This window comes from Rhinatrema bivittatum, chromosome 12, assembly GCF_901001135.1.
Source record: "Rhinatrema bivittatum chromosome 12, aRhiBiv1.1, whole genome shotgun sequence".
NCBI classification, from domain to species: Eukaryota; Metazoa; Chordata; class Amphibia; order Gymnophiona; family Rhinatrematidae; genus Rhinatrema; species Rhinatrema bivittatum.
The window spans coordinates 81,471,422-81,727,766 of NC_042626.1; the positions used below are offsets into that span (position 1 = coordinate 81,471,422).

At 47.0% G+C, this 256,345-nt stretch overlaps 3 protein-coding genes across 4 annotated transcripts; 2 read left to right on the forward strand and 1 right to left on the reverse strand.

Moving 5' to 3' along the window:
* The first annotated feature begins 4,856 nt into the window (after positions 1-4,856).
* TBX21 (T-box transcription factor 21) lies at positions 4,857-131,561 on the forward strand. The gene is made up of 6 exons (XM_029573979.1): positions 4,857-5,602; positions 55,469-55,623; positions 94,043-94,164; positions 127,014-127,169; positions 128,479-128,540; positions 128,866-131,561. Exons 1-6 carry the CDS (start codon positions 5,100-5,102, stop codon positions 129,563-129,565), a joined length of 1,698 nt encoding a protein of 565 aa, XP_029429839.1. The 5' UTR covers positions 4,857-5,099; the 3' UTR covers positions 129,566-131,561.
* A 52,550-nt stretch (positions 131,562-184,111) lies between these two features.
* Positions 184,112-200,200, reverse strand: MRPL10 (mitochondrial ribosomal protein L10). Its single transcript, XM_029572520.1, has 5 exons — positions 200,039-200,200; positions 197,860-198,029; positions 188,537-188,701; positions 188,192-188,336; positions 184,112-187,828 (listed from the first exon to the last, which is right to left on the reverse strand). The coding sequence occupies exons 1-5, from the start codon at positions 200,166-200,168 to the stop codon at positions 187,602-187,604; spliced, it is 837 nt and encodes a 278-aa protein (XP_029428380.1). The 5' UTR covers positions 200,169-200,200; the 3' UTR covers positions 184,112-187,601.
* Positions 200,201-200,301: 101 nt separating this feature from the next.
* On the forward strand, positions 200,302-229,146 carry LRRC46 (leucine rich repeat containing 46). 2 transcript variants are annotated; one of them, XM_029572518.1, is made up of 8 exons: positions 200,302-200,599; positions 200,718-200,820; positions 202,420-202,528; positions 202,609-202,655; positions 208,849-208,958; positions 227,609-227,678; positions 227,852-228,006; positions 228,250-229,146. In XM_029572518.1, exons 1-8 carry the CDS (start codon positions 200,590-200,592, stop codon positions 228,708-228,710), a joined length of 1,065 nt encoding a protein of 354 aa, XP_029428378.1. In that variant the 5' UTR covers positions 200,302-200,589; the 3' UTR covers positions 228,711-229,146. The 2 variants fall into 2 exon arrangements, with proteins under 2 accessions (XP_029428378.1, XP_029428379.1); XM_029572519.1 differs by lacking the exon at positions 200,718-200,820.
* Positions 229,147-256,345: the final 27,199 nt, after the last annotated feature.

The window sequence follows — 256,345 nt, forward strand, 5'->3', positions numbered from 1 at the left end:
GCCTCTTATTTGCAATAAACAAGTGCCCATGCAAAGGTACTTTGAAATAGTTTAAGATTATATAGCATAGTAACTGATATTGTTCGATGTGGTTGTGGACCCCTGGTCGTAGTGAGAGTTGGCTCCACCCATGGGGAGGAGCCCTGTGGGGACTCACTACGACAGGCTCTAGCCTCAATAGACAGACAACAGTGATAGATTTTATTAAACAGGAATGTAGATATCCCACTAGGTGGGTATAGACTCAGTCGGGAGTGAAGCGGTGCAAAGCTGGTCCTCCTGGTAGTGGTCCGCATGTTGCGGGCGCTATTAGTTTCGGGGGGGGGGGGGTGTTGGATGTGCGTTTTCGGCGTGCTATTACCCCTTACTGAATAAGGAGTAAAGCTAGCGTGTCGAAAACGCACATGCAAATGCAGGTTAACAGTGCCCTCCGGTACTGTATCGGCCCGAAAGAAAATAAGCCTGTAAGGGATGCTCCGAAATGTTTGAGCAATCGCTCAGGTGCTCAGCTTAGAGGGAACTATACTGAAGAAGAGAGAATTAGCTCTTGAAAGCTAGAAAGAAGTGTATTAAGCTTGCCCAAGGAAAAGGTATCACCTTCATTATTTGCTTGGTTTTGTTTTTATTTGTTAACCTTTATTTCTGTGCTTTTGGATTCTGTCACTGTTTTTGTCTTCAAAACCTCCTCAGGAGGGCATTGCAGACATCCAGCACCCTCTCTGTGAAGAAATATTTCCTGTTGTTCCTGAATCTCCCCCTTGGAGCTTCACGTCATGACCCCTGGTTCTGCAGCTTCCTTTCCCCTGGAAAAGGCTTGTTTCGTATGTAATTTTAATACCTTTCAGGTATTTAAAGGTCTATATCATATCTCCACCTTCCTGCCTCCCATGTCTTCTGTTCTCCTATATTTAGGTACTGAAGTCTCGGGCTTTTCTCTGCATTGTTTCTGTCCTCTCCCTATCTTTATATCTTTATGTATGTAAAATTAGAGTTCTTTGCCTTTGTATGTATTTAAGGTTTATCTTCTTATAAGTGACCAGTCAGTGCTGCTTTCCTGTGGCCTGGCAGGAGGTGTGAGCTCTAACACCTGCACTTTACTTGTTGCCCTTGTGTCTGTCCATGACTTTCCTTTTCTCATGTCCTGTTTCTTGTTCCCTGTTTGTTAAGTCTTGGTGCTCAGCAGGTGACAGCATCCACCCATTAGCAAATCAAAGTCTGGATGAGAGAGGATGGGGTGGAGAACTTGGGTCAAGGAAGTTTGATCATACCTAAATAAACCTTGATTTTTATAGATTCCAACTCCCAGCGAGGCATAACAACAACAATATATTATATTCTATATGTTGGTTATTTTTCTGTTCATTTTACTGTTACTATAGCCCTCTGTCCACAAAAATACTGAAAAACTGTCACTTCACATGTGATTGAGAAGAACTACGTCAGCTGCCTGAAGGCAAGTAGGCATTTATTCAACCAACAAGCAAGCTGAGGAAATGTGGCTGATGCGATGCAGCTCTGTCATATAATATCTAACATACACTATAGTGCTACTCCCGTTCCACTCAGAACTAAATGTATGAGCTCTGCCCACATAGGAACTTAAGCAGAAAAGTATCGGAGGAGCTTGCTATCAATAGTAACGCCCAAGCTAATAGGTCACCTTATATAAGATCACCAAAGAAGCAGCTCAAGGCTCATTCAGGCTTTACTTTCGGTGAACTGGGTTTTCATTTGAAGTTGATATTTGCCTATGTGAATGCTTAGTTGCCCGGGTAAATGTACGCAGGTTCAATTATGCGCGTCGTTCAACAATGGCTGTATTTTTACCAGCATTCTCATGACGGCATTCCTGGTACTGAGCTTTGTCCAGAAAAAGTATCCACAAAATGCACAGGTAGAAATCTCTGCGGGGATTTTCCTCTTTGAAACGGGTGTAAAGTCTTCAGATAAAAAGTATTTGCACACTTTTCACCTGCCCATACAGTTTGGATAAATGCTCCCTTAGTGGTAAAGATGTTTGTTTTCAGCAGCCCGAGAACAGCTGTGTAACTAAGAACCCAGTGCATCCTGGGATTTAGAGTCCCCTTTTCTGGGTTCATTTGTACAGTAAAAGCCAAAGTTGGATGATTCTGTTGGGGATAAACTGGACCTTGAACATGTTCGCTCTTTGTTCAGTGTGTTTAAAAAGCAAACGCAACTAACTGAACACAAAATATATTATCACACACAAAATCAGCTTTTCTTTCCTGGGAATTGTTGGAGGTTGTGAGTTATCATAATCTTTTGTGCAAAAAAGAAAAACACAAAAAATTGGCAGGGGGCGTGGAACCTGCAGAGCCTTTGGAGGAAAGAGGAAGGCTGGCTCACCCATTGCACGACCACGATAGCTACTGCCTCCGGACTACCACTGCCATGACCAGGCTGGGCAGGGGAGCCTTAAAATTGGGAGAAAGTACACAGGTAAATGTGAATCATGGTCAATGGCTTCCTAAATCACAAGAAGCAAGTTTGTGCTGAGCAGAACAGGTGGAAACTGTTGAGCCAAAAAAATTAAATTCGGTGTGCAAGTTAAATAGACATCTTGCTGATAAAAAGATATGAGAACTTCAACAAAGCAGCCCTGCTGGTTACAACAAAAGCAGTAACAGCCCCTTTCTTTTCCTGATTTTTATTCTATTTCGGAGAAAATATTCATATTCAGAGTTTTGAAAATGTTTCCAGGTATTGTGAATATGAAAAAATCAGAGACAGCTGTGCTGTTCATCATCAGAGTCCCATGCCAGTGTGAAACTATAACATATAAACCATGAATACAGCACAGACAGCTGATCTTCCATCAGAACCCCTTGCAGGCATCACACTGCTTCATCTACAGCGTGAATTCGGCACAGACAGCTGAAGAAAAGATCCTCATCACAGTGCCATGCCAATGTCACACCATTACATATAAAGCATGAATACTGCATGGACAACTGAAGGGAGGATCCTTCATCAGAGCCCTTGCAGGCATGCTTCACATACAGCATGAATACAGCACAGGCAGCTGATCTTTCATCAGAGCTCCTTGCAGGCATCACACTGCTTCACCTATAGCGTGAATACAGCACTGATAGCTGAAGAAAAGATCCTCTTCAGAGTCCTATTCAAGTGTCACACTGTTACATGTAAAGTGTGACTACAGCATGGACAGCTGAAGAAAAGATCCTCATCAGAGTCCCATGCTGATGTCACACTGTTACATGTAAAGTGTGAATACAGCACAGAAAGCTGAAGAAAAGATTCTCATCAGAGTCCCATGCTGATATCACACTGTTACATGTAAAGTGTGACTACAGCACAGAAAGCTGAAGAAAAGATTCTCATCAGAGTCCCATGCTGATGTCACACTGTTACATGTAAAGTGTGACTACAGCACAGACAGCTGAAGAAAAGATCCTCATCAGTCCCATGCTGATGTCACACTGTTACATGTAAAGTGTGACTACAGCACGGGCAGCTGAAGAAAAGATTCTCATCAGAGTCCCATGCTGATGTCACACTGTTACATGTAAAGTGTGAATACAGCACAGACAGCTGAAGAAAAGATCCTCATCAGTCCCATGCTGATGTCACACTGTTACATGTAAAGTGTGACTACAGCACGGGCAGCTGAAGAAAAGATTCTCATCAGAGTCCCATGCTGATGTCACACTGTTACATGTAAAGTGTGAATACAGCACAGAAAGCTGAAGAAAAGATCCTCATCAGAGTCCTATTCAAGTGTCACACTGTTACATGTAAAGTGTGACTACAGCACGGGCAGCTGAAGAAAAGATTCTCATCAGAGTCCCATGCTGATGTCACACTGTTACATGTAAAGTGTGAATACAGCACAGAAAGCTGAAGAAAAGATCCTCATCAGAGTCCCATGCTGATGTCACACTGTTACATGTAAAGTGTGACTACAGCACGGACAGCTGAAGAAAAGATTCTCATCAGAGTCCCATGCTGATGTCACACTGTTACATGTAAAGTGTGAATACAGCATGGACTTAAGAAGAGAGGAGCTTTCATCAGAGCCCCTTGCAGGCATCACACTGATGCACCTAACGCATGCAGCACAAACAGCTGAAGAGCATGTAAGACATTTTAAAGCTAGGGGCAGGAGGCAGCCTGATGGCTCAGCCAGAGTGCTTTGTGCTGCCATGCAGGAGACCTGTGTTCAGTTCCCAGATCCATGTTGTACTTCACCTTGAGTGAATTTCTTCTTCCAAAAGGCAAGTAATAAATAAACGAATAAAAGGCAGGCACAATAAGGGCAATCTAAAAAATATTACATATGTTTGAATTCATGTTCAAAAGCTCCCGACTTAGTAGCAAGCAGGAGCCTTCCACAGGGCTCATATGATATGGACCATAACTTTTTTAACTACTCAGTTATTTTGTTTATTGATTGATTAGGATTTATTGCCTGCCTTTTTGACAGCAGCCTAATTTAATAAAGGGTCGACAACTTGGATAAATAAATAGATGTTCAATATCATAGACAGGTAAAGAAGAGTGCAAACCATGCAATAAACAGGCAAACAATTAACTGGCTGTGGTGGGTATGGCAATTAAACAGCATCATGTGGTCTTGGGATTCAAACTGGCAGATTAACATTTTTGAGAGTCTGGCTAGTGGTACTGCACCAAGGGAAAAACCTCAGATGTAAGACAAGAGGGGATGTCCCTGCTTTATGAATATGCTAAAATGCGTCCCGCCCTTCCAGAGGCATCAGCCAATCAGAACGGCCTGTCCTCTACCGCATGCTGGTTTCTTTAATAAGAAGCGCGCATGAAGAGCTAAAGTAAGCGAAGAGAAAGGAGCAGCCAGAGGGCTCCTTCAAATATTCAAAAGGAACAAAAGTGCACGGCAGCTCTGGAGGGACTCTTCCCCCTGCATGTTAAGCGATTTCTGGCTCTCCGCTTGCTGCTAATGGCCAGGCAAGGCTGGGAGAGAGTTTTGGAAGTGAAGCCCAGCGCTCCGCGGGAGCTCCTTCCTGCTCCACCCAGCGGCAGGAGACCGAGGAGCTGCTAACCCTGTCCCTGGGCGCTCTGGACCCAGCCCTCTTCTCACTATGCTGAATGGTACCGAGTCACAAAGTTTGACCAAAGAGCTGGATCCTCCCAACAAAGAATTGCCTGAGCTGAAGATGGGGCCACAAGAGAGGTTCTTTTACTCGGAGCAGCCCCAGGTGGGCCAGGAGAACTATTCCCTGAACTTCTCCTACCCTGGACAGACGGTGCCAGGTTTTGGAGTTTCAAGCCCTGGCAGATTTCTCAGCCCGGTTTTGAGTAATTGCACATATGGCCCGGTGAGACCGCAGGCTGCAGGCACCAATGGCTACTCCGTGCCGGTGTGCGATGTTTATTCTCCTGCCGGGGTCAGCACAGACAGTTACCCTTCTCCCGGGGAGGGGGCTTACTCCAGCTCCGTGCAGCACCTGTTTCCACGTGGACCCCACTTTCCTGTCCCTGGATATCAAGCATCAGGGAAACTGCAGGTCGTCCTGAACAATTACCCACTTTGGGCGAAATTTCACAAGCAACAAACAGAAATGATCATAACCAAGCAGGGAAGGTGAGTGGGAACAAGACCCTTCATTTCTTGACTTTTAATAGAATTCCAGAGGAGTGTGGAACCTGTCAGTTTTCTACAACTTTTTGGGTTTCCTTTAGGTATAGAAGAGTCATCTGTGTAGGTGTGTGTCTACTGTGGCTGTTTCTATTAGACGACCATGTACCTCCCGCACATACCGTATGAGATACTTCTGTAGATGTAGGTGTGTATCTGCTATGCATGTCTCCATTAGGGAAACATGTACTCCCACACATGCAAGAAACTTCAGGGGATGTCTCCATAAGGGGAACATGTACTTTCTGCAGGTATCGGAGATTTTTGTCCATACAGCTGTGTGTCCATTGTGGATGTCTCCATGTTCTTCCCACACATGGGATGCTAAGGCCAAAATAGTCTTTCTCAGGCATCAGAGGCCTTCATGATGCCAAAACACCTAATCTTAAATAGGCTCCCTTCATCAGTCTGTGAAGAAACAGAGCCACTACACTGGGTTCTTCCCTTGCCTCATGGAAGAAACAGAGCTGTCAAAAGCTTGTGCCAAGTCTGGCCTACAACGTATGTACTGACCCTTAGTTCTGGGTACCTAAGTGGACTGACATTGCAACCACAATACTGAAATCATTTCCAAATCCTACCTTTTTAAACTTTCTTTATTTTTTGTGTTTTTCTCACATATATTGGGCAGAGTCTATATCCGTCATCATAGTCTGTATTAAACACAAGTATAGGAAAATTAATCTGACAACAATGTCTCTACAAGTTTATAGAAATTTGACGATAATGTCCAGTTTGAGGGAGAGAGACAAGATGCAAGACAGAAAAGGAAAGATTTCCAAAATCAGAATTAAACTACTGGCTGTTCCTCGCATTTTTGAACCATCTTATCTCACAAAAGAAAAATATAAAAACAATAGACGTGGGGGACCTGTTGGCTTGTTGGATTTTACGGTTTGGTTATGTTCTTTTGCTGTTGGGTCAGAACTACACCCCACCAAAGTTGTGTTTCCTTTGATGTAAGAACAAAACTAATAAAAATCGTTTAAACATAAAAACAATAGACATATTGTAGAATAATATTTAGTTATATCATCAAAAACTCAACGGGGTTCTTCTGTCATAGCTTTATAGCTTTATTAATTATTTAGTTATTTAAAATATTTATAAACCACAAATCTTAAATACTTGATCCTTGCAAGGTATAATAAAACAGACATATTTTAAACAAGTATACACGTATAAAGAGGCAGGTCATAAAATGGATGTATATGAAATATATAGCAAGCATTAAACCCATAAATATAAGTAATATTTTAATATAAACAAAATAATTCATTGCCTATCACCAAAGCAGCTAAATAAAATATTACAGAAAAATATCGGACAGTGTCATTACTATTAAAAGAAACATGGGCTGAAGGTGGGAAAAATGCTTAGTTACATAAGTCCCGTAATCTGCAGAAGTGCATTATTTGAAAACATTTCTGTGTCATCATACTTCATGAAAACATATTTATTCTCTCCCATGACAGAATTTCCATTGCAGCATATATATCTGGAAAAAGTCATAATGGAAAGAGGAAATTCTTGCCCCCTTCTGAGCAGTGCACAGAAAAGCAGTAAAAACTGCTTTTCTGTGCACTGCTTTTCTGTGCACCCTCCGACTTAATATCATGGCGATATTAAGTCGGAGGTCTCGAAAATTAAAAAAAAAATTTGAAATCGGTTCGCGGGTTGAAAACCGGACGCTCAATTTTGCCGACGCCGGCAAAATTGAGCGTCAGCTGTCAAACCCACTGACAGCCGCCGCTCCTGTCCAAAAAGAGGCGCTAGGGACGCGCTAGTGTCCCTAGCGCCTCTTTTTACCACCGGCCCTAATTTAAATATTTTAGTTTACTGAATCGCGCACACAGGACACTGTGCCAGCCTGTTACTTGGTTAGGCATAAAATTCTCAGTCAGTTTTGACTTTGTTTTCAAATGCAAGGCCATTCTTATATGTTTATTGTACCCCACTTTGATGTATTTCTGAAAAGTGGGTAGTCACATTTTAAGAAAATAAATAAACTCTTTGCGTTTAAAGGCCATTTTTTTTGTCCAGTTCTGCAGTATTTAGACTCCCATATGCAGCTCTATAGGTGTTCCAGGTAGATGGGCTGGGGTTAAGACTTTCATGTGTGAACTCTACAATGATTCTAACCCCTCCGAGGCCCACCTTTCCTCGTGATGCCCTTTATGGAGCAATCTTCTGACCAGCAGCTACCTGCAGATACCCTTTGGATCAAGGAATGGAAGTTACAGGAATCACAGAAAAGTTCCTTGGTTTAGTTTTCCCACTTACTAACTTGCTGGGTTTGAACTAATATATGGTGAATGGTCCCTGCTAGATGGGTACAAGATAGGCAATGGCCTCAGAGCCCCTGCATTGTGCACTTAGCAGAGATACAACTGTTGCACATTATACAAGGGAGTTTCTTCTACAAACTAAGAAGGGGATTAATAACTCTGAACTCAGCATAGCTTAGATTCATGGATTTGCATGCACTAAATAAATAAAAACACTGTAACCTAGCTTTTTTTCAGGTCCTGTCATTGCAGATTCCTTTGGGATCCAGTCAGCAGTATTGCATGGGAAGCAATTGCCAGTCCCTCCATGCGGCATGCATGAAAATAAAATGCAAACCATGGTTGTGGAGTATGTTATTTATAAGATGTGCAAGGCTAAATAAATCGAGGCATGCGGTATGGCTGTTTGATGTCTGTATAAAGTCTGCATAAAGGTCTGGGAATTTGAATAGAGAGATTTGTTGTAACTTTGTGGAGCCAGCTTCCAGCTCATACCTGCTTTCTTTGGGAATAAGTTTAATATGTCGTTTTGGTTTTTTTTTTAAATGTTGGATCTCTTCAGTGCAATTAATGCCCCGGTATTTCAGTTCTTGCAATTGAAAGGATTATTTACTAGAGCTCCTTTTGAGACTTCAGTGGATAGATCCTTATCCTTGGAAAATTATTGCTTTAGATCTATTCTTCCACAGATATTTAATAAATGAAGAAGTAGTAGACCCTTTTAAAAGGGTTAAGCTCCAATGGCTAAAATATGTTGGCAGGGTACTATCAAAGAAAAAATGGCTAAGATCTTTTAGGATTAGAAAAGGTAATTCCCGGTGGGTTACTGCTGAAGAAAGTGTCTGCAGTCCTCTTACTGTAGACAAGCCAGGATGGGTTTCTCCACTCAGGAAAGGTGTTGGAATAATTGTGAAGGAAGATGCTCCATTTTCCATATCTCGTGGACATGGCTGACTATCCAGATACAACTATTTTATTCCACCTCTTCTGTTCAGTATTGCTCCCTCAGTCAGACAACCAAAAACAATTAATATCAGTCTAAGGTCAGACAAATTCCTGAAATGTAGTAGATCCCTGAGATAATTTCAGATTGTTATACATATCTTAGTGGCAGCCAGGCGAAGAGTAGCCCATCTCTGAGGTCTTCGGCAATCCCCTCCATGGCTTCCTAGGTGAGGCTGTGGTGGGAAACGTACACTATGCAACTGTTAACATTCTATGTCAGAGAATTTACTATAATGCTCCTAAAATATGAGAACCTTTCTGCTCGAAAGCAGGCTTGATTGTTTGAAAATATGGGGGGAGAAGGATGTGCAAGCGGCATGACAGCCCGGTGTGAAAGGCCCCACTCGAGTACTGTGTGCAGTTCTGGTCACCCCATCTCACGGAGCTAGAAAAGGTGCACAGGAGTGCAACAAAGATGATAAAGGGGATGGGATGGATCATATCTCCTGTGATGAGGCTACGCAGGTTAGGGCTCATCAGCTTGGAAGAGAGATGGAGGAGAGGTGCCAGGATAGAAGATTATAAAATCATGAGGGGTGGAACAGGTAAATAAAGGATGGTTATTTACTCTGAAATATTGCTAAAACAAAGGGACCCTCCATGAAACTAACAGCCAGCAGATTTAAATCAAATCATAGAAAGTGCTTTTTCATTCAGCACATAATCAAGCTGTTACCAGAGGATGATTGAAGTGGCAAGCATAGTGAGTTTAAAAGAGGTTTGGACAAGTTTCTGGAGGAAACGTCCCTAGAACATTACTAGCCATGTAGACTAAAGAGAAAGCTATTGCTGTCCCTGAGAGTGAGTAACAGGAATAAGATCTACTTTATGGGATCTGCCAGGTACTTGCGACCTGGATTGGCCACTGCAAGCTTTCTTTAATTATCATTTTTATTTATTGTTATGTGAAATCCTGCTTTTGTTTTATTTTAAAATGTGTCTTCAGAGCAACATTTCTGTGGAACCCCTATATCACTAAATAAAGACCTGTAACTAGCTAGGTGTATTTTGTGTAACCAGTTAAATTCATGTGACAGCAACAAGTAACAGATAATGTTTACAAGTAGTTTCACCACACATCTTTTGATTGCATTAGAAGAGAGGACATTGTAGACTTTTGATGTTTTCTGAGTAGCTGATTATATGCAAATAATGCTTTTTTGAAAGAAATGTAAGTGAATAACATTTTATATGTAGACAATATATATGTGGCTTTTGTCTTCATCTCGCCCTCAACTTTCCGAACAACACCCTGGCTTTTTGCAGACACTGGAAACATTAGTGGGCTGTTACAGGGGATCAGTCAAAATGAGACAGGAAAGTCCTCCTAAAATATGGCCCTGTGGGAGTTAATAATTCCTATAAGTCAAAAGTGCACTTCTTTATTACTATTCAAAGGCATGAAAATGAACAATGAATGGATTTGTAGAAGAGCAATAAAGCTGGTAATATTTGTGTGCGGATGTTGATTTTTATTGAGGGGTCACATCACTGGGACAGTGATGAATATAGGCCATGTTTACATCGACATTTCTGACCAGCCATATTTTCAGGAGGGAGGGTAACCCTGGAAAGTGACTGAGTACAGAGGAGAAGGATGACAAGGACCAATAGTAATTTGCTGTTCAATTTAATTGAAACAGGTTTAAGAATAAATGGGACATAGTGTTGGCCAAACATGAATGAACCTAAGAATAATTTTGTGGTTTGCAAACTGGTTAAAAGATAGGAAACAGAGAATAGGATTAAATGGTGAGTTTTCTCAGTGGAGAGAAGTAAACAGCAGAGTGCCTCAGGAATCTATACTTGGACGAGTGCTTTTTAATATATTTATAAATGATCTGGAAAGGGGAACAACGAGTGAGGTGATCAAATTTGCGGATGACACTAAATTATGCAGAGTAGTTAAATCTCAAGCAGATTGTGATAAATTGCAGTAGGAACTTGCGAGACTGGAAGATTGGGCTTCCAAATGGCAGATGAAATTTAATGTGGACAATGCAAGGTGATGCATATAGGGAAAAATAACCCTTGCTGTAGTTAGATGATGTTAGGTTTCATGTTAGGAGTTACCATCCAGGAAAAAGATTTAGGCGTCATAGTGGATAACACATTGAAATCGTCGGTTCAGTGTGTTGCAGCAGTCAAAAAAGCAACAGAATGTTAGGAATTATTAGAAAGGGAATGGTGAATAAAATGGAAAATGTCATAATGCCTCTTTATCACTCCATGGTGAGACCGCACCTTGAATACTGTGTACAATTCTGGTCAACACATCTCGAGAAAGTATAGAGAAGGGCAACCAAAATGATAAAGGGGATAAAACGGCTTCCCTATGAGGAAAGGCTAAAGAGGTTTGGGCTGTTCAGCTTGAAGAAGGGACTGCTGAGGGGGGGATATGATAAAAGGTTTTTAAAATCATGAGAGGTCTAGAACGGGTAGATGTGAATCTGTTATTTACTCTTTCAGATAATAGAAGGACTAGGGGGCACTCCATGAAGTTAGCAAGTAGCACATTTAAAACAAATCAGAGAAAAGTCTTTGCATTCAATGCATAATTAAGCTCTGGATGTGGTTAAGGTAGTTAGCTTAGCTGGGTTTAAAAAAGGTTTGGAGAAGTTCCTGGAGGAGAAGTCCATAAAATGCTATTAGTTGTTCACTCAGGGGCGGATTTTCAGAGCCCTGCTCGCGTAAATCCGCCCAAAACCGGGCGGATTTACGCGAACAGGGCCCTGCGCGCCGGGAAGCCTATTTTACATAGGCCTCCCGGCGCGCGCAGAGCCCCGGGACTCGCGTAAGTCCCGGGGTTCTCCGAGGGGGGCGTGTCGGGGGGCGGGCCCGGTCGTCGCGACGTTTCGGGGGCGTGTCGGCAGCGTTTTGGGGGCGGGTACGGGGGCGTGGCTACGGCCCGGGGCGGTCCGGGGGCGTGGCTGCGCCCTCCGTACCCGCCCCCAGGTCGCGGCCCGGCGCGCAGGAGGCCCGCTGGCGCGCGGGGATTTACGCCTTCCAGAGGGAGGCGTAAATCCCCCGACAAAGGTAAGGGGGAGGTTTAGACAGGGCCGGGCGGGTGGTTTAGGTAGGGGAAGGGAGGGGAAGGTGAGGGGAGGGCAAAGGAAAGTTCCCTCCGAGGCCGCTCCGATTTCGGAGCGGCCTCGGAGGGAACGGGGGTAGGCTGCGCGGCTCGGCGCGCGCCGGCTATACAAAATCCATAGCCTTGCGCGCGCTGATCCAGGTTTTTAGCAGATACGCGCGGCTCCGCGCGTATCTACTAAAATCCAGCGTACTTTTGTTTGTGCCTGGAGCGCAAACAAAAGTAGGCTATTCGCGCGCCTTTTAAAATCCGCCCCTCAGGGAATAGCCACTGCTTATTACCAGCATTAGTAGCACGGGATCTTAATTTTTGGGTACTTGCCAGATACTTGTATACTGGCTAGGCCATTCTTGGAAACAGGATGTTGGGCTTGATGGACCTTTGTTCTGTCCCAGTATGGAAACTTCTTATATTCTTATGTACTTATTATAAGAAATGCCTTGTTGGGTCAGACTAAGGTTCATCTAGCCCAGTATCTTCTCTCAGACAGTGGCCAGTTCAGGTCGCTAGTACCCAGCAGATCCCATAAAGTAGATCTTATTCCTGTTACTCACTCTCAGGGAGTTCTATGGACTTTTCCTTCAGAAACTTGTCCAAATCTCTTTTAAACCTGCTATGCTTGCTACTTCAATCATCCTCTGGTAACAGATTTCACAGCTTGATTATGTGCTGAATGAAAAAGCACTTTCTCGATTTGATTTAAATCTGCTGGCTGTTAGTTTCATGGAGGGTCCCCTTGTTTTAGCAATATTTAAGAGTAAATAACCATCCTTTATTTACCCGTTCCACCCTTCTCATGATTTTATAATCTTCTATCCTGTCACCTCTCCTCCATCTCCCGTGCCCCTCCCCCCCTTGCTCTTCTCCTTTTCCATCTGTACCCCTCCCCTCCCCCCCTGGAACTTTGCTGCACTTCATAACCCCTGTACCACTTTCTCATTGTTAAAGATAAAGTTTTCTTAGTTTGTACAAAGTTTCTCTTTCTACCTTTTTCCTCCATAGCTATTTAGTTCTTTTATGTTATTATATATAATCTCAGAATGTTTTTACGATGCTTATATCTTACACCATTTGCGTTTAACTATGACATGTTATTCTGTTCATTGTATTTTCCTCCTTTCAGTTCAATGTAAGCCGGCATGATGTGCCTCACGAATGTTGGCAAAGAAAAGTCTATAAATAAATAAATCTCTCTTCCAAGTTGAAGAGGCCTAACCTGCGTAGCCTCTCATCACAGGAGAGATGCTCCATCCCCTTTATCATTTTGGTTGCCCTCCTCCAGGAACTTGTGCAAGTGATCTTGAATGCTGCAACACATGAGCTCTCTAAAAGTCCCAGAGCATGGGGCATAAGTTATAGTTCTCTCAGAAAAAGCTCTGAACCCACTTCAGAACTTATCTGAAGTGTATATGTTACACTGACCTATCAAGTAAAACTTCCTTTTCCTCGAATGGAAAGCAGGGAAACAATTCAGAAAAGTCACAGTTATGAAAAGAAAATAACCTTTGTTGTGGAATATTTTTGTTCAAAGCATCTTTAGAATCCTAGGGCAGGATGAGATGTAATCGGCAGTCTGGTTTTCTAGCGTTAGACAAGCAGTGCAAGGAATGGTCTTCAGGGCAGCAGGTGGCAGATGTTACTATCAGCTGAGTTATGGACCTGACCCTGGAGCTGATATAATAAAGACTGCTTTAAGAGTGTGCACTGAAATTCAGTGTATAGTTTCTTTACACAGGCATTAAAAAAAAATTTCCTGATGCAGTAAGCAAATGGCATGCTAATGCATCAGGAGTTAAATATGTGCACACGAGTAAGTTAAAATGTGTGCTCAGAGAGGAGTTTTGTGCAGACAAATCATGCTTTATGCACATAAAATGTTTTGTGCCCAAAACATGATTTCCATGTGGTTTGTGCACATAAAGTATGATTGATTGATTGATTGATTATTTATTTAGTTTAATTGTTTGGATTTATATTCCACCTTTCGGCCACTTGAAAGCAGATTGCATTCAGCTACTGTAGGGACTCTAGCCCCAGCACCAGCTCTCCAGCTTCTACTCATAGATTAACACAAGCACTGAAAACTACTCCATCTCTGACCAGGAGTAACATGTCCAGCTATTCAGTGGTTAGATAGGTTGGCTCCTTTGACATTTTCAGTTATGTTAACTGCTGGTATAACTAAAATTGATTGTGACTTTTTTGATAGTAAATTGTCCTATAAAATTGTATATTAAGAGGGCTGCTAAAATTTCATTTTATAAATTAAGGATAATTCATCCACTTAAGAGTGTCCAAGTCAAAACTTTCACCTTGTAGTACGGGCTATTGTATTAAATAATTTGATTAAAGTAATGCATCATGTGGCCAATGGAATTAAGTGCACATAGGTTGGACATGCATTTTGGATGCGCTAGACTAGCACTCGATGCAAAAAAGGGATTAGCATGCCAGAAACATGCGTCCAAACAACTGCATAGCTGATTGTGTTCATCACATGTAAATTCCATGTAAATGAGACTATTAGCTATTACCCTCTGATGTAATAAATCCCTGGCCACCCAACACACACTTTAACAGGGAAAATTTAACGCCAGCCCTAGAGCTGGTGTTGTCATTCCACGAGTCAAAGGCCCATGAGAGATGCAAAAATACTGTTCTGTGTGGTTCCTCCTAAGTATCATTGTAGTACTCAGATTTACTGCTTGTGGTGTTTAGATTGAAGGAAAAATGTAATGACCTGATCTAAAAAAAAATAAATTTCTGGATGTACATATACCTGTTCCAGGTGTACATATCGTGTGTGTATATTGGACAAAATCAACTGAAGCAGGATAAAATGCTTGCTCAGACTGAGCGCCCGTTGCAATTGTAGGCACACGGCCACATCTCCTGGGCACCCTATGCATTTTAGCGCTAGGGATGTGAATTCTTCTCTAGTGCGTTATTTTTAATGCAGCAGCTCATTTAGGAGACGAGGCTGTACTGTACACCTGTGGCTTGCCTAAGGGTTTGAGACAGGTTTTGCAAGTAAATCAAAATTCATTTATTTAACAGATTTTATAAACTGGTATTCGTGGATACATCATTTCGGTTTACATGGAACATAGTGAAAATGAAATTACATGGATCAGGGAAAAGAGAAACTTGGAGAGGGGTTGTCAACTGAACAGAAGTGCAGCGAAAAAATATATAGGGCCTCATTTTCTAAAGTATCGCAGGCCTGCGATACTTTAGAAAATTGCGCTACTCTGGGGCGGGGGGTCGGTCCTGCGCTAGCCGGCAGCGATCGCACTGCCGCGGTGCGATCGCTGCCGGCATCGCGCCCAATAACTACACCATAGAAGGTGTAGTTATTGGGCGCGAAATAGCGAGCGAAAAGGACCTTACCTTTCCGCTCTGCACGCCGTCCTCGCTGAGTCGGCCCCGGTGACGCCCCCGACCCCTCCTCTTCCGGGGCCGACTCCGCCCCGATTTCAGTAGCGCAAGCCTGCGATAGCTTTGGAAAATGAGGTCCATAATTTGTAACTGATAAATGCAGAATGAGTAATACATAGGAAAGATGCAAAGGGTATAATATAATACATTGTTATAATGACACAAAAATTCTAATGAACAAGGAATGAGAGGAAAAAATATTTACAAGGGGAGGAGAGAGGTGAGGACATATATAATTAGTACCCGATAAATGCAGAATGAGTAATACATAGGAGGGATGTAACAGGTATAATATAATACACAAGCCGTTAAGCCCGTTAAAACGGGCTACATCCCTCTGTCTCTCACCTCCCCCTCTTTCTCTCTCCCCTCACTCTTCACCACCCCCTCCCTCACCCACTCCTCCCCACCCTCCCTCTCCTATCACTCAGTCCCTCCCTCTCACTCAGTCTCACTCACTCCCTCCCCCCCCTCTCTCCCTCCCTCTCACTCACTCAGTCCCACTCACTCTCACTCAGTCCCCACTCCCTCCCTCAGTCCCTCCCCCTCACTCAATCCCTCCCTCCCACTCAGTCACTCCCTCCCCCCTCCCTCTCACTCACTCAGTCCCACTCACTCTCCCTCAGTCCCACTCCCTCCCTCTCTCTCCCAGTCCCACTCCCTCCCTCACTCAATCCCTCCCTCCCACTCAGTCCCTCCCTCTCACTCAGTCCCTCCCTCCCACTCTCTCTCTCCGTCCCTCCCTCCCACTCAGTCCGTCCCTCCCTCTCTCTCTCTTCTCCCTCCCTCGCTACCGCCGTCGCCGCCCGCTACCGCCGTCACCACCGCCGCCGCTCGCTACCGCCGTCGCCGCCCGCTGCCGGTACCGCCGCTGCTGCCACTGGACGCCGCCATTTTTTTTTCTTTCTGAAGCTGCCTCAGAGCGACGTGCTCGCCCGCACATGCGCGGTAGAGCTGGTCTCTACTGCGCATTTGCGGGCCGTCGGTCACAGGCCATTTATAAGGTAGATTGTTTATAATGACACAGAACAGGTGATTTTTTGGCCTTCGGTGGAATGACAGTGTTACTCTTCATTTGAAAGGTTACACTGGCTACCTATAACTCAGAGAATACAATTTAAAATTCTGGTTTTCTTGCATAAGGCTATTTGTGATGAAATGTATTGCCCACGTGATAGTTATGTTATGTTGCGGCTCGTGCTTTATATTCCTGTTGTCAGTCACTATTATCTGTACCTTCAGTGAAGCAATATTCTCTGTCTACTACTACTCTGTCTTCTATCATGGACCCTGAGGTATGGAATGCACTTCCATTAGAGATCCGCAATGAGTCTGATTATTTACATTTTTGTAAATTGATAAAAGCATTTTTTTTTAGACAGGTTTTTAATTAAAAATGTGTTTTGTTTGTTTTGGGTTGTTTTTTTTAGCTTATAAGATTTGTAAACAATACACACACATTTCTGTGGACAACCACAGGTAAAACATGCTCTGTCGAGCGCTCCTTAGTACATTGGGCCTTGTGTGTAGCCTCGAGGAGAGACCAGCGGGATAGAATGCAGGCATTCCAATGCCTTAAAGGTATAAATATGCAAGAGGTACACATTTTTCAGTGGAAAGGAAGTTCAAGAGGGGATAAACTCAGGAGGTATAGGAATATTTCTTTGCAGAAAGGGCAATGGATGTGAAAACTGGGAAAGCCTGGAATAAGCAGAAAGGGATTCTTCAGAATGGAGAAGTGGGGGTAAATGAGAGGAAGGGGGAAAGAGAGAGACCAGAAGGGCCTGGCACTCTTTAACTGCTGTCATGATGTATATTTTTAAGGGCAGTTTTCAGACTGGACCCAGGGCTAGCAAACTCACAGGGACATTATCCCCCTAGGCCTGCGAGGGTTTTCACTTTTAAAATTTCAGTCAACTATGGGAATGGGGCTCCCGTTGCATCGCATGTGTGTGTGGCTTTCCTCCCTTAACCTCAGTCCACCCATGGTGGCCCTTTATGCTTTATGGTAAAAGTATCCGTATTGTGACCCACTCTGCAGGGGAGATGGACAATTTTGGATTAGGAAGTTACATGGGTAAACGTGTTTAGCCAGGTAAAAAGCTTTAAAAATTGCCTTCCCTGTGCTTGAAACAATTACAGAAAGCAGAAATAATGACAGGACATTGTAAAAGCCTTGGCTAAGGTTTCCACAAATTCTGATATTTCCACCTTTAAACGTGAAGGACTTGGCATATGCAGTGCATAAGAATATAAGTGCCAGGCAAGGTCCATCGAGCCCAGCATCCTGTCTCACTCCCAGGGATAGCAATAGTTTTCGTTACTCTACCTAACTACCTTTTCCAAACCTCTCACCTGGATCACTTCCTCTGACAACCGATTCCACAGCTTGATTGTGCGCTGAGTGAAAAAGCACTTTCTGTGATCTGTTCTGAATCTGCTGGTTGTTAAGTTTCATAGAGGGTCACTTGATTTAGTATTATTGAAAAGGGTAAATAATCCTCTTTTATTTACCTGTTCCACCCCTCTCATGATTTTATAAACTTCTATCAGCCATCTCTTTTCCAAGCTGAAGAGCCCTAACCTGCTTAGCCTCTCATCACAGGAGAGATGCTCCATCCTCTGTCATTTTTGTCACATTCCTCTGCACCTTTTCTAGTTCCACTCTGTCTTTCTTAAGATGGGGTGACCAGAACTGCACACAATACTCAAGGTGCGGTTGCACCATGGCTCGATACAGAGGCAATATGATATTCTCTTTTATTCTCCATTCCCTTTTGGATCGTTGCAAGTGGTTTCCTGTTTGTGAGGAGAGTAATACACAAGACAGGCATGACTACTCCTTTCATCATCTGTCAGGCAAGGAATTCATAATCGACGTGCAGTTATGCTTGGAAATATGTTCTGCAGGGTCAGATCAAATCTTAGGAGCCAACCTGTTTGCGTCTTCAAAAGGGCATGAACAGAATGGAGTCTGTCCAGAAGGTGACTACAGAAATAGTCAGTGCTCTTTGTTGTAAAGCATAGGGTGACAGACTTAAAGATCTAAAAATGTACATCCTGGAGGAAAGGCAGGATAGGAAAATGAGGCTAGATTTGTTTACATACTCCCAAAGTGGTGAATCTCTTTCAACAGAAAGGAGGCTCTGGAAAGAGGAATCTTGAGATGAGGATGAAAGAGGTTAAACTTGGGAGAAATCTAAGGAAATATTTCTTTAGGAAAAGGGTGGTGGATGCATGGACAGTGTCTGAATTGAAGAAAGCATAGGGATCTCTGAGGGAGAGGTAGGGATTGTAGAACTGAGTGCTTGGTGTGGATGGGCAGACTGGATAGGCCGGATGATCGTTTTCTATTTTTATGTATTTAGTTATTTTATTTAGATTTATATCTTGCTTTTTAGCACTTTCAAAGCAAATTTCATTCAGGTGTGTAGGTTTTCTATGTTTTTAAAAAATGTAATTAAATACTTAATTTACAGTCAATGAAATAATGACAGAATCATGATTTACCATCCAATTTCAAACACCACAGTCATAAAAAAGAAAATCCACGGTAAAGTCATATAAAGTCCACATCATGTGAAAAAGAAAAAGCGAGAATAACAAGTGCTGGAGGAGTAGGAGGCTTAACGGCTCCTAAAAATTGCAAGAGTAACCTAATTCCCTTTTAACATTTAAAGTCATTTCTCACACTTTCCCACACTTTGACCAGAATGAAGTGGCTCCACAATATCAACTGATTATTCTGCTAAATAACCAAACATTTACAAGGAAATCTGAGGAAGAAGGTGGCCCCAGAGGCTAACATGTCTGCCTCAAGAAAAGAAATTTGCTTACGCTGTGGCTCAAGAAACATCCAGGGGAAAAATGGTATATTGGAACCACAAAAAGCAAAATCTTTATTCCTGAAGTACTTTTGAAACTCTCAATCTCTACCCTGTTCAGCACAAAAAGAAACTAAAAATGTGGCTCTAGTGGCAGTATCATTCATTGAGGCCTCAAGACATTGATGTTTCTATCTAATGAAAGAGGTAAGTGCCTTTTCAAATAAAAGAAAGAAGGGTAAATCTCTTCCAATAAGAGCAGCAGGTGACCACCATACAAGAGAACCTCCACATCCAACGCTTTCCTTGCATCTTCAAGTTTAATCTCAGCTTTTGCTTGATATTTCTAGACAGGATTTGCATTTCTAAATCTGCCATCACTTGATGCTTTTTCATCTATTTTATCAGCTAAAGTTGACTATAAATGGCCTGTTGGAAATGGTAGAGATTGAGCTGGACAGGAAATGAAAAGAAAACAAAGAATTCTTATTGAACTTATCAAGAATCAGAAATATTCTGATGACAGTGCAAGGTTGGTCTCTTTCTTGCCAAAAAGAGAGAGTTGTAAGCATGACAGCTGCTGAGCAAGTTCTGGCGCCCCCTTTCCCTTTCCGCTTCTCAGTCCACATAGTCCTAGCCTGACTGGAAAGGACAGTGTGGCACCCCAGGGCCATCTTCCTGCATGCCCACACCTTCTGACAACTTTGCCATACTCTGGAGCCGAGCCACAGTTCAATATACTCGGCAAACTTTTGTCTAAGCTACTATCATGCGTGGTTTGTCACATGCGTTTCTCTTGTTAGAGTTATGTTATGTTATGTTACACTAATATCTTTCGCTCTTAATTCTCCCGTGCTGTAAATCCCTGTTCATTGTATCTTTTATCTTCTATTTAATTGGTTACCCCTGGTTACGCTGTAAACCGATACGATAAGACCTTCGTCTTGAGCATCGGTATATTAAAAGAATTTAAATAAATAAATGCGTGTGTGTTGGATACGCTGGACTAGCGCCTGGTGCAATAAGGAGATTAGCATGTCCAAAACATGTGCCCTAACAAACGCGTACCTGATAGCACCAGTCAGATGTTAATTACATTAGATATTACCCCCTCCCCCGATGCAGTAAAGTGCTGGGCGCCCAACACACTTTTTAATGTGACAAATTTAATTCCAGCCTCAGAGGCTCATGAGAAGCATTAAAAAATAGGCTCTCTATGTTGTAATAAGTGTGTCCTCCCCCTTAGTATCATTGTGACACTTTAGTTTACTGCTTGTGCTGGAGAAAATAATTGTATATTTTCACTTGCTTAAACCCACTTTTCTTATGGCAACACAATTTAGACATCCCCATAGCAAAGGGCTCCTAATATTTTGCTGAGGTTGCTGAAGTGAATTATAACAAAAAAAAGGAGCAGGATAAAACGGGTGCACAATTATCCTGCCTCTCATTTAAATATTGCATCAGGCGCCCAGGGGATGTGGCTGCGCACACGTTAAGACAACGGGCACTCCAAACTAGCGCACGTTTCACTGCATTGGCCCTCTGTTTTGCTTCTATTTTGAAGGAGTGATTGGTTAATGCTCCCATACCTCATTCCTCCTTACTGAGCTTCACAGAAATCTTCTGTCCCCGTCCCAGCACGGCACCCCGTCATGTTCTTCCATGGAGTGCTGCATGGCTTGTTGGACCAGTTTCTCATTCTACCCTCGCTCTCACCAAACCATTTAAGATCCTTTTGAGATTTTTTTTTCTGTGAATGCTGCTTGTGGCTGTAGACGCTTGTACCATGTTCTAGGACTGCTTTATGGATATTTTTTGCTGCAGGCTCTAAATAGAGCACAACCAGTAGCAGAATGGTAACCCAGAAAGACTCTCTTACCATCTTCTTCCTGGGATTTAGGATAGAAAGGAACACTGTCTCACAGCTCATGCTTGCCCCTTGCCCCTCAGCAAGGGCACAGTCTTCAGAACCTGTGCATATTGGCTCTTTTGCACAAGTGTGTAAAAATAAATAAAAAGGCAGCAGTGTGCAGAATGTGTATGGGGGTAAGGAGGCAGAGGTGTAGAGTGTTTGTTTCTGCAGTGATGGGCATAAAGGTGCAGAGGAGTTCAGTGTGCACCAGATGTGTGTAAAGGGGCAGAAGTTGCAGAGAGGGGTGTGTAGGGGAAGCAGTGCAAGAGATTGCCGTGGCCTCCCTGAGATGAGGATAACTAATGCTTACTCACAGTCTCGCAGAAGTAAAGGCAAACTGTAAGAAGAGCATTCAACCTACCCCTGAACTCTGAATCCTGTTATTAGGTCAAATAACATTGAGAAGTCCCGTGTCTCCCCCGGAGCAATTATTGATGCCTAGAGACTCGTCACCAAAACCAGGGCCATGGAGGGATTAAAGGATTAGTGTGAATAGTCCTTCTACAGGAAATGGTTCTCTGTAGAGATGTGAGAATAGTGAATGCAGCAGTCAGGACAGGGAGCAGCCATCTGTGGCCAGGCTGCTGCCATGGCTCCAGTCGCAGGTGCCCGTCGGGCAGTGCTGTCTGCTGATACCTGGAAATCCCTGCTCACATCTCACTGATTCAGCTTCAGCCAAATAGCTCAGACCCTTGCTTCTCCTCCCTTTTTTTTTCCTGCAGCTTTATAATAATTGCTGCCACTTAAAGGAAACCTGAGCTCGGAAATGCAAAATCATGCTGTTTCTAAAAAGCTGCCACCTCCCACACGCTCGCATGTTCAGAAGACAGAAAGGAGGATATGACTCGGCAGGAGCTTGAAGTCACTGTAAGCAGTAACAGAAACTGAAGGAGAGGACAGAGCTCAATAACAGAAGGAAAGAGAAAGCAAGAAGCACAAGAGGGGATGAGGAGATGAAACGAAGCTGCTGAAAGTAAGAGGAACAGAGAACAGGAGCTTCCAGAAGTCCACGGCATTACATGGAAGAGTGGCTGAGGTTCTGTCTTCTAAAGTTTCTGAATATAAATCGGAGAGATCTTCCCCCAGATTCATACACTGAGAGCAGTTTGTGCTTGTTTTCCAAATACCATTATGTCTTAGGTGCCATACAGGCCGATGCAATACAGTGCACTGGCTGCAACCCACGTGACTGCACGTGCATCCATAAACCCTGATGCAAAACAGGGGTGAGCGTGTCCAACCGAGCACATAGCTAATAGCGCTCATCACTTCTAAATTCATGTTGATGAATTCTCTGATGTTCATTGTAAAGCCTTTGGCTGAATTACTGTTTGCTGTAAACCGAGGTGATGTGTATTATGTTCCACGGTATATAAAAAAACTATAAATAAATAAATAAATAAATAAATAAAAAATAAATAAATGAGGCTATTAGCTATCCCCCCCCCCCCCTCCCCCCGAAGCAAAAAAAAACAACAAAGTGCCCCAACGCACACATTTTTACTCTCAAAAATTAACGCCTGCCCCGGAAGAGAAGCAAAACAATGGCAAAGCCATCTGATGACGTCACGGCCACTCAGTCTCCAGTCTTATCTCAGCAGTTTTTAATTACAGGAGGACTTTTCCTGGGTGTATAGGGTCCTCTGTGAATTGTCCGTGACTTTTTAAAAGTATTTGAAAATGGTTGGTTGTAACTGATTGTCATTACCCTGTAGAATAAGCCTCTGAAGGCAGCAGCATAAAGAAGAAGCTATGATGTCACTGCATTCAAAGTGAACAAGATCCTAGCATCAATGTGCAGCCTCAAGATCCTAGCATCGATGTGCAGCCCCATGATCCTAGCATCGATGTTAGGCCCCAAGATCCTAGCATCGATGTGCAGCCTCAAGATCCTAGCATCGATGTGCAGCCCCCATGATCCTAGCATCGATGTGCAGCCTCAAGATCCTAGCATCGATGTGTAGCCCCCATGATCCTAGCATCGATGTGCAGCCCCCAAGATCCTAGCATCGATGTGCAGCCCCCATGATCCTAGCATCGATGTGCAGCCCCAAGATCCTAGCATCGATGTGCAGCCCCCATGATCCTAGCATCGATGTGCAGCCCCCATGATCCTAGCATCGATGTGAGGCCCCAAGATCCTAGCATCGATGTGCAGCCCATCTCTGCAGGTGAACTACCCTCTCTGAGGCTGATGCAATGAAGTGCACTCTGCCTGGAGCACAGGTTGATGAGCGGCTGGATGCGCAGGACTAACACCAGATGCAATAAGGGGATTAGCACATCCAAAACGCACGCCCAAACAAACAAATAACTAATAGCGCTCATCACATGTAAATTCCATGTAGATGAGGCTATTAGCTATTGCAGTAAATCCACGGGCATGCAACGCACTGTCGTTTTAATGCAGCAAACTTAATGCCAGCCCCGGAGCTGATGTTAAGTCATTCTGCACAGCCTTCACTTGGAGCACTTTACCACTGCAAGGCTCAGTTGATCTGCGGACCCCAGCTGTAGTGGAGAAGACAGAAAATCGAATCTTGACATCCTTAAGACTTTACCGAGATTTGTGATATACTGCATGATCCATGCTGCACTGCTCATGGCTAAAAGTCTTTTGCTGCCTGAATGGAAAATGTGGTAAATTTAACCGCCAGAAACGAGAAGGCCCACAGCAATTGCATTGCGCGTCCATAGCAAACAGCCATGTCTCCTGGGCGCCAAATGCTTTTGAGTGCTAGGGATGCACAATTTATCCCTAGCGTGTCCTTTTTACCTCACCAGCTCATTTAAATATTACATGGAGTGCCCGCATTAAGAGAATGGGCGCTCAGAATGAGCAGCCATTTTACTGCCCGTAATACTGCATTGGCCCCTCTGTGTACAGCAGGTCTGTTACCAGCCTGGCGAAGACATCCACAAAGGGGAAAAGAAAAAGTGGCAGAGGGAAAGAGAGCAGGCCGGAGGCTCTATAAAATAGTACACATACAATGAGAGAGGGTGCAGGAAGGAGTCGGTAATCAGATTTATTGCATACTTGTCACCTAGGATGAACTTTCAAGTCAGAAGAAATCATCCTCCTCGAATCAGTTTTGAGTTTTTTTGGGTTTTTTTGGAGGAATAAAAGTATTCCAAAGGAAATCAGGACAACAGTAGTAATTTTCTTGGGTCTTGTGCATACTACTTATCGTTTCTATAGCACTATTAGACACAAATGCAATGGTACAAGGTGGGCAAAATTTAAAAAAAGAATGTATTCTTTGATAAGTGCATGAGCAGGAAACCAGTCTCAGAGGTAGAAGGGGATACCCACTGATCAAAGGAAAGGCCATCTTAATTAGAGGAGAGGGGACATAATTCAGCTAGTGTTATCCTCCACATTGCATTTATATACAAGAAACACTTGGTGACGCTTCCCTATCGACTTTATATATGACACACCCAGTGATCCTTCCCCATCACATTTATATGCAGGAAACATTCTGCGATCCTGATGTTCATATTCATTACCATTTGTCTGGCTTAGCTGGACAGAGTGGGGGCATTCCATGGCAGAGTCAGCTGTCCGGCTAACTTGACTGCTGCATATTCTTATCTGACTGACTTAGAAATAGCACTGGATATTCAGCAGTGTGGTCGTGCCGCTGTTCAAAGCAGTTAGCCGGATAAGTTTAGCTGGCTAACTTTCAGGCCGATTCAGTAAAACATGTGGGAGAGCGGGTGCTCAGAGTTGAGCACCCGCTCTCCCGACGTGCGCCCAGGCACTTCTCCTGGGCGCGCGATTCTCTATTTAAATTAGGTGTCACGCTAATAAGGAAGTGCTAGGGACAATAGCGCCTCCTTATTAGTGGAAGCGGTGGCTGTCAGCGGGTTCGACGACCGATGCTCAATTTTACCGGCGTCTGTTCTCGAACCCGCTGACAACCATGGGTTTGGAAAATGGACACCGGCAAAATTGAATGGACACCGGCAAAATCTGCCCGCCAACCAGCGGACAGATTTGTTTTTGGGGAGGGGGGGGGATTTTGGGGATTTTTTTATTTTTGGTGTCTCTGACTTAATATCGCTATGATATAAAGTCAGAGGGTGTACAGAAAAGCAGTTTTTTCTGCTTTTCTGTACACTTTCCCAGTGCTTTATATAGTTGACGCCTGCCTGTTTGGCCGCACATTTTACTTTCAGTATTCAGGTGAAATAACTAATAGGCTCATCAACATGCATTTGCATGTTGCGGGTGCTATTAGTTTCCGGGTGGTTGGCCACGCGTTTTCCACGTGCTATTACCCCTTACAGTATAAGGGGTAATAATAGTGCGTCTAAAACGTGCAGCTAAACGGTGTACTCAATTGAGCGCACCATTCTGTATCTGCCTGTTTGCAATCCAGCCAGTGGCTGAATATGGACCCTCTTCGTACATAAGAAAAACCCAGCAATCCCTCCTCATTGCCTTTTATATACAAGAAACGCCCTGCGATCTCATGCTGTCACCTGGATATACAAGAAAAGCAAGTGTTGCTTACCTGTAACAGGTGTTCTCACAGGACAGCAGGATGTTTGTCCTCACATGGGTGACATCACAGGATGGAGTCCTGTACGGAAAACTTTTCTGTCAAAGTTTCTACAAAGCTTTGACTGACACTGGCACACTGAGCATGCTCAGCCTGCAATTATCCCTGTGAGCCACAGGTGTCTCCCTCAGTCTCGTCTTATAGCTAAAAGCGCAAGCGAAACTAAAATAAAAGTAAAAATGTATACAGACCCAACTCCGCGGGGTGGCGGGTGGGTTTCGTGAGGACTAACATCCTGCTGTCCTATGAGAACACCTGTTACAGGTAAGCAACACTTGCTTTCTCACAGGACAAGCAGGATGGTAGTCCTCACATATGGGTGAGTACCGAGCTGAGGATGCCCGAGAGTGCATTAAATACACCCAAGACGCGCGAAAGGCACAATGATGGGGGTGGAATTTGGAACAGAGGGCATCCTGAACCCCTTAACGGGTTGGTGGAAGGATGTTAGGTAGTTAAACTGAAAAGAATAAGAGTAGACAGACTGGCCAAACATGGAGCATGCCGGCTAGTCGTATCTAAGCAATAATGGGCTGCGAAGGTATGGAGAGAGCTCCAGGTTGCAGCCTGATAAATATGTACAAGCAGCAGCGGCCGAGGGGAAGCTATTGAGGCTGGGACGGACGCAACAGAGTGTGGTTACACACAGTGTTGTAGTGAAATGCCTGCTTGTTGGTAGGAAAAGAGATACAGACCGTCAATTAGGAGGAATAGGTCTGTTTGCCCACTGGAACTCGCAGCTTGACTCTTGCCACAGAAGGAAAGAGTTAGGTGGAATTCCTATGGAATGTAGTGCGATCTAGATAGAATGCAAGTGCACTATTACTGTCCAAGAAGTGGAAAAATCCTCTCGCTTTGGTGAGAGAGAGGTGTTGGGGAAAAATGGGCAGAGTATATTCTGAATAAGGTGAGATGCAATGTTTACCTTAAGAAAGATATGAAGTTGAATACGTAAAACCACTCTGTCACGGAGGAACGCAGGGTCGGATGAGTATGTAACAAGGTGTGTAACTCACTGACCCTGTTGGCAGAAATGACATTTATGAGGGAAAGAATTTCTGATGCCAAACTGTGAAATGAGAGGAATGGAAAGGCTCGAACGGAGAACGTATGAGACTTATAAGGATAAGATATAGGTTCCATTCCTTGACTAGTGAAAATAGAGGCGGCTTGATCAGTGGATAATCCATGGTAAGCTGACTCAGAAGGGGTTTACAGTTAATCGGGTATCCCCACTCCCAAATGATACACCAATTGGAACAGAGGTGTACCTATGTGGAGGATGTCTGGGGAGCAGAATCCGAGGGAGCAAGAGAAAAGAGTGGTGTAGAAAAAGAAAAAGGGTAATACCCTTTTGTATGCGTCATGTGGTAAATCATGCCATTTTGAATGGTAGGATTTATGTGTGGAAGGTTTTGTGATGCTACCAGTACCTGAGAACATCAGTGAGTCTACGATTTGAGACTGACTTGTGAGAAAGCAAATTGGTTACTGGTGTGATAGATTGAGAAGTATGGGAAGCATACTGGTCTCGGCCAGGACGTGGGTCTGAGGAACAATGAACCCTGTCCCAGTTCAACATTAGAAGAGTTCTGGCTATGAGAGGTGGCAGAAGAGACACATTTAAGAGGCCCTTGATGGAAGAAAGGCATCTATGGGAACGCATTGGAAACATGTGTAGGGAGTAGAATTTGTGCACCGTATGATTCGATTCGGACGCAGAGGGCAAGTTCAGTTGACCTCAGCGTTAGAACATTTTTCCCGCTACACATGTAGTCCGAGACCATTCGAGAGGATGGAAACCTACATGGAGAAGGTCTGCTAGTGCGTTCAGTAAATCTCTTAACTAAGTGGCCCAAGGATACATGGAGTGAGCAAGGGCCAAGGGTAGAGCTGCGCAGCTTCCTTGCAGAGCAGCGAAGAGGTTGTGCGTGCTTGTGTGTTGGAAAGCACATTGTCCCTATGCTGTCTGTCTGTATGCACAAAGATTTGTTGCAGAGGCAGTATTGGAAGGCTTAAGGGTATAACGCATGGCTACAAGCTCCAGGAAGTTCATGTAAAACTGTGCCTGGAGTGGAGTAGACCCATATTGGGTTGAGAAGCGTTTAGGTCAAACTTTACAACCCTGAGTAAATGCGAGCATGAGCAGAATCAGACTAGGTTTTGGTTCTAGATCTGCAATATGGATGAGGGACGAAAGCGGTTGAACAGCTTAGACCCACTGATAATGGAATTTCACTGAATCTAACCCATAGCAGTTTTGGATCTATGAGGAAAATGCATAGTGAAAAAACCCCATGGCCCGACAATGAAGAATTGAGGGGCTGAGGTTATGGAAAATGCGCGCAGGGACATGTAGGAATTTATTAGAATGTCTGCGCGTATGCTGGACAGGAAGGTCATTATGACTGTGGTGTCCAGAAGTGTTGTATAAGGGATTTATGGCAGTGACAGTAATCCAGTTAGTAAATGTATAGTGAGTCATGAAGAAGTTAGAGCTCCTTGCGTGGACTGACTGTGGTTATGCAGCTGTGCATGCAAGGAAAAGCGTGAATGATGTTGCACTCCGCAGAGAAACAGCAGTCACCAATAGTGATTATTATTATTATTATTATTTATTTCTTTTGTATACTGACATTCGATCGAGATATCACATCGGTTTCCAGATAACAGGTTGAATAGGGCGAGAACTGCCCTATTTTACATTGTAACAAGATAACAATTAATTAAACAATTAATATATAAAACATTGTAACAGTTGAATATAATTAAATGTGGGTATAGAGATATGGCATATAGCCTATATACAATATGTACAATATGACTTGGTTACGAGTAGGATGGGAGACAGGGAAATGGAAGGAAAGGGAGAGGGAGAGGGAGGGAAAGGTGGGGGGAGGGGTGGTGAAGGGGGGGAGGGGAAGTTATGCGTTAGTTGATTCAATGAATACCCCAGTTGCCGAAGTTGGTGCAACCGGCAGAGCTTGGGATTGTAATATTGTTGACTCACCATGAAGCACATAGAAAGATTAGAGGTAATGTACTTACTGCGATATGGAAGCATGGTGATGAGAGATACCATTTTACCTGTGCCTTCTGAAGAAAGTTGGTATTTCTGAGGTCCAGGATGGGCGGAGAGTAACTACTTTCTGTTAAAAGAAAGAATAGTGTAATTAAAGCTCCCCAAACCCCCCCTCCCCCCCTCTGTGCTTTGTAGCATCTGGGGGAGTGTACCGGGAACTTTAGTACAAAGTGGGGTGGCCGCTCTGATATCCGGCCAGTTGGGAGACCAGGAGGTGTCCAACTGGAGGGGCTGATGTAATCTGGATATCATGTAAGCTCCCACGGGAGTGTGAGCGGTAAAGTCTTACCCGCATTTCTGTGTGCTGTACAAGGAGATACTGAGACCTGTCATCAGGCTTCAAGGTGGACTTGTACTTGAGGCAATATTTGCTGAATCTCGTGTTTAGCAGAGCAGCGAATGCACCTGGAACTTTGGTTCTGAAGCAGGAACCAGAAGCCAGAGCATTAATCAGTACAGAGCCTTGTTGCTGAAGAAGGGAGGATGCCTTGATGCGATCCCAAAGAAAAGATAGAGAGGTTCTCTTGGTATTGTGGCTGGCATAGCGATATGTGACACTAATACGGTTCTTGGAAGGTACATGACCTAGAACTTTTCAAACCATGTGGCTCGAATTAGAGAACACATCTCAATGGAAATGCCACAGAAGTGGGTACTTACAATCCGACGTGGATCGCCGAAGGACGAGCCGGTGAAGATTGCTGGCTCCGTGGATTTCAGGAGTCATTGAGGGAGTAGACGCTTGTCTCAACTCTGATGCCTGGTATGGTGGCGCAGGTATAGAGGAGACAGGCTGAGTGTGGCTGGCGCTACCACGGTAGTTTTTTGTGGAGGGCCACAATCCCCCACCGATGTCGGTGGGGCACGCCTCGGGAACAGGGGAGCCGATTAATAGCTCGTGAACCCGGCCCTCATCGCAGCGGCTCGATGTCTCGTGACGCCAGTGCAGAATTCTTCGGAACTTGTTCCGGTGTTTCTGGAGCACCAAGGACTGCCAATACTGTGCGGGACTTGAGGCAGCATGTGCGGGACCAGAGCGGGTCCCTGTGCGGGACCAGAGGCAGCATGGATTCACCAGGGGAAGATCCTGTCAGACAAATCTGATTTACTTTTTCGACTGGGTGACTAGGGAGTTGGATCAAAGAAGAGCACTCGACGTCATCTAATTGGATTTCAGCAAGGCTTTTGATATGGTCCCACACAGGAGGCTGATGAATAAAATGAGAAGCTTAGGAGTGAGTGCCGAGGTGGTGGCCTGGATTGCAAACTGGTTGACGAACAGAAAAAAATGTGCGATGATAAATGGAACTTACTCTGAAGAGAGAGCAGTGTTAAGCGGAGTGCCGCAAGGATCGGTGTTGGGACCGGTCCTGTTCAATATCTATGTGAGCGACATAGCGGTCGGGATAGAAGGTAAGGTTTGCCTGTTTGCGGATGACACTAAGATCTGCAACAGAGTGGACATGCCGGAAGGAGTGGAGAGAATGAGACGGGATTTAAATAAGCTGGAAGAGTGGTCGAAGATATGGCAGCTGAGATTCAATGCCAAGAAGTGCAGAGACATGCATCTGGGGTGTGGAAATCCGGAAGAACTGTATTTGATGGGGGGTGAAGGGCTGATGTGCACGGAGCAGGAGAGAGACCTTGGGGTGATAGTGTCTAACGATCTGAAGTCAGCGAAACAATGTGACAAGGCGATAGCTAAAGCCAGAAGAATGCTGGGCTGCATAGAGAGAGGAATATCGAGTAAGAAAAGGGAAGTGATTATCCCCTTGTACAGGTCCTTGGTGAGGCCTCACCTGGAGTACTGTGCTCAGTTCTGGAGCCCGTATCTCTGAAGAGACAGGATTGAGGCAGTCCAGAGAAGGGCGACCAAAAAGGTGGCTGGTCTTCATCGAATGACTTATGAGGAGAGATTGAAGAATCTAAATATGTACACCCTGGAGGAAAGGAGGAGCAGAGGTGATATGATACAGACTTTCAGATACTTGAAAGGTTTTAATGATCCAAAGATAACAACAAACCTTTTCCATTGGAAAAAAAATCAGCAGAACCAGGGGTCATGATTTAAAACTCCAGGGAGGAAGACTCAGAACCAATGCCAGGAAGTATTTCTTCACTGAGAGGGTGGTGGATGCCTGGAATGACCTTCCGGAGGAAGTGGTGAAGACAAAAACTGTAAAGGACTTCAAAGGAGCATGGGATAAACACTGTGGATCCATAAAGTCTAGAGGATGTGAATGAAGAGTGGGTGACTCACGGGAATGACGGCTACTACCTGGTGATAATACCCTTATTCAATAAACATACACACGGTTAATGCGACTCCAATGTTGCTCTAAGCTTCAGCGGCAATGAGGAAATGTGGAAAAAAGGATTTGCATTCACAAAAAAGTGGGGAGTAGCTTGCTTTTACGGCGGTTACTACCCCAAACCAAATAAGCCTGATACTTCACTTTCAATGCATATCCAGCATAGCCCTCTGCTTCAACAGCAGGGGAGCAAGACTGATACTTCACTTTCAATGCATATCCAGCATAGCTCTCTGCTTCAACGGCAGGGGGGAATGAAGAAACGTGGATCTATATTCAGGCAACAACCAACAAGGACTGAATTACATAGTCTGGATAAACAGATAAGCATGGGTGTAGCTTGCTTATTGCGGTGGTTAATACCCCTAACTAATTAAGCTATTTCACTTAGATGCAGTTCCAACACTGCTCTCTACATTAATGGCGGGGGTGGAAGGGAAATAGAACAAAAAAGGTTACTAAGAGCCAAGAGAAACAGATAAGTATCTGAGAGAAAAAAAAAAGTGCAAAAGCTTGCTGGGCAGACTGGATGGGCCGTTTGGTGGTCTTCTGCCGTCATTTCTATGTTTCTTTGGAACAGTATCGATGGACAATGCTGGACAATGCTCGGTCCGAGCAACATCACCACGATGTTGCTCGGACCGAGCATTGTCCAGCATCGAGAAGGATAGCACCAATGCATTGTCCAGCATCGAGAAGGATGGCGTCAGTGGCGGACAGTCACCGTGTCGGTGATGATGCATGCCACAGTGCTCAGCCCGGTCTTTCCCCAGCACCGAGATAGATGCCCTCGCTGTCTTGGATGGCGACTGATGACAGACTGTCAGCATGCCTGCACTGCTCCTGGCACTATGTAGTGTCGTAGGCTAATACGGGGCTTTAATAAGAACCCAAAGCATGGAGCACTGTTTTCAGGTGAGGGCATTACGTGGCGGTGCTATGTCAGTATTGACAGTGTAGATGGCGGCCGAAGCGGCCTCGAGGGTATCGTCAAAAATTTATATGAAAAAATGTTGATGACTCGGCCAGAGCAATGATGACAGTGAGGGAAGCACTGATGGTATCGGCATAGGTATCTATGGGAACGATGTGGCATCGAATAATCAAAAAAACCTCGTTGGCATCAGAAAAATGATACCGGCATCGATGGAGTCGATGACCGCATCGATAGGAACGTCGAAGACACCGATGGAAACAACGTGAGCGTCGAGGGCATCAATGTATGGAGGCAGGCGCCAACGGCATCGGTGGCATGGCCACGGGCATCGACGGCATGGCCACAGGCATCCAGTATCGATTGGAACGACTCGGGCACCAATGGCGTCCATGGCACCGACATGGGCACCGATGGAATTGATGTTGGCAGGGATGCCATCGATGGAATCCACTTTGGCACGGATGGCTTTGGTTTAAATTATGGACAATGGTTGTTATAATTCCCGTTCAGTCAAGATTATTTGATTGTTAAATGTAATAATTTCAATAAATGAAAATTTATTTATTTATTTTTTATATACCGACATTCGATCTGAGATATCACATCGGTTTACATTCAGGTACTGTAGGTATTTCCCTATCCCCAGAGGGCTTACAATCCATCACTCTTATTACCCTCTAAGAAAACATTCGCCGTCTTCAAACCATTATGATTTCTACAGGATCCATAACGATCAAGTTCACCCACCCTAAATGCTCCAAAAAGGCTAACCCAAAAGCAGTCCGGAATAAGCAAAACTCAAATGGGGGAAAAACAAATATGTAGAAGGCACACCCACATCTATATAAATAAAAATGTTAAATAGTTTGTACGTCGTCGCTAATCTCGCCAACCGCTTAACCGAATGCGTTCAAATTTGCACACAACATTCACTTCCCATACAGGAAGGATCTTATACACTTACATTACATATAGGTCACACCTGTGACAGGTAATACAAGTTTAAAAATTGCTTACACAAAACAGCGACATCTGGTGGCCGTCAGCGCAAGCGCAACCTCTTACACCTTTCACACACACTCACACACCACATACCACCCCCACACAGGGCTATTGTCTTTCATTCACACTCCCTCATAACAAACAGAAATCCACACTCATCACACCACACACCCCCACCCACACGCCTGCAAATGTCACTTACTTCACCCACCCTCCCAAAACACACCAAAACACGGATTCCTGGCTGCTACATTGGGAAGCCACGCATTTCACACACCCTCCGAATTTAAATTAAAGTACCCTCTTCCACCCACCCACGCACTGCACTCCGATCACACACGACACCTGAAACAAGTCCGTGCTTCTCCGCCGGCACCACAGGAACGGTCCGGGACACATTGCATTCAGTAGGGCCATCGGATGCCAGCAACCAAAATGGCGCCGGCGGACCTTGCCCTTACTATGCTATACGGAGACAACAATGACGTCGGTACACCATGTGACATAGTAAGGGCAAGAGCCCATCGGCGCCATATCCTCAGCGGACATTTGCCCTTACTAGGTCAGGAATCCTGAAGCACATCTTTCACCGGTGAAGTTTTGCGACATGGCAGCCGGCGGAACAAACCCTAGCACACACCCTCGCCACTGGCTGGCAGTTTACACAGGTAGCCGGGGAGGAGCACGGTGGGGGACCGTTCTTTTTTTCCGCTGCGCGTTTTTCACAGGGTGGGGGGCACTCATTCTCCACATCTCCCGAGAGGGAGGCTGTAGCGTGGGTTGCTCTATTTCGCCGGGTTGGGGGGGGGGGGCCAGGAAGGTGTGCTTGCAAATTTAAACTATTCTTTGCTGGTGCTGTTCTTTTGGGGTACAAAAAAAAAACAAAACACACAAACTGTAACCTTTACTGCTCTGTTCTGTTTTTTCAACTTAACCAGGCTCAGCCACAGCAACACGTGAACCGATTGCTTTCAAATTTGGACACAAGCTTCACCTCACATACGGCAAGGTTATTCTACACTTACGTTACATATATGTCATACCGGGGGCTGGTAAAAAAGTTTTAAAATTTGGTTCCACAAAACAGCGACATCTGCTGGACGTAAGCGCAAGGTCTTACACCTTGCACAAACGCTCACACCACACACACGTGACCAATGTTTGGGATTCACACACCCTCCAACCAGACACAAATCCACCCTCCTCACACCCCCCTGCACACATGCCAATTGTACTTACTTCACACACCCTCCCAAAACACACAAACACCCACAAAATTCCAGCAGGCTACACCGGGAGGCCACTAACATGCCGCATGTTTGCAATTCCCACACCCTACAAACTCACACAAAAACACCCTCCTCACACCCCCCACACCCATGACTTTTCTACTTACTGCCCACACCCTCAGAACGCACGCAAAACGGCAGAATAGTTCGGGCTGCTCCAGCTGGGGGGGGGGGGCAACACCGCTCCGGGACACATCGCATACACTACGGCCGTTGGCCTCCAGCAATCAAAATGGCGCCGATGGCTCTGTCCCTTACTAGGACACTCGGGAACGCCAATGGCGACAGTAGCCATGTGACATAGTAAGGGCGAGGGCCCGTCGACGCCATTTTCTGGACTGGCAACCGGCGCACCTTCGCCCTTACTATCTGAGCGAGATGACTGCTCCCATTGCTCCACCCCACTGACAGAGTAAGTTCTAACAGCCATCGGAGACAGTTTCAGTGCTGGCTGCCAAGGGCCCGGCGCTAATACTTCCATGCCGGAACAAACGCCCGCTCCATCGACTACCATTTTTGACAGGTATCGGCGGGCCTGCAGGGGGGGGGGCGTGGGGATGTTCTTGCGTCCATGTTCTGGGAGGGGGGGGCAGGGGGCGGTTATCCCCATTCTCTTTTCTTTCTTTTCCACTTAACCTGGCTCTGCCACTGCAACGCGTGGCCGGGTACAGCTAGTTTGTAATAAAATGGCATGGGTAATGGGGAGCCTACCATTGACTGGGGCAAGCAGCGGGACCACACCGTCAACAAACATTTGACCAAACAGCTTTCTGAAAGGTTATCCCAACCATTGGCCTTAAAAAAAAAAAAAAAAAAAGCCAGTCCTGTACTATGGGTGGCAACAGAAGATTTTGATAAACCCGCCGCCTAAGAGGATGTAATGTAAACGGAGAGGAAGTCATCGGAAACTGGTCCCCAGGACCATCCGTAGGCAGTCAGGAATCGCAAAACTTTGGAACACCCACTCAGATATGAAGTCCATGTTGACGCTGCCACCGAATACCTCAACAAGTTCCAAGCTTCAGGACTCCATAACTCCAAAGGAAATTGGGGATGACAGCACTTTCCAAGTCCGAAACTTCTCCCACTTAAAACAAGAGAGAGAGTCAGCTATGTTGTTATCCACCCCAGGATATGCCGCATAAAAACATTGCATTCAGCTGTAAGCTGCACAAGACAAACTCACGTAGTAGATCAGCCACCAGAACACATTTGGCTGACAAATTGTTGATAACCTGGACTACTCCCAAGTTATCACACCAAAATACTACCTTCTTGTCTCGTAACCGATCACCCCAAATGAAAAGAGCAACCACAATGGGGAAGAGCTCCAAAAAAGTAATATGTCTTGTTGAACCTGCTTAAAACCCAGGCATCCGGCCATGCAGTGGCACACCATGCCCCCTGATAGAAGCCAAGACAGATACTACCCGCCGCATCTGAAAATAATTCTAGATCACGATTCGAGAGCAAATCAGACTGCCAAACGGAAACACCATTAAAACCTCCCAAAAAGGCATCCCAAGCTTTAAGATCCTCGCAAATCCGCCGAGTAATCTGAATGCAGTGGTGACGTCTCTGCACACCAGACATTATCGAAAATAGGCGCCACTAGAAAACACGACCAATAGGGATAACCCGGCAAGCGAAATTTAAACTGCCTACTAGGGATTGCATCTGACAAAGCGTGATTTTAGTCCGGAGCGCATCAGCCACAACAGCTCTCAACTGCTGCACTTTAACAATAGGTAAGCGAGATACCATAGCCACAGAATCTAATTCAATGCCTAAAAACACCAAACAAGTGGTAGGGCCCTCAGTCTTATTCAAGGCAATGGGGATTCCAAAACAACTGGCTTTTGTGAAAAAGGTATCCATGAGATGAGCACAGACAATGGAGGCAGCAGGATCCTCAAAAAGGAAATTGTCCAAATAATGAACAATGCCGCGCACACCGGCAGACTGCTCAGTAACCCAATGCACAAAGGAACTAAACAACACAAAGTAAGTACAAGAAACAGAGCAGCCCATGGACAATCATTTATCAAAAACATATTGTTCCTGAACTGAAAGCCTAACAGAGGAAAATTGTCAGGGTGGACCAGGAGAAGGTGAAAAGCAAACTCTGTCCACTTTGGCAATTAATGCTTCCGCACCACACTATACAGCCAAGTCGAAGGAGGAATGACGCACCTAGCAAAATTCGCGAGGAATGAAATCATTTACTGATGACTCCTCTGGAAAAGATAAATTATGAATCATCCGATATTTTCCGTACTCCTTTTTTGGAACCACCACAAGAGGAGAGAGAATCATTTTAGGAAAAGGGGGTTCCAGAAAAGGTCCAGCAATCCTGCCTAAGGAAATCTCTTCCAAAAACTTTTGGAAGACCACTGACTCTAACGTATCGACCAAAACTGAATTGGAATTTGTACCTTCAGTTACACCAACATAAGGAATACGAAAACCAAAAGTAAAGTCACGGACACCTGATACCTAGGATACACATCTAGCCATGGAGCCATACCAGCAACTAAAATAGGGGTGGGAGCCCTATCCAAAGCAAAATTACTTGGGAGTGACAGAAGGACCAGGGGCATTTCGCAGCAGGGTAACTGGAGGCACAGATAGAACAGAGGCGTTTAAATTTACAATCTGGGAAAAAGGTTTACAGATCAGTTAAAGCATCAACAGATGTCGGATGACCCTATTGGAGGCTTCCCTTGTCCAGCACCGACACCTTACCCACGAAAGGGCCTACTCTGCTATAAAGGGACCCCAGACACAGAACGTCTAGGTGGACCCGAAGCAGGAAATCCAGCAGGGTGTGCTTTATTAGTCATTGTTATGACCGTCTGTCGCAGATGGCTGCGACCACTATTACTCACTTCGTGTGTTGCTGCCCTCTCTCCTTTTGGGAAGACTCGCGGCTGTGGCTAGCCGATTCAGACACTCATGGCTCTGTTCCAGGACTCTCCAGGGCAGCGAGGACGCCACTGACCACCATGTCTCTCCTGGGCCTTCCTTGGCGTGTGCGTGCGTGCTCCATGGCCCTCCTTTAAGGACGCCAGGGCAGGAACCTCAGGGGCATCTCCCCTTGATGACATCACTAGCCCTGGACTCTTAAGCACCATCGGGGCCTGACTCTAATCGACTTGGCAACGAGTTCCCTCCTTGCTGAATCCTGCTGTTCTTGCTATGGACGCTGGTTCCTGCTTCTCCTGGCGTGAGACATTCTCGGGTACCCGCTCCTCAGGGGTCCTGCTCCTGTCTCTGGCTATCTGCTCCTCGGAGGGCCCTGCACCTCAGACACTGTCTGTCATCTCCCCTGCTCCTCAGGGTTGCTCCAGGAACTACTCTTCCCGTAAGACTCTACTTTGGTTTACCCCGCTCCGTGGACCATTGCCTGTCTACTCTGCTTTGTGGAGATCCAGTGCTGATGTACCCCGCTCAGCAGGCCACTGACACTGCTTGTGAGTAAGCCGTGCCCCCGCTCCTCAGGGCAGCACCTTGTATACTACTGTTGCTACATTATGCTCCCTGCTCCTCGGGGTAGCGTCCTGCCTCTCCCTGAGACTGTACCGCACTCTCCAACTCCTCGGGGTAGTGTCCTCTTGCACTGCCAGAGACCCTTTGGCTTCCCCGTGTCCCAGATAAGCCTACGTTATACCTCCCATGCTGACTCTCTCTGTGGCTCCACCCCCAGGTGTCGCCCTTGCAAGCATTCCTCCATACTCTGCCTGCATTCCCCGCTCCCCGGGGCCTGTTCAGCACTCCACCACTAGGGGGACCTATTCTGGCAACTGCATCCAGTCTCCTGCTCTTCCTGTACTCGCTGGGCTGTGTCACCTATTGCTCAGACCTCGCCTCCTGACGGTGAGGCTCCATGGGGCTTTTCCCCGTGGGCAGTACTATCTCTCACCTCGGGCCAAGAGTCCACTAACCTACGAATCCTAACAGATTGCCAAGTCCATGGACCCAGCAGGGGTCTCAGCTCTCCAGGCCATTCCTGGCTTGGCGCAACGAATTTCTGAACAAAAATTCTTGGAAACTCTGACAGCAGCCATAGATAACCTGAGTACCCAGTTGACGTCTGCCAAACCTAATCCTGCTACACACACACCGATCCTTCAGCCTACTGTGCCCTTGCCAGCACCCCCATGTTTCTCAGGAGACCCGCTTATGTGCAGGGGTTTCCTGAATCAGTGTAATATGCACTTTTGCCTACAACCAGCATATTTCCCAGATGTGATCACCAAGACGACTTACATCCTGTCACTCCTGGACGGTAAAGCCTTGGCCTAGGCGTCACCACTCTGGGAGTGAGCTGACCCGGTTCTTCGAGATCTGCCTGGCTTTCTCACCTTATTTTGCTCCATCTTTGACGATCCAGGTCAGAAAACCATATCAGGGTCTTCCTTCTACATCTCCAGCAAGGCTCCAGGTCTTTGACCAATTACGGCATTGAGTTCAGGACCCTTTCGTCTGAACTTCACTGGAATTCAGACTGCCTACGTGTTATCTTCCTTGAAGGCCTAAGCCCGTGGATCAAGGATGAATTAGCGGCTCGGGAACTTTCTGAATCCCTGGATTCCATGATAGACCTTGCCAGTCGCCGCCTTCGAGAACGTTCTCAAGAGGCAAGAGTGTCCAGAAGGATGGCTTAGAGCGCACCCTGAATTTCATGTATACCCTCTCCTAAGCCCAACACCACTCAGAATAAAGAAGTGGAAAAACCTATGCAGATGGGTCAAAGTAGGCTTTCTCTGAAAGAAAAACGCCATCGCCGACAATCAGGCCTCTGCTTGTATTGTGGCCAACCCGGACATGCCATAGCTTCATGCCCGTTCTGCTGGAGGACTGCTCCTAGGCCTGACTTTGCCCTCTTCTCCATTAACCCTGCCAGTTTCCATCAAACTTGATGCTCAAGAGTTTCATACATTGGCTTTGTACTCTGGGGCCGGTGGAAATTTTATTTTGAGGCAACTTGTGGAATCTCTCCAAATCCCCACCATCCGCTCCCCAGTGCCCTTACTACTTTCCTCCATTCATGGCGAACCTCTACCAGGTGAGGTTACTCACTCCACGGTCACTATCCAGCTACGTACTGGCTCTCTACAAGTAAAGACTATATTTTTTCTCGTGCTGGATAAAGCTATACACCCCGTGGTCGTGGGACTGCCAGGCATACCCCGCAGTTTGATTGGGTCACACTACAACTATCTCAATGGGGTAGCTCCTGCCACGACAAATGCTTGGAGGTCGTATCACCTGTGCCTTGCCTAACCACTTCCTCTTCTCTTCCGGGCCTTCTGCTGCATTATTCCTCATAAGTGGATGTCTTCTCCAAAAAGGCTGCGGAACCCTACCCCCACATCGCACATTTGACTGTGCAATAAATTTGCTGCTCAACACAGAACCTCCTCAGGGTAGGATTTTCCTATTGTCCTTGACTGACACGCAAGCCATGTCGAATATATGTGAAAATTTAGCCAAGGGCTTCATCCGGCCCTCCAAGTCTCCCACTGGAGTGGGCTTTTTCTTCATGGGGAAGAAAGATGGCTCTCTCCGGCCATCTTTCTTCCCCACGAGATCACTCTGAAAGATCACTACCCTCTACCATTAATTTCAGAACTCTTCGACAGACTTCAAGTTGCTAAGATCTTCACCAAATTAGATCTTAGAGGGGCCTACAACTTGGTCTGAATCCGCCAGGGCGATGAATGGAAAACTGCATTTAACACGTGTGATGGCCACTTTGAATACCTTGTGATGCCATTCAGCCTCTGTAAAGCTCCAGCGGTTTTTCAGAATATGACTCCCCGTCACATCTATCGACCACTCAATGCATGTAAGAGACCTTGGTGTGCTACTAGACAACCAACTCAACCTAAGCAAATTCGTAAACAACACCACCAAGGAATGCTTCTTTAAATTGCAAGTTTTAAAAAAATTAAAACCACTTCTGCACTTCCGAGATTTCCGCCTGGTACTACAATCTATCATCCTCCCGAAACTGGATTACTGCAACTCACTTCTTCTGGGCCTACCCGCCAGCACAATCAAACCTCTTCAGATGGTCCAGAACGCGACGGCCAGGATCCTCTCTAACACCAATAAAAGGGAACACATCACCCCTATCCTCCAGAACCTTCACTGGCTGCCAATTAAATTCAGAATACTCTTCAAAGCCCTCATGATGATCCATAAGGCCTTACACAACACCTCCCCCCTCAACCTAACTTTCCAACTTCAGCGGCACACCACCAAGAGACCTATCAGAAGAGCGTACAAGGACATGCTACAAACCCAGCCTGCCAAAACCTCACTTAGGAAATGCGCCCTTTCCACAGCTGGCCCCTCACTTTGGAACACGCTCCCTCCAGACCTCCGCCAAGAACCCTGCCTTCCGGTATTCAAAAAGAAGCTAAAGACATGGCTCTTTAGCCAAGCGTTTCCTGATAGCTAAGAGCCGATGAATAGAGCTTTACAGACTCTGGTCCACCAACCCCACTGTAAATATGTTTTGAACTGTTTATGCCTTGAACTATACTTCTTTTTGCTAATCATTTTTTGTATTTCATTCCCTTTGGTTTCTCTGTAAATTTGTTTTCAACTACTGTTTCAATGTATCCGCCCCTGAGGCGACAGTTCAGTTCTCTGTAAACCGGTGCGATATGTATTCTATACCGGAACATCGGTATATAAAAATTAAAAATAAATAAATAAATAAATATGATGAACGAGGTCTTCAGAGACATGCTGTACCACTGCATCGTAGTCTACCTGGATGACATCTTGTTTTTTTCTCAAGACCTTCAGAGCCATCACCATGATGTCTGCAGTTTGCTTCACCGTTTGCAGGACAACCAGTTGTATGCCAAACTGGAGAAGACTCTTGTTCAAAAGAGCACAGTTCCCTTCCTGGGCTATGTGGTCTTAGCCAAGGCTTTCAGATGGATCCCCAAAAATCCAAAAGTATCCGCGATTGGCCTCAACCCACAGGCCTCAAGACCTTGGGGAGATTTCTTGGTTTCACCAATTACTACAGATCATTTATTCATCACTATTCTACACTGACCGCCCTGCTCACGGCCATGACTTGCAAGGGTGCCAATCCGTCTCAGTGGTCGCCCGAGGCCATGAACGCCTTCCAGGTCCTCAAGGTCGCCTTCCTTCAGGAGCCATGCCTGCACCATCCAGACCCCCGACGACCCGTCATCTTCGAGGTTGACTCCTCTGTCGGCATAGGAGCAGTACTCAGCCAGTATTCGGCCACCCATACCTTACACCCTTGTTCATTTCTCTCAAAACGTTTTTCTGCAGTGGAACGTAATTATGCAATCGGGGATAAGGAGTTGTTGGCAATTAAGCTGGCTTTCAAGGAGTAGCGTCCCTGGCTCGAGGGGGCGCAGCATCAGATTACAGTATATACCGACCACAAGAACCTAGAATAGTAGCGCCTTGTATACTACTGTTACTACATTACGCTCCCTGCTCCTCGGGGTAGTGTCCTCTTGCACTGCCAGAGACTCTTGGGCTTCCCTGTGTCCTGGGTAAGCCTACGTCATACCTCCCGTGCTGACTCTCTCTGTGGCTCCACCCCCAGGGGTCGCCCTCACAAGCATTCCTCCATACTCTGCCAGCATTCCCTGCTCCCCGCACTCCACCACTAGGGGGACCTATTCTGGCAACCGCATCCACACCCCAGTCTCCTGCTCTTCCTGTACTCGCTGGGCTGTGTCACCTATTGCTCAGACCTCGCCTCCCTACAGTAAGGCTCAGTGGAGCTCCTCCCCGTGGGCAGTACCATCTCTCACCGAGGGCCAAGGGCCCACTAACCTACGAATCCTAACAGTCATCTGCTTTAGCCAGAGACTAACATCCTGGGTACCCCAACAAATAGACTTATTACCTGCCATCCTATCATGGAAACGCTTATTGTAATTGAGCCAAGCCCAACCTTATAATCCTTATGAGCTCCGATGATGGTGTCGGTAAAGGTTAACAAGGCACCATACTGTGACGGGTCATAATGACCCACCACACTAGCCAGTCTAAGGAAACACCAAATCCAATTAAGAATGGTCCTAGGGACCTTGACCTTGACGCCAGGGGGGCAATCCGATTTATTCCGCTTTTTACTAGGACGCTTACCCATCTAACAAACGTAAAATCTCAATATATTTACGTTTCTTAATTTGTTTCCTATGCGTGCATGAAACCTCCTCCCAAAGCTCAGTAAGGGCCAGCAGCACCGGAGCACCCTTGTCCCCCACATGGGCAGACTAACAGAACCCCATTGATCCCCAGACAAGGAGGAGGAAGATGAGTCGGATGAACTAAACCTCCTACTACTAATGTGTCGCTTGCATTTCTTCTTTCCACCTCCTACCTTAACCTCGACCTTGTCGCCAGCCTGAATGGACTCAGTAGTGCCTCCGCATCCCAGCATACTAGACGCACTAAGAGCCACCTCACCAGAACCCACCGCCCCACTTGACTCAAAAAGGGCCGGGCTACAAGGCCCCCAGAAACAATGCCCTGACCATTACCACCTACCGTTAACCCAGAGAACAAAGGCACATTAGAAGGCAAAGACATGTTACTAACTGGGAAGGTATTAAGAGCTGAGAAAGACATAGGATCACGCACTGCCAAAAACTCACCAGAAGCAACTGTACCATGCAGAATTTGAGTCTCAGTAGTACGTGCAGGAACAGCAGGGTCCAAAGCAGAGTTTCCAGCGACTGAAGACATCAGACCTTGATCATCAGATGAGGCACCAGTCCAGATGACCGCCGAAGCATGCTGATTTCGCCAGCTCTAAAGGCTGGAAGGACGGGGACGATCGGAGACATCGATATCAGAGACTCTCTGCACTCCAGGCTGAAAAACAGAATCAGAGCACCCCACAACCTGGGCCTGGTTGGCTTCAGTACCTCCAAATGAACCAAAAACCGGAGCAGCAGAAGCAGCACCCCAAACCTCAGAAGGCATGGGCAATGCACTCGTTCCCGAAGGTAGAACTGGAGCAGATGAAACAACCCAAGCTACAGAATCCCAGAATTAAGCAAGCAAACCCCAAAAGATTCGGGGTTAACAAAGGCATGAGGCCCCATGGAAATACTTGTGCAAACCCCACTATGCACAGGAGGGAAACCAGTAAACGGATGTGGGGCAGAGCTCGTAGAAATTGACATTGGGAAGCACCTGCGGAACATGCAGCAGCTCAGGCATTGGTAAGGACCCCAGCCCCGCTGACAGAGCTAAATCTGTGGCCAGAAATAGAACCTAAGGGCGGAGAAAAAACAAACCCACCCTCCACGGTAGACTGCACACTCGTGTTGGGAGGGAAAGAAGGAACCCCAGGTCCCGCACCAGCACTAAAATTAGCTTGTGACAAAAAAGGATCACGCGGCCTGACTTGCACGCACCTGTCGACCAACCCATTGACAGGCAGAAGAGACCCTGGAGCACGAGGAACCGCCGACGAGGAAGAGAACACCTGCCCTGTGGCATCCGCATCACCTACTCCTGCAGAAGCGAGAACTCTGATCACCGCACTTAGACTCACCGCCCGACCGGCTCACAGCTGCATGAGTAGTTGGTAAGAAGTCATGCACTGCTGCAGGAGCCTGCGCTGCAGCCGGGTCATTCAACTGGTGAGTCCCTTGATGCACAGGGTCCTGCGAGGACGCCCCAGTGCACTAATTTGAAATAAACTAAAGATCTCTCCGCCCCTATCACTCCCCCTCCCAGCTTAACCGAAACGTCACCTGAGTGGAGGAGCCAGCCAGGCGTCCATATTATCATGGGCTCCTCCAGCCCTCCCAATGTCTGTATACAAATGCCTGAAATCTAAAAAATAAGATGGGAGAGTTAGTGTATAGCCCTGGATTTAAGAGGTAGATGTAACAGGCATCTCAAGAGCTGGAGGAAGAAAGATAACCAATGGGACACTGTGATACCAGGGTAGAAATTATATTGCAATTGATCAGTTTGGTGGAGCAGTGGTGCTATATGTTAAAGAGGGCATTGAGTCAAACAGGATAAAAGTTCTGCAGGAAACAAAATGCAAAGTTGAATCTTTTTATGGATAGAAATTCCAGGTGAGAAGGGGAAAATATACACGATCTGTGCAATATGCAGTTAAGAAATTGTTAAAATCAATTGATTAAATAAATAAACAATGCGGGTGTACTACCATCCACCTGTGTAACAGTGACGACAAGGAGAATCGGATGATAGCAAGCCCTTTATTAAAATGCCCGACTCTGGCCGAGTTTCGCTCCCTTGCACAGAGCTGCCTCAGGGGCAATTCATTTATCCAGGACTTGGTTTGATCAATGTGGAGGATATCAGATTGATTATACCTTGGTTGCAGATGAATTCTTTTTCAGACTGATAGGCTTTCTCTTATCAACACAACGTTGTTGCGTGATACCGACGTTGGAGTGAAAAAATGTTCCATAAATAGCAAATGCAAACAAACGAGCCGTCTCTCAGCTAGTCTTTTGACTAGCTGAGAGACGGCCCTGTGCATCAAGGGACTCACCAGTTGAATGACCCGGCTGCAGCGCAGGCTCCTGCAGCAGTGCATGACTTCTTACCAACTACTCATGCAGCTGTGAGCCGGTCGGGCGGTGAGTCTAAGTGCGGTGATCAGAGTTCTCGCTTCTGCAGGAGTAGGTGATGCGGATGCCACAGGGCAGGTGTTCTCTTCCTCGTCGGCGGTTCCTCGTGCTCCAGGGTCTCTTCTGCCTGTCAATGGGTTGGTCGACAGGTGCGTGCAAGTCAGGCCGCGTGATCCTTTTTTGTCACAAGCTAATTTTAGTGCTGGTGCGGGACCTGGGGTTCCTTCTTTCCCTCCCAACACGAGTGTGCAGTCTACCGTGGAGGGTGGGTTTGTTTTTTCTCCGCCCTTAGGTTCTATTTCTGGCCACAGATTTAGCTCTGTCAGCGGGGCTGGGGTCCTTACCAATGCCTGAGCTGCTGCATGTTCCGCAGGTGCTTCCCAATGTCAATTTCTACGAGCTTTTGACTAGCTGAGAGACGGCTCGTTTGTTTGCATTTGCTATTTATGGAACATTTTTTCACTCCAACGTCGGTATCACGCAACAACGTTGTGTTGATAAGAGAAAGCCTATCAGTCTGAAAAAGAATTCATCTGCAACCAAGGTATAATCAATCTGATATCCTCCACATTGATCAAACCAAGTCCTGGATAAATGAATTGCCCCTGAGGCAGCTCTGTGCAAGGGAGCGAAACTCGGCCAGAGTCGGGCATTTTAATAAAGGGCTTGCTATCATCCGATTCTCCTTGTCGTCACTGTTACACAGTTCACTGGATCGGCTACCGCTTTGCTTTTTGGGTCCTACCATCCACCTGGCCAGAATGGACCGATGATGAAACAATAACAGAAATTAGAGAAGCTAACAAAATTAGCAATACAGGGATGATTTCAATTACCCCAGTATTGACTGGATAAATAGTACATCAGGACATACTAAAGAGATGAAATAAATGACTGTTTCTTGGATCAGCTGGTACAGGAACTGGCAAGAAGGGGAGCTATTTTAAACCTAGTCCTTAATGGAACACAGGATTATCATCATAAAGTTTGCCATGCTGAGTCAGACCAAAGATCCATCAAGCCTAGCAGTGGCCAAACCAGGTGACAAGTACCTGGCAGGATTCCTAAACTCAGTAGATTCCATGCTTCTTATCCCGGGGACAAGCAGTGGATTTCCCCAAATCCACCTTAATAATGGTTTATGGACTTTTCTTCCAGGAACTTATCCAAACCTTTTTTAAACCCAGCCACACTAACAGCTTTTACCACATCCTCCGGCAATGAATTACAGAGTTTAAGGTGCATTGAGTAAAAAAGTATTTTCTCCTATTTGTCTTAAATGTATCACCCAGTAACTTCATTGTATGTCCTCTAGTCTTTGTACTTTTTGAAAGGGTAAACAACCGATTCGTGTTTACCTGTTCCAATCTATTCATTATTTTATAGATCTGTATTATATCTCCCCTTATGTAAGAGGTAACGTGTTGGGGCCATTTGCCAAAAGTGACCATAACATAATAAAATTTGGCTTAATAACTGGAGGGGGGACACTAAGAAAATCTATCTCGATAGCATTTAACTCTCAAAAAGGAGCCTATGATAAAATGAGGAAAATGGTTGGGGAAAATACTGAAAGGAGCAACTACAAAGATTAAAAGTTTATATCAGGTATGGATGTTGTTTAAAAATACCCTCTTGGAAGCCCAAGCTAGATGAATTCTATGTATTAAGAGGTGGAAGGAAGGCCAAACAACTGCTGACATGGTTAAAAGTTGAGATGAGAGAGGCTATTATAGCCAAAAGAGCATCTTTCAAAAAATGTAAGAGGGATCCAAATGATGAAGACAGGAAACAGCATAAGCACTGGCAAGTTAGATGCAAAGCATTGATAAGGAAGGCAAAGAGAATTTGAAAAGAAGCTTGACAAACTAAAGAGTAGCAAATCACTTGAACCAGATGGTATACATCCCAGCGTACTGAAAGAACTGAAAAGTAAAATTGCAGACCTACTATTAGCAATTTGTAAACTATCATTAAAATTGTCTATGGTACCTGAAGAATGGAAGATGTCCAACATAGCTCCAATTTTTAAAAATGGTTCCAGGGATGATCCAGGAAACTACTGACTAGTGAGTCTGATCTCAGTGCTGGTCAAAATGATAGAAACTATTATTACTATTATTACTATTATTATTATTATATAACTATTATTACCCAATTGTTGGATGTAATTGTATATTTGTTTAATTGTTCAATCTGTTTGATGTAATTTTCTGTTCCTTGTTCTGTGTAAACCGAAGTGGTATGCACAAGTGCATGAACTCCGGTATATAAAAGCCTTTAAATAAAATAAATAAATAAATAAATTATTGAACATATAGATAGTCAGTCATAGTTTTAATGGGACAAAGCCAATATGGATTTAGCCAAGGGAAGTCTTGCCTCACCAATCTGCTACATTTTTTGAAGGTGTGAACAAACATGTGGATAAAGGTGAGCCAAATGAGTGTATCTGGATTTTCAGAAAGCGTCTAATAAAATATCTCATGAGACTTCTGAGGAAATTAAGAAGTCATGGGATAGAAGACAATGTCCTACCATCATTATGAAAAATTCTGACATACAGTTTTATTTATTTTTATTTATTTAAAATATTTTTCACCTACAGTGACCTTGTCATGCTAGGTGAATTACAACAATTTAAAATACATGAAATAGTCAAGAATATACATATACAAGTTAAATATTTTTACCACCATACAAGAAAGAGAGCAATCACGAAAGAAGACTGGGAGCAGCAGAGAGAGGAAGGATGCACGTTTTCTTTTAGACACAGGTCTAATTCCACGCAAGAACTTAAATATTGTCAAGATCTTAAATTGAGCTTGCTCTTTAACTGGTAATCAGTACAACACATAGAGCAATAAGGAAGTTGATTCATTCCTTCCTTAACCTCTAAACAGGTGAACGATTACATTTTAAATAACCTGCAAACTACTTGTCAGCCTCATACACAGATCAACAAGTAGGCCATTAAGTAGTCCAGTTGGGATAGAATTACTGATTGGATAAAAATTCCTTTTGTATGGTGATCCAATCAATTTTAGTGTTATTGTTCGGTGTGGTTGTGGACCCCTGGGACATAGTGAGAGTTGGCTCCACCCACAGGGAGAAGCCCTGTGGGGACTCACTACAACAGGCTCTAGCCTCAATAGACAGACAACAGTAATAGATTTTATTAAGCAGGAATGTAGGTATCCCACTAGGTGGGCATAGACTCTGTCTGGAGTGAAATGGTGTGAAGCTGGTCCTCCTGGTAGTGGTCCGCAGCGCAGGGTATGCCAGGGCAGCTCCTCTGGAGTGGAGATGCTTCTTAGATGTGATCTGGTAGTGGCCCGCAGCGCAGGTTACGCCGTGAATCAGGTGGAGATGAGAGAGAAGCACTCTTAGCAGAGGAGCAGAGAAGACGAAAGCACTCACTTAGTAGAGATGAGGCAGGTAACAGAGAGCACTCTGTAGTGGCCCGAGGTACGAGGTACGCTGGAGGTCTTGTCACCAAGGTTGTAGATGATGGTACTCAGACAGAAGTAGTAGGCTCCTGCAGACAGGATGGCCCTCCGAGGATCAGATAGCCAGAGCACAGTAGGCCCCCGAGGAGCGGGTACCTTAAGTCCAACTTCAATAGTCAGGAACGAGTACTGCGAAGAGATGATCTCCATAGGAGTGGAATCAGACAAGACTGAAGTCCTTGCTAACTCATTGGATGTCAGGAAGCGTAGGGTTTAAATACCTCTTGGCGGGTTACGTCACAGGTGGGAACGCCCCAGAGGTTCCCGCCTTGATGGGAAAAAGAGAGCCTTATGTGCACGTGCCCTAGTTAACTCCATCATCAGGATGGCGTCTGGGATCACCCACTCCGTCCCGGGGATGCCGGGGAGAGCGGCTTTGCAGGCTAAGGCCGAAAGGCTCCTTGAAATCACTGGAGCAAGCAAAAGAGAGGTGAGCAACAGAGGTCGCAGCCATCTGCGACCGGGCACAACATTTAGATTCTGGATGCATAATTTGAAATAGGCCACTTGAATCACTTGTTGCTCTATAGATGACAGTGTTCAGCTTTATACCTAAAGACTTAACCAGCAGACTAGCTGTAATAGTAGCAGAATTAGTCTCAGTTTGGAGAAGAGAAGAAGTAGGGTCAGATACATTCACCCAAAGAACTTTGGTTTTATTCACATTCAAAATCAATTTATTTTAGATAAGCCAATTACAAATAATGTCAAGATTTTGAATTTCCCAGTAGCATCTCTAGCCATCAAAAAATGCAGTTGGATGTCATCAGTCCTACCAAGCCTACTTCCCAAATTAAACTGCTCATTGAGCTGAAGTGAGATGTTGAACACCAAAGGCAACAATGAGGAGCCCTGGGGAACACCACAGCCCACCATATGAGGCTCTGAAAGAGACCTGTTTACACTAATCTATAGACTCCTGTTCATCAAGAGGTGAGGAATCACATTTCTACATCCTTAGGGACATACAGCCCTATAATAAAATGGAGGGGTCTACAAGATTGAAAACAGAACATATCCATTAAAATGAACAAAACCAGCTGTCCTCCAACTACAGTATGCAATAGCTCATCCTGCGTAGCCAGCATCCCAATCTCTGTGCTATGTCCCATGTGAAAGCCTCATTGAAATGGATCCAGATAAACCAAAAGCTAAATGATAATGGTACTGTCAGTGAGTTTAGCCATAAAAGGAAGATGCTCACTCACATCTAACTTTGGATTCTTTAAAATTGGAGTAAGCGCAGATTGTTTCCAACAGTCCAGGGCACTCCCTTCCTGTAAGAAACGGTTCACTTAAGGGGAAGATTTTCCACTTTGCGCTCACGTGTCCTGTGCGCGCACTTCCCGCCGCGCACACATGGATGCACTGATTTTCTACCATGCACATACATGGTGGAAAATCCATGGACTGTGCACATATTTTATAATCCGCACGCATATGTGCGGGCGGCGCGTGCAAGGGGGGAGACGCATTTTGGCCTTCCCTAGCTCCCCTAAACCCTACCTTTTTGTTCTTTTTTTTTTTTTCCATTGTTGCACAACACATGCTGGCAGCTGGGTCTTTGGGACAGCGAACAATGGCGCTGTGCCGGCCCGTCCCTTTGAAGAGGCCCGGCACTTATTCACGTACCGGCATTTACGCGCACCTCTCTGAAAATTCGCCCGGCGTGTGCAAGGCCCAGCCACGTGCGTAAACGCCGGGATTTATGCCTGCGGGTGGTATAAAATCTACCCGAAACTGTGTAAATATGTCTTGTCCTGTTTCAGGTAAAACCTTCCACACTACACTACTGTAATCAAGTGAAGGGAATATAAGAGCCTAGACTATTGATCTAAAATCCTATCTACACAAAATGAATCTTAACCATTACACAACTTGAAGCTTGAAAAAACAACTTTCAGCAATGCCTTAATAATAAGTACATATAAGAACATAAGACTTGCCATACTGGGTCAGACCAAGGGTCCATCAAGCCCAGTATCCTGTTTCCAATGCTGGCCAAGCCACAAGTACCTGGCAGGATCCCAAGGGGTAGATAGATTCCAAGCTGATTATCCCAATAATAAGCAGTAGATTTCTGCAAATCCACCTTAATAATGGTTAATGGTCTTTTCTTCCAGGAACTTGTTCAAACCCTTTTTAAACACAGCTACACGAATAGATTCTTCCTTAACTTTTATTTATTTTATTTTTATTTATATTTTATTGAATTTTAACAATACCTTTTGGTAAAATTCAAGTAAACATATTGGAAACTAGAATGAATTATCACATCATCATAATACATACATAAAGTTCCAATAGATAAGTCCCCATTCTGGGAGGCTATAGCGGAATACAAATCAAGGAAAATTGAACTGCAATAATTACAGCATTTAGAGAGACTATTAATTATTTTACCATTACACCTCATACATTCCAATCAATTAGGATACTTGTTTATCCACAAGAAATGTCTCTAAGTGAGTAGGATCTTGAAACATAAATCTATTTTTCTGGTAAATTACCAAACATCTACAGGGAAATTTTAAAAAGAAAACTGCACCAAGGGATAGAGCTCTTGGTTTTAACAAGAGGAATTGTTTTCTACTCATTTGCGTACTTCTGGAAACGTCTGGGGAATACCTGAATTTTTTGACCACAAAAGGCGACATCTTTATTTCTAAAATATTTCTGAAAGACCAAATGTTTATCCTCACTACAAAAGGATACCAAGAGTGTAGCCCTAGTAGGAATATCATCAATAGATGCCTCTAAAAGGAGGTCAAATTAGGGCTATCCCCCTGTAATATATCCATCTCCTCTTCCTGATCTGCTGTTCTCAGCTTAAAACCAGGGATATAATATAATTTAGAAATAGCCATTTCTCTTACTGATGTAATAGATAATACTTCACTTAGATATTTTCTAAATAGTTCAGTAGTTGATAGTAATCTTGAAACAGGAAAACTTAGAAAGCGAAGATTCATCATATGGATCTCATTCTCCAAATTTTCCATTTGTTTCTGTAGCATTAAACTATCTTTCATAAAAGCAGAATTACTTGACTGTAATGAGGCCACTTGAGATGTAATAGTACCTGAGGATATCTCTAAATTTTTTATATGTGACCCATATTCTTCTACTATATTCTTAATTTCGCTTGAAAATTTACCAAACTGGGCTGTTGAAAAGGATAATGATTTTTCCATATTAACTAATAAGCACCAAACATCTGCTAACTTTCCTTTCTGGGGGTCTAGGTTTAGAGAACCCAGACTACCAGTCTGTAAAAGAGAACCTGGTTCTGAGGAGCCAGGTTCCCGTAAGGTAACCTGCTGCCTTTCCAAACTTGTCATATTAATCTGAGAATTAGCAGTCAATGAAAGAGAATTGTCCATTGCAGTATGAGGTAATGGTGGCTGTTAGGACTCTCTGGGGAGCCTGAAGCAAAGGACATTTCAGGAATAGAGTTCCTCGTTGATTGACTCCACATGTTGATCCATTGGACCTCTCATTGCCACCGAGCCTGGTGATGAAGTCACGAACTTTGTTTTCCTCTTCCTACCCATAAACTCGGGTATTCAAGAGGAGAAAAATTAGTAGTAAGGGGTGTGCGGCTTCGGTTGCGTGGCTGCACACTGCAGCCTCTGTGGTTTTTCAGGTCTTCAAGGCCTGGATGATGTCATCGGGGGTGGTGGGTCTCACTGGAGTTCGAACGAGACACAGATGGTAAGCCTTTCAATCAAACTCCTCCAGCCTGGAGTCCTCTGACCGAAATTCCCCGTCAGGGGAACGCTCTCTCCGGATGGCCTTGGTGGTTTTATCGGGTCTTCAAGGCCCGGATGATGACATCCTTGGGGGGGGGGCAGGTCTTACCGGAGTTCGAACGAGACACAGATGGTAATTTAAAAACCTGGTTGTTTAACAGAGCCTATAAAGGAGCATGCTGAGTCAGGTACTAATTTATTCTTTTACTATTTATTCTTTTATCCTGTTGGTTTTATATTTCTCTGATTTTTTATTTTAATGTTTTTTATTGGTAATAGTATTCTCTCCTTATTTTATGTATTTATATTCTAGATTGTGTTGATGTATCTACTCCTTATTTATGTAAACCATTATGATGGTTTTTTACTAAACAACAGTATAAAAAAGCTGTTAAATAAAAATAAAGCCTTTCAATCAAACTCCTCCAGTCTGCAGTCCTCTGACCAACCTCCCCGTCAGGGGAACGCTCTCTCCGGATGGCCTCCACTTCCTTAACGTTTAATGCTCAGAAAGCTCATCACTTTTTTAAATCTTGGACTTTTGTGAGTAATGGTAAAGACTGTCCTTTAATTGAAAATATTTTAAATTCAATTTTAGAAACATTTTAAACTAAATAGCTAGTGTGCATCCACATTCAACTGCACATAAACAATCAAAGATCTTTGAGGTTTTGAATTACTGTATCCAAAAGTAGGTATCTCTGTATATCACTGGCAGATTTCATCTTCCCAAGTGACTCCAGAAATAAATTAAACATAGCCAATGAGGTACACCCATTTCAGCCATGAAAGCTAATAAGAGCACCCCTTTTGATCACATTTGCAGGAACCAAGATGTTATTAAAATGTTTGGGGGGTTTTTTTTTATGGTTTCCCCCTAGCAGTATCTCTGCTAACCTACTTAATAGTATCTGATAGTTATGCTTTTCAGTACTCCTAACTAACATGGCACCTCTTGTTTTTATCAGTCTCACACAGTAAACAGGACGATTCAGTAAAAGTCGCGAGAGAGCGGGCGCTCTCCCGGCGCACACACAGGCCACTCTCCTGTGCGCACGATTCAAGGGGGGAAGAACATGCAAATTGGGGCCTGCAGTAAAAAGAGGCGCTAGGGACACTAGCCCGTCCCTAGCGCCTCCTTTTTGACAGGAGCGGTGGCTGTCAGCGGGTTTGACAGCCGACGCTCAATTTTTCCGCCGTCTGTTCTCGAGCCCGCTGACAGCTACGGGTTCGGAAAACGGACACCGGCTAAATTGAGCGTCCATCTTCCGACCCGCAGGCCGCAGCCGATTTAAATTTTTTTTTTTTTTTTAACTTTTGGGGCCTCCGACTTAATATCGCTATTATATTAAGTCGGAGGGTGTACAGAAAAGCAGTATTTTCTGCTTTTCTGTACACTTCCCCAGTGCTGGCCGAAATTAATGCCAGCCTTTCTGAAAATAAAATGTGCGGCTTGGCTACACATTTTACTTTCTATATCGCGTGGGAATAACTAATAGGGCCATCAACATGCATTTGCATGTTGCGGGCGCTATTAGTTTCGGGGGGGTTGGACGCGCGTTTTGGATGCGCTATTCCCCTTACTGTATAAGGGGTAGAGCTAGGGCGTCAAACATACGTCCAAACCCGGGCTAACAGTGCGCTCCACTGAAGCGCACTCTACTGTATCGGCCTGAAAGTGTCAAGAACTGAGGCATGAGACTCTTTCTGTAATATGATTATTCCTAAACCTGTATTGCTTTGGATCCAAGATATCATTCTCATCGACTGAGCTCTGCACTTGTTTAAGAGCACGCTTTTTGATAATTTTGCTTGAGAAGGAATATTTAGATGAGGCCTATTGCTTCTGAGTTCTGGTACATCCAAAGATGCTTTCTTTAAACTTGGACATATAACAGCATACTTTAATATCTTTAATAACTCTCCCTTACCCAGTGATCCATGAACATGAAAGCAGGGTCAGAAAAAATGGTCTTTAAACTCAAATAAGCCAGAATGGACAGGGGCTAAAACACATCCAAAAGGACCTATAGCTGTCAAACTTTCTTGAATAGTTTTGGGAGACTCCCTTAAAAAATATTCCATTAACAGGTGGTATTTCTAAAATGTAATACCCTATTGCTTAGATAAGAATGGACGTATTGTTATTTATGGGGCCGATGCAATACCGTGCGCAATGGCTAGCACACAACTTAAGATGCAATTGTGCGCACGGTTGGGATGCATGTCCATAACCCTCAATACAATACGGGGATTAGTGTGTCCAAAATGCTCGTAGCTTATAGCGCTCATCATGTGGCAAATTTTATGCCATCCCAAGGGTGCATTGAAAAAAAGAAAATCCTGCTTTCTGTGATTCCTTCTAATAGTTTCATAGCGATACTATGTAGGAGGAACCAAATAAAGCAGATTATTGAAGAAAAAATTCTGGACGCCCAGTATACACACACAAGATACACGGTCCAGGCTCGTAGATTGAGCGTCTGTGTTCCCAACCCACTTGACAGCCATCTCTCCTATGTGCCTGATGCCAAGGAGGCACTAGGGACACACACATTTTCCCTAGCACCTCCTTTTTAGCACGACCCCTCATTTCGATATTGCATTTCGCACCTAGGAGAAGGTGGCTGGGCGTGCGTTAGGAAAATGGGCGCTCAACACGGAGCATCTGTTTTTCTGTGCACAGATATTGCATCGGCGCTATATGTTTAATGTTGTCTTTTGTTTTTATTTGTTGTGATGTGTGTATTGTGTTATGTTGGTTTCATGGACTATAGCTATGTTATAAATTATGTAAACCACTGTGAACATGGTTTATTGCAATAGTAGGTTAAAATGCACTTAAATAAAGGGAAAGAACAGCCATCTGCATACACAAGTATGCAGGAAACACCCAGACAGTGCTTGCATCAGTTTTTGTAGGTAGTCTGGCCTTCACAAATAAGTACCTCCTGTTCCTCCCCCCCAATCCATTCCAGAGGTGGGGGATTGTTGGTAAGAAGAAGGCTTAAATAATTTCAATTTTCTCCCAGGGCTACCTTCAGCCTTCTGTGCTGCGATGTCATAGTGATAGCTTGCACACCAGGTGACCATAGTGTTCTAGCTCTGTAATTTGGGCTGGTAAAACATTAACAGGTTTCTTATCTTCTTTCTCTCAATCCAGGCGGATGTTTCCTTTTCTGAGTTTTAATATTTCAGGACTGGACCCAGCCACTCATTATAACATCTATGTGGACATTGTACTCGCAGATCAGCACCACTGGCGATACCAAGGAGGAAAATGGGTCCAGTGTGGGAAGGCTGAAGGAAATATGCCAGGTATGGAAAGTGTCAGTTGTCCTACTTCCACACCTCACCCCCAGCCAAATTCTTGTCTCTCTGATTTCTCTTTCCCTGTTTTCCCCTTCTCTTCCTTTCCCACCTCTTTCTACTTGCCTTAATGACTGCTATAATGATCTATGCAGTATGTGTTAGAAGTAGTGCTGCGTAATGCTTCCCGTAAGGTACTGAGAGAGAAGAAGAACCCTAGGGTTACCAGCACACTCCCTTTTTTTGAACTCTGTAGACCCTTCCCAATTTTTGCTGTGCACCATTTATACATTCACTCAAATTTGTGCTGATTCAAGCACTTTCTGCGTCTGTTACCATGTGTCCAATATATATGGACACATTTTTCTGTACGCATTCAGTCAGAAAACTGGCACATATCCAAACTAGTCATCCTGCTCATGGTAGGAGATTCCAGCGGGGGTAAACTCAGGAGCAACATCAGAAAATATTTCTTCATTGAGAAGTACATGGATGCATGGAATGGACTCCCAGTGGAGCTGATGGAGACAGAAATGGTAACTGAATTCAGAAAAGCATGAGATTAAACGCAGAGGATCCCCTGAGACCTCAATATGTAACTTTAACTCGGGATGGGGTCTGGGGGCTGAAGTAGGTTTGGTGGGGTAGTTTTACATACACAGTCAGAGGTACAAATAGCAACATTGCAGATATTCTGTCATTTGGAGTGATGAAAGGTAAGAGAGGAGTTCATTTGTACAATGAACTCTCTACCTAGCTTGGTGCACTCTCTAACTATCTTCAATCAGGCTGTACAAATCAACTCCTCATTTACCTTTCATCATTCCAAATGGCAGAAAATCTGCTATTCGTACCTCTAACTGTGTATGTAAAAGTGCCCCTTCTTACAGTGATATAAATAGCAAAGTTACATATTGGTCTTTACAGTGTCTCTCTCTCTCCCTACGGCATGTGTAATAAAAACGTTTTTGGTCAGAAATGCGCATGTTATGTGAGAATTAGCACTGGTGCGATAAATTTATCACATCTTGCGGAAATTACCGATGTGATGTGGGAGCAGGGAAATTAGCCTAACCACTCCCCTTTTTTTTATCACAGGTGCTATTTCCACTATTTATAGCATCTTGATAAATCTAGGCCTAAGTTTGTACCTGAGGCAATGGAGGGTGAAGTGGCTTGCCCAGACTCCTGGCAGATTATGACAGTAGTAGAAATTTATTTATTTATTTAAGTGGGGGGGTTTTATACCGAGGTATAGCTAGCAGCCTTCACCCCTGTTTACAAGTAAAACAACCTATTACATTTCACAGTGAACAAATAAGCTTGGGAAGCTGCAGTATTATTAAAAACCTACCCTTCACTTCCTCAAGAGCAGCAGCAAGGAAGCGAGGTGATAAAAACAAAAGAAAAGGTGGCAAAAAGGAACTCTAGCAATACTGCAGGCCACGTTGGCACTAGCAGGGTACAATTCCCCAGAGACCAACCAGGTCAGTGCCGGTAGATTAGTAGTGATCAACTACTGTCCAGCAAGGCCATTGGGACTTAGAAGGCTAGATGTTCAGGCAGCAGCCTCACAAGTTTGGGTAGCTGTTTAGAAATACGGAACATGATGTCAGATAAATGCCAAATGGCCCATTCAGTCTGCCTATTCATATTTCCTGTACAGATTTATAGTCCCTCTGCTCGCCCTGTGCTGTGTTGAATTTTGATACTATCCTTGTCTCTACCACCCTCATGGGGAGGCTGTTCCATGCATCTACTACCCTCGCTGTAAAGAAATATTTCCTTAGTTTACTCCTGAGCGTACCCCCTTTCACCCTTATCCCATGACATCCTGTTGAAAGAGGCTACCTCCTGTGCATTGAAACTTCTGAGATATTTAAATATCTCTATCGTACCTCCCCTGTCTTTTCCTCCGGGGTATACATGTTTAGATCTTTAAGTCTGTCCCCATACGCTTTATGAAAGAGACTGATGACCATTTTAGCAGCCACCCTCTGGACCAACTCTGTTTGGTTTTATATCTATAGTATTTCTAATGAGGTCTCTCTAGATATAGAGGCAATATCACCTATTTTTTTCCTGCTGGCTAATCTTCTCCCTGTACATCCAAGCATCCTTCTTGCTTTTGCCATTGTCTTGTCTACCAGTTTGCTCACCTTTCTTTTTCTTTATTAAAATTTAAAAATCACTTATACACCATGGACTAAGTAATACTCCCAGCATCTTAAGGGTCTGGGAAACCAGGGTTGGCAATTCGTCTCTAGGGAAAAACCGTAACATGGTCTGATAAGTTCTAAACCAGAGGGGATTTCTCCATCTTCCAAGGAATCTGGATCCTCTTCTTCGTTTGTGCCATTCGGGTCCCTTCCCGACTTGGTGAGTCGAGGTCTGCCAATAGGACTGGGAGAGGGAGGGCTTACCAGCTAAGATTCCATCCAGATGGGGCAAGTGAGGTAGCAGACTGAGCCTGTAGGAAGCCTTGACAGAATTCCACCCAAGAGAAGGCGGCTGGGTCCATACCTAGCCCAGGAAGTACTGGGGTAAGTGCCGCTAAATTTCCCTCTCCCATGGATGACCCAGACCCAGGGTTACTCAGATCCAGGGTACTTCCAGTTGTGCATGTGGCTAACCCATCCTCTGAATGGGAGGAGCTGGGCTTAGCAAAGTCTGGGGAGGCCAACTGTCCCTGGGATTCCTCACAGTGCTGATATAAGCAAGAATCCAGGTTGTCTTTTTTTTTTTTTATATCTTTATTTTAATTTTTCCAATATGCAACCAAAACATGAAACATCATAGAATCTGCAGATAATACATCAAACCCCCCCCCTTCTTCGCCCCTCCCCAGTCCCTGTCCTCTAGTTTGTCGTCATCGACATGGGGAGTTCTCATCACAATATCCTTCATTGGACGTGGCACATATAGGTATCTCAAGACAGTTCAAATAGTCTGCTCTTTGATTTGGCATTTAAGGAAATTACATATGCATGCCATTTGTCGAGGAACTCTCCTGTACTTTGCAGGAGATGACCTCTTAGCAGAGATATGTTCAAAGACTGCCATATGATGTAGTTTCAATTTCCAAGAGGTCACAGTCTGGGTGTCTTCCCTGATCCACAGTTCCAGAATCAACTTTTTTGCTAACCAGAAGACTTTGTAGAAATTCCCGTTGACTTTCCGTGATCTTGGAAGGTAGTTCGTCCATCACCTCAAATAGAAGTGTGCTCTTTCCGGTAAAGATGTTTGTAAGAGTCCATGGAGAAAATCTAAAATAGCATGCCAGAACTGACTAATATGACTGCATCCCCAGAATTGATGGAACAGGGTTCCAGCCTCTCTTACATTTAATACAGTGATCATTATTTGTGAGTAACTTTACAGGCCCACACGTTAGAAACATATAAGTGTCTAAGAAATTTAAACTGAGTTTCCTTAAGACATTTTCTGAAACTGTCTTAATATCCACGAAGCAGTTTCCCAGTGCCCTACTGGTGAGAGGGGTGTCCATTTCCTGATTCCATCACTCCACCAGCCCTACCAACTGGCCATTAATCTTAATTCCCCGTAATGCCTTAGTTAGAGATGCACATGTCATTTTTTGTTCTTTCAGGATGGAAAAATTTTTTATGAAAATTGGAGAATTAGGCGAGCTAGATCTCAGGAGAAGGTCACGCTCAATAAAATGACGTATTTGTAAATACGTGTAAAACTCCTTATATGATATTACATATTCCAGTCTTAAAGCTTCAAACATGTGTACCTTTCCCATCTCGCTGTGTATGAATTGGTGTAAATACTCCAACCCCTTGACCGCCCAATCTTTAAATACCGAGTTTCCTAATCCTGGGGAGAATCTAGGATGTCCTATTATAGAGATTAATGGTGATACCTCCCAGGAGAATCCAAGTCTGCTGCAGAGCCCTCGCTAAGTTGCCCTACAATTTGTAAGAAGAGGGTTATGGGAAAGCTCTCTTGACAAAATATTTCCCGGAATATGCAATAGATTCTGGAGTTTTAAAGGGTCACAACAGCCTTGCAGAAAACTAACAGGAGAGTATATCTTGGACCCTAACAGCCAATCCTGGACATGTCAAAGAAGACACGCTAGGTTATAGTCCAATATACAGGACTATAACCTAGCAATTATACATATGTTCTATATTTATTGGTATTTTAATACCCAGATATTTCATCTCCTTGTCAACCCAATGTAATGGAAAGGTTCCCAGCCATTGGTTTTTGAGGGATCCTATGATATCTAAGGCCTCAGATTTATCGAGGTTTATTTTGAGACCCGAGAAGGTACCAAATTGTCTCTGGAGGGCCATCACCTTCGGCAGACAGTTTATTGGATTGGTTAAGAACACCAGTATATCATCTGCAAAAGCAACAATTTTAAAGGTCTCCTCCCGGGCCTCAAAGCCCCTGATCTCCGGAGCTGCAACAATCTTCCTGAGTAAGGGATCTAGAGACAGAATATATAACAGGGGGGAAAGCAGGCAACCTTGTCAAGTCCCACGTTTCATTTGAGATATGTCTCCATGTGCCTCCAAATCCATACCGTCTTAAGGCTAAAAAAAGATAACTCCATGCCACTCGATCAAACATCTTTTCTGTGTCAAATCCTACCACCATTGCTGGCTTCCCCAATAATTTACACTGTGTCATTGCCGTCCATAGACGTACAATATGCTTGCAAGACTATCTGCCCTTGACAAAACCTGCTTGATCTAAAGAGATCAAAGAGGGCAGGATCTCATGCAGTCTAGTGGCTATAATCTTAGCAAACAATTTGATATCAAAATTTAATAAGGAAATGGGTCAATATGAGGCTGCTTGCAGGGGATCCTTCCCCCCCTTGGGAAGAACCATTATATATGCTAGTTTCACTTCCTTTAGAAAAGCGCCCCGGTTTAGTGCTGCTAAAAAATATTCCCTGAGATCCTCTCCCAATTCATACTTTTATAATAATCCGCATTAAACCCATCGGGTCCTGGGGCTTTATGAGTGGGGCTGCTCTTAATTCCATCGGAGATCTCCTGTATTCCAATTGGCCTATTTAGCCACTCCAGCTGCTGTGTGGAGATTTGTGGTTGTGACAACCCTTGGAAAAATTTCTGTTCTTCGATAGCTGCCTCATCAGGTACTTCAGCACTGTATAAGTTCTCCTAAAAGGCCTGAAAAATTTTGCATATTTCTGCTGCCGAGGTATGTCACCCCCCCCCCCCCCCCCCCCGTATCCTTAAGGGCTTCAATAAAAGTTGTCCCTTTTGTGCTTTAACTAGGGTTGCCAGTAACTTTCCCGCTTTGTTTCCAAAACGGTACAACTGATGAGAGGCATAGAGCAGATGCTTCTCTGTTCTTTGGTGTATGTAACTGTTGAGGGAACAGAGCACTTCTCTATGTCTTTTTTGTTGTTCTCTAATGGATTCCTGATTAGTTTGACCTATTCCTTGCACAGTTCTCTCTCCAATTCTAAAATGTGCAGATTTAGTAATTTAGATTTCCTGATCATATAAGCTGCTATTTCTCCCCGCATCACTGATTTACCTGCTTCCCAAAATAATAATGGCACGGATTTATGTTGGTTGTTATTTGTTACATAATCAGCCCATTTTTCTTTGAAGTATACTTGGAAATCCCGATCTCCAGCTAGATGTGTAGGGAACTTCCACCGATTTGGCCCACCTTTCATCGCCCCCCACTTTGCCTCAACCCATATAAGGGAATGGTTGGAGAATTCAGGTGACCCTATCTCTGCCCTGTGCACCTGTGCCATACTCCCTGTCAATATCAGAACATAATCTATCCTAGACATGGTCATATGGGCCCGGGAAATGTGAGTGTAGTCTAATTCCTCAGGGTGGAAAGTCCTCCATATATCCAGCAACTGTAGGTGTTTACATAGTAAAGAAATTCCCTTGTTTTTTCCCAAAGTTGGTATGGCTACTCGAGATGATCTATCCAAGATAGGGTCTACCACACAGTTGAAATCGCCTGCTACCATCATTGGACCTTGTGCTACTGTTAGAAGCTCCTTCATTAATGTTGTGAAAAACGTGTGGGAATATACAGTGGGGGCATATACGCCGCAGATAGTAATAAGGCGCCCAAGGATTTCCCAATCACAATAATATACCTCCCCATAAGGTCCTTAGTGGTGGAAATCTATTCCCAAGCTACTTTCTTCCCAATAAGTATCGCCACATCCCCCCCCCCCCCCCTTTCTGTTTACCACTGAAGAAGAGTAGACCTCCCCAACCCAGTCTTTTTTCAACTTGCAGTGTTCAAAATCATTTAAATGAGTCTCCTGAACACATGCAACCTGTGCTTTGTCTGCATAAAGAGGTAAGCAATTTCACACGCTTTACTGGTGAACCAAAAGCTGCCACATTCCAGGATATTAAATGAACATTTTCAGCCATATTTGATCCAATATGTCATTTGAAGCATGTTCCATTCCCCCCAGCCTAGGAATCGAACAACCATTGTCTCCCTCCTACCTTCATTACTGAGTTTAGACAGATAACTTCCCCAGCGACATTTTATGTTACCATAGAGCCCTGGCTCCCTTCCCCCCCTCCCCCCCCCTTTCCCAAAAGACAAAAATACCTTCCCACAAAACATAAGGCCTCTAATAAAAAGAGGCATGGAGATCACATATCAATCCGTACCAGTCCCCTCCCCCCCCTTCTTGGCTTAGTGTATACATTGAAATATTTAAATTGTATTAACAGTATCCCTCCTGGGCCATCAACCTTTACTGTCTGAAAGGACAATAATAAACATCCAGCCTGTTCCTTAACTAGACAAATACCCTTATACGAGGAGTACCCAGCTCTGCCAACTTAATCCAGATAGAGTCAAGGTCATTTTGGGAATCCAAGAATTGTTGGACGCTAGATGCTATTTCAAATGTGCACCATGTTCCTTTTTGCTCCAACCGTAGTTTCGCCGGGTATTGTAGTGTGAACTTGATGTGTCTTTTAAACAAATTGGCACAAATCCCGGAGTATTCCCTCCTTTTTGCTGACACTGTGGCTGAAAAATCCTGGAATATTAAGATTTCCTAGCATGAAAGTTCTCCGTCAAGATAGGAAACGCCAACTCCACACTCTACCCCTTGTCCCAAGGCGTCCCCCAAGGCTCCTCTCTCTCCTCTACCCTTTTCAATATCTATCTCACTCCTCTATGTCACCTCCTCACTGACCTTGGCCTCAAATTCTACCTCTATGCAGATGACGTGCAAATCATCATTCCCATTCACAACTCCCTCTCAGATGCCCTTGCCTTCTGGAACACATGTCTTGCTAACATAAATGACTTCCTCTCCAACATCCACCTTGCACTAAACTCCTCTAAAACGGAGCTGCTCCTCATCTCTCCTCACCTCCCTCCTAAACCCCTGATCTCCAATGACCTGCTTTCAACACCATAATGCCCCACACCACCGTAAGAGACCTTGGAGTAATCCTAGATCAACAACTCAATCTAAAAAAACAGATCAACACCACCCTCAAAGAAGGTTTCTTCAAGCTCAATATCCTGAAGAAACTCAGACCCCTCCTCCACTATCATGACTTCCGTACCGTCATCCAAGCTACCCTCTCATCAAAGCTCGACTACTGTAACGCCCTCTTCCTTGGTCTACCCTCCTCCACCACCAAACCCTTACAAATGTTCCAAAATGCCATCGCCAGGGTCATTACCAACTCACGGAAAGCCGATCACATCACTCCTATACTCAAAGAACTCCACTGGCTCCCCATCGCATCCCGAATTCTCTTTAAAACCTTAACCATAGTTCACAAATCCATCCACACATACAACTCTAACTGGCTAGATGAACCCTTTTGTCATATACGCACCGAACGACCCACCCGTACTGTCAATAAAGGCACCCTCTCCATTCCCCCCTTAAAAAAAGCCCACCTTACTTCCACCAGGGATCGCGCCCTTTCCATTGCAGGCCCCAAGCAATGGAACGCCCTCCCCACCACACTCAGGCTGGAGCCATGTTACTCCAAGTTCAGAAAAAAACTCAAAACATGGCTCTTCCGACAAGCCTACCCTGACTAACCTCCCCCTCCCCCCCCCTTGACCCTAACTTATTGCTCCTCCCCCTCCCCTACCAACCCCCGCCCTCCTGAACCCTCTCCTATACTTTCCTATAAGTAACCCACTTAAATTTGTATTCTTTCCTGTAAATAGCACGTTACAGCCTCAACTCTTGTAAATAATCTGCCTAAACTTGTATATTTATTTATTTATTTAATGTCTCTTATATACCGATGTCCGTTTGCACATCGCATCGGTTCACAGTAAAACATGAACTTTATGGGCGAAGCCCTTACAAGGAACAGATAAATACAGTTAACTTTAGGGCATAGCCCTTAACAAAAACCAAGGAAGAAATACATTGGAGGGGGGTATTGATTTACATACTATAACCTATATATATGTATATATATATATATATATATAAATAACTATAAACATAAAATTATAACATTTCAAGGTACCAAAATCAGAGGCATTTCGTAATCCAATATTCAGGCCGAGTTCACAAATGTGGATTGGGGTTATCCATTTCGGAAGGAGTTTATGTGATGGGGGGTGACGTAGGGTAGGCTTGCTGGAAGAGCCAGGTCTTTAGTTTTTTTTTGAAAGTGGGTGTATATGACTCCATGCGGATGTCATGAGGTAAGGAGTTCCAGATAGTGGGACCGGCTAGAGAGAAGGCTCTGCTTATGGTGGAGGAGAGTTTGAAAGCTTTAATGGGTTGGGAATGTAGGGTTCCTAGGAGAGCTGTGCGGGTGGGTCTGTTGGAGGTGCGAGGGGTAAATAAATAAATAAATAAATAAATAAATAAACTTGTATATATTCCTCTAAATAGCTCGTTACAGTTTTAATGCTTTAACTTTCTATGCCCCCTGCTCTATGTATAATCCTCCTTGTTTTCCCCTCCCTGTTGATTGTAATTTCTGCCTTTAGTTACAATGTGAACCGGTATGATGTTTGCATACTAATACCGGTATATAAAAGTTTTCAAATAAAATAAATAAAATAAAATGTAGCAGATGGACTCAAAACAAGTGGGTATAGTGTGCTCATGCTAGCAGTTGGAGACGGATCTGGCGTCAGCACGGATACATATACCCGCGCAGGAAGTGCAGCAATTCAGTAATTTCCGTCTCCAAAGCAGTTTGGAGCTACCTCACGCTCGCTGAGGGTTTTCCAAATTCTAACGACTAAATTCTTAAGAAGAAACCTACCTGAAGATGAGCCCTGCACTCCTGCGGTGATACCATTCGGTCACTCCCCCAGTTGAGTTTCCCGAGGTGATTTCCGCGGTCCCTCGGAGGTAAGAGCCTCGGTCTGGTGGCCGGTTCGCAGCAGGGACCTAGCCCCCGAGTGAGAAGGGCTCGGGCACGGCCTAGAGGCAGCCTCGGTCCCGGCGTGGACTTGGCCCCCGAGTGAGACGAGTTCGGGCGCGGCCTAGAGGCAGCGGGTGCACCTCCTCGATCGCGGCGGTGATGGTAATTACCCTCTCCCCCCGCAGCCGGAGACCGCCCGGGTCGCAGCCGGGAAGCGCCGAAGACAAGGTAAGGTGTACATTTTCTTATTGGTCTCCGAGGAACCGAGGAGTAGCAGAGTCTGCCTACGTGGCAACCCGCCAAGGGGGTCGCCATTTTGCCTGTCTGCTTCGCAATAAGCACACATTTGTGTTTTAGGCGCAATAAGCACACATTTGTGTTTTAGGCGCCCGTCGCTAAGCGCATACAGTTAGGCGCCCGTCGCTAAGCGCATACTGTTAGGCGCCTGCTGCTATGCGCATAGGCGCCAGTTGCTAAGCGCACGTTGAGAGATGCACGCTGATAGGCACACGTAGATAGGCGCACGTAGATGGACTTGATGGACCCTTGGTCTGACCCAGCATAGCAATTTCTTATGTTTCTTCTTATGATAGGCGCGCGTCGATAAGTGCCCGTTCATAGGCGCCAGTGGATAGGCGCACTTTGTTAGGCGCACATCTTTCGCGCATATTACAAAGCACAGACTCTAGCTGGGTTAATAGACGAGATGGAGCATAAGAGAGCCCATGCGTCAGCGGAGCCGGCTCCTCCAGAATCAGGCATAAGCCTCTGCTCTGCATGCAACCTCAGAGCCACACAGTGCGAGGAAGCAGACTCCCTATGTGCCCAATGTGAAGAGGCCCTGGGAGCTCCAGGCCAGGACCGGTCGCAACCCAGCGTACTTGCCAGTTCCTTAGGGAACACCCCAGACCTAGCAGGCAGCGAGGAGCTGCCAGGGAACCCGAGAGACCTGGTGCCCCTAAGGCTGGATTCGGCCTCGCTTTCCTTGGTGGAATTATTTAAGGGGATTCATGCCTTTGTCACAATGCAGGCTGTGCCCCGAACGGATCCATATGTACCGGATGACCCGGCCCCTGGACCCTCAAGGCCTAGGCACGGCCGCTCACCACCCGGAAGCCCCACTTATGGGGATTCAGACTGCCCTGAGGAAGATGAAGAGCCCGAGGAGGGAGGATTTCCCTCGGGGATTGAACCATATCGAACCATGAGGCGCTTCTTTCTGAAAGAAGATCTTCCAGTCCTGATCTCTCAATGCCTGTCGGAACTGGCTCTTCCGGGCCATGACACCCTGGGGGAACCGAGAATGAACCCCCTGTTAGAAGGCCTGCATCAAATGACTCACCATTTTCCCCTCCTACAAGCAGCACAGCAGCTAATTGATCTGGAATGGAATGCGCCGGAGGCCTCATTCAAAGGGGGTTGGGCCTTGGCTGGCATGTACCCCTTAGACCCGGCAGCTAAGGAAATGCTGGCGTGCCCTCAGGTAGACGCCATAGTAAGCGCAATTGTGAAGCGCACCACCATTCCGGTGGAAGGGGGACGGCCCTCAAGGATACACATGACCGGCGCATGGACGCCATTTTGAAACAAGCCTTTGAGGTGGCAGCCATGTCCCTACGAATTGCGACCTGCTGCACCATGGTGACGCGTTCCTGTTTATCACAGGCCAGGAACAACACCCCGGGAGAAGAGATGGAATCAGCTCTCTAGTTTCTCACTGACGCAGCCTCCGATCTAGTCCGTACGGCAGCCAAGGGAGTATCATCCACAGTGGCAGCCAGGAGGCAGCTCTGGCTACGTAATTGGTCGGCCGACTCCTCTTCCAAGACACGTCTCACGAGAATGCCCTTTAAGGGATCCCTCCTGTTCGGCAGCAACCTCGAGAAACTGGCCAATAAATGGGGCGCTTCTCCGTTACCCCGTCTACCAGAAGACAGGCCAAGGAGGAGCCAGCGCCCGTTTCCTAGACCATCCAGAGGTAGAAACTCGCAGCGCTTCAACCCATACAGGACTCGCTACCAAGCACCCCGTCCACAGGCCAGGAACCAGTCCTTTCGGACTAAGTGCAACAAGAGGGGAACCGGCTCGGGTTCGGGTCCCGGCCGCACCCCACAATGACAATCAGCCGACCCATCCGGGGGTAGCAGCCATAGGGGGCAGGCTAACCCTCTTCTACCACAGGTGGGTCGAGATTACCTCGGACCAGTGGGTCCTCACCATCATCCGAGAAGGGTATTACCTGGACTTTCTTCGGCTCCCACCGGACAAGTTTGTGGAATCTCCTTGTTCACCCCTCAAAAGGACTGCACTAGAAGTTACCTTGCAGAGGCTCCTGTCCCTAAAAGCCATAATCCCAGTGCCTGCAGGGGAGATACATTCTGGGCATTATTCCATTTATTTCATAGTGCCCAAGAAGGAGGGCACTTTCAGGCCCGTCCTGGACCTCAAGTCGGTCAACCGACACCTACGGGTCCCCAGCTTTCGCATGGATACTCTGCGGTCCGTCAAAAATTCAGTACAGCCAGGGGAGTTTCTCACATCCCTCGATCTGTCGGAAGCCTACTTGCATATCCCAATTCATCGAGATCACCAGTGCTATTTACGCTTCCAAGTCCTGAATCAACACTTCCAGTTCCGAGCTTTACTCTTCAGGTTAGCCACTGCGCCGTGAACCTTTACCAAGGTCATAGTAGTAGTGGCGGCGTCCCTCAGGAAGGAAGGAATTCTCGTCCATCCCTACCTGGACGATTGGCTGATCAGGGCAAAATCCCCAGAGGAGAGCCACCAGGCAACCAACAGAGTTATATCTCTTCTGGAAAGACTAGGATGGGTAGTAAACCTGAACAAGAGTTCCCTACAGCCTTCTCAGTCGCTGGAATACCTAGGAGTCCGATTCGACACCCAGGAAGACAAGGTCAGTCTGACCGCCAAGAGGAGAGCAAAGCTCCGGAATCGTCTGCAGGCCCTGCTGAGCGCCACCCGGCCCAAAGCTTGGGATTACCTACAGGTCCTCGGCCTCATGGCATCCACGCTGGAGGTGATACCATGGGCGCGAGCTCATATGAGACCACTGCAACGTGCCCTCCTATCTCGGTGGAGCCCACGATCACAGAACTACACCATACACCTACCTCTCCCAGCCAGAGTGCGGAATCAGATAAGGTGGTAGTTGCAGCCCGGCCACATGAGCCGGGGGTCAAGAATGTCCTCCCCAACCTGGACCCTGCTCACTACAGATGCCAGCCTGAACGGATGGGGAGCACACTGCGAGGAACTCACCGCCCAAGGGCGGTGGAACAGAGAAGAGTCGGGGTGGAACATCAACCGACTAGAGCAGTGGTTCTCAACCTTTCTAATGCCGTGACCCCGTAATACAGTTCCATATGTTGCGGTGACCCCTCGCCCCGCCCTCGCCCTGCGAGGGCGGGGCTTTGGTCATATGGGGCGGGATTATGGATGGGGTTGGATTTTAGTGCATACTTATTTATTATGACATTTATAAACAGAACCACCATTCCTCATAAAACAATAATATTAAGAAACATAAAGCATCAGTTATAATAGTAAAACCATACTAATAAAAGAATATTTTAAAATTACTGATAAATAGAATTTCTATTAATTAAAATCATATACATTTTTATAATTTCCCAAACACCAATAAAATATTTCAAAACAGCACATATATCAAATAACACACAAAGATTAAAACTAATAAGGATTTAAAAAAGCCCCTGCTGTCCATACATGGGAGCTCTTGATTTCCAGTCACCCTGATATTGTCGAGGATTAGGAGGTTATCCTCTCTCTCTCACACATACTCTCACATGTCCATTCTCTCTCACACATACACTGTCACATACATACACATTCATGCTCTTATACCCACCATAACCTCTCGCTCTCACAGACACTGATACACTCTCAGGGTGTAAGACACTCTCTCCCCCCCCCCCCCCCCCCCCCCCCCCCCCCACTCACACACACTCTTACTCCCCTGGATTTTCTTATACACACTCATGCTCTCACTCTTACTGGCTCCCTCACAACCTCAGAGCCTCTCAGATAAAACTCTATGCAGCAGAAATAATGCTGAATGTTGAGAATTGTGTTATGCAGACTAATCTGGAAAATGCACTAATTTCTACATGAGTCATAATTGATTATCCTGGCTCCCTTTAATTTAATGTTTGCCAAATACAGTTCATGTGTAACAGCAATCCTAATTCTCCACCAGATCAAGGTGATTTCACATCCCACTTCATACTTTGTCACCTCCAGCTGAGTCAAACAATTAATCTAATTACTGCCACTGCTGCCACGTGGCTATTGGGGAGGCGCTGATTGCTGCTATTGGCACTGAAGCCCATTCTGCTGCCTCCTCTGTGCAGGCCCCCTGGGTTTCCACTTCCTCCATGTTGATCTCGTACATTGTGAGATCCGCCATAGAAAAAGGGCTACTCTTGCACATTCCCAAAGATTACATGTACCAACCAGTAAAAAGTAATTTATTTTTTTTTACATCTGCTTCCCTTTATTTTTTTGCCATTTCCTTTTATATTGCCTTTTTTTCTGTTTCTTTTCTCTCCACCTGTCTTCTTCCCTCAAACACACAGTCAGGTTCTCATTCTCACATGCATTTCTCTCTCAAACACACATACACACACAGGATCTCACTGTCACATGCTCTTTCTGTCATGCAATCATTCATACACACAGTCTCTCACTGGCACAGGCTGTCTGAGTCTCACACACAGGCTCTCTCACACCCCCACATGCTGCCTTGCTCAAGCACAGGCTCTCACTGTCACATGCTGTCTCTTTCACACACACACAGAGGCTCTCACATGCTGTCTCTGCAAACACACACAGTCTCTCAATTCACTCTCACACACAATCTCTCAACTAATCTCATACACGCACACATACACACTCAGCCTCTCTCTCACCTCTGGGCCTCTTCTTTACGGGTTACCACAGGATGGGCTCTGCAGTGGCCCTGGTCTTCCCGGCCCCGCTGCTCCTCTTCTGCACGCGGCTGACGCGCCTCCTCCTTCCTACCCGTGCGGCTCCGGCAACATTTGTCTTCCGGGGCAGGGCGGGCAGGAAGTAAGTAGGAGGAGCACCGCGACGCGCTCCCTTTTGGGGTTGGAGGAGGCAGGTCTCCAGCTTCGCCCTGCCTCCCCGCAGCAGCCGCGGCGCCACGGACCGGCAAAAAACCCCAACGGCCCGGTACTGGTCTGCGGACCGGGCCGTTGGGGTCGGTCCGCAGATCAGTTTTGGTCGAACGACCTGTGTTTTGGTCGAACGACCAAAACACAGGTCGTTCGACCAAAACACAGGCGACCCCTGTGTTTTGGTCGTTCGACCCCCACCGGGGTCGCGACCCACAGGTTGAGAACCGCTGGACTAGAGGCACGGGCAGTCAGGCTAGCATGCCTGCGATTTGCCCACAGACTTCGAAACGGAGCGGTCAGAGTGATGTCGGACAACGCCACCACGGTGGCATACATCAACCGACAGGGCGGAACCAGAAGCCAACAGGTATCCCTAGAAATAGCCCCCCTGATGACTTGGGCGGAAGCAAATCTCCAGGACATCTCCGCCGTTCACATCGCCGGGAAGGACAACACCATGGCAGACTTCCTCAGCAGAGAAAGCCTAAATCCAGGGGAATGGCAGCTGTCGCCCACAGCTTTCCAGATGATCGTGGATCGGTGGGGGACGCCGGGCATGGACCTACTAGCAGACAGGTCCAACGCTCAAGTACCCAGATATTTCAGCCGCAGGCAGGATCCGCTATCCCAGGGGATCGATGCCCTGGTACAGCCATGGCCTCAGGAGATCCTGCTATATGCTTTTCCTCCATGGCCCATGCTGGGCACCATTGTACACAAGATTCAGCGGCACAGAGGCCTAGTTCTTCTAGTGGCCCCGGACTGGCTAAGAAGACCCTGGTACGCAGACATGAGAAGATTACTGGCAGGGACTCCATTTCCCCTGCCTCCACACAGGGACCTGCTGCGGCAAGGTCCCATCTTCCACGAGGATCCAGCTCAATTCTCTCTTACGGTCTGGCCATTGAGAGGGCTCGACTGAAGAAAAGAGGATACTCGGGGCCGGTAATAGATACACTCCTCCGAGCACGCAAGTTCTCCACATCACTAACATATATAAGGATCTGGAGAGTATTCGAAGCCTGGTGCGAAACTCACAGCACCAATCCACATGCCGCGAAGATCCCTATCATTTTGGATTTCCTACAAGATGGACTTCAGAAGGGTCTGTCCCTTAATTCCATCAAGGTCCAAGTAGCAGCGCTATCCTGCTACGGTCCCCAGAGTGACGGCAACAGCATCACCACACACCCAGACGTTTCACGTTTCCTGAAAGGAGTCAAACACATTCGCCCGCCACTGAAGTGGCCAGTACCCCTGTGGAACCTCAACCTAGTGTTGGAATTTCTAGCGGGACACGCCTTCAGATCCCTTCGAGGCCTGTCCCTCCGTTTGCTAACCTTGAAGATGGTATTCCTGCTGGCTGTATGCTCAGCACGCCGCATCTCAGAGCTACAAGCACTGTCCTGCCATGATCCGTTTCTTAGAATCATTCCAGAGGCTATCCATCTTCGCATGGTTCCTTCCTTCTTACCCAAAGTGGTCTCACACTTCCACCTCAACCAAACCATATCCTTGCCCACCACAGAAGGTTTGAAGAAGTCGGAAGAAGGTCGAATACTATAGTATTTGACCTCGTCTAGATACCTGGACATGTCGGAAGCAGTACGAAAGACGGACCACCTGTTCGTCCTTCACAGCGGGAAGAAGCAAGGGGAAGCGGCCTCACGGGCAACCATCGCCCGCTGGATCAAAGAAGTTATCAAGGCAGCCTACGTAGAAGCAGGGAAACCACCGCCTCTAAGGGTCAAGGCTCACTCTACCAGAGCGCAAGCAGCCTCTTGGGCAGAAACTAGGATGCTGTCGCCTGCAGAGATATGTAAAGCGGCGACGTGGTCCTCCCTCCATACCTTCTCCAGATTCTACCGTCTGGATGTCCAGGCCAGGGAGGACACAGCATTTGCGAGGGCAATCCTGAACGGACCTCGGGCAGCCTCCCGCCCAGTCTGGGAGTAGCTTTTGTACATCCCACTTGTTTTGAGTCCATCTGCTACACGCTAGGAAATGTTGAGATTATTTACCTGATAATCTCCTTTTCCTTAGTGTATGCAGATGGACTCAGCATCCTGCCCGGCTGCCGGTATACATGGGGATTCACCGACTCACGGTAAGCTATTTTTTTTTCTTATAATAGGGCATCCATCCTGCCGGGTGTCGTCGCCTTCCAGTTGAGAACACTGGCGGTCTCCAGCTACCATCAATCGGTCAGGGTAATCCTGTTCATTTAATCGATCGGTCAGCTACAGATATATCCATAAAGCTTTCGCAAGGAAGATTACTGAATTGCTGCACTTCCTGCGGGGGTATATGTACCCGTGCTGACGTCAGATCCGTCTCCAACTGCTAGCACGAGCACACTATACCCACTTGTTTTGAGTCCATCTGCATACACTAAGGAAAAGGAGATTATCAGGTAAGTAATCTCAACATTTTAAAGCTTTCAAACTCCAATGTAGCTTTTTTTTCTGTAAGCTTGCAATATTAACATTTTATGGGCTATGACAATTCTAGGTCTGGAATTTCCTGGTAGACGTGCCCCCAGTCAATAAACCTGTTCAACATTACACTGACCTCGGAGATTCTGGAGCCCCTTTTCGTCCAGTAGCCAGCCCTCTAGTAGTGAGTGAAGGTCACGATCAGTGATGGACTCAGGGAGTCCCACGAACCACAAGTTGTTTCTGCGTGACCTATTTTCTAGGTCTTCTACCTTCGCTTCCAACGCCCTTACTTGTTGTTGTTCCAGTGCTCCATGTTGGTGCTGCAGGGCCTGCATGTCTGTGTCTAGGCCTACAATCCTGGTCTGCTTATCTTCTACCTGTTTCTTTATTTCAGTCAAAGTTTCGTTTCCCAGAGTTATTTGCTGCGAGATAGCTTGGAAGCGGGTGTCTAAGGCCAGCACTACCGCCCAGGTGGTTTCCTCGACTAGCACGCCGTTGCTACAGCTCCCACGCTGACTTGGGCTCGGCAGCCCGTCAGCCATTTTAGAATCTGCCATCTTCCTCTGGAGCTTTTTCTCACGCTGCGGCTTGCTAGACATATCACCGCTACCTTGCTAGAGTTCGTCAAGATTTCTTTGGGAAGCCATGAGTGTAGAGGAGCACAACCCAAAACGTGCGAAAATCAGCTGAAAACAGCTCGTTTCGGAGAGGGGACTGGGAACGGGTCGGGAGAGCATTCTACCCACGCATCGGATCACATAGTCTCCCAAAAATCCAGATTAAACTGTGCAGTCCTAATATATGACAAGCAGCGCAGAGAGAAAAGCGCTTATATTTTTTTGCTGCCGGAGCCACAGATTTCAGGCGCCTACACGGGCCACAGTGAGGCACACACACATCCCATACACCCAGCTTTACTTGTATTCTGCACCTAGTAAGTTATGGGAATATGTATGGTTGCGGCGTTATGTGCACAGTGCATGCACAGAGCTGACATGCACTGCGCGTACCTAAGGTCTGTGATGGGCAATACAGGCACAAAAATGCATGCAAGATGCCACGGCCTACCCGCGGTGTGCCGACCAAGCCTAAAGCGGGGCCTAGCCCAACGGGGGGGTCACTCAACCCGTTTGGAAACCTACTTCCCCTTACCCCAGTGGGATGAGGAACAATGTCTGTACCATTATGGCACGTCGAGCAAGGAGACCGGAGGAAGTCTTACCAAAACCCCTCCAAAGTCTCTGAATTGGGAGGAAATCCTCTTCTCTTTTTTTTTTTTTTTACTTACCTGGGCTTAGCACTTACCGGCTGAGTACAGAGGTGGTCTCCAGCTGCGGGTGGAGAGGGCTTTGGCTGTCACCGCTGCGCTCGGCTTCCTGTACCCGCTGCCTTTCTGCTGTTTCAACAGCAAAGTCCATGCCGGGAACTGGCTACCGGACCAAGGCACATCTCTGAGGGATCTTGAAAATCACCTCAGGAATTCTCAACAGGGGGAGGGACTTTTAGGTATCACCGCAGAGAGCAGGGCTCAATCCTTTCTCCAATTTAAAAGTAGAACTTTTTCTTCCAAAAGGCACAGTGATCCCCATAGGGAAATCATGTCCGCATCTGCTGGAGACAGAGAAATACTGAAAGGCTGAGGTCACTGCAAGGGTGTATCTAGGGTGACATCAGCTTTGAAACCTGACTCCGTCTCCATCTGCTAGTAGGGGAACATAAACCCATTGGTCCTGAGTTCATCTGGCTACACACTAGGAAAGTGCACATTCTCTTCTCTCACCTTAAAATCATTTTGCTTTGTGCTCAGAACTTCACTCCCTGTCCTTTACTGGTGCCTTGGATTCTTGCAACCCAAATGCATGACCCTCCATTTTTTTTACCATTAAATCTTAGCTGCCAAACTCTAGATGAAACCTCAAGTTTCACTAGATCCCTCTTCATGGTTTCCACATCTTCCAGGGTTGTTGCACATTTTAATATCATCCAGAAATAGGTAAACCTTTCTTGATAGCCCTTCCACAATATCATTTATATACATTTTGAAGAGAATCAGACTGAGGACCAATCCTGTGGCACACCACTGGTAACCCCCTTTCCTTGGAGTGAACTCCATTATCACTTGTCTTCCACTCAAGCAATTTTTAACCTAGTCAGTCATTTTAGGGCCCATGCCTAGAGTGCTCAATATCAATGACCTTACTGAAGTCAAAATATGCTGCATCTAGCACTCTCCCCTGATAAAGCTCACTTTTCTCTCAGTTAAACAAATTGCTTACATTTGTCTGATAAAACCTATATCTGGTAAAGCCATGCTCCCTTGGATCTTGCAATCCATTGGATTCCACTACACTATCCTGTGTTTTAGCAGCAATTTCTGTTAATTTGCTCACCACAGAGTCCTGTAGTTCCTCTGGAACTACTCCTGATCCTAAAGAAGTATTGAAAAGGTCAGCTAGCGGAGCTGCCAGGACTTCTCCAAGTTCCCTTAATACCCTCATATGTATCTCATCCAGTTCCATTGCTTTATCTCCGTGAATGCCACAGAGGCATTCACGGAGCGGGATGCCAGTGGCCAGTAGTTGGTGTTCCACCTTCAGGCAGCAAAACACTGCACAGAGCAGCAGTAGCCACAGAGGCATTCACGGAGCGGGATGCCAGTGGCCAGTAGTTGGTGTTCCGCCTTCACGGAGGGCTGCCATCTCCAAAAAAAAACAAAAACAAGAAACAAACAAACAAAGCAGGGGTGAGTAGGAGTATGGGGCAGGGGTGTGGCCTGCTTGTTGCGGCGGTTGCTACCCCTGATTGAGCTGGATGTTCACTGGGATGCGGATACGGCTCTGCTCTCTGCATGGTGGAGGGGTGGAAGGGAGAAAAAGGGTGGGAAAAATAAATAAATAAATAAATGGATGAACTGCGTGGCTTGCTGGGCAGACTGGATGGACCGTTTGGTCTTCTTCTGCCGTCATTTCTATGTTTCTATGTTTTAGTTTTGCTAATTCCTCACAGTCTTCTGAAAATTGTTTGAGATCTTCCTTACTTCCAATCCTATTTATGGCAGTTACCCGGGATCCTACTCCAAGCCCTTCCATAGTGAACACTGAACAGAAATATTTGTTAAGCATTTCAGCTTCCTCCACTCTCACCTGAGTCTCAATCCTTTGTCATTAGATTGTTACTACGCTCTCAAACCTGTTCTGATGATCCCACAGCAAGGTGTATTTTTAGGTTATTCTGTGAATCTGTTTCACACCTTGTCGCCAACTAGTGTTGAGGTACAAAGAGAGACAGAGTACCTTGATTCTTTGCAGACCATCTCACACTAGATACACACCTGCAGTGACCTCAGCCCTTCAGTATTTCTCTGTCTCCAGCAGATGCGGACATGCTTTCTTTATGGGGATCGCTGTATCTTTTGGAAGAAGAAATTCTACTTTTAAATTGGAGAAAAGATTGAGCCCTGTTGTCCTGCGGTGATACCTATTGGTTCCTCCCCCAGTTGAGAATTCCTGAGGTGACTTCCGAGATCCCTCAGAGGTGTGCCTTGGTCTGGTAGCCGGTTCCCAGTGTGGACTTTGCTGCTGCAGCAGGTGCAGGAAGCCGTATATGCTTGACAAATTTGCATCCACTGGAGAACCAATTGTTGCGCCAGAGGTGGACCCTTGGGCCGAGGTGGAGTTGACGCTACCCATAGGAAGGATCCTACGGGTCCCCACCATCGGCAGGCAGAGAGGGCTGATGGATGGAGGTCGGCTGGTGCTTCACCAATACCAGCCCTCGTTCCCCGCGGGTTGAGCCTTTGGGTGCCAGGGCCAGCTGAACTTAGGTGGCCTCCGTCAGTGGTCATCAATGGGTGGATCGAGGTCAGCCCAGAGGCAGCAACTGGTGTAGGTATCAGTTTGTACTGGATAAGGCGGAGACCCAGGCACAGTTTGACAAAGGGTGCCCGAGCAAAAGCAGGCTGAAGCCTGAATGAACCACATCCAGGACAAAAGCTGAAGAGGCATCTTTAAGCAAGCTGGGATCAGGACTGGCAGCAGTCTGGAAGCAGTGGCAAGCAAGGCTGAGGTCTAGACGAGGAGAGAGTCAAAGGATGGTCAGACGAAGCAGAGGTCCAGGGCTGGAGAGAGGCAATGGCATAGTCAAGCGATGCAGAGGTCCAGGGCTGGAGAGAGGCAATGGAGTAGTCAGGTGATGCAGAGGTCAAACCCGGTCAGCAATCCGAAGGAGAGATGAAGAAACAGGAACAAAGGCAATCAGGATCGGGAACCTGGAACTGAAGAGGCAACGAGTACTCGACTAGCGAGGGGACCTGTTGCAAAGGCAATTTGAGAGAGCAGAGCCCGGGCTATATACCGGAGCTCTGCCGTCGTCATCCGGGGCCGCGGCCAGGTTCCCGCAGCGGGCCCTATTTTTGTTTAAATATTATTTATTAACAGCAAATCCATGACAATGACATGTACATCAACATAAACATGTACAAAGAAAAGTCACATGGTGAACATCGGTAATATTTTCAGTACAAAAACCTGATTTCCAATTTCGGTAGAATTACTATGATTATTATTATTTACATTTCCATTGGGGAAGCAGTTAGCAGGCCAGCTTAACCCCTATACCGTTTTGTAAGTCAGAAGTCAATAAGTATCAAATATTAAACCAGTATCAAGTATTAAACCAGACAATTATAACCATAATGCAGGTGAAACCAACATGGAAACCAAGAAACCGTTAGTCTTGGCTTCTACTGCAAGCCTAGTAAGTATGCAGAACACATGGAAGGAAACAAACCGGGAATGAACTATTGCCCTCGTATAACATTATGGATTGCTATTAGCAGAATTTTTATTTTTATTCTCCTCTACTAAACCACCGCTCCTCCCACTTACCCTTCCCTCTAGAGGTATAGTACCATCAATGATTAAGGCCCTTTAATATCCATTCCTCTCCCTCCCCCCCCCCCCCCCACCTTCATAGGAATCATAGAATAGTATATATCACATTGTATATCACTTGGTATATCACATTGTATATCAAGAGGTCTGACTACACCAGATCTACATGTTAGTACACCGAAAAATGAACAATTTCCAACATCCATCATTATAAAGCGTATATCATCAGACGTGGAAACTCTTTCTACCCTCAGCTCTATACTCCTTGCTTGCAAAGTCAGTTTCCACGCAGAACTAACCAGGATGTTTACTTTTCACTCATTCGTCAAAGAAGGAAGAAGAGAAATACGGTAGCTTCTTTAGGTAGGGAGCTCACATAAGCCTGCCAAATAGAAAGTGTTCTGTCCCGATGTTTAGCTGTTTTCTGTCGGGCTGTTAAATATTCGTAATGTAAAGTTTGTTGTATTTTATGTTTCCAAATCAACTTGTATTGAGGTGACGCGGTCATCCATTGGTTCAGTAATGTATCCACCGCTGTTAGGCTTATTTTATGTAGAAACTGGACGTGGAATTTACCCAAATGGCGAACCGTGTGCGGCACGAGCCCGAATAACCAAATCCGAGGGTCAAGTGGTACTGAAATTCCCCAAATCTTTTGTAACAATTTGTGTAGATGTTGCCACAATTCTTGTACAATTACACATGACCAGAAACTGTGATAGTAATCTGGATTGCCCGTTCCACACTTTGAGCAGGAGCGGTCTGGTATTAAGCCCATACGGAAGGCCACCAGTTGAGAGTAGAATGCCTGATGGTACAATTTAAACTGTTTATCGCGAAGTGTCACATTCTCACATGTTAGAGATATACGTTGAAAGCAAGCTTTAATATCGTCTGATATAATAGGCTCTGGCAACACTTTGTTCCATTTGTGGATTACGTTAGAGAAAACTGGAGGGAACATCAAGGTCATAAGAGCTGAATAATACTGCGAGCATGTAGATCGCTTTCCCAGTGGTCCTTTGATAAATGTAAGGAGACAGTAAGAACGCAGAAAGGACAGGTTATTATGTAACAGTCCATGGATAAAGTGCCACAGTTGTAGATAACCAAAAAAGTCAACATTTGGCATTTTATATAGATTTTGAAGCTCCTGAAAACTATAAACATAAACCGGATCCGCTTCATAATGTAGCAGTTGTAGAATAGTTTTTAAGCTAGAGTGTGCCCACCGGGTGAAAAGATGTTGCTCCAAGCCCGGTTGGAAAGCAGGATTACCTGTTATTGGTTGATAAACAGTACTCTCTGGAGACACTTGATGGAGTTTACAGATAAGTTGCCACATCTTACGTAGCGGACAGATAATAACACTGGTTGTATAAAACGATGGGATGGATGCAGAAGGGCCTTGCAACACAGCACCTGGTGATAGTGGAGTTAACCAGTGGTGAACATGTCTCATGGGCGAACAGACTTCAGAGTTAAAGGTCCAGTCTCTTATATGTCGTAGTAAGCTTGCATAATTGTACATTCTCAAATTCGGGCAGTTCAGGCCTCCTGCGTTTTTTGGCCTCATCAGGACCTTCAGCGGGATCCGTGCTCGTTTTCCTGCCCATAAATATCGGTTAAACGCTCTATTGATTTCCATAACATCTTGAGCTTTAAGCCAGATGGGTAACATGCTGAACAAGTAAAGCCATTTTGATATTTCCATCATCTTTAACAATAATATTTTCCCTGATAAAGAAAGTGGTAAAGTTTGCCAGGTTTGTAATTTCTGTAATAGCTTCTTCTTTAGGGGTAAAACATTGTGAGAGTAAATATCCTTTGGGCCGGCTGGTATATATATTCCCAAGTATTTGAGAGAACTAGAAACCCATTTTAAGGGGAATTGCCCTGGCCAAGTAGATTGCAGGGTTCCTAAGACATCTAGAGCTTCGGACTTTTCAACATTTATCTTTAACCCAGCAAATCTCCCAAAGGCACGCTGGATATTGAGTACATATGGTAGAGCCGAAATTGGGTTTGTTAAATACACTAGCATGTCGTCGGCAAAAGCGGCTACTACGAAGGTGTCTCCCCCTATCTTCTGCCCCTGCAACTCATGTGCTTGGGCTAACTTGCGTAGTAGCGGGTCCAAAGAGAGAATATACAAAATAGGAGACAAGGGGCAGCCTTGTTGAACTCCCCTCTGAATCTTGATTTCCTGAGAAGTAGAGTCATTCGCCATGATATAGGATCTTGGAGTACTGTATAGAATGGAGATAGCTTTAATCACCAAATCAGGAAAGCCATAACGCTTCATCACAGAAAACATATAGTCCCAAGACACACGGTCGAAGGCTTTCTCCGAATCGAAGCCCACTGCCATCGCTTGATGCTGCAACCGATGAGAGGTTTCTAATGCTGTTATTAAACGGAAGACATGCGCACCGGCATTCCTACCGCTCACAAACCCAGCTTGAAAGGGAGAAATCAATGTAGGTAAAACCGCCCCCATTCGTATGGCTAGTATTCTCGCATAGATCTTTAAGTCCGAATTCAGCAGTGATATTGGCCTATAGGACGCTGCTTGCTGAGGATCCTTCCCCGGTTTAGGTAGTACCGTGATATAGGCATCATTGAAAGTGGACAGGAAGCCAGCTCCCAGCCATGCGTGATTAAAGAACAGAGCAAGTTTGTCAATGATTCCAGTATTCAGGATCTTATAATACTCCACCGGGAATCCATCGGGTCCGGGCGACTTATTACACTTGCCTGTTTTTAACACTCCGGATATTTCCCCTGGTGTGATAGGTCTTGTCAGTAACTCTTTTTGAAGATTAGTGATGGAGGGTAGCTGTATATCTTTAAAGAATATCTCCTCCTCTTGTTGATCACCAGCTCTATCTTCCCGGTAAAGGGATTCATAAAATTGGCGAAGAGTTTCTAGTATATCCCACGGACATTCGTCTTGAAACCTGTACTTGAACATTCAAAAAGAAACTCAAAACCTAGCTCTTTACAAAAGCCTTCACTTAAAGTTTTCGCTCAGAGCCACGTCCCAGAACTAGACTCATTCACGCATTTCATAATCACGTTAACCAGATGTCTGATGCTGCAACTCTTAATTTGTATTTCTTGGTCTCATATTCCCAATCGTTAAATTTACAGCATGCTACACCAATACCTTTTAAGTCAGATGTAACCTCAGCTTTGAAGTCTACAAACCTTGAAGATGTAACCATTAGTTCTTGTAGATTTAAACATTATTCTGAAGATGTAAACTTAGATTTTGAAGACTGTAATCTGTAAGCATTTGTATTCATTGTAAGAATTTGTATTTATTATTTAGCTATTTACATTGATCTGTTACCACTTGGTCCTGTTCTCTCCTTTACCTCAAGTTCTAAGTTCCTACAAAGTTAGCCTTGTTATTTTATACCCACTTGTTTGATGTAATTTTCCAATATTGGTTCTGTGTAAACCGAAGTGGTATGTACTAGTACATGAACTCTGGTATATAAAAGCCTTTAAATAAATAAATAAATAAATAAACAAATAAATAAATATATCCTCAGTTTTTGTCACATACTCTCCGCCCTTGGTTTTTAACCCATTGATGTAAGGTTTTCTTCGTTTAGTAGCCACCAGTCTTGCCAGCAATTTACTCGATTTATTTCCAAATCGATACAAGTAGTGGTCCGACGCTTGAAGAGATTTCTGCGCTCGCAGATGTAAATGCACGTTTAACGAATGAACACAAGCCCAGTATGCAGTCGTATTTGAAGCGGAGGGTCGTTCAGCTAGTTGTCGTTTGGCCTGTTGCAGTTGAGATTCTAGCGTTAATTTGATATTATTAAGTTGTTTGCTTTTCTTAACAGTGTACGCTATTATCTCTCCTCTCATTACAACTTTTCCAGTTTCCCAGAATAAGGCGGGGTCATTCAGATGTTGCTGGTTATTGTCTTGAAATTCCTCCCATTTGTTACTTAAATATTTTTGAAATTCCATATCTTTCACAAGATGACCTGGGAGACGCCAAGCTTTTTTCCCAGTCTGCACTGAAGAAACCCAATAATCCACCCAGATAGGTGCATGGTCAGCCACCACTATGGCACCAATTTCCGCCGTTTCCACCTTAGAGAATAGACGCTCTGCTAGCAATATATAGTCTATTCGAGATAGTGTATTGTGTGCTCGGGATACATGAGTATACTCTCTGGCTGTTGGATTCAATATACGCCAAGGGTCCACAAGGCCCAAATATTTACTGAGTTGCGCCACCCCAGTAAGTTTACTGGAACAAAATCCTTTTGGGAGTTGAGACTTGTCCAGCTGTGCATCGTATATGCTGTTCATATCTCCTACCACCAGGAGATCCCCCTGAGCGTTAGCAAGTATTAACGAGATAACCTTTGAAAAGAATAAGGCGTCTGGCATATTCGGGGCATAGATATTGCATAGAGTCAGTTGTTTACCCGCTAAAGTGCCTTGTATAATAATAAAACGGCCTTCTGGGTCTTGTATCTCGTTTGTAACCATTAAGGGAGTATTTTTATTTACTAGGATCGCGACCCCTCCTTTCCTGCCAGCTGCAGGAGAGTAGTAACAGTCTGAGACCCACTCCCTGCGTAATTTTACGCTTTCCTTGTCGGTTAGATGCGTTTCCTGTAAGCATGCGATGTTAGCTTTTAACCTCTGTAGATGTTGAAAAATTTTTTTCCGTTTAATAGGGGTGCCTAAGCCATCCACATTCCATGAAATGATCCGGTATTTACCCATGTTGGGTCGATTTTAGTACCATACTAAAATATGCTCCAGTAAACTGAAAGTAAAGGGGTGCAGGCTCCCAGCCTAGCCCGCCTCCCCGGCCACGAGGCCTCATCCACAAAGCAATTGTGTCAAACCTCTTGATATAGTCCATATTCATGTGAATTCTTCCTTTCATGATCCCCCTATACCCAATCCCTAACCCTATCCCCATTCCCAATGAGAAAACCTGTTCCCTAGGCGCTCCACACATACAAAGGTCCCTCCGTCTGGAGAGCGCGAGATCACGTTCTGGAGTATTCCCACCCCACAGTCAACTTTGAACTCTTGGACTGAGATTTACTTGAAACTTGTGTTTTATTGCTGTATGCAATTAGTTATACAGTAAATTACCATAGCCAGATCATACCAGAGCAAGGTGCAAACTTCTCAAATGTCAAGAAGCGAAGTTACCTTAAATCTTTGCACATATGGTATCCAAATATTTTTGAGCATCTTCTGGGTTCCCGAAAGTTCTACCTCTCCCCCGTGCCAGATTTTTAGTATGGCCGGGAACAGGACTGCAAATTTTATTTGTTGTTCCGCCAGTTTAGCGCATACCGGGGAGAAGGCCCGTCACTGTTGCGAAACCCGAGCAGAAAAATCTTGAGTGATCCGTATCTTCGAGCCCTGATATATGAGCTCTTTAGTCTTGCGGGAGGCTATCCACAATTTCTGACGGTGAGCAAAGTTTAAAACTTTCGCTATGGCTATACGAGGCCTCGGATCTGGCTCTTTCTGGGACCCTACTCTATGGGCCCTCTCTATTGTAAGCTGATCTTTCAACTCCGGTACCCCCACCGCTTCAGGCAGCCATGTTTCCAGGAAAGTTTCCAAGCCGGACTGGTCCATGGCTTCAGGTAAGCCTAGAAAACGTAAATTAGATCTCCTTGCTCTGTTTTCTAAGTCTTCAAGTTTGCTTTGAACTTCTTTCATAGTCGCTTCCTGCGTATCTAGTTTCCCTGCATAAGCCGTCACGTCGTCTTCTAGCACTGAAATCCGGCCCTCCACATGCTCGATTCGGGGGCCCAGTTCGGTAAGCGCTTCTCTCACCTCATTTAGCTTGTCGGAGATGCCAGCTAATTTCTCATCCAGTGCTGCTGCTATAATGTCCTTAAAAGCCGCTGCTGTAACTGCGCCTAAAGGAAGATTATCGCCATCGCTTGCCGCCGCCGCCATTTTGTTCTCCGCCGCGGGCTTTGCCTTCTCTTTATCTTTGCGGGTGCTTTTTGAAGCCATAATCCCCAGCGAGCGATTCATAAAATTGACTATCGACATGTGCTAGAGAGGTTTGAGCCTCGGGAACCTGTGAGAGCGTCCAAAGATTGATTTCGCCGCTGGTTGTTGGCTGTGGGGCCGGGAGCCGAAGCCAAACACGTCCGCCTCAGCTCATCCCCCCACGTGACTCCGCGGGCCCTATTTTAAAGACTCCGAGGTAGTCACCATATTGCCCACGTGGTCGCCGTCGCCATCTTGGCCCTATTCGCCGCTCCGCTCATAGTCTCGGGCCGGGCGCACAAGTTTACTTAGGTGCACAAATTACATGTGCGCATAAAGTTACACGCACATATTCCCTGTGCGCATAAAGTTACACGCACATATTCCTTGTGCTCATAAGTTACACGCACAAGGGCCGCGCGCACAAGATATACGCGCACCGCGCGCCTACCGGGCTAAGCGCATAACACGACTTGGGCGCACCACTGCGCAAACAACCCACACGCACATCTAGACGCATCGGAGCACATAAGGGTTTACGCGCCAACAACCATTGCACCACCAGAAACAGAGATAAAGGCTCAAGGTCTCTGCCCAGCATGCCATATCAGAGCTGCACAAAGCGAGGAGGCCAACGCCCTGTGTGCTCAGTGCGAGGAGGCCCTGGGAGATCCAGCCCAGGGCCAGTCCCACTCAGGGCCAAGTAATAGCTCCTCAGTGGGTACCCCAGACCTTCCAATTCCCAGCGGGACATCCCCACAAACAGGGGCCCCCAGGAACCCAACGCCCCTCAGCTTGGATCCAGCGTCTATCTCATGGGTGGAGTTCTTCAAAGGGCTACATACCTTTGTTCACATGCAAACGGAACCCCTGGCTGACCAGCCACATCCTCCGCCAGAGGACCTTTATGCCCCGGGCCCCTCGAGGCCTAGACAAGTTTCCACCGCCCAGGAGCCCCACCTATGGGGACACGGACAACTCTGAAGAGGAAGCAGAGCCCCTAGAGGAGGGGAAACTCCCCCCGGGGACAGAGCCTCACCGAACCATGAGATGCTTCTTCACCAAGGACAAGCTCCCTGACCTGGTCACCCACAGCCCGAGGGAGCTCGCTATTCCGGGCCCAGATGCTTCGGGGGGGGGCCCAAGCCGAATCCCCTACTGGAGGGCCTCCGCCAGACCTCCCGCCATCTCCCGCCATTTCCCACTGTTACAAGCCGTCCAGCAGCTAATTGACCTGGAATGGAGAGCCCCAGAGTCCACATTCAGAGGGGGAATAGCTATGGCAGCCATGTACCCCCTGGACCCGGCGGCCAAAGATCTTCTCACATGCCCAAGAGTTGATGCCATGGTCTGCGCGGTCTCGAAGCACACCACTATCCCAATGGAGGGAGGAGCAGCGCTCAAAGATGCACATGACCGGTGTCTGGAATCCATCCTTAAACAGTCTTTTGATGTAGCCGCTATGTCCCTACAAATAGTGGCCTGCTGCACCGTAGTGACACGTGCCTGCTTATCTCAGACCAGGAGCAACACCCCTGGAGAAGTCATGGAACCAGCAGCATCATTCCTTGCGGACGCTGCTTCCGATCTGGTGCGCATGGTGGCCAGAGGAGTGTCCTTTGCGGTGGCTGCCAGGAGGCAACTCTGGCTCCGAAGCTGGTCGGCCGACGCATCTTCCAAAACTCGCCTCACAAGGATGCCCTTCAAAGGATCCCTCCTGTTCGGCAGCGAGCTAGAGAAACTGGCCAACAAATGGGGCAAGTCTCCATTGCCGCGCCTACCGGAGGACAGGACGAAGAGGAACCAGCAACCCTTCCCCCGGCCCACCAGGGGCAGAAGTTCACAGCGCTTCAATCCATACAGAAACAATATCAAGCGCCCCGCCCTACGGGCAGGAACCAGTCCTTTCAGACCAAGCACAACAAGAGGGGAACCAGCTCGGGTACAGGCCCCAGCCGTACCCCACAATGAGATTCAGCCGACCCGTCCAAGGGAAGAAGCCATAGGGGGCAGACTAGCCCTATTCTACCACAGATGGGATGAGATAACTTCGGACAAGTGGGTCGTAGCCATCATTCGGGAGGGGTACTATCTGGATTTCTATGAACCCCTCCGGACAAGTTCGTGGAGTCCCCTGCCACGACCTCGCCAAGAGGGTAGCAGTGGAAGCTACACTAACCAGACTACTGACCCTCGAGGCCATAACCCCAGTGCCTCCACAAGAAATAAATACTGGGCATTATTCCATTTATTTTATCGTCCCCAAGAAAGAGGGGACGTTCAGGCCCATCCTGGACCTCAAGTCGGTCAACCGCCACCTGAGGATTCCCCGCTTCCGCATGGAAACCCTATGCTCCGTAATAAGGGCAATACAACAGGGAGAGTTTCTCACATCCCTGGATCTTTCGGAACCCTACCTACACATTCCAATTCATCAGGAACACCAGCGCTATCTACGCTTCAAAATCCTGGACCGGCACTACCAGTTCCGGGCACTACCCTTTGGGTTAGCCACAGCACCCCGGACGTTCACCAAGATCATAGTGCAAGTGCTCCAGAATTCTGCAGCAAGAGTATTAACAAACTGTAAAAAATGTGAACATATTACTCCTGTTTTAATCAACTTGCATTGGTTGCTGATATCACAAAGAATACAGTATAAGGCGTGCTGTATTTTACACAAAGCTATATACGGCTAAAAAACAGATTGGTTGAACTTCTTAATTCATTTACATATCCCACAAAGATCATTGAGATCAGCTAATAAAGGACTACTGCAAATTCCATCAGTGAACTCAGCCCACCTTATACTAGTGCGAGACAGGTCCATTTCGATTGCTGGAACACAATGCCGGTCTAGAATCAGAGTTTAAAGCTTTTAAGAAAGCATTGAAGACATGGCTCTTCGAGCAGGCCTATGCAGATCATCTAGAGAAAAGGAATAGCTAGTACAAGGAAATGCAATTTTATTTTCTTTCTTTTACTTTGTTTTATTAACTAATTTTATTTTATATTAGAAACATTAATGTATTTTAACTATCATTTTATTTTGACTATTGTTTTATTATCTTTTTATGATGTAAACCGTCGTGATGTGTTCCACAAATGACGGTATACAAAACCCTTAAATAAAAAATAATAATAAAAAAAAGTTGACTTAGAAAATAGCCACTGCTATTACTAGCAACAGTAACATGGGATAGACTTAGTTTTTGTGAAATTGTCAGGTTCTTATGGCCTGGATTGGCCACTGTTGGGGATAGGTTGCTGGGCTTGATGGACCCTTAGTCTAACCCAGTATGGCATGTTCTTATGGGATGTGTGCAAGTGAGAGTGAATAGGAACCTGCCTGAGGGGGATGGAGGAATGTGTGTGTACCTGAATGAAAGCCTGCCTCTAATGAGTGCTTATGAATGAGAGCCTGCCTGGGATGGGGGGTGGGGAGGGGTGGTCACGAATGAGAGCCTGCCTAGAATGGGTGGGTGGGTAGGCTAGTTAGCTGGTTGTGAATGGGAGCCTGCCTGAGGTGGGAGAGTGGTTGGGTGTGAATGGGAGCCTGTCTGGGATGGGTGGATGTGAATGGCAGCCTGCCTGGGGAGGATGGGTGTGTTTGTGTGTAAATGGGAGCCTACCTTGGGGGGTGAAAACTTTTTGCCACCCCCAACTAATCCATGACAAGCTCAAGGTGACTGGAAATCAAATGTTTTCAGGTATGGGAAGCAAGGTCTTTTTCCCTTCTTGTTTTAATTATTAGGTGTTTGATGTATCTGCTGTTTTGAAATATTTTATATATTTTATTGCCATTTGGAAATTTTTAAAACTTTTTTTATATGGGTTCTTAATTATTAGATGCTATTCTAGTTGTCATCTTTTTAGCAATATTCCTTTTATTAGTATGGCTTATTATGACTGATTTATATTTCTTGATTTTATTTGATTTGAGGATTGGTGATGTTTCTGTTTTTCCATTCATAATATATAGAGTCTAGCTTATTGGAGTTTCCAGTTCACTTTCTGTCTACACATTTCTATTTATAGTTTATGGTCTCTATTTGGTCAGGTTCTGTCTGTGTTCTGCATGTGTAAGCAGGTGAGGTATTTTTCTAGTATGTATAGTTTCTATGTAAGAATTTAGAGCAGACTGGTTTGTTCTGCTTTCTTAATAGGAAGTGTTAGGGCCTGGTGTAATGTTGTTCCTGTTTGAGTGCTTGCAGTTAGTACTGTTTTAATATGGGATTTTTACTATATTGTTGATTGTCCAAGGGCCAAACCCACACATAAGATGCATTACAAGAGTACTATATGGGTACCAAGTGTCTTTTTGTCCAGGGTGTTCTGGGTGGCACCACAGCAGTGCTTTTTTTCTGTACAACAAACTGGTGCCGGCTACAGGGCCCAGCTAGAATTAATTTTATGTACCAGTAGGTTGGGAAGGAACACCTGAGGATCATTCCTTCACAATTTACACATTTTTGATCTGTGGATGGGGTAAAATAGGTTCAGGGGAGTGTATTAATTTTCATAGTTTTGATTGCCAGAGGGAGCAGGGCCTTTTTTTTTTCTTTTTAAGCAGAAGAAGGGGGATTGGGATAGAACGTAAGACTGACAGTTTCTATTGTGTGCTGAAATGACAGGAGTCGGATGGCACCTGTATAGCCTAAGCAATTTATTAAAGCATAGTCCACTTGAAAGATGCATTTTACATTGGCTATTGGGGAAAACATAAAACATTTTGTGTTTTAAAAAAATGGGTGGGGTGGGGGGGGGGGGCAGCAAAAATGCTAACACTGGCCCTGGCACTGAAGCAGGAATGAAGGCAGGCAGCCTAGATGGACTTTATCTGCTATCATGGTCTATGTAGGTATTTAAATTTTAGGTACAAAACCTCCTGGAAGGGAAATGTTCCTTTGAAATGAGACATTTTGCCAGCTGCAGAGGGTTTAATGCAGCTGCGGGGAGGAGCAGTCAGCCCTGCTCTTGGGTTGTGATAATGTCTTCTACAGGTAGCTCTGTTGCTCTCGTGCTCATAGCTGCAGTCCATAGCTAGAGCTCAGGAGCTTGTGATCCCTCTAGTGACCACTTGAGGTACTGCAGGCAGTTTATATGTTCAGCCATTAATTACCACCCTCTGTGCCCAAAGTAATAGTAAAAAAAAAAAGTGTGATTAAATTTTAGCTCACATTTTCTTTACTCAAATAATAAAAATTTAGTTAATGTCTGCCTGCAGCAAGCTAATAATATGCAAATGCATTGGGAGTTGAACAAAAGCACACTAACACAAAAATGTGTAGCATGTATAAAACATGATTTATGTGCACAAATCATATTTTCTTATCGTTCTGCTAGATCAATCCAGATGCATGGGTTTACGCTGCATCAGCCATCACACCTTTTCCAATGCTATCATCACCCAACATCTAGGAAGGTACAGCATGGGCAAAGGCCAGTATGCTTTGTCTCCAGCAGATGATGGCAGGCTGGACTAGTGCAGCAGCCTATGGTCTCACCTGGTGGTGCTTAATTTGCACTCTGCTCCTGAAGCTTAGAGGATTTTTTTTTCTCCTCAGTTGAGCTTGTGTGGCGCCTAGAGCTTCAGTCTCCCTGGTATTGTGGGGGTTAGGCTTCCAAGCTCCCTGGTTGAGCAAGCTCAGTTCATGGCTTCCACGTCCTCTGGGCCTGGTGGAACTCAGGTGTAGTAGGGCATTCCAGGGAGAAAGGCACATCCCACCCTGCCTCTCTTCAGGTTTTGCCCCTCTGTTCTTGTTGATAGAAAAAAAACCCACCTTTTAAAAGAGGAGAACCATGGCCTAGTATCAGATTGGCATCATGTGAGCAGAGCACAGTGTGGAGCTGGTGAGAGAGCCTTAGTGAGGGTCACAGGTGCAGGGGGCTGAATTATTTTTACCTTTCCCATGCTATGGTTAAAATCAGTGAGAGTCATTGACATGATCTTCCTCTGTTAAAGTCTTGCTGCCTAAAGTCTTATAAACCACTAGACTGTAGCTCACTCACAGGTTGATACAGTAACGTTCATTTAAAGATTCCCCGTTTGTAACGTGCTGGGAGCGCACAATACAGACGAGTAAGGCGGTCCAGCAATACAGTCTCCAGTTGCACGCGTCCTTAGCGCTTCCTAAAATAAACACATAACCCTTTCCGCACCCAGCATGTAAATGAACGAAAAAGCTGTATAATGAAGGAATTAGCTATTCCCCTCCGATACTGTAACGGGCGCTGATATTATCTCCTCAGTAACCCGCTGTTCTGCCGCGGCCTTAACGTGCTAGTTTACCGCCTCCCCCTAGTAGGAGTTAGTGTAGTGTAAAAAACATTGCTTACCCGCCCTGGTCCCCGGTCCAGCCGTCCGGTGTAGCCCCAGTCCGGTCTCCTGCAGCCCCATCCGGTCCCCTCCTCCCGAAGCAAAAAAAAAAAACAAAAAACGAAAAAGTAGCAAGGCTCGGGCCTGCTACGGTAGTCCCTTCTCCCTTCCTCCCGATTTCGCGGGTAAGCGGCAGTGGCAGCGGGGGGGCAGCGGGATCCGGGGGCAGCAGCGGCAGCGGGGGGGCAGCAAAGAAGCAAAAAAAGCGGCAGCCGGGATCCGGGGGCAGCAGCGGCAGTGGGGGGGGGGGGGGGGGCAGCGGGATCCGGGGGCAGCAGCGGCAGCGGGGGGGGGCAGCAAAGAAGCAAAAAAAGCGGCATCCGGGATCCGGGGGCAGCAGCGGCAGCGGGGGGGGGGGGGGGGGCAGCGGGATCCGGGGGCGGCAGCGGGGGGGGGGGGCAGCAAAGAAGCAAAAAAAGCAGCATCCGGGATCCGGGAGCAGCAGCGGGATCCGGGGGCAGCAGCGGCAGCAGGGGGGGGCAGCGGGATCCGGGGGCAGCAGCGAGATCCGGGGGACGAGTAGGAGGCGGCGTGTTCGATCGGGCGGGTGGGTAGGTGGCAAGAAAAGATGGCCGCCTGCACGGGGAAAGCGTGCAATTGGCCGCTGAAGACGTGACGTCTTCAGCGGCCAATTGCACGCTTTCCCTGTGCAGGCGGCCATCTTTTCTTGCCACCTACCCGCCTGCCCGCCCGATCGAACACGCCGGATCTCGCTGCCACCCCCGGATCCCGCTGCCCCCCCGCTGCGGCTGCTGCCCCCGGATCCCGCTGCCGCTGCTACCCCCGGATCCCGGATGCCGCTTTTTTTGCTTCTTTGCTGCCCCCCCCCCCCCGCTGCTGCCCCCGGATCCCGCTGCCCCCCGCTGCCGCTGCTGCCCCCGGATCCCGGATGCCGCTTTTTTTGCTTCTCGCTGCTGCCGCCCCTGGATCCTGCTACCGCTGCTGGACCCCCCAGATCCCGCTGCCGCTCCCCCCCTGCTGCCGCTGCTACCTACCCGCCGCTCCCGGATCCTGCTGCCGCCCCGGATCCCGCTGCCCCCCCGCTGCCGCTGCTGCCCCCGGATCCCGGATGCCGCTTTTTTTGCTTCTCGCCGCCGCCTGGACCCACGGCCCTCCGACAAGTATTTAAAAAAAAAATTTATTTTTTATATAACACACAGGTTTTTGGTTTTTTTACACTTTTTACACTTCCTGGTGCCTGTCATTTCAAATGTCATTTGAAATGACAGGCACCAGCGCACCCAGGTTACTGTATAGGCGCTGTATTAAGCGCCTATACAGTAAAATGGGTTGCGCGGGCATAACCCTTCCCTAACGCTTCACAGCCTCGGCATGCATTTGCATGCGATTAGAAGAGAGTATCAGGCGCTAGGTCTAGAGAACTGTGCGTGCGGGGAGGAAGGGTGCGCCTGACACTGCCGCACTGTTTTTACCGCGGCCTTACTGTATCGACCCGTCACTGTTCTTACCATCAAGAGTCTCTATTAGTTTCCCACCACTGTAAGGGCTTAATTTATAGACAAAAGAGAAGTGGAAGTGTGGAGGGGGAGGGAGCAGGGCCAGGGCTGGGTGTGCCCCCCCCCTCCCCCCTCCCCCCTCCCCCTCCCCAAAACACTCTCTCTCTCACCCACTCATGCAAACACCCTCTTCACACTCCATTTCTGCAGGGGACCCGCAACTGATTTACACTGCCAACTCTGCTCCACTTCATTAGTCCCAGGAAAAAAGGTGCCAGAAAACCTATTCTGGGTCACTCCTGAATAACCAACACAAAGTACTGAAGTAACACGTTTGAAATTGTGAGCAGTAGTGTCAATCATCAGTGTCAGGGTTGAATCCTAACTGATTAGCACTGCTGCTTACAAGTTTAAAACCTGGGCTCATTCAACACCTCTTTGGGGCCGAGGCAATACAGTGCGCTCAGCTACAGGTAGAATGCATGTGCATGAGGCTATTAGGCATTCACTCCCGATGCAAAAAAAACACAAAAGTGCGTCTCAGACGCACATTTTAACTGTCATCTATTAACTCCTGCCTGGAGCAAGCGTTAATAGCTGAATGCATCAAAACAAAGTACAGAAAAGCAGAAAAAGCTGCTTTTCTGTACTGCCTCCTACTTAATAGCATTGTGATATTAAGTAGGATGAAAAATAAAAGAAACAAAAAAAGTTTAAAAAAAAAAAGTTCGGATTCAGGAAACGGCGCTCGACTGACAAGCGTTCACTTCCTGAACTATCGACATCGGGTTTTCTATCAGCGGACAGCTGAGTCACGAAAACTGATGCCAATAAACCCGGTGTCAATTTTCGTGACTGCCTGTAAGGAAAAGAGATGCCGGGTTTATCGGCATCAGTTTTTGTGATGGCTGTCCACCGAATCACAAAAACAGACTGGGTTCATGTTAGCAAGGATGCGCCTCCTTGTAACGCGACCCTCCTTGCTAATGCGACCTCCTAATTTAAATATTGCCTGGGGCGCTGACCAGCACCCGCTTTCTACGCGACTTTATTGCATGGGCCCCTTTTGTGTGTGTGTTCTTTGCTCTGCTTCAGGATCACCCATACCTCTTCCCCTTCCCTACAGAACAGGAGAAGGGGGTTGGATTAGGGAGCAGAGTGGCTCTTTTCTGCTTTGTCTGCTGCAGGCTGCCTGAGGGGAGGGGCTGGGGCAGGACACCTCTGCGGCTCTGCCTCTCAAGTCTGAAAAGAAGGGTCCGAATTCCCTTCCAGGCTGTTCCCCCTGACTGTAAGACTAACCTGCCTGCAGTTTCTAACCTCTTCTCCATTACCGCCTTTGTGAAAATGCCTTTCCCCAGTCCCACTGAAGCACTCCTATCTCCAAAGATGAACAGGTTCTTAAGTAAAGCAGCCAGAACATCTCTGAGTAGCTTTAATATCCTAGGAAGCATCCCGTCTAGCCCCAGGGCTTTGAACTCTTTCAATTTGTCATGTGTGTACATGAAACAGAGACCATGAATATACGTGAAAATCTTTAGAGGAATAGCAAAAATGCGAAGAAGTGGAGGGCACCCTACCGACTAACCAATTTATTGAGGCATGATGAGGTGGAATCTGTCCTGAAAAGCTCATGCCTCAATAACTTGGTTATTCTAGAAGGTGTCATTCATTAATGTAGGTGTGAGAGTCATCTCCTCATGTCCTTCTCATACACTATGGGGTAGATTTTTTTAAAAAGCGCGTTCGCGTACTTTTGTTTGCACACCAGGCGCAAACAAAAGTATGCTGGATTTTATAAGATACGCGCGTAGCCACGCGTATCTTCTAAAATCCTGGATCAGCGCACGCAAGGCTGCCGATTTTGGGCAGCCGGCGTGCACCGAGCCGCGCAGCCTGTCACCGTTCCCTTCGAGGCCGCTCCGAAATCAGAGTGGCCTCGGAGGGAGCTTTCTTTCGCCCTCCCCTCACCTTCCCCTCCCTTCCCCTACCTAACCCACCCCCCCGGCCCTATCTAAACCCCCCCCTACCTTTATCCATGGATTTACGCCTCCCAGAGGGAGGCGTAAATCCACGCGCGCCAGCGGGCTGCTGGCGTGCCGAGACTCGACCCGGGGGCGGTTCTGGAGGGCGCGGCCACCCCCTGAAACGCCCCAGGCCGAAACCACGCCCCCGGTCCCGCCCCCGAAACACCGCGTCATCGGGTCCCGCCCCCTCAACACGCCCCCGACACGCCTCCTTCCAAAAACCCCGGGACCTATGCGCGTCCCGGGGCTCTGCGCGCGCCGGCGGCCTATGGAAAATAGCCGCGCCGGCGCTCAAGGCCCTGCTCGCGTAAATCCGCCCGGATTTACACGAGCAGGGCTTTTAAAATCCGCCCGTATATGTTTTTCCAGAACTGTGCACAAGTCATATATGAGGGACATGGCAGAAGCATTCACATCGTGGTCCATCAGATTCCTACAAATGTGCAAATTCTGCTGCACATCGTGTCGCTAACAATTTTAACAACTAGAGGGAGCGAGAACTTCAGGGGAGCTACTACAGACTCTCAAGCACAGGAAGAGGAGACAGTAAGGGGGGAGACAAGCAGAGTACAGAGGAAGGATAGGGTGAGCACAGAGGGAAGAGGAGGAGGAGCTGAGGGAGAAAGAGTAAGGTACAGTTCTGCACTAAAGATAAGGCTTTTTTTTTTTTTGCAGGTAACCGGATATACATGCACCCTGACTCTCCAAACACAGGAGCACACTGGATGCGCCAAGAGATATCATTTGGAAAACTGAAACTCACCAATAACAAAGGGGCATGTAACAATGTAACCCAGGTAATCTCAGCATAGGGGATTCCAACAGAGCATCTGAGGCATCCCCGTCCAAAAGGACCCAACCAGAGTACACCCAAACGCAACGGAAGCCAACAATGTAGCCAAAGCACAACTCACCATGGGGGGAAGCCAAAATGTAACAGCAGCACACGCCTCCATAGAGGACGTAACAGTGCATCCTCCAAGTGTTCCCACTATGAGGAATACACTCCACCATGAGATGACCCAACATGGCACATTTTATGTTATATTATGTGGTGACTCAGAGAAACTGTTTATTCTCCCCATGGTAAAGTTTGTCCTGGTTACACTGTTGGATCATCTCATCTCGTTGCCTATTTCTGGAGATGGTGCAACCATAATTACACAAAATACTGAAGGTGCAATTGCACCATGGATTGATACAGAGGCAAGATGATATTTTCTTTTTCATTTATTTCTGAATCATTCCTAATATTTTATTTGCTTTTTTGACTGCCACCACAGACTAAGCTGAGAATGTCAGTCTATTGTCCACAAGGACTCCAAGATCCTTTTCCTGGGTTATAATTCCTAAATACAGAACCCAGCATTGTCTATCTAGAGTTAGGATTCTTTTTCTATGTACATCACTTTTTTTTTTAATCTACAATTTTTATTAAAGAGAAATACAACATAATACTGGTATGAGCAATTTCCATACATGAAGCATAATACAGATAAAATCTTCAAACCAGACCAAAAACAGAGGACTAATCCAATTTTTTGTCCTAGAACAGCTTGTTTAAATTAATGTATACATAATTCCCAACCCCCACCATTCCAAACAAAAGTATGACATGAAGTATTAGTTATTTAATACATAGAAACCAATATCAAAGAATTATACAGGATCAGAGATTGGAAATAACACAAAAATCACAAATCCCAAGGAGAAAGGGATAAAGAAGCCACCAATTAAGCTCCTCCATCTCCTGTGGGAGCTTGTGCATCAAAACATTTTACATAGCGAGACCATATTTTATCAAACTTTTGCAGCGAGTGATGTTTGTATGCAGTTATCTTGGACAATCAATACACCGAGTTCACGTGAGTAAATAAAGTTTGGAGCGATGGATCTCCAGCAGCCAGCAATTTCACTGCATGCTACTAGCAGGACCTTTTGTGCCAATTTCTGTTGAAACAAATCCCCTTCAGTAATGAAGACATTCAATAAGGCTTGAATGGGAAGTAAGATAAACTTCAACTCCATTATGTTCTGTAACTAATTTGACACCTCTTGCCAGTATGATTGAAAAGAAGGGCAATTCCATCACAAGTGAAAAAATGACAGAATGCCCCTGCATCCCTTCCAACAAGTATCAGAGGGACACAAAGAAAAATGGAACAGCTGAACTGGGGGATCCCAGTGTAAAAGCACTTATAACCATTTTCCATGAGATTAGCCACAATAAGACCCTTACCAATGGACGGAAAAATACATCTCCACTCTTCCTCTGCTATTGTCCTCCCAAGATCTTGTCCCCATGCCTTAACATGACCGGCTTAGACGGCATGTCTAAATGCTATTCACTTTGAAATAAAGATAATACCTTTTTTTTTTTTTTTTGCTTATCTGCGGTTCTACAAAATGATTCAAACAGGGAAACCCCATGAGTCAGGGAACGCCTAATCCCTTTGCCATATAAAAATATGCCGTAACTGTAAATAGGGAAAAATCTCCTTATCTGGAAGATCATAGGTTTGTTGTAGCTCCACAAAATTAAAAATACCCTGTGTTCCCCAAATATGCTCATCCTCTGGATCCCCTTTGGTTTCCATAATGAAAATGAAGACTAGGGCACAGCGGGAGCGAATCCAATATTATCAAACAATGAAGTACTACGATAGTAGTCTCATTCCCCAGTTAGATTAGACTTCCAAACCGTAGGAGTCTAAGAAACCATGTATTCCTAGGTTGCCATATAGTTGCCCATAAAGGCATGCAACCCAAGACTGCCTGTTCTAAAAAGAACCCACATCTTGGGCGGATTAATTTTGTGCCAGTCTAGAATTGTCTTGAGGTGAGATGCCGCATGATACCAGATTAAATTAGGAGCTCCCAAACCCCCCTGAAGTTTAGATTGATAGAGAAAATGACTAGCCACCCTGGGAGGTTTCCCTTTCCAAATAAATTTAATAAGTCTCCTCTGCCACCGCTTAAGCATTGGGGTAAATACTACAATTGGGAGTGTTTGGAACAAATAATTCAATCTGGGTTATACATTAATTTTTTATTTTTATTTTTTTATTTTTATTGAGAAACCAACAAATACATAAAAAAAATGTGGACATTTGACAATAAAAGAAGCATAATAACCAGCTGATTAAAGGTAAACAGAGAGTACATATCTCCACCAATAAGGCTACTATGTGATTAAGCGCCTATTACAGTCCATGAACACTTCTCTGTCCATAGAACCATGAAACAGTCAGCTGGTAATAAGGCACTAGAAAGCCCAATTGTTACAACATTTCAAGTTAACCAAATGGTTCCCCATTAATCCCCCTCCCCAACCTTCCCTACCCCCTCCACTGAGGCCTAATAGTCAACAGTATAAGCCTCAAATCAAACCAGCATCTTCCCTATCCCTCCCATCCCTCCCCTCCCCCCCACTTTTGATAACAACACATCCATGTATTCCAGTCCATTATGAATAGACATCAAAGCATGTCCACACGAGGCAGAGAGAAAAAAAAAAAAAAAGAAACCCCCTTTCCCCCCCCCCCCCCCCAGCAGCACCATCCTTTAGCTAAGCACAGTCATTAAGGATCCGACTTCGGGCTGCAGGAGGAAGAGCTTGGATATATGGATCCCAAACACTCAGAAACCGCTTACGCTGCTTTGGAGATTGGCGGATGGACATCTGCTCCATATGCATCATCGTATAAAAAAAATTTCTCCAGGTCCAGAAAGAAGGAGGCTCAGCACTGCGCCAATTCATAAGAATCACCCGCTTCCCAACCACACTGGCTTTCTGTATCAGCAACCTGGTGCCAGGATCTCGTATTCTCAACGGGGGTATACAGCCAAATAAAATCCACAGGGGCGCAACCGGTATAGAGACATGTAATATTGTACCTAAATAGTGGGCTATCCTAGTCCAAAAAGATTGGACCACAGGACATGCCCAAAAAACATGAGCCAAAGTGCCCCCCTCTTTTTGACAACGCAGGCATGAACCCGAAGCAGCAATATGCTGTCTCTTCGCCATCTGAGGCGAAATATATACCCTACCCAAAAATTTGTATTGCAGTTCTCTGTAATAAGTATTATACGAGATCCGGGCGATCCGTCCATAACAAATCTTTAACACAGAGGAGGTGACCACAAACTCCCCGTCGGCGTTCCAGCGATCCGCCAATGTGGAGTACATCCCCACCCTCCTCAACCCGCACAGTGTCCTGTAATAGTATGATAAGGATGGAACTTTATTTCTTGACAAAGCCAACAATTTTTCCAGTTTCTGAAATGTGGAAAGTTGCTTAAACGCCACAGGTATGGCCTGAACGTAATGTCTAATTTGTAAATAAGTGAATGCAGTAATCACCTTCTTTCCGTAACAATCTTGCACGTCAGAGAAGGACATCAAATTCCCCTGATCCGTAAACACATGCCCTAAATAGTCAATACCTTCTCTTTTCCAAGCCTTAAATGCTGGGGAGGTAGTCCCAGGCGAAAAATCAGGGTTACCAGTGACTGAAAGCAGGTATGCACTAACCCGAGGCACCTGGAGCGTTTTTGTCAGACCAACCCACGCCTGTCTGATCGGCTGTATTACCTTAGAGTGAGTTAATATGGGGGATAATTTCGTCGGCTCCATCTGTAATACATAACTAACATTAACAGGATATAAAAGCGCACTCTCAGCCATAAAACTAGTATGTGAGGAGGTACCCAGCAACCAATCTCTTATGATACGTAGATTACAGGCTGTGGCGTATATTGCCAAATTCGGAAGCCCCAATCCTCCCATCCCCCACCGTTGTTGCAACCACACCAAGGGGATCCTCGCTCTGCCACTCCGCCACAAAAACTTCCGCAAAGAACTATCCAGATGAGACGCGTCTTCCCGGCGAAGGTTTATAGGCAAGTTTTGAAATAGGTGCAACCATTTGGGAAGAATAACCATTTTAAATGAATTTACTCGGCCATACAAGGATAAGGGAAGAGGCTGCCATGTAGTAAGAGTGTCTTGGGTAAACCGCAGTAAATTCGGAACATTAACTTGGTAGACCATGGAAGGGTCCACAGGTACCTGGACTCCCAAATATCGAAACGAATCCGTAGCCCAATGTAATGGGAAAGAGCCGCGCCATCGCTCCTTCAGGGCATCAGGAAAAGCCAAGGCAGACGACTTGTGTTCATTTAACTGAAATCCCGAGAAAACCCCAAAGGAACCCATCACACCCAGCAAAGAACCCAGAGAGATAACAGGATCCGTCAAAAAAACCAAAAGGTCATCCACAAAAGCTGCGCACTTAAATATTTCCTTATCAAACCGCACTCCCCGAATAGTAGGGGCCCCCTGTATCGCAAGCAACAGAGGCTCTAATTGTAACAGAAAAAGAAGCGGAGACAAGGGGCACCCCTGACGAGTGCCTCTCCCAATAGGGAACATATCCGATCTATCTCTATTAGCCAAAATGGTCGCCTGGGGATCCCTATATAGTAATTGCACTGCCTCGTAAAAGAAACCATCAAAACCCATATGTCTTAGAATATAAAACAAATAACTCCATTCCACTCTATCGAATGCCTTTTCGGCGTCAAAACTGATAACCAGGTATGGTGTGTCCGTATGACGGCACATTTCCATGGCCACCAGAATCCGCCGAATGTTTGAAAGGGCATATCTCCTGCGAACAAACCCCACCTGGTGTGACCCTACCAGGGAGGGCAAAACCACAGCCAAGCGATCCGCCAACACTTTGGCCAACAACTTCTGATCAAAGTTCAGTAAGGAGATGGGGCGGTACGATTCAGGCAATAAGGGATCCCGCCCTGCTTTAGGAATAAGAGTTATATGAGCTTCATACATTAATTTTAATGATTGCTATCCTCCCCAGCCAAGAGATGTGATACCTATTCTACTCCAGGTCTTTATAAATGCAAGCCAGCAGGGATGGATAGTTTAACTGAAAAAAAGCCCTTAAAATCCCTAATAGGTATCCCCAAATATTTTATAGAACTAGAAAACCATTTAAATGGAAATTGGGTCTTTATTAAGTGTGCATGAGGGTCCAGAGTTGTAAAATTAAGAATTTATGACTTCCCCCAATTGATAGTGAATCCTGATACTACACTAAATTTCACCATTTCCTCCACTGTGGCTTGGACCAAATCTACTGCGTTAGATAATGTAAACACATCATCCGCAAATAACGACATCTTGGATGAGAAATCACCTACTCAGACACTGGATATTAGGATTGGCCTGAACTCTGCTGGTAAAAGGTTCTAAAAATATTACAAAAAGTAAGGGTGATAAGGGACAACCCTGTCTGGTACCTCTTTTTACCTCAAATAAATCAGAGTATCCCCCATTAATCTTAATGCAGGCCTTAGGTTTATCATAAAGTCTGTGAAGCCATTGTATAAAGAGAGAACCAAATTTAATCTTCTCTAGAGTTTTAAAAAGAGACAATGAACTAGGTCAAAAGCCTTTTCGGCATCAACAGCTAATAGCAAAAATGGGTCTTTCCTATTACACTCCCACCATATAATATCCCCCTCTCCCAGTTTGACTTCCCTGTTAAAATGTAATTTCCAAGCTTAACCTGTTTACTGTAAACCGACATGATGTCCACAACTAATGCCGGTATATAAAAATGTTTAAATAAAATAAATAAATAAAAATATCTATAATCTTTTGCACATTGTCGGAGGCCATCCGGCCCGTGACAAAGCCCGATTGATCCAGATGAATAATGGTCGGCAACAGAGAATTAAGTCTTCCTGCCAGTATTTAAGCAAATCATTTTAAATCTAAATTTTTTGTTTAAGTATGTTTATTAACAGCAGAGAATTCTTGTACAAGATTGCAGTTTGACAAAATATTTGCAAATTTCAACAGTTAACCGGTCATCACATAACTCAACATTTGCCAGACTCTAATGTACAGCTCAGAAGTAAACAGTAAGAAACGTTAGAGAAGATAACATTTGAGCATCATTACAAGACATAATTGAACAATAAGATACATTAAGCACAATAAGTACTTTAAAGCATCCCAAAGAACGTTACCAAACACTACAGAGCTAGAACAAGACTGATCGGCTCTCACTCCGAGCCTTGGTTACCCATCAGTTATACCGCATGGTATAGATAGCCTCCACAGTACTCAATCCTATACCATCGGGCAGGGCAAATCAGGCCAACTGGATAGTTCACTTAACCAACATACAGTCTTGTCTGGGAGCCTTGGAGTTCAGAATATATATAGATATATAATAGTACGCTCTGCCAACTTGCTCAGCTTCTAAGCATCAGCCGTATCCCACTGTTTATGGTTTCACAGCATAACTCCTAGACTGAATATGCCTCTCCACTGTTTGAGTTTTCCTGTTTCTCCCATTTCCTTGTCCTACCAATTCTGAGTCCCTAGACCCCTCCCTGCTAAAGAACTCATCTATATACAGGTTAGGTAATCCAGGCAAGGTTTTCCCCTCCTCCCTTCCTCCCCCCCCCCTTTTTCCCCTCCCCCCTCCCTGTAGGGCACCGTATAACCGAATACAAAACTGAATCTGGTATAACCTCTCCTGCAAGGGTATCTAGAACAGGCATCCTCTCTAATACGAGTATCGTCTATTGGCAGCTCCAAGTCCCCCTTATTCTGTAGGAAATTTACCCGACCTGGGCAAATATGTCTCAGGGTATCAGGTCAAAGTTGTTTAAATCTGCCGTTTGCTTTAATTGACATTCAGACAAATATACAGACAAGCATGCATCAACAGTTATCTGATGGGCAATATAAAATCCTTTCTGCATATATTAGGTGAGCTCTTTGCGTGGTTAGAAGGGACTCCTAGTCAGAATCCATCCTTCCCTACTGCAAGTATGGTACTGCTTCCTGTGGCAGTAGGGTCAAATAATCTCTCCAAATATTTTTCGAGATATTTTGGTAGGTAACAGATTTTTGAGAAGCTGTTAACTGTTCTCGTTGAAGTAGTTGATGAAATTTAGTTTTCCAAACCATCTGATATTGAGGCTTCGGTATAAGCCATTGGGCTAGTATAGCATCCAAAGCAATCATAGTAAGTTTGCAAAAGAATTGGAATTGATATGTGTCAACAAAGAACTCTTCTTCTGCTCCTACTCCAAATAGCCACAATATGGGGTCCATTGGTAGAGAAATGTCCCACAGCTTAAGCAGGATCCTTTGTAAGGAATGCCAAAATCTCTCCACTACCGGGCATAACCAGAAACTGTGGTAATAATCTGGTTTGTCTGCCTGGCATCGAAGACATGCTTTTTCGGTAATGAGGCCCATTTGGAAGGCGATGTACTGCGGATAAAAGGCTTGATAATAAAATTTATATAATTTATCCCGTAATGCCACATTCTCGCAGATCTTAGGAATTCTACTGAAGCATTCCTCTAGGTCCGTCTCTGAGATAGAGCTAGGCAACCACCGATTCCATTTCTCTGTTAAGGCAGTAAAATTTTTTGGATGCGATAATGTCATGAGCGCCCGATAGTAATTGGCGCATCGTTCCCTTTTTCCATCTGGACCTTGTAAGATGCGTATTAAACGGTAAGAGAGCACAAAGGACGAGATGGTTTGAAGATGCTCTTGTATATAACTTCTAATTTGTAGGTATCCATAGAAATCTTCCTTCGGTATGCCGTACCTGTCCTGTAAATCTTGAAAGTTGTGTAGGTGAACTGGGTGTGCCGACCAGTTTAACAGGTGTATGATCGTCGACAGTCCTTGCTGTCGCCAGCGCTGAAAAAGCCCTTGAAAAGTCCCCGGTGTAAACATTGGGTTCCCCGTGATCGACTGACAAACAGTGTTCTCCGGTCTAAGATGTAATAAGAAGCAGATGTGTTTCCAAGCCCATCTTAACGGTTGTATGATCACACTCGATTTAAAGTGCTGTGGGAGCATCTTGGTTGGGCATTGTAGTAGTGCGCCGGGATGGAAGGGTGTCACCCATTGCGTAATAAATTGTGTAGGGGAACATCCTTCCATTGTAAATATCCAATCCTTTATGTGTCTCACCAGGCATGCACAGTATTCCGCTCTCAAATTGGGACAGTTCAGGCCCCCCTCACTTTTTGATCTCATGAGTGTTGTTAAGGGTACTCTCGCCCGCTTCCCATTCCATAAATATTTACGTAACGCTGAGTTCATGTCCATCACATCCTTTTTCTTCAGCCATATGGGAAGCATGCTAAATAAATATAGCCATTTAGAGATTTCTTTCATTTTAAGGAGTAAAATTTTTCCAGAGAGGGATAGTGGTAATGTTTGCCAGGCTTGCAAATTACTAATAAGCTTTTGCTTCCGAGGGAGTACATTCAGCGCATATATGTCCTTGGGTTGTGCCGGGATTTGGACGCCCAGGTACTTCAAAGAAGTGGAGACCCACCTTAAAGGAAAAGTACCCGGCCAACTATATTGCAGGCCCCCAGTAACATCCAAGGCTTCGCACTTATCTACATTTATTTTTAAGCCAGCAAATTTGCCGAAATCTGATTGTAACTGCAGGACATGCGGCAGAGCTGTCATGGGATTAGTCATATATACCAGCATATACTGCAAATGCTGCGACTGTAAAACTGTCCCTTTCAATTTGTTGTCCTTGGATGTCCGAGGAGTGAGCCAGTTTCCTAAGAAGAGGGTCCAAGGAAAGGATATACAAAATCGGCGACAAAGGGCATCCCTGCCTTACGCCTCTCTGGATCGGGATGTCTTAAATCTAAATTTAACAACAAGATCTGTCAGTAGGAACCATATACCACTGAATCACGTCCTGGCTTAGCTAAAATAGTTATCCCAGCAACATTAGAATATGGAGACAAGGTATAATTCGAGCTTAGGGAATTAAACATTCTCATTAAGAGAGGGGCCAGCAGATCTGCAAAAGTTTGATAAACGCCCTTGAGACTTTCCAGGTTTAAGTTGTTTAATTTCATAGATTACTTCCATCATAGTTATTTCGCTATCTAAACGTGAATGGTGTGATTCGGTCAACTCAGGCAGAGAGATACCCATCAGTATCCTCCCGCTCATCATAAATCCCTTCTCCCTATCCTCATCTCCCCTATCACCCAATTCATAGGACTCGCAACTCTCTCCATAATCTTCTTTAACTCTCAATCCTTATCCAAAAAATTCACCATCCTCTATGACCTTTTAACCAATAATAAGCCAGACGTTTGCGCCATAACTGAAACTTGGCTCAAGACTTCTGACATTGATCTCCTCAATCAACTCCCTAACCATATCTACGACATCTACAACACCCCCAGACCCAAGAAACGAGGCGGAGGCCTCCTACTAGCAGTTAAGAAGCATTTAAACCTCAAACCTATCAACATAGAACCTCCCCACAGACTCGAGATAGGGCTTTACAAATCTCAAACACTACAGGTCTGCCTCGTCTATGCTCCCCCCAACCTCCTAGAACTAAACCCTTCCCCCCTGATCGAATTCATTAACGATAACATCGACATTGATCTCCCAGCCATCATTCTAGGAGACTTTAACCTCCACGTTGACGCCTCCCCCCTCTCCTCATCCTGCGAAGCCTTCCTAAACTCACTTGATGCCATTGGTTACAAACAAATCATCTCCTCCCCCACCCATAAAGCAGGCCATACCCTTGATCTGCTATTCATTAATTCTCTTATCAACTCGTCCATTACCCCCTCATGCACCCCTGTCCCCTGGTCAGACCACACCCTCATCAAATCTTCCCTCTCCATTAAGAACCCCATATCGCATCCTCCCACCATCAACACCATCACCTTTAGGAAATCCTGCCCCAGCGAGGACCTCAGCTCAGCCCTGTCTAAAGCCTTACCTAGACTCAACTGCTCCAACCCTGAAGAGGCAATACATTCCTGGAACACCCTCACCCTAGAGATTGCAAATAAATTATGCCCCATTACCACACGCGATCTTAACTCATCCACCTAAAACCCTGGTACCCTGGTACCCTGGTACACGACAATCTCAGACAAAAGGAAAGAGCTTGGCGTAAAGACCCTTCGCCCCAGAAGACATCCTCATTCAAAACAGCACTCCACCAGTACAGAATTTCCACACTCACAGCCAAACGCGACTTCTACGCCAAAAAAATTCACGACTACATGTACAATCCGAAAATCCTTTTTTCCTATGTCAACGAACTTACTAAGCCTACCCTTCCAGTCATCTCAGACAAAGAGGCAGGCAGCAAATGCGAAGAATTGGCACTCTATTTTCACAACAAAATTGCAAACATCCTCCTTAGATTCACCCCAGACCCTCAACACTTCTCCATCAGCCCTCCCCCCACTACAGCCTCCCTCAACTCCCTTGACCCCACATCTACCATGGAAATAGCCTCAATCCTCAAAAAGATTAGACCAGCCACCCATCCCTCCGACACGGTCCCCACCAAAGCCCTCCTCACTATACCTGATATCATAGCCAAATCCTTGGCTGACATCATCAATTGCTCACTCTCATCTGGAATCGTCCCTGACTCACTTAAACACGCTGCAGTCAAACCACTCCTAAAAAAAACCCTCCTTGAATCCAGAGGACCCAGCCAACTTTCGTCCCATTTCTAACCTCCCATTTATTTAAAAAATTATGGAAAGGATTGTAAACATTCAATTAACAAACTACCTGGAGGAAAACAAGATTCTACATGATTCCCAATTCGGTTTCCGTAAGCACCTCAACACAGAAACCCTCCTCCTCTCCCTCACTGATTTCCTTCTCAGAGGCATGGACCAAGGAACCTGCTATATTCTAGCCCTCTTGGACATTTCCGCCGCCTTTGATACTATAAGCCACAAGCACCTCCTCACCCGCCTTGCCTACATAGGCCTCTCAGGCACAGCACTCAACTGGTTCACATCATATCTCACCAACAGAAAATTCTCAGTCAAAATAGGCAACTCAGAATCCACCCATCATGCCCTCTCCCAAGGAGTCCCACAGGGCTCTTCCCTTTCCTCTACCTTATTTAACATATACCTGACCCCTCTCTGCCATCATCTATCCAACCTTGGCCTCAAATTCTTTCTCTATGCCGATGATGTGCAAATTGTCATACCCATACAGGACACCCTGACAAATGCACTGGACCATTGGAAAAATTGTCTTGCATCCATCAATGCCCTCCTCTCCGACCTTCATCTAGCCCTGAACGCTTCAAAAACTGAACTCCTACTCATCTCCCAACAATCACCCCCTAAACCTGTCATCACTAATGACCCCGCATACAATACCTTCAAAAGGCAGAACGTTGCACGAAACCTTGGTGTTCACATAGACCAACAACTGAATCTAAAAAAGCATATCAATCTGATTCTCAAGGAAGGTTTTTTCAAACTCAATGTAATGAAGAAACTCAAACCCTTACTCCATGCCAGTGATTTTCGCACCGTCATCCAGGCCACCCTCACAGCAAAAATGGATTATTGCAACTCCCTCTTCCTTGGCCTTCCTTACTCCACAAAAAAACCTCTCCAAATGCTGCAGAATGCAGTAGCGAGAACCATCTCAAATGCCCGCAAATATGACCATATTACACCCCTCCTCAAGAATCTGCACTGGCTTCCCATCCCCTCTCGCATCCTATTCAAAACCCTAACCCTGACCCACAAAGCGATACGTACATACAATTCAAACTGGCTTGTCGATTCTTTCTGCCCCTTACGATCTAACAAATCCACCAGAGCCTCCAACAATGGAACCCTCCATGTACCCTCACTTAAAATAGCACACCTCACCTCCACAAGGGAACGAGCCCTATCTATTGCTGGACCTACCCTCTGGAACTCTTTACCTCCCAACCTCAGGCTCGAGACCTGCAGCTCCAAATTTAGAGCCAATCTAAAAACCTGGCTATTCGCACACGCCTACCAAGATTAATTCTTCCCACTTGGCTACTCAACATGCCCATCAAGAACAACATCCCCTACTCACCCTTTGAAATAAACTTATTCCATTTTGCTTTCTCTTCATGAACATTGTATAAAGTTCTCTTTGCTTTTCACAAATTCTATGCTTATTTTGAACTGTTGTGGCACTCTTCCTGAGTAGCATGTTCCTATGTACTTCCTATTCTGTGTTCTCACAGTTCCTATTTCTCCTTCCCCACCACCCTGTTTTATGTAATTTCCAACCTTTTGTTTTTTGATGTAAACCGATATGATGTCCCCCACTAATATCGGTATAGAAACTTAAATAAATAAATAAAATAAAATAAATAAGCATCAGTGGCCTCCGAGTTGATCAAGGAGTCACAACTGTATAATCCCAAATAAAAACGCAAGAAACGTTGTTTTAATTTCCTGATTTGTGGTCAAAATAGTCCCCTTTTCGTCCTTAATTTTAACCACCTGGTTCTGAGTATGTTTCCTTTGTAATTTATTTGCTAATAACTTGCCTGCTTTGTTGTCACCCTCAGTATTGCTGATTCACCAGCTCCATACTATGGACAATCTGAGCTGCATCCAGCTCTGCAAGCTGCTGTTTACAGGTGGACAGAGCCTGGTAATCCTGCAGAGAGACTGAGGCCTTATGAGACTTCTCTGTGGAGGATAGCTGCCTCAATAACTCCAGTCTCTCATGAGTCAAACATATTTTTTTCTTGAAAGTTGCCCTAGCAATAAAATGACCCCGAAGGACAGCCTTAAGGCAATCCCATATAACCACTGGTGACATCTATAGGGTATCATTAATTTCAAAATACAGTTGGATAGTAGTTCTAAGTTGGTCTAAAAAATCATCATCAGCAAGCAAGCTATCATTCAATTTCCAATAAGACCGCCCTGCATCATAATTATGAAAAGACAATGATAGCCATATTGGGGCATGATCGGACCACACTATGGGTTCGATATCAGTAGAAGAGACTCAATTAGTCCCTTATCCACTATCATAAATCTATCCTAGAATATGAGTTATGTGGACAAGAATAAAAAGTGTAATTTCTAAATCTCGGATATCGGGAACGCCACACATCAATCAGGTTTGCGTGAGATAAAAGATATTTAAGAGTACACCGTCCACCCTGGTTGTCAGTACCTATCCCTGAAGAAGAGTCAACCTTAGGACTTATGGTAACATTAAAATTGCGCTCTGTGGGGGGAGGATCCAAGATGGCAGATCGTTAAGGAGCAGGAGAGGTAAGCTCCATCATTTTGCTTTACTTTAATGGTGATTTACCTCTTGAAAGCAACTATGCCACATATAAAGCGGAAGGCAAAACTCCGCGAAAGTTTACCTTCTATCACCGTGGCTTCTTCTCAGCAAAAAATAGACTGATTCCTTTCATCAACGCCAAAGATGCCAGGAGAGGCGGCCGCGGTGGGGGCTGGTGAAAAGCGAGCACCGCCCTCCATGGCCGAGGAGATCTTGTTGAGCCCTGGTGCACCAGAAATGCCTTCCCCACCCCACGGGGCTCCGGAGATTCCAACACCACCTTCAATGCTCTTGATGGTGATTCAGGGAGACCAGATTGTGGCGGGAGAAAATTCGACGCCCCCGGGAATGGTTGCAGAGGTTACTGGACTATCAGAAGTCGCCTCCCTAGAAAAGAAACGGGAGGACTTCCATGTATTTGAAGCTACTATGGATTTAATCTTGATTAAAGTATTGGGAGGGAAAAGAACAACAGAAGACCTAGGAGGTGCCACATTTCCAAATACAGGTACCTAATTTTATTAAAGAAACCTGAAAAAGTAACTTTAGAAGCTGTTTGGATGGCCCTGGTATCAATAGAAACAGCTATTACTTCATTGACTCAGGTTCTTTTGGAGACTAACAAACGGGGACAGATTATTGAAAACAAAGTTATAGCACAGGAAGAAAAGTTGGAAAATCTTGAACAAAGAATCTCTCAAGTAGAGAAAGTGCAGCATAATCTTGTTCTATCAGAGGCAATGGCTACTAAGAAATTAGAATGGAAAATGCCCTAAGGTTTTTGAACCTAAGGGTTATAAATTTTCCAATAATTCACAAGAATCCTTCAGTAGAACTTTTTAAAAATTGCCTCTTAAATATCCTCAAAATACCTAAAGAAGCAATGCCTTTGATCACAAAAGCCTTCTGTTATGCCACAAACGTCATTTCAAAATAGCAATAAAGAACAGAAATCCTTGGATATAACGGGACTTTTGGAAATCTCTCAGGATACCAAGATACAACAAAGAGGAACTTTAGTAGTATCAGTCGCTTTTGAACAGGAACGCAACAATGTCATGAGATTTTTGAGAAATAGAAATGCGTTATTTCATGGTTATCAAATCTGGATATATCCGGATAGTACCAAGCCTACACAGGATCGTAGGAAAAGATTCTTAGAGATGAGACCAGAAATTGTTGCAATAGGGGGGCAATGTGTTATATGATACCCATGTAAATGTATATTAAAATATCAAAATGTCAAGTATGTTTATTATGATCCAGTGCAATTATGGTCATTTTTAAATGTACACTCCTAAGTTTAAATAGGCTATTGCTTTAGTAAAGGCAAAGAAAGGCTCCTTATTTTCTTATAATCTGTTCTAGACAGAGCGACTATCTAGCTGGGATCTCTCTCCCATTTTCTTATAAATGTAGGGAAGAATAAGAGAAGTATTATTTCTTAATTTACATTAATGCTTATCTACATATGGATGTTTTCCCGTCAATAGCAGGACTGAATTAGCCATGCTGTCATGGGAACTGTCATTCAGGGCCCGGGAGGCGGAGCTTTACAAGCAGAGAATAGAGTTTTTGCTCTCTGCGGCTGCGCGTGTGTTCCCGCGCAGGAAAGTAACAGATTCTCCTCAGTCTGTTTTTTCCACGCGCGGGATCGCATGCGGAGCTTTTTTCTCCTCACAAAATTGTTTTCAATTAAATTTAACATGTCTAAAAAACAATCAGGGTTTAAGCCCTGTAGATGCGGGAAGGTGATGTCTGTCACGGACAGACACGACCGCTGCTACCGATGCCTCGGGCCAGATCACAGTCAGAAAGACTGTGAATTTTGCGCTAGGATGTCACCGAGGGCCCAAAGACAACGGGCCTACAAAATGAAGGAACTTCAAGGCCTTCATACACCTTCCGAAGCACACTCTTCACCAGGGCCGTCAAAAGTTCCAGCCCCAACGATGAAGAGGGCCGCGTCGTGGGACCCCCAAACCCGCCAGGCCTGGAGGTAAGGAGGAATCGCAGCGTCCTCGGCTTATTAGAGACCAGGGACCTGATCCACAAAAGCCGGAGAAAGATTCGGCCTTGACAACAAAAATAGCATCGAGGCCCAAACTTATTGCGCCATCCCCGAAGCAGGCGCCACACCATGTGTCAAGGCCAGAACAACCGACGCTAAAAAAGATGCACCCTGCGCTGAAAACGGCGCAGGCGGCATCGAGGAAGATTCCACCAGCGTCAAAGACGGTGCGTCTAAAATCCAACTCGACGCATACAGCGCCGGAAGAACATCACAAGGCACAGAAGCCGGTGCGTACGACGCAGGAGCCGGCACATACAGCGCACAGGCCATCCCATCGAGCACTACATTTGTCTCAAACAATCCAATCACCATTAAAATGGAGACATGAATCTCCAAGTTCCTCTCATTCTACATCCAGGGATTCCACACCAAACCGCTCCCACAGTTCATTGTCTCCAACATCGAGACCTACTGAACGACACATCAAACATAGACGACTTTCACCGACCGGAAGAAACCACCGTCGAGAGAAACATGGGACAACCTCTACTGGTCATCACCATTGACATTCCCACCATGAACAGAGACATAAGAAGGCGGTCCAGACAGCTAGTAGTTGGGACCTAAGCCCCTTGGCTTCTACTTCATCACACACACAAGGTCTAAAACCATCATATTTATTTATTTATTTCAAAACTCTTCTATACCGTCGTTAAGTTAGGTAACCATCACAACAGTTTACAAAAAAGCACGATAAAGTAAAATATGAGTGGTATAGATTACAAGTTAAGCATGTGCCATCATAGTACTGTAACATTTTAGTATAATAAACTATGTGTAAAAGTTAAGCTTATCTGTTTGTTTAGGAAGTATTAGGTGGTTCGAATTTAACATTAAGATGTGTTTATAGGTTAAAAAACAACAACTGTTTACTTGGTGCGACCTTTTCAACTAATTGTATTTCTCCTTCTGTTTTTCTTTACAAAAAGCTTGTTTAAAGAGCCAGGTTTTCAAGTTGGTTCTGAATATTTTAAAGTCTCTCTGCAGCCTTATTTCGAGTGGCATGGTGTTCCACAGCACAGGACCAGCCAGTGACAGTGCTCTTTCTCTTACTTGAGTGAGGCGTGCTGATTTAACAGAGGGGACGGTTAGTAGAGCTTTATTAGCAGATCTCAGGTTTCTATGCAGGACATACGCATCAGAAGATGAAATAGTACACATTCCTTCCTCCAATGCCTTGATGTCTTCTCATCGTCTATCAGGACACTTAACTCCCTCTACGTCACTGCATACGGAAGACAAGAGGTCACATACGTTGCCTAAAAAGAAAAAACAGGAGGAAGATGTCCCATATAAAGCACCAAAGTCCATTCCTTTCGACCCTGGCACCCGGAATACGTTACCACCACCTATGCAACCAGGTCGTCCACCAATGCCGCCTCAGACAAGGAAAGCGTTTTTCAATCTGTTCCATTGTCAGGATTTTTTGAAGTCCTACAATCATCCTTCAAAATGCCTACCGAACCTTCTGTAGATTCTCCGGAAACAGTACAAACTTCCAGGGAACCATTAGTGGAGCCTCCGTCATCCCCAACAGGGTTTCTCCCTGCTTCATCAGTTCAAAACCCGGAAACTCCAGTTGACTCAGTTTCCCTGCAAACTTCACCAACTTCTTCTACTGGGTACCCATCCAACCCACCAGATCAGCAACAGGAGCCATATTCCCTACCTGAAGACCTAACTTACCCGAAATCTTTAGAAAAGTTGGGTACAATATTGTACTTGGAGGTCCAAAAGATTCCTGATCCCAGGGCAGAAACTATAGGTCTGCTAAAGATCTTTGATGCTCCAGGAGAGCCAACATCTCTTCCATCACAGGAAGTCTTACACAGCGTTTTACAAAAATCTTGGGAAACGCCGTTTTCTTTCTCGGCTGTATCAAGAAAAACTGATCTAAAGTTCCGAATGCGGAAAACGCCTCACTACACTGTGCCCCAATTGCCACTTGCATCAATTGTGGTCGAATCCATGATGCAAAGATCTAAGAAATCGAAAACTCACACCTCCTACCCACCGGGACGAGATAACTGGTGTTTAGATGAGTTTGTAAGATGGATTTACCAGAATGCAATGTTGAATGCTCGCATACAGCACCATCAATTCTATATGGTACAATATATGTATGGGTGCATCCAAGTGACCAAAGGTATGCTTGCATCTACCGGAGAACAGATTCCATCTCCTGTCCGTGATATGGAAGAGTGTTCTAGGCACCTTTTAAGAGCAGTGTACGAAGGGTTTGAGACATCTTCCAGGGCTCTGCTGCAGCCATTGCAGCCCGCAGAATGGCATGGCTTCGGGCAAGTGCCATTAGGAAAAATCTTCATGAAAAGCTCACCAACCTCCCATGTACAGGAGACAGTTTGTTTGGAGAACGTTTCCAAGATACAGTTAGTAAACTTAAGGACAAAGCTATTGCGGTTCAATCCCAAATGGCTCCACCCAATTTTCTTCTTCTCGCCATTATTTCGGCATTGCTCATAGACAACAATTCGCCCGCAGACCATATAGATCATACCAGCCTATACAGGATGCCTTCTTATCAATCATATCAGCATCCACAGCCATAACAACATCCACATCAGTGAAGGGGCAAACCATGAAACCAGAGGCAACCAGCCCAACAACCTGCAGCCCCTGTAAAATAAACACAATCTTTTTAGGACCACAGCACCAAGCACCCCCAGGCAGAATCCACTCTCGCCTATCGGCCTGGGAAAATATAACATCAGATCAATGGGTTTTAGAGATTGTAAAACACAGCTACCAACTCCAATTTACAACGAAACCCACATTGCCCCATCTCACAATTCGAGTACCACAGAGATCTCATTCCCAGCTCGGGGAGGAGATTGCCTTATTTCACAAACAACAAACAATACAACTAGTTTCCCAGACAGCCCGAAACGCAGACTTTTATTCCCCTTATTTCCTCATTCCCAAGAAATCTGGAGGCCTTCGCCCAATACTGGATCTTCGGGAGTTGAACAAATTCATGATCAAAGAAAAATTCAAAATGGTATCATTGAAATCCATCTACCCCTAATTCAACCCAACGATTGGATGTGTTCAATAGATTTGAAAGATGCCTACACACACATTCCGATCCATCCATCCTCTTGGCAATACCTATGCTTTCGATACAAGCATCAACACTACCAATACAAGGTTCTTCCCTTTGGCCTATTGGCTGCACCCAGAGTATTCACAAAATGCGTGGTGGTGGTGGCGGCTCATCTCCGACAACAAGGTATGACAATCTTTCCATATCTGGACGATTGGTTGATAATAGCCTTGACTCCGGACATCTTGATCGACCACCTCAGACGGGTAATAAATTGCTTACAGGAGTTGGGGCAGGTGATCAATTTTTAGAAATCACATCTGCAGCCAACTCAGACTCTACAATTCATCAGAGCTTGTCTGGACACCAGACGAAACAGGGCGTACCTGCCGGAAGACAGGAAACAACAGATGTGACAACTCCTACATTCTCTGAACTTAACGCTCAGACCTTCGGCAAGACAAGTTTTAATTGTATTGGGCCATATGGTAGCAGCTATTTTCACAGTTCCAAACACCAGGCTACATATGAGACACCTGCAGTGGGGTTTAAAACATCAATGGAAACAACACTCACAACCATTGGTTCCTCGGCTCCACCCTTTCCAAAGGAGCATTATTCAGCCCCACTCCTCACAACATAGTATTGACCACCGATGCATCCTGCAAGGGTTGGGGAGTGCATCTCAAGGTTTACGAAATACAGGGTCTATGGACAATATCAGAACAGGCCTTGCAGATAAATTTATTGGAACTCAGCGCAATTCGAAATGCACTCCAAGTATTTCAAAACCACAGAGTCATGATCTACATAGACAATCAGGTGGCGATGTTTTATATAAACAAGCAAAGAGGGTCAGGTTCATGGTCCCTGTGCAAAGACATCCTGATAATCTTCGAGCACGCTCATCGACATTCCATACATTTACAGGCAACTTACCTACCGGAAGTAGCCAATACAAGAGCGGACAAACTAAATCACATTTCATCCACACGAATGGTCCCTCAATCCACACATAGCCCAAAGAATTTTCATACAGTGGGGGACACCATCAATAGATCTCTTTGCCATGGAGATAAACACTCAGGTTTCCCGCTTCTGCTCAATAAGACCCAGCCAGCTCAGGATGCCTTCCTCATTCCTTGGATAAAAGGCCTCTTTGTATGCCTTTCCTCCGATACCACTCATTACTAGGACAATTCAAAAGTGCATAGCGGACAGGGCTCAACTGATCCTCATAGCCCCAGCCTGGCCCAGGCAGCCGTGGTACAGCTACCTTCTATGTATGTCGATCAAGGACCCAATTCGACTACCGAATCAACCCGATCTGCTGGTCCAAGAACAAGGGACACTCCAGCATCTGCTACACGCGTCTCTCCATTTGATAGCATGGAGATTGAGCGGCTCCTACTAACGGAGCAAGGAGTTTCCACTTCAACACAGTTTATATTGTTGGAGTCCAGGAAACTATCAACTAGAAGGAATTATAGTTACACCAGGTAGAGTAGAGTTTCCATTTATATTTCCAAGGGCATTGCACCGTTTGACTGTTCACCTGAACTGCTCATGGATTACCTACATACCCTGTACACATCTGGCCTAGCAACATCATCTATAAGAGTTCATCTCAGTGCCATTGGGGCATATCTCAAGGAGGGAGGAGTCCGAATCGGGCAGGCAGGCAGGCAGGTAGGCCGCACGAAGGGAAGCGCGGGCTCTCCCGGACCCCGACGGGTCGCTTACCGGCACGCGACCCGTCGGGGTCCGGGAGAGCCCGCGCTTCCCTTCGTGCGGCCTACCTGCCTGCCTGCCCGATTCGGACTCCTCCCTCCTGCTGACGTCACTGCCGCTGGGCCGGAGACCTTTAAATTCTGCCCTACCTAGCCGTCGCGCGACTAAGGGGCGCGCCCCTTCGTGCGAACCTTCTTTTTTCCTACGCCGAAGCTCATGAGAGAAGGAGAAGATATCCAGCATACCTGACTATTATATTACAGCTTCCGACGGATTTCCCGACCTATCCAAATAACACTGAGACCAACTGTGAGTTTCCTGTTCACCATCACCCCCCACGTTTGGCTCATAACCATCTATTTGGCTCATGCGTCTTTCACTAGGATCTGTACCCACAACCTGCGCTTCAAGACTACCAAAGAATACGTATCTGGACAATAATACTACCTGAAACATAATATCTTACCTCCCCTTTTTTTTTCTAATCTTCTACCCCAGGACGACCTCCTACTACATTCACCCCTGCTAATATTCCGTTGCCTTCCCTCACCCCTCCGTATCCCATACGTTTCGGCTCCCTGCAGTGAACAACCTATCCTATTCATACCTATCAACAATCATTCATTCTGAAACCCACTCATTATCTAGCAAAAATGGGTTCTCAACTCATTCCCACCATTACACACTTCTACACCCCATACAAAGTGATCCGAGACACCTACCGAACTCTACAACACAGATCACTTATACCCATTATGGCCTCCCCCTCACACAACTTCTAGGCATGATGATCTTCTCTATTCTACTTCTAAATGCTCAATCTATTTTCAAAAAAACCACACTACTACATGACATCCTCATTGACAAATCCCCTGACATATGTGCCATTACAGAATCCTGGTTAAAGGATTCTGACACTGCTTTAATTAACCAACTTCCCACAGATCTATATAGCATCTTTTCCATTCCTAGACACAAAAAGAAAGGGGGTGGACTACTCCTTGCCGCCAAAAAGAAATTCAACTTCACGCTCCAAGCTATTCTCCCCCCACCCAAATTGGAGATCAGCATCTTTAGATCCAACTCCCTCCAACTTTGCTTAATTTACGCCCCTCCCGGCCTTCTAGAAAAGAACCCCTCCCCCCTCATAGAATATATCTCTAAACACATAAACATTGCCACCCCAGCCATCATTCTCGGAGACTTCAATCTCCATGTTGACAGTGACCCCCTCTCCCCTTCATGTGAAATTATAATGACAGCTATGAATGCCCTCGGATTCAAACAGATCGTGTCTAACCCTACACACAAGGCTGGGCACACACTTGACCTCAACTTTACCAATACTTTAGTCCAAGCTGACCTTCCCTGCTGCACGCCCATTCCTTGGTCAGACCACTACCGTATTGATACCCGGTGCACAATAAAAGGCATCCCCCTCTCCTCGCAACCCAAAAAAACCAATCAGATTTCGCAAACAGGCTAAGACTGAAGATATCATAGAGGCCCTTTCAAAAGAACTCCCTAACCTAGACCTTGCAGATGCTAATACTGCTACCTCATCATGGTTCCAAATCACTACCAACATAGCAGATAGACTCTGCCCTTCCCAAACCAAAGAAATCAACTTAGACAAAAAAAACAAAAAACCATGGTATACAAAAGAACTTAAAACCATGAAATTGGAACTTCGGAAAATAGAAAAAACCTGGCGGAGGAACCGTCTCACAGCCACCCTATCACTGTTTCGCACCCAATTACACACCTACCGAAAGGCCACAGAGAAAGCAAAGAAAGATTTCTATGCCATAAGAATCCATCAGTTCCAGTTCAACCCACAAGCCCTCTTCCAATATGTAACCAGCCTGATCACATCACCAGACAGATGCAACCCTGACAAGGACGATGAAACAAAATGTGAGAAACTAGCTTCATACTTTCACACTAAAGTGGAAACCATCATGGCACGCTTCACAGCTCATACTGGCTCCACAAACCTATCAGCACCCAAAAATACCCCAATAGACTACACCACCCAGATCACACAATTGTACCCATCCACACAAACCTCAAACACCTCTCTCTCGAACTTCGAAAACACATCTGCACTAGAAATCGAAACCACACTCAAAAAAATCAAACCTGCCTTTCATCCCTCAGACAACCTACCCACCAAAACGCTACTCACAAGCCCCGCTACTATAGCCAAACACATCGCAAACATCCTGAATAAATCCATTACTCTAGGCCAGGTCCCAAAGCAACTTAAGCAAGCCATTATAAAACCAATCCTCAAAAAACCAAATTTAGATCCCAATGAACTAGCCAACTATCGCCCAGTATCAAACCTCCCTTTCCTCTCCAAAATACTGGAAAAAATTATCAACAGACAACTCACAGAATACATTGAAGAACACAATATACTCTCCTCATCCCAATATGGTTTCCGCAAACACCATAGCACTGAAACACTACTCATCTCCCTCTCGGAAACTATACTTAAAGCTATGGACAATGGACAATCCCACATACTTGCACTGTTGGATATCTCTGCGGCATTCGACATAGTCAACCACATCACACTCATCAAACGCCTCATGGAAATTGGCATCTCTGGCACTGCCCTACTTTGGTTCCAATCATACCTTAATGACAGGAGCTACAGTGTAAAAATTGGTTGTAACGAATCCAAACCTGTCAATCTATCACGAGGAGTACCACAAGACTCTTCCCTCTCTTCAACTCTCTTTAATATCTACCTCCTCCCCCTCTGCCTACTTCTTTCTAAACTGGGTATCCAGCACTTCATATATGCTGATGACGTGCAGATACTCATCCCAATAACTGACTCCATCGCAAATGCAATGAAGATCTGGAACTCTGCTCTTTCTGAAATAAACAAATTACTCACTGACAATTTCCTGGCACTCAATACCAACAAAACAGAGCTACTCATTCTTTCTCCTCCTAACAACCCCTCTCGCAGTCTTTCCCCCTCCCCCTCACTACCCGGCTGCCCTCCCACCCAGCTAGTCCGCAGCCTTGGCATAATGATAGACAACCACTTCAACCTCAAAAAATTCATTTCTGCTACTATAAAAAGCGGATTCTTCAAGCTCCACACCCTGAAGAGAATCAAACCACTATTTCACACTTCCGACTTCCGCACAGTACTGCAAGCCATGATTTTGTCCAAACTCGACTACTGCAACTCTATCCTACTAGGCTTACCAAAAAGTACCATACAACCGTTAAGTTACTACAAAATGCTGCTGCCCGCATTCTTACCAACACTCACCGTCATGACCACATTACTCCAGTACTTCAGTCACCACATTGGCTCCCAGTAACCTCCAGGATAATATATAAATCCCTCACTCTCATACACAAAGCCATCCACAACCAAAACATGCAATGGTTCCCTGAATATCTCTCTCTTCGCAATCCGACTAGACCAACAAGAACGCAACACCAGGCCAAACTCCAGACTCCCTCTCCCAAACTTATGAAGCATGTCACCACTAGAAAGCGCTCATTCATTATAGCAGGAACCTCCCACTGGAATAAAATGCCCTCCCATCTACGCCAGGAACCTTGCCATAAAAAATTCAAACACAATCTCAAAACCTGGCTTTTCAAACTAGCGTACCCTGACTGACTAACTGACTCCCTCCCAAAGTCGCAGTATGACTGATGGACTGACTCACGCCCAATATGTTTATTCTCTCCACCCCCCCCCCCCCCCCACCCTTATGGGTATCCTCCTCCCCTACTTATCACTCTTAATACCTTTCCCCTCTTGTTAATAACCTGACTGCTTTGATTAACCCCTTTGTTAAAACAAAAACAAAAAAAATGTATATATGTATATAATTCACGTATTATCTCTTCCAGCCCTTGTTAGCCTATTCTCTGTTAGAATTGATATTATTGTAAAGCTTGTTGCTAAGTTATGTTACATTGTGAACCGAGGTGATGTTTGCAAACGTGCCTCGGTATATAAATAACCCTTAAATAAATAAATAAATAAATAAATAAATAAATATCATAGGCCAGTTAACAATCACCCTATCTCCAACCTCCCCTTGCTTTCTCGTTTCGTTAAAGGGCTAACTCACCTTCGCCTGCCAATCTCTAAACCTCCAGTTCCATGGAACCTCAACCTAGTTTTGAAACAGCTCATGCTTTTCCCGTTTGAACCTATGGACTCGGCACACATGAAATACCTTACATGGAAAGTAGTATTCCTCGTAGCGGTAACGTCTGCACGCTGAGTCAGTGAATTACAAGCATTAGTTCACTATGCTCCATATTTACAGTTTTATCATCACAAAGTAGTTCTCAGGACTCACCCATCCTTCCTTCCAAAGGTGGTTTCTCAGTTTCATCTGAATCAGACCATAGAACTACCAATATTTTTCCCTAAACCTCTTGCTAATGACAGAGAAAAATTACTACATATGCTAGACTGCAAAAGAGCGTTAGCATACTATAAAGACAGAACACACTCCAACTCCCTTGTGTCTCAATTATTCATTTCTTTCGACCCGAAAGCACCTGGTCTACCGGTGGCTAAACGCGCCAAATCAAGTTGGATAGTACAATGCATCAAATTCTGCTACGAGAAACAGAAGCTACCTCTACATTCTGTTCCAAAGGCTCACCAAGTTAGGGCAGTGGCTGTGTCATTAACACATCTCAAGAATGTGCAGCCTGTAGATGTTTGTAAGGCAGCTACATGGTCATCGCTTCATACCTTCATGTCTCACTACTGCCTTGACCAACAAGCAGCCACTGATGTGAAGATAGGGCAAGCAGTCTTGCAGTCTCTATCCTCCTGTCCACGGTGTCTGCCACGTTACATAGATCATGCAGCCATATAGCCATCACAAACAGCGTGATCGGGAGCCCTGCTATCGACGGGAAAAAAACAAGTTTGCTTACCGTAAACGGTGTTTCCGTAGATAGCAGGATGAATTAGCCATGCTGATCCTCCCTCCTCCCTGGCAGTCGACAGTCTACTCGACTACATTAAAGCTTAATTACAGACTGAGGAGAATCTGTTACTTCCCTGCGTGGGAACACACGTGCAGCCGCAGAGAGCAAAAACTTTATCCTCTGCTTGGTAAAGCTCCGCCTCCCGGGCCCTGAATGACAGTTCCCATGACAGCATGGCTAATTCATTCTGCTATCTACAGAAACACCATTTACGCTAAACAAACTTGGTTTTATTATGTTATCTGTACTGAGAATTTATAAAAATAAAAAATTGCCCTCTGCTATGACTGATCCCATAGACTTTTCCTTTATTATATCAAACAGATTGTGAAAAAAGAGACTGTGTTGTGTCTGTGGTGCATACACCGAGATTAATGTATAGTACTCTTTTTTTTCTACTTTGATTACCAGAGTAAATCTACCCCTGATCTCTATAACAGCCTTGAAATTCAAAAATGAAATCTTTCTGAAATAGAATACCTAAGCCCATGTACTTGGCTGATTTGCAGTGCGCTGCCCAGGCCTTGAGATGCCTTTCTTGCACCAGAACTATTTGTATTTGTAACCTTCGGATGTAAAAAAACAAAACCATTGTTGCTGACATGTGTAAAACCCTTTTACATTTAAAGAAAATATTTTAAACGCTGTCATGGTGAAAAATAATGTGACACATTGCAGGATAAAAAAAAAACAAAAAACCAAGGCAAGTATATCGTGTGGAGAACATCCTCCAGATTCGCCCTCGCAACTGATGGACATTGTATAAAAAAAAGCCTTCATCCCACCCTCTTTTAAGCATAAGCTTCAACAATAATATGTATAGCGAGAGGAATACCCATTCCCTCCCACTTCCCACTCCTCATCCCAATCCCTCTGTGATCTGTCCTTAAAAACTGACAGATCAGAGTATAATGCTGGAGGAGACAACGTAATCATCGGGTTCCCCCACCCCCTCAGCATCAATAGTTAAAGGAAATTGTCTACCAGCCTTTCAAATATCAAAAGAAACATAGAAACATAGAAATGACGGCAGAAGACCAATTGGCCCATCCAGTCTGCCCAGCAAGCTTCACACTTCTTTTTTCTCATACTTATCTGTTTCTCTTGGCTCTTAGTAACCTTAGGTTCTATTTCCCTTTCGCCCCCATCATTAATGCAGAGAGCAGTGATGGAGCTGCATCCAAGTGAAATATCAAGCTTGATTAGTTGGGTAAGCGGCAGCATAGCTCTCTGCCATTGAAGCAGAGAGCTATGCTGGATATGCATTGAAAGTGAATTATGCCTTGAAAGTCACATTAATTATCAACAAATATTGACTAAGCCTAATAATTGGTAATACCTATAGCCCATGAACCCACCCCTGCTTTTTTTTTTGTTTTGTTTTTTTAATTTGGAGATGGCAGCCCTCCATCCTTCCGCTCCGTGAAGGTGGAACACCAACCACTGGCCACTGGCATCCCACTCCGTGAATGCCTCTGTGGCTACTGCCGCTCCGTGCAGTGTTTTCCTGCCTCCTCTTTATATGCGTCCTCGACAATATAAAATCTCAGGTGACAAATAATCCTACCAGCCCCCATTTCGCCCTACTCAAGGGTCGAAGCCAACTAAGAAGGTGAAGCGAGAAGATAATTGAAGAAAAATAATCTTAGTCCTCAGGTCACTTCCTTCTATGTGGTGGAACCAACCGAATTCCTCCGGAGTCTCCTTCCCCTCTTGCGCATTGCCATCAATAGGATTCTTTTCTGCTTGGCACTGATAGTGGATTATTAGTGACACAGACTACCATTGGTAGTCCCATCTCCTGGAAGATCACATTTGCTTCCGCTAGGGTCTTGATGTGATGAGATATTCCCTTTAAAGGAGAACCAAATCCCAAAAGGATAGAGCCATGTGTATTTAATGCTCTCTTTGTGCAGTTGAGCGGTAACCATTCGAAATTCCATTCTTTTTCTTAATTCTTGTCTGTGAAAGATCGGCAAATATCCAAACTTCATGACCATTCCAGTTCCAAGTAAGTTGCTTACAAGCAGAATTATGAATCTTATCCTTTGCAGCAAAACTGTGAAAACATACCACAGTATCTCTTGGTTTATTATCTGGTCACACACCAACAGAGCCATGGGCCCTTTCTAATTTAATAGGAAATGTAGAGGAAGCCTCCGATGACAGAAAAAGCAAGGATAAATCTGCAGATCTGTGTTACCATAGAGTTGCAATCTTGATATTCTGGGGTCTCTGGCACCCTAAGGAATCGCAAATTATTGTGCCGGATTCAGTTTTCAATGTCCTCTAGTTTCTCTGCGACAGTAGTAAATTATTTCTATAGAGTCTGATGTTCCGAGCACAGGCAGGATAAATCCTCACCTTGAGAATCCACACAAGTGTCCACATCATCTACTCATCTCTGCAACATAAGAACATAAGAATATGCCACACTGGGTCAGACCAAGGGTCCATCAAGCCCATCATCCTGTTTCCAACAGTGGCCAATCCAGGCCATAAGAACCTGGCAAGTGCCCCAAAACTAAGTCTATTCCATGTTACCATTGCTAATGGCAGTGGCTATTCTCTAGGTGAACTTAATAGCAGGTAATGGACTTCTCCTCCAAGAACTTATCCAATCCTTTTTTAAACACAGCTATACTAACTGCACTAACCACATCCTCTGGCAACAAATTCCAGAGTTTAATTGTGCATTGAGTAAAAAAGAACTTTCTCCGATTAGTTTTAAATGTGCCACATGCTAACTTCATGGAGTGCCCCCTAGTCTTTCTATTATCCGAAAGAGTAAATAACCTATTCACATCTACCCGTTCTAGACCTCTCATGATTTTAAACACCTCTATCATGTCCCCCCTCAGCCGTCTCTTCTCCAAGCTGAAAAGTCCTAACCTCTTTAGTCTTTCCTCATAGGGGAGCTGTTCCATTCCCCTTATCATTTTGGTAGCCCTTCTCTGTACCTTCTCCATCGCAATTATATCTTTTTTGAGATGCGGCGACCAGAATTGTACACAGTATTCAAGTTGCGGTCTCGCCATGGAGCGATACAGAGGCATTATGACATTTTCCGTTTTGTTCACCATTCCCTTTCTAATAATTCCCAACATTCTGTTTGCTTTTTTGACTGCCGCAGCACACTGAACTGACGATTTCAATGACACTATGACGCCTAGATCTCTTTCTTGGGTGGTAGCACCTAATATGGAACCCAACATTGTGTAATTAAAGCATGGGTTATTTTTCCCTATATGCATCACCTTGCACTTATCCACATTAAATTTCATCTGCCATTTGGATGCCCAATTTTCCAGTCTCACAAGGTCTTCCTGCAATTTATCACAATCTGCTTGTGATTTAACTACTCTGAACAATTTTGTGTCATCTGCAAATTTGATTATCTCACTCGTCGTATTTCTTTCCAGATCATTTATAAATATATTAAAAAGTAAGGGTCCCAATACAGATCCCTGAGGCACTCCCACTGACCACTCCCTTCCACTGAGAAAATTGTCCATTTAATCCTACTCTCTGTTTCCTGTCTTTTAGCCAGTTTGCAATCCACGAAATGACATCGCCACATATCCCATGACTTTTTACTTTTCCTAGAAGCCTCTCATGAGGAACTTTGTCAAACGCCTTCTGAAAATCCAAGTATACTACATCTACCGGTTCACCTTTATCCACATGTTTAACAACTCCTTCAAAAAAGTGAAGCAGATTTGTGAGGCAAGACTTGCCTTGGGTAAAGCCATGCTGACTTTGTTCCATTAAACCATGTCTTTCTATATGTTCTGTGATTTTGATGTTTAGAACACTTTCCATTATTTTTCCTGGCACTGAAGTCAGGCTAACCGGTCTGTAGTTTCCTGGATCGCCCCTGAAGCCCTTTTTAAATATTGGGGTTACATTTGCTATCCTCCAGTCTTCAGGTACAATGGATGATTTTAATGATAGGTTACAAATTTTTACTAATAGGTCTGAAATTTCATTTTTTAGTTCCTTCAGAACTCTGGGGTGTATACCATCCGGTCCAGGTGATTTACTACTCTTCAGTTTGTCAATCAGGTCTACCACATCTTCTAGGTTCACTGTGATTTGATTCAGTCCATCTGAATCATTACCCATGAAAACCTTCTCCATCATGGGTACCTCCCCAAAATCCTCTTCAGTAAACACCAAAGCAAAGAAATCATTTAATCTTTCCGCGATGGCCTTATCTTCTCTAAGTGCCCCTTTAACCCCTCGATCATCTAACGATCCAACTGACTCCCTCACAGGCTTTCTTCTTCGGATATATTTTAAAAAGTTTTTACTGTCAGTTTTTGCCTCTACAGCCAACTTCTTTTCAAATTCTCTCTTAGCCTGTCTTATCAATGTCTTACATTTAACCTGCCAACGTTTATGCTTTATCCTATTTTCTTCTGTTGGATCTTTCTTCCAATTCTTGAATGAAGATCTTTTGGCTAAAATAGCTTCTTTCACCTCCCCTTTTAACCATGCCGGTAATCGTTTTGCCTTCTTTCCATCTTTCTTAATGTGTGGAATACATCTGGACTGTGCTTCTAGAATGGTATTTTTTAACAATGACCACGCCTCTTGGACATTTTTTACTTTTGTAGCTGCTCCTTTCAGTTTTTTTCTAACAATTTTTCTCATTTTATCAAAGTTTCCCTTTTGAAAGTTTAGCACGAGAGCCGTGGATTTGCACACTGTTCCTCTTCCAGTCATTAAATCAAATTTGATCATATTATGATCACTATTGCCAAGCAGCCCCACTACCGTTACCTCTCTCACCAAGTCCTGTGCTCCACTGAGAATTAGATCTAAAATTGCTCCCTCTCTTGTCGGTTCCTGAACCAATTGCTCCATAAAGCTATCATTTATTCCATCCAGGAATGTTATCTCTCTAGCGTGTCCCAATGATACATTTACCCAATCAATATTGGGGTAATTGAAGTCTCCCATTATTACCGCACTACCAATTTGGTTAGCTTCCCTAATTTCCCTTAGCATTTCACTGTCCGTCTCACCATCTTGACCAGGTGGACGGTAGTATACTCCTATCACTATAGTCTTCCCCAACACACAAGGGATTTCTACCCATAAAAATTCAATTTTGTATTTAGTCTCATGCAGGATGTTTATCCTGTTGGACTTTATGCCATCCCGGACATAAAGCGCCACACCTCCTCCCGGGTGCTCCTCTCTGTCATTGCGATATAATTTGTACCCCGGTATAGCACTGTCCCATTGGTTATCCCATTTCCACCATGTCTCTGAGATGCCAATTAAGTCTATGTCATCATTCACTGCTATACATTCTAATTCTCCCATCTTATTTCTTAGACTTCTGGCATTAGCATACTAACATTTCAAAGTTTGTTTTTTGTTTGTATTTTCATTCTGCTTTTTAATTGATAGGGATAAGTTAGAATTTTTTAGCTCAGGTGAGTTTTCAGTTACAGGCACTTGGACTACTTTTCTTATTATTGGAACCTCACTGTCAGGATGCCCTAATTCTAATGCATCATTAGTATCCTTTGAAGATACCTCTCTCTGAACCATGCGCTGCTGAGCGACTGTCGGCTTTCCCCTTTGTTCTAGTTTAAAAGCTGCTCCATCTCCTTTCAACTCACCTACAATTTCCATAAGCTCTTGATTATAAGTTTTAAGGTCCTGGCGAAGTTCGCTAAACCAGTTGCATATTTTGGATTTGGTAGGAACATCAGTATCCAACGCTCCCAATGTGGCTGCCTGACCACCTTCTTCATCTGGACAGACCACCGCCGCCGCCATGTTGGAAAATTCAGTCGCACAATTTGATTCAGTTTTTTTATTATGATAGATTTTCATCAGTTATCTATTTTCGCTTGGTGGACATCAAAGATCTTCACCAAATAGATAGCTGGAGGTTGGAGGTATAAAAAATCATAGATGCCCGAGATTTTAAAGCAGTTCGCTTGCTGGGTTTGGGAGCTCTCAGTTCAGACAATCGAGGGCCCCAATGACGTAATTTCCTATGTGTGCATCATTTTTAACTTGTCAACATTTGATTTCATCTGCCACTTAGATACACAGTTCCCCAGTCTGGCAAGGTCCTTCTGCAGTTCCTCACAATCCACTTTTGTTTTAACATTTTTTTGAGTCATCTTCAAATTGGACCACCTCACTTCCAGATCATTTATGATCATGTTAAACAGCACAGGTCCCAATAGAGAGCTCTGGGCACTCCACTATTCATCTCTCCTCCAGTGAAGAAACTGACCATATAGTCTAACTCTCTGTTGCGTATCTTTTAACCAGTTGTTAACCCTCAGTCAGGACTGCATCTAGGCTAACCAGCACTCTGAGCAAAAACTGAAATTGATATCCCTCTCTCTGCCCCCCCAGAGCACTCCTTCAGCAGTGGCAATGGCTCTGGCACAGTATACCCATCTCTCCTCACATACAAATTCCCCTGCCCTATTCTCTCTTCCCTTTCTTGCCCCTCTTTTTCTCACCTAACCTATTCCTCCTCCCTGCAGGCTGATCTTTCATCTGCCACCAATGAAAGAAGCTTCCTTCCGCCTGTAAACTGTTTCTGATTCTCTTACTTGCAAACATCATATGGAAGGGGCAGTGGCACCCCCTTGCGCATGGCACCCTGTGCGGCCACACAGCCCAAAAGCAGCATATGCGAGATACACCAACATAATAGAACTCAAAAATGTAACCAGAGCACACTCCAAAACAAGGGAACCCAACCGTATGTAACTAGGTCAGACCCTATAAGAAGGAACTCAAAAGTATATCTGGACATACCCGTACAAGGGGACCCAATAATGTAGTCAAACGTATCCTAGGAAACAAACCGGTAGCCGATCCAAGATGGCTGATAGCAATAAACACAAGAAGTTGGATCGGTAAAATAGGATTTTATTGAATCTTGCCCGACTCTGGCCGAGTTTCGCTCAATGAGCTGCCTCAACGAGCTGAGGAAGCAGAAAAGGGGCCAAGGCCAGACACTATGCCAAACCTTTAACAGGAGCCAGAAATCAAAGCTACATGCGGTATGTTGCGGCCAGCTGTGCATAACGTTTCTGTATGTATCAATCTTTTGTGAACAATCCTAATCTCATACAAGCGCCATAACTTTCGCAGCCAGCTGCTGTCAATAGAGTGCGCAAAAAAGCGGCAATTTCAATAACACTCCAATAGTTGGTTTCTGCAGATGAATATATCTTTAATATGCAGTTGAGGCATATGAGAAATTCATATTTTTAGCCAACTTAAGTGGCTTTTAAGCCCCTGAGGCAACTCGTTGAGCGAAACTCAGCCAGAGTTGGGCAAGATTCAATAAAGTCCTATTTTACCGATCCAACTTCTTGTGTTTATTGCTGTCAAACGTATCCTAGCCACACTCCTACCACAGAAGTTCCTACTGGTATATTCAAGGTAATTCACACTATAGGGATGAATGGAGAAGATAGCTGAGCACAGTATACCTCAAAATCATCAATGAACACAGTTCTCTTGCACATATGTTGTCGTGTGGTCATGTGACACAGAATGCCAGTCCTGATTGCATGAACTGTTTCTTCTTTTTCCCCAGATGGTGGTTCTTCAGTCTTTGCACAAGTATCAGCCACGGCTCCATGTGACTGAAGTGAAGGAAGGTGAGCCAGACGAGTACCCATCCAGCAAAACCCAGACCTTCTGTTTCCTGGAGACACAGTTCATAGCAGTGACAGCATATCAGAATGCAGATGTAAGTATGGGCTTGACAATCTTGGCATTCAGGACAGCATTCTCACAGTGGTCTATGACCAAGGCAATATTCCCATCTGAATCTAAGAAAAGCTCAGGATAGACATCCATAGAGGTTACTCTTAAAAGGAATTCTGTATATATTTTTCTGGGCTTTTTGGGGCCTAAGAGTGGATGCCATTTTTTTTTTATTTTAAATATTTATATGCTGCCGAATCACACAACTCTGGTGCCAATATATACATACCTCTACAATTTCAAACGGAGTAGCTACTGTCAGGAAAGGCCAGACAAATAGAAAAGTTTCCAAAAGCTTTTTTAATGCTTTTGCACCAGTTGTTAATTTGCTGGTAAACTGTTCCACAATTACAAAGCAGCAACTGAATATGTTCTCCCTCAAGTCTCTACCAGATACGCACCATGTAAAGAGGGAACCTCCAGCAACCGCTTTGTGAGAATTGTGGTGATCTTGATGGATTGTGTACATGTAACATTGCATTAAGCTATGGCAAATTCTCTGTACTAATCATTTTGAAAACCAAATAGGCTACTTTGTACCTAACTCTCTGCTAAAGTGCAATGCTGTTCAGCCTCACCCTTTCCTCCCCATCTACCATCACCCATGAGCAGGGATGATGAACAAAGAGCCACCGATCTGCTTCTTAGCCCACCAAAAGTATGGATATTATCCTGGTTCTTGAAATGCATATCTGTATTTCTCAGGAATATTCGTGACAGAAATCCTGAAACCAGAGTTCACTATCCCTGCACCCGTGACTATCCATAATCTACCCACCTTCACCACAGATCCTGCCCATGACCCAGCCCATTCTGACTACTGCAAACTTGATGGATCCTCAGAGTCAGGGAGGAGGAAGGTTATAGCAGAAACTATAAAAGGTTTCCATTCTGACTGTAGCAGGGAGTTCAGGAAAAGGTTTCTTTTTCAACACAGGCAGGGGGCAGCAGTAATATATGGAGAGTGGAATTGTGTTCAATAGCCACCCACTACTAAGACAGAGGTCAGCTTTCAGTGAAAGGTCATTTTTAAAGCCACTACCAACTCTCAGCATTCTTAAGTACTCCCCTGCCCTAGTCTGCCACCAGCTGTAGTGAATGTCTCCAAATCCACCTTACTCGTCAACCACAGCATGTGGAGTCTGATCTCAGTCTTGCATTTGCTGCTAATGTCCTCCTTAGTACTTGCATTGTGCCCAAGAGACTTCCATCTGGAGTTCATAAGTTGTTACTCGGAGCTCCCCTGCCCTATTCTACTACCACCTGCAGTGAGATCTCTCTGGTTTTCACAGATTACACAGCTGAAGATTGATCACAATCCCTTTGCAAAAGGCTTCCGAGACAACTTTGATTCGTAAGTACTTAACCTTCAAGCAACACCATCACTTTCTCTCCCCAGGGAACACCTACAACACTGCACAATCTAGACACAAGAAAGGACCTGCAGGAGAAAGCTTCTGTGTGGGCCCTGTATGGTTCTGCCACTCCAGAAAGCCTAAAGCAAGACCAGTGACATTCCTGCCCCTAAGGTGGTGACTATGACATATGCTTTGTGATATTCCTACCACTAATCTGATGACCATGACAGGTGCTTGTGTGACATTCCTGGCACTATCTGCTATGCTCTAGGTCCAGCAATATCCCACATGTAACAGTTCTCATTTCACTTCCTTTCCCAGGATGTACACAACAGCTGAGGGGGACCGTCTAACCCCCTCTCCCACGGACACCTCTGGTTGCCAGCAGTTCACACCGGGCACTCGCTACCAGGCTTTCCTGCATGAGCAATACCCACTTCCCCAGGGCCGCTTCTACAATGGGGAACGAAGCAGCCCCCATGCTCTGCAGCAGAAAGACCCCTTGGGCACATCTCCCCCACGCTGGTACTTCACCTCACAGCAAGCCTCAGCCGGCCCTCTAGAATACAACACGTATGACGCTGAGTATTCTGGGAACAAGTTTGTACCATATGGAGTGAAGCCATTTCCTCTGCAGTCCTCTGCCCACCATGCACTCACATACTACCAGGAGCACCCATTTGATTCTACTGCTAGCTGGGGTGGGAGCAGGAGCTCTGCCCAGTATCACCCCAGACCAAGCACAGGCACTCTGAGTTGGTTCAGACCAGTGCGAGATTTGCGACACCTGCCCCCAAGCAGTGAAAAAAAGAGCAAAGATAGTGACGAGTCTTCCACCTGGGCAGACACCCACTCAGGAAAATCCTTGGACTCCTCAGGACCATATGAGGCCGACTGCAAGAGACGGCGTCTCTCCCCCTATACCTCAAGCTGTGAGAGCTCACCAGTTGCCCGCAGTGGAGATCAGTGTGAGAAAGAGGGGACTACTGAAGGCAGCTACTACAATTTTTACAGCACCTGAGGATGGAGAGGCGCTTGCTTTTACATTACGTGTACCTTCACAACGGCTTTCCATTTCCCCAAGAAAAGGAGCCTGTCTCTGCAATGGATCAAGTGTATGTGTGCTGGGGGAGGAGGGGACATTTACTCCCTTTCCCTACAAATGGGTGCATGCTCGTGGGAAGAAGGGGGGCAGAGTGCTATACTACAGGCCGATTTAGATGTCTACTTCACTATGTATGTACCGATGCAGATCTTGTTGTGTATTGAAGTGACTGCAGTGTGTGCTTGTGACATGCTGGATGTAGATGATTGTTGCACGTCAGTGCCTGGACTAGATGTGATAGTACCTGTGCATCATATGCATGTTTGTAAGGTACTGGGTGTGAATGGAAGTGGCTGAACTAGGTTTGAGGATGGGAGTAGACAGTGGTTGTGAATCAGGTGTGTGCAAATGCTTTGGCTTATGTGGCATTGTGTACAGTGTTCATGTGTGATCCTTGGGTGTATATGGCAGTGGATACCATGTGGGTGTGAATGCTTGGGTGTATATGGCACTGGGCATCATGTAGGCATGAATGCTTGGGTGCATACCGCATTGAGCACCATGTGCATGTGACTGCTGGAGTGTATATGGCATTAAGCATTGTGTGCATGTGATTGCTTGAGTGTATATGGCGTTGGGCACCATGTAGGTGTGAATGCTTGAATGTATATGACATTGGGTACAGTGTACGTGTGTGAATGCTTGGGTGTATACCACATTGGCACTATGTGCATGTGACTGCTCGGGTGTATATGGCATCGGGCATTGTGTGCATGTGAATGATTGGGTGTAAATGGTGTTGGGCACCATGTAGGTGTGAATGCTTGGATGTATATGACATTGGGTACTATATGCATGTGACTGCTTGGGTGTATATGGCATCGGGCATTGTGTGCATGTGACTGATTGGGTGTATATGATGTTGGGCACCATGTAAGCATGAATGCATATGGCATTGGGCACTGTGTATGTGTGAATGCTTGGGTGTATACAGCATTAGGCACTGTGAAGGTGTTTGTGAGATGCTATGTATGAATTTAGGAAAGGGGCCAGAGGGATACAAGGAGAGGGAGCTTGGAGACTTTACAGGCATATTTTCTCCTTCTCCAGCATGCAGACACATTTACAAGCAACTGTCAAGGTCAGTCCCCAAGTTATGCATATTAACCCTTCAGAGCCCTGTGAAAAGAAGGGAAAATTTATCAAGTGTCAGTACTAAAAGATTATAATACCACAGCAACAGAAGAAGAGTGGGCATCAAGGAGAGCCTTGGTGACCCATGCTGCCATTCAATAGAAAAGCAGCACTGTCTCAGCCTGCTAAAACCAACAGCTCATTAAAGAAAATACACAAGACAAGTGGGCAGAGAGAAAGCTGGCTCGTCAGCACTGGAGGACTTGCCCATGGCCTGTAAATACTCAGGGAGAAATGAATTCTGTTTGAGAGGATTTAAGGAGGGTAGAAGGAGATGGGGGGGGGTGATGGACCAAGCATTTCCTGGACATAAGGGATTATCCATTACTGGATCAAGGACCCTGTAAGATGCCTTCTGTTGGCTCTTGAATTTTGATCCTGGCGAAATTTGATGCTAATTTTAGAAAACATGTTCAGTCAAGTCATGAACAGTCAAAAAGCAAGAAAGGACAGCCCTTAGTTGCAGCAACGGTCAATCCTATCAACCCTGTGCACCAGGTGGTGGTCATGGTAAACCATGTTCTTCCATACACACTGATCATATCTGGGAAATGTGTTTGAATTCAAATATTTTTTTTAAAACTTTTAAATATTTATTAAGTGTGTACTACCTTCATGTTTTAAGAACTTCTTTAAATAAAATATAATGGAAGAAAGTTTATGAGAGAACCTGCCAGAGGATAAGTGTGTGTGCATGTGAGAGAGAGAGGGAGCCTGCCAGAGGATGAGAGAGGGTAAGTATGTGAAAAACTGGCAGTCTCTCTCTAGCACTTCTTTATTTTATTTATAAGCATTTGATATTCTGCTTTTTCCTAAAGGTAGGCCCAAGGCAGATATGTAGCCTCCACGGAACCTTCCCCCTTTGATTATCGAAGGGAAGAGGGAGGTAAAGAGCTTGAAATGCCTGACTTATTTATTTCTGGAGCAAAGCAATGGTAAAATAGCTGCTGATCCAGCCAAAATAGAAGTGCCAACCAGGAACACTACAGCGCTGCCTCTCACTGTAGGGGGCAGGCTCAATGTGGGGAATCCATCCAGTTTTGCTTTTGACAGGGAGTCAACGGCCCACCTGCCATTTTACAAATCAGGCAAAATGCACCCTGACATGCTGAGCTGCTGTGACGTACCTGTGGAGGGTGATCACATCAGACTTCCTGACAGAGTCCAACATCGACACATTACTATAAGAGAACAGGAGGCAGTCTGGGGAAGAGACTATGCTACAAGGAGGATCTAAGTTTTCCTAGGACAAGCAGGATGTTAGTCCTAAAACATGGGTGTGACATCATCGGATGGAGTCTTTGATCTGAAAGATTCTAGAACTTTCAGGCATGCCCTACCGAGCATGTGCAGCTGTAGCCATCACCCTGCCCTCTAGGCAGAGTCCCTCAATCTCTTTTCTTCCACAGAGCTGTGTGGCTGTGGGAGCTATGTATTCTCAATATTCAGCTTTACTCTCTTCTCACAGTTCTTGAGCTGCAACTGTTTTCTTTCCTTTTTCCTCCTCTTTCCAACTTTCTGCTGGCTACATGGGGTACTCCCCTGTGCAGCCTGACAGTCTGTTGCTCTAAAAAAAAAAAAAAAAAAAAAAAGTTTGCAGTTTTGTATCTGGATCTTGCTCTGTCTGGTTTTTCCCCCCCTGTGCTGACAGGACTGACGTCAACAGTCCAATGGCGATCTGTGTAGGCTGCTGAGCCTAGGGACTCGCCTGAGTTCTACCTGGGCTGGAGTTCCATGTCATTTCAATGATCGATCGGCATCAATGGATTCGGACGGTGGAGGGACTGAGGACCATGCTGTTCCTGTGGGAGAGGGGGGGTGGGGGAGAGAGCTTATCCTCCCCACATTCCAAGGAACTAGTCTCCACGGGAGGGAGCCCTGGATGACGTAGCCTCCCCTTCTGCTTGCCAGTCTTGGCAGCATAGTCTCCTTAGGAGAGAGGGTGAGCAGGAGCCTGGGTTAGCAGCTTGCTGCTCATCTTGGTGCCACGCCCAGTATTGCTTGCTCATGCAAATCTATGACCAGCACACTGTTCGTCTGACACATCAATGTCAGGACTGCGTCAGGGACCAGGATTACCATGTCCCATCCGTCAGGGCTTGATGTACAGGAGTAATCGATGGCTCTGGCCTCGAGGTGGTGAAGCACACCAACCTCTAGCATTGGGGATCAGGTCTGCCATCGAGTGCCATGGTCATCACCCTTGACATTGAGGGGCAGGGACACCCTTGATGCTATCAAGGTGCGTGACTGCCCATGATGCCAAGAGGCCTTCTGTGCCATTGATATTGGTGGAAGTGGAGTCTCACTGCACCAGCTTGGGCTTCGAGGTGGTGGAGTAGCAGCCCAGATCAACCTCCTCAATGCCATTGATGCCTCGAGGCCGTGCTGCCCTCGATACCATCGATGCCACTTTGCCCTCACTGCTCTGGATGCCCTCACATACTCTGGACACCTGCAGGGCCCTCAACACCTGCAGTGCCATCGACACCCTCAATCCCATCAAGGTGCGTGCGTGGCCACCCTCGAGGCTGCTGAGGTTAAAGCGGTGGCAGAGCCTTGATGCTGCGGCAGACCTCGATGCCGTTGAGGTGTGTACCCTTGATACAGCAGCCGCCCACTAGGTTATCGTGGTGCATGGCCTCAAAACCAGCGCAGAATGTGGCCTCAGCACCATCGTGATGTGGTGCTGCCCCGTTACCATTGATGCCCTCAAGCCATTGAAGTGTGGGGCCACCGATGCCTCTCGTTACCACCTTGACTACGTCAAGCACCACCAACCAGGCACTGGGTTTGTCATTGAGCGCCCTAGTCGTCCCTGAGGCCAGGGCATTTGAGGGCCCTGCATGACCCTGCAGCCCTCGGGTGGCAGGGGATTTTGGCCTTGAATAGATCGAGCGCAGGAATAGCCATCTGCTCGAGGCACCCTGGTATGCTGAGGCATCTGAGAGCAGTGGTCCCATGCCATCGAGGCTCCTTGGTGGTGTCTTCTATGAGGCACTGAGGAACTCTGTACTGTGTTTTCACAGCCTACGGCTATTGGACCATGGCTGCTGATGATCTCGGCATTGGAGGCCCCATTGAGATGCATTCACCATCCGTGTTAATGGGCGCTAGCAAAGCTCTCATCAGCCTTAGTACGTGCGAGGCCATCGAGCTTGCAGCATTGACGCCCTCAGGCAAATAAGTGACCTGACTAGAACAGTTGATGGCATTGGCGGTCATCGGTTCTTTTGGGCCACTGGGTGGTCTGTGTCTATGGGCACCTGTGGTGCCAGGGTTGGCGCTATATGCTGACGAACTGATTATGGCTTGGTCAAGCGCCTTTGGAACCCTAGGTGCAGAGTCGTTGGGTGCCCTTGTTGTGGTTTTGCGTTGATGAGCATGAAAGCACCATGGGCCCTATGGGCCCTGTCACCGCTCTGGGCACCAGTGGCTGCAGTCAGAGGCTGCAGGACATGACCGTAGAATCCCATGGGCACCTTTGGTCACCAGGGACTTTGCTGCTGTCATTCCCTGAGGGAATCAAAGGTGAACCATTCTCAATACAGTTTCGAGGGCCCAGCTCTTGAAGCGTTATCTGGTACTAGAGGGGGGACACCATAGATTGCCACCCTCCAACATATCTTACCCAGAGCACAAGTGGTTCTAGGGACGCTGTTGTCACACTGTTCTTCACGCTGCTGGAAGTTACTGTGACGTTGGTGTGCAGCATGCTCAGTCGGGACAGGTTAAGCATCTACTCTGAGTGTCTCAGGCAATGCTAGGTGGCATTTTTCCTCTCTGTGCAGTCCTCAGCCATGCCAGGGATCTATCGTTGTCCCGACATGGTCTCGACCTTGTCAGTTCTGCACCGCACAGTGCTGAGGAGCACTGGCGGGAGAGATGTCATCACACACTCTGTGCTTTGTCATGAGGCAGCATGTAGCTACAGACTCTGGCACATGGTACTCTGTCCTTGCTGTGGCATGGGATTCTACCCACAGGCACAGCATCTGGTTCTGTCCCTGGCAAGGTTTTCTCTGAACCGGTAGGGATGTGAATCGTTTTTTGACGATTTAAAATATCGTCCGATATATTTTAAATCATCAAAAATCGTTAGGGCCACGATACAATACCAATTCCCCCGATTTATCGTCAAAAAATCGTAAATCGGGGGAAGGGGGAAGGGGGAGGGCAGGAAAACCGGCACACTAAAACCCCGTAAAACCCACCCCCGACCCTTTAAATTAAATCCCCCACCCTCCCGAACCCCCCCAAATGCCTTAAATTACCTGGGGGTCCAGCGGCACACTAAAACACGGCACACTAAAACCCCCTAAAACCCACCCCGACCCTTTAAATTAAATCCCCCACCCTCCCGAACCCCCCCCAAATGCCTTAAATTACCTGGGGGTCCGTAGCGGCGGTCCGTAGCTTAAATTACCTCCGTAGCCTTAAATTACCTCCGTAGCGGCGGTCCGTAGCTAAATCGGGGGAAGGGGGAGAGCAGGAAACCGGCACACTAAATCGTGTAGTCTTCAGCCGGCGCCATTTTGCAAAATGGCCGCCACAAAATGGCGGCGGCCATAGACCAAAACGATTCGACGCAGGAGGGTTCCGCTGAACGACCTCCTGCAGTCGATCTGCCGGCGCCATTTTCCGTACGGAAAACGATTCGCAGCAGGAGATCGCTCCCGGACCCCCGCTGGACCCCCAGGAACTTTTGGCCAGCTTGGGGGGGCCTCCTGACACCCACAAGACTTGCCAAAAGTCCAGCGGGGGTCCGGAACGACCTCCTGCGTCGAATCGTTTTGGTCTATGGCCGCCGCCATTTTGCGGCGGCCATTTTGCAAAATGGCGCCGGCTGAAGACTACACGATTTAGTGTGCCGGTTTCCTGCTCTCCCCCTTCCCCCGATTTAGCTGCGGACCGCCGCTACGGAGGTAATTTAAGCTACAGACCGCCGCTACGGACCCCCAGGTAATTTAAGGCATTTGGGGAGGGGGGTTCGGGAGGGTGGGGGATTTAATTTAAAGGGTCGGGGTGGGTTTTAGGGGGTTTTAGTGTGCCGTGTTTTAGTGTGCCGCTGGACCCCCAGGTAATTTAAGGCATTTGGGGGGGGGTTCGGGAGGGTGGGGGATTTAATTTAAAGGGTCGGGGGTGGGTTTTAGGGTGTTTTAGTGTGCCGGCTCACGATTTTAACAATTTTCACGATACTTTACACACCCAAACGGCAACAATACGATTCTGTTGGATTCGTGGACCCTTGGGCCGATCGGAGTCGGAGGAAGAACTGCTGGATGTGGTTGCAGTAGCGACCCCGACCGGGAGGCGGCGAGGACAGGCTGGTGGCTGCCGACGGTGGAACTCTGGGAGCCCTATGCGACCAAGGGCTTTGGCGAGGATGGAGGTGAAGATGGTGCTGGCACTATGTTGAGAGAACCTTCGCCCTGGAAGCCGATCCTCCCCCCGAGAGGAGCTCGTAGGAGTTCGGCCGCTGGGACTTAGGAGATTCACCCTGGAAGCCGGAGTCTCCCCAGGAGGAGCCCGTAGAGACCCGGCCGCTGGGACTTAGGAGGGCCCGCGGGGGCCTGGTCAGCTGGAGTCCAAGGTTGAGTGCCGACAGGTCGTTGCTCGCCAGTCCAGAGCCAGGAACCAATGGATCACCGTACGCCAGTCCCAGGTCAGGAGCCAGAGAATCAATGCAAGCCGGTCCGGGGTCAGAAGCCAGAGGGTCAACGCAAGCCGGTCCGAGGTCAGAAGCCAGAGAGTCAACGTAAGCCGGTCCGGGGTCAGAAGCCAGAGAACAACGTAAGCCGGTCCGGGATCAGAGCCAGAGAATGCCAAATGCCAGTCCGGGGTCAGGAGCCAAGAAAAAACGTAAGCCAATCCGAGTCAGGAACCAAGTAGGAAGAACAAAGTCAGAAGCAGCAACTGGAGACAGGAACAAACCTGGGAACCTCGTTGCAAGGCGACGTTCTGGTCCAGCTGCAGGGCTTAAGTACCCTGGAGGCGTCTGATGTCATCAGGGGGCGTCCCCAAGGTTTCCCGCGCTGGCCCCTTTAAATTATAGACTGAGACGCGCACGCGCGTCTAGGGGGCAGGGCTTAGCGCCGCGAGGCGCCGGCTGCTCCGGCGAGGCAGGGAAGCGGGAGCAGAAGCAGCTGTAGGCCCGGGCGAGCTGGGGAAACGCCGGGCCTGCGGCCGCCGGCGTCCCTGGAGGCCCGGGGAGTGCGGGACCCGCGCCAACCCGTGAACAGGTGGGTGGTGATTCCGGGGGCGACCCGGAATCGCAACAGTACCCCCCCTCCTACGCCCCCTCCCGGGGGGCCGTGGTTTATCCGGATGTGCCAAGTGAAATTGATGAAGGAGCGTCTTGTCGAGAATGTGGGCGGAGGGCTCCCACGAGTTCTCTTCAGGGCCATAACCCTCCCAGGACAGGAGGTATTCCCACCGATGACGGCGGAACCGGACATCCAGCACCTCTTTAACAGTGTACGTGTCCCCAGGATCAGCAGTGACAGCAGTAGGTCGCGGTGGCAAAGGATGAAAGCGGGAGAGGACCACCGGCTTCAGGAGGGAGACATGGAAGACATCATGTATGCGAAGGGTAGAGGGGAGGCGTAGACGGTAGGAAACCGCGCCAACACGTTCAGCCACCTGAAAGGGCCCAATGTGTAACGAGGCGCTAGCCTCATGGACGGGAGCCGGAGCTGGATGTTCCTAGTACTGAGCCATACTCTGGAACCGGGCAGAAACACGGGAGCGGGTCGCCGAGACTTGTCTGCGTACGCCTTGAAGCGTGCGGCGGTGTGGCGGTGCTTCTCTTGCGTGGAGAGCCAAAGCTGCTGAATTTGGCTGGCCGTCAGTTGCGTTGCTGGCGAGGGGGTAGGAACAGACAGCGGGAGAGGTGGCTTGGGAACCTTCCCATATACCATCTTGAAGGGAGACTGTTGCGTGGCGGAGTGTCGATGGTGGTTGTAAGAGAATTCCGCCCACGGAAGAAGAGTAGCCCAATTGTCCTGCTGTTCCCTTACGAAGGCTCGAAGGAACGTCTTCAGGGTTCGGTTCGTGCGCTCCACTTGGCCGTTGCCCTGGGGGTGAAACGCCGTGGTCAAGTCTAATTGAACCCCAAATTTCAGACAGAGCGCCCGCCAGTATTTCGCCGTAAATTGGGGCCCCCGGTCTGAAGCGATGTGCTGCGGTAAACCATGCAGGCGGAAGATATGTCGGATGAACAGCTCCGCTAACTCCGGAGCTGTAGGCAACTTGACTAGGGGCACGAAATGGGCCATCTTCGAGAAGCGGTCAATGGTGACCCAAACCACCGTTTTCCCCTGGGACGGCGGCAGCTCTACCACAAAGTCCGTGGAGATGTGAGTCCATGGTTCCGTAGAGATCGGGAGAGGTTGGAGGAGACCCCAGGGACGTCCTGGTAACGGCTTTTGCTGTGCGCACGTGGGACACGACTGAACATACAGGCGGACGTCCTCCTTCACTCGTGGCCACCAATAGAACTCAGTTAGAAGCTCCAGAGTCCGAGAGATTCCAGGGTGGCCCGCTGTCAGCGAGTCGTGCGCCCAAGCTAGCACCTTCTCCCTCGAGCGGAGAGGAACCACCGTCCTACCACCTGGTACTAGTTCGGTGGCTGCCAACTGGACCTTTGCAGGATCTAAGATGTACTGAGGAGGCTCAGAAGAATCTTCTATTTCTGTAGTGCGTGAGAGAGCGTCAGCCTTAATATTTTTTTACGCCGGTCGGTACCGGAGAGAGAAATCGAACCGGCTAAAAAAGAGGGACCAGCGCGCCTGCCTGGGGTTGAGCCTTTGTGCTTGGGATAGATACGCCAGGTTCTTGTGATCAGTATATACCACGATTGGATGTTGAGCCCCCTCCAACCACTGGCACCATTCCTCGAAGGCCAGCTTAATGGCCAGTAGCTCCTTGTCCCCGATACCATAGTTCCTTTCGGCAGGCAAGAACTTCCGGGAGAAATAGGAACATGGCCGGGCTTTACCCTCTCTAGAAATCTGGGACAGGACGGCCCCTACGGCCACACTAGAGGCATCCACCTCTACCACGAACGGGCATGCGGGATCCGGGTGTCGGAGACAAGTGTCCTGGAGGAAGGCTTCCTTTAGGGTCTGAAAGGCCTGTATGGCGGCTGGAGGCCAATTTCGGGCATCAGCGCCCTTGCGTGTGAGGGCCGTAAGGGGAGCCACCAAGCTGGAATACTGCGGGATGAAGTGGCGGTAAAAGTTGGCGAAACCCAAGAAGCGTTGGAGCGCTTTTACTCCCATGGGTTGGGGCCACTTCCGGATAGCTGCGACTTTCTCGGGGTCCATACGGAAACCAGTCGAGGAGATGATGTACCCTAGGAAGGGCAAGGATTCCTTTTCGAACTGGCATTTCTCCAGCTTGGCATACAGCCGGTTCTCTCGCAACTTTAGCAGCACCTGGCGTACGTGTTGGCGATGTTCCTCCAGATTCTGTGAAAAGATTAGGACGTCGTCCAGGTAGACAATTACTGAGGTGTATAGTAGGTCGCGCAACACCTCATTCATTAAATTCTGAAACACGGCCGGGGCGTTACAGAGACCAAACGGCATGACGAGGTACTCATAATGACCATCCCTGGTGTTGAAGGCGGTCTTCCACTCGTCTCCCGGTCGAATTCGTACGAGGTTGTACGCCCCTCTAAGGTCCAATTTGGAGAAGATGCGGGACCCCTGCAACCGATCCAAGAGTTCTGGAATGAGGGGTAATGGATAGCGGTCTCGTCGGGTGATCTGATTCAGGCCCCGGTAGTCAATACAGGGCCGAAGAGACCCATCCTTCTTGGCTACAAAGAAGAAGCCGGCCCCTGCCGGGGATTTCGACGGTCGTATGAATCCTCGGTCTAGATTCTCCTTGATGTAGGCCGACATGGCCTTGGTCTCAGGCAAGGACAGGGGGTAAACTCTACCACGAGGAGGTGTGGTATCCGGCAGCAAATCAATCGCACAGTCGAACGGGCGATGTTCCGGTAGCAACTCCGCCTTTTCCTTGGAGAAGACATCTTTGAAGGCCTGGTACGGAGGTGGTACTGTCAGCGGGGCTGTAAGAAGTGGAAGCGTCTGAAGCGGACAAGCAGGAAGGCAACTGTGGAAGCAGGCTGGCCCCCAAGACGTAATCTGAAGCGAGCGCCAGTCTATTACTGGCGAGTGTTTTCTTAGCCAGGGCAGACCGAGGATGAGGGGGTGAATAGATCTCTCCAGGATGAGAAAAGAGATCTCCTCCTTATGAAGGAGCCCGACCTGCAGCTGAAGAGGACTCGTACGCGTAGTGATGGAGCCAGGAAGGGGAACCCCTTGGATGGATGATACTCGCAACGGGGGCTCCTGAGGCAAGACTTTGAGGTGTAATTGTTGTACCAGGTCCCGGAGGATAAAATTCCCCCCAGAACCTGAGTCTATTAATGCCTGGGTGTCGAAACCCCCTCCCGGGAGCGAGAGTTTAGCTGGAACCGTGCATGGGGAGTCTGGAGAGATACTGCCTAGAGTCAACTCCCCCCTCGACTCTAGGTTCTGGCGTTTCCCGGACGCTCGGTGCAGCGCGCCAGGAAATGTCCATTACCACCGCAGTAGAGACATAGTCCCTGTGAACGCCGACGCCTTCATTCCTCGGCCGAGAGAGGATCCCGACCCAGCTGCATGGGTTCTTCTGACGGCGAGGCAGCTGCCGCGGTCGGTGAGGCTCGACCCCGGGGTGGCGTGGTTCGACGGGCGGACAGCCCCTGGGTGGACCTTCGCTCTCGGAACCGACGCTGGATACGCCGATCCACGCGTCCAGCCAGCTCGATGAGTTCCTGTAAATCGTCCGGAAGGTCCCGGGCCGCAAGCTCATCCTGGAGCCGAGGGGACAGGCCCTCCAGAAAAATCCCATGCAAACTATCTTCGCCCCAGGCCAGCTCGGTGGCCAGAGTCTGGAACTCCATCGCAAATTCCTCCAAGGGGCGATTACCTTGCTTCAACTGGAGTAGCTCTGAGGCGGCGGTAGAGGCTCGGGATGGTTCATCAAAGATCCTCCGGAATGCTTTGACAAATTGCACAAGATTATTCAAGCGAGAATCTTGGCGCTCCCAGAGGGAGGAAGCCCAAGTCAAGGGTTTCCCATCCAGAAGGGAAATGATGTAGGTCGTCTTTGCTCGGTCCGTGGTGAACTGCGCAGGCAGGAGGTCAAAACGGATGTAACAGTGATTAAGGAATCCCCGACACGCCTTCGGGTTTCCCGAGTACCTGGGGGGTGCTGGCATCTGTACCGGGACAGGAGAACCCGGATTGACCTGAGACGTGGAGGCTGCGGAGTGAGCCGCGGAGGTCCCATCTACGCGATCCGCCAGGCGTTGTACGGCAGACATCAACGTATCTAGACAGGACTGTTGTTGCTGCAGCTTCTGGGCTATACCCGGAATGGCTTTTAGGCCGGCGAGGTCCGCCGGGTCCATGGCCTTGCAATCTGTTGGATTCGTGGACCCTTGGGCCGATCGGAGTCGGAGGAAGAACTGCTGGATGTGGTTGCAGTAGCGACCCCGACCGGGAGGCGGCGAGGACAGGCTGGTGGCTGGCCGACGGTGGAACTCTGGGAGCCCTATGCAACCAAGGGCTTTGGCGAGGAAGGAGGTGAAGATGGTGCTGGCACTGTGTTGAGAGAACCTTCGCCCTGGAAGCCGATCCTCCCCCAAGAGGAGCTCGTAGGAGTTCGGCCGCTGGGACTTAGGAGATTCACCCTGGAAGCCGGAGTCTCCCCAGGAGGAGCCCGTAGAGACCCGGCCGCTGGGACTTAGGAGGGCCCGCGGGGGCCTGGTCAGCTGGAGTCCAAGGTTGAGTGCCGACAGGTCGTTGCTCGCCAGTCCAGAGCCAGGAACCAATGGATCACCGTACGCCAGTCCCAGGTCAGGAGCCAGAGAATCAATGCAAGCCGGTCCGGGGTCAGAAGCCAGAGGGTCAACGCAAGCCGGTCCGAGGTCAGAAGCCAGAGAGTCAACGTAAGCCGGTCCGGGGTCAGAAGCCAGAGAACAACGTAAGCCGGTCCGGGATCAGAGCCAGAGAATGCCAAATGCCAGTCCGGGGTCAGGAGCCAAGAAAAAACGTAAGCCAATCCGAGTCAGGAACCAAGTAGGAAAAACGCAGTCAGAAGCAGCAACTGGAGACAGGAACAAACCTGGGAACCTCGTTGCAAGGCAACGTTCTGGTCCAGCTGCAGGGCTTAAGTACCCTGGAGGCGTCTGATGTCATCAGGGGGCGTCCCCAAGGTTTTCCGCGCTGGCCCCTTTAAATTATAGACTGAGACGCGCACGCGCGTCTAGGGGGCAGGGCTTAGCGCCGCGAGGCGCCGGCTGCTCCGGCGAGGCAGGGAAGCGGGAGCAGAAGCAGCTGTAGGCCCGGGCGAGCTGGGGAAACGTCGGGCCTGCGGCCGCCGGCGTCCCTGGAGGCCCGGGGAGCGCGGGACCCGCGCCAACCCGTGAACAGGTGGGTGGCGATTCCGGGGGCGACCCGGAATCGCAACAGATTCCCTCCCCCTCCCAGCCGAAATCGATCGTTAAGACGATCGAGGACACGATTCACATCTCTATGAACCGGGGCCTTGATTCTTTGAATCGATGCATCTCCATGGAGGCCAGGGTCATTAGACCATTTTTGCTGGGGCCCCTCTGTGGATTATGGTGGGGACCTCCCCCCATCCAAGACAGCTGCCTGTGGTGGGTTGGTTGCTTTGGCACCTCAGTGATCAGTGACTGTGCCTCAACTCTCCTCTGGGGAGTTGAAAGGTCTTTCGGGATCGAGAGGCCCCAATCCCATTGCTCCCTCTCCACTCTGGAAGGGGAGATTAGACTAGGTTCCAGGGCAACCCATATGGGTTCCTCTCTGGACACCTGACCGTGCATCCCTTTGAGGGGTGTCCCTCATTTCTCCATTACCAGAGAAGGGATGGCACCGCTCTGGCTGGCACCAGCCCCGAGAACCGGTTGGGGGTAGCGCTTTCTCTCTGTCGCTCTAGGAGCAGCAGATCTATTCACAAGGGAGCTTGTCCAGTATTGCTCCCCAGTGATCCTCCAGGGTTTCCTCTGTTCAGGAGTCACTTTGATACCTGCTGGACTCTATGGGCATCTTTTCTAGCTATCGCCAGTCATTCTTGCCTGCAGGACCCTTTTCTGTGAGGAGAGTTCTAGTCCATCAAATGGTGAGCATGCCTTTCACCATGTCCATGGCTCAGCAGATTGGGGGCTGAGTGACCCCACAACAGAGGTGCTGCTCTTTGCTCACAGTAGCATGCAAGCTATTCTTCCCCTTTTTTGGGATCATCCTGTCTGTAGACAGAGGAGTCCTAGGTCATGCAGCGATTGACCATTGCTGGACCGTGTGCTTCCTTGGTGGGGGGGGGGGGGGGGGGGAGTATATGCACTCATGGCTGGGGTAGTGATACTTCAGCCAGGTGCTTGGCAATCCGTTCCGAGATCGCCCTGTGCCTGCCATGGTGCCCTTTGGGTTTCTGGCCGGTAATGAAATCCTGTTCTAGTGGGGTTTGCGCATGCAACTCACTAGCTTACCCTCTCCTAGTGGAGTTTTCGGTATTTCTCCCCTGGGGCATTTACTCTGTTTCTGCTGTTCCTAGCAAGCTGAGGGATCTATCTCGGTGGGTGACTCCTTGCTGGATTCGCAGTGAGTTGTTTGCTTGGGGTTGATAAATAACCTAGCAGCTTGTGCTTTGCTTGGGAGCTTTGGGCTACAGGTCTGTTTTGGGGATTGCTCATACCCAGAAACCTTTGTGCTGCCCTGCATGGTCAGCTAGATCTGCTGCTTGTTCTGCAAGTGTTGTTTGGGGGTTTTCTGCCCATTATGCCGTCCAATCATACCTAGGCATTCTTCTGCACCGACATTTGGTCCTTCAGATGTCCGTGGACTGCAGTTTCTTTTGGTGGGCTCTCGGGTCCCAATTGTTTTTGGTTGTCTTTAACACCGAAGGAAACTGCGGTCTTTGTCCAAGAGTCTCTGTCTTGTTACATCTCTGGGTTCTTCCTATATCCAGGAAGTTCTATAGCTACTGTTGTCAGGGTTTACTTTTCAGGAACCCCACTTGTTCTGTTTTAGGTGATGCGGAGTTTGCTTCTGCTTGCACTTGCATCACTCCTCTGCCTTAGGCACCCCTGCTGCACATGAGGGTTTGTGTCTCAGCCTATGGTTTTTCTTTGAAGAACCCAACTCTTCTCCAGCCTGGACCCCTGGTGGAACAGCTGCCTCACAGGCACAAGGGAGACAGGTAGTGCTTGTGCACTGTACGGTTTCCCGCTTTGTCCTGTTCAGCTAGGGATTCATCCGTGTATAATTACTACCATCTTGCTTCTTGTAGGAGAAAGCAGAGTTGCTTACCGGTAACAGGTGTTCTCCTAGGACAGCAGGATGTTAGTCCTCATGAAACCTGCCCACCTCCCCTGGGAGTTGGTTTCTCCATATTTTAGCGATATCATGGACTGAGGGGACTCTGGCTAGGGGGGCAGGGTGATGACTACAGCTGCACATGCTCAGTAGGGCATGTTTGAGACTTCTAGAATCTTTGAGATCGAAGTTTCATGCCGGGCTCCATCCGATGATGTCACCCATAATGTGAGGACTAACATCCTGCTGTCCTAGGAGAATACAGTTATAGGTAAGCAACTCTGCTTTCCCTCATACGGGTGTAGAGAACAGAAGTTGGAAAAGATAGTCAAGGGCCAGTTAATTTCCACACATGCTTATCCTCTGGCAGTTTCTCTCTCACATACACACATTTTCTGGTAGTCTGTTTCTCTTTCAGAGGATAAGTTTGTATGTGTGAGAGAGACTGCAAAAGGATAAGTGTGTGTGTGTGTATAAAAGAGTGGTAATCTCTCTCACACTCATATCCTCTAGCAGTCTCTTTCGCTCTGTCAGGATAAGTGTGTGTGTATATGTGAGCAAGAGTGTTCCAGAAAGAATGGCATTCTGTCTCTTACATATACATGCATTCTCAGAAAGAGACTGCCAGAGGATGTGTGTGTATATATAATCACACACACATGAGACAGGAAGAGTGGCAGTGTGCCTCACATACAGACATGCAATCTCAGAGATTGCCGAATGGCAGTCTCTCACATAGAGGTATCAAACAAGGAAGATAACTGTATGTGAGAGACAGTGACTGCCTTCAAGAAGTGCGTGCCGCTGTGTGTGTGTGTGTGTGATAGAGAGAGAGCTTGTCAGAGGATAAATGTATGTGTGTGTGTGTGAGAGAGACTGCTAGATGATAAATGTGTGTGAAAGAGTGCCAGAGGGCAACTGTATGCGAGATTGGCAGAGGGTGCATTTCTATGAGACTCGAGGGGAAGGGGTGACAGACTGCCAGAGGATAGCAGTGTGTGAGAGACAGACTGCCAGCGAGTTTGGGTGTATGTGTATAAGAAACTGTCAGAGGGGTGTGGATGTGACAGTAATTAATGGGAACAGAATGCCAAACACATGTTAACTCTCCTGCAGTGAGGATAAAGTACACTGTGTTCTGTGATTCTGAAGACTTTATATTACACCAGGCAAAACACAGAAGGAAAGGCATTTGTTGCAGTAAACTGTCAACAAAGTGGAGGAAATCTGAAAGATTTGGCCAAAGATTACGTTTCAGAAGACAGAAATGACCAAAGCAGAAAGTTTTCTCGAGGGCATGAAATACGTAAAGGCAATGTGAGAGCTTTCTGCCCGCAGGGAATCAGATACATCCCAGGTCAAGCTTCTTACTGAGGGAGATCTACCAAAAGGCAATCAGTGGCTGTTGCAGTGAGGTTGGAGCTGGAGGATCTGAGTGCACCACAATGTAGCAGAGTCTTGTTGTTTCTATGAATCATGCCAGGGCACAGAAAGAAAGGCATAAGAGAGTGTGGAGAATGCCTCTGCACAGACTGCTGGAGGCCATACATCCAAAAGAGTAGAGATAGGGTGGAGATGCGGGCTATCAAATGGTTCAGGGTCTTTGTCAGAAGCCATGATATGAGACTTAAAGAATTGAATATGAATAATGGAGAGCAGAAGTGTGCAAGTGAATATATGTGAGATAGAAGTGCGTGCACACTACTTCTGTTGTATGCAAATCTATTTTATGCCTATCCTGAAAACCTGGATTCAATAGAGACATTCAAATATCTGAAAAGTATAAATGCACAAGAAATAAATCTTATTCAGAGAAAGAAAGCTCTAGAACCAGACATTTCAATGTGAGGTTTCAAGGGAGTAAATTCAGAAGGAATATTAGAAAGTATTTCTTTGTGGGTGAATAGAAGTGTTGGAGATAATACAGTAGCAGAACTGAAGAGAGCCAGGGGGCTCCCTAGTTGTGATCAGCTGGGGTCTGTGGCACTGGGCAGACACTTCACTATCTACCATAGATTCTGCATCTCAGCGCAATCAGAAGCAGCACTCAGATTGCTGATCTGCATTCAGTGGCACTGGAAGTCGGAGAGCTGCCACATTACCCCCATTATTTCTACATTTCTGAAACATAAAGTAAAGTAAAGTGTGGGAGCAGGAGATAAAAAGAAAATGTCTTCTACAATGGGATGAAAGGAAGAAATGGTCTCTCCCAGTGATGCACAGAGACAGGAAATCTGGTAGCTGAAGGTCCCAATAAGAAAAGTTCTGTTCACTGTAAGGAACCCCAGAGTAGGAAGAGAATCCTAAAATCTTTAAATTGTACACAGGCGATGTGTTCCAGCTGACAGGGAACATGGAGACCATTTTTCCTCATTCCTGGAGCCAGAGCTATGGAGCTCCAATAGCTATGACTGAGGGAAAATAGGAGGTAAAAGGTCGGATCACGCCTGACCTAAGCCCTAGCTCAGGTCATAGTAAAGCATCGTGTGTTATACTGATGACCAAAGAGCAACCAAGACTAGAGTTGAGGGGCCATGGAGAAGAGTATAATGTTCCCCCCCCCCTCCCACCTACTTACCTCTAACCACTTGTCATCCTTCTCTGGATCCTTTGCATGGTGTCATTGTATTAGTTTATAATTCTAGGGGAGAGGCTCTTGTAGAGTCTCCCTTTAATAGATTAATTTATTTTGGGGGTCCCACTTCATTATACTGATCCTCAGTTATTTCCAGTACCATAGCACCAGACTGACTTGTTTGGCAAAAGCCAGGGTCTCTGTGCAGGTGCCAGCATGTGTGGGTGCTCACCCAGCTACTTTTGCTGTTGGATTCAATCTTCCGCCTATAATAGAGATGAGAGATTAAAAATCAAAATGCCCTAGGAGCAGAGAGCTATTGGTCACTCCAAGTTCTGAGTAGTTAAATCACAAGCAATGTGAGACTGGAAAATTGGGCATCAAAATGGCAGATGAAATTTAATGTGGATAAGTGCAAGGTGATGCATATAGGGAAAAATAACCCATGCTATAGTTACACAATGTTAGGTTCCATATTAGGAGCTACCACCCAAGAAAGAGATCTAGGCGTCATAGTGGATAACACATTGAAATCGTCTGTTCAGTGTGCTGCGGCAGTCAAAAAAGCAAACAGAATGTTGGGAATTATTAGAAAGGGAATGGTTAATAAAACGGAAAATGTCAGAATGCCTCTGTATCGCTCCATGGTGAAGACTGCCTCTTGAATACTGTGTATAATTCTGGTCGCTGCATCTCAAAAAAGATATAGTTGCGATGGAGAAAGTACAGAGAAGAGCGACCAAAATGATAAGGGGAATGAGGAAAGGCTGAAGAGGTTAGGGCTGTTCAGCTTGGAGAAGAGACGGCTGAGGGGGGATATGATAGAGGTGTTTAAAATCATGAGAGGTCTAGAACAGGTAGATGTGAATCGGTTACTCTTTCAGATAATAGAAAGACATGGGGACACTCCATGAAGTTAGCATGTGGCACATTTAAAACTAATCTGAGAAAGTTCTTTTTCATTCAATGCACAATTAAACTCTGGAATTTGTTGTCAGAGGATGTGGTTAGTTCAGTTAGTGTAACTGTATTTAAAAAAGGATTGGATAAGTTCTTGGAGGAGAAGTCCATTACCTGCTATTAATTGAGTTGACTTAGAAAATAGCCACTGCTATTACTAGCAACAGTAGCATGGAATAGACTTAGTTTTTGGGAACTTGCCAGGTTCTTATGGCCTGGATTGGCCACTGTTGGAAAGAGGATGCTGGACTTGATGGACCCTTGGTCTGATCCAGTATGGCATGTTCTTATGTTCATCCCCCTGTTCTATGTGGTCAGTCATGGTATCCTTCTAATAATGAATCTGCATGGCAGGAAACATCATAAGAACATAAGAAATTGCCATGCTGGGTCAGACCAAGGGTCCATCAAGCCCAGCATCCTGTTTCTCTAAAACCCACCCTCAAGCATCCCCCCAGCCCCCCTCTCTTACCTCCCATGCTCTCTCACCCTCCTGCTGTCACCCTCCCCTCCCCTCATATAGGCTCCCTCTCTGAAACCCACAAGCATCGCCCCCACTCCCCCTCTTACCAACCAAGCTCTCACCCTCCCCCACAACCCCTCTCCTCTCTCACACACACACATTCTCTCTCACCGGCATCCCCTTCCCCCCTCTCTCTGAAACCCACACTCAAGCAGCCCCCTCATCCACCCTCCCCATCCCCCCTCTTATCAACCATGCTCTCTGTCACCCTCCCCTCTCTCATACACACACTATCTCTCACTGGCATGACGTGGGACGCACTCCGTTCGCGGTGAAGATGAAGGCCCGGGCGCGCCATTTGCAGCACACGGGGGCCTTCCATTTTCGCCTTGAGTGGAGCACAGTCTGTTCACGGCACATGGGGGCCTTCCCTTTTCGCCGCGCTGGGCCTTTATCTTTGCCGCGAACGGAGCGCATCCCGTGTGCCTCGGGACGCACTCCGTTCGTGGCATGCCAGGGTCTCCTCCTCTGCTATTTTCTGCCATGCTGTGATGCCCCCACTCTCGCGATGGCCGCTGTCCGTGCGCTTCCGGTTTTGAATCTTCTTCCGGCAAGGGAGGAAATCGGCAAGGCGATGAAATCTGTGAGGTGAGGGAGGAAATGTGCGGGAAGGGGGAATTCTGCACAAATTCTACATTCCGCAGTAGCGCAGAATTCCCCCAGGAGTAATCTCACTCTTGCACTGCTACACCCATGGAACTCTAGTACTGAGACCCACACACACAGCTTTGCTAATGCATCCCACTCCTGCCCTCCTGCACTCCCTTGCTTTTCCAGTACTCAGACCCTCACACATAGCTCTGCTAATGCACCTTCCTCCTGCTCTGCAGCATCTCCTGCTATTCCAGTACTGATACCCTTACACACAGCTCTATCCCATCCCACTCCTGCCCTGCAGCATCCCTTGCTATTCCAGTACTGAGACCCTCACACAAAGCTCTGCTACTGTATTCCACACCTGCCCTGCAGCACCCCCTATCATTCCAGTACTCAGACCCTAACACACAGCTCTGTTAATGCATCACAATCCTGCCCTGATGCACCCCTGCTTTTCCAGTACGGAGACCCTCACACACAGCTCTGCTTATACACCTTACTCTTCCATTCAACACCCCTTGCTATTCCAGTACTGAGAACCTCCCATCCAGCTCTGCTAATGCATCCCACTCGTGCCTTGTAGCACCCCTGTAATTCCAGTACTAAGACCCTCACACACATCTCTGCTCATGCACCTCACTCCTGCCCTGCAGCACCTCCTGCTATTCCAGTACTGAGAGCCTTACACACAGCTCTGCTAATACATCCCACTCCTGCCCTGCTGCACCCCTGCTATTCAGTTAGTGAGACCCTCACACACAGCTCTGCTAATGCTTCCCACTCCTGCCCTGCTGTACCCCTGCTATTCAGGTACTGAAAATCTCACACACATCTCTGCCATTGCATCCCAATCCTGCCGTGCAATAGTCCCTGCTATTCCACTAATGAGGCCCGTGACAAAGCTCTGCTCATTCACCTCACTCCTGTCCTGCTGCACCCCTGCTATTCCAGTACTGAGACCCTCACACACAGCTCTGCTAATGCGTCCCACTCCTGCTGCGCCGCACCCCCTGCTATTCCAGTACTGAGGGCCCCCCCACACAGCTCTATTGTATCCCACTCCTGCCCTGCAACACCCCCTGCTATCCCAGTACTGAGGCCTTCACACACTGCTCTGCTAATGCTCCCCACCCCTGCCCTGCTGTATCCCTGGTATCTCAGTACTGAGAGACTCCCACACAGCTTTGATAAAGCGTTCCACTCTTGCCCTTTTGCACCTCTGCTATTCCAGTATGGAGACCTCACATACCTCTGCTAATGCATCCCAGCACCCACTACTATTCAGATAATGACGCCCCCCATACAATGAATTGTATGGGGGGCGTCATTATCTGAATAGTAGTACCCCTGATATTCCCAGTTCTAAGATCCTCAACACAGCTTTGCTAATGCATCCCATTCTTGCCCTAGCGCCCCCCTGCCATCCCAGTACTGAGAACCTCACATACAGCAATGCTACGGCATCCAATTCCTGCCCTGCACCACCCCCTGCTATTCCAGTACTGAGACCCTAACATACAGCTCTGTTAATGCATCACACTCCTGCCCTGCTTCAATCCTGCTATTACAGTATGGAGGCCCTCACACACAGCTCTGCTTATACACCTTACTCCTGCCCTGCAACACCCCTTGCTATTCCAGTACTGACTCCCTCCAGATCAAATACCAAACACCATCTCAAAACCAATAGCAGAAATTATCAACACATCCCTGTCTCAAGGCTCAGTTCCTAACCAGTTAAAATTGGCAATCCTGAAACCGTTACTGAAGAAACCAAATGCTTCTCCATCAGACCCAGCTAACTTCCGACCGATTGCAAACTTACCACTCATCGCCAAACTGATGGAAAAAATTGTCAACAAGCAACTGTCAGAATATCTGGAAGATCATAATATTCTATCCCCAGCTCAATATGGCTTCCGAAAACGACTAAACACCGAATCTCTCTTATTATCGCTCACTGATACCATCCTCGTGAACCTGGAGAAAAAACAATCTTACCTGCTGGTTCTACTTGATCTTTCTGCGGCGTTTGATACGGTAAAACATACTACACTTATAGACCAACTAACTAATATAGGGATCAAAGGCACAGCTCTCAAATGGTTTCACTCATTCCTAAGCAACAGATTCTACAAAGTAAGGATAAACAACAAAGAATCGCATCCAATCCTTACAGAGCAAGGAGTCCCGCAAGGATCCTCACTTTCTCCCACCCTATTCAATATCTACCTCCTCCCTCTCTGCCACCTACTCTCAAACCTCAAGCTTACCCATTACCTCTATGCAGACGACATTCAAATCCTTCTCCCGATTACAGAATCCCTTCAAAAAACCATCACTTACTGGAACGAATGCCTACAGCCCATTAAGGAATTACTCTCAAGCCTCAACCTAGTATTGAATGCCAATAAAACCGAAATGCTCATTGTCTCTCAGGATCCACTCACAATCTCTTCTAGCTTCTCTCTACCAAACGCTAATAACATGTTCTCACCGGACGTCAGAGACCTTGGAGCATGGCTTGACAATCATCTTAACCTAAAAAAGTTCGTAAACAATACCACGAAGGACTGCTTTTACAAACTGCAAGTCCTCAAAAAACTTAAACCCCTCCTTTATTTCTCCGACTTCAGGCTAGTACTTCAATCCATAATATTATCAAAGCTCGACTATTGCAACTCCCTGCTACTAGGTCTACCCAACAACACGATCAAACCATTACAGATGGTACAGAATTCTGCTGCCAGAATTCTAACAAGCACTAACAAAAAAGATCACATCACCCCAATCCTTAGTAATCTACATTGGCTTCCCATTAAACAAAGGATACTCTATAAGGTACTCACAATCATCCACAAAGCGACAAACAAAATAGCTCCCATCACGTTAAGCTTTCAACTCCAACCGCACACATCTTCCAGACCTATCAGAAGCGCTTACAAAGGATCACTGCATGCCCAACAAGTAAAATCATCTCTGAGCAAAAGAGCGCTATCCTTAGCAGGCCCCCACCAGTGGAACATGCTCCCCCCAAATCTAAGACTTGAACCCAATCATCAAGAGTTCAAAAAAAGGCTAAAGACTCTTCTTTTCCAACAAGCCTTCCCAGACTCACAATCCTACCAAGACGGAAAGTCTTCCAAATAAGAAGTATCCCCTAATTATGGTCACCATACCAAGTCCTACCTTCAGGTCTCTGCAACTGGACAACAATCTTTGAGTTCTAAAAATTAATCTTATTTATATTTTCCTCTGCAACTGGACTACAATTTCTAAGTTCAAAATTCATTTTATCTTATTATTTATATTTGGCATGGTTAATATGTCACTATATCCAAGTTAAATATTTAAATTATACAGTTTATATTACATAATTTTATTAATTACAAGTAAAACTATTCTATATTATTTATTATCATTATGTTAAATTGTCATCCAGTTATAATGTTCCATATGTACCACTGTTCTATGTAAAGCCCCCTTATCTCTGTTGGGCAGTTTATCGTTATATGTAAACCGGAGTGATTTATAGTCTCTATAAGAACCTCGGTATATAAAAATTAAAAATAAATAAATAAATAAAATAAATCATTATGCTAATGCATCCAACCCCTGCCCCGCAGCACCCCTTGCTATCCCAGTACTGAGACCCTCACACACAGTTCTGCTAATGCATCCCACTCCACCCTGCACTGAGACCCTCACACACAGCTCTGCTACTGCATCCAACTCCTGCCCTGAAACTCTCCTTGCTATTCCACTAATAAGGCCCCCTACACAAAGCACTGGCTATTCACCTCACTCCTGAGTACTGCAGCACCTGCTATTCCAGTATTGAGAACCACACACACAGCTCTGATCATGCACCTTACTCCTGCCCTAGGGCACACCCTGCTATTCTAATAATGAGACCTTCACACACAGCTCTGCTAATACATCCCACTCCTGCCTCTAGCACTCCTGCTATCACAGTACAGAGATCCTCACATACAGCTTTGCTAATGCAACCCACCCCTGCCCTGCAGCACCACTTGCCATTCCAGTACTGAGACCCTCACACACAGCTCTGCTATTGCATCCCAATCCTGCCGTGCAGCACCCCCTATTATTCCAGTACTGAGACCCTCACTCACATCTTTGGTATTGCATCCCACTCCTGCCCTGCAGCACCTCCTGCTATTCCAGTACTGAGACCCTAACATACAGCCCTGTTAATGCATCACAATCCTGCCCTGCTGCACTCCTGCTATTCCAGTATGGAGACCCTCACACACAGTTCTGCTAATGCATCCCACTCCAGCCTACAGCACCACTGCTATCCCAGTACCGAGACCCTCATACACAGCTCTGCTACTGAATCCAACTCCTGCCCTGAAACTCTCCTTGCTATTCCACTATTAAGATACCCTACACAAAGCACTGGCTATTCACCTGACTACTGCAGCCAGTGCTATTCCAGTATTGAGAACCTCACACATAGCTCTGCTCACACACCTTACTCCTCCCTGCAACACAGCTTGCTATTTCAGTACTGAGACCCCTGCACACTGCTTTACTAATACATCCCACTCCTGCCCTGTAGCGCCCCCTGCTATCCCAGTACTGAGACTCTCACCTCTGCTAATTTATCCCAATCCTGCCCTGCAGCAACCCCTGCTATTCCAGTACTGGGACCCTCACACACAGCTCTATCCCATCCCACTCCTGCCCTGCACCACCCCCTGCTATTCCAGTATTGAAACATAGAAACAGAAATGACAGCAGAAGAAGACCAAACGGCCCATCCAATCTGCCCAGCAAGCTTTCACATTTTTTGTTTCTCATACTTATCTGTTACTCTTGGCCCTTATTAGTAATCTTTTGGTTCTAGTTACCTTCCACCCCAACCATTAACGTAGAGAGCAGTGCTGGAGCTGCATCTAAGTGAAGCATCAAGCTTAATTGGTTAGGGGTAGTAACCGCCGCAATAAGCAAGCTACTGCCACGCTTATTTGTTACCCAGCCTGTGCAATTCAGTACTTGTTGGTTGTTGTCTGAATATAAATCCTCTTATCTTCATTCCCCGCTGCCGTTGAAGCAGAGAGCTATGCTGGATATGCATTGAAAGTGAAGTATCAGGCTTATTTGGTTTGGGGTAGTAACCGCCGCAACCAGCAAGCTACTCCCCCACTTTTTTGAGAATGCAAATCTTTTTTTCCACATTTCCTCTTGCTGTTGAAGCATAGAGCAATGTTGGAGTCGCATTAACCGTGTGTATGTTTATTGAATAAGGGTATTAATCACCAGGTAGTAGCTGTCATTCCCGCAAGCCACCCCACATGCCTCTTCTCTTCATTCACATCCCCTAGACTTTATGGATCCACAGTGTTTATCCCATGCCCCTTTGAAATCCTTCACAGTTTTGGTCTTTACCACTTGCTCCTGAAGGGCGTTCCAGGCATCCACCACCCTCTCCGTGAAGAAATACTTCCTGACATTAGTTCTGAGTCTTCCTCCCTGGAGTTTTAAATCATGACCCCTGGTACTGCTGATTTTTTTCCAATGGAAAAGGTTTGTTGTTGACTTTGGATCATTAAAACCTTTCAAGTATCTGAAAGTCTATATCATATCACCCCTGCTCCTCCTTTCCTCCAGGGTGTACATATTTAGATTCTTCAATCTCTCCTCATAAGTCATTCGATGAAGACCATCCACCTTTTTGGTTGCCCTTCTCTGGACAGCCTCCATCCCGTCTCTGTCCCTTCAGAGATATGGTCTCCAGAACTGAGCACAGTATTCCAGGTGAGGCCTCACCAAGGACCTGTACAAGGGGATAATCACTTCCCTTTTCTTACTCGATATTCCTCTCTATGCAGCCCAGCATTCTTCTGGCTTTAGCTATCGCCTTGTCACATTGTTTCGCTGACTTCAGATTGTTAGACACTATCACCCCAAAGTCTCTCTCCTGCTACGTGCACATCAGCCCTTCACCCCCCATCGAATACTTGTCTTTCGGATTTCCACACCCCAGATGCATGTCTCTGCACTTCTTGGCACTGAATCGCAGCTGCCATATCTTCGACCACTCTTCAAGCTTCCTTAAATCCCGTCTCATTCTTTCCACTCCTTCCAGTGTGTTGCAGATCTTAGTGTCATCCGCAAAAATACAAACCTTACTTTCTATCCCATCCGCAATGTCGCTCACAAAGATATTGAACAGGACCGGTCCCCAACACCGATCTTTGCGGCACGCCGCTTAATACCGCTCTCTCTTCAGAGTAAGTTTCATTTACCATCACACACTGTCTTCTGTCCGTCAACCAGTTTGGAATCCAGGCCACCACCTCGGCACTCACTCCTAAGCTTCTCATTTTATTCACAAGCCTCCTGTGTGGTACCATATCAAAAGCTTTGCTGAAATCCAAGTAGATGACATTGAGCGCTCTTCCTCGATCCAATTCCCTAGTCACCCAGTCAAAAAAGTCAATCAGATTTGTCTGACAGGATCTTCCCCTGGTGAATCCATGCTGCCTCTGGTCCAGCAATTCTTCCGACTAGATAGTTCACTATTCTTTCTTTCAGCAGCGACTCCATTACTTTTCCCACCACCGAGGTGAGGCTAACCGGCCTGTAGTTTCCAGCCTCCTCTCTGCTACCACTCTTGTGAAGCAGGACCACCACCGCTCTTCTCCAATCACTCGGCACAACTCCCGTTTCTAGGGATCTATTGAACAGGTCACATAGCAGACTCGGCAGCACATCTCTGAGCTCCCTCAGTATCCTGGGATGAACCTCATCAGGCCCCATGGCTTTGTCCACTTTCAGTTTCCCCAGCTCTTCCCATACATTCTCTACTGTAAATGGAGTTGCATCTACTGCACTCCCCTCCAGTTTCTTGTTAACTAGCGACGGTCCTTCTCCAGGGTCCTCTTTAGTGAACACCGAACTGAAGTATTTGTTTAATATTTCTGCCATTTCTTCGTCTCTTTCCACACATTGATCCTTTTCACCTTTCAATTTCACTATACCACTTTGAACTTTTCTCCTTTCTCTGATGTATCTGAAAAATGTTTTGTCACCTCGCTTTACCTCTTTGGCAATCCTTTCTTCCGCTTGACTTTTTGCCATCTTGATTACTTTCTTCATCTCCCTCAGTTCCACCAGATATTCTTCTTTGTGCTCCTCCCTTTGGGATCCTTTATATTTCTTGAACGCTGTTCTTTTAGCTTTTGTCAGCCACCTCCTTTGAGAGGTTTCATTTTTCTTTTGCTTTTCTTTACTTTTCTAACATATAGATTAGTTGGCTTGGTAATTTCTCCTTTTAGTTTGGTCCATTGTTGTTCCACATCTCTCTTGTTCCCCCAGCCTTCTAGTTCTTCCTCCAGGTACTTCCCCATTTCATCAAGGTCCGTGTTTTTGAACTGCAAAACTCGGGTCTTTGTGCTTCTTCTCCATATCCAATTTGTGATATGGAACCATACCGTTTGATGATCATTGGTGCTGAGGTGGGCACCCACCTGGACATTAGGTGCATTATCTCCATTAGTGAGCAGTAAATCGAGTATAGCTCCCTCTCTCGTGGGTTCCATTACCATTTGTTGGAACAGCGCCCCTTGCAGGGCATCCACTATCTCTCTACTATTGTTAGATTCTGCAGAAGGGATTCTCCAGTCTACATCCAGCAGATTAAAGTCTCCAACAATCACCACTTCTCCTTTCTTTCCCATCTTTTGGATGTATTCAATCAGATCTCTGTCAAGCTCTTCCTTTTGATTTGGAGGCCTATAAACCACTCCAATAAAAATGGATGCCCCATCTTCTTTTTTTAGGTCGGCCCATAGTGCTTCTTCTTTGCCCCATCTTCCTTGCAGCTCAGATGCTTGGATATTGCTTCTGACATAAAGAGCCACTCCTTCCCTTTTCCTATCCTCTCTGTCCTTCCTTAACAAGTTATAGCTCGGTATTGCCGTATCCCAATCATGAGATTCCGTGAACCACGTCTCCGTGCCAGCAACACGTCCAAGTCCGCCTCCACCATTAGGGCTTGCAGAGCTGGGATTTTATTGCCCAAACTACGAGCATTTGTCCTTATAGCTTTCCAACTTTTTTCATTCAGGTTACTGCTTTTCTTGGACTCCTTTTGTGACTTTAGTTGAATTTTGTTATACACTTCACCCTTTTCCATTGCATTTGTATTTGGGGGGTGACATTCTAATTTCTTTCTGCTACCCCCCAGCTTCTAGTTTAAATGCCTTATGACATAGGATTTGAATTTATCTCTTAGGATCCTTTTTCCTGCCACAGATAGATGTAAGCCATCTGTGACATATAGCTTTTTATTGTTCCATCCACGGCCCCAGCCCCCAATAAAATCCAAAACTTTGTTCCTTACACCAGGATTTGAGCCATACATGGAAGTTATTAATACGGCTTAGCCTCTCCTTTTCCTTTCCCTGAACAGGTAACACTTCTGAAAAGGCATTGGTTGTTGCCATGTGACTAATCTGCTTCGCTAGAGACTGGAAATCTCTCTGTACCACTTGGATGCTGTTTCTAGCAAGGTCGTTGGTTCCCAGATGGATGATAATATCAACTTTAGAGTCTTTGCTTTCTTCTTTGATCACTTTGACAATTTGAATAGCATTTCTGCTGGCCGATGATCCTGGGAGGCATTTAACTGTAGTGTTTCCCTTGCTAAGAGTTCCCAGATTAGTGTCTCTGATGACAGTGCAATTGCAACAGTCACCCAGCACAATGAGCTTTTTCCTTTGGTTACTGATTCTATTATGGAATTTCTGTATGCATTTGGTTTCTTCTTTCTTTTCAGATAACACTTCAATCTCTTTCGCAAGAGCTTCTTCAATATCTAATACAGAGAAGGCGTTTTGTACTTGTGTCACTTGATACAGCGTGTGTCTCGTCATCACAGGTCTAATTCTACCGGAACCCATTGTAATCCTGTTGTTTTTTGAGTTCCTTAATGCCCTGTGTGAGTGGGGTGGGGGGTAGACCTGTGGACTGCACAGCTGTGAAGAACGGGTGTTGTTGGGTCACAGGTCTTATCCTACCTTAGCCCGCTGTAAACCCCTTTTTCTTTGACTTATGGTTTTTCTGTGGTAATGGGGAATTAATACCTGGATAATGTAAAGTGGGTGAAACTTTCTTTATTGCAGCTAATTCAGCTTTAACTTCAGCCAGCTCCTTTTTCAAGGAAGAGAGTTCTGAACAAATGGGGTAAGCCCTAAGTTTCCAGATTATTTCCCTCAGCATAAAGGCTTCACAATAATTACATTGGATAGTTCTCATTTTGGTAAATGTATTTGATGGATAACACCTAAGGAAATATCAATGTACTAATTTATCTTGTTTCCAATTATGTATTTAGGCAGACTATATCAGAAAAACAAACCTAGGGTTGGGTGGGAGTTAAACAGTTAATACTTGGCCAGAGCTGTTCACTGGACACTGTATCTGCTATTGATTTTGAACAGACTCTCCCCCAGATTTGGCTAGCTAATTTAAGTTTTTTCTTGGCTCTCCCCAAGAATTTGGACTTCTGGCTGTCTCCTTCAATTTCAAAGTAGACTGAACTTGATTACCCCCTGGAATGCACTGAGTCAGTTGCCAATAGCTGTTTAGCCCAACCCCTTTTTTTGTATATTTTTTGTTTTTTGCTTAGACAAACACACAGCAATTTAAAGCAGCAATATTAATAGCTAGAAAAATAGACAATCAAGGCTAGCACTACCCAAAAACAGAAAAATATAACCAGCCCTCTAAAATAAGATAAATTAAAGATATTCCTTAGCTTTACCAAGAAGTTGGACTTCTGGTTCTCTCCTGCAATTTCAAAGCAGACTGAGACCCTAACATACAGCTCTGCTAATGCATCCCACTCCTGCCATGTAGCACCCCTGCTATTCCAGTACTAACACTCTGCTAATATATCCCACTTCTGCCCTGCAGCAACCCCTGCTAATGCAGTACTGAGACCCTCACACACAGCTCTGCTATTGCATCCCACTCCTGCCCAGCAGCACCCCTACTATTCCAGACACTCACACACAACTCTGCTAATGCACGTCATTCTTGCCCTGGTGCATCCCTGCTATTGCAGTACTGAGACCGTCGCACACAGCTCTATTGCATTCCATACCTGCCCTGCAGCACCCCAACAATTGCAGAATTGAGACCCTCACTCAGATGTGGTATTGCTTCCCACGCCTGCCCCCCCTGCTATAGCAGTACTGAGACCTTCACATGAGCTCTGCTAATTCACCTCGCTCTTGCACTGCTGCACCCATTCCTATTCCAATACTGAGACACTAACACACAGATCTGCTAATGTATCCACTCCTACCCTACAGCACTCCCTCCTATTCCCGTAATAAGACCATCAATCACATATCTGCTATTGTATTCCAATCCTGCCCTCCTGCACTCCGTTATTCCAGTAGTGAGACCTTCACACACAGCTCTATCTCATCCCATCCCATCCTGCGGAACCTGCATTGGCTCCCAATCAAATTTAGAATTATGTACAAAGTCCTAAAGATCCTACACAAAGCCATTCACAATCTTACTCCTTTGGTTCTTAATATCCCACTTCGTCCCCACTTACCCTCCAGACCGGTGAGATCTGCCTACAGAGACACTCTCTATTCCCCCCCCCCCCCAAACCACTCTAAGGAAACGAGCTCTTTCCACAGCTGGCCCTCCGCAATGGAACACTCTCCCAACAGAGCTCCGGCTAGAACGATGCCTGATTACCTTAAAAAAAAAGGTAATTCCTGGCTATTCGAACAAGCCTTTCCTTAATCTCAGAAGGTCTCTCCAGTACTCTACCTCTGCTAGTAATGGACTAGCTCACCATTTAATCTTCCATGTCAGAGGATCAATCCAAGTTATTTTCCCTTTTAACTTGACACTGTGTTTAATCTCTTAGTAATATGACTCTGTGTCCCTTTTAATCTCCTGCTCTCTGGAAGAACCTATTATTTATTGGTTCTGTTGATCCCAGTTATTTTCCCTTGTTTGATGTAATGCATTCTTACATGCTTGTTCTCGTTTTACTGTAAACCGAAGTGATATGTAATTTTTTTCATTAATGTCTGTATAAAAGTGCCAAATAAATAAATCCCACTCCTGCCCTACTGCACCCCCTGCTTTCGAGTATGGAGACCCTCACAAAAGCTTTCCTAATGCACCTCGCTCTTGCCCTGCTGCACCCCCTGCTATTCCAGTACTGAGACCCTCACACAAAGCTCTGCTAATGCATCCCACTCCTGCCCTGCAGCACCCCCTGGTATTCCAGTAATGAGACCATCAATCACATATCTGCTATTCCATCCCAATCGTGTCCTCCTGCACCCGCTATTATTCCAGTACTGAGAACCTCACACACAGCTCTGTTAATACATCACACACCTGCCCTGCTGCACCCCTGCTATTCCAGTAGAGAAACCCTCACACACATCTCTGCTCATGCTTACTCCTATCCTGCAGCACCACCTGCTATTCCAGTACTGAGAGTCTTACACACAGCTCTCCTCTCACATTCCAATCCTGCCCTGCATCATCCCCTGCTATTCCAGTACAGAGACCCTCACACACAGCTCTGCTCATACACTTTACTCCTGCCCTGCAACACCTTGCTATTCCAGTACTGAGACCCACATACATATTCACTAATACATTCTATTCCTGCCCTGTAGCACCCCCTGCTATCCCAGTTCTGAGACCCTCACACACAGCTCTGTTAATGCATCACACTCCTGCCCTGCTGCATCCCTGCTATTCCAGTACTGAGACCCCCACACACAGCTCTCCTAATGCATTCCACTCCTGCCTTGCAGCACCCCCTGCTATTCCAGTATGGAGCCCCTCACACACAGCTCTGCTAATGCATCCCACTCCTGCCCTGCAGCACCCCCTGGTATTCCAGTAATGAGACCATCAATCACATATCTGCTATTGCATCCCAATCCTGTCCTCCTGCACCCGCTATTATTCCAGTACTGAGACCTTCACACACAGCTCATTAATGCATCCCACTCCTGCCCCACTGCAACCCTGCTATTCCAGTACTGAGACCCTCACACACCGCTCTAATGCATCCCATTCCTGCCTTTCAGCACCACTGCTATTGTAGTACTGAGTTCATCACACACATCTTTGCTCATGCACCTTATTCCTGCCCTGCAGCACCTCCTGCTCTCCAGTACTGAGAGCCTTACACACAGCTCTGCCAATGCATCCCACTCCTGCCCTGCAGCACCCCCTGCTATTCCAGTAATGAGACCACCAATCACATATCTGCTAAGGCATCCTACCCCTGCCCTGCCACACCCCCAACTCTTGCCATGCTGCACCTCTGCTATTCCACTACTGAGCCCCCCCCCCCCAACAGCTCTGCTCATGCACCTCACTGCTGCCCTGCTGCTCCAGTACTGAGATCCTCACACACAACTCTGCTATTGCATCCCACTCCTGCTCTGCAGCACCCCTGATATTCCAGTACTGAGACCCTCACACACAGCTCTGCTAATGCATCCCACTCCTGCCCTGTAGCACCCCCTGCGATTCCAGTACTGAGACCCTCACACACAACTTTTGTAATGCATTCCACTCCTGCCCTGCAGCACCCCTGCTCTTCCAGTTGAGATCCTCACACACAACTCTGCTATTGCACCCCACTCCTGCCCTGCAGCACCCCTGATATTCCAGTACTGAGACCCTCACACACAACTTTTGTAATGCATTCCACTCCTGCCCTGCTGCACTCCCTGCTATTCCAGTACTGAGACCCTCACACATAGCTCTTCTAGTGCATCCCACTTCTGCCCTGCTGCACCCCTATTCCAGTACTGAGACCCTCACACACAGCTCTGCTAGTGCATCCCACTTCTGCCCTGCTGCACCCCTATTCCAGTACTGAGACCCTCACACACAGCTTTCGCATCCCACTCCTGCCCTCCTGCACCCCCTGCTTTTCCAGTAATGACACCCTCACACACAACTCTGCAAATGCACCTCTCTTTGCCCTCATGCAGTCCCTGCTATTTGAGTATTGAGACCCTCACACAAGCACTGCTAATGCACTTTGCTCTTGCCCTGCTGCACCCCCTGCTATTCGAGTACTGAGACCCTCACACACAGCTCTGCTAATGCATCCCACTCCTGCCCTGCTGCACCTCCCCCTGCTATTCCACTATTGAGGGCCCCTACACAGCTCTGCTCATGCACCTCACTCCTGCCCTGTTGCAGCCCTGCTATTGCAGTACTGAGACCCTGACTCACAGCTTTCCTAATACATCGCACTTCGGCCCTGCAGCACCCCGTGCAATTCAATTCTTCTCACTCCTGCCGTACTGGAACTCTGCTATTCCAGTACTGAGAGCCTCCCACACAGCTTTGCTAATGCATTCCACTCTTGCCTTTTTGCACCCCTACTATTCCAGTACTTAACATAGAAACATAGAAATGACAGCAGAAATAGACCATTTGGCCCATCCAGTCTGCCCAGCAAGCTCCCACACTTATTTTTCCCATACTTATCTGTTTCACCAACCACCAAGTTCAGGGCCCTTGTTGGTAATTGTTTGATTCAAATTTTCTGCCATTGATGCAGAGTACTGTTGGAGTTGCATCAAAGGTAAACATAAGGCTTAATGGTTAAGGGTAGTAACTGCTGCATCAAGCAAGTTACCCCGATGCTTGTTTACCCAAACTGCACAGATCAATGCCTTGTTGGATGTTGTCTGAATGTAAATCCTCTTTTCCACATTTATCCCTGCTGTTGAAGCAGAGAGCAACACTGTATATGCATTCAAAGTGATGTATCAGGCTTAATTGGTTTAGGGTAGTAACCGCCGTATTAAGCAAGCTACCCCCACGCTTGTTTACCCAGATAGTAAAGTTCAGTCCTTATTGGTTGTTGTCTGAATGCAAATCCTCTTTTCCATATTTCCGCTTGCCGTTGAAGCAGAGAGCAATGTTGGAGTTGAAATAACCATGCGAAGGCTTATTGAGTAAGGGTAGTAATCACCAGGTAGTAGCCTCCATTCCAGCAAGCCACCCCCATGGTTCTTCTCTTCATTCCCATCCTCTGGCCTTTATGGATCCACACAGCTTTCCAGTAATTCCAGTACTGAGACCCTCACACACCTCTGCTAATGCATCCCACTCCTGCCCTGCAGCACCCACTGCTATTCCAGTACTGAGGCCCTTACACACAGCTCTGGTAATGCATCCCACTCCTCCTCTGCAGCATTCCCCTGCTTTTCCACTACTGAGACCCTCAGACACAGCTCTGCTATTGAATCCCACTCCTGCCCTGTAGCACCCCTGCTGTTCCACTACTGAGACCCTCACAGATATCTCTGGTGAATTATCTCACGCCTGACCTGCTGCATCCCCTGCTACTCCAGTATTGAGACCCTCACACACAGCTCTACTAATGCATCCCACTCCTGCCCTGCAGCACCCCTGCTATTACAGTGGTGAGACCCTCACTCATAGCTCTGGTATTGCATTGCACTCTTGCCCTCCTGCACTCCCTGCTATTCGAGTATTGAGACCTTCACACAGAGTTCCACTAATGCACTTTGCTCTTGTCCTGCTGTATCCCCTGCTGTTGCAGTACTGAGACCCTCACAGACTGCTATGCTAATGCATCCAACCCCTGCCCTGCAGCACCACTTGCTATCCCAGTACTGAGATCCTCACACACAGCTCTGCTAATGCATCCCACTCCTGCCCTGCTGCACCTGTTGATATTCCACTACTGAGGCCCCCCACACAAAGCTCTGGCAATTCACCTCACTCCTGCCCTGCTGTACACCCCTGCTATTCCAGTATTGAGACCCTCACACACAACTCTGCTCATGCACCTTACTCCTGCCCTGCAGCACCCCCTGCTATTCCAGTACTGAGACCCTCACAAACAGCTCTACTAATGCATCCCACTCCTGCCCTGCAGCACCTCCTGCTATTCAGTATTGAGATCCTCATTCACATATCTGCTATTGCATCCCACTCCTGCCCTCCTGCAACCCGTTATTCCTGTGCTGAGACCCTCACACACAGCTCTGCTAATGCATCCTACTCCTGCCCTTGAGCACCCCCTGCTATTTCAGTGCAACTACAAAGTAAAATTGGTTCTTACCTGCTAATTTTCGTTCCTTTAGTACCACAGACCAGCCAGACTCCTGGATTTTGCTTCCCCTCCAGCAGATGGACATAAAGTTTTACAGACACTGCCACTTAACCTGAGGTGCTACCTGCAGTCCCTCAGTATTGAACTGTACCCAAGCCAGATGAAAGAACAAAGACAGCCTGTTAATTAACTAATTTCCCCTGAACAAGCAGTGGGAAGAGGAAACCTGATAATGCCAAACTCGTCCATATAACTCTATGTAGGACTAACAAACCTGTGCTATTCTTCAGAGAAATCACAACAACAGATTGAGCGGACTCTCCAGAGGACGGGAACTCTGGACTCATCTGTGGTACTACAGAAACAAAAATTAGCAGGTAAGAACCAATTTTCCTTTCCGTGTATGAACCCAGATCAGTCCACACTCCTAGGATATACCAAAGCTTCCCTAAACAGGATGAGGCTGTGAGGGTCCCACTCGAAGCACACTTTCAGCAAAGCCCATGGCCTCTGGGGTCTGGATATCTAAGCGTTAATGTGTTTAAAGATTTCCAAGTAGCCGCTCTACGGATTTCCTGTGGTGAAACTTGACTACACTCGACCCAAGAGGATGCCTGAGAATGAGTAGAATGTGCCCTTAGCCCCCCCGGAATAAGGCGACCTTGAGAGATATAGGCAGAGCTAATAGCCTCTTTCAACCATCAAGCAATGGTAGCTTGTGAAGCCTTATGACCTTTCTTGGCTCCACTCCATAGCACGAAAAGATGATCTGACAAGCGGAAGCTGTTCTTAACCTTCAGGTAGTGAAATAAAGTACGCCTCACATCTAACCATCATAATTCTTTAGCATGAGGCGCGCAGGATCTAATGTCGGGAAGGACGGAATTTCCACCGACTGATTTAAGTGGAATGAGGAAACCACCTTCGGCAAAAAGGAAGGAACCATTCTCAAGGAAACCCCCACATCTGAAATTCTCAAAAAGGGCTCTCGACATGATAAGGCTTGAATTCAGAGATTTGACAAGCCGAACAAATTGCCACCATGAAAATCATCTTCAAAGTGAGATCCTTCATAGTAGCTCGCTTCAGGGGTTTGAACGGAGATGCACACATGCCCTTAAAGCCTTCCCTGAGAGCTAAGACTTGATGAAGCGATAGACGGTATCTATCCCACTGTACATACGTTTTTGAGTTTGTACTTTGTTGCAGTTAATCGTGTTTATGATTGTCTCCCTGTAAGTTCTTTGTCAACCTGTTCCAATGTATTCCGCCCCTGAGGCGACAGTTCAGTTCCATGTAAACTGGTGCGATATGTATTGTATACAGGAACATCGGTATATAAAAATTAAAAATAAATACATTAAGATTCCAGGATGGGTAAGGTCTCCAAACAGGAGGAAGCAAATGTTTAGCCCCCCCCCGAAGAAAACGCACAACGTCTAGATGTACCGCCAGAGATACTCCCTGAACCTTGCCAAGAAGGCAGCCTAAAGCCGCCACCTGAGCTCTGAGGGAATTAAAGGACAGCAAAATTGCTTACCTTGTAATACGTGTTATCCCAGGACAGCAGGATGTAGTCCTCACGGATGGGTGACGTCACTGACGGAGCCCTAGTGCGGGAAAACTTTCTATCAAAGTTTCTAGAAACTTTTGACTGGCCCTGTGAGGCCACTGAGCATGCCCACCATGCCATGATATTCTCTGCCACAGGGGTCTCTCTTCAGTCTCGTATGTAGCAATAAGCTTTAGCAAAAATAAAATAATAAAAGGTATGAGACCCAACTCCGCGGGGTGGTGGGTGGGTTTCATGAGGACTACATTCTGCTGTCCTGGGATAACACCTATTACAAGGTAAGCAATTTTGCTTTATCCCAGGACAAGCAGGATGCTAGTCCTCACAGATGGGTGATTAGCAAGCTAGAGGTTGAGTCATTTTGTAGTGAAGCAACACTGAAGTAGTGTTGTTGAAATGAGGCAGCAGAAGATCACAGCAGGTTGGTTGTAGAAGGAGTTGGGATTAGACTGGAAACAAGTTCTTTAAGACAGATTGTCCATAGGCTGAATCTTGTCGTCCTTCTTTGTCTAAACAGTAGTGAGCTGCAAAAGTGTGAAGAGAACTCCATGTTGCTGCTTTACAGATGTCAAGGATTGGCACTGAACAATAGTGTGCTACGGAGGTTGACATTGCTCTTACTGAATGTGCCTTTATTTGGCCTTGGAGAGGAAGGCCTGCTTTTTCATAGCAAAACTGTATGCAATCTGCTAACCATTTAGATAGAGTATGTTTTCCCACTGCTTTACCCGGTTTGTTTGGACCAAAAGAAACAAACAGTTGAGTAGATTTCCTATGGACTGCAATGCGGTCTAAGTAAAAAGCTAGCACACGTTTACAGTCCAAGGTATATAAGGCTCTTTCTCCTTGATGAGAATGAGGCCTTGGAAAGAATGTTGGTAAAACTATGGATTGGTTCAAGTGGAATTCCGTAACTACCTTGGGAAGGAATTTTGGATGTGTTCGGAGAACCACTCTGTCATGAAGGAATTTTGTGTAAGGTGAGTACGTGACAAGTGCTTGTAACTCACTAACCCTGCTAGCAGATGTAATTGCTATGAGGAAGATAGTTTTCCACATGAGAAATTTAAGATCACAGGACTTCATGGGTTCAAAGGGAGAACGTATGAGTCCTGTTAAGACCAAATTCAGGTCCCATTCTGTGACAGGTGGCCGAATTGGTGGATTAAGGTGAGTTAAACCTCTCATGAACCTAGTGATGAGAGGTTGCGTGGATATAGGTGCATCTCCCAGCTTGTTATGGTAAGCTGAGATTGCACTTAAATGTACCCTAACAGATGAAGTCTGAAGACCAGAGTCTGAAAGAGGACATAAATAGTCTAATAGAGAAGTTGTGGGGCAGGTGAAAGGATCTATACTTGTTTGCCTACACCACAAAGTAAACCTCTTCCATTTTGAAGAATAGTTCTTTCGTGTGGAAGGTTTGCATGAAGCTAGAAGTACTTGAGATACCTTGGATGAAAGATTGAGTGGCTGTAAAATCAAGCTTTCAACATCCATGCTGTCAGGGAGAGGGATTGCAGGTTGGGATGGCGCAACCAACCCTGATCCTGAGTTATGAGAGTGGGAGCTACACCCAGGCGAATTGGATCCCTGATCGAGAGGTCTAGAAGTGTGGGAAACCATACTTGGCAAGGCCAATACGGGGCTATGAGTATCATGGAGCCCTTGTCCTGTTGTAGCTTCACTAGAGTTTTGGTTATGAGCGGTATCGGAGGATACGCGTATAGAAGGCCTGAGTTCCAAGGGCGAGCAAAGGCGTCCTTGGCTAGCTGGTTTTTTTGTTTGTGTAGAGAACAGAACTTGTCCATTTTGTGATTCAGGTGAGATGCAAAGAGATCTATTATTGGATGACCCCAACGTTGAAAGATCCTGGTCGCTACTGAGGGATCCAGGGACCATTCGTGTGGTTGGAATTGACGGCTGAGTCGATCTGCCACTACGTTGTGGATTCCTGCCAGATAAGTGGCCCGGAGAAACATTGAGTGTGTTAGAGCCCAGGCCCAAATCTGTGCAGCTTCTTGACAAAGGAGATACGAGCCCGAACCTCCCTGTTTGTTGATGTACCACATGGCTACTGTACTGTCCTGGTTGCTACTGAGGGATCCAGGGACCATTCGTGTGGTTGGAATTGACGGCTGAGTCGATCTGCCACTACGTTGTGGATTCCTGCCAGATAAGTGGCCCGGAGAAACATTGAGTGTGTTAGAGCCCAGGCCCAAATCTGTGCAGCTTCTTGACAAAGGAGATACGAGCCCGAACCTTTCACACAAGAACAGTCTTGTGTGAAAGGCAGTCCTTGAACGCATGCAGCGCATAACGTATAGCTTGAAGCTCCAGGAAATTTATTTGGAATGTTGCTTCGAGGTTTGTCCAAGTCCCCTGGGTTTGGAGATTGTCTATGTGAGCTCCCCAACCCAAGGTGGATGCATCTGTAGTTAAAGTTATCTATGGGACTGGTTGCTGAAAAGGTAGGCCTTTGCACAAGTTGTCCATGTTTGTCCACCAAAGTAGAGCCATAAGAAATTCAAGCAGAACCTCAAAACCTGGCTGTTCGAACAAGCTTATACTCAATGACCATCTCTTTTCCTGAAATGCCAGTTATTGCTTATGTTTCTCTGATCCAATGCCACACGCCAATTTATTTATTCCCCGCTGCTAAATTTTACTTGATCGGGCTCTTTCCTCCCAGTTATTAGACTCGCCTTTAACTATGGAATATGTTTATCATTAGTTTATTTGTTAATTGTTCTTAATTGGTTCTTAATTTATTCTTAATTGATATTTTTTATGTACACCTGAATTCTTATTGACTGTAAAGCTTGTTGCTGATTTATTGTTTATTGTAAACCGAGGTGATGTTATTAACGTGCCGCGGTATAAAAAAAAAATCACAAAATAAATAAAATAAATAAATAGAGATAATCTGAGTTGGTGGGTCACTTGAATTAGATAATGTAGAGGTTGAATGGCTTGGATCCATTGTGATCTTTAAGTCCATTGGGTAACTCTCATGGCGAGCCATGCCATAGGGTGACATGAACTGTGGAGGCCATATGGCCTAGAAAGGTTAGAAACTGATGAGCTGTCGCTTGTTTTTGTGAGTAAATGGATTTTGCCAGGAGGGAAAGAGTCTTTGCCCGATCTTTGGGTAGAAAGGCTCTTGATAGGAGAGTGTTCAAGTCTGTACCTATGAATTGAAGTAGGTGAGATGGAGTAAGGTGGGATTTTGATAGCTGATGAGAAAACCCATGGAGTGAAGTAGAGAAATCGTTCAACTGAGAGAAATGAGAGCTCCTTGTTGAGATTGACTTCTGATGAGCCAGTCGTCTAGATATGGAAAAATATGGACACTTTCCTTGTGCAAGTGTCCTGCTATTACTGCCAGACATTTTGTGAATACTCTGGGAGCAGAGGCTAGTCCGAATGGTAGAACTCTGTATTGGAAATGTTGATGGCCCACCATAAAGCGCAGGTACTTGCGATGAGGAAGGAATATTGGAATGTGAGCGTAAGCGTCTTGAAGATCCAGAGGACAAAGCCAATCTCCTGTTTGAAGAAGTGGAAGCATGGTGCCTAGAGAAACCATCCTGAACTTTTCCTTCTTCAGAAATTTGTTGAGATTTCTGAGGTCTAGGATGGGACGTAGGCCTCCGGTTTTCTTTGGAATGAGAAAATAACGGGAGTAGAATCCTCTGCCCTGCTGAGAACGGGGCACTAGCTGTACAGCCCTGGCTCTCAGAAGGATGGATAATTCTGCTTGTAGATGAATTAGCTGAGAATCTTGTTGTGGGAAGAAACTCGGTGGAATTGAGAGGAAATTGAGTTTGTAACCTCGAGAGACTATGGAGAGTACCCATTGGTCTGATGTTATCCTTAGCCAATGTTTGAGAAAATAGGATACTCTTCCTCCTACTGGTAGGTCTGGTCGAGGATTTAGGAGATGGGTTTGTTCTCTGGTGTGTATTTCAAAAACCCGCAGCTGGTCCTGTTTGTGGAGGAGGTTGTGGGCGAGTAGCTCTCGGTTGTCTGGCCTGGGAATGTTGTTGCGGCCTAGTTGACCTGCCCCTAAAGGCTTGGGGGTAGTATCGCCTTTGCCTGTAGTATGGGCGTCTAGTTTCTCTCCTAGGTGGTCGATGAGGAGGCTGTGTAGAGGGGTCTTGTGGAACCTGTGACAACTGACGTAAGGTCTCTGTATGTTCTTTTAGTTGTTGCACTGCATCTTGGATCTTTTCGCCAAACAAGTTATCCCCCACACATGGCAAGTCAACAAGTTTATCTTGGACCTCAGGCCTGAGGTCCGAGGCCTTAAGCCATGCCCATCGACGAGCGGTGATTCCAGTAGCTGCTGTTCTGGAAGCTGTCTCAAAATTGTCGTAGGCCGCCCTCACTTCATGTTTTCCGGCTTCTAGGCCTTTATGGACTATGGCCTGTGCTGCTTTCTGAAATTGTGTAGGCAAAGATGTGGTAAATTCTTCCATCTGCTTCCAGAGATTTCTCTGATACTGTGTCATATACAGTTGATAAGAAGAGATTCTGGCATTCAGGATAGCACCTTGATACACCTTTCTTCCAAGGGAATCTAGAAACCGGTGATCTTTACCAGGTGGGGTTGAGGAGTGTGGGCGAATACGTTTCGATTTTTTCTGGGCAGATTCCACTACCACGGATTGATGTGGTAGCTGTGGTTTTTGGTATCCTGGAGCTGCCTGTACCAAATATGTAGTGTCTACACGTTTGTTTACTGCTGAGACAGAACATGGGTGCTCCCAGATCCGGTGTTGGAGATCCAAAAGTACTTCATGTATTGGAATAGCCAATACTTGCTTTGGCGGGTCAACAAACTAAGAACATAAGAAAATGCCATACTGGGTCAGACCAAGGGTCCATCAAGCCCAGCATCCTGTTTCCAACAGTGGCCAATCCAGGCCATAAGAACCTGGCAAATACCCAAAAACTAAGTCTATTCCATGTTACCATTGCTAATGGCAGTGGCTATTCTCTAAGTGAACTTAATAGCAGGTAATGGACTTCTCCTCCAAGAACTTATCCAATCCTTTTTTAAACACAGCTATACTAACTGCACTAACCACATCCTCTGGCAACAAACTCCAGAGTTTAATTGTGCGTTGAGTAAAAAAGAACTTTCTCCGATTAGTTTTAAATGTGCCCCATGCTAACTTCATGGAGTGCCCCCTAGTCTTTCTACTATCTGAAAGAGTAAATAACCAATTCACATCTACCCGTTCTAGACCTCTCATGATTTTAAACATCTCCATCATATCCCCCCCTCAGCCGTCTCTTCTCCAAGCTGAAAAGTCCTAACCTCTTTAGTCTTTCCTCATAGGGGAGCTGTTCCATTCCCCTTATCATTTTGGTAGCCCTTCTCTGTACCTTCTCCATCTCAATTATATCTTTTTTGAGATGCGGCAACCAGATTTTGTACACAGTATTCAAGGTGCGGTCTTCACCATGGAGCGATACAGATGCATTATGACATTTTCCATTTTATTTACCATTCCCTTTCTAATAATTCCCAACATTGTTTGCTTTTTTGACTGCCGCAGCACACTGAACCGACGATTTCAATGTGTTATCCACTATGACACCTAGATCTCTTTCTTGGGTTGTAGCACCTAGAATGGAACCCAACATTGTGTAATTATAGCATGGGTTATTTTTCCCTATATGCATCACCTTGCACTATCCACATTAAATTTCATCTGCCATTTGGATGCCCAATTTTCCAGTCTCACAAGGACTTCCTGCAATTTATCACAACCTGCTTGTGGTTTAACTACTCTGAACAATTTTGTGTCATCTGCAAATTTGATTATCTCACTCGTCGTATTTCTTTCCAGATCATTTATAAATATATTGAAAAGTAAGGGTCCTAATACAGATCCTTGAGGCACTCCACTGTCCACTCCCTTCCACTGAGAAAATTGTCCATTTAATCCTACTCTCTGTTTCCTGTCTTTTAGCCAGTTTGCAATCCACGAAAGGGCATCGCCACCTATCCCATGACTTTTTACTTTTCCTAGAAGCCTCTCATGAGGAACTTTGTCAAACGCCTTCTGAAAATCCAAGTATACTACATCTACCGGTTCACCTTTATCCACATGTTTATTAAATCCTTCAAAAAAGTGAAGCAGATTTGTGAAGCAAGACTTGCCCTGGGTAAAGCCATGCTGACTTTGTTCCATTAAACCATGTCTTTCTATATGTTCTGTGATTTTGATGTTTAGAACACTTTCCACTAGTTTTCCTGGCACTGAAGTCAGGCTAACCGGTCTGTAGTTTCCCAGATCGCCCCTAGAGCCCTTTTTAAATATTGGGGTTACATTTGCTATCCTCCAGTCTTCAGGTACAATGGATGATTTTAATGATAGCTTACAAATTTTTACTAATAGGTCTGAAATTTCATTTTTTAGTTCCTTCAGAACTCTGGGGTGTATACCATCCGGTCCAGGTGATTTACTGCTCTTCAGTTTGTCAATCAGGCCTACCACATCTTCTAGGTTCACCGTGATTTGATTCAGTCCATCTGAATCATTACCCCTGAAAACCTTCTCCATTACGGGTACCTCCCCAACTGAAGGACTTCTAAAGTTTGTTGCCTTGTATCTTGTTCTGCAGTCAGCTTAAAGGGAATGGTGTCTGCCATGTCCTGTATGAAGGTGGAAAAAGACAAATCTTCTGGTGGGGACTTTTTTCTTTGGTCTGGAGGTGAAGGCTCAGACATGAAGTCCTCAGAAGATGTGTCAGTATGCTGATCATCCCAAGAGTCATCTTGATCGTCTCTATATGGAGATCGTGGGGAAGACCTGGGTGGGTGATGAAGGCCTGAAGGTCCTGGCTGTGGATCATCAGAGGATATTAATGGAGAAGTGTCCTCCAATGTTTTTGGTGGCAGTGTATCGATGATATCTTTATATCTCTGTAAGAGTCGTTGAAACAAATGCCAGATCAATGGGTTCAGGATCTTCAGATGGTGGTTGCATCGATGGAATAGTGGTTGGTATCGATGCAGGTGTTGTTGGAAGTACCCGCAAGGGTGTCGAAGACGGCAACGGTGTTGGCATCGAGATCGGTCTCAAAGAGGTCGACGGTATCTGTGCGTAAATCAATGTTGATGCCTTGAGATGAATCTCGGTGCAGTCATTGATTCTATGCTTGTCCTCGGTGTTGACATCGGTGGTACCACCGGCATCGGTAAATTTACTGGCATCGATGCTGTATGCATCGGCGAGACCGCCGGAGTTGTTTGTTGATCCTTCAAAGCCTGTAAAACCGCTTGTCTGATGAGGTCAGACAATTCCGGCATTACAACTGTTTGATTCAGAGCAGTTGTAAGCGGTGGCGGAGGCTGAGGTATCAGATCCTGCATAGAGCCCCCGTGGAGGATCTGGTATCGATGGTTCTGGTAGACGAGACCCAGGCGCTGAAGGAACCGATGTTTCTTGGTTCCGTGGCCGCTTCGCCGTCGATTCTTCCTGGGGAATGGAGGTTTCAAACGTTGATGGACGTCGATGTTTCGTTTTATGTTGATCGACGAACTTTGTCGATGCCGGTGGGGACGGATGATCTCCCGATCCTTCCGGGCGAGGCTTTTTAAGTAAGACGGGTTTAGTAGGTCCGGCCGGAGACGACTTCGATGACGTCGAGGGAGAGGGAATAAGTTGAAGGTGGAACAAATGTTCCGTTTTCTCTTGACGAGCTTTCCTTCCCTTCACAGTCATTTCCGCGCATTTTGGACAATTGTTAACATCATGTTTTTCACCGAGACACATTACACACTCTAGGTGCGGGTCGGTGATAGACATTGTCCTGTTACATACAGGGCATTTTTTGAAGCCCATAGCCATTTTTAGGTCGACAGACGTCGATGAAAGAATGGGAATTCGTGAGAAAAAAATATTTTACTCAAAGAGCAAAATATGAGGCCGAGGTACTCACCAGCTGGTGGAAAAACCCCGAGAGACTCGAATGAGAGAAAATATTATAGAAAAATGTGACTTTTCAGTCAGAAATTGTTGTGAGAGACTCGCAATGGCTCCTGCTCCGCGATGCCTACAGCAGCGTGGAAAAACGAAGACTGAAGAGAGACCCCTGTGGCAGAGAATATCATGGCATGCTGGGCATGCTCAGTGGCCTCACAGGGCCAGTCAAAAGTTTCTAGAAACTTTGACAGAAAGTTTTCCCGCACTAGGGCTCCGTCAGTGATGTCGCCCATCTGTGAGGACTAGCATCCTGCTTGTCCTGGGATAAAGACCTTTAACCAATCCCTCCTGCAGGAAGGTTAAAACATCAACCACCGAGGATCCACCTTCTGCCCAATACACCAGGACTCAAACACTTTCCATACTCTCATGTATGCCAGAGAAGTGGAAGTCTTTCTAGACTGCAGGAGGATAGTGATGGCCCCTTCAGAGTAACCCTTATTCCCTAAATCGCTCCTTCTCAAAAGCCAAGCCACTAGATAAAAGTGATCTGCCTGAACCAAACAAAAGGGTCTCTGGCATAGCAGATTGGGTAGATGTGCGAGCCGCAATGTACTGTCCACCACTAGGTTGACCAAGTCCGCAAACCACAAACGCCTTGGCCACTCTAGGGCAACGAGAATCACTTTGCCTAGATGGACTTCTATGTGACGCAAGACCTTGCCGACCAACAGCCAAGGCGGAAACGCAAACAGAACTAGGTAGAACTAAGGCATTCACTCCTTCTGCTCCTCTTTCTCTTCGCTGACTGATGTGATACATTACAGGAGGACCTTGAGAGACTGGAAGATTGGGCATCCAAATGGCAGATGAAATTTAATGTGGACAAGTGCAAGGTGTTGCATATAGGGAAAAATAACCCTTGCTGTAGTTACACGATGTTAGGTTCCATATTAGGAGCTACCACCCAGGAAAAAGATCTAAATATCATAGTAGATAATACTTTAAAAATCCTCAGCTCAGTGTGCTGCAGCAGTCAAAAAAGCAAACAGAATATTAGGAATTATTAGGAAGGGAATGGTTAATAAAACGGAAAATGTCATAATGCCTCTGTATCGCTCCATGGTGAGACCGCACCTTGAATTCTGTGTACAATTCTGGTCGCGCATCTCAAAAAAGATATAGTTGCGATGGAGAAGGTACAAAGAAGGGCAACCAAATGATAAAGGGGATGGAACAGCTCCCCTATGAGGAAAGACTGAAGAGGTTAGGGCTGTTCAGCTTGGAGAAGAGACGGCTGAGGAGGGGATATGATAGAAGTCTTTAAAATCATGAGAGGTCTTGAACGAGTAGATGTGAAGTTAGCAAGTAATACTAATCGGAGAAAATTCTTTTTCACTCAATGCACGATTAAGCTCTGGAATTTGTTGCCAGAGGATGCGGTTAGTGCAGTTAGTGTAGCTGGGTTCAAAAATGGTTTGGATACGTTCTTGGAGGAGAAATCCATTAACTGCTATTAATCAGGTTTACTTAGGGAATAGCTACTGCTATTAACTGCATCAGTAGCATGGGATCTTCTTAATGTTTGGGTAATTACCAGGTTCTTGTGGCCTGGTTTGGCCTCTGCTGGAAACAGGATGCTGGGCTTGATGGATTCTTGGTCTGATCCAGCATGGCAATTTCTCATGTTCTTATGAAAGTATCTGGGAATACGGCTAAACTTGGACGCTGTAGATTTCTTCAATCTTAATTATGTTCCACTATTGAAGGCCATAGAACAGGATTTGATAAAATGGGACAGACTACCTTTTTCCTGGTTAGGTTGGATTGCGGCCATAAAAATGAACATTCTCCCCCGACTTTTGTAACTATTCATAACTCTACCAATCTTCCTTTCTCCCATGCTACTCCTTAGATAGCAAAACAGAGTGTTTGATTTTATATGGAGAAGATGTCCACCCAGAATATCACGCTTATTAATGTATCAACCCAAAACAAGAAGGGGGACTGGGAGTATCCAACTTAACATGGTATTATATAGTCTCACAGCTGAGAGCAATTATAGACATTCACAACAATACTCACCCAAAACAATGGGTTCAATTTGAACAACAATTAATAAGCAACTTCCCGCTTTATGCATCACCTTGGCAACTTGGTGCACTTGGCCCAAGATTTGCTACCTATCGGGTCGATCCTGTAAGGCCGCGGTAATAACAGTGCGGCACTGTCAGGCGCACCCTTCCTCCCCGCACGCACAGTTCTCTTCACTAACTCCCCGATACTCTCCTCTAATCGCATGCAAATGCATGCCGCGGCTTTAAAGCGGTAGGGAAGGGTTATGCCCGCGTAACCCATTTTACTGTATAGGCGCTTAATACAGCGCCTATACAGTAACCAGGGTGCGCTGGTACCTGTCATGAAGTGAAAAAAAAAAATACCAAAATATGTAAAAACCTGAGTGTTCAAAAAAAAATAATTTTTAAATACCTGTCGGAGGGCCGCGTGGGTCCAAGCGGCTGGCGGGCGGCGGCGGGAGCCGGGTGGTCGCGGGTTTAATCTAGGCCGCGGGCGGGTGGGCGCCTGTTCCAGGCGGCAGCGGCGGGGGCGGGTGGACACGCGTTAGTTCGAGACGGCCGGGCGGCGGCGGGTGGTCGCGTGTTAAATCTAGGCCGGGTCGCACAGGCGCGCCTTCATTCATCCAGGCGGAGGAGCCGGCGGCAAAAGCAGCCGGCTCCGCCTGAATGAATGCGCGCCTGTGCGACCCCTGCGATTCGGCGCTCAAGGCAGTCACAGCATTCATTCACTGCCGGTGGGGGCTGCCGGGGCAGCCCCCACCGGCAGTGAATGAATGCGACCCCTGCGATTCGGCGCTCAAGGCAGTCACATGCCGTGACGTCACGGCATGTGACTGCCTTGAGCGCCGAATCGCAGGGGTCGCACAGGCGCGCATTCATTCACTGCCGGTCCACCGGCAGTGAATGAATGCGCGCCTGTGCGGACCCGGCCTAGATTTAACACGCGACCACCCGCCGCCCACCGACCGTCTCGAACTAACGCGTGTCCCCCCGCCGCCGCTGCCGCCTGGAACAGGCGCCCACCCGCCCGCGGCCTAGATTTAACACGAGACCACCCGGCTCCCGCCGCCTGGACCCACGCGGCCCTCCGACAGGTATTTAAAAATTTTTATTTTTTTTTCTGACAGGTTTACATCATTACATTTTCTCGATCATCTCTGTATCGCTTTTTTTTTTTATTGTTTTATTGTTTTTGAGTGTCTTAAGCGGTGTCGATGGATTTGTTACTAGACTCACAGTCCTAACTCCTACTAGGGGGAGGCGGTAAACTAACACGTTACGGCCGCGGCAAAACAGTGCGTTACTAATGAGATAACCTGAGCGCGCGTTACGGTATCGGAGGGGAATAGCTAATTCCTTCATTATACAGCTAATTCGTTCATTTACATGCCGGGTGGGGAAGGGTTACGCGTCTGTTTTAAGAAGCGCTACGGACGCGCAAAACTGGAGACTGTATCGCTGGTTTGCCTTACGCGTCCGAATTGTGTGCAGCGAGCTCGTTACAGATGAGAAATCTTCAAATGAATGTTACTGTATCGAGCTGTATATTTGCTCTTACAAACTACACTTAAGAGTGTGGGACAAGTGGAAAAACAAGGTGGTGGGTGATAGGGATTATTTTTATTTGTTTTATTTATATCAAAACTTCCCTATGGGATACTAGAATAAGATCTTTATAAATTGGTAGGACAAGGGTATAACATGCTATGAACATCTATTGTCTGGCGGCTCATTAAGGCCATATGAAGATCTTGTGGATCAGTATGGATTCGGTACAACTGACATTCTAGCCTATGCCCAGGTGAGACACTTTTTAACATCAAATAATGTATGTGCATCTCTAATTCCTGGTAAAATACTATCTGAATGCTATTGCTCTAGTGCCGCATGTGTAAAAGGCTTCATGTCTAAAATTTATAACATTCCTAACAATGATCCAAGACCATATTTCCTTATATGACCGCCTGATAAGCAGACCTAAACATCACAATCGATACTAAGATGTGGGATTGCATTCACACGTCAGTCAGCAAATGCTCCAACTCTGCACAACAGCAGGAAAACTGCACAAACTTTTAGTGAGGTGGTACATTACCCCAGCCCGCATCAAATGCATGTACCCATCTGCTAGCAATTGCTGTTGGAGACAATGTGGAGAAGTGGGAACGTTTCTCCAAATATGGTGGAGCTGTTCAAATTTTTTCACGTAGATAAGCAACTGAATTAGCCATGCTGTCTGGGTACGTCTTCCGTGCCACTAGGTGGTGGAGCTCTCTAAGTACAGCAAAGTCTTTCAGCCGGGTGCTCCCTCTTATATCCTCTCTGATTCACCTCAGGCTCCTCAGTCAGTTTTTTTCCGCGCGGCAGTTGGCACGAGGAGCTCTGCTCTCCTGTGAGAGAAACTTTCTGAAGAAAAAAAAAAACCGAAAGAAACCAGTGAAAGAAACAGCAGCACTTCTTCATTTCAGTAACAGTGAGAAGAATGCTACGTCCTGGTTTCAAATTTTGCTATTGTGGCAAAATTATGTCGGCCACCGATGGCCACACATCCTGTTACTTGTGTCTGGGTCCTTCCCATGACCAAGTAAATTGTGAGGACTGCGGATGTATGTCCCCACGAGCCCAGTGTCAGCGGGCAGCCAGGATACAGGATCTTCAAGCCAGGACTTTGGGTTCCTATGCCCATCTGAGACCTCGGTAAGGTCTTCACCAGGCCCGAAGAGAAGGAAGAGGTCTCCCTCATCGAGGAGAGCCTCCTCAGTAGACCCTGCGGTGTTAGAACACCCACCGTTGCTTGCCCGTGAAAAAACGGGGCACGGTGCTGGAGCTGCATCGGTGGGATCACCGATGCACACAGCACATCGACAATCAACGGTCAGACGAGCCGACGCAACTCAGAAGTTAAAAAGTGTCAAGGTACCAGGAGAGGTACGGCGCATAGACGCACCAAAGGACTTGCAACGCATCAACGCACTGAGGGACGTTCAACACATCAACGCACCGAGAACTAATCGACGCAGACACACCAGAAGATGTCCGGCGCATCGACGCAAGGATGCCTCGGCATCAAAAACGCTGATGCATCGATGCACAGACACTGCTGCATCACTCGCTTTTAAAAGGTGCATTGTCGACGCATACTGGCGCACTGCCGACACAATTAAGACAAAAACAACACAAAAAACAGCTTTCAGGTCATAAGAGACCAAGGGAAATATCTCCTCTGCCAATTGTGGACCCTGAACCAGAATTTTCACCTCCTCATATTTCACCTACATCTCCTTCTTCACATAGAACCTTCTCATCTGAGTCCATAGTTTCTATTAGTACATTGAGCCCTGGTCAACTTCAACCGGATCCAGATCATGATTCAGAAGAGGTAATCCCATCTATCTTCCACCAAGTACGGAGCCAATACCATCTCCGTCAACTTCAGGTCTAGCTACTCAAGCTATGACCTAAATTACCAATATTCTATCTCAGTTTCTACAATCAGTAGAAAAGTCAAATATTCCACCTCAACCGGCTACTTTGCCAACGATTCCAGTGGTCCCTACCGTACCGGATCCAGTACACAAGGTTCATCTAGTATCGCATTCATCCCCAATTGAATATGATACCGATTCCTCTGCAGATGATTCCACGGGTTACCCATCCGACCCTGCAGAGATACCTCCAGAACCATCTTCACCCTCAGAAGATTTATCTTACTCAATTCATTGAGAAGGTTGGCCAATTCTTAAAGGTTGAAACCAGGAAACTACCTGACCCACGTCAGGAAATGATGGGCATATTAAAAATTTTTGATGCCCCCACAGAACCAATAGCCCTTCCTCAGCATTCCGTTCTCACACAGCTGATAGAAAAATCCTGGGAGACTCTACTGCCCACAACACCAACATCCAGAAAAATAGATACGGAATATAAAATGAAGGATTCTCCTTTTCATGCTTCCACTCAGCTTCCGCATAACTCAACTGTCATTGAGTCAGCGATGCATAAGGCACGAAAACCTCGTATTCATGCAAATACACCACCACATAAAGACCATAAGCTGTTGGATGAGTTTGCAAGGAAATCCTTTAATTCATCAATGTTAAACACGCGTATTCAGAATCACCAATTCTATATTACTCAGTACCTGTTTAACAATTTACAGGCACTTAAGTCAGATCTTCAGCAGAGATTTCCCGATATGCCTTTACCTCCTCAATACCACAGCATGGAAGAAGGTTTAAGGCACTCGCTCAGGTCCGTTTATGAAGGATTCGATATCTCATCCAGGGGTTCAGCAAACGCTCTGGCTGCACGTCGTCTCCCATGGCTTCGTTCCAGGGCCATACGAGACGATGTCCATGACAAATTAGCAAATTTGCCGGGTCATCCAGACAACCTTTTCAGAGATAAATTCACTGAAACGGTACTGAAGATTAAGGAGCAGAAGACGGCTGTCCTCTCCTTGACTTCACCACATCAGCCATCCACTTCGCGACGACAATATCCTACCTTGGGTTCATACATAAGACCCCCCCTTTAGGTCATTTAAACAGTTTTCATACAACAAGCCTCAGCCCTACCAAACTTCAAGGCAACAACCGTACCAACCTCAAGTGCCTCGCCAAAGGACAAGGACCCTCAACCTGCAAAACCTCAGACCGGTTTTTAAGAATTTCGCCGCCACCATCTCATCACCCTCCCCCCCCCCCCCCCAAGTAGGGGGCAGATTGTCAAAACCTCTTCCTGCCTGGAATCATATCACATCACATGGGTGTTTATCGATCATAGCCCACAGTTACAATCTTCATTTCTCATCTCTCCCAAACCTTCCACATTGGATTCCGCAAAAACAATTAACATCTCACAAAGAACCTCTGCTGAAAGAAATTCAGAATCTTCTACAAAACAAGTGCATTCAGAGGTTATCTTCCCAACAAGTCCGTCTGGGATTCTACTCCCAATATTTCCTAATTCCCAAGAAATCAGGAGGTCTGCGTCCAATATTGGATTTCCGTTCCCTGAACAAACATCTCTACAGGGAGAAATTCAAAATTACTTCTCTCAAATCCATTCTTCCCTTTCTTCAACCAAAGGATTGGATGTGCTCCCTGGACTTAAGGATGCCTATGCACACATTCTAATACACCCCAGTTCCTGGTGCTACCTATGTTTCCAGGCGGACAATCAACATTACCAATACAAGGTTCTCCCATTCGGACTCTCCGCTGCCCCCAGAGTATTCACAAGTGTTTAGCAGTGGCGGTGGTGCACCTTCGTCGTCAAGGGATGCAAATATTTCCTTATCTGGACGATTGGCTCCTAGTAGTCTCCAATCAGACCCTGTTATGGGCAAATCTCCTATGAACTATTTCTTGCCTAGACAATCTAGGCCTTCTCATAAATTACGAAAAATCACATCTGCAGCCCACTCAAACTTTACAATTCATAGGGGCCGTCATTGATACGATACAGGACAAGGCTTTCCTTCCCCATCCGAGAGCAGTGGCTCTCTCTTCTCTGGCTACAGATCTCCTTCAGACTTCGATAACATCAGTTTGCCATATTCTAACTCTTCTCGGCCACATGGCAGCTGCCATATATGTAGTCCCTCATACACGACTCCACATGCGTCGCCTACAATGGGGACTAAAAAACCAGTGGAATCAATTAATCCATTATCCACTCTCATTACCATGACAAACAGTATGAAAATAGACCTTCAGTGGTGGCTTTCTCCATCAACACTGCAGACAGGGGCGCCATTGAGGCCGTTATGACATCATCTAATACTCACCACAGATGCCTCCCCCAAGGGTTGGGGAGCTCACCTAGACCAATTGACAACTCAAGGTTTATGGTCGACATTCGAGAGGACTCAACACATCAGCCTACTAGAGCTCAAAGCAGTCAGAAACGCCCTTCGTGCTTTTGAAGAATCTCTTCGAGGGAAGATAGTCATGATTCACACGGACAACCAAGTCATGATGACAAGGAAAGAGGGTCCGGTTCTTGGAACCTCTGCAAGGAGACGGTACAGTTACTGGAATGGGCTCATCAAAGATCAATATCTCTTCAAGCAATTTATCTGCCTGGAATTCAGAACTCCAGGGCAGACAAACTCAGCAGGATATTTCACCCTCACGAATGGCAGTTGGATAGGGAAGTAGCTCAATGCCTATTCATGATTTGGGGTCACCCATCAATCAACCTTTTTGCAACAGAAAACAACGCACAGCTGAAGAACTTCTGTTCAATATACCCGAGCTCGCAAAGGATCGCGTCTGATGCTTTTCTAGTGAGTTGGTCTCAAAACCTACTATATGCATTTCCACCAATAACTCTCAACTCCCGCACCATACAGAGATGCATCGAAGATGAAGCCGATTTGATCTTAATAGCACCAGCTTGGCCAAGACAACCATGGTACAGCTACCTAGTTTGTTTATCGATATGCAATCCCATTCCTCTGGGGAACAGTCCTCTGCTACTAACCCAGGACAACGGGTCTCTCCTAGATCCTTCTTCATTCCTCCCGTTACCTCACAGCCTGCAGGTTGAACGGGTCCCATACCAGCACCTAGATATTTCTCCTACTCTTCAGGACATATTGGTATCTTCAAGGAAACCTTCAACTCGACTCAATTACAAAAGAAAGTGGTTCCACTATGCTTCTTGGTGTTCAACAACGGAAACTGACTCGTTCACTTGCCCACCTGAACAACTTCTTTCATACCTCTATAATGAGGGCCTGGCGACTTCCTCCCTCCGAGTTCATTTAAGTGCTATTGCAGCTTACCATACTTACATTAATGGAGAACCCATTTCATGTCACACTTTAGTATCCAGATTCATGAAAGGAATACTACGTCTACGCCCTCCATTGCAAAAACCACCAGTAACATGGGACATTAACATAGTCATCGAACAACTAATGCTTCCCCCCTTTGAGCCATTAGACACTTGTCACCTTCCATACCTCTCATGGAAAGTTCTCTTCCTAGTTGCTTTAACTTCAGCAAGAAGAATAAGTGAACTGCAAGCACTAGTCCACTATCCACCTTATTTGCAATTTTACCATGACAAAGTGACTCTTCGCACTCACCCAAAATTTCTTCCAAAAGTTATTTCCAGTTTTCACATTAATCAGACCATAACCTTACCTATTTTTCATCCAAAGCCTCATACAAATGACAATGATCGAAAACTCCACACTTTGGACTGTAAACGTGCCCTAGCCTACTACAAGCAGCGCACTACTTCACCTAACAAACCTTCGCAACTTTTTCTATCTTTCAACCCGAATGCACAAGGCTGTCCGGTGACTAAACAAACTCTTTCCACATAGATTTCAAACTGTATTCAATTTTGCTACCAACAATGTTCATAAACTCTTTCTTCCACGCCAACAGCGCACCAAGTTCGTGCACTAGCAGCCTCGATGGCCCACTCCATGAAGTTCCCATCAGATATTTGCAAAGCTGCAACATGGTCATCGCTGCATACTTTTACATCTCATTACTGTTTGGACAAACTGTGAATGATGTAGTAATGGGTAGGACTATCCTACAGAAGAGCACATATTCATCGCATATACAACCTTCATAGGAACTGTCTGCCTAAAGACTTTGTATTGAGCAAATGAACAATCAATCCACATGAAAGCTCAATACTTCAGCTGGGGACTCCCAGACAGCATGGCTAATTCAGCTACTTATCTACGTGAAAAGAGCAAGTTTGCTTACTGTAAACGGTGTTTTCCGTAGATAGCAGATGAATTAGCCATGCTGACCCAAACTGTTCCAGCATCACCTGCACTTTAATACTGACTGAGGAGCCTGAGGTGAATCAGAGAGGATATAAGAGAGCGCACCCGGCTGAAAGACTTTGCTATACTTAGAGAGCTCTGCCACCTAATGGCACGGAAGATGTTCCCAGACAGCATGGCTAATTCATCTGCTATCTACGGAAAACACCGTTTACGGTAAGCAAACTTGCTCATCTCTGCACTATGGAAAAAATTATTTGACTGGATACAGATATTCTAGGAGCAAAAGATCTATCCAATGCAGGCTTGGCTTTACTCAATGTACCATCTCCCAACCTGGACAGGTCCCAGCAGCGGCTATGCCAACAGATATGCATTGCTGCTCGCTGTGAGATAGCCAGGAGGTGGAGGTGTATTGACCCCCATCTCCATCAGCAATCATACAAGTGGTACGCCACTACTAGCCATAACAGCTTCCAAGAATGACAGCAAACAGGCCTTCTTGAGGACTTGGGAACCCTTTATAAAGTGGGAACAGGCAGGCAACTCTTTTACCTGAAGCAAGGCTTATTCACAACAATCTTTTAGTTCAAGCGATTGTACTATATATATGATCACTAAGTGATGCTTTCTGTGTGGTACTGCAGTATAGCAGACAGTGAACAGTCATTGACGTGATAGCGATTATACTATTATGTTCTTTATTGCAAATTTACCTTAATTGTAATAGGTGGTAAGGGGCAGATGGGATGGGAAATAATGATCCACAGACAACAAAATGTAAATGTCTATGTTCACATGTCATAATTTTTATTGTGTTGAACAAATGTTTATAGTTGTGTGATTATTGATATTCAATAAAAATTTTCAATACAAAAAAATAAATTGTGCTGGTTGGTTGTACTGAATTGTTTTGTTTTGTGTAAACCGTTTTAGGCAACTTTTTTTTTTAATCAGGGAAATGGTCTATAAAAACAAGAAATACAAACATACCCACATACCTCTGCCACATCACTGCCATGGCCAGCTGGAGCGCTCTTCCCACAGAGATTTTCTTTGATTGGCAAAGAACTAGAAATCACAATGTCTCTTTTCCTTGTTAGTGCTCTCTAACCAGCCCATGGCTCTGCCCAAAACAGGTGACACTTACTGCTCCGGACAGACTGCTAGATATACAATAAATACAGATACAGCCTGGAACAGATCCTGAAATAGCTTAAATATAATATACACACATCAGCAAGCTGCATGGGGCCTGGGAGAAGGATGCTCATGCAACAGTCAAGTTAGCATTGGTAGGTATTTACAATAGGCTGCAATAATAGAATTCAACTTGCAGCTGGTATGGCAATCTGCTAGTACAGCAGTATCTGGAAGTTGTAGCACAAACAAAGGCACTCACATAGTCAACTCTGTCTGGCAGGCTAGTAGGGCACCTAGAAGGCTGGATGTTCATGCAATAGCTACACTAGTACTGGTAGCTACTTAAACTATTATAAAACTCTGGGGTTAGACTTGGAAAGGGAGGGGTGCTAGATATGAACTAAGATTCCAATGTAAGAAGCATTTTTCCTATAGATACAAAATGTGAATAACCCTTTAGTATATCAAGTCCTTGCATGCTCTTTTGCCTAAGATAACAGAATACAAATGAGGATGACAAAAAAAACCCCATCCTAGATAAGGAGCAATATTCTACAAGCGCTCCCCCCCCTATGGCTGGCAGCTGGGATAGAGCCTTGCAGTGTGTTCAAAAATAAGTGGTGCACCACAAAAGAGCAAACTCAAGGCAGAAAATGAAATTAAGTTTTAATGATTGATCTTCTATCCACTGTGAAGTCCTGTACAGATCTATAGCTAAAATAATTTTAACCACTGGGGGGAAAAAAATCGGTTCCCTGTACATACCAGGATCAGTCCAGGCCATGGGTTGTTTCCCCCTTCCAGCAGATGGAGTCAGAGCAAAAGCTGAGAAGGCGGACCCCTAATAGTAAGAGTGCCCTCTGTGTCCCCTCAGTATTCCTCTGACACCAGCAGATGCGGGTCTCACCTACAGTTCCCCTCTTCACTTTTAAGAATTAGTTATTACTGTCTAGTTTTATCTTAAATTTTGTGGATGGATTTATCTCTTTAAAAAAAAAAAAAAAAAGTGTGTTACTTTAAGGGAAGTTGGGAGCCTGACTTTGGGTCTGAGCTTGCAGGCAGGACTCTCGTCAGGGCTGGGCTCTCATTCTCTCTCTTTCCCACTGTTTTTTCCCTGGATTGGGTTAAGTGTGGATTTTCTTTTTCTTTCTTTCAGGTTTACCTTTTCTGCTGCCTGGGGTGTAAGCTGGTGGTCCAGCCTCTCCCCCATTTTCCCGACCCGCTGCCTGTCAGCAGCAGCCCTTGCTGGTCAGAGAGGCTTCATTCCTCTAACAAAGTAAAAAAACAAAAAAAAACAAAAACCAAACAGCAAGGGCACCGTTGGAATAAGGGAGAGGCTTGCGGCTATATTTACTCTCCAGGGTCGAATTTGGGTGACAGACGCAGCGTGGTTTCGCCGCTGCAGGCAGCCTTCGGAGGGTTTCTCAGTCCTACCTCCATGCCGCACGCTGCGCGATGCCCCGCATGCAGGGAGCTGGCCTCCCGCGTGTCTTGGGAGGGTCTGTGTGCCGGTTGCCTCCCCGGAGGGGAGGGCTCCTCTCGGCCGGACGGCTGCACCGTTTCGCGCGCATGGATCTGGCTTACAACTCCTTGCGGGTTCAGGTGGCAGCCCTCGGGGTTCTCTTGCGCCTGGCAGGAACTCTGCTTTCATCTCAACCGGATGTCATTCGATTCCTTAAAGGAGCGAAGCATGTCAAGCCACCGGTGCGCAGTTTATGTCCCTCCTGGAGTCTCAACTTGGTTCTTCGGATCCTTTTGAGCCACTCAAGAGGGCCACTCTTAAGGACCTTACCTTGAAGACGGTGTTTCTGGTGGCTATGTGTTCGGCTCGTCGGATCTCGGAGCTGCAAGCCCTGTCGTGCAGGGAGCCTTTTCTCCGTATTACAGATTCGGGAGTCACGTTGTCCACGGTGACCTTGTTCTTGCCGAAGGTGGTTTCGGCCTTTCATTTGACTCAATCGGTGGAGCTCCCCTCCTTTTCGAATGAGGATTCCCATCAGCTGCGGCGGCTTGATATCAAGTACGCACTATTGCATTATCTGGAAGCTACTAATGATTTTCGTTTATCGGACCATTTGTTTGTCCTCTGGAGTGGTCGCCGGAAGGGTCACAAGGCTTCGAAGGCCTCCATTGCCCACTGGCTGAAGGAAGCCATTTCGGTCGCATACCTTGGTGCGGGCCAACAGCCTCCAGTGGGCATTAAGGCGCATTCTCTTCGAGCTCAAGCAAAGGTATGCAGTGACTTCCAAGTTGCCGCAGGAGATTTGCAGAGCGGCGACTTGGAAGTCACTGCATACCTTTGCTCGCCATTATCGTCTGAATCTTCCAACTCCGGAAATTGGTTCCTTTAGGGCTCAGGTCATCCGAGCTGGGCTTTCAGGGACCCACCCTACTTAGAGGAGCTTTGGTACATCCCACGGTCTGGACTGATCCTGGTACGTACAGGGAAAAGAAAATTATTCCTTACCTGCTAATTGTCGTTCCTGTAGTACCATGGATCAGTCCATGGTTTTTGGGGGGGTTTTTGGGGAAAGCTTACAGCTCGTCTGTCTACTGATTTGTTCCTCGTCTTACCCGGAGGGTGGTTTTGACTAGAGGTTCATTCTGCAAGTTCTTAGTTAGTTCACAGTTTAAGTTGCTATGCGTTTGATGGTTTTCCATTCGCAGTTCCAGTTATTCTCAGATCCATCCACATTGTTTATTCTTATTGCTTGGATATACTTAATACTGAGGGGACACAGAGGGTGCACTTACTATTAGGGGTCCGCCTTCTCAGCTTTTGCTCTGACTCCATCTGCTGGAAGGGGGGGGTGGGAACCCACAGTCTGGACTGATCCATGGTACTACAGGAACGAAAATTAGCAGATAAGGAATAATTTTCTTACATGCTACCTAAGCACCAAGCAAAAATGGGGTCTGTTGTGATAGCCAGGGACAAAGGGAGCTGGAGACAAGGATAAAGAGCTCAGGAACATTGTAAGTCTGATACTTTTAATAGTCCAAGTGAATATCTCACACACTGGTTACAAAGTCTCTAAAGTAATTGGACTGTTTGCCCAGACTTCTCTCAGAGGTATCCTAACGTATCTTCAGTAGCTGCTGGACATCCAAGTCTGAGAATTTGCTGGCTAGCAGGCCTGGGCAGGTCTTTCTGCAGCTTTATCACTTTGCTCTTTCAAATACTGCTGCAATAAAGCTGTCAGATGCAGATAACTCCTCAGCAACAGGGAGCCTGTTTCAGACAGCATCTGAGTAAGATTACTCACTACCTCCTCCTGAACGACTGCCATGGAGGGCACTTTGGAGCAGTTGATCACTCCCTGTTTACTTAAGATGGTGTTTTCAATGCAAGCCCCTGAAAATCAAAAGAAAATGAAATTTAAAAAGGAAGGAAGAGAGAAAACAATTCTAGAGCAGCAGGTGAGGCATGGAGGTGTAGTCTAGTGGTCACAATAGTGAGAAGCAGGGAAGCCAGCTGCTCCTTGTGACTTTGGGCAAGTCACTTCACCCTCCATTGCCTCAGGTACAAACTGGGGGACTTATTCACTAACGCTTTTCTCCCATTCCGTGTCTATGGGAAATACCTTGATGAATCAGGCCCTTAGACTGAGAGCCCTCTGGGGCCTGGGAAATACCTAAAGCACCTGAATGTAACTTGCCTAAAGCTTCCAATAAATAAAAAAAATAAACAGGGCCCGAATCCCTAAGTAGTTCTTACCCAGCAGCTGTATGTGTGGTGTACTCCTCAGCACCTGCATCATTTCCTTGACCTTCACCTCTGGACTGACCATTAACAGGTTGTGTCCAATGAAGAGAGGCAGCAGGTTCTGGTATCTGGTGCCAGACAGATTCAGCATCACAACCTGAAAAATTAAGGTGCAGATAAGCTACAGCCCTCACTTTGTGATTTCAGGGCTCCTCATACAGAGACCTGCAGCTGTTCTGTACATCTCAGGGTCAGAAGTTCATGACGCAGGATACAGAGAAGATCTGGGTCTTCCCACATGTCCTGCAATTAACATGGGAATGTTTGGGTCAGTTGGGGGTGCTAAGCAGCTCTCACCTGGTTAGAGAAGAATTTGAGGTGGATTCTGTGCTTCAGGAGCCGGTGGCGCAGTATTAGGAGCTCCCCTGCAGGCAATGCATTATTCTGGAACACTGCAATCATTTTATTTTCACGAAATACACCTTCCAACTGTCGATGCTTCAGCTTTTCCAGACCAGTCCCCTGGAAGTGAGCAAGAAATGTTTCTTGGTTATAGCCTAATAAAGGCACAAGCTATTTTTGAATAAGAAGCAGGAAGTGGTAGCCTTGGGGGGCACTTTTGTGCATGAATTTCCTTGTAAATTCTAGTGCTGACAGATGCCCATGCACCAAACTCTTTTTTCTGAAGCTGATTGCTGCAATACTTTTCGTGGGCTTAAACTCTGTGCTCACCCACAAGCTGCAGAGATTATAAAAATAGAGCTGCCACTACCTACATCAGTTACATTGGCTTGGAAGAGAAATTAAAGCTCCCTGACTCTTAACTTCATAAGAACATGATATGCCATACTGGGTCAGAACAAGGATCCATCAAGTCTAGTATCCTATGTCCATTAGTGGGCAATCCATGTCACAAGTATCTGGGCAAAACCTTAAATAGATCTCATGCAATTGATGCCTGCAACAAGCTGTGGCTATTCCCTATTAACAACAGTTTATGGACTTCTCCTCCAGGAACTTATCCAAACCTTTTTTAAAACCAGCTACACTAGCTGCCTTAACCACATCCTCGGGGCAATGAATTCCCGAGCTTTAATGTGCATTGAATGACAAAGAATTTTCTCTGATTTGTTTTAAACGTGCTACTTGCTAACTTCATGAAGTGGACCCGAGTCCTTGTATTATCAAAAAGAGTAAATAACTGTTTCATATTTACCTGTTTAATTCCTTTAATGATTTTGTAGACCTCTATCATATCCCACCTCAGTCATCTCTTTGCCAAGCTGAACAGCCCTAATCTCTTTAGCCTTTCCTCATAAGCAAAGAATTCTTTAGTCTTTCTGCAATGGCCTTATCATCCCTAAGTGCCCCTTTAACCCCGATCATCTAATGTCCAACCGTCTCCCTCGTAGGCTTCCTGCTTTGGATATATTTTTTTAAAGTTTTTATTTAATTATCTCAGATCCCCCGGGTACCAGGGTAGGAACTCTTACAGAGGCCTTAATAGTGCTGATTTACAAGGCTGCTAGAGATCCATTGGTATGCTCATCTTACAGGCTAATCTCTCTTATAAATATTGGGATAAAGTTATTAGCAGAAATCTTACAGGCCCGCCTGGAAGAGGTTTTACCTACCTCATTCCATCAGGACCAAATGGGATTTATTAAGGGGAGAATTTCTACATATAACACAAGGAGACTATGCAATATAATTCACTAGGCTAAACAAAAAAAAAAGTGAAAAAAGTGACTGAGGCTGTGATTTCTATGGATGCAGACAAGATTTTTGACAGGGTCTCTTGTTTTTATGTTTGAGGTATCTCAAAAAGAAGATAGAGCAGCTTTTAAACTAGAAAAAGGGGAAAGGCGACAGTCATTCAGCAGTGCATGGTTCAGAGGAATGTATCTTTGAAGGTTACTAATGAAACAGGAGAGTTAGGGCATCCCAACAGAGAGGTTCCAATAAAAGCAAAAGTAGCCCATGTGCCTATAAGTAAAGAATCATCTGAGCTAAAGAATTCCAAATTATCCATATCAACTGAAAAGAAGATTGTTAATACAAACAAAAAACACACTTAGAAATGTCTGTATGCCAATGCCAGAAGTCTAAGAAGTAAGATGGGAGAGTTAGAGTGTATAGCAGTAAATGATGAGATTGACATAACTAACATCTCAGAGACCTGGTGGAAGGAGGATAACCAATGGGACAGTGCTATATCAGGGTACAAATTATATCGCAATGATAGGGAGGATCAACTCGGTGGGGATGTGGCACTTTATGTCTGGGAGGGTATAGAGTCCAAACCTATATAATTAAACTGCGCTCACTACCAAACAAATGGATTTAGTTGAAAATATGAGAGAGCTGCATCAACAAGCCTGACAACGTGTTCTGCTGTGTGCAGAGCCGTCCGGTCTTTTAATCATTTGCGGTTATCGGAGTTTATCAAAAAGCGCCAGCAGGTGCTTGCATAACGTGTTTGTATTTAGAGAAAGTTATATATTGCTATTATTTTTATGAAATATGTCCATCTGTACCCATTAGACAATAATTCACTATTGACCCGACAGCGGTCAATAGTGAGTCAGTGAAAAAGTCAGTGAAAAAAACGTATTGCCAGATGTATCTGTAACAAATGATATAAGGTAGTCAGACATATCATAAAATTAAAAGGTTTTAGAACTTAGCTTCATTCAGATGGTGCTGCGAACTCCTCATTCGGACGCCAGGTCTCAAAACAAGTATCTCAAGGTGCGAGACAGAGACCGCATTAGACCAGTTTGCAGAATTAAATAGCCTGCGTTTTACCGACGTAATGACGTCATGGCATTAGGGCATCCGGTTGCCTAAGCAACAAAGACAATATTACGCATAATACTGGTATTTAGTCTTAAACAATTTTTATTTTAATTATACAGAAAAAGAAAATACAATACAGGAAGTATTAAAGTCTGATATACTCCCTGCTATCTATCCAGGAACAAGACATACAGTAAGCCGTCCAATCTTAATCCCCTTCGTCCCTCCCCCCTCCCAAACCCTAGGTCTGAGTTCCCAACAGTCACATGGTCATCTGCCAAAGGTTCGCAATTTACCTCTTGAGGAAGATGGTTCATCAAACCTTGTCACTCATTTAATATGAGACTGTGAACACGATGAGGGAGTGTCTGCACATAAGGTCCTCAAATAACAAGAAACTTCTTTTTTTGACTCAGCGGTTGTCACATAAACGAAGCCTCCATTTGCATCATTCGATGTAAATGATTACGCCAGGCCCAGTACGACGGCGAATCAGTGGTCCTCCAATGCTGCAGTATAATCTTCTTAGCAACCAGACAAGCTTTATGAATAAACAGGCGAGATCCCAAAACTCTCACACGTTGAGGCGAAATGCAGTCAAATAACAACCAAAAATGCGAAAAGGGGATATGGAGCTCTAACATCAATTCCAAATAACGGAGCACCTTACGCCAAAAAAGCTGAATTGGTGGGCATGCCCAGAAGGCATGAGATAAAGAGCCAGAGACAGCGCCACAGCGTTGACACTGAGGCGAGGGGGCAATTTTAGAATTATAAGCATATTGCGCGGAGATATAACCGCGACGAATAAATTTATATTGCATTACGCGATAATACATGTTGACAGAGAGTTGAGAGATACGCCGAAAACATGCTGCAATAACAACATTGGTAACCAGAAACACCCCGTCCCGATTCCACCTTTCCACCAGGATGGAACATGTATCCAGAGGATTTACATGTCTGAGCAAACGGTAATGTATAGCAAGCGAAGGAGGCGTCACCTGTTCTAGGAGGAGAATCACCGCAACAGCTTGTCGTGAAGCTTGAGGAATAGAGGCAATATAATGTTGGAGTTGAAAATATGGAAAGACCCCACTATTGGAGAGACCGTAAAGTCCCCGTAGGTCATGAAAGGCTATCATTTGGCCCTCTGGAATAAACACATGACCTAGTTTTGTAATACCCATTTGTCCCCATTTCTGAAAGGAAAGAGTTTGGGAGCCCGGTGTAAAGTCAGGGTTCCCCTGAATTGGCAGGAAATAAGCACATGTGCGAGCCAGCTTTAAAAGAGACATCAATTTCTGCCACGCCTGGCGAATAGGGTGGGTAAGAGCATTTTGTACCACAAAGGTGTTGAGATGAGTGGAGGCCGCTTGTAACACAAAGGAAAGAGCAAAGGGATGAGTCAATGCTTTATCAGCCAGAATATTAAGAAAGGAGGAAGTGTCCAACAGCCAGTCCCGGATTAGGCGAAGATTACTCGCCAAATTGTAAAGTGCCAAATTGGCACCCGCAACCACGCCAGAAGGATTCGAGCTTTCCCCCCACGCCAGAAGAATTTTCGCTGAACCTTATCCAATTGCTGTAGCTCCGCCTGTTTCAGAGTAAGAGGTAAAGTCTGGAACAGATATAGCCACTTAGGCAGGATGATCATCTTAAACAATTGGATCCTACCTCCCAACGATATTGGTAGGGAAGCCCAACCCAGCAACCGCTCCCTAGTCGTCTGCAAAAGCGGATGAACATTAAGGGCCGGATTTTAAAAGCCCTGCGCGTGTAAATCCAGCCAGATTTACGCGCGCAGGGCACTCGCGCGCCGGCACGCCTCCACCTACCGATGGAAGTATGTTCTCGGCTCCAGTGGTGGCTACAGGAAGTGCATGTAAGCAAGGGTGTAAGCCTGTCCACACCGAACTGGCTAGTCCTCTTCTTGCGGAGAGCCCCCTATGCCTCCCCCTGCACAGGGACCTTCTCCAGCAAGGTCTAATCTTTCACGAGGACCCAACTCTGTTTTGTCTTACGGTCTGGCACTTGAGAGGGCTCGCCTGACGAAGTGTGGATATTCGGCGGCTGTAATCGCCACCTTGCTCTGCGCGCAGAAGTTCTCGACGTCCCTGGTGTACGTGTGGATCTGGAGAATATTTGAGGCCTGAAGCAAGGAGCGCGGAGCGTTCCCTCAGATGACCAAGATCCCCATGATTCTGGAATTCTTACAGGACAGACTGAACAAAGGACTGTCCCTCAACTCCTTGAAGGTCCAGGTGGCAGCTCTCTCCTGTTTCAGAGGCGAGGTGAACGGAGCCCGCCTGTTGACACATCCAGACCTGGCCCATTTCCTAAAAGGAGTTTAACGCCTCCGACCACCCTTAAAGTTGCCAGTCCCCCTATGGAACCTCAAGCTAGTATTGGACTTCTTAGCAGGGCCTTCCTTTCAGCTGCTGCGCTCTCTGTCTCTACGCCTGATTCCGCTGGTGGCGATATGCTCGGCTCGTCGCATCTCTGAACTACAGGTGCTGTCATGTCATGAGCCATTCCTCCGGTTGACTCCAGGAACGCACAGTCCCTTCCTTCTTGCCAAAGGTAGTCTCGGAGTTTCACCTGAACCAGTCCATTTCCTTACCATCCCAAGATAGACAAGGATTCGGAAGACTACTGCCTCCTACGCCACTTAAATGTCAGTAGGTTGTTAGTACGGTATCTAGAATGTACAGAACTGGTACGCAAGATGGACCGCTTGTTTATTCTTCACAGTGGAAGGAAACAAGGCAAAGCAGCTTCACAAGCTACCATAGCTCACTGGATCAAGGAAGTGATCACTGGAGCTTATGTAGAGGCAGGGAAGCCTTTACCCTTCAGGTTAAAGCTCATTCCACTAGGGCCCAGGCAGTATCCTGGGTGGAAGCTAACGTCTACCGTCGACATCTGCTGAACAGAAAGATGGTCTTCCTTGCACACCTTCGCCAGGTTCTATCGCCTAGATGTCCAAGCCCGAGAAGACGCAGCCTTTGCGAGGGCGGTGCTAACCGGAGCACGGACAGCCTCCCACCCCCTTCAGGAGTAGCTTTTGTACATCCCATTGGTCCTGAGTCCATCTGGCTACACACTAGAAAAAGGAAAATTAGTTCTTACCTGTTACTTTTCATTCCTGTAGTACCACAGATCAGTCCAGACCATGGGTTGAGCCTCCTGTCCAGCAGATGGAGACAGACCAAAACTGTAAGGGTATCCTATATCAGGACAGAGCCTACCCTTCAACCCTTCAGTATGACTATTGTCAAGCAGAAAGTATAAAGAGAATCCTCAGGAATCAAGCAAGTAACAAGAGAACTCAAGTAAGAACCAAAGAACTGAAGGGCAGGGCCCGAAACAAACTGTTGGCCCAAAATGTGGAAGCGGAGAAATTTCTGATGCTCGGCCTGGATCGGGATGCATAGGTAGGCCTCCATCAGATCTAGGGAGGACAGATACTCGCCGGGGTGAACAGCCGCTATTACTGACCTCAGGGTCTCCATTCGAAAATGAGGCACCTTGAGAGCTGGGTTGACTCTCTTGAGGTTCAGAATGGGGCAGAAGGAACCGTACTTTTTTGGTACTACGAAGTAGATAGAATATTGACCAGCGCCTTGTTCCTCCGTGGGGACAGGGACTGGCACTATGGCTCCCAGTCCGAGCAGTCTGGAGAGGGTCTGAGACACAGCCGCTCACTTCCGATGTCCGCAAGGGGAGACTATGTGTAGATCTGGTAAGTCTCGAGCAAAGTCTAAAGCATAGCCGTTCCAGATTATGTCGAGTACCCACTGATCCGACATGACTTTGGCCCATTCCTCAAGGAAGAGAGATAAATGACCACCTAAATTTGGCATGGAGGAATGGGCCCACCGAATTTCATTGGGAGGCGGGCTTGGTAGTAGAGCGCTGCGGGAGGCCATCTCGGAAGATGCGACGGCCTCGAAAGGACTGCGACCAGGACTGAGATCTGGAGGAGTTTCCCCTAGAGAGAGGCCCTCTTGGCCGAGCATTATAACGTTGCTGACCCCGGAAACGTGTACGAGCCGGGAAGAAGGCTCTAGACTGTTTCGGGCGGTCCTCAGGCAGCTTGTGTAACTTGTTTTCACCCAAGGATTTAATAAGCTGCTCCAGGTCCTCGCCAAAGAGCAACTTGCCCTTAAAAGTAAGCGTGCCAAACTGGGCCTTGGAGGAGGAATCGGCCAACCAATTCCGAAGCCAGAGAAGCCGCATGGCCGAGACCGCGGAATCCTTCACCTTCACTTGGACGCGGAACAAGTCGTAAAGGGCATCCGCCCCATACACTATTGCACCTTCCAATCTTTCAGCCTCTGCAGACGGGAGGTGCTGGGTAACTGCTGCAGCCACCTAAGACTTGCCCGCTGCATGAGACTGCTGCAGATCAACGCCCAAACACCCAAGGCCAAGGATTCGAAGATACACTTGAGATAGAACTCCAGCTTGCAGTCTTGGACATCTTTCAGGGCCGTATCACTCACCCTATCCCTAGATCTGGATATCTATAATATTGCTGGGATTCAGCGCTTATGTTTGGTTGAGTACAGTTACGGTCACCAGTTTTAATCAAGTTTTTAATCAAATTGTTAATCAAGTTATTAAATTGTATTCACGTTTTTCAACCCAATGGCTTTTGAAGAAAATACTGAAGGGCTGAGGTCACTGCAGGCATATTTCTAGGGTGACATCAGCTTTGAAACCTGACTTTGTTTCCATCTGCTAGCAGGCACATGAGTCCATCTGTCTACACTAAGGAAAACGAAATTATCAGGCAAGTAATTTCTCCATTTGTTTTATTATTTTCTCTGTTTTGTACATTGTCTCAGGTGCTTCATTCTAAAAAAGATTTTTTTTTAACATGAAAACACATTTTCACAGTCTAATTTTTATCTGGTTCCAAGGCAAAAACATCAAACAAAGTTGACCTTGAAATTACCCCAGATTCAAAGTCCTGTAAAAAACCTGCAAGATCCAAGCCATCAGTAGAGAACTCAGAATGTATTAATATTACGATTCTGTTACTGTACTTAAGACTTGTGTTACTTTGTTATTATGAGTCAGGCCGATGCAATATTGGCGTTCGGAAAACAGGCACTCATGATTGAATGCTCGCTCTCCTAAATCACACCAATGAACCTCTTCGGGGCTCCCGATATATTTAAATGGTCTGCAGAGGTAAAAAGGAGGCGCTAGGGGAAATTGGGTGCCCAGGAGAGGTGGCTGTCAGTGGGTTAGGAAAACAGACACTCAATTTTAAAAGCATCCATGTTCCTAACCTGTGCACAGCCACAGGTTAGGTACATGGATGCTCGGTAACTGAGCGCCCCTTTTCCCTAACCTGACTGCCGGCACACTTTTTTTTTTTTTTTTAAGGTTTTTCCTTTTTCGGTTCCTCAGACTTAAAATCGCCACAATATTGAGTTAGAAGAACTAGAGAAAAGCATTATTTTCTGCTTTTATGTAAACTTTTTGGGTTCCTCAAGAATTAATGCCTGCTCTGGGGCAGACATTTTTGAGGGTAAAAATGTGAGCATTTGGCGAACATTTTTTTTTTGGTAACAGAGGAAACAGCTAATAGCCTCATTAATATGAATTTATATGTGATGAATGCTATTAGCTATGCGCTTGGTAGGACGTGCATTTTGGATGCGCTAACCCTCATTTTGCATCGGGGGTTATGGACACGCGTCCAGTCACTTGTTGAACCGTGCGCTGCAGCCAGCTTACAGTATTGCATCGGCCTGAGTGTGTTTTAACTATCTGTTAACAGAAAATGCTTGGCAGAATAGTCAAAAAAACCTCTGTGCATTGAACTTCTCTGGGAAGCAAGTTCCCTTCAGTTCGACATGCTCAGTTGTTTAGTACGAGGGAGACCTCTTTTTCCATAGCAGCTCCAACGCAGTGGAATCTCATTCCCATGGAATTGAGGTCTTTGGATGATGTTAAAAGATTTAAATTAGAATTTAAAGAGAGTTTTTACTCCACCGTGCTTATAATACGTAACAACAGCCTGAAGGTATGTGTAATTCAGTTATCAGAGAAAAGAATGTGAGAACATGGTTATTAGAAAAATGAGAATAATGTTAGTAGAGTAATTGCTATGAGTTCTCGTTAATGTCAACTGACGAATAAATAACTTGATCTAGGGACATAGATACCAGTATTTGGTAGTACTTTTCTCCAGTTTCTGTGAAACAAAATTTTGTGTCTGAAGCGTGTTTATTGGTTTTTACTATGTATGTATTTTTGTTCATCGCCTAGGCCTACTTTGTGTTAGGCGATCAATAAATTTTATGAAATGAAATGAATGAAAATGAAAAAATGCTTATCTATGAGTCCTTATTAACCATGCACTGAAGGAATAACTTGTCTTCAGACCTTAGTACATATGGAGGAACATAAAAACATAGGCAATTGTTTATGTAATGAAGACCATTTAAAGCTTTGAAGGCTACACAAAAGGCCTTAAATTGGGCCCAGTAGTAGACTAGCAATCAATGCAGTTTTTTCATTACTGGACTAATATGATCCCCTTACCTACAATCTGACAATACTCATACTGCAGTTCTCAGAGCTGCCTTCATAATTTTAAATGGTAGCCAAATCTTCAGAGCATTACAGGAGTCAATTTGTGAAGTCACGAAAGCATAAATAAGAATTGCCATATCTAAATTATTAAAATATGGCTTTAACTATCAAACCTGGCAGAGCTGGAAAAAGGCATTGCTTTCCATTGCAAAGGATGCAGAAACCTGAATGTCAACTTTGTATACATAAAATTGTAGGTTGCATTTTCTGATGATATTTCCCAATGTTTCTGAACAAAAGCAGAAAGCACAGACCCTCGGGCATACCTCTTCTTTAGTGTGTGCTCTAGGAACAACACATCTTTCTGGGACAGCAGGTTTCGGTGCAATGTACTGTGTCACAGCCATTATTTTCTGGCGCTCAAAGTGCATGGCCTTGCGATGACGAGTGACCGCTTTAGACCCATGCCTAACATTCTGCAGAGTGGGGAGCCAGCCTGGGACAAAGCAATAAAAGATAAGTCCATTATATGAATTCCAGCACTCATCTCTCATACTAGCAACTTGAAAAAATAGAAGGGAAACCTTACACTGAGCCTCAGCTACTGCCACTGATTGGAAATTCACTTTTCTTCTTTTTATATACTAAGGTGAAAAGATCCCCAGATTTACCAGTCCTGAGCTTAAAATCTGTCAGGCAATATTGTCCTGGAGGACACCAAATGCACACAGTAATTTGACTTCTCAGAGATCCTATGGAATGTGGATCTTTCTATTGTAAACCCTCTGAGGCACAACCTAATACCCTTCCCACTCCCTAGATACTCAACAAGAACAAAATGGTAAATCCTCCAGGAGTGTCCTGGAATCTCTGAGAAGCCAAAGTCAGCCTCCAAGTCACTGCTGCAAGCAACTCTGCAAAAAACTCAATGCTTTAAAAAAAAAAAAAAAAAAAAGCCTACCAAATAGCCAATCAGCTTTATCTTATCAGTTGCTCCTACTCTCAAAGGGGCTGATGCAATAAAGTGCGCCAAGCCTAGCACCTGATGCAATAAAATTAACCCCCCATGCAGGAAACTGCAGGCGCCCAACACACACTTTTTAATTTGAAAATTTTAACTCCAGCCCTGGAGATGGAGTAAAGTCAATTTGCAAGTCAAGGGCTCATGAGAAATAAAATAAATATGGTCCTCTGCTTGTTGGAGGGCAGCGCACAGTGCCCTCCAACAGCCAGCAGCACAGTGCAGGATTTAGTCAAGGTCAAGCACCGGCACTAACGTGTTCTTGGCAGCAGAAAGAAACATGGAAGAATTATTTCATTGATTTTATCTGCTCAGCACATTTTGGACATATCAAGCAAATGGACCCATACATGAAACCATTTAAAACTGCATTAAATAGGTCTCCCTCACCAGCCCATAGCCTTAGTCCCCAGTTTTCAGAACTCCTTCATGCACTGCCTGCACTTGAACATAAGAAGTGCCATGCTGAGTCAGACTGAGCTCTATCAACTAAAGCATCCCGTCTCAGATAGTGGCCAAGCCAGGTTCCAAGTATCCAGCAGATCTCCAATAGTTGATCTATTTTTCATATTTCATTCCCAGGGATAAGTGCTGGCTTTCCCAAGTCTACCTGGCTAATAATTGCTTATGGACTTTTCCTTCAGGAACTTGTCCAACTCTCTTTTGAAACACACCGGGATAGATTTTCAAAGGGATACGCGCGTAACTCCCGAAAAGCTGCCCCTGCGCACACTGAGCCTATCTTGCATAGGCTGGGCGGTGCGTATGTCCCGGGGCTTCGAAAAAGGGGCTATCTGGGGGCGGGGCCACAGTCCGGGGGTATGACGGCGGTCCGGGGGTGGGGCCGAGTGCTCAGACACAGCAGCCTGTGCCTGGGCATGGCACTCAGGCAGGCGTAACTTTTTCAACAAAGGGGGGGGGGGGGGATTTAGTTAGGGCTGGGCCGGAGAAAAAGTTCCCTCCAAGGCCACTCCGATTTCGGAGCGGCCTTGGAGGGAACGGGAAAGGGTAAATAATCACTCTCTATTTACCTATTCCACCCAACTCGTGATTTTATAATTCTCAATCCTATTCCCTTTCAATCAACTTTCTTACAAGCTAAAGAGCCCTAATCTGTTTTGCCTTTCTTCATAGGGGAGCTTTTCCGTCACCTTTATCGCCCTTCTCTACCTTTTCTAGTTCTGCTATATCTTTTTTGAGATGATGGGACCAGAACTGCACACAGTACTCAAGATGCAGTCACATCATGGATCTATACAAAGGCATTGTTCTGCAGTTCCTCACAATTCACTACTGATTTAACAATCCAAAACAATTTCGAGTCATCTACAAATGTGATTACCTCACGCATTGTTCCCTTTCCCAGAACACTTATGAATGTGTTAAACAGCATCCAGCAAATGACTTTTCTCATTTAGTTCTGAATGTGTGCGGTTGAGCTAAGTTTTATGTAGCTAAATAAATATGGTCCGGTCCACTCTTACCAAATCCAGCAGCTCTCCATCGTCTCATGTACGCCGCCATATTGTGAGGAGGGGCGAGCGAGGCATTGCGTGACAGCGGTGTGTGGGCAGAAGAGCATTGTGGGACAGTGGTGTACGGGCACAGAGGCATTGTGGGAAAGTGGAGCGCGAGCAACGAGGCATTGTGGGACACCAACACTCAGGCGCCCAAACTCCTGATGACGTAGAGACGCTGTCTGGGAAATATTAAAATGAGGCCCATTGGCCGTGGGGCGGAGGCGTGGAAATAAAGTTCCCCCTCCCGTGTCGGCAATGGAGCATTTCCTCCGCTTCTCCCCACGCAGGATGGCTATGGAGTAGTCCGTCTCCTAGCAACAAGGAAACGTAGTGCAACCAAGCAGCAGTACATCTCCTAGCAACAAGGACACACTATTGCAAAGAACCAAATTACAACCAATCAAATTACAGCCAACCAAACTTGCAAATCAGGGCAGAGAAGCCCACAGCAGAAAGGGTCAGAGACGCTGACAGCGATCGGCAGGGGGCGCTGCAGAGGTGGCCTTGCGAGCATCATGACAGGAGGTGAGAAAGCCTAGAGCGAGCCTTCAAGAGATTTTGCAGCCCTATAGAAGAGGGAAAGTTCACTTGCTGCTCGCACGAAGCAGAGACTATGACGTCGCCTCTGTTTGTTTGCTTTCAGAGATGCAGAAAAAACCCCCGAAAGGCCCTGGAAACATCTCACCCACCCTCCTGGCCAAACGCAACCTGCACCTGGATGTAGAAAGCTGGAACCCCGAGAGCCTGTAAATCCCAGGAGAGGCTTCAGCTTAGCTTAGCTCTTCGCTACTTTTTAAGGGGCCGATGCAATAATTTTCGCGGAAAGCGGGCGCTGACTTTTCAGCGCCAGCTTTCTTAACACACGCATGGCGCCTGCAAGGGGCGCGCCATTGAATAGGCAAATTAGGGGTCGCACTAGCAAGGAGGCGCTAACGCGGCATTTGTCTTTTTTTTTTTTTACTGAAGAAGTACAGAAAAGCAGTTTTTTCTGCTTTTCTATACTTCTTTTACATGCGCTCAGCTAGGAACGCTGCTCCGGGCAGGCGTTAATATCTGAGCGATAAATGTGCGTCTGAGACGCATATTTATTTTTTTGCATCTGGAGTGAATGAGTAATAGCCTCATTCACATGCATTTGCATGTGATGAACCCTATCTCATTCACTCCACGTCAGACGCGCATTAAATATGCGCTAATTCCCCATATGCATTAGGGGGTGGATTAGCACCTATTTAACCAGCATGCAACTGCGGGTTATACAGTGCATACAGCCCCTAAATTACCAGGTCCACGGGCCGATACAGTAAAAGTCGCTGCCCGCTCTCCCAGCACGCACACAGGCCACACTTCTGTGCGCACGATTCACTAAATTAATTTATTTAAATTAGGGCCCGTGGCAAAAAGAGGTGCTAGGGACACTAGCGCGTCCCTAGCACCTCTTTTTGGACAGGAGCGGCGGCTGTCAGCGGGTTTGACAGCAGACACTCAATTGTGACGGCATCGGTTTTCAAACCCGCTGACAGCCACGGATTCGGAAACCGGAATTCGGCAAAATTGAGTGCCCGGTTTTAGAGCCACAGGCCCATTTCAAATTTTTTTTTTTTTTAACTTTGGGGGCCTCCCACTTAATACTGCCATGATATTAAGTCGGAGGGTGCACAGAAAAGCAGTTTTTACTGCTTTTCTGTGCACTTCCCCAGCGCCAGCAGAAATTAACGCCTACCTTTGGGTAGGGGCTAATTTCTGAAAGTAAAATGTGCAGCTTGGCTGCACATTTTACTTACTGTATCATGTGGGAGTACCTAATAGGGCCATCAACATGCATTTGCATGTTACGGGTGCTATTAGGTTCGGCGGGAGGGGGGGTTGGACGCTACTACCCCTTACTGAATAAGGGGTAAAGCTAGCATGTCGAAAACGCGCGTCCAGTAGCGGGTTAACAGTGCGCACTGTACTGTATCGGCCTGCCAGACACGTTAAGTACAGCAGCAGCTACCTTGCCTGTTGGCAGGCAGTTCCGAGATGAACCGATCCCATCCCAGTGATCAGGTACAGCTCACGCCCGAAAAAGCACAGCAGAAGCCACTCTAAGTTTGTTGGGCAAAAATCTTGTATTTCATATTTTGTTCCTTATATTCACATAGGACGAGGTGTTCCTGTTGAGCTGTAAATTATTATACTGTATTAGATTATAACCAGCCAATCAGCAGAAAGGAATTTGCATAGAGATTAGCCTATTACCAGGACTGATTTTAAGCAAATTATGGAACATATGAGGTTCTGCATACAAATCATCTGAAGAGGCCCAGCCTCAGCATTAATGTGTCCATCTCCTCTCTGTATAGCATGCAGGCCCTGAGTTTGCTGCACACTGTTCGCTTGGACAGGGAGAAGATTACTGCCATTGGGAACCTGGAGATTGTGCGAGAGATTCACAGCCTCTACCTACAGCAGGTGCAGTCCCGCAGTTTTTATGTCTGTTCTGTCTTCTGAGATCCAGCTGCTCTCACTTGCTTCTTCCACTTCTCTTTCAGAATGAAATAGAGAAGATTGAGCACCTGGATGGCCTTTCGAATCTGCGGTAAGTTAAGTTCAATATTAACGCCCACCTCATCTGATTCAGCATGCTTCTGGCAGGGCTTTCTGGTACTAATCTGATGTCATTTCAGAGCGCACCATCTTTGTGTGCTTTGCTGTAGGTGCATTTGCTTGTCCAAATTCTTTTCTTGTAATGCAGAGCTTCCCAAACTTATCTTTGTACCGCCAAACGTGTTTTTTAAATCTTTACGGAGAAGCTGCATGAAATAAATTTACATACATTGAAAATTGAACTGACTAGCATAACCAGGGCAGGATTGAGAAGCTAATTTAGAAACTACAGTCTTAACTTATGACCCTCCAATATGCAAACTTGAGGAGTGTCAAACATGCTGAACAGGAATAAAAGTGCAAAAGACAGAGTCCCCCCCAGCCCAAATATCCTTTTTGGTAGCATGTGGGCTGAATATCTCCAGTTCCCTGTGCGTACCCGGATCAGTCCAGGACAGCTGGGTTTTGCCTCCCCTCCAGCAGCTGGAGACAGAAAAAGACTTTGCGTACTCTGTCCTATACCCCTGAGCTGCCACCTAGTGTCTGCCAGTATTTTTCTGTCTCCAGCAGATGGCGGAGGTGCAAAACCTAGTGTCTGATAGAGGTGCTGAGTTTAGGGTTGGATTTGGTCTGACTTTAGTTTCTTAGCGCTTGATTTTACAAGGGAAGCTTAGTTTAAGGATAACTTTAAATTAAAAAAAAAAAAAAAAGTTTAGTTAGAGCAGTGATCGGACAGTTGCGAGTAGCCTCCCAGGGGTTTGGCAAGTCCTGGTGGGACCATCCCCCCTGGTATTAGAGGCTGGAGAGCAGAGGGTTGGGAACCCTGAAACTGCCGCGGAGAGGGCTGATACCAGGGGTCCCGGCTCACTCACCCTCAGCCAGCCTATCTTCAGCCAGGTAAAAAATTTAAAGCCGCTTTCCCGGCCCTGTTTTTGACAGGAAAATCAGTCCATTCGTTGCGGTTCTTTTTTCGGGGAGAGCCAAAAATCGAGGCCGGGGATGTGCCTCATGGTGCGGCCTGCTTGGCCTGTGGCGGTGCGCACATGCGCGGATTCCCTGCGCTGGGGGTCTGCTCAGCCTGTTTGTCAGGCGGAGAAGGTCCATTGGCCCCCCTTCCTTCCGATGCCATTTTCGCCATCCTTTTCAGTTCCTACAAAGCTCCTAAGGGTTTGTTTTGGTCGAGCTGGTTCTTTTTTTTGGGCGCAGATCCTAATTTAGCTCGGGGATCATGCCGCATGGTGCGGCCTGCAGGCCGGAGTTTGTACTGGGTGCTTGTCGGGAGGGGAAGGCTCTTTAAGCCGATTCTGGCGAAATTGCATCGCAGCAGCTCTAGAGCTCGCAGGGACCCTAGGAGGGCAGAATTGCTGCGGCAGTCTCAGGACCCTTTTCTTCTCAGCACAGGTACTGAAGCCTTACTGCAAAGGTTCAGGGAGCAGGAGAAGGCAGCCCTGGGGGAGGGGAGCTCTCCGCCACCTCTTTCGCCGCATCCTGCTGCCCCTGGGGGGGGGGGACGACTTGCAGACAGCGCAGATCTAGGACTCGGATGAGTCTTCTTCCTCGTTCTCCTCCAATTTTGTTTTGTTGCTGCATAAAGCCTTCAAAGCACGAAAAGCAACAAAGAACCAGGGTACTAAGGTACCCCGTGAGGTCCCGCCGTCGCTGGGGGCTGGGACAGGAGCTTCATCACTTCACAAGCGTACCAAGTCACACAGTGGCATAGAGGCCCCCAAGGCCAAATGCCCTCTCTGGTCCTTTTCCTGTCAGGTGGACAGTTCAGATACGGATGGGGTGGATGAAGGAGAGTCTCCTCCGCAAGCCCCTGGTGAGGGACCGGATGCAGATCAGGATCACCAGCTCCAGCCGGCCAGGCCAGTAGATGCGCCTTAGAAGGTTTCTGGCTCTTTAAAAAAAAAAAAAAAAAATTTACTCGAGATTATGGAAAACAGCTGCAGAAGGCGCAGCAAGTTTCTTTGAGCCTCCCAGGTCCTGGTGGGACCATCCCCCATGGTATCAGAGGCAAAAGAGCAGGGGGTTGAAGACCCAGGGACTACTACCGCCGGCGGGTGATACCCGGGAGCCCGGCTCACTCAACCGTGGCAGACAGCTCAGCACAGCCTTCAGAGGACTGTGAAAATAAATAAATAAAAAGGTTAAAGTTTTTTTCTGGTTGGCCGGTCCAGCGTTCTTTCCAGCTCCTTTCTGCCTGCCTTACTGCCGCGTTTCGGCTTGCGCGAAGTCCCGTCGCCCAGTCTGGTTTTGGCACGCTTACCTCAGCTGATCGGAGCTAAATTTAGTCCAAGGCTATGCCTCGTGGTGTGGCCTGCTCCACGTGCGGCAGCGCACGCATCCGCCTCTCTAGAGCCAGCATCTGTGCAGATTGTCTCTCAGGAGGTCCATTGAGGGGAATCCCCGTGGCAGCAGCAGTTCTTCGCGGTGCCCGGAGCCTGGGAGGCTTACAGCTCAGCCGCAGCCATCTGATCCGTTCCTGCTTGTGCAGGGACGGAGGCCATTTTGAAAAAATTCAGGGATGCAGAGAGAGCTGCGATGGAGGCAAGGAGTTCCCCGCCATCTCTCTTCCTGCGACCGGAGCCCTCTGGGGAGGGGGGCGGCAGGTCGCAGGAGGATCGGGCTGATACTTCGGATAGTGATTCTGAGGGGGCCTCAGATGGGTCTTCTCGTCGTTCTCCTCGGACTTGGTGAAGTCTTTTCACAAAATGTTCAAGGCACAGAGAGCGTCCAAACACAAGAGGGGCAAGGTCTCTCAGGTTCCCTCGTCCCGTAAGTGTCCCATGTCCCCGCCGGTGGGGGGGGGCCATACTAAGTCTAAGTACCCTCTCAGATCCGTAGCAGCTCCGGATGATTCGTCTTCGGATGTATCTGATGGAGGAGACCCTTCCCCGCAAGAACTTCAGGGGGTAGGCACAGGCCAGGATGATCAGCCCCTGGTGCCCAAGCAGGGAGGCGCTTCTGCGGTGGATGGTGATGATTCCAAGGTGGTACGCTTGTTCCGGAGAGATGAATTGGGTCCACTTATCCCGAATATTCTGGAAGAGCTTGGAATTGAAGTCCCACAGGAGGATTTGCGTATGGGAGCGGTGGATCCCTTGATGTTAGGTCTAAGAGGTCCGGCTCGCTCTTTTCCCTTTCATATGTCGGTCACTGACCTCTTGTTCCGGGAGTGGGACACTCCGGATCTAGGTTTGAAAGTCAGCCGCCCTATGGATAAGTTATACCCGCTACCGGAGGATGCGCTGGAGCTGCTCAGGGTACCCAAGGTGGATGCGGCAGTCTCTACAGTCACTACAAAGACCACCATCCCAGTCACGGGAGCGACAGCCCTAAAAGATTTGCAGGACCGAAAGTTGGAGGTACAGCTTAAAAAGATATTTGAGACCTCCTCCCTAGGAGTGCGGGCGGCCATGTGCAGCAGTTTTGCTCTGCGTGCGAGCCTGCGTTGGGTGCAGCACTTACAATTTATGGCATTCCTTTTGGAAGTGGACGCAGCTCAGGCTGGTAGTTTGTAGGTGGCGGTGACTTACAGGGTGGACGCACTGTATGATCTCCTGCACACGTCGGGAAGAACAGTGGTCTCCGCCGTTTTGGCCCGCAGGCTCCTTTGGCTCAGAAATTGGTTGGTGGATGTCTCCTCAAAAGCTCAGCTGAGTTCCTTGCCTTTCAAGGGAAAGCTGCTCTTCGGCCAACAATTGGAGGACATGATTAAGTTTCTGGGAGAGAATATGGTCTACAAGCTGCCAGAGGACAGGCCCAGGAGCAGTGGCTCTTTTCCTCAGAGGTCCAGATTCTGGGGGAATTGTCGTTTTCGGGCCTCACGGTCTTCTGGATCCTCCTCTTGTCAGGCTCCCAGCCATGATGGATTCGGCGCGGTCCAGTCTTCTTTGGTGGCTGTGTCCAGATTACGACGGGGTGTGGATTTGGAAATTCCCTCTTGGATAGTGGTAACCACCAATGCCAGCCTCTCCGGGTGGGGAGCGGTTTGTTGAGGAACAGCAGTGCAAGGTCAGTGGATAAGGTCAGTCTTCTTGGTCGATCAATTGGTTGGAGATCAGAGCGGTTCGGTTGGCGTTACAGGCCCTCCTTCCCTTAGTAGAGGGAGATCAGTGCAGATTCTCTCCGACAATGCGACAACGGTGGCTTACATCAATCATCAGGGCGGAACTCGGAGTCATCCGTTGATGATGGAGGCTCAACTTTTAATCAGCTTTTAATCAACTTTTAAACAGAACGTGTACAGGATAGCAGCCTCTCACATTGCCGGAGTGGACAATGTGCAGGCCGATTTTCTCAGCCGTCACCAGTTGGATCCAGGAGAGTTGGAACTCTCCGAGGCTTTCAGTCTCCTGTGCAACCGATGTCCAGGCCCGCGATGGACCTGTTGGCGACGTATCGCAATGCCAAAGCTCCTCAATTTTTTCAGTCGTCGAAGAGAGCCAGGAGCGGTAGGTGTAGACGCCCTGGTGCTTCCCTGGCCAAAGGACATTCTGTTGTACATTTTTCCACCATGGCTGTTGGTCGGCAAGATTCTACGCCGCATCGAGGCTCATTCGGGCAAAGTGATATTTGTCGCGCCAGAGTGGCTGAGGCGCCCGTGGTTTGCGGACCTTCTCAATCTGGCGGTTGACGGCCCGCTGAGATTTCATCCGTCCCCGAGTCTGCTGCGACAAGGTCCCATTTATTTCACAGAGGTAGATCGCTTTTGTCTAGCGGCATGGCTTTTGAAAGGCGGAGATTGAGAAATAAGGGTTACTCGGAGGAGATGATTACTACACTTTCGCAGTCCTGTAAACCTTCTACCTCCATAGCCTACATCAGAGTTTGGGGTATTTTCAAGGACTGGTGCCTGAACCACGCGGTGGAGCCGTCCAGAGCTACTATTCCGGATGTTCTGACCTTTCTGCAGGCAGGTCTAGTAAAAGGTCTAGCCTTCAATTCCCTACGAGTTCAGATGGCAGCCCTCGGTAGTTTTTGGGGAAAGGTACAGGGCCTCGCTCTAGCGTCTCATCCGGATGTGGTTTGTTTTCTGCGTGGCGTTAAACATCTTGGTCCTCCGATTCAGAACCCCTGTCCTTCGTGGAAGCTCAACCTGGTTCTCCGTGCCCTTTTGTAATGCACCTTTCGAGCCACTGACATGGGCGACCTTGAAAGATCTGACGTTGAAGGTCGTTTTCCTCGTGGCTATCATATCGGCGCGTTTCAGGAGCTACGGGCCTTATCTTGTCAGGAGCTCTTCTTAAGGATTTCTAACAAAGAAGTTTCTTTACGAACGGTTCCCTCCTTTCTTCTGAAAGTAATGTCCTCTTTTCATTTGAATCAGACGGTGGCGCTCCCATCCTTGGGCCTAGATCTTTCTGCTTCCAAGTCTAGGGAGTTAAGACAGTTGGACGTCATACCTTTGCCAGACATTATCGACTGGATGTCCGGGCCACAGAGCCCGGTTCTTTCGGAACCAGTGTACTCCAAGCGGGACTCTCTCAGTCCCACCCTGGTTAGGAAAGCTTTGGTACATCCCAGCTGTCCTGGACTGATCCGGGTATGTACAGGGAAAGGAAAATTGGTTCTTACCTGCTAATTTTCGTTCCTGTAGTACCACGGATCAGTCCAGACGCCCATCCGGGGGAAAATGGAGAGTCCGCTCGGCCGGTAGCTGATCAATATTTCTGCAAGTTTTATTGAATGCCCCCCTTTTCAGGGAAAGGTTTTGGGTATATTGTTCATTCATTCATAAGGTTTCTGGTGTTTTCATTTCCTCTGTTCTTCAGGGGGAAGTGGTTTTATGGTTGCTGTTATGGTTTTTCTAATTTCTGCTTGGGTACAGTATAATACTGGCAGACACTAGGTGGCACCTCAAGGGTATAGGACAGAGTCACCAAAGTCTTTTTCTGTCTCCATCTGCTGGGGGGGAGGCAAAACCCAGCTGTCCTGGACTGATCCGTGGTCCTACAGGAACGAAAATTAGCAGGTAAGAACCAATTTTCCTGTATTTTTGTCAGGAATTCTGCAGAAAACCTTAGGCTATAGATGTTTTCATCTGAAATCACTGTGTAGTTTCAGCTCATAAAACACTTAACTGTGATAAAGTCTTCTCTCACATTCATACAGCTTCATCAGATTCATGGTGGCTATTCCTAACTCAGAGATCAGCGTTGCTGCTGTCTTCTTTGTTTCAGTTTCCTGACGCTTGCTGGGAATAGGATCCATAATGTGGAGAACCTGACATCCTTACGGCATCTGCGATTCCTGGACCTGTCAGATAACCAGATCGAGAGACTAGAGCCTGGTACCAGTGTTTGGGCATATTTTCAGTGCTAGCCCTGCCTTGGTTATCAGTGAGGGCCCACCAAGGATGTGTGTGATAAATGGGCACAGCTTGTGGGGGAAGTGCAGGGATGTGTGTGATTTGGCAAAGCCGGTGGGGGTAGTTCAAGGATCTCTGTGATCGATTGGGGATTCCCTGTACATACCCAGATCAGTTCAGACTCCTGGGTTATGCCTCCCTGCCAGCAGATGGAGGCAGAGGAAGTTTTACTGACACTGGTACATATGGTCACAATGAGGTCAATGAGTAAGAACACCTACTCACAGCTGAAAGTCACCTAAAAGCATAATTGCTTTCTTTACTATTTTTATAATTAAGTATTAATTTAAGAGAGACAGTATAAAACGATTATTCAATTAATCATATAAATGGAAGTTCCAGTCCACTTTCCATATAGAATAGATTTTTGAAACATGTAACTGAAAAACTGATTGGCACCACTCCTAGATAAATTTACAAACCAAACTGATATATGTGCCTAATTGTAAACCGTTGTGATGGTGTATTACTAAACGACGGTATAGAAAAGTTTTTAAATAAATCAATCCTGAGTGCCACTTACAGTTCCTCAGTATTTCTCTGGTAGATGGTGCAAAACCTGCAGATCTGCGGTCTGGGCAATTTTTTGAGCCTTCCTCCTGGGGGGGGGGGGGGTGTGAATCCTTGTGGGTTCTTCCCTGTCTGGTTGAGGCGGATGAGACAGGGGTTATGACCCTTGTGTGTGCTCAGTCCGTGCGTCTATGGGGTGTAAATCTGGTGGTCCAGATCCCTCCCCTTTACAAGGCAGCTGCAAGCTGGGATATTTTGTTTTATTTTGAGGCAGTCCTTTTCATCTTTGAAGCCTCTATTTAAGTTTTGGGGAGTTGAATAAAGTTAAAAAAAAAAAATAGAAGAACTTAAGGTAGTAGCACAGCATGGCTGTGCGGGTGGCTTCCTTGACATTTCTTTGGTGGCTGGTGTGTTTATTTGTGTTTGTGAGGCTGTTTTAGTGCTGAGGTAGGTTTTTTTTTCACTGTTTGTGCTCAGACAACTTTTTCCCCAATCGCGATGGGCTGCTGTCAACATGCCATGCATGTAGCTCAGTGCATTCACGTCTCAACCGGCTCAGGTTGTGCGCCGGATGTGTGGAAGGCAGGAAGGGCTTGTCTGTGGCGTCAGACGTCCACCGCTCCTGCCTCTGCGCCATTCCGGGTTTCAGGTCAGGGTGCTTAGCGCGGGAATAGCTGCCATTTTGAATTCCCCCATGCTTGTCTCCGGCCCATTCTGTCTCTGGGTGCAATCAGGGACGCGGAAGAGGAACAGAGTCCCATGCTGCCAATCCCTAGCTCCTATCCTATGGGGGCTGGGTCATAGATTCCTTTTTCAGCTGATTTTATTTTATTGCTGCATGAGACTTATATTGCCAAGCAGCTTGTGCTGCTATGGATTGTCGGTCCCAGCCACCGGGGGGCTGTTCTGTAGGGCCAAGGCAGAATCGTTCTGTTAGAAAACATGTTTCCCCTCTCCAGAGATTGTTGGGTCCTCCTTCGGGATCAGGCCCAGGTGGGGATGAGTCAGATGATTCTGACATGGGGATAGGGGACCTTCCTGGCCAGGAGATGTGGGTCAAGTGGATGATCCTGAGGGAATCCCGGTCACCGAGGGGGATGACCCGAAGATAGTACATCAGTGAAAAGAGAAAAGTTCAAAATGGTATAGTGAAACTGAAAGGTGAAAAGGATCAATGTGTGGAGAGAGATGAAGAAATGGCAGAAATATTAAACAAATACTTCAGTTCTGTGTTCACTAAAGAAGACCCTGGAGAAGGACCATTGCTAGTTAACAAACTAGAGGAGAATGGAGTAGATGTAACTCCATTTACAGTAGAGAATGTATGGGAAGAGCTGGAGAAACTGAAAGTGGACAAAGCCATGGGGCCGGATGAAATTCATCCCAGGATACTGAGTGAGCTCAGAGATGTGCTGGCGGGTCCGCTGTGTGAGCTGTTCAATAGATCCCTAGAAACGGGAGTGGTGCCGAGTGACTGGAGAAGAGCGGTGGTGATCCCGCTTCACAAGAGTGGAAACAGAGAAGAGGCTGGTAATTACAGACCGGTTCCCTGTACGTACCTGGATCAGTCCAGACAGTGGGTTATGTCCCCAATCCAGCAGATGGAGTCAGTCAAAGCTTCGAGGGGGCGTCACCATGAGTGCTACTACCCCCTCTGCAGGAGTTCTGTATCTTCTGACTCCAGCAGATGCGAGTAGGGAATCCGGGTTGCTCCCGATTACCTTAGGCATTTCTTATATTTCTTTTCTGGTTTTCTTCTCTCTGCCTACTTCTTTTTGGATCAAGTTTGTTTGAAAAAAAAAAAAAAAGTGTAAAGTGAGTTAGAGGGTTCTAATTGGGAGGCGTGGCTTCCCTCTGTGTTTGTCTGCTCTCTCCTTCTTCTCTCGTTGCGAGCGGGGTAAGTGCAGTGTTGTTTTGTTTCTTTCCCTGCAGTTTGTCTTCGACGGAGGGTCTCGCGGAGGCCAGTAGGACCGGCCTCTCCGCGTTCTCTCCCTTGCCTGCGGCCATTTTCGCGGCTCCTCGTGGGCTGCGGAGGCAGGCAGGGAGGTCGTCGTTGGCGGGTCGCGCGGCCAGGAAGGCCCCCCCCGCGGTGCCGTTTCGGTTTCGGCGGGTTGTGCAGGCCGTCCGGGCCCCCCCACAGCGGCGCTCCCGTTCTCGGCCCCCCCCGAGGCTCTGCCGGGTGGTTTTTTACCTGCCGGGACTGTTTCCTTGACAGCTCCGATGCCGCGGCCAGCGCGCTGCTCTGCTTGCGGCGAGCCGGGCTCGCGGATTTCGAGGGAGGGCATCTGTGCGAGGTGTCTCCCCGGGGGGGAAGGCACCTCGCGGCCCCTCATCGATTTCCCTCGTTTAACAGGCTTGCCCGGGCGGCGGGGGCCGGCCCCTCCCCCATTCCTGGCGGGAACGGCGGCCATCTTATATACTGCGCGCCCTGAAGGGGAACAGGCAGCGCTTGGGGCCGGGGATGCTGGGGAATCTCCTCCACTCTTACTTCCGGAATCGGACCCGGAGACAGTCCCGCAGGGGCAGGGTTCCCCGGGGCCCCCCCCCTCGGAGCCCCCCTCGGGTAGACCGGGGTTTTCCCCAGAGTTTATCCTTTTGCTGCACACTGCATATCTGCAGAGCCTTGAGGCTCCCACGGGACCTCCTCCAAACAAGATACCGCGGCCCTCGATACCTTCCCCGGCCCCCCCCGCTCCGGCGGGTGTGGGGGCCCCCCTACCTCCCGCTCGCGCCCGGCTCCCGGTGGGCTCGGGGGCTGCGGGCACAGGACCAGGTTCTCCTGGATCGGACCCGGCGGATCCGGGTCAAGGGGACTCCACTTCAGAGGGTGATGATCCGCACACGCTGCGTCTGTTCCAGAGGGAAGAGCTGGATGACCTACTTCCACAAGTTATTAAGGAGTTGGACCTCGATCCACCGCCGGAGCCGCCCGCGCCCGTAGCGCCCGCTGTGGTCACTTCCTCAAAGAAGGGGGATCCGGTCTTGGCAGCCCGGAGGCCGAGGGCTCGGGCTTTTCCCATTCACGAGTCTTTCCTTCAGCTTCTCACCGGGGAGTGGGATGCCCCGGAAGCTTCCTTTAAGGGCAGCCGGACCATGGAGAGGCTTTACCCGCTGCCAGAAGATTTTCTCGATCTCATCAAGGTACCTAAAGTGGACTCCGCGGTGACAGCGGTCACGAAGAGGACGACCATCCCAGTGACGGGGGGAGCGGCCTTAAGAGACGCGCAAGATCGCAAGTTGGAAGTCTTCCTCAAGCGGGTCTTCGAGGTCTCCGCGGTAGGGTTGCGGGCGGTGATGTGTAGTTCGCTGGCACAGCGGGCCAGCCTTCTCTGGGTGCAACAGCTGCTCACCTCTCAGGTCCTACCGGCCGGGGAGGCCGCCCAGGCGGATAGACTGGAAGCTGCGGTTGCGTATGGGGCTGACGCCTCCTACGACCTGTTTCGGGTCCTCGCCCGCTCCATGGCCTCGGTGGTAGCGGCACGCCGCCTCCTATGGCTCCGCAACTGGGCGGCGGACACGTCCTCCAAGTCGAGTCTGGGCTCCCTGCCATTCAGGGGCAAGTTTCTGTTTGGGGAGGATTTGGATCAAATCATCAAGTCGCTGGGGGAAAACGCGGTTCATCGCCTGCCGGAAGACAGGTATCGCTCCACCAGGGCGTTCTCGTCCTCTCGGACCAGAGCCAGGGCGCAACGGCGCTACCGGAACTACAGACCGGCGGCAGCCAGGCCCTCTGCCCCCAGGTCTCAGCCCTGGTCTCGCTCCTTTCGCGGGTGCCGCCCCGCGCGTCCCGCTCCCGCAGCTGGACAACCCTCTCCCAAGTCCTCGCAATGATGTTCAGCTCGCCCACTCCGCCGTCCCCAGGATCGGGGGGCGGCTGGCGTTCTTCTACGAGGAGTGGGCGCGGATCACCTCGGATCAGTGGGTCTTGGATACCATCGGACAAGGTTACGCGTTGGAGTTTGTCCGCGCTCCAAAGGGACGGTTCATATTCTCCCCTTGCGGCTCGGACACCAAGCGAAAGGCGGTGCAGTTGACCCTGGACAGACTTTGGGAGATAGGCGCCATTGCGCCCGTGCCCTTCGGAGAGGTGGGCTCGGGCCATTATTCCATCTACTTCGTGGTACCAAAGAAGGACGGATCCTACCGGCCCATTCTGGACTTGAAGGAAGTCAACAAATCACTCCGGGTGGTTCGGTTCCGCATGGAAACGCTGCGGTCCGTGATCGCGGCGGTGCATCGCGGGGAATTCCTGGCCTCCTTGGACCTGACGGAGGCCTACCTCCACATCCCCATTCGCCGGGAGCATCACTGTCTTCTACGGTTCAAGATCCTGGATCAACATTTCCAGTTTGTGGCTCTCCCGTTTGGGCTGGCAACGGCTCCGCGCACTTTCACCAAGATCATGGTGGTGGTAGCGGCGGCCTTGCGGAAGGAGGGGATTCTAGTCCATCCTTACCTGGACGATTGGCTCATCCGAGCGAAGTCTTTTCGGCATGGACAGGCGGCTGTGGCCAGAGTCATAGAGTTTCTGCAGTCCCTAGGATGGGTGGTGAACTTTTCCAAGAGCTCCCTGGTACCCTCGCAGCGCTTGGATTTCCTGGGGGCGACCTTCGACACCCGTCTGGGCGCGGTTTTTCTACGTCAGGACAAGGCGCAAGCCCTGCGGGAACACATACAACGGTTTTCTGCGTTATCGGTTCCCACCTCCTGGGACTATCTGCAGCTCCTAGGGGTGATGGGTTCCACCATCGACATGGTCCCTTGGGCATTTGCGCACCTCAGGCCTCTACAGAGAGCGCTTCTATCCCGTTGGAAGCCGCTTTCGCAGGACTACCAGGTGCTCCTCCCTCTGCCGCAGTTTGCCAGGAACAGTCTGACCTGGTGGATGAATCCGGAGAATTTGGCCCGCGGCATGTCTCTCGATCTGCCAAATTGGGTCATGGTAACCACCGACGCCAGTCTCGTAGGATGGGGAGCGGTCTGCGACCGCAGCGCCACGCAAGGGACGTGGTCCGCGGAGGAATCGAAGTGGTCCATCAATCTACTGGAGACCAGAGCGGTCAGATTAGCGCTCCAGCATTTCCTGCCACTCCTCCGGAACCGGGAGGTCAGGATTTTATCGGACAATGCGACGACGGTGGCCTATATCAACCGACAGGGCGGCACTCGCAGTCCGCAGGTCGCGCTCGAAGCAGAGATGCTGATGCAGTGGGTGGAGCGGCATCTGGCCCGCCTGGCGGCCTCGCACATCGCGGGCGTGGACAACGTACAGGCGGATTTCCTCAGCCGTCAGCTCTTGGATCCCGGGGAATGGTCCCTCTCCAAGGCGATGCAGCTGCTCGTTCAGCGGTGGGGATCCCCCCACCTCGATCTCATGGCGTCCGCACGAAACACCAAGGCTCCCCGGTTCTTCAGCCGCCGGAGAGAGCGAGGAGCGGAGGGCGTGGACGCTCTCGTACTCCCGTGGCCGGCCAACCTGCTTCTTTACGCGTTCCCGCCGTGGCCACTGGTGGGAAGACTACTCCGCCGCGTAGAGGCCCACCAGGGACCGGTGATCTTCGTCGCTCCGGAGTGGCCAAGACGACCTTGGTTTGCGGACCTGCTCCAACTGGTGTTCGACGGACCCATCCGTCTGGGACATCTCCCCCGCCTCCTTCACCAAGGCCCGGTATTTTTCGACCAGGCAGAACTCTTCTGTCTTGCGGCCTGGCTTTTGAGAGGCACCGCCTTCGGCGCCGGGGCTACCAGGAGGCGGTAGTGTCAACGCTGCTGCGTTCTCGAAAGACTTCGACGTCGGTAGCCTATGTGCGAGTCTGGAAGGTGTTCGAGCTGTGGTGTGCCGGACTGAACACGAGTCCCACTGAGGCTTCGGTTCCTCAGATCCTTCAGTTTCTGCAAGCAGGGGTGGACAAGGGGCTTGCCTACAACTCACTCTGGGTTCAGGTGGCCGCCCTTGGTTCGCTCCTGCGGGACGGAGGTTCCCTGCTACAACACCCAGATATCCTCCGTTTTCTCAAGGGTGTCAAACACATGCGACCGCCGGTGCGGAATCCTTGTCCCTCCTGGAGTCTCAACCTGGTGCTACGGGCCATGTCGGGACCTCCGTTTGAACCACTGCGGAGTGCGACGATCAAGGATCTCACTCTCAAGGCGGTGTTCCTGGTGACTATCTGCTCCGCTCGGCGCATCTCGGAGCTGCAGGCCCTGTCGTGCAGAGAGCCCTATCTCCGTTTCTCGGATTCCGGGGTTTCAATTCGCACTGTTCCCTCCTTTCTCCCGAAGGTGGTGTCCGCGTTCCATGTGAATCAGACGGTGGAGCTTCCTTCCTTCTCCTCTTCGGAGCCAAGGTCTCTCCGGCTTCTGGACGTCAAGCGCACCCTGCGCCTCTACCTGGAGGCTACGAATGATTTCCGGATTTCTGACCATCTCTTCGTCCTCTGGTCCGGCCCTCGGAAGGGAGCTCAGGCCTCGAAGACGACCATTGCCAGATGGTTGAAGGCTGGCATTGCCGCTTCCTACATTGGGGTGGGGCGGGCTCCCCCGCCCGGTATTGTTGCGCATTCTACACGCTCTCAGGCGGCCTCTTGGGCGGAGACCCGCTCGGTCTCCTCTCAAGAAATCTGTAGAGCGGCCACCTGGAAATCGTTACACACGTTCTCCAGACACTATCGTCTTCACCTCGCTTCCTCGGTCTTTGGACACTTTGGTGAGCAGGTTCTACGAGCGGGTCTCGCAGGACCCCACCCGGTTTAGGGACGCTTGGGTACATCCCACTGTCTGGACTGATCCAGGTACGTACAGGGAAAAGAAAATTATTACTTACCTGCTAATTTTCGTTCCTGTAGTACCATGGATCAGTCCAGACGCCCACCGCATTTGTGTCCTACTCCTGCTCGACTGGTTTACCTCTACGGGATGGTAGTACTTTCTGTCTCTCACGATTTCTCAGTTTTTCACTGTTTGTCACAGTTCCGTTTTGGGGTTGACACGCTGACCTTTTGACCTCCCACCCGTTGGTGGGACGGGCACGGTTTTGTTGCTTAGGTTATACGGCTGATTGTTGCCGTTCCTTAAACTTGATCCAATTTGGGGGTTCTTGGTTTACTCGGGCTTGGATATACTCGATACTGAACTCCTGCAGAGGGGGTAGTAGCACTCATGGTGACGCCCCCTCGAAGCTTTGACTGACTCCATCTGCTGGATTGGGGACATAACCCACTGTCTGGACTGATCCATGGTACTACAGGAACGAAAATTAGCAGGTAAGTAATAATTTTCTTTTAGCCTCACCTCAGTGGTGGGAAAAGTAATGGAGTCGCTGTTAAAAGAAGGAATAGTGAGCTATCTACAGTCAGAAGAATTGCTGGACCAGAGGCAGCATGGATTCACCAGGGAAAGATCCTGTCAGACAAATCTGATAGAATGTTTTGACTGGGTAACCAAGGAATTGGATCAAGGAAGGGCGCTCGATGTCATCTACTTGGACTTCAGCAAAGCTTTTGATACGGTTCTGCACAGGAGACTGGTGAATAAAATAAGAAGCTTAGGAGTGAGTGCCAAGGTGGTGACCTGGATTGCAAACTGGTTGACGGACAGAAGACAATGTGTGATGGTAAATGGAACTTACTCTGAAGAGAGAGCGGTGTTGAGCGGAGTGCCGCAAGGGTCGGTGTTGGGACCGGTCCTGTTCAATATCTTTGTGAGCGACATTGCGGACAGGATAGAAGGTAAGGTTTGTCTTTTTGCAGATGACACTAAGATCTGCAACAGAGTGGACACGCTGGAAGGAGTGGAGAGAATGAGACGGGATTTAAGGAAACTGGAAGAGTGGTCGAAGATATGGCAGCTGAGATTCAATGCCAAGAAGTGCAGAGTCATGCATATGGGATGTGGAAATCCGGAAGAACTGTATTCGATGGGGGGAGAAGGGCTTATGTGCACGGGGCAGGAGAGAGACCTTGGGGTGATAGTGTCTAATGATCTGAAGTCGGCGAAACAATGTGACAAGGAGATAGCTAAAGCCAGAAGAATGCTGGGCTGCATAGAGAGAGGAATATCGAGTAAGAAAAGGGAACTGATTATCCCATTGTACAGGTCCTTGGTGAGGCCTCACCTGGAGTACTGTGTTCAGTTCTGGAGACCGTATCTCTGAAGGGACAGAGACAGGATGGAGGCGGTGCAGAGAAGGGCGACCAAAAAGATGGAGGGTCTTCATCGAATGACTTATGAGGAGAGATTGAAGAATCTAAATATGTACACCCTGGAGGAAAGGAGGAGTAGGGGTGATATGATACAGACTTTCAGATACTTGAAAGGTTTTAATGATCCAAAGACAACGTCAAACCTTTTCCATTGCAAAAAAATCAGCAGAACCAGGGGTCACGATTTAAAACTCCAGGAAGGAAACTCAGAACCAATGTCAGGAAGTATTTCTTCACAGAGAGGGTGGTGGATGCCTGGAATGCCCTTCCGGAGAAAATGGTGAAGACCTAAACTGTGAAGGATTTCAAAGGGGCGTGGGAAAATACTGTGGATCCATAAAGTCTAGAGGATGTGAATGAAGAGAAGAGGCATGGGGGTGGCTTGAGGGAATGATGGCTACTACCTGGAGATGAATATCCTTATTCAATAATGCGACTCAAACATTGATCTATGCTTCAACGGCAAGAGGAAATGTGGAAAAAAAGAATTTGCAACCACATAAAAGCAGGGGAGTAAGCTGGCTTGTTACGGCGGTTACTACCCCAAACAAAAAAATACCTGATACTTCACTTTCAATGCAAATCCAGCATAACTCTCTGCTTCAACGGCAGGGTAAGAAGTTTAACCCTTCACACTTATCCAGCATAGCCCTCTGCTTCAACGGCAGGGGAGCAAGTCTGATATTTCACTTCAATGCAAAGCCAGCATAGCTCTCTGCTTCAACGGCAGGGGAGAATGAAGAAAGGTTGATCTATATTCAGGCAACAATCAACAAGGACTGAATTACACAGTCTGAATAAACAGATAAGCATGGGTGTAGCTTGCTTATTGCGGTGGTTAATACCCCTAACTAAATTAAGCTATTTCACTTAGATGCAGTTCCAACACTGCTCTCTACATTAATGGTGGGGGTGGAAGGGAAATAGAATAAAAAAAGGTTACTGAGAGCCAAGAGAAACAGATAAGTATGTGAGAGAAACAAAAAGTGCGAAAGCTTGCTGGGCAGACTGGATGGGCCATTTGGTCTTCTTCTGCCGTCATTTCTATGTTTCTATATGTTTCTATGTCTTTTTAGGATTGAGGAACTAGAAGCCTTACTTCTTCAGGCTTTTCAGATACTTGGGGTTAAAATAGCCCAGGAGGACTCTGATTTGGAGGGGGCAGATCCAGTCCTGGATGCGATTCGATGTCCCCCAACAACCTTCCCTTATCACAAGTCCATTAGGAAGCTGGTGAAAACAGAGGGGGGAACTACCGATTCTGGCTTAAAGGTGGGAAGGGCCATGGCGAAGCTTTATCCATTGCTTGAACAGATGTTGGAGCTTTTTGCCCTGCCTAAAGTTGATGCTGCGGTTTCCACAGTTATAAAAAGGATGACTATCCCGGTGGTAGAGTCCACAGCGTTGAAAGACGTACAGGATCGTAAATTGTAAGTACAGCTCGAGGATTTTCAAGGTCTCTGCTCTAGGTTTGTGTGCTGCTATTTGTATTAGCTTTATGCAGCATGTTTGTCTGTGTTGGTTGCAACAGATGCAAGAAAGCCTGCCGAAGTCGGGCGAGGAGGCGGACAGGGCCGAATGTGTTGAAGTGGCAATTGCTTATGGTGCGGATGCTCTGTATGATTTGGTTCATATTTAGATTATGGGATCAGCAGTTTCCGACAGAAGGTTGCTCTGGTTGCGTAATTGGTTGGCGGATGTTTCCTCCAAGTCGTAGTTAGGTTCACTGCCTTTGGTGAGGGCCTCAAGCAGTTGATGCAGTCTCTGGAGGACAATAAGGTCCTCATGTTACCGGAGGATAAGCCTAAGGGCAAGAGATTTTTTGAAGTGCGTTCCCGCTTTCGGGTCAATAGGAGGACTCATCCGGCAAGAGCAGTGCCAGGTCCGCAAAGGCAGTTTGGGGACAGACCTAGTGTCAGTCCTTTCAGGATGCCCGAAGACTGTTTCGGGGCACCGCCGGGGGTGGTGCAGCCGGAGTTAAGTCCTTGCAATGATGTGAGGCTGGTTCACTCCCTCGTTCCTATTATAGCAGGTCGCCTGGCGTGGTTTTGTGAAGAGTGGGCCAGGATTACTCAGGACCAGTGGGTTCTCAGTGTGGTAAAGGACAGCTACGCTTTAGAATTTGCTCATCCCATTCACGACTTGTTTCTAGTTTCTGCTTGCAGTTCCTTAAACAAACAGGTGGCAGTTCGGGAGACACTGGACCATCTGCGACTGCTGGGAGCGGCAATTGCGGTTCCCCGCGAGGTGGTTCGCATGGGAAGATATTCCATTTACTTATTGGTCCCAAAGAAGGAAGGCGCTTTTCCGGATTTAAAAAAGGTAAATCTGGCGCTCAAGGTTCCACATATCTGGATGGAAACCCTAAGGTCAGTGATAACGGCAGTTCGCAAGGGAGAGTTTCTGGCGTCTCTGGATCTAACAGAAGCGTACATACACATTTCCCATTCATCCACTTGCAGCGTTTTCTGCACTTCATGATTCTGAGGCAGCATTTTCGGTTTCAGGCCCTTCCTTTCGGGTTGGCCGTGACACCACGCACCTTCACCAAGGTGATTGTGGTGGTGGTGGCAGCGATTTTGCGTCAAGAACATAAGAACATAAGAAAATGCCATACTGGGTCAGACCAAGGGTCCATCAAGCCCAGCCTGGTTCTGGTGCAGCTTTATCTGAATGACTGGCTTATCATGGTGAAGTGGGAGGTTCTTTGTCACCAGTTGGTCCAGAAGTTTAATCGGTATTCTCGAGTCACTCAGCTGGGTGGTGAATTTGGCGAAGAGTCACCTGCAACCGTCGCAGTCCCTGGAGTATCTGGGAGCTCGATTTGATACTCTGACAGGCAAGGTGTTCCTTTTGGAAGAGCGTGTTCGGAAGCTTCAAGGGCACATTCAGTGCTTGTTAGGGTTGATGATGCCCAAGGTCTGGGACTACTTGCAGGTTATTGGTTCTATGGCTTTGGTGCCATGGGAGTTTGCACATATGAGACCTTTGCAGAGGGTTCTTTTGGCACAGTGGAACCCGGTCTTGAAGGAGTTTCACCTTCCTTTGCCACTTGAGGGAGTTGCTCAGGAGAGTCTGTCCTGGTGGCTTCTAGGTCCCAGTCTCCTTCAGGGGGCAGACCTCGAAGTTCCGGATTGGGTAATACTCACTACTGATGCTAATCTCTCTGGTTGGGGAGCAGTTTGTCAGCAACAGTCTGCTCAGGGTTACCGGTCTGTGAAAAGAGTCTGCTTGGTCTATCAATCTGTTAGAGAGCAGAGCAGTCTGCTTAGTCTTACAAAAATTTCTGCCATTAGTGAGAGGTCGTTCAGTGAGGGTTCTCTCGGACAATGCAATGACTGTGTTTATATCAATCAGCAAGGCGGAACCAAGAGTCGAACAGTGGCCCAGGAATCTCAAGAGCTGATTCTTTGGGCGGAACACCACCTGGAGCGAATAGCGGCATCTCACATTGCCTGGGTAGAAAACATTCAAGTTGATTACTTGTCGCAATGTTAGATCTGGGAGAGTGAGAATTGTCTGAGTCCGTGATGCAGCTCATTCACGAGAGGTGGGGCTCCCTCCACGTAGACTTAATGGCAACTCATCTGAATGTCAAAGTGTTTTGTTTTTTTCAGCCGGAGAAGAGAGCACGGGGCAGAGGGTGTCTACACTGGTACTGCCTTGGCCTCAGGAAGTTCTACTTTATGTCTTTTATCTCTGGCTGCTCGTGGGCAAGGTTTTGCATTGAATAGAAAAGCATCAGGGCAAAGTGGTCTTGGTGGCTCTGGAATGGCCACGTTGTCCATTGTTCGCGGATCTAATCAACTTGACCGTGGACAGCCAGATTCATTTTGGTCACCTAGCGGGCCTTCATCAGGGACCCATATTTTCAGACCAGGCTGCTCACCTTTGTCTAGCAGCTTGACTTTTGAGAGGCGGCAGTTGAGACATAAGGGTTATTCTGAGGCTGTCGTTGCTACTTTGTTGCAGGCCAGAAGAAAGTCTACTAATCTTTCGTACATGAGGGTATGGAAGGTTTTTGAATCCTGGTGTTCAGCTAACAGGGTTCGACTTCTCAAGTCTTCAGTGCTTGATATTTTGGCTTTTCTTCAAGCAGGTCTGACCAAAGGGTTGTCTTTTGAGCTCGCTTAAAGTCCAGGTGGCAGCTCTGGGATGTCTTTGTGGCAAAATAGAAGGCTCTACTATTTCTGCTCATCCAGACATGATTCAGTTTCTTAGCGGTACAAGGAATTTACGGCCGCCAGTGCAGAGAGTTTGTCCATCCTGGAATCTTAATCTTGTCCTCAGCGGTTTGTGTGAGGCTCCCTTTGAACAGCTTAGAAGGGTGATACTTAAGGACTTGACTCTTAAGGTTGTCTTTCTGGTGGCCAAATGTTCGGCTGGGAGAATATGTAGTTGCAGGCTTTGTCTTGCCATGATCCGTTCCTTCAGATTTTGAACTCGGGCTTGTCATTGAGGACGATACCTTCCGTTTTACCTAAAGTGATATTGCTGTTTCAAGTGAATCAGTGGAGCTTCCAGCTTTTCCTGAGGTGGATGCATCCACTCCCCACGCGAGGGAGCTCAAGCTGTTAGATGTAAGGAGAACGTTGTTGAGGTATCTCAGGATAACTAATGACTTCAGGCGTTCGGATCACCTCTTTGTTCTGTGGAGTGGTTCAAATAGAGGTTTAAAAGCATCTAAGACTACTATTGCACGATGGCTTAAGGAGGCTATTGGATTTACTTATATTACTAGTGGTCGTCCGGTTCCTTAGGGCTTGCATGCTCATTCTATGCATTCTCAAGCAGCCTTGTGAACGGAGGCTCAGCTGGTTTCTCCACAGACGATTTGCAGGGCAGCAACTTGGAAGTTGCTACATACTTTTGCAAGGCACTATTGTCTGGATGTGGGAAGTATGGGTTCCCTATCCTTTGGCGAAAGTGTGCTGCGAGTGGGACTCTCCAGGTCCCACCCTGAGTAGGGAATTTTGGTACATCCCAGGAGTCTGGACTGATCTGGGTACATACAGGGAAAGGAAAATTGGTTCTTACCTGCTAGTTTTCGTTCCTGTACCACCACAGATCAATCCAGAACCCTCCCATTCTATTGAGGGGGAGAGTCGTCTGCTCATTGTTTTTATAGCATGGGATACAGTATTGTTGAGGTATATTTTCAAGTTTTTGAAATTTTGGCGGTTTCATTTTTGCTTGGGTACAGATTAATACTGAGGAATTGCAGGTGGCACACATGGTTAAGTGTCAGTAAAACTTTGCCTTCCTGCCAGATGGAGACATAACCCAGGAGACTGGACTGATTTGTGGTAGTACAGGATCAAAAATTAGCAGGTAAGCACCAATTTTCCTTTCATCCTACATAGAAACATAGAAATGACGGCAGAGGAAGACCAATCGGCCCATCCAGTCTGCCCAGCAAGCTTCACACTTCTTTCCTTTCATACTTACCTGTTTCTCTTGGCTCTTAGCAACCCTTGGTTCTATTTCCCTTTCACCCCCACCATTAATGCAGAGAGCAGTGATGGAGCTGCATCCAAGTGAAATATCAAGCTTGATTAGTTAGTGGTAGTAACTGCCGCAACAAGTAAGCTACACCCATACTTATTTGTTTAACCAGACTATGTTATTCAGCCCTTATTGGTTGTTTTTCTTCTCCCCTGCCGTTGAAGCAGAGAGCTATGCTGGATATGAGTGAAGTATTAGTTTTTCTTCTCCCCTGCCGTTGAAGCAGAGAACTATGCTGGATATGCGTGAAGTATTAGTTTTCTTCTCCCCTGCCGTTGAAGCAGAGAGCTATGCTGGATATACGTGACGTATTAGTTTTTCTTCTCCCTTGCCGTTGAAGCAGAGAGCTATGCTGGATATACATTGAAAGTGAAGTATGCATTGAAAGCCACATTAACTATCAACAAATATTGAATAAGCCTAATAATTGGTAATACCTATAGCCTATGAACTCTGTTAATTTTACATACTCTTACCCACCCATGTTTTTTGTTTTTTTTTTTTTTTATTTAATTTGGAGATGGTAGCCCTCCATCCTTCTGCTCCGTGAAGGTGGAACACCAACCACTGGCATCCCGCTCCGTGAATGCCTCTGTGGCTACTGCCGCTCCGTGCAGTGTTTTGCTGCCTCCTCTTTATAGACGTCCTCTAGACCTGATGGATCCACAGTGTTTATCCCACGCCCCTTTGAAGTCCTTCACAGTTTTGGACTTCACCACTTCCTCCGGAAGGGCATTCCAGGCATCCACCACTCTCTCCGTGAAGAAATACTTCCTGACATTGGTTCTTAGTCTTCCTCCCTGGAACCTCAGCTCGTGACTCCTGGTTCTGCTGATTTTTTTCTGGCGGAAAAGGTTTGTCGTTGTCTTTGGATCGTTAAAGTTTTTCAAGTATCTGAAGGTCTGAATCATATCACCCCTGCTCCTCCTTTCCTCCAGGGTGTACATATTCAGATTCTTCAATCTCTCCTCGTATGACATCCGATGAAGACCCTCCACCTTTCTGGTCGCCCTTCTCTGTACCGCTTCCATCTTGTCTCTGTCTCTTTGTAGATACGGTCTCCAGAACTGAACACAGTACTCCAGGTGAAGCCTCACCAAGGACCTGTACAAGGGGATAATCACTTCCCTTTTCTTACTCGATATTCCTCTCTCTATGCAGCCCAGCATTCTTCTGGCTTTTGCTATCGCCTTGTCGCATTGTTTCGCAGACTTCATATCATTAGACACTATAACCCCTAGGTCCCTCTCCTGCTCCGTGCACATCAGCCTTTCCCCCCCCCATCGAATACAGTTCATTCGGATTTCCATTCCCCATATGCATTACTTTGCACTTCTTGGCATTGAATCTCAGCTGCCATATCTTCGACCACTCTTCCAGTTTCCTTAAATCCCGTCTCATTCTCTCCACTCCTTCTGGCGTGTCCACTCTGTTGCAGATCTTAGTGTCGTCCGCAAAAAGACAAATCTTACCTTGTATCCCTTCCGCAATGTCGCTCACAAAGATATTGAACAGGACCGGTCTCAACACTGATCCTTGCGGTACACCACTTAACACGTCTCTCTCTTCAGAGAAAGTTCCATTTACCATCACACATTGTCTTCTTCCGTCAACCAGTTTGCAATCCAGGTCACCAAATCAGCACTCACTCCTAAGCTTCTCGTTTTATTCACCAGTCTCCTGTGTGGAACCGTATCAAAAGCTTTGCTGAAATCTAAGTAGATGACATCGAGCACTCTTCCTTGATCCAATTCCTTGGTTACCCAATCAAAAAAGTCAATCAGATTTGTCTGACAGGATCTTCCCCTGGTGAATCCATGCTGCCTCTGGTCCAGCAATTCTCCCGACTGTAGATAGTTCACTATTCTCTCTTTCAACAGTGACTCCATTACTTTTCCCACCACCGAAGTGAGGCTAACCAGTCTGTAGTTACCGGCCTCTTCTCTGTTCCCACTCTTGCGAAGCGGGACCACCACCGCTCTTCTCCAATCACTCGGCACCACTCCCGTTTCTAGGGATCTATTGAACAGGTCACACAGCGGACCCGCCAGCACATCTCTGAGCTCACTCAGTATCCTGGGATGAATTTCATCCGGCCCCAAGGCTTTGTCCACTTTCAGTTTCTCCAGCTCTTCCCATACATTTTCTACTGTAAATGGAGTTATATCTACTCCACTCCCCTCCAGTTTCTTGTTAACTAGCGACGGTCCTTCTCCAGGGTCCTCTTTAGTGAACACAGAACTGAAGTATTCATTTAATATTTCTGCCATTTCTTCATCTCTCTCCACACATTGATCCTTTCCATCTTTCAATTTCACTATACCACTTTTCTCTTTTCACTGATGTATCTGAAAAATGTTTTGTCACCTCTCTTTACCTCCTTGGCAATCCTCTCTTCCGCTTGACTTTTTGCCGTCTTGATTAATTTCTTCGTCTCCCTCAGTTCTACCAGATATTCTTCTTTGTGCTCCTCCCTTTGGGATCTTTTATATTTCTTGATCGCTGCTCTTTTAGCCTTTATTTTGTCAGCCACCTCCTTTGAGAACCAGATAGTTTCATTTTTCTTTTGCTTTTCTTTACTTTTCTAACATATAGATTAGTTGCCTTGGTAATTGCTCCTTTTAGATTGGTCCATTGTTGATCCACATCTCTCTCATTCTCCCAGCCTTTTAATTCTTCCTCCAAGTACTTCCCCATTTCATCAAAGTCCGTGTTTTTGAACTGCAAAACTCGGGTCTTTGTGCTTCTTTTCTGTATCCTTTTTGTGATATTAAACCATACCGTTTGATGATCACTGGTGCTGAGGTGGGCGCCCACCTGGACATCAGAGACATTATCTCCATTAGTGAGCACTAAGTCGAGTATAGCTCCTTCTCTTGTGGGTTCCATTACCATTTGTTTGAACAAAGCTACTTGCAGGGCATCCACTATTTCTCTACTATTATTAGATTCTGCAGATGGGATTCTCCAGTCTACATCTGGCATATTAAAGTCTCCAACGATCACCACTTCTCCCTTCTTTCCTATCTTTTGGATGTCTTCAACCAGATCTCTGTCCAGCTCTTCCTTTTGGTTTGGAGGCCTGTAAACCACTCCGATAAAAATGGATGTCCCATCTTTTTTTTAGGTCAGCCCATATTGCTTCTTCATTGCCCCATCTTCCTTGTAGCTCAGTTGCTTGGATATTGTTTCTGATATAAAGAGCCACTCCTCCCCCCTTTCTTATCCTCTCTGTCCTTCCTTAACAAGTTATAGCCCGGTATTGCTGTATCCCAATCGTGAGATTCCGTGAACCACGTCTCCATGACAGCAACAATGTCTAAGTCTGCCTCTATCATTAGGGCTTGCAGATCTGGGATTTTATTGCCCAAACTACGAGCATTTGTGCTCATAGCTTTCCAGCTTTCCTTGTTCAGGTTATTGCTGTTCCTGGACTCCTTTGTGAATTTAGTTGAGTTTTGTTGTTCTCTTCACCCTTCCCCTTTGCATTTGTGCAAAGGAAGGGATTAGTGCCTTTGATGACAGATTCATCCAGCACAATGACCTTTTTCCTTTGGTTATGGATCTGGATTTTCTTTATGCATTGGGTTTCTTCTCTCTTTTCAGATATCACTTCTATCACTTTCTCAAGAGCTTCTTCAGTATTTACCACAGAGAGGGCTTTTTGTACTTGTTGCACCTGATACAGGGTGTGTCTCTGCATCACAGGTTCAATTCTACCAGAGCCCACTGTAATCTTGTTTTTTGAGTTCATTAATGGCCTGTGTGAGTGTGGGGGTAGTAGACTTGTGGGCTGCACAGCTATCAAGAATGGGTGCCTGTGGGTTACGGGTCTTATCCTACCTGAGCCCACTGTAAATCTCTTAATCCTTGACTTTTTGTTTTTCTGTGGTAATGGGGAATTAATTGCTGATAATTGTAAAGAGGGTGAGCCTTTCTTCATTGAAGCTAATTCAGCTTTAACTTCAGCCAGCTCCTTTTTCAAGGAAGAGAGTTCTGAACAAATGGGGCAAGTCCTAAGTTTCCAGATGATTTCCCTCAGAATGAAGGCTCCACAATAGTTACATTGTATAGTCCTCATTTTGGTAATACGGTGGTTAACACCTGAGGTAATACCAATTTACTAATATATCTTGTTGCCAATTATGTATTTAGGAAGACTATATCAGAAATACAAACTTAGGGGTGGGTGGGAGGGAGTTAACCCTTGGCCAGGGCTGTTCCCTGGACACTGTATCTGCTGCTTTTGAATAGACCTTCCCCCAGGTAATCCTGTTTGTGAGGGCTGCTCAGGGGTTTCTTTGTTTAATGAAATGAGAGCTACTGCCTGACTTTTATCCACTTTTGTGTGTGCAGGTGAGCTACCACCAAGCCTCTTGATCCTTCATCTAACAGGAAATGGGTGCACAAAGAAGAAAGGTTACAGGTGAAAGACTGCAGTGTGCTGATGTGTGTGTGTCTGAGACATAGCAGCAGCTTGCATTCTGGATGAGACAAGTGACAGAGTTCTAAAGTCTTTCGGGAAAACAAAGAGAAGCTTTAACTCTCCGGCCCCAACTACAAACTGAATGAGCTGTGTAACAGACTTCTTTCTTTCAGGGAGCTGGTAATGGGGAGACTGCCCCACCTCCAGGAGCTAGACGGGCAGCCAGTACCAGGCAAGGGAAGAGAAGAACCGGCAGTGAAGAACGATGTTGACCCTGATAGTGATGATGATTTTACAGAATTTCTTTGTCCATTAAATACAGATAAAGGTACAGTGCTTGTATGTGTGGCTGCTGGGGACTTCAAGCTCAAATCCGTGCCACTTATTGCTAGAATGATACAAGGCTCAGCATGTCCATAATTCTCCCTCTGCTTGAGATGGTGGATTCTCAACCATGGTTGGGAGGGCACTGAGGAGAGGATGGGATAGTGAGTAACGCTAGTTGCCCCTGGAATGGGTTCTGAAGCATGAACAAAGGATAATTCCTGCATTCCTATTGTTTTCCTTACAGGGTTTTTTGAGTTTCTGCATCAGATGCTATGGGGACGTTCAGTGAGGAGGATGACAGATGCACAGAGGGAGCACCAGGCCCGGGTGGATGAGTTATGTGACCTGCTGCAGCCCTGGAATGGCACGCAGACTGCAATGCAAGTAAACCTTGAACAGCCTCAAAGGCCCATGAAAGACCCTTCAGCTCCAAACTCGGTAGCAAGTGGTGTGAAAGGAGCTACAGAAGTAAAATTCCATATCACAAGAGTTCCTGGGACCTCAAACAAACCTAAGTCTAAGCCATGCGTGGCTCGTGAATGCATCTCACATGTTGGGTCTGTGAAAAGTGTGAGTGTGAAGGCTCCTGTAATGAGAAGGGAGACTCTGCAGCTTAAGAAAGACATTGTAGGAACAATTAAACCTGTTAAGGCAAGAACCAATATCCCATCATCTAAAACAGCAGCCCTAGGCCTGGAAAAATGAAGGACATATGGAAAACAGACCTCCAGGCAGGGAACCTGAGACTTTGAGCACAAGCCTTGCACACATTGCTAATGATCACAAGCCTGGCGCCACTCTCATCTATCCTTTCTCAGGGACATGGCGGCAGCAGCTTCAGATTTTATCCTGTAATAGTCTTATAAGTAGAGGCCAGAAAGCCAAATCCCAGATCCGGACATTTCCTAATGGAGATTTATATTGGTTCTCATCTTGTGTTGGATAAAAATGTCCCATAGCATAAGAGATGAGCCATTGGGGGACTATTTAGATATAACATTTTTTTTCAAACCATGTCTATGCTGAGACCTCTCCTGGTGTAATCTAGCCTTGTTGTGCATTTTAACGTTCTGTTACTGTTGGTGAGGCACCATGGAACTGTCAGATTTCTTAGTTCATATTAAATTGCACTTCAAAAGTTTCTGAAGTGTAATCGCTGGGGAGGTTTATCTGTGCTCAGACTTCTCCACTACTAATTCATTATTGTTTCAGTAGTGCTGGGCTATACGTATCTATAAGAGAGAGTCCCTGCGCTGTAGCGCTTACAATCTATTCAAGACTTGCAGAAAAAAAATGCTTCACAAGTTATTTTAGAAAGTATGCTTAAAATCAACAAGGCTCTGCTCAGGGAGAGCCAGCGTTTAGGGTTTAAAAGCAAAGTAGATTTTTCAGATGGATTTGAATATGGTCAGAGAAGGGACATGATGCACCCGCAGCAAGATTGTTCCAGAAATATGGTGCAGCAAGGCAGAAGGCACAGTGAGAAGCTGCTCCGTAGCACATATCCATTGCACCTTGTCTTGCGATTACCATTCGCATACTGGGCTGTATCACTGCACCTTTTCAGTCTCTTCACTGTGCTCAGTTCTTTCATCAAGGTTTCAGGACTTACAATGCACAGTCTACTCTGACCAAAGCTCCAATGGGAGTGGATTTCTTTTTTCATAGCACTGTAATTTAGTAAACATTTTCCAAAGAGGCAGCAGGAACAGCCTGCAGATGACCCTACCAATGCAGCCCTCCCAGGGCAGACAGTGCCACATACTGTCCTCTCTCTATTCTCCCCACAAGATTTACAAAGGCTCCCCCCCTCCCAGTACCTGACACTGCTATCCATAGGCACTGAAAATTACTGTGTGTAAGGGGAGCAAAGTGTAACAGGATTGCTTAGCCTAAATCTGACAAACTTGGGTAAAGATTATTCCCTGTATGTCCCAGGATCAGTCCAGACTGCTGGGTTATGCCTCCCTTCCAGCAGATGGAGTCAGAGAAAAGCTGAAAAGCACCCCCTAGATAAGCAAGTGTGCTGCCTGCGATCCCCTCAGTATTCTCTGGCGCCAGCAGATGAGAGGATAGCATAACCTGCGGTCCTGATCCTTCTTAATTTTTAATGATTCTTGAATAGTTATTAGGCACATTTGGTGTCTACCCTTATTCCTCTGGCTAGATCAACTTACTGTAAGTTTAAAAAAAAAAAAAAAAGATTTTTGTCATCATTTTGAACTTTCCCAGGCAGGCAAGGCTAGGCAGTGCCTACGGCCTTTATAACCGGAGAAATTTGCCCTTGCCCGGTGACTAGGGGGGAGATTTACCGGTGGGCCGGTCCCTCTCCCCCTTTGACAGACCCAGAGACGTTCCCATTCCTCTGGTGGGTGCAGTATAGTTGCAGGGAAGCGGATTCCCCTGCTTGTTGGCTGACTAACAAATAAAAATAAAAAGTTCTATTGAAAGAGCACTAGGTGGTTTTTTACTTACTTTAGTCAGCCCTAGCCTGCTGCTTTTCTCCCGGGCCTCCGGAAGGGGTAGAATTCTTCACTCTCCTGCACTTATGTTTTTTTTCGCACGTTTGCCATGCCGCGAGGGACCCGGTGTGAGTCCTGTGGTGAGTCAGCACCGCAGCTCTCCCACAAGGGCCTCTGCTCCCGATGTATTCCCGGGGGCGAGGGGCCCTCGCAGCGGCCGATTTTGCGCCCAAAGTCAGCCCCTGTCGCGCTCCCGCAGTGCGGGAGCTGGTCAGCCGAGGCAGAGGCCTACCCCGCCCCTGCTCGGCACGGGAACGGTGGCCATCTTGCCTGCTTCAGGTCCCGATAACTCAGAGGGAGGAGATCTCCCTCCACTTTCCCCGCTGCTCTGAGCCCTCAAAGGCCGCGTTTTACACAGCCTGCCTTGACTCCACCTCCAGCCTTGCCTTCGGACCCAGCTCCTCCCACGGGGGGGGGGGCCCTTAAAGCAACAGCACCCGTTTTCCTCCCAGTTTGTCTTGCTGCTCCACAAGGCATATATGGAGGCTGAGGCTGACTGGGAGGCACAGCCTCCACCTGCAAAGACTTTCAGGCCGGAGGGGGACCAGGGACCTGTTGGTTTGAGGCTTCCCCATCCAGTTCCTACCCAGGAGCTACGAGCTCCTGCCACGCCTCCGGATCCCACGATACCGGACCCATCCACAGTGGATTTAAGCGATGACGTGGATACCACGGCTCCAGTGGAAGGTGATGATCCACAGATACTCTGCTTATTCCGCAAGGAGGAACTGGACCCTTTAATCCCACATGTACTACAAGAACTAGATATTCTGGCTCCCGAGCCAGTGATGGATTCTTCCTCGGGCGATCCAGTGTTGTCCGGGTTACGATCTCCTCCTCTAACCTTTCCTTTTCATCCAAAACTTTTCCATATTATGTCCTAAGAATGGGATGCTCTGGAAGCCTCTTTGTGGGTTAGCAGGGCTATGGAAAAACTTTACCTGCTACCCAATGATTCCTTGGAGCTTCTCAAGTTCCTAAGGTGGACTCGGCCGTCACACCAAGCACACCACCATCCCAGTGACCGGAGGGGCAGCTCTCAAGGATCTCCAGGATAGGAAGCTGGAGGTTTGGCTCAAGCACATATTTGAGGTTTCCGCGCTTGGGGTGAGGGCAGCTCTACATAAGGCTGCTGTTTGCAGCAGCCTTATGCAGAGAGCTACACTCCGCTGGATTCAACAATTGCTCACCACTCAGGACCTTCCTCCAGAGGAGGCTGAGCAAGCAAAACGCATGTAATCGGCAGTTGCCTATACGAGTAATGCTTTGTACGATCTTTTCCGCACCTCGGCTCGGACTATGTCCTCAGCAGTGTCTGCAAGGAGGCTTCTGTGGCTCCGACATTTGTCGGCTGACGTTTCTTCCAAAACCAAACTTGGATCCTTTCCTTTCAAGGGGAAACTGCTGTTTGGGGACGAGTTAGAACAGCTGGTTAAGAACTTGGGAGGGAACAAAGTTTACAAGCTGCCTGAGGACAAGCTCAGACCGTATCACCCCTTTGGCGTATTCCGAGGTCGTTTTCAGGGTCAGCGAAATTTACGTACAAGCAGGGGATCCTCTGCTGCTCCTCGACATACATCGGCCAGGTCTCAGTCCTGGGCTCATTCCTTTCGTGGTAGGCAGCCTCCAACAAGTCTTCCCAATGAAGTTGCGCCGACCCATTCCTCTGTTCCGGAGATCGGGGGGTGCCTCTCCCTGTTTCGCGAAGAGTGGGTCAAGATCACATCTGATCAGTGGGTCCTCGATATTATAAATCGCGGTTATGCTTTGGAATTTGCTCGCCCTCTTCGGGATCTCTTTTTGGTGTCCCCTTGTGGGTCTCAGCAAAAACAGGAGATAGTTCTTCAAACTCTGTCTCTATTATTGGCCCTGGGGGCGATTGTTTCGGTGCCACAGGTCGAGCGTCGGACCGGTCACTGCTCCATTTAGTTCGTGGTCCCCAAGAAGGAGGGCTCCTTCCGGCCGATCTTGGACTTAAAGAAAGTCAACAAAGCGTTGCAAATACCTCGGTTTCGGATGGAGACTTTGAGATCTGTGATTGCGGCCGTCCACAAAAGGCGAATATTTGGCTTCTTTGGATCTGACGGACGCTTATCTACACATAGGAATCCGCGCCCACCAAAGGTTTCTGCAGTTTCAGGTCTTGGGAGAACATTATCAGTTTCGCACGGCTCTGCGGGTTTTCACCAAAGTAATGGTGGTGGTGGTGGCGTGCCTTCGGAGGGAAGGGATTTTAGTTCATCCAATCTGGACAACCGGCTCATCCGAGCAAAGTCGGAAGCACTTTGCAGACTGGCGGTCCAGTCGGTTGTACAATGCTTGCAATCCCTGGGCTGGGTCGTCAATTACGACAAGAGCCACCTGGTCCCGTCTCAGGAGTTGGAATTTCTAGGAGCCCATTTTGACACGTCGCTAGGCAAGGTTTTCCTACCCACCCTCCGGATGGAGAAGTTGATGACCCAAGTCCGGCGTCTGCTGGCTCTGCCTTTGCCCATAGTGTGGGACTATTTACAAATTATCGGTTCTATGGCGTCTACTCTGGAGCTGGTTCCTTGGGCCTTTGCTCATATGAGACCTTTACAGAGGGCATTGCTCTCCCATTGGGATCCCAAGTCAGAGGAGTTCCACTTACCCTTGCCCCTGCTGGAACCAGTCAGGGCCAGTCTCAATTGGTGGTTGGTTCCAGATCATTTGCTTCAGGGCATGGACTTGGAAAATCCTCAGTGGACAGTCGTGTCGACGGATGCCAGCCTCTCTGGGTGGGGAGCAGTGTGTCAGTCCTGATCGGCACAAGGTCAGTGGACAACTCTAGAAGCCAAGTGGTCCATCAATCGATTGGAAACCAGGGCAGTTCGCCTAGCTCTATGTCATTTTCTTCCCCTGGTCAAACACAGGGCAGTACGGATTCTATCCGACAATGCAACCACCGTGGCTTACATAAATCGTCAAGGAGGTACGAAGAGTCAACCGATTGCCTCAGAGGTGGACAGATTGATGGTGTGGGCAGAGCACAATCTGGCCCGACTGGCAGCATCTCATATAGCCGGGGTGGACAATGTCCAAGTGGATTTTCCCAGTCGCCAACGCTTAGATCCCGGCGAATGGGAACTGTCCGCGGATGCGATGGCTCTTCTGATCCGCCAGTGGGGGATTCCCCAGCTGGATTTGATAGCAACTCGATTGAATGCGAAGGCGGCTCGCTTCTTCAGTTGCAGAAGGGAGCACGGGTCGAAGGGGTGGATGCCCTGGTCCTCCCATGGCCTCCCGGCATTCTTCTCTACATGTTCCCCCCCCCCCCCCATGGCTGCTAGTGGGAAAAGTTCTACGGCGAATAGAATCTCACCGAGGGCAGGTTGTTCTAGTGGCTCCGGAGTGGCCGCGGCGACCATGGTTCGCAGACCTCATCAACCTGGCAGTGGACGGTCCCTTGCGTCTCGGTCATCTACCGAACCTCCTCCTCCTCCATCAGGCCGATCGCTTCTGTCTAGCGGCTTGGCTTATGAGAGGAGACAGTTAAGAAAGAAGGGCTACCCGGAGTCTGTTATTTCCACTCTTCTCCGCGCTCGAAAAATCTCTACGTCTCTTACCTATGTTCGGGTGTGGAAGGTCTTTGATTCTTGGTGCAGTAGGTCTGGCGTGTCCCTGCGGCAGACCACTATTGTCCACATTCTTGCTTTCTTGCAGGACAGTTTAAAGAAAGGTTTGGCGTCCAGCTCGCTCCGAGTGCAGGTAGCGGCTTTGGGTTGTTTGAGGTAAAATTGATGGTGTTCCCATTCCCTGTACTTACCAGGATCAGTCCAGGACACCTGGGTTGTGACTCCGCACCAGTAGATGGAGACAGACTAAAACTTGTGGGCGGAGCCATATATGCCCCTGTGCCAGTCACAGCCCCTCAGTCATACGGAATGTCAAAGTAGAACACAACCAGAGCACCAAAACTAGCTATAAACCGCAAATAGAACGGGGAAAGAAACACCCCTCCTGGAGCTTGTTTAGCTCTCTCCAACCGAGAGAGCTAAACAAGCAGAACAGATTAATTCAGAACAAAGAGCGGACTCTCCATTACTTCAGCGCAGCACTGCGGGCGGGATCCTGGACTGATCCTTGGTACTACAGGAACGAAAATTATCAGGTAAGAAACTAATTTTCCTTTCCCTGTACGTACCAGGATCAGTCCAGGACACCTGGGATGTACCAGAGCAAACCTACTGAGGGTGGGAAGCAGAGAGTCCCGCTCGGAGCACCCTCTCTCCAAAACCCCCGGAATCGGTAGCCCGGATATCCAACCGGTAATGCCTGCTAAAGGTATGCAACGACTTCCAGGTGGCCGCCCTGCAAATCTCTTGAGGCGACACCTGAGAAGCTTCCGCCCAAGACGCCGCTTGAGATCGAGGCGAGTGAGCCCGCAGCCCCACAGGAAGCGGTTTTCCCCGCACCAAGGACGCCGAACCAATGGCCTCCTTGAGCCAACGGGCGATCGTCGTGCGTGACGCTGCGGCTCCTTTCTCTGGACCAGAGAAAAGAACAAACAGATGATCCGTAACCCGAAAACGGATTAGTAACCTCCAGGTATCGAAGAAGGGATCTCCGCACGTCAAGCTTCCGTAATTCCCTCGCTTCTGGAACAGAGGACTCCCCGCCCGCAAAAGCGGGCAGCTCCACCGATTGATTCATGTGAAAAGACGACACCACTTTCGGTAGAAAGGAAGGAACAGTCCGCAAAGACACTCCGGAACCGGAAATACGCAAGAAAGGTTCCCAACAGGACAGGGCCTGTAACTCGGAAACCCGCCGTGCCGAGGCAATCGGCACCAAGAACGCCGTTTCTAAAGAGAGATCCTTAAGAGTTGCGCGTTTCAAGGGCTCAAACGGCGCTGCGCATAGAGCGGAAAGAACCCAATTGAGGTTCCAAGACGGACAAGGGAGACGTAATGGGGGGCGAAGGTGCTTAGCACCCCGAAGGAAACGAGAAATATCCGGGTTAAGAGCCAGGGACGTACCACGGACCTTACCTTGCAAACAACCAAGCGCCGCCCCTTGGACCCGTAGAGAACTGCACGCCAGACCATTGGCCAGACCTGCCTGGAGGAACGCCAGAATGCCGGAAACTGAAGCCGAAGTGGGGTCCACCCCACGCTGCCCGCACCAGTCCTCAAAGACCACCCAGACACGGACATAAGCCAGAGACGTCGACTGCTTCCTGGAACGCAGCAGCGTTCCAGGTGTCCTGGACTGATCCTTGGTACTACAGGAACAAAAATTATCAGGTAAGAAACTAATTTTCCTTTGCTACTCACCCAGATGTGGCACGATTCTTGAAGGGGGCCAAACACTTAAAGCCGCCGGTACGCACGAACTGTCCGTCATGGAGTTTAAATTTGGTTCTACGTGGTCTCTGCGCTTCTCCTTTTGAGCCTTTAAAAAGGGCTATGCTGACGGACTTATCGCTTAAGATGGTTTTTCTCATGGCTATCTGTTCGGCTAGACTGGTTTCAGAGATTCAAGCATTGTCATGTAGGGAGCCTTTTCTACGCATTTCTGACTCTGGGGTCTCACTTCAGACAATGCCAATCCATGAATCCTTAGGAAGGGTGTCTGGACTGATCCGTGGTACTACAGGAACGAAAAGTAGCAGGTAAGGAATAATTTTTTTTCCCTATACGTATCCGGATCAGTCCAGACAGTGGGATGTACCAAAGCTTTCCTCGTAGGGTGGGCCCCGGATAGCCCCACTCGAATGACCTGATTGCCAAAGGAGCCAAACACCGGTGGTTGTAGATTTAGGCGATAGTGCCATGCAAAGGTGTGCAGTAATTTCCAGGTAGCTGCTCGACATATCTCCTGCGGCGAGACAGCTTGAGCTCGGAGTGAATGAGCCTTGATGTCTTCTGGAGGCTGCCGACCGGCACCAATATATGCTGAAGAGATTGCTTCCTTTAACCAGCGAGCAATTGTGGTTTTTGAAGCCTTGATCCCCTTCTTGGGACCGCTCCATAGAACAAAAAGATGGTCCGACAAGCGGAAGTCATTAGTAACCTCCAAATATTGAATGAGGATGCGCTTGATATCAAGTCGGTGAAGGTCCCTGGAATCCTCATCAGGGAAGGACGGACATTCCACCGATTGATTCACATGAAAAGCCGAGACCACCTTTGGCAGGAAAGATGGTACTGTATGCAAAGATACTCCCGAATCCGTGAAACAGAGGTAGGGCTCTCTGCACGATAGAGCTTGAAGCAAACAGCCACCAGGAAGACTGTCTTGAGAGTGAGGTCCTTGAGGGTAGCTGTCCGCAGCGGCTTGAAAGGGGGGCCGCCCAGAATCCGAAGAACTAAATTTAGGCTCCAAGAGGGGCACAGGGCATGAACCGGTGGCTTTACGTGCTTCACTCCCCTCAAAAACCGGACGATGTCAGGATGAGACGAAAGAGGAGCTCCATCCAGGTGACAGATAAAAGAACCAAGGACTGCCACCTGCACCCTCAGGGAATTATAAGCCAATCCCTTCTCCACACCACGCTGTAAGAAGGATAGTATCTGGGCTACTGAAGCGCGACGCGGAGATACACCTATGGATGCACACCAGACCTCAAAAAAACTTTCCATACCCGGACATAAGAGATGGACGTAGAAGTCTTCCTAGCCTTGAAGAGGGTCGAAATAACATCCTCTGGGTAACCTCGTCTTCTCAGCCTGCGCCTCTCAAAAGCCAGGCCACAAGACAGAAGCAATCTTCCCAGTCGAAAAATACCGGACCCTGATGCAGGAGGTTTGGCAGATGTCCCAGGCGAAGAGGGCCGTCCACCACGAGGTTGACCAAGTCTGCAAACCACGGTCTTCTTGGCCATTCCGGCACCACTAGGATTACTGGCCCTTTATGAATTTCCACTCTTCAAAGTACCTTTCCCACCAGGGGCCATGGCGGGAACATGTAGAGTAGGAGATTTCACGGCCAAGGGAGGACTAGTGCATCCACTCCTTCCATGCCAAGTTCCCGTCTGCGACGTGAAGGCTCCGCGCTTCGCGGAGCCTTCACGTTCCTTTGAGTGGCCATTAGGTCCAGTTGGGGGGGTCCCCCACTGATTGAAAAGCAGTGTCACTGCCTATTCTGAGAGTTCCCACTCCCCGGGATCTATGTGTTGACGGCTTAAGAAGTCTGCTTGAACGTTGTCCACCCCTGTTATGTCGGATGCTGCTAGATGGGAGAGGTGGAGTTCCGCCCTTGCCATCAACTTGTCCGCCTTCCGAGAAACGTGATGACTCTTTGTTCCCCCTTGCCAGACGAACCACTCTGGTTTCCAAGCGATTGATCGGCCAGGTCGCTTGCACCGCTGTTCATTCCCCCTGAGCCGCTCTCGTTTGACACACCACTCCCCAGCCGGAAAGGCTGGCATCCGTGGTAATGATCATCCACTGTGGGATCTTCTGATGTTCTTAAGTGATCCAGACTGAGCCACCAGTCCAGGCTGTCCTTGGCCACCTCCAATAGCGGCAGGAGGGCTTGAAATTCCCGAGACACTGGCTTCCAATGGGAGAGTAAGGCTCTCTGAAAAAGGACGCATATGCACAAATGCCCAAGGAACCAAATCGATCGTTGCAGCCATAGAGCCCAGAACCTGGAGATAGTCCCAAGCTGTGGGAAGAGAGACACAACTGAAGCACTGTACAAGAGAGATAAGAGACCGAGCCCGGTCCGGAAGAAGAAAGATCTTGCCCACAGTGGTATCGAAGCGTGCTCCCAAGAAGTCCAGCGACTGAGAGGGAGAAAGGCTGCTCTTGGCAAAGTTGATGACCCATCCGAGCGATTGGAGAAGGTGCAAGACTCTGTCGACCGCCCGTTGACAATGGTCCCGGGAATTCACCCAAATGAGCCAGTTGTCGAGGTAGGGATGGACCAGAATCCCCTCCCTCCATAGGGCTGCCGCCACCACCACCATTACCTTGGTAAAGGTGCGGGGAGCAGTTTGCCAGGCCAAAAGGCATAGCCTGAAATTGAAAGTGCTGACCGAGTATTTTGAAGCGAAGAAAGCGTTGATGTTCCTCACGGATGGGAATGTGAAGATAAGCCTCCGTCAAGTCCAAGGAGGCTGGAAATTTTCCACGACGAACCGCCGCTATTACGGAGCGTAACGTTTCCATTCTGAAGCGCGGAATCTTGAGAGCCCTGTTGACCATTTTGAGATCCAGGATCGGACGGAAGGAGTCTTCCTTCTTGGGAACCACGAAGTAGACTGAATAATGGCCTGACCCGTGTTCCGGCAGAGACACCGGAAGCATGGCCCCTAAGGACAAGAACCGATCGAGTATCTGATGCACTATGCATTGCTTCTTCACTGGGCCGCAGGGAGAGAAGAGAAAGCTGTCCCTTAGGGGTAAAGCAGATTCTAAAGCGTAGCCGTGCATTAGAATATCTAAGACCCATTGATCCAAGGTAATTTTGTCCCACTCCTTGTAGAAGAGGGAGAGATGTCCCCCTATCCTGAGGGTCGAAGAGTGGGCCAGCAAGCCTTCATTGGGAAAATTTGGAAGGTGCCCCCTGGGGGAGGCTATCCCAGGCTGGCCTCTGACCTCGAAAGGAATGAGACCAGGACTGGGAAAGAGACAAAGACTGTTTCTGAGAGGTCAGTCTTGACTGTCGAAAACACCGCTGACCCCTGAAACAGCTTCTGATGAAGCTGAACATCCTGGAACTCCATGGACGATCCTCCGGCAACTTATGCACCTTATTCTCTCCGAGGGATTTGATGATCTGCTCCAGATCTTCTCCAAAAAGTAAGAACATAAGAAAATGCCATACTGGGTCAGACCAAGGGTCCATCAAGCCCAGCATCCTGTTTCCAACAGTGGCCAATCCAGGCCATAAGAACCTGGCAAGTACCCAAAAACTAAGTCTATTCCATGTAACCATTGCTAATGGCAGTGGCTATTCTCTAAGTGAACTTAATAGCAGGTAATGGACTTCTCCTCCAAGAACTTATCCAATCCTTTTTTAAACACAGCTATACTAACTGCACGAACCACATTCTCTGGCAACAAATTCCAGAGTTTAATTGTGCGTTGAGTAAAAAAGAACTTTCTCCGATTAGTTTTAAATGTGCCCCATGCTAACTTCATGGAGTGTCCCCTAGTCCTTCTACTATCCGAAAGAGTAAATAACCGATTCACATCTACCCGTTCTAGACCTCTCATGATTTTAAACACCTCTATCATATCCCCCCTCAGTCGTCTCTTCTCCAAGCTGAAAAGTCCTAACCTCTTTAGTCTTTCCTCATAGGGGAGTTGTTCCATTTCCCTTATCATTTTGGTAGCCCTTCTCTGTACCTTCTCCATCGCAATTATATCTTTTTTGAGATGCGGCGACCAGAATTGTACACAGTATTCAAGGTGCGGTCTCACCATCGAGCGATACAGAGGCATTATGACATTTTCCGTTTTATTCATCATTCCTTTTCTAATAATTCCCAACATTCTGTTTGCTTTTTTGACTGCCGCAGCACACTGAACCGACGATTTCAATGTGTTATCCACTATGACACCTAGATCTCTTTCTTGGGTTGTAGCACCTAATATGGAACCCAACATCGTGTAATTATAGCATGGGTTATTTTTCCCTATATGCATCACCTTGCACTTATCCACATTAAATTTCATCTGCCATTTGGATGCCCAATTTTCCAGTCTCACAAGGTCTTCCTGCAATTTATCACAATCTGCTTGTGATTTAACTACTCTGCACAATTTTGTGTCATCTGCAAATTTGATTATCTCACTCGTCGTATTTCTTTCCAGATCATTTATAAATATATTGAACAGTAAGGGTCCCAATACAGATCCCTGAGGCACTCCACTGTCCACTCCCTTCCACTGAGAAAATTGCCCATTTAATCCTACTCTCTGTTTCCTGTCTTTTAGCCAGTTTGCAATCCACGAAAGGACATCGCCACCTATCCCATGACTTTTTACTTTTCCTAGAAGCCTCTCATGAGGAACTTTGTCAAACGCCTTCTGAAAATCCAAGTATACTATATAAGAAAATTATTCCTTACCTGCTAATTTTCGTTCCTGTAGTACCATGGATCAGTCCAGACAGTGGGTTATGTCCCCAATCCAGCAGATGGAGTCAGCCAAAGCTTTGAGGGGGCGTCACCCTGAGTGCTACTACCCCCTCTGCAGGAGTTCAGTATCGAGAATATCCAAGCCCGAGTAAAACAAGAACCCCCAAATTGGATCAAGTTTAATGAACGGCAACAATCGGCCGTTGAACGTAAGCAACAAAACCGAGCCCTGCCCACCAACGGGTAGGAGGACAAAAGGTCAGCGTGTCAACCCCCAAAATGGAACTGTGACAAACAGTGAAGAACTGAGCAGTCGTGAGAGACAGAAAATACTACCGTCCCGGAGAGGGAAAAAACCCCGTCGAGCAGGAGTAAGACCCAAAAGCGGTGGGCGTCTGGACTGATCCATGGTACTACAGGAACGAAAATTAGCAGGTAAGGAATAATTTTCTTTTCCCTGTACGTACCTGGATCAGTCCAGACAGTGGGATGTACCCAAGCGTCCCTAAACCGGGTGGGGTCCTGCGAGACCCGCTCGTAGAACCTGCTCCCCAAAGTGTCCAAAGACCGAGGAAGCGAGGTGAAGACGATAGTGTCTGGAGAACGTGTGTAACGATTTCCAGGTGGCTGCTCTACAGATTTCTTGAGAGGAGACCGAGCGGGTCTCCGCCCAAGAGGCCGCCTGAGAGCGTGTAGAATGCGCAACAATACCGGGCGGGGGAGTCCGTCCCACCCCAATGTAGGAAGCGGCAATGCCGGCCTTCAACCATCTGGCAATGGTCGTCTTCGAGGCCTGAGCTCCCTTCCGAGGGCCGGACCAGAGGACGAAGAGATGGTCAGAAGTCCTGAAATCATTCGTAGCCTCCAGATAGAGGTGCAGGGTGCGCTTGACGTCCAGAAGCCGGAGAGACCTCGGTTCCGAAGCGGAGAAGGAAGGAAGCTCTACCGTCTGATTCACGTGGAACGCGGACACCACCTTCGGGAGAAAAGAGGGAACAGTGCGAATCGAAACCCCTGAATCCGAGAACCGGAGGTAGGGTTCCCTGCACGACAGGGCCTGCAGCTCCGAGATGCGCCGAGCGGAGCAGATAGCCACCAGGAACACCGTCTTGAGGGTGAGATCCTTGATTGTCGCATTCCGCAGTGGTTCAAACGGAGGTCCCGACATGGCCCGTAGCACCAGGTTGAGACTCCAGGAGGGACAAGGCCTCCGGACCGGAGGGCGCATGTGTTGGACCCCTTTGAGGAAACGGAGAATATCCGGGTGTTGTAGCAGGGAACCCCCGTCTCGCAGGAGCGAGCCAAGGGCGGCCACCTGAACCCGGAGAGAGTTGTAGGCAAGCCCCTTGTCCACCCCTGCTTGCAGGAACTGAAGGATCTGAGGAACCGAAGCCTCAGAGGGACTCGTGTTCAGGCCGGCACACCACAGCTCGAACACCTTCCAGACTCGCACATAGGCTACCGACGTCGAAGTCTTCCGAGAACGCAGTAGTGTTGATACTACCGCCTCCTGGTAGCCCCGGCGCCGGAGGCGGCGCCTCTCAAAAGCCATGCCGCAAGACAGAAGAGTTCTGCCTGGTCGAAAAATACCGGGCCTTGGTGAAGGAGGCGGGGGAGATGTCCCAGACGAATGGGTCCGTCGATCACCAGTTGGATCAGGTCCGCAAACCAAGGTCGTCTTGGCCACTCCGGGGCGACGAAGATCACCGGTCCCTGGTGGACCTCTATGCGGCGGAGTAGTCTTCCCACCAGTGGCCACAGCGGAAACGCGTAAAGGAGCAGGTTGTCCGGCCACGGGAGTACGAGAGCGTCCACGCCCTCCGCTCCCCGCTCTCTCCGGCGGCTGAAGAACCGGGGAGCCTTGGTGTTTCGTGCGGACGCCATGAGGTCGAGGTGGGGGGGTCCCCACCGCCGAACGAGCAGCTGCATCGCCTCGTCGGAGAGGGACCATTCCCCGGGGTCCAAGAGCTGACGGCTGAGGTAATCGGCCTGTACGTTGTCCACGCCCGCGATGTGCGAGGCCGCCAGGCGGGCCAGGTGCCGCTCCGCCCACTGCATCAGCATCTCTGTTTCGAGCGCGACCTGCAGACTGCGGGTGCCGCCCTGTCGGTTGATATAGGCCACCGTCGTCGCATTGTCCGATAGGATCCTGACCTCCCGGTTCAGTAGGAGAGGCAGGAAGTGCTGGAGCGCTAATCTGACCGCTCTGGTCTCCAGTAGATTGATGGACCACTTCGATTCCTCCGCGGACCACGTTCCTTGCGTGGCGCTGCGGTCGCAGACCGCTCCCCAGCCTACGAGACTGGCGTCGGTGGTTACCACGACCCAATTTGGCAGATCGAGAGACACGCCGCGGGCTAAATTCTCCGGATTCATCCACCAGGTCAGACTGTTCCTGGCAAACAGTGGCAGGGGAAGAAGCACCTGGTAGTCCTGCGAAAGCGGCTTCCAGCGGGATAGAAGCGCTCTTTGTAGAGGCCTGAGGTGCGCGAATGCCCAAGGGACCATGTCGATGGTGGAACCCATCACCCCTAGGAGCTGCAGGTAGTCCCAGGAGGTGGGAACCGATAACGCAGAAAACCGTTGTATGTGTTCCCGCAGAGCTTGCGCCTTGTCCTGACGTAGAAAAACCGCGCCCACACGGGTGTCGAAGGTCGCCCCCAGGAAATCCAAGCGCTGCGAGGGCACCAGGGAGCTCTTGGAAAAGTTCACCACCCATCCTAGGGACTGTAGAAACTCTATGACTCTGGCCACGGCCTCCTGTCCATGCCGAAAAGACTTCGCTCGAATGAGCCAATCGTCCAGGTAAGGATGAACTAGGATCCCCTCCTTCCGCAAGGCAGCCGCTACCACCACCATGATCTTGGTGAAAGTGCGCGGAGCCGTTGCCAGGCCGAACGGGAGAGCCACGAACTGGAAATGTTGACCCAGGATCTTGAACCGTAGCAGACGATGATGCTCCCGGCGAATGGGGATGTGGAGATAGGCCTCCGTCAGGTCCAAGGAGGCCAGGAATTCCCCGCGATGCACCGCCGCGATCACGGACCGCAGCGTTTCCATGCGGAACCGAACCACCCGGAGTGATTTGTTGACTTCCTTCAAGTCCAGAATGGGCCGGTAGGAACCGTCCTTCTTTGGCACCACGAAGGAGATGGAATAATGGCCCGAGCCCACCTCTCCGAAGGGCACGGGCGCAATGGCGCCTATCTCCCAGAGCCTGTCCAGGGTCAACTGCACCGCCTGTCGCTTGGTGTCCGAGCCGCAAGGGGAGAATATGAACCGTCCCTTTGGAGCGCGGACAAACTCCAACGCGTAACCTTGTCCGATGGTGTCCAAGACCCACTGATCCGAGGTGATTCGCGCCCACTCCTCGTAGAAGAACGCCAGTCGCCCCCCGATCCTGGGGACGGCGGAGTGGGCGAGCTGAACATCATTGCGAGGACTTGGGAGGGAGTTGCCCAGCTGCGGGGGCGGGACGTGCGGGACGGCGCCCGCGAAAGGAGCGAGACCAGGGCTGGGACCTGGGGGCAGCGGGCCTGGTTGCCGCCGGTCTGTAGTTCCGGTAGCGCCGTTGCGCCCTGGTTCTGGTCCGCGAGGACGGAAAAGCCCTGGTGGAGCGATACCTGTCTTCCGGCAGGCGATGAACCGCATTTTCCCCCAGCGTCTTGATGATTTGATCCAAATCCTCCCCGAACAGGAACTTGCCCCTGAATGGCAGGGAGCCCAGGCTCGACTTGGAGGATGTGTCCGCCGCCCAGTTGCGAAGCCATAGGAGGCGCCGTGCCGCTACGACCGAGGCCATGGAGCGGGCGAGGACCCGAAACAGGTCATAGGAGGCGTCAGCCCCATAGGCGACCGCCGCTTCCAGTCTATCCGCCTGGGCGGCCTCCCCGGCCGGTAGGACCTGAGAGGTGAGCAGTTGTTGAACCCAGAGAAGGCTGGCCCGCTGAACCAGCGAGCTACACATCACCGCCCGCAAGCCCACCGCGGAGACCTCGAAGACCCGCTTGAGGAAGACTTCCAACTTGCGATCTTGTGAGTCTCGTAAGGCCGCACCCCCTGTCACTGGGATGGTTGTCCTCTTCGTGACCGCTGTCACCGCGGAGTCCACTGTCGGTACCTTGATGAGATCGAGAAAATCGTCCGGCAGCGGGTAGAGCCGCTCCATGGTCCGGCTGCCCTTGAAGGAAGCTTCCGGGGCATCCCATTCCCCGGTGAGAAGCTGAAGGAAGGAATCATGAATGGGAAAAGCCCGAGCCCTCGGCCTCCGGGCTGCCAAGACCGGATCCCCCTTCCTTGAGGAAGTGACCACAGCGGGCGCTACGGGCGCGGGCGGCTCCGGTGGGGGATCGAGGTCCAACTCCTTAATGACCTGTGGCAGGAGGTCCTCCAGCTCTTCCCTCTGGAACAGACGCAGCGTGTGCGGATCATCACCTTCCGAAGTGGAATCCCCTTGACCCGGGTCTGCAGGATCCGATCCAGGGGAAACTGATCCTGTGTCCGCAGTCCCCGAGCTCCCCGGGAGCCGGGCGCGAGTGGGAAGAAGAGGGGCCCCCACACCCGCCGGAGCGGGGGGGGCCGGGGGAGGCAGAGGGGCCCCCACAGGTAGGGAGGGCCGTGGTATCTTGTGTGGGGGAGGCCCCGTGGGAGTCTCAAGGCTCTGCAGATATGCCGTGTGCAGCAGAAGGATAAACTCTGGTGAAAACCCTTGTCTACCGGAGGGGGGCTCCGAGGGGGGGGCCCCCGGCGGGACTGCCTCCGGGTCCGATTCCGGGAGTAAATGTGGCGGGGACTCCCCCGCATCCCCGGTCTCAAGCGCCGTCCGTCCCCCTTCAGGGGGTGCAGAGTGTAAAATGGCCGCCGTTCCCGCCAGGAATGGGGGAGGGGCCGGCCCCCGCCGCCCGGGCAAACCTGTTAGACGCGGGAAATCGAGGAGGGGCTGCGAGGTGCCCTCCCCCCCGGGGAGACACCTCGCACAAATGCCCTCCCTCGAGATCCGCGATCCCGGCTCGCCGCAAGCAGAGCAGCGCTCTGGCCGCGGCATCGGAGCTGAGCTGAGAAGGAAACAGGGCCGGCAGAGTAAAACCACCCGGCAGAGCCTCGGGGGGGGCCGAGAACGGGAGCGCCGCTGCGGGAGGGGGCCCGGCGGCCTGCACAACCCGAGGAGGAAGAAAAACGGCAGCGCGGGGGGGCCTCCTGGCCGCACAACCCGAAGAAGAAGCAAAACGGCACCGCGGGGGGGCCTCCTGGCCGCGCGACCCGCCGACGCCGCTCTCCCTGCCTGCCTCTGCAGCCCACGAGGAGCCGCGAAAATGGCCGCGGGCAAGGGAGAGATACACGGAGGGGCCGGTCCTACAGGCCTCCGTGAGCCCCTCCGTCGAAGATCAGCTGTAAGCAGGGAGAAAAGTAAGGGAAAAGAAAACAACACTCACTTACCCCGCTCGCAAGGAGAAAAGAAGAAGGAGAGAGCAAAACAAACACCGAGGGAAGCCACGCCTCCCAATTAGAGCCCTCAAACTTTTTTTTTTTTTTTTTTTTTTTTTTTTTTTTAAACAAACTTGATCCAGAAAAGAAGTAGGCAGAGAGAAAACCAAAGCAGAGAAGAAATACAAGAAATGCTTGAGTAATCGGGAGCAACCCGGATTCACTACTCGCATCTGCTGGAGTCAGAAGATACTGAACTCCTGCAGAGGGGGTAGTAGCACTCAGGGTGACGCCCCCTCAAAGCTTTGGCTGACTCCATCTGCTGGATTGGGGACATAACCCACTGTCTGGACTGATCCAGGTACGTACAGGGAACTACCGGTTCACCTTTATCCACATGTTTATTAACTCCTTCAAAAAAGTGAAGCAGATTTGTGAGGCAAGACTTGCCCTGGGTAAAGCCATGCTGACTTTGTTCCATTAAACCATGTCTTTCTATATGTTCTGTGATTTTGATGTTTAGAACACTTTCCACTATTTTTCCTGGCACTGAAGTCAGGCTAACCGGTCTGTAGTTTCCCGGATCGCCCCTGGAGCCCTTTTTAAATATTGGGGTTACATTTGCTATCCTCCAGTCTTCAGGTACAATGGATGATTTTAATGATAAGTTACAAATTTTTACTAATAGGTCTGAAATTTCATTTTTTAGTTCCTTCAGAACTCTGGGGTGTATACCATCCGGTCCAGGTGATTTACTACTCTTCAGTTTGTCAATCAGGCCTACCACATCTTCTAGGTTCACCGTGATTTGATTCAGTCCATCTGAATCATTACCCATGAAAACCTTCTCCATTACGGGTACCTCCCCAACATCCTCTTCAGTAAACACCGAAGCAAAGAAATCATTTAATCTTTCCGCGATGGCCTTATCTTCTCTAAGTGCCCCTTTAACCCCTCGATCATCTAACGGTCCAACTGACTCCCTCACAGGCTTTCTGCTTCGGATATATTTAAAAAAGATTTTACTGTGAGTTTTTGCCTCTACAGCCAACTTCTTTTCAAATTCTCTCTTAGCCTGTCTTATCAATGTCTTACATTTAACTTGCCAATGTTTATGCTTTATCCTATTTTCTTCTGTTGGATCCTTCTTCCAATTTTTGAATGAAGATCTTTTGGCTAAAATAGCTTCTTTCACCTCCCCTTTTAACCATGCCGGTAATCGTTTTGCCTTCTTTCCACCTTTCTTAATGTGTGGAATACATCTGGACTGTGCTTCTAGAATGGTATTTTTTAACAATGACCACGCCTCTTGGACATTTTTTACTTTTGTAGCTGCTCCTTTCAGTTTTTTTCTAACAATTTTTCTCATTTTATCAAAGTTTCCCTTTTGAAAGTTTAGCACGAGAGCCTTGGATTTGCACACTGTTCCTTTTCCAGTCATTAAATCAAATTTGATCATATTATGATCACTATTGCCAAGTGGCCCCACCACCGTTACCTCTCTCACCAAGTCCTGTGCTCCACTGAGAATTAGATCTAAAATTGCTCCCTCTCTCGTCGGTTCCTGAACCAATTGCTCCATAAAGCTATCATTTATTCCATCCAGGAACGTTATCTCTCTAGCGTGACCCGATGATACATTTACCCAGTCTATATTGGGGTAATTGAAGTCTCCCATTATTACTGCACTACCAATTTGGTTAGCTTCCCTAATTTCTCTTAGCATTTCACTGTCCATCTCACCATCTTGACCAGGTGGACGGTAGTATACCCCTATCACTGTAGTCTTCCCTGATACACAAGGGATTTCTACCCATAAAGATTCAATTTTGTATTTAGTCTCATGCAGGATGTTTATCCTGTTGGACTCTATGCCATCCCGGACATAAAGCGCCACACCTCCTCCCGACTGCTCCTCTCTGTCATTGCGATATAATTTGTACCCCGGTATAGCACTGTCCCATTGGTTATCCTCTTTCCACCATGTCTCTAAGATGCCAATTAAGTCTCTGTCATCATTCACTGCTATACATTCTAATTCTCCCATCTTACTTCTTAGACTTCTGGCATTAGCATACAAACATTTCAAAGTTTGTTTTTTGATTGTATTTTTATTCTGCTTTTTAATTGATAGGGATAAGTTAGAATTTTTTAGCTCAGGTGAGTTTTTAGTTACAGGCACTTGGACTACTTTTCTAATTATTGGAACCTCACTGTCGGGATGCCCTAATTCTAATGCATCATTAGTATCCTTTAAAGATACATCTCTCCGAACCATGCGCTGCTGAGCGACTGTCGGCTTTCCCCTTTGTTCTAGTTTAAAAGCTGCTCTATCTCCTTTTTAAAGGTTAGCGCCAGCAGTCTGGTTCCACCCTGGTTAAGGTGGAGCCCATCCCTTCGGAAGAGACTCCCCCTTCCCCAAAAGGTTCCCCAGTTCCTAACAAAACTGAATCCCTCTTCCTTGCACCATCGTCTCATCCACGCATTGAGACGCCGGAGCTCTGCCTGCCTCTGGTGACCTGCGCGTGGAACAGGGAGCATTTCAGAGAATGCTACCCTGGAGGTTCTGGATTTAATCTTTCTACCTAAGAGCCTAAATTTGGCTTCCAGAACCTCCCTCCCACATTTTCCTATGTCGTTGGTGCCCACGTGTACCACGACAGCTGGCTCCTCCCCAGCACTGTCTAAAATCCTATCTAGGTGACGCGTGAGGTCCGCCACCTTCGCACCAGGTAGGCATGTTACCAGGCGATCCTCACGCCCACCCGCCACCCAGCTATCTACATTCCTAATAATCGAATCACCAACTATGACGGCCGACCTAACCCTTCCCTCCTGGGCAGTAGGCCTTGGGGAGATATCCTCAGTGCGAAAGGACAATGCATCACCTAGAGAGCAGGTCCTTGCTACAGGATCCTTTCCTGCTACATCTGGTTGGTGCTCTCCCATTATGAGACCTTCTTCCACCAAGGCAGCACCAGGGCTGCCAGACTGAAGTTGGGACTGGACTACTATGTCCCTGAAGGTCTCATCTATATACCTCTCTGTCTCCCTCAGCTCCTCCAGGTCTGCCACTCTAGCCTCCAGAGATCGGACTCGTTCTCTGAGAGCCAGGAGCTCTTTGCATCACATGCACATGTACAACTTCTCACCGGTGGGTAAAAAATCATACATGTGACACTCGATGCAAAAGACTGGGAAGCCCCCCTCTTGCTGCTGGACTGCTGCCTTCATCTCAATTTTGATCAGTTCCTAGTTAAGTTTTAGGTTGCTATGGGAGTAGGAATGTGTCTAAGTTCCTTTAAATGTATTAGTGAATTCACTATATGTCTGGTAGTGGCCTACTGGGGTCTGATCGAATTCTCAATAAAGTTTTTGTTGATGGGGTTTTTTTTTTTGGTTTTTTTTTGTGCAAGTGGCACCTGCCTATAAATTAAGGGATGAGCTTGGGGTGGGTGGGTTGGGAATTACAAACAGTCTAACTTTAGTTAGTCAGCCTGAGTGACTCACAGCTCCCTTGATTAACAAATGTTGTTCCCTATTCAAACCTAATCACACTACCTCAACACCTTTCCAAGGTGAGTAACTGAGCTTGAAGGGCAGGGACCCCAACTGAGTCTTGGAAGAAGAATCCGCCGACCAGTTCCGAAGATAGAGAAGGCGACTAGAGACTGCTGAAACCATTGATCTGACCAGCACATGGAGAAGGTCATATAGAGCATCTGCTCCATAAGCTATCATGGCTTCAAGACACTCCGCCTGTTGCGCTTCCGCCGGAGGCAGCTCTTGTTACTGAGCAGTTGTTGAACCCACCTGATATCTGCCCATTGCGTGAGGGAGCTACATACAGCAGCCCTGACCCCCAACAACAGATACCTTGAAGACTCTCATGAGGTATACTTCGAGCTTCCGGTCCTGTAGGTCTCGGGGAGCGGCTCCACCTGTGACCGGAATGGTTGTCCTTTTTGTGACTGCCGACACTGACGCGTCAATCTTGAGGAGATCCAGGTACTCTTCCGGAAGTGGGTAGAGCTTGTCCATAGCCCTGCCTACTCAGAGTATCGTCAGGAGTATCCCATTCTCTGGACAATTGTAGAAGCATAGGGTGCAAAGGAAAAGTTTTAGCTGGTGGGCATAGACCTGCCAAGACAGGATCCCCTTTCATAGACCCTGCATTGGTGCCTGGGAGATCCTGGGCAGCCTCAATATCAAATTCCTTTAGGACATGAGGGATAAGAGGGTCCAGCTCATCCCTTTGAAATAGACGTAGGACCCTAGGGTCATCCCCTTCAACTTGCAGGAACAGGTAGTGTGGGGACAAGGGGATCCTGTGGTAAAGAAGCAGGAATAACCGGATGGGGAACCAGCCTAACCCGGGAAGGCCCCTGAGGAACCCCTGACCAACCCCCATATTATCCCGGGATCTGACAATCTGCTCACTTTGGCAAGAGGAGGCCCTGGAGCTGGATCCTGTTGCTGGCCCAATCTAGCCAAATAAACATTGTGCAGGAGCAGGACAAAATCAGTTGAAAAAAACCTGGGTGGGGGGGGGGGGTAGGGCCCGAGGGAAGAGCTCCCGAAGTTGCACCCAGATCTGGGGGGGTTCACAGGTGTCAGAATCGGCGAAAACAGCGAAAATCCGGTGTCTGAATCATCAATTGGCTGCACTGGAGCAGCCGGCTCAGAAAACAAAATGGCCGCCATTCCCGTGCTGGACGGGAGCGAGGCAGACGCACTTGAGAACGTGCTGCCCAACGACCAGCCAGCCTCGAGGGGCCCTCCTCATTGGGGAGGCACCTCAAACATATGCCTTCTCGGGAGAGCCGCGTCCCGGGCTTTTCACAGGCACTACATCGCGAGGATCATGGCATGGGGGAAGGAGCCCAGCAGCCCAAGCAAAAAACACCCCCGGAGGCTGTCAGGAGCAGGTAAGGTAAGAAACCTCCGCTCAGAGTAAACACCAATGACTTGAAAAGCTTTTTTTTTTTTTTTTGAGCAGAGGAATGTCGCCTCTCTGCTAGCGCTGCCCCGAGGAATTCGGCATCTCAGGGCAGCAGAGGGGGAGAGGTTGGACCACCAACTTTCACCCCTATAAAATAGCCAAATCTGTGAAGGAAAGAAGACAGAACTTACCCCCAAAACAGTACTAGGTAAAAATGGTGACAGTTCTGCCTGCAAGTTTCTTAGTGTTAAAAACTATCCTGAGGCGGCGGCGAGAGACCAGTCCTGCTCAAATAGCAGGCAAGTGCGCCGCCGGAGCCCGCGATCCGGCCACCCCCACCGACAACGCGACCACAACCGGCAGGCCCCGACAGCGCCACCTCCACGGCGGGACACACCCCCCCCTGGAAAACAACGCCCAGCCTACCTCCACGCTAGGCCGCGCCCCAGCCAGCCTGCTGGCCAGCAGGAGGGACTGCCCTCAAGACACCTGCCTCCAACGATTCCGAGGCGGCGACGAGGGACCAGTCCTGCTCAAATAGCAGGCAAGTGCGCGTCCAAAGGAGCGCGACTAAGGGGCATGCCCCTTAGTGCGCCCCTTTGTGAGACCCAGATCAAAAGAAACTTTGTTGATACATCCACCTCAGCAACATAACATAATAGTCACACTGAAGTTTTCCAAAAACAACTGTTATGGAACCTCCTTAAATCGACCCGTGCGCGGCCAGCAATCAGCATCATCTCTGCAAACTGCATCCAGCACTCATCCTCATCTCTGCAAACTTCATCCAGCACTCATCCTCATCTCAGCAAACTTCATACAGCACTCATCCTCATCTCAGCAAACTTCATACAGCTCCCACTCTCAGATCAGCAAACTCATACTGGTAAACCCATCACACATCCGGCACGCAAATAAATCCCGCCAACCAAACCATAATCAATCAACGAAATTTGCAAACACCACCAAAGATGTCTACAGCAACCAACACACCACAGCAGAAAAGACGCAGACACCTAATAAACATACCACTAATGAGAACTCTCAAAAACATAATATGTCTCACCTTCATTCTCAAACGCACAGTCCCTAACCAAGAAATACATGCTAATATCAGACATACTGAAAGAAAAAAACCCCGATTTCATCGCTATAACAGAAACCTGGTTCAAAAACACCGACCATGTCCTAACAAACCAACTTGACAACAATGATTACGACACTTTTTCAATCCCTTGCAAGAACCGCAGAGGAGGAGGGCTACTACTAATTATAAAAAAGCAATTTACAATGAAAGTGATCCCACTCAAAATCCCTAAACAATACGAAATATCCCTATTTGACTCATAAAACCTACAAATTTGCCTAATATATTGCCCACCCAAACTGTTAGATAATGATATCTCGCCTCTCACTGAATTCCTAATAACAAACATTAGTATGAAAAAACCTACGATCATACTTGGAGACTTCAATCTGCACACCGATGCCAACCCCAGATCACAAAACTGCCAAATACTCCTTGACATGCTAACAAGTCTAAATTTCAACCTGCAAGTGAACAACCCCACACAAAGTGGTACATGCACTTGACCTGATTTTTACGAATATATACTTCTCAGACACGACGATCTCATACAGACCAGTCCCCTGGTCCGATCACTATCTACTACAATGCAAGACGCAAGCAAACAAACAGCACGCCAAAAACAAAACGAAAATCAACAATCCTTCAAATACCAACCACCTTTCCAAACCGACCTCCTACAACAAGAACTGGGAAACAACTAGCAAATCTGGACCTCTCAAATATAAACAACGCGATCCAATCCTGGTTCCAAATAACAGAAAAAACCGCAAATAACATAAACCCAGAGAAATGGAAAAAGATAAAGAATCCCAGAGAACATCAAAACCCATGGTTCAACTCACAACTAAGAAGCATGAAATCCAACCTCAGGAAAATTGAAAAAGAATGGCAAAAAAACAAATGTCCGGTGACAACACAAAAATGCAGCACACACCTGGCTGCTTACAAAAAATGATTCTAGATACGAAATGGAACTACTACAGTGAAAAGATAAAAAAATCCAACAATAACTCCAAAACTCTATTCAATATAGTAAACAACCTCATTTCTGAAAAAAACGCCGACACTACCAACCTATCAATTTAAGCCAAGACCTAGCTATGTTTTTCAAGAACAAAATAACCAAAATAACAGATGCCTTCATCAACACAGAGATTGCAGAAACGCAAATAAACACAACGCCACGGCCCAACTTCGAACCCATCTCCACAACGGAAACAGAAAAAATGGTAAGAAAAATAAACGCTGCTTGCCATGAGCTAGACACCATCCCAACGAGAGACCTAAAGGAAATTGCACACTCAATAGCCCCAACAGTAACAGCAATTATCAATAAATCCCTTGAAGAAGGGGAGATCCCAGTCAAATTAAAGACAGCAACAATCAAACCTATACTAAAAAGAAAAAACCTGAACCAAGATGACTTGAACAACTACCGCCCAATTTCAATACTACCTCTCCTAGCAAAAATGACAGAGAAAACTGTTCTAAAACAACTCAATGAACACCTCGATAGCCACAAAATTCTACACCCCAATCAGCACGGCTTCAGGAAAAATCTCAGTACGGAGACTCTAATGCTCAATCTATCAGACAACATACTAAGAGGATTCGAGAACAAAATAGGCCATCTTCTAATACTCCTCGACCTTTCTGCAGGATTTGACACTGTTGACCACAAAAGGCTAATATCCAGTCTAGCAAACATAGGACTCACTGGTAAAACCCTGGACTGGTTCACCTCGTTCCTAAAAGACAGATTCTTCAAAGTATCCATCAACAACAACAACTCATCTGAAGCAATCCCACTTGAAACAGGAGTGCCACAAGGATCAGCTCTTTCGGCTACACTCTTCAATATATATCTACTCCCACTATGCCAACTTCTAACGAGCATTGGAGTAACGTATTATATGTATGCCGACGACATACAACTCCTTATTCCAATCTCCTCCAACGTAGAAGATGCACTATCATTAGCAGCCTCTCACCTAGAGGCAATCAGGAATATGCTAAACCACCTAAAATTATGTCTAAACATGGGCAAAACAGAATGCATTCTAATAGAAAGAACAAAATCAGGTCAAAAAACCACCCCAGCCCTTCACATAGACAACATCTGCCTACAACTTAAAGATAATGTAAAAGATCTGGGCATTTGGATTGACAGTGAACTAAGCTACAAAAAACACATCGCATTAAAAACAAAAGAAGGCTTCTATAAACTCCAAATTCTGAAACATCTAAAACCAATGCTACACCACCAAGATTTCAGAACAGTACTACAATCCCTAATTTGCAACAGCCTTGACTACTGCAACTCACTCTTGCTGGGTGCACCTAAAGCGACTTTAAAACCACTACAATTGCTGCAGAACGCAGCAGCTAGAGTCCTGACGGGAAAAAAGAAAACAGAACACATCACCCCTGTACTCAAAAGCCTACACTGGCTTCCGGTGGAAAAACGAATTGAATTCAAAGTACTAACAGTTCCACACAATGCAATATACAAAGTAGATAATACGGCCCTTGACAATATCATTCATTTACACAGAGCACAACGGACAACCAGAACAACAAGTAAAGTAAATCTAGTAATTCCCTCACTACCAGTAGCCAAATTATCCACAACAAGAAACAGAGCAATATCTATCGCCGGTCGAAAATTATGGAACTCTCTACCAGAATACCTGAGCTCTCAAAGTAACTTTAAATCCTTCAAAAAAGAGCTCAAGACATGGTTATTCTTGCAAACACACAAGAATGGCATTAGATAAAATCTCTCAACTAATATAATACATACCTTCGTCGGGTATGCAATATCGAACATAAAGCTAGGACTATGAATGAGTTAAAATAGGCCTCTAGATTACATACTACACATGATTAGATCCCCCCCTGTTTACCTGATATGTTGAATGGTCTTACCTTTGACAATGCATAATGTTGATGAGATGTGTCAAGAATAAGAGATTGTTGGTTAGTTTTTTTTTTGTAATCTTGTTACTCAGACCAGTTACTGTTAGAGATAAGGTTGTGTTCTGTGTTAAATTGGTAAATGTAAATTGTAATAAGGAATAACCGTGTTGCCCATGTTACTCTGAGTTCACTTACTGTTTTATGTAATGGTTGTTGATGATGTAAACTGGAGTGAAGGCAGCTAGTTATACCTTGGAAAAAAAAAAAGCTTTAAATAAATAAAATAAATAAAAACACTGAGAACACCGACTAACTCCCCCTTTATTTTTTTTTCCTAAACTTGATCCGTGAACAAAAGCAAATAGAGTAGAAAGGCTAATGTTCTATCTTCAGAAACTATACTGGGGAACCACAGGTTCTACCACCTTCATCTGCTGGAGTCAGAGAAATACTGAAGGGACGCAGAGGATGCACCAGCTTATGAGCGAGCGCCCTTCGAGTTTTCCTCTGACTCCATCTGCTGGAAGGGGGACACAACCCACTGTCTGGACTGATCCGGGTACGTACAGGGAAACCCTGTTCCAACAACTGGAAGCCCCCTGGTCCATGGCTGTGCTCAACTGAGGAGGGAGTACATGACTTGCACCTCAAACTACCCATCCAAATTTCTATCTTTTCGACCAAGCTAAATTACACCTTGGCTCATAGCACAGGATGCTTGCCTGTCATCTGCTGGAGACAGAATACTGGAAGGCTAAATTCAGCATAGGAGCCTAAATAGAGTGATGTTAGCAAGCCTGTTAGTGTTTGTCTCCATCTGCTGGTTGGGAAGCATAACCAATGCACCTGAACTGATCTGGGTGGATGAAGAGGAAATGCATCTTGTACTGTGTTGCTGCATACTAGTTTACTAATCAATCTTTTTTCTAAGTAATTGAAACAATTTAGTAGATAAAATAGCTTGATGCTTAAAGCCAGAATTTTATTAAACTGAGCAGAAACAGAAGCTGTTGTAGCAATTAAGAAAAAGGAAGAACCTTGTTTGCACACTTGTAAAGGAGAGGGGCACACAATTCATTTTGTAAAATTTGGGTTAATGACAGACCCCCAAACTTCCCACCCATGTAAAAGGATCGGGTGAATGATGATGTCAGATAATTTTAATAGGCACAAAAAGGACAACCAGGCTCCAGTGGTGGTTGTATTCCATTTCTGGTCTGGCAACAGGATACCACAGATTTCATAAGAACATAAGAAATTGCCATGCTGGGTCAGACCAAGGGTTCATCAAGCCCAGCATCCTGTTTCCAACAAACCAGGCCAGAAGAACCTGGCAATTATCCAAACATCAAGAAAATCCCATGCTACTGATGCAATTAATAGCAGTGG

What these genes read in the sequence shown, in the direction of transcription:
- TBX21 (XM_029573979.1), top strand. Translation starts at nt 5,100, where the DNA reads ATGCTGAATGGTACCGAGTCACAAAGTTTGACCAAAGAGCTGGATCCT. An exon ending in CAGCATATCAGAATGCAGAT is followed by an intron (nt 127,170 to 128,478) that starts GTAAGTATGGGC and finishes TGGTTTTCACAG; the next exon opens with ATTACACAGCTGAAGATTGA. An exon ending in TTCCGAGACAACTTTGATTC is followed by an intron (nt 128,541 to 128,865) that starts GTAAGTACTTAA and finishes TTCCTTTCCCAG; the next exon opens with GATGTACACAACAGCTGAGG.
- MRPL10 (XM_029572520.1), bottom strand. Translation starts at nt 200,168, where the DNA reads ATGCCTCTGTGCCCGTACACCACTGTCCCACAATGCTCTTCTGCCCAC. An exon ending in ATGGAGAGCTGCTGGATTTG is followed by an intron (nt 198,030 to 200,038) that starts GTAAGAGTGGAC and finishes GCTTTGTCCCAG; the next exon opens with GCTGGCTCCCCACTCTGCAG. An exon ending in ACCACACATACAGCTGCTGG is followed by an intron (nt 187,829 to 188,191) that starts GTAAGAACTACT and finishes TTTGATTTTCAG; the next exon opens with GGGCTTGCATTGAAAACACC.
- LRRC46 (XM_029572518.1), top strand. An exon ending in AGCTGGAACCCCGAGAGCCT is followed by an intron (nt 200,821 to 202,419) that starts GTAAATCCCAGG and finishes CTCTCTGTATAG; the next exon opens with CATGCAGGCCCTGAGTTTGC. An exon ending in ACAGCCTCTACCTACAGCAG is followed by an intron (nt 202,529 to 202,608) that starts GTGCAGTCCCGC and finishes CTTCTCTTTCAG; the next exon opens with AATGAAATAGAGAAGATTGA.